General features: G+C 39.4%; 7 protein-coding genes and 1 long non-coding RNA gene across 14 annotated transcripts; 4 read left to right on the plus strand and 4 right to left on the minus strand.

The window, feature by feature from the left end:
* Window positions 1–7,216: 7,216 nt before the first annotated feature.
* On the plus strand, window positions 7,217–20,060 carry mxra5a (matrix-remodelling associated 5a). The gene is made up of 7 exons (XM_084402020.1): window positions 7,217–7,566; window positions 7,889–8,097; window positions 9,202–9,331; window positions 9,512–9,902; window positions 10,066–14,163; window positions 14,303–15,224; window positions 17,402–20,060. The coding sequence occupies exons 2-7, from the start codon at window positions 7,919–7,921 to the stop codon at window positions 19,308–19,310; spliced, it is 7,629 nt and encodes a 2,542-aa protein (XP_084258146.1). The 5' UTR covers window positions 7,217–7,566; window positions 7,889–7,918; the 3' UTR covers window positions 19,311–20,060.
* A 3,800-nt stretch (window positions 20,061–23,860) lies between these two features.
* Window positions 23,861–35,965, minus strand: gyg2 (glycogenin 2). 2 transcript variants are annotated; one of them, XM_084395606.1, is made up of 9 exons: window positions 35,754–35,965; window positions 34,879–35,017; window positions 34,415–34,589; window positions 34,019–34,181; window positions 28,388–28,514; window positions 27,996–28,230; window positions 27,292–27,492; window positions 26,443–26,577; window positions 23,861–25,622 (listed from the first exon to the last, which is right to left on the minus strand). In XM_084395606.1, exons 1-9 carry the CDS (start codon window positions 35,761–35,763, stop codon window positions 25,497–25,499), a joined length of 1,311 nt encoding a protein of 436 aa, XP_084251732.1. In that variant the 5' UTR covers window positions 35,764–35,965; the 3' UTR covers window positions 23,861–25,496. The 2 variants fall into 2 exon arrangements, with proteins under 2 accessions (XP_084251732.1, XP_084251731.1); XM_084395605.1 differs by lacking the exon at window positions 35,754–35,965 and having other exon boundaries at window positions 34,879–35,728.
* Window positions 35,966–36,304: 339 nt separating this feature from the next.
* Window positions 36,305–48,150, minus strand: LOC311282105 (uncharacterized protein). Its single transcript, XM_084395692.1, has 9 exons — window positions 47,877–48,150; window positions 46,575–46,657; window positions 45,334–45,460; window positions 43,472–43,532; window positions 43,041–43,108; window positions 42,704–42,747; window positions 38,436–38,543; window positions 37,473–37,523; window positions 36,305–37,168 (listed from the first exon to the last, which is right to left on the minus strand). Exons 1-9 carry the CDS (start codon window positions 47,948–47,950, stop codon window positions 37,140–37,142), a joined length of 645 nt encoding a protein of 214 aa, XP_084251818.1. The 5' UTR covers window positions 47,951–48,150; the 3' UTR covers window positions 36,305–37,139.
* A 735-nt stretch (window positions 48,151–48,885) lies between these two features.
* cd99 (CD99 molecule) lies at window positions 48,886–66,052 on the minus strand. 4 transcript variants are annotated; one of them, XM_084395644.1, is made up of 15 exons: window positions 65,864–66,047; window positions 65,686–65,750; window positions 63,503–63,538; window positions 59,633–59,695; window positions 58,914–58,943; window positions 58,415–58,456; window positions 57,577–57,600; window positions 57,402–57,434; window positions 56,957–57,004; window positions 55,266–55,346; window positions 54,353–54,388; window positions 54,181–54,204; window positions 50,794–50,901; window positions 49,831–49,881; window positions 48,886–49,526 (listed from the first exon to the last, which is right to left on the minus strand). In XM_084395644.1, the coding sequence occupies exons 2-15, from the start codon at window positions 65,744–65,746 to the stop codon at window positions 49,498–49,500; spliced, it is 666 nt and encodes a 221-aa protein (XP_084251770.1). In that variant the 5' UTR covers window positions 65,747–65,750; window positions 65,864–66,047; the 3' UTR covers window positions 48,886–49,497. The 4 variants fall into 4 exon arrangements, with proteins under 4 accessions (XP_084251770.1, XP_084251771.1, XP_084251773.1 ...); XM_084395645.1 differs by lacking the exon at window positions 57,577–57,600 and having other exon boundaries at window positions 58,394–58,456; window positions 65,864–66,052; XM_084395647.1 differs by lacking the exons at window positions 48,886–49,526; window positions 49,831–49,881; window positions 50,794–50,901; window positions 57,577–57,600 and adding an exon at window positions 50,909–53,584 and having other exon boundaries at window positions 58,394–58,456; window positions 65,864–66,052.
* Window positions 66,053–67,020: 968 nt separating this feature from the next.
* dhrsx (dehydrogenase/reductase (SDR family) X-linked) lies at window positions 67,021–143,231 on the plus strand. Of its 2 annotated transcripts, none has more exons than XM_084395623.1 (7): window positions 67,021–67,433; window positions 99,672–99,779; window positions 107,871–107,936; window positions 129,741–129,842; window positions 131,369–131,576; window positions 135,310–135,517; window positions 141,407–143,231. In XM_084395623.1, exons 2-7 carry the CDS (start codon window positions 99,725–99,727, stop codon window positions 141,587–141,589), a joined length of 822 nt encoding a protein of 273 aa, XP_084251749.1. In that variant the 5' UTR covers window positions 67,021–67,433; window positions 99,672–99,724; the 3' UTR covers window positions 141,590–143,231. The 2 variants fall into 2 exon arrangements, with proteins under 2 accessions (XP_084251749.1, XP_084251748.1); XM_084395622.1 differs by lacking the exon at window positions 67,021–67,433 and adding an exon at window positions 97,764–98,036.
* A 32,591-nt stretch (window positions 143,232–175,822) lies between these two features.
* Window positions 175,823–176,530, plus strand: LOC311286089. The gene is made up of 2 exons (XR_014626477.1): window positions 175,823–175,874; window positions 176,461–176,530. It is a non-coding gene; the product is annotated as an uncharacterized lncRNA (long non-coding RNA).
* A 15,741-nt stretch (window positions 176,531–192,271) lies between these two features.
* On the minus strand, window positions 192,272–200,730 carry creb1a (cAMP responsive element binding protein 1a). Of its 2 annotated transcripts, none has more exons than XM_084401936.1 (8): window positions 200,443–200,730; window positions 198,991–199,089; window positions 198,681–198,827; window positions 196,876–196,976; window positions 195,256–195,395; window positions 194,886–195,068; window positions 194,521–194,671; window positions 192,272–192,961 (listed from the first exon to the last, which is right to left on the minus strand). In XM_084401936.1, the coding sequence occupies exons 2-8, from the start codon at window positions 199,078–199,080 to the stop codon at window positions 192,817–192,819; spliced, it is 957 nt and encodes a 318-aa protein (XP_084258062.1). In that variant the 5' UTR covers window positions 199,081–199,089; window positions 200,443–200,730; the 3' UTR covers window positions 192,272–192,816. The 2 variants fall into 2 exon arrangements, with proteins under 2 accessions (XP_084258062.1, XP_084258063.1); XM_084401937.1 differs by having other exon boundaries at window positions 198,696–198,827; window positions 200,443–200,583.
* An 846-nt stretch (window positions 200,731–201,576) lies between these two features.
* Window positions 201,577–208,952, plus strand: chmp2bb (charged multivesicular body protein 2Bb). Its single transcript, XM_084403028.1, has 6 exons — window positions 201,577–201,754; window positions 202,231–202,322; window positions 203,235–203,429; window positions 204,072–204,174; window positions 204,305–204,411; window positions 207,655–208,952. The coding sequence occupies exons 1-6, from the start codon at window positions 201,721–201,723 to the stop codon at window positions 207,766–207,768; spliced, it is 645 nt and encodes a 214-aa protein (XP_084259154.1). The 5' UTR covers window positions 201,577–201,720; the 3' UTR covers window positions 207,769–208,952.
* Window positions 208,953–254,119: the final 45,167 nt, after the last annotated feature.

Here is a 254,119-nt window from a genome sequence, read left to right on the forward strand (position 1 = left end):
TTAGACTGTAGAATGCATTGTCTTAATACAACAAGCAGCAAACACATTTCCCAGAAATTCCTTAATTTGATCTTTAAATACTATATCTTATCCCTGATTATTCTGGATAAAAAAATAAAAAATTAAATAATATATTTAAATTCTTGGTTGATTTCCACAAAGAAATTGGCATAAATTCTACAATATTTGTCTGAGCACCCATGGTGCGTTTCCCAAAACCATTCCCAATAATAATGCAACACATTTTTAAAATATATTTATATATATATTTCTGTAACATATTATCAGTTATGTATGTCTTAGTTTCACTTTCATGGACTTTAAGTTTGTTTCTATTCAGTCTCCTTTGTTCTAGTCCCCGCCAGTGTTTAGTTGTCATGGTAATTGATATGATTTTGTTATTCTGCCCAGCTGTGTGTCATTAATATTCCTAATTTGCCTGTGTATTTATATGCCTGTGTTTTCAATTCTTTTTAGCGGTTGTCGTTAACACTTATGTTGAGTTTGGTGATGCTACAACATGACAGTTTCTACATTAATTTGGATATTAAATATGAAAATATATTATTACAAAATAAAAAATATATATTACAGCCTCGAAAGGGCGCAAAGAGTGCTCCCTATCACTACAAAGCAGTCACTCATCTCAGAAAAAAACAATAAAGTTATCTACACTGAAACTACGGAGCTCTGCACATGACGTGTGCATGATTTACTAATTCGTTCCTTCGACTTCCTAAATCGTGCGGACGATTTACTAATTTGTTCCCTAGATTTATAAACTGTGCGCACGATATAGCAAATCAAAGGAACGAAATAGTAAATCAGGGTTCTCAAGTTTTATCAAAAGCTTGGAGTGAGATCACATGCGGTTAGGGGAGGAGCCCTAATGGAGCCCCGCCCCCGCCCCTCCCCCCAATTTTACACATTGTTCATAATTACCCAGCACAAATTGAAAATTGGTAAATCTGATAAATGACAGAGCAATTCATCACATGAAATATACTCTTTAATGTTAGATTTCAAAATTACAAATATACAAAAATTACAAAAATATAACAAATTGCTCCAAACAGTTTGGAAAAAACAAATCTTTTTGCATTTTGAATGTGTCTAGTCGAAATGGTATAATGATTTATTGTGTGGTAGGACATTGTGAACAAATTACATATAAGAGTATTAAGGTGTGTGTGTGTGTGTGTGTGTGTGTGTGTGTGTGTGTGTGTGTGTGTGTGTGTGTGTGTGTGTGTGTGTGTGTGTGTGTGTGTATGCAATGGCAATGATTAATGTATGTTTTGACAGGATATAAAATATTACCCAGAGCACTCTGCTTTAATACATGTAAGTTAGCCTTAATGTAACTAGAACGACAATTAATTCAGTATAATATATAATTTAAAATAAAATGAAGAAATACATCTTCATTCCTTCCCTTAAGTTAACGTTACCCACTAACATTTCCCTTAGTTTCAGATAACGTAAGCTAGCCAAACTGAGCCAAAGCTTCTGGCCTGGTTGCAAAGTAGTTGTAGAGTTTTTGACTGCATCAATAATAATGTATACGATGGGCTATATATTAAATGTTCTAGCCTAAAAATGTTAGACGAGCTTTCTTCCAACTTACCTTCTCCATCATGACGTGTGTTCGCGCGATGTTGTTGGTTACCTAGTAACGAACGTACAGTGGCCGAGAATGCGTTTGCCAGATCTGTTTCACCAATAATATGATATTATTACAGTATCAACTGAGGGTGCTCTTGCTTTTGTATGAGGGTCCTTATATTTAAATTTTACTTTGTATTTTTACCCATGTTTTAATTTATCCAAAAAATATTTGTGATCAAACATGAATTGGAGGACCCCCTGCATTACTGCTGTGGACCCCTTAGGGGCCCTAGGACCCTTGTTTTAGCGTGTCAACAATAAACGCCGTTTTTGAAGAGTGCGCATATGTCAAATGCGTAAGAGGGAAACCGCAATGAATCAAACATCAAAAGCAATAATAATCTGAAAGCAGTTGCGAAATAGTAAAAGTCCACGACTTGCATGTGACGTCGTTAACAACAGAACTGTATTATTGAATCAATGTTGGTCAAGCGACAGAGGTGCGACCTTGCAACAGTTTTGCAACTAGTTCATTTCTCCAACAATTCATATTACGGCGGTTAAACAGCGAGTTGTGTCATTGTACAGGAAACGCACCCCTGACCAGCCAACACAGCAACTTTGGCTCAACCAATGGCGTGAGTGGGGGAAAGGTTTAGGAAACCTGTTAGAAAAACAGCAGTTCTTTTGGTGCATTATTGGTGCAGAAACTTGACACCTCTTCCCAACTGTTTCTTTATAGCCTCACAGTTTAAAGTTTTTCTCTGTAGGTTGAAGTGTCCATGGTTTTCCACTCTTTGTCTGGATTCTAGCAATAGTCCAGCTGCACTCAGTGGGTTGGGAGGCTGTTTATTATACAGTCCTGTCCATGTGGAGGCCCTGGGGATCTAGGCCAGAACGGCAAGACAAAAGACTATGTGAGAATTCAGGGCAATGGCCAATAAACCTGAATGCTAGGATTTAATACTGACAGACTGAAAACCACCTAGTCTGCTCTACAGTAAAGTGCCAAAAGCAAATACAGAAAGACTGTATTGTAAAACGGCACATCTTCATATCTGTCTTGTCAGTGCTTGCCTTCATACTGTACTCTTTTCTTTCTCAGATACAGTATGCCCTTTAAATGTCCATCACTCATTTTTTCATTAAAGCTGAGATAAGGTTGGAAATATTTCAAGAGTCATGGTAATAACAGAAGTGATAAGCTATTCATTTCAGGACTCATAGTTTGTTTAGCATGTTTTGACAAAAATCTGTAATAACATAATCCTTTATTAGAAGTATGACAATATAAAAAAAAAAATACTTTACCCATTATAGGATCATTTGTCTCGCAGTTATAATTTTAACATACGTGGTCAGACCACCAGTGAAAATAAACAGGACTTCATTGTCTAGGTAATGTTGTTCATTATTTTTATTCTACAGGTCGGTTTTCGGCCAGATGGTCAAACAGGGGAGTCTGGTAGATCATAGCTTGCAGCTGCCTTTTGCTGATCCAAGGCCAGCTTTGCTTCAATTAATAAAGAAAGGACACTGATCTGGGAGCAGAGCAAATGGTCAACTGTTACTTTTTGATTAATACAAGGGGAAATTAATAACACAATTCCGTGTCAGATGACAAAAAAATGGAAAGGATGAAGCTGGTAAAATATTGTAAATCAATGAGGTTAGAGAAACCGTGATATATTTCACATCTGCCACAGCTGCTGTTGGTAATGCTGGAGAAAATATATACAACAAAAAATATGTTACCTGTATCTGAACAATACCAGTTAAATAAGTATTTATTTTTTATTTTTAAATAAATCTGATAATTACTAATGAAGAATTATTTATTTATCCATTCATTCATTCATTCATTCATTCATTTGTCCATCCATTCATTCATTTTATTTTAAATTTACAGCTTGCCACAATATGCTTTTTAAAGTAAAATTAAATTGGACACTGAATGAACATCAGTCTTTTTCTAGTATGAAGATCTCAACCTGCCTGAAACAAAGCTTTTACTACACCTGAAAAGTATTTGCAAGGATATCATGTATGCACTAGGTCCTTAGGTCATTTCCATGTCAGATGAACTACCACTCAGGGACCACTGGTAACATGTGCTAACCAGGTGGATTGGGTCTACATTGCACACTGTAGATTCAATGTTGAATGGTAGCTACATTTGCTTTCAAAACAGTGTCTGGAAAAACAGGTGCAAGCTTTGATGCCTCCCACTACACCAGAATATTATTAATCCAATACAGGTTGTTGTTAAATTGTGTGCACACCCTTTCATTTTAACACCCTTAAAATCTTAACAAAGCACCTTTGACCTTACAACCTGTAAACATGTTCCGTCCTCATGCCTCCCTGCTATTAAGCTGAATCATGTCTCAGACATAACAAATTTGCAACAAGCTTAAAAGTAACATCTTTATTTTTTAGTACATGGGCACTCATAGAACTTGAAAAAATATATATTAAAGGAGTCATAATGTTGTGTTACCTTGGATACCCAATGCTCTATTATAGTCTTTCAGGCACTTCTAAAAAAGAAAAGTGGAAAAAAAAATAAACACAGAGCTCCTCAGACCCTTATTTCTAAAGGCATTATTGTCTCGCGAGATCTGATGCGATGTTTTGGCTGTCGTGGACGGTCATTATAATAATGCAAATGAGGGGCGCGTTGATTGGTCGTAGAAAAAATACACCATTTCCAGATACATTCTTACAGAAGCCCCACTAACTGAAAGCTATTTTCAAACTGCATGTTTTGCATGAGTTTGGCTAATAATGTTTAGTGGTATATTGTTTTCATACTTGCATTTAAACAGTTTTAGCCACTGAGCATGGACTCCTGTACCGTCACTACTGTAGCTGCTAGTGTAAAACAAAGTGGAAAGATGTGGCTAGCATTCGTAGAGTCGCATTCCCCGTGTTTACCTCGAAGGTAACGTTACATACAATAGCCGCATTAGCAGTTAGCTGCTATTTGTTAACCACAGTAGAGCAATAAAAACACAGTTTTACCTTTTCAATTTCTGGCAAGTCCCTGATGGTTGGGATGGCACCTTTTCCCAAACGGAGCTTCGAGGCCAAGTTCGCCTGATATTGCCCCAAATTTGTAAATGATTCCGGTGTAAAATGTTTAGCGCACACACCTAACGATACGCCACTTGAAAGAGTTGTTGGGACAGCGTCATTAAAAATGAATTTCCTCCACTGTTCCCTGATAGTTTCGTCCGTTTTTGGTAGATAAAACACATTTGCATGTTGTTTGTGGCAGTCAACCACAGAGCATCTCAGGTGTGCACTCGGTTTCTCCATCTTTCGCGAGTCGACTAAACTGAATCTGAGGGGGAGAGGGGGAGAGGGGGAGAGGGGGAGAGGGGGAGAGGGGCGGGCTTCCCGCGGCATAGGTTTGCGGTGTCCATATTTGGTATATCCTCCCCCGTCTTGACGTCAAGAGGGGGAAGAAATCAAAATCTTGTTTTTTCGTGCGCGTGCACGTGGCCTATTTTACAAACCCTGAGGTAAACAAACGCTTCACTTTTAAATATCGGCTTCCCGGCCAGTGTACAATCATTATGCAATCATAACATACATTGATTCTCGTGGAAAAGTGAAATTTCTACATTATGACTCCTTTAAGCCTTTAAATATAATTGTACACTTGCTACAGATATTTTGCTCATCCTTAAACATGTATTTTTATAGTGCACACTCATTTTCCAATAAAAATATGCACATTATGCTACACGCAGCCAGAATTTGTTTTGGAAAGTTGAAGTTGAGTCATGGTGGCTGATTCAGCATAATGTGAGCCTGCTCATGTGCAGTGTGTGAATCGAAGGCGATGGAGGATGAACTCACAAAGTCTGCTCCAGGTGCACTAGTTCATCTGACCGCTGTAGAAGTATATTCAAAGAGCATTCAGCGTGACTGTGGTGTATGACTGGTCTGTGGCAAAGCGTGAGTCCATTTCTCTCTTCTTTAAGTGAGGTCTGTTTTTTTTTGTTTTTTAACCACTCAGTCAGTATAGTTGTTAAAAGATTCTGACATCAGGTTCTTTTACTGTGTTTAGAAGTTATTCTGCCATTAAACGAATGACATGTGGAGGTCACAGAACATTAAATGGAAATAAGTTGAGCATGTTGTTTGAAGAATGTGCTCACTAAGAAACCAGTCACCTTGGAAGACTGTTTTGATTACCTTTTAACAATGCCCTGATTGTGAATTGAATGGAATTTCTCCATTTTCATGTTTTGATAACCTTTATGACTATAAAAACTTAATTTTTTCCTTGTAATGCTTTTACACCAAGACCTATACATACAAGTTTCTTCAAAATGTTGTCTTGAAATCCTTAATGCACAGTAGTCTACTGTGTGACATACTGAAGTAAAAAAATTAAATAAATAAAAAATGAATCGAGTAATCAAGATCAAGTAATTTATTTTATGATTTTTTACATTTTTGAAATAAGTTTTGTGTGCTCACCAAGACTGCATTATTGATACAATTTAAGATAACAGTTTTTAAAAATATATATATATAAAATGCAATTTGTTCCCCAGTTTTCAGCATCATTACTTCAGTCTTAAGTGTCGCATGATCTTTCAGAAATCAGTCGATTTGGTGCTCAAGAAACATGTCTTATTATTATGTTGAAAACAGTTGTTACTATCTGTGGAACCCATGATAAAAAAAAAAAATTGCATCTTTATTGAATACAAAGTTAAAAAGCAATATTTGAACAATAAATATTTGCAACATTGTAAATGTATTTACTGTCAATGTATTTACTGTTAATCTATTTAATATGTCTTGATATGTGAGGATTTGTTCCACATCCCCCAAACAAAGAAAGTTCCTTTCTTGAAGATGATTACATTTTGTTTTCATTCTTCTTTGTTTTCATTCTTCTCTTATCGTGATCACAATCTGTTTATGCTCACCTCTATTTCCATCACTGAAGATGCTATCTGCTTGAAATGACATGATGTGATGCATGGAATCTCCCAAGTGGTCAATAACAGGGGCAGGATCTTGTGACCTCTGCCCTTGCTAGCCCCCCTGCATTTTCTTCTCTAAATGCGGGTGCCTTGTGAACTCAGGGGACTTCATGCATCAGTTTAGAGCATGCGAGCATAGAGTGTGCATCAGTTTAGAGCATAGAGTGTGTGTGTGTGTGTGTGTGTGTGTGTGTGTGTGTGGCATGTAGGGACTAGGATCAGTCTCTAGGAGGGAAATAACAAGGCTTTGAACCTTGTGTAACCTTTACTTATATACAGTAGTCTCAGTCTGAACCTTTAAGGGTCAAAACAGCATGTCATGGAAAAAGAACAGTGGGGGATGCAATAACTTCAAAGCTATCATAAACAACACATAGGACATGTTGTTCGCGTTTGTAGATACTGCCAAGTTTTAGCATATATTTACTGACATTAATACACTACCTTTTGTCTGGACTGTGTGCTTGCGGCAGTTATTCGTCTCATCCAAAACAATACTTTCAGGAACGCGTGTAAAAAGCTCACAGTCGGTCACTCCCACCGAGCCCTGCGTTCTGCGCGCAGACGCATCGACGCGCGCACCAGCGCCATATCTGAGTTTCATTCTCACGTTTCCAACATAACGCGCAGCTTCACAGCTGGAGTCTCCAATGCGCTTCTCAAATACAGCCTTTCTCTAAAATTGTGGGGATTTGTTTATACTGTTTTGACGTTTCTCCGCATCGGACTACAAGTAATTAGTGTCATATTGGATTGAGAAGAAAACCGACAACAAATAAAAACTTTATGAATGAAAATATTTGCAGCTTTTTCATCATCGGTAGAGAATTTGCATCCTGAAGTGAATGGACTATCACATGATTTCTGGAGATGGCATTTTAATGGGTGCTGTGGACCAAAATCATGCCGGGTTGTAGTTGGAATAATCTCCTGTTAACAAAGTTAACATAAGGTTTGCTTTTTTCCTTTCCAGTAGCTCTTGAAAGAAATCGGAGTTTGGTAGCATAGGCTACTACAACAGTCCTCCCTAACTTATTTTAAAACAATAATGCAGTTTTATTATCGTAAGATTGTAGTGACATTTAACAACCAATTGCTTTATTAATTAATTTCTCAGCAAACAAAGTAAAAGATAAATATAGGTCGCCAAGTCTTTATATTTTGCTTCTGGGCGAGCTCCTTGAGCTTGCAGACTTTATATAGGCTATCTTAGAAATCACCCACACACACAATATTCTACAGTATTTTGCTTCAACAATTGCGTTTTTCTGCAGTTTAATGTGGCTGCTGCTGTGAAGCTGAAGATGGGTCGCTTTTATGATCAGGTTTTGATGATGCTGGTGTTAGTAGTACTGCCTGCAGCGGTACGGTGTTGCCCGAGGCCATGTGCGTGCCACCAGCCCGCAGAGGTGCACTGCACGTTCCGCTCCTTATTCACGGTGCCTGCTGGCGTGCCCAGACAGGTGGAGCGGATGAATTTGGGGTAAGATTAACTTTTCTGTGACACGATATTATTATTCTTAGACATTGCTTTCTTTCTCAGCTTTCTGAAATCAGCTTTCGTAATAGAACACTTTAACACATCCATTCCAAAACGGATTTATCTGTAGATTAAGCCTATCATACTCGTAGCATGCTGAAAATTTTATTACTCCTTGCTTTAAAACATGTAAAGGGTTCATCTGTAGGTTAGTGGGAATTTCCCTTGATGATGTCAAATGCCGGGGATATTTCGACCACTTTTCAGGTGACCTACAACTATGCATGATATTTAAGACTCCCAGGAAGGATTTGAGATCATACTTAATTGGGTAAACAGGGGCTAGTTGTTGCAATTTGTGTAGGTTTATATTTAATTGTAGGTTTACATAAATACATACCTTATAGGCTACAAAAGTTACATTTCAACTGATATTACACAAGTGTAAGATCCAGTTCTTTGAATTGTCACAATGCAATATGTGATAATTTTGTTTGTTTTGTAATAAAATAAATAAAAGAAAACAGTAAAAAGATTATTATAAACAAAATTATTTTATTAAGCAACACAAATGTAAACAGGAATGAACAAAACAAACCATTGTTTTAATCAACAAATATTGTATTTAATAAAATTGTATACATTTTAACATAAAATACATTTGATAACTTGCCCTGACCTCAAATGTATGAGAAATGCATACATTTGTCCTGGGAACAAAGTTGAACCATTTGGATATAATTAGCCTATATAGTAGTTGACCATGCCTGAGTATATGTCAGTGTGGTTTTATTGTGTGCTCTCTCTCTCTCTCTCTCTCTCTCTCTCTCTCTCTCTCTCTCTATATATATATATATATATATATATATATATATATATATATATATATATATGATTTGGGAATTTTATTTGGAGAACTTAATTCCCTAAATTATGTGATTTTTAGAAAACTTTGGACTAGGCATTTGGAAACCTTGCAGTTATTGAGATAAAACCTTTTGAAAACTAGCCCTACTCTCCCACATTGAAATTTAGGTTATATTTAGTAAATCTGCAGCATCACAGCATAATTAACCATCTTATTGTCACCTCCTTCTGTACACTCAGGTTTAATACTATAAATAGAATAACTTACAGCTCTTTTGCTGGGTTACGAAAACTGGAGCTTCTTTTAATGCATGGCAATGATGTGCATCAAATTCCTGATGGAACATTCCGTGACCTCATATCCCTTCAGGTACAATTTTTTCCCTTTGAGAAAAAAATATTTCTGTACTTCTTTTGTTGTACTAATGTTTGCATTGATACCTCATATGTATGGAACAACTTTTGCAATAAAATAGCATCAATGAATTCAAATTGAAAATGTAATATAAACAAGTAAATTATATCTAGTTCAATGCCTCTTTCTCCTCAGATGCTGAAACTAAGCTATAATAAACTGAAGGTAATTAGCAGGCAAACCCTTATGGGTCTCTGGAGTCTCACTAGGTTGCACCTGGATCACAACAGACTTGAGTTCATCCACCCTGATGCATTCCAAGGCCTCACATCTCTTCGCCTTCTCCAATTGGAGGGCAACCAACTTCAGCAGCTCCATCCAGCAACCTTCTCCACTTTCTCTATTCATGGACACTTCCCAGTGTCCACCCTGAAGCACTTGTACCTGTCAGATAATATACTGACCACGTTATCACAGAGGATGCTAGCAGGCATGCCCTACCTGGAGAACCTCTCCCTGAATGGTAACCCCTGGACCTGTGACTGTCGTATGAGATGGTTCAAAGAATGGAATAAAAATTCACCAGGTTATTATTATCATGATTGACAATAGTAGTAATATAAATGATCACTTGTGATTATCTTCTCATAATGATAGTTCTGCATAGGATTATATAAAATTGTTTAGAATTATAAGACTACTTTATCTTGATAAATGTCCACTTCTAACACCTCCTTTTTTCTTTCCAGGTGTGCTGAAATGTAAGAAGGACAAAGCCTATCTGGATGGACAGCTATGTCCTATGTGTTTCTCTCCAAAACACCTAAAGAAGAAACAACTACAGGAGTTGGAGAAACCCACTTGCAATAGTCCCATTATCCACACCTCTCACAGAGCAATTTCCCCAGAGGACACTGAAAGTGACATCCTGACGATGGATGAATTTCGTCAACCCCTTGGCAACATTTCCCTGGGCCTATCAGATGAACATGGACATCAAGTAGACCTGGAATGTATTGTCACTGAGCCAGGAGTGCATACAAGTATAGGCTGGGACTATGTTCACCAGTCTCAAATATCAGCAAATGTGACTCTGACGTTAGATTTAAAGTGTGCTATTGACAGGTCCAGTTATGAGAAGTTGTGGAGATTGATTGCATATTATAGTGATGTTCCAGCCCACCTTCGAAGGGAAATTATGCTAAGTAAGGACCCTTACACAAGCTTTAGATATCGGCAAGATGTTGAAAAGGATGCTCTTTACTATACAGGAGTAAAAGCTAACATAGCAGCTGACCCACCCTGGTTAATGCAGTCATCAATGGACCTCCAGCTAAACAGACTTCAGTCGACAAGTAAAAGTGTTCGAATTATTCTGAGCACCCATCTGACTGAAGTTATGGAAAAGGAATATATAAGACAGCAGAGTAGGGGCTGGGTTATAATTGAGTCCAGGAACAACACTAGAACAATGCAGACTGCTGTTGTGGGAAGTCCTGCTAAAATAAACTGTACCATACATGGCTCAGGGAACGAGTCAGTTAAATGGATGCTACCTGATGGCTCTACTTTAAAAACACCTTATAGCAATGTTGATAGAATGCTTTCAGCTTCAAGTGGCGGTGTTCTTGAAATCAAATCTCTGGATCATTCTGATTCAGGAGTGTACTACTGTATTGCACAGGTTTCAGATGATCTTACGATACTCCCTTTTCGCCTGACAGTGGAGGAATCCTCCAGCCCACCTCCTGGAGGTGAAGGAGTAACAGAGCCAGTAACGGGATTCGCAGGTCGACCGTTTTTCCTTCCATGTGTCGCCACTGGATCCCCTGATGCTGATATACACTGGATTCTCCCTGATGGCAGCATTGTTAACAAGTGGATAAACATTTCCAGGATATTTGTGGCTTCAAATGGAACTCTGATTATTCGACACAGTCAGCTTTCAGACAATGGATACTATAAGTGTGTTGCAGGAAACCAGCATGGGATGGACACTTTGGCCACAAAAGTAATAATAACTAGGCCACCAGGTATGCTCCCCTTACGGAAGTACTCCAGTAGCCCTCAACCTGTTGAGGGAGTTTCAACCAAAATAAAAGTCCTTGTGAAAAACGATGTGGAGTCATCTGGGGATAATGAACCTGAAGAGTTTTTAGAGAAAGCACTTCCTACGCAAGTGGATTTTCCCAATCGGCGGAGGGTCCCAAGTATGGGAATAAGGGGAGGTCATCCATCTAGGAATTCCTGGAGACGCCCTGCTACACCAAGGAGGAGAATAGGTACTCCAGTAGTGGACAGGGTTAACACTGTAGAGTCAAAAAGAAGAATTAACATGTCAAACAACCAAATAGACCCAAAGCACTGGGCTAACATTTTGGCAAAAGTTCGCAGTGGTGGAACCAGTTCAAAAACAACTACTCCAAACTATATTCAGACCAGTACACACAAAATACAGGAGTCAGAGGCTGCCTACACAAAGCAATCATTACGATTATCTGCAGAAGGTACAACAACAAGGACACCACTAAAGGAAGTATTGTACTCAGTTACAATGTCACAGATGCCTATTGAGGCTACTGAGTACAACTTGGATATAAGAGCTCTAGATTCTGAGGATGCAAGACATGTTATTTACCAGATAGCAGCTCCTAAAACAGACCCAAATTCAGATACGTTTACAGTTAGCACATATATCACACAACCCACAGTTGGACCACAGATGACCCGTTTTACTGTGAGAGATTCAGAGGTTGCAGATGCAGTTGCAGGGAGCACTTTGTGGAGCACAACATCATATGGAACCTATTTACAGGAAAACCAAAGCCACACAATGGATGTAACTGAAGCAAATCAAAAGTCTGATGGTGAAGATGACGAAGAAAACAGGGTTTTGCAAAACGCTGAGCACGTGGGAGAGGTTTATCAGGAAAGGATGCATCACAGCTTAGTATCAACCACAGCAAAAACCCTCACAGAACCAAGTACAGAAACTGCTGTGTACTCATTTACTGAAATTCTAACTATAATTAAGCTAGGACCACAGACCTTACAAAAGCACATACCTCAAGAGAAACATAATGTCTCAAAAATTCCATTGCTTCTTACTGTGATACCAACCACCAAACCCACTTCAGGACACAAAGCAACATTCACTAATTTACTCAATGCTTCCTCCTCACGTGCTAGGAACTCATCCAGTTTGAGGAGGAGGAACGGTGGAAGACGTAGAAAGCCTAATCGAATTAGAACTAAGACAAACAATTCTAAATCATCCGTATATGTCACAAATGTAACCCCACAGCCCATTTCAGCTTCAATTGCAGAGGTCACAAATGAGTTTTCAGTCGTTACTAAGACAACTGCCTCCTCTCAAACTAAAATAGAAACATCTCCATGGGCCAAAAGTGTAGGAGCCAAGATGAATACTACTGTTCCATTAACTGACAGCCAGCCAGAGTCACTAGGCAAAATGACTCATGAAGAGAACACAGACTCTTTATACAGTGGTAGGAATCACAAAACCCACAAATCCCTATCCCAAGAAAAAGTATCTATGACAAAGGAGAGACACTCATCTCATGCTAAGCCAGCTCAAGAGAAAAACACCACAACAGTACTAGTGTCTCCATCAACATTCAGTAGTTTTGGAAGTGAACAAGAAAAAGCAACTACAGAGAAAGAAAAAAAATCCACCTTGTCTCCCCATATTCCAAATCCTCCTATGAAGGCAGCCATTCATGAGTGGTTTACAAGCACCCATACCCCTACAGCTAAAATGTTTGAAGAGACTCAACAGGAAAACATTACAGCAGACCCCAGCTCAAGCCCAACGTCAGACGACTCTCATGCTCAATTAGAAGAACTTCCAGATGCAAGTCCAGACAAAACAAAGAGCCAATATAACCCCACAGAGACTGAAAAAGTTCTGTCATACAATGAGCTTGAAAGAAGGTTTCCTGTGAGGTCATTTTCTTCATCTTCCCCAAGTACACAGTATGAAATCATCAAAAATAATTCAGAAATCCCATATGGTTCAGCAACAGCAACTGCTACAATTTTTGAGGGGACACAAAAGAGTTCACAGGTTCCAACAGGAAGGCCCAAAAGCTTTCCAGCATTAGTGCTTGCAACAACAAAACCAATTAGGCTTCCAACTGGTAGCATTCACAACAGACACAATTCTGTTTTATCCATGAACCCTTGGTCTTCGTCAGAAAATGCTAATGTCTCTTCAGTTACAAAAGAAAACATAATTGCCACAACAACAACTGCAACAGCCCTGAGGCCTCCTACAGAACATACACATATGCTTTACCCAAATACGCCCACTTCTGTGAACATGCTAGGTGAACCAGACAATACAAATCACATTCCTGATAGTGACAAAGACAGATTTGTAACCCCAGGCCAGGAAAACATTGGTAATATAGAACTTAGCAGAACATACAGTAGGGCAAGACTTCCAGTCACACAATTTCCTTATCAATTAGCCAGTGCCTCTGAGGAGACAGGATCGCAAGAATTAGAGGAAAACATCCACAAAAAGACCACTAAAAAAACACCCACAACTCCACCACTTCACTCAACTTTAACAGTATCTTTACAACAGCAAAAACTTCCTGGCAGGCCAGGTGTTCAGGGTAGAGGAAGCTCTTCTGTGCATTACACCACATCAGGAGGACCTCAACAAAGACCAACGGTAGTGCCTGAGGGTAGAGGCAGACCTCGGATCACCAGCACAGACATTAGATCAGTAACAGCACATGCTGAGACTGATGCCTATTTGCCTTGTGTGGCTGTGGGAAAACCCAGTCCCTTCCTTTCCTGGATTAAAGTATCCACAGGTAGGACAGGTATAATTTTAATTATTTAAATATTACCATAAGATTTTCAAATCTGTACATTGTTGACACATGCATGTAGAAATATATTCTTTTGATGCTATAGCTCTAAAATTATTTTGTCACTTTTTTTTTCCTACAGGAGCTAGTATCACACAGAACAGCAGAGTTCAGAGATTCGAGGTCTCTTCTAATGGTACGCTTATAATTCACAATGTACTTCCTCTGGACAGAGGCCAGTACCTCTGCAGTGTTCAAAACCAGTATGGAGAGGACAAGATTGTAGTTAATTTAGTTGTTCTAGCTGAACACCCTAGAGTTCTGCAGCCTCGCTATAGAGAATACACAGCATACCTTGGAGAAACTGTCGAGTTTGAATGTCAGTCCCAAGGGCATCCCCAGCCTCGGATCACCTGGGTCCTACCTGATAGGAAGATGTTACATTCTAGTGGACCTACTCATGGCACACCTGAGCACATGGTCTCAGTCTTACCTAATGGCTCGCTTTACATGAAATCGGTCAGTCACATGGATCGAGGAATTTATAAATGCATTGCTAGCAATGCTGCAGGTGCTGATACCATATCCGTTCGACTGACTATTGCTTCCTTGCCACCCATCATTCAGCAGCCAAGACATGAGAATGTCAGTCTTCCAGAGGGAAGCACTGCCTACTTGAATTGCACTGCCAGGGGTGCCCCTCCCCCTGCTATTAGCTGGATCACTCCTGATGCCATGCAACTCCGTCCCTCCCAGTTTATTAATGGACGTAACTTGTTTGTATTCCCCAATGGGACACTCTATATTCGTAGTCTTGCTCCGACAGATGCAGGGAGGTATGAATGCTCAGTAACCAATGTGGTTGGCACTGCATGGAGAGCCATTATTTTGACTGTAAAGAAGTCTATAATATACTCAAGAGCCAAGATTACATTCTCATCACCTAAAAAAACAGATGTGGTCTATGGAGGCAAGTTGCACCTGGACTGTATTGCGTCAGGGAATCCAGAACCCAGGATAATTTGGAGGACTCCGTCCAAAAAGCTTGTGGATGCTCACTACAGGTAATGTAAACACTTCACTGAAGTACATCTACTTTGCAGGAAAGTACATACTGAGTTTATACACTTGAGAAAAATGTGCACATGGCTACTGTCTTCCTTTCTTTTTCTTCTCCCTCTGCATTTCTCTTGCTCCTTAAAGCATGCACTTAAACACTATGTTTTCATAAGTTTGCATCCTGTTTTGACTAATGAGACATGTTACCCTTGCCATGCAAATCAAACACTCTTAATGTCACGCTGTGGTGAAAATCAAGTTTTTAATGTTGTTAATAGGTCTATGTGGTGTTTATAATATGCTTTGAGACAAACCATGTGCAAATTCATAAGTCAACACCATTACTGAGTACTGTCTCCTTAAAACTGCAGTGATCTAAAGACAGTTTCAAAAACGCGGTAATCACTAGTGTTTCTTATGTCACAAACTACCTTGTAACCTATCACGTCAATGTGCTGGCAGGCTTTAGCATATCATTAACTATTCTCAGATGCAGTGGAGTCTCAAGAGAAGCCAGGTTATCCCAGTATATTTTTTCTGTTGAAATGGAAAATCGGGTAGAAAAATATTACGATGTCATGATAAACTATATGCCTTTCTCCACTGATGTTCTGAGTTGTTTAAAGCGTTTCTAAGGATACTAATTGTTAAAAGGTAGCTGTCTGACTCTGAGGTGGCGAACGAGAACATGTTTTGTGTAAAATTAGTAACACATTATTAGCTGTTTGATAGAGTTATCAAGCAAAAGGCTAATCATACCGTTATGTGTCCGACGCTGTAAAGACTGATACCATTGTGCAACGTTTACCTCAGTAAGTTGACCGCATATACTAAATGAACCCAGGGTTTTTGAACCAAAAAAGTTTCACAGGAAAAAAACTTATAAAGTATGTAAATATGTCATTTTGGTGATCAAAGATGAGTTTTAAAGGGACTATGTGTAGATTTTTAGGTATTTTATTATCTAAAATCAATATTTTTATTAATAAATATGCCCTCAATGATGTACAAATACCTATGCCAATGATCAGACTAATCCTCGTAAACGAAGAATTTATTATCTTTATATACATGGGACGGGTAGGTCCACGGAGGCTTCCATGTAGTTCCGCCATCTTGAAAAACTATAATAGCAGAGAGGGACAAAAAGTACTAGGCCAACGCGTTTCCACAACGCGTTTTCGTTCAGAACCAGCGTCACGTGACTGAAGCCAGCAGAAGCGGAGGAGCAGAGCAGTGAGAGGCGCTTGTCACTGCCCCAGCAAGTTTAAAAGGATGCACTGCACGGTTATTTATACACCGTTCATTCATACATATGCTGAGTCACAGGATGAGTCCTCGTCATCGAAAAGGTCCAAAATAGACCGTAAAAGGAAACGTGACCGGAGATTACAAAAACAAGGGTTAATGTCGGGATAGCTAATGCAGGAGAAAGCTTTCAAAAGAGACCCTGAAGTTGCCTGCTTTCTTCTCGACAGGCAAGTCAATGTTACGGTCTTAATTGCAAGCTTTTTTTTCATTGCTTGGTTGTGTACTTTATTATATAGGCAGCAGAACATTTATAGTTAAAAGTTAAACAGGCTCTTTGATGAATAGCAGCTATTGAGTAAAGTAACGTTAGAGAAGGCTCTGATGATGATGATATCTAACAATGCACGTACTTCAAAAAATATAACGAGTAAAGAAGGCATTACTACTAATTACCATAGTTAATGTTTTTCACAGTCAGTAATTCATACTGTAACATTCTTTTTTTTCGTTGTTTCAAGTTTCAGTTTGTTTTAAATAACAAACCTGTTCACCCGAAGGAAAACTCAAAGTGCTATTATAAGACATCCTGTCATAGCTTTTTGGTACATAACGGCTACCGTAGATGCAACGCGCATTTGAAAAAGTGAGGCGCTGGAGAGCATTATTCGTTTGAATGCAAAATACAATTTCATCACTAGATGGGAGAAATTCCTACACACAGTCCCTTTAAGGGATACAATTATTTACTACAGGGGCACTTTAACTGCTCCTCTAAAAAGAGGGGCTCATCTGGTTTTGAAATCTCAAACATCAAGAGTGCAACATTCTAAATAGAAAGCAAAAATCTTCTGTTAGTAACATTTTACATTAAACTGGTTGAATCACACATCTTCAGTAATAATGCTTTTTTCATTTTTTTTGTATATTTCAGTTACGATCAAATGATCAAGGTCTCTGCCAACGGTACTCTATCCATCATCTCTGTGACAGAAAAAGATAACGGTGAATACCTCTGTGTTGCTCGCAACAAAATCGGGGATGATTTTGTGCCCTTTAAGGTCAACGTCCTGGCAAAACCTGCTAAAATTGAGCAGAAGACAAAGTCTGATAGGAAGGTGATGTATGGAGGTAACCTAAAAGTTGACTGTGTGGCCTCTGGACTACCTGATCCTAAAATCCAGTGGGCATTGCCTGATGGCACCATGATCAACAGTGTCATGAAATCTGAACGTAATGTTGGCAGTCGAAGTCGCAGGTATGTTGTCTTTGACAATGGAACCCTCTTCTTCAATGAAGTAGGGATGCATGAAGAGGGCGACTATACATGTTATGCTGAGAACCAGGTTGGAAAAGATGAGATGAAAGTGCATGTCGAAGTAGTTGCAGATGTTCCTATGATTGCAAATAAGACACATGATGTCATCAGGGTCCTCTATGGAGAATCCGTCTCTCTGCAGTGCAGTGCCAAGGGTGAGCCAACACCTCTTATATTGTGGTTCTCACCCACTAATAGAGCCATCACTTCAGCTTCAGACAAATATTTTATACACAACAATGGGACTCTAATCATTCAGAAAGTTCAGAGATTCGATGGTGGGAACTATATATGTCTTGCCAGGAACAGTGCAGGACAGGATCGCAAAGTGACCAGAGTGGAAATTCTTGTCTCTCCACCTGCTATTAATGGCCTCATAGGCACCACAAACTCAATGAAAGTGTCTAGTGTGAGAGATCAACGGAAACTCATTGACTGTGAAACTACTGGTACACCTGTTCCCCGTGTCATGTGGGTTCTTCCAGAGAATGTTGTACTCCCTGCACCATATTATGGCAGTCGAATGACAGTACATCGCAATGGCACTTTGGATATCCGTTCAGTGAGAATGACCGATTCAGGCCAGTTAGCCTGTGTTGCTCGTAATGAGGGAGGTGAAACAAAACTCATTGTTCAGCTTGACGTAACAGATATTTCGGAGAAGCCGAAACTTAAGAGTCCTAAAATGGAGTCCCTCTTATTGACCGTGGGAAGGACCATTAACCTAAGCTGTTCAGTTGAGGGGTCACCAACCCCACAGCTGACGTGGATCCTTCTAAATGGCTCCCCACTATTGAGTGGTGCACAATTCAGTAAATTCCTTCACAAGTCTGATGGGACTTTGGTCATCAGTAACCCTGCTCTCTCAGAGGCAGGCACATATCGTTGTTTGGGACGCAATGCAGCTGGGCTGGTAGAAAGAACTGTTACATTAATTCCAGGGCACAAGCCAGAAATCAATAACAGGTATAACTCACCTGTTAGTATCATAAATGGGCAAAGTTTACTGCTGCACTGCTTGTCAAACACTGACTCTGTCCGCCTCACCTGGACTCTGCCAAGCGGGATAGTCTTAAACCGACCTCAAAGAGCAGGTCGTTATGCTATTCTTGCCAATGGAACCCTCTCCATCCAGCAGGCCTCTGTCCATGACAGGGGCTCATATACCTGCAGGGCCTCAAATGAATATGGAAGCTCCCTGATAACTGTTCCAGTCATCATCATTACATATCCACCCCGTATCACTAATGGCCCAGCTCCTGCTACCTATGCTAAAAGAGGAGTGGCGGTACAACTTAACTGTGTGGCCACTGGAATCCCCAAATCAGAAATCGCATGGGAGACACCAGACCGAACACGGCTTGTTGTCAGCCCCCAACCACGGCTAATTGGGAACAAGTACCTCCATCCTCAGGGTTCCTTAATCATCCAGAATCCTACAACAAGAGATGCTGGACTGTACAGATGCACAGCCAGAAATGTGGTAGGGGTTGACTCAAAAGGTACATACCTTTATGTATACTAAGAAACACAGGACATCTACTCTTCATATGCCCAAGGAACTGCGACATTGAGCTTTAACACAGCTTGATAGCAATAGAATTTGTCAATGTGAAATATGTAGAATGGAATCAGCCCAATGCAAGAAAAAAAAAAAAAAAAACATTATATTTTGTCAATGATGTGAGCTTTACTTTAAAGTTTGCAAGTAAATCTTTGCAGAATGTAAAAAAAAGGTACTATTCTTCAAAAGCTTGGGATTCATGTAATATAACCAACCTACTGATATTACAAGGCATCTTTCTACTTTTAATGTTTGACAATGACAGTTTATGTCTAAATGTATAGATAAAAAAGATATATATTTGTAGCCATGAAGAAAAATATAAATTATATATTCTGACTTTATGGAAGCCAATAATGCAGAATATTTCACAAATCAGGGATAACATTATTTTAATAATGCTTAAAAAAAAAAAAAATCTAATTATTCAAAACTTTCAAATGTAAACAAGATGCTCACAACACATTTTTGAACGACTTGACATTTTAGAAAATTTAATTTTCACAGTATTACAATCACAGATTGTTGAGACACAAGAATTACTAGCAAATGAAATACAAAGTTGCCTACAATAGCTTTTTCATATGATAATTTGCATTTACATTGCTCTATTTGAAAAATGTCATACTTGTCCACTTGTAACACTTATAAATTATTTGTCCTTTAAAAACTAATGTATTTCTATTTTGCATATTTTTTAATAAAGATGACTTTTAATAAATAACCAAAGTTTCATGTCAGCACTTGAGCAACATGATGGTATTGACAAGACAGAAATAAGACAGATGGGAGCACTCTCTCCTCTGCAAATGCCCTTTTCACAAGATGTAAAATAAGTCTCTGATGTCCCCAGAGTGTGTATGTGAAGTTTTAGCTCAAAATACCCCACAGATATTTTTATATAGCCTGTTGTCACTTTTTGAGGCTGAGCAAAAACGCACCGTTTTTGTGTCTGTCCCTTTAAATGCAAATGAGCTGCTGGCACAGAGGGTGGAGCTTCAAGAGCTTGTGTTCTTTTACCTCACGCAGACATGCACTGGAAATTTCAAAAACCTTTAGGCTTTTATGTTCAAACCAAAGTCAGAAAGATGGAGAGACTCAAGAAGAAGTGACAACGAGTAGACAACATTTCTGAGTGGTTAGTTGGTGAATTTATGTAGCTTATGTGTAGTTATCTTCTAGTCATTGATTAGCATATTCTGTCTTGATAATCTATAAATCGCGTTCCCGGGGGTGGGTTTATGTAAATTTTAGGGTTAGTGATGTCACTAACCCGGGAGGAATGTCGTGTAGTCCCTACCAGCCTTTTGTTGTAGTCAGGGCCGGCCCGAGGCATAAGCGAACTAAGTGGCTGCTTGGGGCCCCCTCGCCACCAGGGGGCCCCCAAGCGGTCTTTTTTTTTTTTTTTTTACATATTAATTAACTTAAACAAGTGACAAAAATTAATGAATGGATTAATAATTCAAGACAAGAAAATTCCGATTTCATGGTCAATATACCTGCCTACAACTGCTGCTGTGTCTGCCAGTGTTTGAGTCATATGAATAACCTCGCGTGCATAGACAATTTGTGCGCAAAGTCACGGTAATGTTAAGCCATGTCACAAAAATTTGATTTGATCAATGATTTATCCTTTAAGATTAATGATATTCAGAACAGAACAAGAATAAAAAAATAACTATAAATAAGCCAAAACGAAATAATTTAAAGCGAAAGTGAAAGCGGCGTTGGGCTCACGTATCTCTCTCATTAGAATCAAAATGTTTCAACATTCGCGATGGATTTGGATGGCAAACTATTCTTTATTATAGGCTTCTTTGTACTTCACCCACGTTCTAATATCGAGGGAAAAAATCAATCTCTTCACATGCGCAAAAATGTGCTTGAAATCCAATATCGAGGGAAAAAATCATTCTCTTCACATGCGCAAAAATGTGCTTGAAAACATCACAGTGGAGCGGTGCTTAGGCTACGCAGCGCTGAATGGTAAGAATTGTAGGCTACTACTGACCATTTAAACAGAGCAGTGTAATTTTTATATTTTAGGTTGACTATTTAATTATTATATTTTATTACGGCTATAACGAACAGGCTGCGATGTCATTGCAATGCTGGAATATGTTGGAATGTGTGTGTGTGTGTGTGTGTGTGTGTGTGTGTGTGTGTGTGTGTGTGTGTGTGAGAGAGTGAGGCGTGGGCACGATCGAACAGTGGAAACATAAAAACATACTCCGTCATGTTCATACAAGACAACATTCAAACTGCAAAGTGTTGCAAAACGTTGGAAGATATTTTGCAAATATTTTTTTTTATATGTTTTGTGACAGTTTGTTTTCAGAAGTTTCAAAGAGATAGTAAAAGAGTAAAGAAAAAGTTAAAACATTTTTATTTAAGTATCTATTTTTTATTATTTATTTTTTATTAATACATAACCTCATTGTATTAATTTATAATGTAACATTATAGAGTGACATTGTGTCAATAATCGTCAAGCACAGGAGGGAGGGGGCCCCCAAATCAAATTCTGCTTAGGGCCCCCAAAAGGCTCGGGCCGGCACTGGTTGTAGTCCTTAAAAAGCAATTTCTTTAAAAGAAAATATCTCCCTTTGCTTTGAACTTTGAGCGTTGTAACTTTGCAAATGTTGTTTATGCTCAGACAGCAACATTACACACTAAGTTAGAAAAGTGAAATCATTTTCAACCACCCCTTTAATAAACATTCTCTAACCAGTAAATGAGAGCAATTCATGAAAATAGGGATTTTGGAAACTATCATGTAATTGAGGTTTTCTCAGACATGATGAAAGCACAGACTAAACTGAACCTTCTTCTGCTTTATGGTTTTTAGATTTCAACAACATACATATTCTGAGCAGCTAGTCACTAAATGTTCTGTAAATATTTTCTCTAAGAGTGGGAGAACATTACTATAAGACCGAAAACATCTTTACATCTGCAACACTATGTGGTACATCTTTGTTTGTTCCCCTGCACAGCTTTAAATCGATAAATTCATGCTTATGTCCTACTACAGCAGAACTATTGAAGTATTTTAGAAAAATATTTGTGAAATATGTTTAAGAAGCAGAAAAACAAACTATGTATTGATCCCTACAACACAAACCATGCAAAGTGAAAGAGCTCAGATAATCCATATTGAACTCCATTATGACTACACTAACCCCTGGTTCCACAGGCTTAAGTCTAGTCCCAGACTAAAATGCATGTTTGAGCTGTTTTTACTGAAAGCGAAAATTTGTCACTGTCATTGTTTTGTTGTATTATAATGTTTTATTTTATTTTCTAAGGCACATTTATAAAAGCTATGTCCTAAATGAATTAAGGCCTAATCTTTATTAATTAAGGCCCTGTCTGTGAAACCAGGCCATAGGATATTTAACATTTATTCTTTTCTGAATGTGCTTATTTTGGATCAAATTCAATGATGCAATATATATATATATATATATATATATATATATATATATATATATATATATATAACCTGTTCTTCATCTGTCTGATAAAATTCAAAACTTCTGGTTTTGGCAGCACCGTGAAACGAAGTACATGGTGCTTTGTACCAGACCATGACACACATGACAGTAATACGGCAGAGCGTGAGCGGCTTGACAAATCTCTCAGATTGCTAAGATGTCAAAATGAGTAATTGTGAAAGACTGAGAGTTTATATCCAGTGCCATATGTTGATTGATGTAAAAGTACATGGTTTGGCAGATTTATTTGCTTGAGCTTCTGAATTTATGTTAACTTAATTTATGCTTGACTTAAAGTTCACCCAAAAATGAAAATTGTGTCATAATTTACTCGCTCTCAAGTTGTTCCAAACCTGTATGAATTTCTTTCTTCTGCTGAACACAAAAGAAGATATTTTGAAGAATGTCGGTAACCAAACAGTTGATGGACCCCATTGACTTCCAAAGTATGGGGAAAAAATACTATGAAAGTCAATGGAGTCCAATCAACTATTTGGTCACTGACATTCTTCAAATTATCTTCTTCTAAATATTCTTCTAAATTCATACAGGTTTGGAACAACTTGAGCATGAGTAAATGATGACAGAATTTTTTTTTTTGGGTGAATTATCCGTTTAAATGGCAATATCTGCACCTGTTGTGACAGTGAAATTATGTTATGTTAAAATATATTGTTTAATGTTGGAACTGGCTAATCTTTTATAAACATATTGCTTATGTAAAAACTGGATGATCTCAAATTGATCTATGTAGATTCTGTTTATTAATGGACCATTTTCACAGAAAGTCTCCTTTTTTGCAAAGTCATGGAAATTCAACAGTGGAATTTTTCTTCCAGTTTTTTTAGCATATTTCTTAATTGCATCCATGTTCCAAACCTGTTGTATTGACAGTATAAACATAATTTAAATAATATTAATGTATTAAAATAATGGTCAAAATTAAGATACATTTATAGTAAATCAGAGCTGTCATGTCAACAAGACAGGGTCAAAGGGTAAAAAAAAAATGGCTCCAATACTAAACCATGGAGAAAACAATTAATGGTTTAAAAATATGCATCATAGACCATGCTGCCTTTGACTTTGTCTGACCATAAAAGTTTGTAGTGTCTGGCAGATAAGATTTGGAGACAGTTCAGCATTTATGGAGAGAGATAAATGTTGTAAAACTCAGAGGAACAATAATTTGATGACTATCACCTTTTTGCCTCAGACTGTTATGCTCTAATAGTAGAGTTTATGGAGGTGTTGAAGCTAGAGAGTGTTTATAGCCTGACCTCTAGTGGCGCGATTCTTTTTGGCCATTGACATTTAATACTAGATCTTTCTCTTGATTCCTTTCTCATGATTTAGTACTTGATTAATACATTATTTATAATGTCCTCCTTAACAACACTAGAGAATGGGATTTATTTACAGGTAATATTTTAATAAAACTGCAAACAAAAGATCACAGCAGATGCTAAATCATACAGATAGACCCTATATCACATAATGTAGGCTCATAGTACAGAAATTTAATTTCTAGGTATTTTACACTTAAAGCCCTGTTTTCAGATCGTTTCTGATGAAATAGAACGGTTAAGATTGAAATTTGGACACATGCTGCTGTCCCGAGAATTATGCTCACAGAAAAATCGCTGCAAAAGATGCTTTCCAACAGGTTTTATCGTAGTTTTTGTCCAACTCCATTGACTTGTATTGGATGTGCTGTGAGGTATGGTATTACTCCGCTATCCGCTATAGTTCTAAGTCGCTAAGCTCTCAACGGAACAATGTACGGGTGTGAGGTGTTTGGAAAAATAGGTCCACAGTTTTACAACGAAAATCAGTGAACACCCCTGACCGCTCGGTGAGTTTCACGTCTTTGTAAACGAAAGTTCGAAAGGGTGCTACTACAGAAACCGAAAATTCTCGGGCCAGCAGCATGTGTCCAAATTTCAATCTTAACCGTTCTATTTCATCAGAAACGATCTGAAAAAAGGGCTTTAAGTAAAATACCGAACTTGTCCTTTAACACAAGTTACATTTATATGCAAGACATTTTCACAATATTTTTGTATGATCCACCGTGATTGTGGCAAATATACTACAGAGGTAGAAAAGCAGCTATAGGATCTGAGGAGGTGAAAATATAACAGTTGAGATGATGATGGACATACAGTACAAGTGAAAATATATTGAGATACTGTGTTTTATACATTTTCAAAAACACACATCCAGCACACACACGCACGCGCACACACACACACACACACACACACACGGTTTTGTTATCTTTGTGGGGATTCTCCTTAGGCGTAATGATTTTTATACTGCACAAACTGTATATTCTATCCCCTTACATTAGCCCTACCCCTAAACCTACACATCACAGAAAACATTCTGCTATTTTACATTTCCTATAAAACATCATTTAGTATGTTCATTAATCAATTTCCCTCGTGGGGTCCACTGGCTAGTCTTCACAATGTAGGTGATTTCACGTTTTACTATCCTTGTGGGGACATTTGGTCCTCACAATGTAATATAAACCTGCACACACACACACACACAAAGAGAGAGAGAGAGAGAGAGAGAGAGAGAGAGAGAGAGAGAGAGAGAGAGAGAGAGAGAGAGAGAGAGAGAGAGAGAGAGAGAGAGAGAATTAGTCAAGGAATAGGTCAAGTTTCCTCTTGATGTTGTCGAAGGCATCTTTGCCCATATAATCAACGTGACCTTCCTCCCACATGCGCCGGCGCTCCGAGTCTTCCTCCTCTGTCTCAGCAGCGATCTACAATGGGACCATATTCAGATAGAATCCATCTTCAGTTACAATATTACTATCAAAATCATAATGATAAGTTTGTAGTTCTTCATGAAAAAAAAAAAAAAAAAACTTATTTATTCTGCAAATTCAAATCTAATAACTGCTCTAATAAGCCACCATTAGATGGCAGTATATACACTGATATTTGCAAGAAAAGAAAACCCATCTCAAACCTTATTATGTGAAGCAGTGTTATTTTAGCATTATTGAGATACTATTACAGTTTTTATTAATATTTTGAATTAGTTTTTATTTTTATATTTTCCGTTTCCAATGTAAAAAAAACTATTTTGTGCGCAATTTTTATTAGTTTAAAAAAAAATGTCTATAGTTTTTATTCCAGTTTTATTTTTGGTTATTCTAGTATAGACATCAAGTTAAATAAAATAAAAAATATATATATATTTTTTAAGTTGACGTTTAATTCAAATAAAGAAAAAAAGTTTTAGTTAACTGTAATGCAAATATGTAATGCACATATGTAGATACATATTTAGGGAAATAGTGACATCTATAGATAAAATGTACAAAATTATTATTATTATTATTTTATTTATTTTTTTTTTTTTTTTTGAGCAGAGCTCATATTCGAGTATCTTGGAAATAAGTAATAATTATAATTATTATTATTTTTTTTATTTTTTATTTTTTTTGAGCAGAGCTCATATTCGAGTATCTTGGAAATAAGTAATACTTATAAAGTATAAATGATAAAAAATTATAACATCAAAATCAAAGTATTTTTTCCCATAAGTTAGGCACATTAGCTTATTTTCATACATACAGCTTTTCCAGTGCCTACGGCAGAATCATCAGCAGTCTCTGGATCTTTGTGTTCAGTCTCTTGCTCAGATGGAGGGCTGACTATTATAGGGGTCTCTTCAGTCTCCCCACCAGACAGGACATCAAAGAGAATATTCTGAGAAGACAGGATAGAGAAATAAGTAAGTAAATAAATAAATAGGCCTTCTCCTAAAACACTAGATAAAATACTTCACAATCACAATGTATGCAATAAATGATTTTGGAGGTGGGGGGTGGCACTTAGATGTGGTGGACAAGATATGAAAAACCAAACAATAGTTTCTTAACTTTGCCTTGACTGAAGACTTGATATTGTATTTTTTTATTCATAATTATTTTTATTTTTTTTAAACAAATAAGGGGCAGCTGAAGGGAAACATAAATGTAGCATAAATGCTAAATGTAATGAATTTAATTTGATTTATTTGAGCATTAGATTCTTGTGAAGTAATGGAATGTGTGTACTGGATCAAACAAAAACTGTTCTGGAACATAAACAAGAAATGGAATGGATTGACACCAAACTGCCAAAAATGTTATCCTTTTCTTTTAAATCAAAAGTTCTGGTCCATTTTAATCCCTGGGTCTTTGTATTACATTTAAACTAATATCTTCACATTCATTGTGTTTTTGCAACTATCTGAACTGGTTTGTGTTCTCTTTGTGTTGGGGTGAGTCACTGTTGGGTGTGTCACTGGATTTGTCTAAAAGCCCAGAGGGCACAATACTTTTAAAGGAAGTAGAGTTGATTCAGAGACAGACTCAGAGTGAGAGATGATTCAAGACTGAATAATGTTGAATAATGACTGAATAATTCAGTTATTCAAACCTCCATTTCTCTGGAAGGACAGCTCAACCTATCACTTATCATTTCCTCAGATGTTTTAGATGAAATGATTGTCAGTGAGTCCAAAGTCAGATCTTGGAGAGGTGAAGAAAGTCTCATCTCTCTGTGGAGGGCTTCAGTGCTGCTCTTTTGGCTTTGTGTTGGAGTTGGATGTGTCTGTGAAGAATCCAACTGCTGCACTGACTGCAAACCAAGAAAAAGATCACAGATGACTCACAAATGGAATATATTTTATCATTAGGTCTATTAAATAAAATAATTATGCTAATGGGTTTTAAAGGGAAAATCTAACCAAAAATGAAAAGTCTGTCCATCATTTACTCACCCTCATGTCGTTCCAAACCCATATGACTTTGATTCGTCAGTGGAACATAAAAGAAGATATTTTGAAGAATGTTGGTAACCCAACAGTTTACCACTGACCTCCACTGTATGGACCAAAAAATACAATGAAAGTCAATGGCAACCGAACGCGCTGGGTTACCAACATTCTTCAAAATATCTTATTTTATGTTTCTCTGAAGTAAGAAAGTTATACAGTACGGGTTTGCAATGACATAAGGGTGAGTAAATGATGACAGCATTTTATTTGTTTGGGGTGGACTATCCCTTTAAAGGTTCAATGGAAGTAACACTGCTATGTACAACATGAAAAACAAAATATCTGTTTTTGAGTGTAGTCTTACATAGTCTTCAGTCTTGTCATCCTTCTTGTCATCCTTCTTGTCATCCTTCTTATCATCCTTCTTAACTTGTAGCTGGTTTTGACTGTAGTACTCCGCCCACCATAAATGCATAAATTGTGCAAAGTTCTTGTTGGAATCCCTAAAAGATGACTCACTGGCAGCCTGTGGATTATATGAATGATGCCAGGGCTTGATCCCACCCAAGAAGTGGAAAATTTTTGCATGGTGGCCATACCTGTACAAAACCAGAATGCTTATTTGTCCTACTTGTGTATGTATTTAATGTGGTATATGATTACTTAATAAACATTACACGTTACACAAATAAATAACACCATCAATTATTGGCATACATACCTGTATAATAAGATATAGTGTGAAAACTAACTTACTGCTGAAATGCTGGCAGATAAGTGTAGACAGCACTGGCTGTGAGGTTGTACACAAATGGTAAATGCTTCCTGATATCTTTCACTGCCCAGTCACTGAAGAAAGTGTTTAAAACACCCTGGTCTCCTCCTATACATGACGGGTTATATCATATTAATGTCATTAATAGATTTATATTTGACAGTACTATAGTACAGTGAGTGAGTTGAGTTGAGTTGAGTTGATTGGAGTGAGTGAGTGAGTGAGTGAGTGAGTGAGTGAGTGAGTGAGTGAGTGAGTGAGTGAGTGAGTGAGTGCGTGAGTGCGTGAGTGCGTGAGTGAGTGAGGTGAGTGATTGGAGTGAGTGAGCTGAGTGAGTGAGTGAGTGAGTGAGGTGAGTGATTGGAGTGAGTGAGTGAGTGAGTGAGTGAGTGAGTGAGTGAGTGAGTGAGTGAGTGAGTGAGTGAGCTGAGTGAGTGAGTGAGGTGAGTGATTGGAGTGAGTGAGCTGAGTGAGTGAGCTGAGTGAGTGAGTGAGTGAGTGAGTGAGTGAGTGAGTGAGTGAGTGAGTGAGGTGAGTGATTGGAGTGAGTGAGCTGAGTGAGTGAGCTGAGTGAGTGAGTGAGTGAGTGAGTGAGTGAGTGAGGTGAGTGATTGGAGTGAGTGAGCTGAGTGAGTGAGTGAGTGAGTGAGCTGAGTGAGTGAGTGAGTGAGTGAGTGAGTGAGTGAGTAAGTGAGTGAGTGAGTGAGTGAACGAGTGAGTGATTATGTGAGTGTGTGAGTGAGTGCTTGAGTGAGGTGAGAGAGTTGAGTGAGTGAGTGAGTGAGTGAGTGAGTGAGTGAGTGAATGAGTTGAGTGAGAGAGGTGAGTGAGTGAGGTAAGTTGAGTGAGTGAGTTAGTTGAGTGAGTGAGTGAGTGAGTGAATGAATGAATGAGTTGGGTGAGAGAGGTGAGTGAAACACAGAGATGCCGACAATGAGAATATCCGTCATCTCTATCACTGAAAACTTAACAATATAGGAATACTTTAAGAAAGAAAAAAGAACAAAACACAATAAGTCAACTCAAGAAAATTGAAGAATCCTTAGAATCCAACCACTTCTGGAAACGTTGGAATCCACTAAACAAATCTTACCATCAAGAACTAGCCATCCAGAATGGAGATGTTTGGATAAACCACTTCTCCAACCTATTTAGTAATATAAACAAAAATCAGGAACAAAATGCCCTGTACGACAAACTGAGGGTTTTAGAATCAACCATCAAAGACTACCAGAACCCCTTAGACTCTCCAATTACACTAGCCAGACTAGTATTAGACAAAATACTAACCCTGAAATCGCAAAAAGCCTGTGGTGTCGATGGCATCCTAAATGAAATTATTAAATACACAGACCACATATTCAAATTAGCCATCCTCAAGCTCTTCAATATCATCCTGAGTTCAGGATACCCTATAACTACCATGGTATATGTGTAAACAGCAACCTAAGCAAAATTTTCTGCAACATCCTAAACAGCAGACTAGCCCATTTTCTCAGAGACAGAAATGACCTGAGCAAGTGTCAAAATGGCTTCCAACAAAAATATGGCACATCAGACCATATATACACTCTCCATGCCTTAATCGATAAGCAAACCAATCAAAACAAAAGTAAAATTTTCTCATGCTTTGTTGACTTCAAAAAAGCTTTTGACTCCATTTTGCATGAAGTTCTTTTTCTTCAATTAATCCAGTGCGGCATCGGAGGAAAAACATATGACATCATTAAATCAATGTAAACAAACAACAAATTTGCAGTTAAAATTGGTAACAAACACACAAAATTCCTCCCTCAGAGTCGTGGAATGAGACAGGGCTGCAGCTTAAGTCCGTGTTCAATACATAAATGAGCTAGCGAGGGCTCTGGATCAGTCTGCAGCACCTGGTCTTACTCTACTGGACACTGAAGTCAAATGCCTTCTGTTTGCTGATGATCTGGTGCTGCTGTCTCCCACTAAAGAGGGTCTACAGCAGCATCTAGACCTCCTGCACAACTTCTGTCAGTTATGGGCCCTGTCAGTTAACCCCAAAAAGACAATAATGATTTTTCGAAAAAGACCCAGGCGCCAAGACCAACATCATAGTTTTAAATTAGACAACATGCTCCTCGAACACACACATAACTCCACTTTATAAATATTAGCAACACAGGAAATTTTAACAAAGCTGTTAACGACTTGAGAGACAAGGCACGGAGAGCTTTTTATGCTATTAAGAGAAATATCCAAATTGACATCCCAATCAGAATCTGGCTAAAAATAATCAAAACAGTAATAGAGCCCATCGTGCTGTACGGGTGTGAAATCTGGGGCCCACTCACAAACCAAGAATTCACTAAATGGGACAAACACCCAATAGAGGACTCTGCAGACCGAAATTTGCAAAATCTTGCTACGAGTACAACGCAAAACCCCAAATAATGCCTGCAGAGCAGAATTAAGATTATACCGACTTATAATAACTATTCAAAAAAGAGCCATTAAATTCCATGCCCATCTTAAAAATAGTGATGAACAGACCCTCCACCACAAAGCCCTGACCTGCCAAGAGTTGAAGCCAGAGAAAAACGCCCTCGGCCGATTGGTCTTAGCGCTGACGTCACAAACTGACAATAAAAACATAGCCAGACCAAACCAAATAATTCAAACATAAAAAGAAAAATACCTACAACATTGGACAGACGCAACATCCCAACAAAGTGAATTGGAATGCTATTTGGCCCTAAACAGAAAACATGAATTGGCAGGAAACCTAAACTGAGTGACCCTAAACTGAGAAAAGTCCTGAGCATGTACAGACTCAGTGAACACAGTCTGAGCATAGAGACAGGCAGACACAGACAGACCTGCCTGCCAAAGGAAGAGTGGCTGTGCCCTCACTGCACAGAGAATCAAGTGGAAACAGAGCACCACTTTTTGACATCCTGCACTTATTATACAAACATTAGGGACACTTTCTATCCCCATTTCACAACCAACCAGAAAGACTTCCATCAGAAAACAAATATGGACAAACTCCCATACCTGCTAGGAGAAAGCCCAGCAAGCTCAAACCTGACTGCAAGGTATGTGAGGTCATGTCCCGATAAAAGAGCCTCCAGCGGGACAGAGCTACCAACACTCACTATATGCCTAGAGACACTGTTATAAATATTTATATTGCTATGTTTATTTTCATGTAAAATTTGTATTTGAATTTATTTATTTTTTCTATTATTATTAATTGTTTATTTTTATTGTATATTGTACAGTGAGTGAGTGAATTGAGTGATTGGAGTGGGTGAGTGAATGAGTTAAAATTAAAATTATACAATTCAATAATAAAACCAATTATTGTATATGGATGTGAAAAATGGGGATCAGTACCTAATGTTAAAAACTGGGATAAAACTTAAGTAGAAAAACTACAATTGGAAATAGTCAAAAACATTCTAAGGGTTCACAGAAGCATGTCCAATGACGCCTGCAGGGCTGAATTAGGCTTGTACCCACTGAACATCAAGATCCAGAAGAGATGTGTTCAGTTCTGGCATCAACTCCATCAGTCCAATCCGGATTCAGTCCAATATAAAGCCCTCCTCGCCAGTGAAACCTCAGCGGAATCTTATCCTCTAAACACACTCGCTCAACTCCCGATTGACTTCAGCTACAACCCCAAAACTATTATTAAAGAAATCGACAAAAATCTAAAAGACACTCATGATGAATCACTAAAAGCACATTTTGACCTCCAAAATAAACTCCAATGTTACTCGACCCTAAATAGAATCACTAAATTGGCCATTTATCTAGTAATTAAACAATTTAAAGAAAGACAAATCCTCTCCAAATACAGATTAAGTGACCATGATCTAGAAATAGACATAGAGAGGAAGACATAGGCAATGGACAGAGAGAGAGAGAGAGAGCAGAGGATCTGTAGACACTGTGATCTACAGCAAACAGAGGATAAGAAACTTTCTACTCATCTGTACTAAATATATCAATGTAAGATAAACTTTTCTGCCCAGATTTGAAACATTGATTCCATCCTTCATTGAACTGAGTGATACTGAGAAAATGCCCTTCATACTTGGAGAAGATGATAGCACAGTTGCACTAGCTGCAAAATGTCAGAGACGGTTAACTCCCTAGATAGACCCGCTTTATTTATTAATTTATTAAGATAGATTGTATTTATTTATTTACTATGCTACATATGACATGATATATATATGTTTTGTTTGTTTGTTTGTTTTATTATTTATATATAATATGTTAATGCTTTGGCAACATTGTGATACACAGTTATGCTAATAAAGCTCTTTTGAAATTGAGTTGAGTGAGTGAGTGAGTGAGTGAGTGAGTGAGTGAGTGAGTGAGTGAGTGAGTGAGTTGAGTTGAGTGAGTGAGTGAGTGAGTGAGTGAGTGAGTGAGTGTGTTGAGTCGATTGGAGTGAGTGAGTGAGTGAGTTGAGTGAGTGAGTGAGTGAGTGAGTGAGTGAGTGAGTGAGTGAGTGAGTGAGTGAGTGAGTGTGTTGAGTCGATTGGAGTGAGTGAGTGAGTGTGTTGAGTCGAAGTGAGTGAGTGAATGAGTGAGTGAGTGAGTGAGTGAGTGAGTGAGTGAGTGAGTGTGTTGAGTCGAAGTGAGTGAGTGAGTGAGTGAGTGAGTGAGTGTGTTGAGTCGATTGGAGTGAGTGAGTGAGTGAGTGAGTGAGTGAGTGAGTGAGTGAATGGGTTGAGTGAGTGAGTGAGTGAGTGTGTTGAGTCGATTGGAGTGAGTGAGTGAGTGAGTTATGTTAGTTACAGTAATATTGTGAAATATTATTACAATTAAAACAACTGTTTTCTATTTGAACATATTCTAATATGTAATTTATTCCAAACTGAATTTTTAGCAGCCATTACTTCAGTCTTTGGTATCACATGATCCTTCTTAAGAAACATTTATTAGTATCAATGTTGTAAACAGCTGTGCTGTTATATAATATATATAATATAATATTTGATGATATAAAGTTAATTTTTAACTACATTTATTTAATATATACATTTTGGTAACACTTTACTTGAAGCATTATAATGCATTATATATTTTCATAAATAATTGTAAAACCAAAGTTTTAACCAATGTATTATTTGCAGATTCCTTATTTTCCCAGATCCCAGATATAATTCCCAGATTCCTTGAGAACACATGTTGTCATATGTTTTAATGCATTATACTTTGTAAAGATGTAACAATGACTAGATTAGTATTATGGATTATAAGTGTGTGTAAAATTATTAATGAGATCATATAATGCATTATAAGGTGCATTACAAGGTATAATTACTGCATTAATAATACTTTTATAATGCATTATATAAATGCAAATATATATATTTGGTAACACTTTACTTAAAGCCCTTATATATATATATATATATATATAAGGGCTTTAAGTAAAGTGTTACCAAATGGTAGTGTATATGTGATGCTCCTGTTGTTGCTTTTAAAGATAAAAAAATACAAATGTGACAAAACAGCATTTGAGGCTAATTAAAGTTCCAACGCGCATTGGTCACATCCGATTTAGACTGAACTTTAAAGATCTTAATGTAATATACACTAAATATAACCGAGTGACTCACCATCAAAGCTGCCGTGTTGTGCAGCGTGTTCCAGTATTTGTGTATGGGTATTCAGGGAGGGCCTGAACACAAATACCCCAGAGTTGAAGCAATCCGGCCAGCCTGTATCAGGTGCAGCAGACAATTCTTCATATTCAAACAGCTTATCAACATTACACAGTACCTGCGGCACAGAATAATATAACAGCCTAGTTGTGGGGCCATCAACTTATAAATTATCCTCAAAGTATGTACCTGCACTGTAACATATGCAGCCCGTGGCACTTTATTTATTATTGCATATTGTGCACATAATATTTAGTTATGTATTCTGTGTGTTCCTAAAGCTTTGAACACCTTGGTGTACTTTAATGGCCATCTTTACTTTCATTTATCAGAACAGAATCAATTACTCACAAGTGTGTCTGCATCCAAGAACACACACTTGCTGAACTGTGTAAGGGTCCAGCAGTGGAGTTTGGTGAAGGTGACCCCTAGTTCAGGACGTCCCAGCCAGGTGAGATGTGCCTTGTCTCTACTGTCCAACACATCTACCACGACAACTTCATCAAACACGTCCTCCAGGGTCAATCTAGAAGAATGCATAAAAATCAATGAGGCAAAAAAAAAGTCAAAGACAATCCAAGATAGATGAGAAGCAACCCAAAGAAAGATTAATGTTGCACTGGGACTGAATTTGAAAACTATTACAGACTTAATAGTACCATGCATGGGAAAGAATTACCCTTTTGAAAGTCATATTATAAAGCTAAATGTACAGAAGGAGCTTAATCACTCTTCATGGCCCTCACTTCTGAAGTTTGTCAGGAAAGGATTGATGTTATTTCAGAATTAATAGTGGAGCACAGTTGCTCACTCACCTTCCTACCCTAGAAACATTGGGGGAAACCATCACCACTAACTTCCTTGATGTTCCATGTCTGCGCAAACTTTTGCCTACCACTATACATCCCATGCAATAGGCATCTGTAGTGGCCAGGGTCACAAAGGCCTGATCCTCTGAGAGAAAGAGACACATAAAATACCAGACAGAAATAGTAAACAGAGGACAATAGTGCAACAAATGTGCTTTGGACCAATACACAACACACTGTAAAAACTTTTTTTGAAGTTGTAAAGTGTTTTATTTGAAATGATCATGATCTTAATTAATTTTTTTTAACTAAACTTCGGACTTGAATGATATTAACTTTGTAGCCTTAATGGACCAGATATTAGTTAAGGAAAAACAGCCAACAAGTGCTAAGCACACATCTGAATAGTAGCCTAGTCATTAAAAAAGAAGAAGAAATATGTGTTGACTGGCATATGGTGGGTTTCAAAAAGCACACAAGGTTTCGAGTTCTCTCAATGACCCATTACATTCGCCCGCCATTGTGAGCTAGTTACTGATATAGCCTGCACAAGATTTCACCTCAGTTGTTTTCCTTTGTCCTCCTGACTCCCTGGCAGGCAAAAGGAGCAGATGGCAAAATGACACAACTGGATGACATGGTCAGTGACTGAACTTGAAATGAACAGGCTTGATATGCAAATAGAGTGCTCAAGTTACTATACTGTTGACAGCACTTTGAATACACAATTTCTCTCAAAACAACATTAGCCTATTATATCTAAGTTTGTTGGTTTATGTAAAATCACACCGTCCTTCCCCAGTTAATAATTAAGTCAGCTCGAATACATTGTTACTCGGTCTAGACATTTGGACGTAAACATATTAGAAGGGTCAGCTTACCCGACGTCATTTCTCAGTCTGATTTTTATGTCGCTCTTAGGAGTAACGAGGGGAAATCTTTATGGAACAAGTGCTTTAAAGTAAATGGCAGTGTTTAAAACAAATGATTAAAAGTCGATGAAACGATAGTCGAGCAACCACAGGTCTTTCTTCAAACAGCATGCAGCGCTGCCTTTAGTCAACGTTCAATGACAAGTAAAAAAAAAAAAGGTTTGATATAACGGTATTGCGACAGCGGTCATTCAACCCCCGCTACCACTGGACATAGAATGAGAATGAGTATCATAATGATGCTACCATTATCAATAATTGGGTCATTAAACTTATTACAAGATTTAAACACTGAAAATTAAATGAAGGAAAACAATCTCGGCGCCGTATTAAAGATCAAAATATGCCGTTACTGTATAAGCAACATCAAAATACAGAACAATGTTCTACATCTAGGAACCAATGGCTTTATTTTGGGAAGAACAACCAAATGCATATTCAAAGAAAAATAGCCAAAAAAAAAAAAAAAAAAAAAGAGCAGACAGACAATAAATCATCAAGGCTCGTTATAGTTCATATTTCAATTAAACACATTATGCAAGTTGACTTGTGCGTATAAAATGGCCAGTCTAAAAGTGCAGTACATCTTGCTTTAGCAGTAGCCTATTTACAATGGCTTGCAGGTTAATCATGAGAAGAAGAAAAAAAAAACGTTTTACCTTTTAATCTCAAATCATTATTTTCTATTTTAAATTAATTTAAATATAGAAAATGTAAATGATAAGCAAGTTGGCATCCCATAATTTTAAACTCACTCCATGTCAGTTTTATTTTAGTTGACATTTTGTCACCAGTCAGTTTGATATTCATCAGCATACATCATCATCATCTTGATCCATCCATCCATTGTCATATTGTAAAAGAAGGCAGTCTATAATTCAGATTACGCATGTAATGTTAGAACAAACAAACAAAAAAAAAAAAACGGATGCATTCACCTGTAAACAGACAGCTTGTGCTTTACAATAGCAAGTCCCTTGTGCAACTTGCAGTACTTCTACAAAAAGAGTAACAACTTTGTCCATTTAAAGTGCAGTATCTTACATTGGCACTTGAAATCCTAAAAGGATTTTTATGTTTTTTACAAGTGACATATTACTTCTACCTCTTTCAAAGATAAACAAATAGTCAAGAAAAATGTTGAATACAGAAAAAAAAAATGCATTACAACTTAGAGAATCTAATAAAAAATAAAATCAACACACATTTTTTTTTTTTTTTAATTAGCCTTAAACCAGCCTTTCATATAACAGATGTTTCCCACAGGGTTAGGCTCTCCATAACTGGACATGCTAGATGTACATATATTCTTTCAGTGCACAGATCCAATTGCAGTTAGGATGAACGGAGCAGGTTGCTGAGAACTATGGGGGAGAAAAGAGTAAATTGTTATCTACTTGGTAGCTGCATCAGAAAGCATGAAATCCATATAAAAACAAATTATTATCTTAAGAAAATAGTTTTAAGTAAAAAAAAACTACTTTTCTGAATACTTAAAGACACTTGATACTTGAAGATCATGTGATCATTTTAACTAAAAAAAACTACCATGACAAACATTTTGGTTGGTATCCATGTTAATTGAAACAATCACAAATAACTTTGCATATGACGTGGGGGCAGAATTAAATTTTCTTAAATCTGCTATGTTGGCACTGTCATGCTTACCTTGTGGATCAGACTGAGTACCACGGTTTTTGCCACTCTCTGGATCTTCTCCTATAAGAAAATGTACATTTTAGCTTATCCCATGAAACAATTTTGGGTGTCAGTTTATATTAGGTATCTTTAACTACTATGTACTAACATTTAAATTAATAATTTGATACAATGCACTTATTGTGTACATACATGTGTTTACAATGTACTTTTAAAAATAAAACCTGCATCAAATTACAGTTGAAATGAATCTCTGTAATTACATCTACAGTTACTCTGTTGACCTAAACTCAATAGCAGCAAAAGTGTTTTGCAAAACAACATCAACACAACTACTTTGTACTTATTTTTGTACTTATTTATGTAAGCGCATAGTAGCTAAAGACACATAATATAAAGTGTGAGTCAATTTTGTTTATGGTATTTAGAAAATTCAGTTACTAAAGTTCTATGGTAACACCATTCACACTTGGACAAAACACTGCTACTTGTGTTGTTAGCCTTTTTTCATCATTCTCTCAAAAAACTCGACTCTGGTGGGACTCGAACCCACAACCTTTGAATCACTTCTCAGAGTGTAGCTTAGAAGTCCAATGCGCTATCCATTGCGCCACAGAGCCACCTGTTGAGCACTCGAGGGCTTTTGTAATACAAGCAGAGCAGTTAAACTGCCTGCCACGTCATGCGCCCAACCCCCACTTCCTCTACAAGAGCTGCTGTGTTAGTTGAGCTAAGGTTAACCATGTACTGTGGCTCCCGAAAGCATTTATATATAATTGTGGAACAAGTTATTAAAAGAGGTCAAATAGTTTGAGTAAAAAAAAAGTATGTTTGTGAAGGTAAACAGCTTTTTTGTGAAGTATTTTTTCCTCTTCTCTTTTTGAACTGCTCAGATAAGCAAGCAACATAAATCAAAACCAAGCTAGTGCTTGAATAATGATTCAGAATCCTGGATAAAAGTGTTGAACTCACCTCCTTGTACTTTGAAACACAGTTTCTTTTTCTGATAGGCAAAGTAACTTGAGGCGGCACCGAGCAGAGCAACACCCACAGAACTGATGATGGCAGCCATGGTTCCGCCTGTGGGATCAATTTAAAGGGACAGAACACACAAGAAAAGAGAAGGACAAGGGCTAGTTTCAAATTGCTTCTGAAGTGTACAATACGTATATTTTTGTAATGGCTACATCAGTTATTAGTAGGAGCTTGATGACAAAACTAAAGAGACATGGGCATTTAACAAGAGGACAAGCAAACTGTGATGTTTTTGCCACTAGGGGGTGCAACAGGAGTTTCCTATTCTCCAAAGAACATTTGGCAAATGTTCCTGAACATATTTTTCTTCAACTTGACATGTGTAAATACGCTTTATTTATTAATTAATTAAGATAGATTGTATTTATTTATTTACTATGCTACATATGACATGATATATATATGTTTTGTTTGTTTGTTTGTTTTATTATTTATATATATAATATGTTAATGCTTTGGCAACATTGTGATACACAGTTATGCTAATAAAGCTCTTTTGAAATTGAGTGAGTGAGTGAGTGAGTGAGTGAGTGAGTGAGTGAGTGAGTGAGTTGATTGGAGTGAGTGAGTGAGTGAGTGAGTGAGTGAGTGTGTTGAGTCGATTGGAGTGAGTGAGTGAGTGAGTTATGTTAGTTACAGTAATATTGTGAAATATTATTACAATTAAAACAACTGTTTTCTATTTGAACATATTATAATATGTAATTTATTCCAAACTGATTTTTTAGCAGCCATTACTTCAGTCTTTGGTATCACATGATCCTTCTTAAGAAACATTTATTAGTATCAATGTTGTAAACAGCTGTGCTGCTTAAATGGTTTTGTGGAAACCATAATGATGAATATAATATTTGATGATATAAAGTTAATTTTTAACTACATTTATTTAATACATTTTGGTAACACTTTACTTGAAGCATTATAATGCATTATATATTTTCATAAATAATTGTAAAACCAAAGTTTTAACCAATGTATTATTTGCAGATTCCTTATTTTCCCAGATCCCAGATATAATTCCCAGATTCCTTGAGAACACATGTTGTCATATGTTTTAATGCATTATACTTTGTAAAGATGTAACAATGACTAGATTAGTATTATGGATTATAAGTGTGTGTAAAATTATTAATGAGATCATATAATGCATTATAAGGTGCATTACAAGGTATAATTACTGCATTAATAATACTTTTATAATGCATTATATATATATACAGTGAGGAAAATAAGTATTTGAACACCCTGCTATTTTGCAAGTTCTCCCACTTAGAAATCATGGAGGGGTCTGAAATTGTCATCTTAGGTGCATGTCCACTGTGAGAGACATAATCTAAAATAAAAAATCCAGAAATCACAATGTATGATTTTTTAACTATTTATTTGTATGATACAGCTGCAAATAAGTATTTGAACACCTGTCTATCAGCTAGAATTCTGACCCCCAAAGACCTGTTAGGCTACGTTCACACTGCAGGCTGAAACGACTCAATTCCGATTTTTTTGCCCCTATGTGACCTGTATCTGATCTTTTCATGACAGTCTGAACGACACAGATCGGATCTTTTCAAATGCGACCCAGGCCACTTGGGTATGTGGTCCCAAATCCGATACGTATCCGATCTTTTGAAATGCGACTTCAGTCTGAACGACAAACGTCATAAATCTGCGTTGAAGTAGTTGTCGGTTTGAAAACGGACTGCATATTCGTCGGGCTGAGGTAAATCTTCCGAACGCGTCGACCTCGACGAGCCCGTTAATAAAAAAAATTTTTTAAAAGCCCACGGCCACCATCATTATATATCCAATGTGAATAAGAGTAGACTAACGTTATGTTAACCTATTTGTGCTGATATTAGATAGGTCAGCGGCTGCTGTCTGGCTATTGTGTAACGGTCGCTGCGCACGCTCGTGTGTATGTGTTTGTGTGAATCACAGTTAGTTGAAGTTTAGCTACTTCCGCAAACAACAAGTGACGTCGTTGTCGACCGTTGAGTACTCTTTTGCGCATGCGGGTCACTTCTGGGTCATTTCACGTTCACACAGGAGATCACATAAGGTCGCATTTAATTGGAAATGTGAACGGCCTTGCAAAAAAATCTGATTTTTTCAAAAAATCGGAATTGAGCATTAAGTCCTGCAGTGTGAACGCAGCCTTAGTCTGCCTTTAAAATGTCCACCTCCACTCCATTTATTATCCTAAATTAGATGCACCTGTTTGAGGTCGTTAGCTGCATAAAGACACCTGTCCACCCCATACAATCAGTAAGAATCCAACTACTAACATGGCCAAGACCAAAGAGCTGTCCAAAGACACTAGAGACAAAATTGTACACCTCCACAAGGCTGGAAAGGGCTACGGGGAAATTGCCAAGCAGCTTGGTGAAAAAAGGTCCACTGTTGGAGCAATCATTAGAAAATGGAAGAAGCTAAACATGACTGTCAATCTCCCTCGGACTGGGGCTCCATGCAAGATCTCACCTCGTGGGGTCTCAATGATCCTAAGAAAGATGAGAAATCAGCCCAGAACTACACGGGAGGAGCTGGTCAATGACCTGAAAAGAGCTGGGACTACCGTTTCCAAGGTTACTGTTGGTAATACACTAAGACGTCATGGTTTGAAATCATGCATGGCACGGAAGGTTCCCCTGCTTAAACCAGCACATGTCAAGGCCCGTCTTAAGTTTGCCAATGACCATTTGGATGATCCAGAGGAGTCATGGGAGAAAGTCATGTGGTCAGATGAGAGATTAACTTTTTGTTCATAATTCCACTAAACGTGTTTGGAGGAAGAAGAATGATGAGTACCATCCCAAGAACACCATCCCTACTGTGAAGCATGGGGGTGGTAGCATCATGCTTTGGGGGTGTTTTTCTGCACATGGGACAGGGCGACTGCACTGTATTAAGGAGAGGATGTGACCGGGGCCATGTATTGCGAGATTTTGGGGAACAACCTCCTTCCCTCAGTTAGAGCATTGAAGATGGGTCGAGGCTGGGTCTTCCAACATGACAATGACCCGAAGCACACAGCCAGGATAACCAAGGAGTGGCTCTGTAAGAAGCATATCAAGGTTCTGGCGTGGCCTAGCCAGTCTCCAGACCTAAACCCAATAGAGAATCTTTGGAGGGAGCTCAAACTCCGTGTTTCTCAGCGACAGCCCAGAAACCTGACTGATCTAGAGAAGATCTGTGTGGAGGAGTGGGCCAAAATCCCTCCTGCAGTGTGTGCAAACCTGGTGAAAAACTACAGGAAACGTTTGACCTCTGTAATTGCAAACAAAGGCTACTGTACCAAATATTAACATTGATTTTCTCAGGTGTTCAAATACTTATTTGCAGCTGTATCATACAAATAAATAGTTGAAAAAATCATACATTGTGATTTCTGGATTCACAGTGGACATGCACCTACGATGACAATTTCAGACCCCTCCATGATTTCTAAGTAGGAGAACTTGCAAAATAGCAGGGTGTTCAAATACTTATTTTCCTCACTGTCTATATATATATATATATATATATATATATATATATATATATATATATACATATATATACATATATATATATAAAGGGCTTTAAGTAAAGTGTTACCAAATGGTAGTGTATATGTGATGCTCCTGTTGTTGCTTTTAAAGATAAAAAATACAAATGTGACAAAACAGCATTTGAGGCTAATTAAAGTTCCAACGCGCATTGGTCACATCTGATTTAGACTGAACTTTAAAGATCTTAATGTTGTAAGGCCCGCTATATTGGTCCAATCTGCCGAAATTATGTATTTAATTTCTGAAATAGGTTAAATATAAGGATAGCCTCTGACATGGTTTATAAACCCTGTTAGGCTTCTACATATTTCCCTGACAGAATGGGGTGGAGAAAGCAGAAGAGAATGTATATTTATATCCAAATTATATTATTGTCACTTTGTAATGACATTTTAAACTGTACATGTATGTTGTAGTTGTGTAGCTTAATCTCTCTGTAGGCAAAAACAGATGCCACATGTGGAGAGGCCTTAGTTCATCCGAATTAAGCAGCCCACCTGACTTCCCAAAAAGAAATGTAACACTGGTCCAGGTGCTTATTACATAAACTTAAATAACTCCCAATTCATGGTAAATCAGACAGGCTTCTTAATTAGGTTAAGTGTCCCTTTAAGGACAACTCATAAGACAGTTAAACAAGAAAGCTGATGTTACCATGACGGACACGGGAGCCAATGGACCAAGACTTCTTTACAGCCCTTGGGAAGAGGGTAAAAGACAAACCAAAGTCATACTTTTATTTTATAATTAAATATTTCATTTAATTTTTCGTCCCAGCCTCTAAAAATCAATTGCCATATAATTACCAAAACATCAAAGTTTTGGTTTAATATTTAGAATGCTCTAACAGCTAATGATTTAACATGTTAACTACTTTTTATTTAGACTTTTCTGACAAAAGGCAACAATTTCAGCACTATTCTCCTGGTGTAGTATAGTATCAATTTATGCACCTACAGTCGTACAGAATGTTCTCCGTATAGCTGCTCACCTTTTTTTCACGTGTCTTGGACACATATTGCACTGGGAAAATGTCCAATGTGCTGTGATACTGGCAAGCTATAAAGAAAAATTAACAAATTAAGTACAAACCATTGCAATGTAGCCATATAAACCCACAGAAAGGGTATTGTATGCATTTCTCTTTGAAATATAAGACCAGAAGTAAATGCACATCATAATTTAAAAAACTCCAATGTAAAATGAGTCAATTAAGCAAGTAAAAAACATTTTCAACTAATATTACGTTAATAGTTTTATTTATTTGTATTAATTTGTTATCAGGCCTGTAATGTACTAAACTAGCAATAAGAAGATATTATATTGTGGGCCAAAAAGCTATTAGATTAGGATTAGTTAAGAGTTTAGGACTTATTATTTAATTAATTTTGAATTAAAAATACTTCATAGCATTTGTCCTACCATCATCATTGTTTTGGCTTCTTTTACTTTTCCTTTTAGCTGAAATTTGACAGCTGACTTCCTGTATAGAGAAACAAAAAACATGTGTAAATTGCCATAGAGGTGTGTGGTGTCTGCCTTGCAAACCAGGTGAATGCTTGCGAGTACACCGCAATGCAGGACAATCTGTTGACACTTTCTCTGATGACTTCACCATTGGGCATTGCCACACTGCATTATGGCACACCGGATGCCAAACTACTGCCATACAAATAACTCCACGTTATAAGAAAAAGTACTAGAAAAAGAGCAACTTGTGAAATACCATCTGACTTCCGAGTCTAGTGTGGTGTGCTACTTCTTTTTGTACATGGACACATTCTTTACCATTCTGTATCTCATATTTGTGGTCTGTACTTTCCCCATAGCAGGAGGGGAAAGTACCCAAGGGCCTTCAGTTTCTCCACCTTAACATAGAAAAACAATAAGCAAACACACAGAGATTTCTAAGACAGGGTTAAAAAGGCAAGAGAGACGTTATTATTATTATACACATACAAGCTGTCTAAAAAAGTTAGTATGGGTTTTATTAGGGGTGTAACGATACCCTCATGTTACAATTCAATACATATCACGATACTGAACTCACGATACGATACTATTGCGATACTTCAAGACATGTACAAGGTTAACAAAAAATGTGCTGTTGATTAAAATGCTAAATTTAATATTATATTGTGGGTGTAATTAATAGGCTTGGACTTGGTGCTGATGCACAGGACAAAAAATATTTATTGAAAATACAGAATCATTTTAGATGAATATGTTTGCACTCTGTTACTGACTAGATATATTTAAAAATGTTGGCCACTTTTTACTGGTAACATCAGACATTTGACATTATCAGGACCCACACATATTCCCCCATTGCATCACTATACATTATATTCAACATTATATAGTAGTTTCATGATGTTCTGACTAACACTAACTATACACAATACATATTGTCACTATCCACGATACATATTGTTGCATTTTTGTATTGCGATATATTGTGACACGATATATTGTTACACCCCTAGTTTTTTTATAAGGGTGAATGTCCTTTCTGGAGTAACTGAGGCATATGCAAATGCATCTTTTCCTGTAAGAAATCAAACTTTCTCTCTAAAAGATTCTGTACTGCCCCTGCATCAGCAAGTGTCTTAACCTACTCTACCGCATGACCACACTGTAAAAAAAAAATCCAAATTTTACAGGAAATAACTGATTTGTCCTGTAGTTGCTGATGGAATGATAGTTCATTCATATGTGCTGTTGCTAGCTAATTGTTAACTGCAAGAGATTTACATTTTATAGAGAACGTTTCACAATAATCACCTTGGAACTACCTGTAAAATAACTGTTTTTTGTAAAACACTTATGAATTAGGATATTTTACCTTAATTTTACAGTTTTTGTTTGGCAAACGCTTCTGGCAGTCATTGACCATTTCTTTTTTAACGATCTTTAACCAATATTTTCATTAATTAATGGTAAACGTTCGGCACCCTGTGCTGGCTTACATTTCACAGTTTTTTGTTTTTTTTACAGTGCAGTGAACCAAAAGAAAAACCTGGCCTTGGATACTGGGGCTGAATGAATACAAGTTGTAGGCAGGGCTAAATTCTGTGTATTGTTTTAATATTTATATATGGACTAGCTCATTATTATCTGAAATTTTGCAAATGCAGTTGGGTTGATGACATCATGACACATAACTGCATGACATTACCATAGTTGCTGCTTCCTTGCACAATGTAAATACAATTCTATATTTCTGTAATGTTGACAGGAACCTGAAATGCCTGACCAAAAGAGAAAGACAAAAATTGTATTACCAGCAGGGCACTGTTGTCAAAAATCTTTGCCTGATTGCGGGACTTTTTGTGCCCATTCCTTGGCTCTGGTCCGGAATCCTTTCATACGGGCCGTCTGCCTGGGCTTCATGTCCAGCAGCTTCCCACACTGAGTAAGGGAGAGAGACAAGAGAGAGCGGCATGACTCACGGGAATTTAAAAAATAAATAATCTAAACTGGGGTCCAGTTGATCAAGCAATGCTGATTTTCTAGCCCTCTATTTACAAGGGCCTAAATAATAACTTGGATATCAAGTTTATGCAATTCATTGAACAGGCAGACTAAATATGCAGCTGAGTCAATGCACCGTCACATTTTAATAATATTAAAAGGCATAATGCTAAAACCTAGTTAGATATGCATCCATATTTTAATGGAAAATACGAATGTCCATTATCTGGCCACAGACATTATAACTTAAAGGGATAGTTCACCCAAAAATGACAATTTTGACCCTCAAAGTTGTTCCAAACCTGGATGAGTTTCTTTCTTCTGCTGAACACAAATGAAGATATTTTAAAGAATGTTGGTAATCAAACAGTTGAAGCACCCATTGACTTCCATTGTATTTTTTTTCCTACAATGGAAGTCAATGGGTGCTTCAACTGTTTGATTACCAACATTCTTTAAAATATCTTCATTTGTGTTCAGCAGAAGAAAGAAACTCATCCAGGTTTGGAACAACTTTGAGGGTGAGTAAACAATGACAATTTTTATTTTTGGGTGAACTATCCCTTTAAGTTGTCATTATGATATGCGCTAGTGGAGATGTTGCCATTTTCTTAAAATATGGATAATCTAAAAGAACTGAGTGACCACAGTTGAGATTCACCGCAATACTAAGTACTGTCTGTAATAGACAGATTCAATGTCAAATATGTAGCCTTGTAAGAGGATGTTATTTAAAGGAACCAATAGTCAAAATTTCAATAACAGCAGGTACCTTTCCATCAGGTGGGAAATGTAACATTTTGAAAAATACCTACTGTGATGCAAATTTATAGAGTAACAAAATAAAACTCTTTCTGTCTTTTGTATGATGAACTTAATGTCTCCACTGCAAACTCCTGTTTTATTGTCACTCTATTGCATGGGCAACAAATACGGAGATATTTAATGCCAATAAAGTTTATTTTAATTTGGACTTAATGACTCTGGCTTTAATGCATGAAAATGGGGGTTAGCAGTTAGACAGTTCAATAGCCTATTGTACATTATTTACCTTGATGCATCTTCAATTGGCACAATTTATCTTTTCCAGGCAATGGGTGCACTGTCGAAGAGTTGATCCACCTGGTATTTTCACTACAAACAAAACAAAAATAAATTATAATTATCGACATGCCAAGTAAAAAAATATTTAATTCTGTGGGAGGGACTGATGTGAGCATATCCTATGCCTTTCCAATGTCGCTATAAAGATACAAAACGACATAAATTAGTCTTTATTGTCCACCATGGATAAATTGTGTTGGGCCTAGGGATGGGTGACATAGAACACATCAGACAAACTGCATATTAACTTAAGTATTCCAATTGATGTTAATGATATTGAACTGCAAAGTAAAGTAGGCTAAGTGTGTGATACAAAGTGAGTATGGGTAGCACTTTTCACAACACACATTATAGGGTAATATCACAAAGTAACTTATTTTATGGTAATGACAAGTAACTTTTGTAATATTAATGTGTACATTTTTGGCAAAAATGTGTAATTATTAGCATTATAACAGTACTACATCAATGTAGAAATTGAAGCAATGCACTCAGTAATACTTTGGAAGCATTGGCTTACTACTACCTTAATTAATGGAACTTCCATATTCTTGAGGACAGATAAGGTTGTGTGACAGTAATGTTACCCAATAACTATTGTGAAATAGTGGGAATGACACAACGGCAGACATCCCAAGTCTCCCGGAAGTTCCCAGCACCTCACTGCAGTACACGAGATCCAGGGGGTGGAGATTGGTAGGTTTAGGTATATGTAAGGTGGGAGGAGTTGGATCTGGATCCAACCACGCCTCCTGGATCTTGTGTTAGAGAAACACCTCCCTCCCTCCCTCCCTCCCTCCCTCCTTGTTGCCCACAATTTGGGAATAAATCCGGTTTATAAGTCCATGCGCACTGATTAGTCCACATTATTGACCCCTGGGGGGTCCCGTAGGCTTAGGCTAACCACTTTAGCTAAAACCGTTAGCAAACACTAATTCAGTCTGTTAATTTGTAGTGCTGTCATCAGCCATGTCAAAACATGATTAAAAACGTTTTTTTTTTTTTATGTATTTCAAACTGCAACAGGCATACAGTAGAAAGTTAGCTTAGGCTAATGTCAATGGTAGGATACCATCTGTGCTAACGGAGCAGCCCACGGTTCCACTAACAACTCATTTTAACGCATTACGCTGCCATTTTGACACATGGCCCCATGTAACAGAAACACTGAAATAATAAAAATAATACAGGTAACACCGTGATCTCATTACAAAAAAAAAAAAAAAAATGGTTTAGTGCCCTTACTTACCTGTTTGAAGGTGTAACGATACGCGCATCAGGTGCAGGCGGACTGGTCGAACTGAGACTGGCTGGTGACGTCATTGCCGTTGAAGGTGATGCGTGGTATTTAGACGCATCTGCTCTCCATCGAAGTTAATGGGAAGGATTGGCGTATCATATGCACGCAAAATTGGACTTTGGCGTATGCATTACACGCAATTTGAAAGTGTAAAGTCGTGTTATTTATACGCAGATTGATGAGAACGGGTTGCGTCAGCTTACCCGACGTCATTTCTCAGTCTGATTTTTATGTCGCTCTTAGGAGTAACGAGGGGAGATCTTGGAACAAGTGCTATAAAGTAAATGGCAGTGTTTAAAACAAATGATTAAAAGTCGATGAAACGATAGTCGAGCAACCACAGGTCTTTCTTAAAACAGCATGCAGCGCTGCCTTTAGTCAACGTGCACTGACAACGTTCACTAAAAAAAAAAAGGTTTACTGGACATAGAATAAGAATGAGTATCATAATGATACTACCATTATCAGTAATTGGGTCATTAAACTTGTTACAAGATTTAAACACTGAAAATTAAATGAAGAAAAACAATCTCGGCGCCGTATTAAAGATCAAAATATGCCGTTACTGTATAAGCAACATCAAAATACAGAACAATGTTCTAAATCTAGGAACCAATGGCTTTATTTTGGGAAGAACAACCAAATGCATATTCAAAGAAAAATAGCAAAAAAAAAAAAAAAAAAAAAGAGCAGACAGACAATAAATCATCAAGGCTCGTTCTGTAGTTCATATTTCAATTAAACACATTATGCAAGTTGACTTGTGCGTATAAAATGGCCAGTCTAAAAGTGCAGTACATCTTGCTTTAGCAGTAGCCTATTTACAATGGCTTAAACAGGTTAATAATGAGAAGAAGAAAAAAAAAAAACGTTTTACCTTTTAATCTCAAATCATTATTTTCTATTTTAAATTAATTTAAATATAGAAAATGTAAATGATAAGCAAGTTGGCATCCCATAATTTTAAACTCATTCCATGTCTGTTTTATTTTAGTTGACATTTTGTCACCAGTCAGTTTGATATTCATCAGCATACATCATCATCATCTTGATCCATCCATCCATTGTCATATTGTAAAAGAAGGCAGTCTATAATTCAGATTACGCATGTAATGTTAGAACAAACAAAAAAACAAAAAAACAAAAAAAAAACGGATGCATTCACCTGTAAACAGACAGCTTGTGCTTTACAATAGCAAGTCCCTTGTGCAACTTGCAGTACTTCTACAAAAAGAGTAACAACTTTGTCCATTTAAAGTGCAGTATCTTACATTGGCACTTGAAATCCTAAAAGACCAATAAAAACATATTTTTATGTTTTTTACAAGTGACATATTATTTCTACCTCTTTCAAAGATAAACAAATAGTCAAGAAAAATGTTGAATACAGAAAAAAAAATGCATTACAACTTAGAGAATCTAATAAAAAATAAAATCAACACACTTTTTTTTTTTTAATTAGCCTTAAACCAGCCTTTCATATAACAGATGTTTCCCACAGGGTTAGGCTCTCCATAACTGGACATGCTAGATGTACATATATTCTTTCAGTGCACAGATCCGATTGCAGTTACGATGAACGGAGCAGGTTGCTGAGAACTATGGGGGAGAAAAGAGTAAATTGTTATCTACTTGGTAGCTGCATCAGAAAGCATGAAATCCATATAAAAACAAATTATTATCTTAAGAAAATAGTTTTAAGTAAAAAAAAACTACTTTTCTGAATACTTAAAGACACTTGATACTTGAAGATCATGTGATCATTTTAACTAAAAAAAACTACCATGACAAACATTTTGGTTGGTATCCATGTTAATTGAAACAATCACAAATAACTTTGCATATGACGTGGGGGCAGAATTAAATTTTCTTAAATCTGCTATGTTGGCACTGTCATGCTTACCTTGTGGATCAGACTGAGTACCACGGTTTTTGCCACTCTCTGGATCTTCTCCTATAAGAAAATGTACATTTTAGCTTATCCCATGAAACAATTTTGGGTGTCAGTTTATATTAGGTATCTTTAACTACTATGTACTAACATTTAAATTAATAATTTGATACAATGCACTTATTGTGTACATACATGTGTTTACAATGTACTTTTAAAAATAAAACCTGCATCAAATTACAGTTGAAATGAATCTCTGTAATTACATCTACAGTTACTCTGTTGACCTAAACTCAATAGCAGCAAAAGTGTTTTGCAAAACAACATCAACACAACTACTTTGTACTTATTTTTGTACTTATTTATGTAAGCGCATAGTAGCTAAAGACACATAATATAAAGTGTGAGTCAATTTTGTTTATGGTATTTAGAAAATTCAGTTACTAAAGTTCTATGGTAACACCATTCACACTTGGACAAAACACTGCTACTTGTGTTGTTAGCCTTTTTTCATCATTCTCTCAAAAAACTCGACTCTGGTGGGACTCGAACCCACAACCTTTGAATCACTTCTCAGAGTGTAGCTTAGAAGTCCAATGCGCTATCCATTGCGCCACAGAGCCACCTGTTGAGCACTCGAGGGCTTTTGTAATACAAGCAGAGCAGTTAAACTGCCTGCCACGTCATGCGCCCAACCCCCACTTCCTCTACAAGAGCTGCTGTGTTAGTTGAGCTAAGGTTAACCATGTACTGTGGCTCCCGAAAGCATTTATATATAATTGTGGAACAAGTTATTAAAAGAGGTCAAATAGTTTGAGTAAAAAAAAAGTATGTTTGTGAAGGTAAACAGCTTTTTTGTGAAGTATTTTTTCCTCTTCTCTTTTTGAACTGCTCAGATAAGCAAGCAACATAAATCAAAACCAAGCTAGTGCTTGAATAATGATTCAGAATCCTGGATAAAAGTGTTGAACTCACCTCCTTGTACTTTGAAACACAGTTTCTTTTTCTGATAGGCAAAGTAACTTGAGGCGGCACCGAGCAGAGCAACACCCACAGAACTGATGATGGCAGCCATGGTTCCGCCTGTGGGATCAATTTAAAGGGACAGAACACACAAGAAAAGAGAAGGACAAGGGCTAGTTTCAAATTGCTTCTGAAGTGTACAATACGTATATTTTTGTAATGGCTACATCAGTTATTAGTAGGAGTTTGATGACAAAACTAAAGAGACATGGGCATTTAACAAGAGGACAAGCAAACTGTGATGTTTTTGCCACTAGGGGGTGCAACAGGAGTTTCCTATTCTCCACAGAACATTTGGCAAATGTTCCTGAACATATTGTTCTTCAACTTGACATGTGTAAATATAAGCAAAAACAGCTAATACAGTTTACAGCACGCATTCAAAATAATCCAATTGCTAAATAATGAAGTTTATTTAACTCTATTTGGTCATAAATAGGAGGTTCATAACATTGGAAGTAGTTAACTAACTACGTATCTGACATTGTGCAATTTTGATTAACTAAATTAAAAATGTAGTTGTGGAGTTGCTCTAATATTGCTGTGTCATGATACGGTGTAAACATGCTGGGCGTTGCCTGCATACACCCATTTTTGTGTGTGCAACCAGGCATGCAGGAGTTTACCTGACTAAATAAATAGAGGTTTCCAAACTAATGTTTGAAGTTAACCTCCTACAAAATACTGTAGTTTCAGATCTAAAGCTATGCAGATTTACCTCCCTAAACTTTAGGCAGCTAGATAATATAAGAGGCAACTGCTAGCTGGCAGGCCAGTGTTCTTCACACATTCTTAACATGCCATTGTTGGTGGGGTTTACCCAAGTGAGATATGCTGACAATTAAAAGAACTGGTCACAGCAGTTGAGCGTGACTATATGATATGAATCAAACAGAGGGAATTCTCACATTTCACTTTATTAAAAGGAAAGTAGCTAAAATGCTTAAAACAAACAACAACAAAAAAATCAAAGATGACAGAGAAAATAGCCACTTCTGTGGAAAAGAAACCAGACAAACTTAAGAAAAGAAAAAATGTGAGCCTGAAATACTACAATTGAGAACCAATACATCAAAACGGACACCAAACAATACCAATGTTAAAGGCATCTATCATGAGAAACAAAACCAGACAACATTGAAATATTCAATAGATTAACAGCAGGTAAATGCAAACTACCATGCTCTTACAATAGGACGAATCCCTGCTATGTGGTAAATAAACATTACAATAATGTGTGTGGAGGGGGGAGGGGGGTCAGCAAAAAAATTTCTTGTGTGTGTGTCTAAACAACTCTTTGAACCTTTTGTGCGATGGGAAGTTTCTAAAGGTTCTTCATGGAACCATTGATGCCAATAAAACTAAATTTTTAAGAGTCTCTTTTTAGACGAAACATCAGTATCTGGGGTAAAAAAAAAAAAAAACATCCCTATAGCACCTCTGCTCTCTTTGAGATTTAGGATGGCACAATCCCTGCATGCGCTAAAGCTTTCAGTTGTGACGCACACAACAGGGCAAACATTTCCCAGTTTCAATCCTCTGGTACGTCTGATACGTCAAGTAAGCCTAAAACCAAGTTTTAGCCAAAAGAGAATTGTGCCTCAAATGTTCTTTTTTCAAAAAGGGTAATAAGATGGCTTCCATGAGCAGAGGAAAAGAAAGCAAAGTAATGGAATGCTCAACATAGCCTTGGGGTTAATTCCATAAAACTGAGCGGAGATAATAAAAGCCTTCTCAAACCCAGGCAAAACCAGTCCCACTGCTAGATCTATTCATTGGCAAAAAATCGGAGGATACCCCATGTATCTACAATGTGCCAACACAACAAAAGGGATGATAAAAAAGACCAGAAGTCATTGAGGATGTCCTGAGGAAAAAGATGGACATATATTGGTGGTTCACACCCCTCTTTTTGATCTAAAATAACTGAATGACTAGTGCATTATCTATTTCACAATCAGAATTATCATTTATTTGTACACTCTAACAGATTCATAACAATCAACTATTAGTGGCTTCAACCAACTGATTTATTATATACACTGCTGTTCAAAAGTTTAGGGTCAGACTAAGTAACCTTTTTTATGTTTTTGAGAACAAGTCTCTTATGCTCACCAAGGCTGCATTTATTTGATCAAAAATACAGTGAATATATTATTTGCAATTTAAACTTTTATATTGTAACATTTTAAAATGTAATTTATTCCTGTGATGCAAAGCTGAATGTCCAACAGCCATTACTGCAGCATATCAGAATGATTTCTGAAGGATCGTGATGGCACTGGAGAGAAACATTTCTTAACACACACTTATTGACCCCAAACTTCTGAATGGGAGTGTATAGGCTTTTAATAATCCTTACCAACATAAAAAGAAAATAGTCAAACCAGTCAGCAATACAATGAAATTAATTCCGTATTGCCAAATTTTCAAAACCAATATGATTAATCTTGATCATGACCAAATATGCATCTCATCCATAAACCATGAGCACCAGCAGCCCCAGCCTTAAAACCAAACCATGTAAACAATGTTTAAAACCATTTCACCCCAACACAAGCAAATAAGGTTTCTATACAGGACATTTAGAGCTCTGCCTTTTCCTCCGTTACATTCAGAAGTCCCCGAAACTGCTCTAGCAGGGGCTCTACTACTTGTAAAAACCCGGCAATCCAGACACTGAGGCCTTCTGGTATATTATCGCCTAGCATCTTGATAAGCTGGAGCCACTGCTGGTTTAGATCTGCAACAACAGGCAATCGAAGCAGAGATTTAGGACACAGCCAGTGGCAGAATGAACAGTCAAATCTATCATTCTTCAGATACTAAAAGGCACTGCACATGATATTCACCACCCATGTACTATTCCAACACAGAAGAAAACAATCACCTAGTGGAAAAACCTCAACATGTCCTGCCCACAATAATTGTTTGTGTCTGTTGTTGGACCGCCCTGTCCTTATGCAAGAACTGTGTGGCAGTTAGTCATCAGACTGCCACTGTTTCCATGGTCTCACTCAATATTTAGAGTGAAACATTTTAGCTTTTTAGCTAAGAAACTAAATAAGAGGACATGCTAACTCCACTGAGAAAGAGACCATTGGCAAGTAAACAAAGCTTCTGTCAGGACAAACAGCTAGAAAATAGAGCATGAAAGAGCTGAAACAAAAACACCAGCCAGAGGCACTCACTCATGTCAGCTTTATATTTCAGTGGACAATTTATCCTTAGGTAAACTCCATAACAGCCTTCATTTTGTGACCGACAGTTACTACAGACAATTACTGCTAAATGTAACTTTAGTACTATTTAAATAAAATTAGTGAAAATAATATTTACCTTGAGGTTGTTCAGAGGCACCGCCTAATGAGAAAATTACATTCAAATTATCACCCAGCAAATGAAGACATATTTTACTATTAAATATGTAAATGTTTTGTTACAGTAGATACAAATAAACAATTATGAACCAGAGGGTAAACATTTGGCATAAGTATAAGGAAATAAATACCGCTTTGATCATCATAACCAGGGTCTGCTCCTCCCCCTTTAACCAAAACCAAAAACCAGAGTCAGATTCACTCTGTGAAGCACTGATGTACTTCACAGACAGTACTGTACATTTAGGTAATCGTGATTGCATTTAGCATTTATTCCAAATGGGTTAGACATAAAGCTTATATTTAAGTCACAGAAACCCATATGGGAAATTATGGAAGCTTGTTTCGGCAACAGAATAAAAAATACAAAAGGTAATTGCGACTTCTGACCTTGCGTGATATCAGAATTGTGTGATATAAACTCGCAATTGAAAGTAATAATAGTTACAGTTGAAAGTTTATATCTTGTAATTATGATTTTATAACAAGTTATATAACAAGTTGTTTGTGAGTTATAAAGTCAGAATTGTGAGATATAAACTCACAATTCTGAATAAAAAACTCAATCTTTTCCCCTCAGAATTAGACTTTATAACTCGCAATTGTGAGTTTATATCATGCAATTCTGAGAAAAGTCATGGAATTGTAAGATAAAAATTCCTTTTTTATTTTTTATTCAGTGGCGGAAACAAGCTTCCATAGTAAACCCAAGCGAAGCATGCTGAATATAAAATATTGAATGTGGAATAAGTTCCATGGCCAACTCTCTTAAAATTCTCTAAAGTAACATAATTATGGACAATGAAGAACATCTTTTAAATTAAGGTTTTTTATTTAGAAAATGACTGCAAGTAGTTATGGTTATATGATGTTTGTTGGGAGATTTTTCATACAATTGAATTGGGTGACATCTGTTTACAATTTAACTCTGGATTTGATCTTCTGCTATGAACAGAGATGCAAACTTCAAATCGAAGACAACTTACAGTACTAAATCAAGCTGAAAAACCGATTTAAAAAAAAGATGTAAAACTTGACACAAACCTCCACTTCGGCCTTTATCGGGCACGTATTCACCATCCTTATTCACACCAGCAAGGTCACTGTCATCAAAAGATCCACCACCTAAATGAAAAAATTCATGCAAGATTTCACAAGAATAGCAGTTTAATGCACATAAGAATCTAATTGGGTTCAGTAATCTTTCAGTTCCTCACACTTTTTAAAGTGTTGATTTACCTAAATGAAATGAGGTTTTTGAATAAAGACTGCTACCTAGCGTATAGTGAATGTAAACAAATATTCCATTAATGTATTTTCCTTAAAAAACAAACAAAAAAACATTATCATCAACTTACATAAGCAATTTTGCCCCTGATGGACTTCACCAAATTTAAAAATGTCAGTTTGTGGCTTTTTGTAATAATGTTAGTTTAAAGTTTATTTATAATCTAGCGTGTTTCTAAATGATGACAAAATTCTCATTTAGAAGATATGCATTTAAAATGTGCATTTTATTTTCTCGATAATTTTTTTTTGGAAATAACTTCTGCCCTTTTTTTCCATCCAATCCAATTGGTCACTTGTGAACACATTCACTAATTCCTATATAGTAATAAAACACAACACACTATATATGGAATAGGAAGCGATTCACACAGTGTAAATATGCTTTCCATTGGGGAAATTCCTCAACACCTCAAGGAATACTGTGCTCATCAAGCCTTGTCACCAGAACTTTATTAAACAAGATTTATGCATGTTCCCTGGCTGAGTAAGATGTATTATGTTTTACTAATTTTATGTACAGCACTCCAGTTTTATCTCTCTTAAACAGTAAAATAGACCCCAAGAATTACACTATTACCAGCTTTTTTTGAGACATAAGGGTGGTGCAAGACCCTAACAGATGCAAACAAACATGGGTAGAACTTTATTTTTAGTCCTGTTTTGCATGTACATACAGTAACTAGGAACCTAACCCTGAACCTAACCCTAAACCTAACCTTAAAGGGATAGTTCGGCCAAAAATGATGCGTTCGAGATGCATATGTCAATCTTTTTTCAGACGAACACATTTTCAGTTATTTTAGAAAATGTCTTAGATCTTTCAGTGGTTATAGTGTGAAGCTATGGGGTCCACCTCCTTCAAGTCCCAAAATGTGCATGCATCCTTCACAAAAGTAATCCATCCGGCTCCAGGGGGATAAACAAGGCCTTCTGAGGGTAATCCGTGCGGTTTTGTTGTAAAAATATACATATTTAAAACTTTATAAACTAAAATATCTGGCTTCCGGCAACGGTCGACACGCGTTCATGGGAGATGGATGCCGACGTAGGATGTAGCGTTTGATTTAGCTATACTTCGTTCTACGTCACGATGCTTCCTACGCTACGTCCACGTCGTACGCCGACATCCATCTCCCGTGAACGCGCGTCGAACGTTGCCGGAAGCCAGTTATTTTCGTTTATAAAGTTTTAAATAAGCTTCTAACTGAAAGTTATAAGACATTTTCTGAAATAACTGAAAATGCGTTCGTCTGAAAAAAGATTGACATATGCATCTCGAACGGCTTGAGGGTGAGTAAATCATGGCTTAAATATCATTTTTGGCCGAACTATCCCTTTAACCAATGTAGTTACCTTATATTACCAGTACTTTCTAATGTAACTACACTGTAAGCACACATACTGTTAAAATAAAGTGTAACCCAAACATGTTAGCAGAAACATACCAGTTCCTCTCTCTTTGGGTGGGACAACAGGTTTTTTGGGATCAAGATCTGTAGAAATAGAAAGTGTATCTATGTTCATTAATAATTAATACAAAAGAAGATATTCTGAAGAATGTTTTAAGGTGTTTTTTTTTGGTTTGTTTTTTTAAGAAAACCTATGGCATGATGTTACTCATTGAATAGCACCTTTAAAACAATCAGAACAGAAAAAAACCTATTAGCAATTGTAATAGCCATGAACAGCAGAAAATGAGCTAGTAAGTTTTAGCTTTACATTTACCAGCTGAGTATCTATGAATATAGTGTGCCTCAAATGTAAACTGCATGAAAGATTGAAAATCTCTTAATTAAATCAATAAATTATACTAAAAAAAATAAAAAAATAAATGTAAACAAGATAAAAACAGAATCGACAATGTCCAAAGAAAGCAACATCAATTTTTACCTGGATTCATTGCATCGGACAGATCAAATCCATCTGAAAATGAAATCATGATGTTAATTTGTTTGCATTGCATTAGTAGGTTGATTACTGTACAAAAAATAACAGATTTAAAAACATAATTAACCTACAATGACGTGTGTGTGTGTGTGTGTGTGCATATGTATATTTTACCTACCAAAATCAGATGGTTTCTTTTTATCTGCAAATACAATAAAAAGGAAATACACATTAAATTGTATTAACGCACTCATTTACAAACAAGTAATAAATCAGGGTTAGGAATAGGGCTTGGTTTAGGGTTAGTTGCATATAATTATGCATGATTTATTGTTATTACTACAGTAACAACATGTAACTTGTAACAAGGACACTGTAAAATAAAGTGTTACCCATAATTGCATGCAACCCTAAACCAAACTCTAATCCTAACCCTATAGTAAGTACATGTTATTCATTAATATTAAATGTATAATTATACTGTAACAACGAGACCTCAGAGGAACTCAACTTTTTTAATTTCAAGGTTCCACAACAATATTTGAAGACCCCACCCCCACCACCACTCACAATTTCTACCCAACAAAATAATACAGATCTTGGTAAAGCTAGAAAGATGTATATGTCTATTCAAAATATCTAGATTTTTAGTTGTTTTAGCATCTTTTCAAATAATATCAAGTCGGGTTCATCACTTATTTGGTTCCCCTAGAAACATATCCGTTGTGGTCTATGCTATTTGCAACGCGTTTCTGTATTTGGTTGTGTTATATGGAGCACACGTGTGTTGTGAAACTCATGAAGATGTTTTCTTAATTTGCGGGTGTTTTTCTCTATTTGCGGGTGTTTTTCTCTATTTGCATGTGTTTTTTTTTCTATTTGCACGTGTTTTCTTCAGTTGCAGCGCGTTGAGCTCTCTCGGCCACCGTAGCCCTCACTGTCTTACAATAAAGTGTAACCCATGAACTTTATGTACATAAAAATGACATAAACACCCCAGCATAATGATTTCTTACCATCTCCTGATTTTGGGGGGTCAACAGCAGGTTTCTTCGGGTCTGTGTACAATAAACATGATTGGAATGACAAAAGAATCCACTGAATTCCAATTCAAAGAAATTCAACCATCACACAGCAACGGAATTTGATAAGTCAAGTTTTTGCCCACCACAAAATATGATTTTATTCTTTGAGTAATTATGCACTTAAAGTAAAGACTTGATCTCCAAAGGTTGTATCATCATCAGGCAGAGCACCCCCACAATAATAATAATTATATTTTTGGACCAGAAGTTAACTAGGTTTTATAATTATTACTATTAAGAACCATGTCAATTATTATTATTATTATTAATAAAGAAAATTACAAGATACTTAACAAATTCAGAGGGATACTAACATGCATTACACACACACACACACACACACACACACACACACACACACACACACACACAAATATTCAAAAAGAGTTTAAAAAACGAATTGTGCCCATCATAGCCCACTCAGTCTTACCTGAATCGAAGGCATCTGACAGATCAAATTCTAGAAGAGCAAGACAAAACTATAAATTAGGTAGCACTCATGTTAGTCATTCTACGTATGTGGTGGCCAATTCAAGATCTTTGGTTCAGGTCTTCAATATCAGGTTCAGGTCTCAGAAGAAATCTTTCAGAGTCAAAGTTTCAGGTCTCAGAAGAATTAACTTTATTGAGCAGTCCAACAAAGTGAGATGTCAGCTTCACATCTGATCTTACAATGGTCTGCACTCAAGTCTTATACCTTTTTCTTATCGTTTGGTGTCCAATTAGCGTTCATATAGTTATCTTTTTCTTTTTGCTCCTCCTCGCCACTTCGCCACGATTAGAAACACCTGCATCGATGTCTAATTTTTATTGGCGGCAGGTCCTTGCGCATGCGCTTTTTTAAAAATGACTTCATACATGGTTTTTGGGTACTTTTCTTGTCTTGTCTTCTCACAACCTTTGACCTAGTTTTTGTCTTCACATACTCTTTGACCTGTTATCTCTGTCTTCCCATAGTTTGTCTTCCCAGGCTCTCAGGCCTAGTTTTCTCTAGCATTATAGCATGTATTTGGGCCCATGTATGAGACAGATGAAATTCTCCAATACGTATACCGCAATGTACCTTAAACAGACTGTAAAATTATGTGCTCAAACATAATTCCATTGCTATATGCAAAACAAACACGCACAAAAAAAAATTACCATTACCTGGATCTGAGTTTTTGGGTGGGGCTGGTTTCACTGCTGGTTTCACCGTTGGTTTTGCAGGAGCTTAAGATCATAATATTGTTAATTGTTTGAAAATACAATATGAGTGACACAATGGAATAGTTAAAGGGACACTTCACCCATGGGAACATTGATCTTTATTGAAAGTGGGTCATATATGTAGTCGAAATGTAAAATTAATTTTGAATTTGGTGCCTTCTTGGCCGAGGAAAGAAAGAAAATAACTTCAGGACGCATTTGTATGAAAGACACCAACTCCCACAATGCACCACATTGCACAGCTGCGCAAGCCACTCCCACTAATCCAGAAAGCGCATATCTGCCTAAGAGAAATAACTCTTCCGTCTACAAGGCTAGCTACCACCAGAGCTTGAAATTAATTTCACACAAAATGTCTAGTTAGTTGGCGAACTCATTAGTGAATTACTCTTCATTTGTATTTCTTTCGAAGTGGTGAATTATTGCATTGTAACGTTACCTGGATGTTCAGTCAGATGCGGTGCGAAACTAGGATAGTTCACAACACAAACGTCCGTGTCCTCGTCTGATTCACAACACAAACGTCCGTGTCCTCGTCTGATTCAGAGATTTCATCCAGGAGAAGTTGTCATTGTTGAAATTCTTTGCCACAGTCGGACTCTATCTCTGTGTTCGTAGCGGTTCGTAGTTGCATAGTGAGATCACCGGCGCCACCAGTCCGCCCTAACCCGAGCCAGTCCGGGCTCCTCGTCCGCGGCAGGCAGGTCTTCTGCTTCGGCTGCTCTTCGCTATAATGCGGCTTGTAAAGGTAGCCACAAACACCTGATTCAAGCATCAGACTTCTGAAATCCTCTTCCTCTATGTCATATTGAGCACTCTCCTCCGCTATTGTCATAACTTTACATCTGTCTCCACAGCGCCTGTTAGCTTAGCTTCCAAACAAGATGGAGGATATTGCTTTTAGTTTTCAGAAAGTCAAGTCCCACCCACTGATCTGTAATAGGTCTGTAGCGTGAGCGGGTCCCGCCCCCTGGGAAAGATGAGGAACGAGTGTCTGTAGTCTCTACACTTTTCAATGAAATGTGACTTCCTGCTTATTATGACGCAAAATGATGATTTTTACGTCATAATAAGCAGGAAGTAAAACACTTAAATCCTTATTTCTCCCATCTCAGGGAAAAATGGATGAAAAATCCACATTTATTATAATATATGACTGGGTTTCTAACAATACAAAGCTTAATGCAAATGGGTGAAGTGTCCCTTTAACACATAAACAAGGATCGAAGTATGGTATTCCACATTTGATTAAAAAAATTACTTTATCCACCTTATTTTTTTACGTAAGAGTGTGTGTGGCCATTTGTAAATTGAATGTGCCTGGCTTCTGGTGTCATCTGCTTCCAGTTATTTTTAGCTGTTCAAAAAAGCTTGTTATGCTGCTTGATATTGCAAACTGGTATTTCTTACCCTATTATTTTAATGTATTGTCATAGTTATAAACACACTGGTTCGTAGCACAAACAGTTTGACCATTTGCCGCACTTTATTCTTCTCGTTATTTCCATAGAGCGGCTAATGAATCAGAAGTCTCGCACATTCACAGAAAATAGCTTGCTTCCATGTTGAAAAATAAGGTGGACACGGGGCTTGATAATAAGGACTGCAGGATGGCCCAGGCCAGTGTGAAATACGCTCGGTACAGCTGATGGAATTGTCACTTGGCCGATCGAGCCAGTGCTGCGTAGTCACCAAAGGTTATCATTTGCACGTGTTTTTAAGTTCTGTCAATTTAAACATTCACGTGATTTTTAACCATTCAGATTCAAGCCCAAGAAGATGCAAAAGAGAACTCCATTCAGTACTCGCGCTCTGTTTTCTGTGCGCCCAGTAGCGGTAACATTAAGTGGCATGGCATCTTACTCACAGAAGCCATCTGCACATGCCGCTCTGCTTAGTGGCACATCCGGTGACACATGTATTAGTTGTAAAGAACAATTACAGTGCTTTACAACTATAGAACAAAGAGAGTTAAATAAACTTATCACTTCATCTAAAACTACAACATGTTTATTAGATCCTATACCAACTAAGCTACTGAAAGAAGTGTTACCTGTAGTGGAAGAGCCTTTCCTCAATATTATTAACTCGTCTTTATCTTTAGGTCATGTTCCAAGAACATTTAAACTGGCAGTTATAAAACCTCTCATTAAGAAACCACAATTAGATCATAATAACCTAGCAAATTATAGACCCATTTCAAATCTTCCATTTATGTCTAAAATATTAGAAAGTGGTGTCTGCTCAATTGTGTTCTTTCTTGCAAGAAAATGATATCTATGAAAAGTTTCAGTCTGGTTTCAGGCCGCACCATAGCACTGAAACTGCGCTCGTTAAAATCACAAATTATTTACTTTTAGCTTCTGACCAAGGCTGTATCTCAATACTAGTTTTACTTGATCTTAGTGCTGCGTTCGATACTATAGATCACACAATACTCTTAGATCAGCTACAAAATTATACTGGTGTTCAAGGACAAGCATTAAGCTGGTTTAGATCATACTTATCTGACCGCTACCATTTTGTCTATTTAAATGGAGAAAAATCGATCATAAATCCAGTAAACTATGGAGTGCCGCAGGGATCTGTGTTAGGCCCTCTATTATTCTCAGTATATATGATGCCACTTGGAAATATTATAAGGAAACATGGAATTAGTTTCCATTGTTATGCTGATGACACTCAAATATATATTTCGTCACGGCCAAATGAAAACGCTAAATTAGTATGGACTTCCAAAGTCATACAGCCATTCACTGCCATTATGAAGCTTGGAAGAGCCAGGACATTTTTTTATATAACTCCGATTGTATTCATCTGAAAGAAGAATTTCATAAACACCTAGGATGGCTTCAGGGTGAGTAAATCATGGGCTAATTTACATTTTTGGATGAACTATCCCTTTAACATTCGCATCTGTTACTTTATACCTTTATTTTTGCATGATGCTGCGTGCACGCTGGTAGGTGTCAGTATAAGTAAGTGTAGCATAGGCCAACGCAACATAAACCAAAACTTACAAGAGTTGAGGAAGATCCACAGGTGGTCTATTTGTTATTTGTTTGTGAGTTAGACAGGAGCAACCAAAACAAGAATTTAGAGTCTGATATTTGGTCACACTTTAGATTATGGTCCAATTCTCACTATTAACTATGACTTTTGCCTCAAACTCCTAATTACTGCTTTTTAATAGTTTGTAAGGTAGTTGTTAAGTTTAGGTATTGGGTAGGATTAGTGATGTAGAATATTGTCATTCAGAATAAGGCATTAATATGTGTTTTATAAGTACTAATAAACAGTCAGTATCCTAACTAAAGTGTTACCTGAAATTCATTGAAATAAATATAGATAGGCCTATGTGGTTAGTGGTTCTCATCTATGGCTTTAATATTTCACAATCAATTTTATGAAATTATGCAATACATTTATTATATAGAATTTTCATTTTTTGGTTAACTATCCCTTTATTGTTAATACCGCCTCTCCGCGTGCATAGAAAACAGATCGTGAGTACTGAATTGATTTCTATTTTTGATTTTCTCTTTTTTTAGAATACAATGATACATAGGTCAAAAAAACAACAAAACTTTTTTATTTATTCATTTATAAATTTTTGGTGGGGCCAGTGACAATTTTGGCAGGGTAAGTAAAAAAAAAAAAAAAAAAAAAAAATCAACCACAATTGAAAACCAATAATAAAAATAACAAAACTAGGGTTGAGCCTTGTTTATATTATAAATATTTAACATACAAAAATAGACATGCATAAAATGGGCCATATACAGTGAAGATAGAGTACTTTTTACTTACGTTCATTATCTTCAAAAGCATCAGACAGGTCAAAATCTGCAAGAAAACAGTTGTTATTTTAATATTTTGTTTAAACCAGAAACCATCTCTACTGGCTCTATGGCCAGTTTAATCCCATTCAAAACTCAAGTTTAAAATCTAATATTCTAACTGAAATTAAGAAAAACTGGCCTAATGCTGCAAATAAACCTGGCAATAGAGGATGCATCCAGCCAATTCAACAGAACTCATTTGATTCACTAAGTCAACGTATATTATAATTCAGCATTAGACAGTCACTCCAAACACAGCAAAATGTTCATTAAAATAACAGCCCATAAATGCCTAATGAAATTTCAGAAAGAGTTCATTACATTTCAAATTGTTACACTTGATCAAATGGAAACCAATTAGCCAGATTTGAGTTGACTTGTGCAATTTACATGTGGCTCCACATCTCAGTACAAAACCCCAATAAATGATGCACATCGAACTAAAGTCAAGCAACTCAAATGAGGTAAAGTAATTGTTTTCACAAAACCATTTCCAAAAATAAAGGCTATTAGCACTGCAGGAAGTCATTTTAAAGTGTTCCAAGTTTTTGTATTGTAGAAAGCATCTAATGCCTTTCCTCCTGCAAAATTACTCTTTTCTGACCCCCAAATTCAAAACTAAAACTATGTGTGTGAGAAAGAAAGAAACAACCGTCTCGTTCCTAGAGGGTAAAAGAGGTGACTGAGCAAAATGATTGGAATTTGACTGTTCTATTCTACATAATAACTCCACCCAAATATACTGTATTGTATACTATATTTGTGTGTTGTACTGGATTCACATTGTGACCAAACCCTCCCATCTCTTGGGATGACATACACAGCAAAACTAAACACAATTTTTTTATATAAATATATGAAAAAATATGTACACTGCACGACACGCGATGGCATGATTGTGATTTTGTGTTTGCCACACGCAACGCCCCATCAGAGACTGCATCCTGTGGCTAATGTTGCTATGGGGATGTACTGTATTGTTTTCATAATGGTCTACGCACAACCCATGATGACTGATGGTTGAGTCGGAACTGAAACCAGCGATTCATCTGGGTAGATGTTTTTGCAGTCGACTTACATCGCATAAAAACTACATTTAAAGTTCAGGAAAACTTAAGATTCAGGCAAACTTGAGTAATGCAGGTATTATATACAAAACTGTCAATGCATCATTCATAACAAAGGAGAGTGCCTGTGGACTAATAGACTCAATGCTTAGTTCCACAGGAATAATGGGTCATCATCATGGGATCAAGTATTTTTAGAACACTGTGCTCAAGGCACTGCTGAAAAAGAAGTTTGCTGTGGTTGAAAAGGGGTTTTGCTGTGACCGTCAAAGTCTAAGATGTTATCTAATCGCGTGCAGCTATGGGAGAGGTACCAAAAAAAAATAGAAGAGTTGTTTTAAGTGGTTCTTAACAACGTTGAGAATAAATGTATCGCCATTCATAAGCTTGCACACACACACAAAAAAAAAACATTAATGGAATGGCATTACATGGCAGATGGCACCTATGCATCTGCCAGTAATTTACTGAATTTAAAGTTCGAACAAAAGACTTAAATGACAAGACAGTGTATGGTTTATAAAGTTTAAAAATCTTGCTCTGTGAGGCAAAGAGGAGCTATTACAGTCACACTATTTAAATGAGCATGTAAACTCTGCTTTTCAATGCGTTGCAGCTAAATTAGGCCACTGACATAAAACATGAAGTTCGGAATAAATCAAATTGAAATTGGGAAGATCAACAATCTCAGCTTCTGTAGCTCTGCTTTAATTGTTGGACATACTTAAAAAAAAAATAAGTTAAGTTATGTTCTCTATTCCCCATAGACTGGTGAGTCATGCATGTGGAAAGAAATGTACCCATGTTCTTTGGCACTTCAAAAACATTCAACCCACTTTTACTGTAATGCATCAGAGTAAATAACTGGTCTAGTACACTACCAGAAAACTCGCTTCAAATATAGTTTAAGAGCGATTTAGACGAGTGACGACGTAGTTTAAATACAGCAGGGCGTTTAAGAGGCAAAAAGCGACGACTCTTTTCCCGTTGTTATTTTATGGATTATATGCCTACGTCCCCAGTGCAAGAAATGTAACGAGCGCTGTTACCAAAACAAAATGTAAACAGTTTAGATAGACCATACCTTGTGCTCTCGTTGCCGCAAGACTTGCCAGAAGAAGTAAAATCCACGTGTATGAAGACATCTTGCTTTGAAAAGATGTATGATTTAAAAGAAACCTAGTACAATGGGTTTTTTTTTCTCGAACATATAACCTGTTTACAAGACTTGAAACGTTCCAAAAAGTAAAGTTGAGCAGTACCTTAAGTCCACCCCTCTGAGTGATGGAAGCGCGAACCAATTGCTATTCAACAGTTTAGCTCTCTATGTAGTCTAATTAGAGGAATGATTCAAAATACAGTGCTGGAAGAGGACGCGCCTCGACACGCCCTATCTGCCCTGTTTGAGAGCGCGAGAGAGCTTCATTTTGTCCGAAGTCACGAAGTGGATCGTATTACGGCCAGAAGGACAGTTTTTATTATAGAAGCCTATGGGATATCATTTTTATTTAGCATATGCCCTGTACGTAGCATTTATTATCATATGCTAAATAAAAATTATATATTAAAATAAGCAAGCCACATTGCAAATTAACAAACTGTTTATATTTTGTTATAGGCCTACGGAGGGGGAAAAAATACAGTGGGAGTATATGTTAGGCCTACATGCAGCATCTTTAGTGTAAAATGATCTGCGGAAAGTGAGAATCGTTGTGACACATTTATGATTTCTGCCACAGGATTTTTAGAAATAATTAATCTCCTCATTTTTTATTTAGCCTATCCGTTCATTCATTCATTCATTGTATTTATTGTTTTGCTCAAAAATCATTGGACATGCACGTGCCTAAGTTTGAGTGTGCTTCTAATTTTTGTATTCATTTTTAGGATGGCAGTTGCGGTCTCTAGCATCCAGAAAATAGATTTGTTACGCCATCTAGTGTTAAACAAAAGGTGTTGCAACAAGAGAAGCGCTTGCAGCATACATCATGAATTTAAGTACAATGACAAATATTTCACCCTCTGAAAAATCACCTTTATCGGATATATAACCTCCGATATATAACCTGTGATATCGTCTTCTTTGTCGACGGCTTGGTGACAATACAATTCAAGGACACGTGCCTCATTTGTAGGACAAAACCCCTAATATCAAGAGCATCCGATTTTTTTCATAACCTATTGTCTTTTTAAAACACTTTTTGGAACGCAACTGACTACATATAAAATACGTATTTAATAAAGGACTGTTTTTTTTTATTTTATTTTTTATATATATATATAGGCTAGCCTTTGAATGATTATTTTATTTTAACATATGCTTTAACACAGCCTATCATTTGAGCGAGCAGTATTGGATGAGGGGTATCCTGAAGGGACCTCGGAGTAGCCTATTGTGCCCCCTTGCGCAAATGGTGTGGGAGATCACCAATGGATGAGGCAGCGCTCTTTCGCGTGTCATGTTTTTGAAGTGCCACGCGTTTCACTCTCGTTTCACTCTAGGTTCCCCACTCGGCACGCACCAATGCAGATACGGACCGGATCGGACGCTGTTGGCGCCTGAACGCGTATCCATCTTCATTGCGCTCACGGTGCTTTTCTCCAGCTCGCCGGTATCATGCAGTCTTTAATATCCCCAGTCACCAAAGCAATACTAGTTGCACTGTTTATTTTTGCGATCCTGCTCATTTTGTACGTGATATTATGGTATATATGTCGAGATGTGGATTGTGATCACGGAATTTGATTGACATTATTGGATGCGTCTTTAAGGACATGCTCCGGGTGTCCCAGCATTGGCACTGTTCAACAAGGGAGCAAAGGGTGACTCTGGTAAGTGCCTTGTGACTAACCAGTTTAACTCCAGGAATGAGATTTAGAGGTGGACAGCAGTTATAATTTGAATAAAGGATAGACTGTCCTTTTCCACTAACGTGTTGCGCTTCACTGGCTGTCGGTAACCATCGCAAAGACCTGCTTTCCTTCCACCTGGTAATGTGGACGCACCAGTTGAAATTATTTTACATGTCCAATTTTAAGCTTTTAAACTAACCTGAAATCGGGGAGTCAAGGAACCCTATATTATCCCATCCATCGTTTAAATTGAAATTTTCTGCCATTTATGATAAAATAACTTTTCTCAAAATAGCCTATGCAAAGGACTAAATCACCTTTCATGAATTCAGTTCTTTCTTTCCCACATAGACAGAGAGCAGATACCGCTGCACTGTGAGCAAAAATTACCCAGAAAAGTTGGCACAGATATGATACCAAGGGCTCTCAATTGTTTTTAAAGCATGATATCTGTTGAGTGCCATCAGCTTATAATGCGAAGAGTGTATGCCTCTCCTTTCGTCTGTTGTATTATGATACACTAAAGCAAATATCTTACACCAGTTAATCGCACTGGAAGTTTATGGAATCCTATGGCAAGCCTATGTAACATGCATTCATTTCATCTATTTTTGTTAATCTATAGTGTTTGTCTAATGAGTAATCCAGTATTAACAACAAGTATATTTTATTTCACTCGTATTCCAATACTCACTAGTAGGGCTATATATATATATTCAAATTGTCATTCCTTTGCTACCAGTCATATCTTACAGCAACGATTCCACTGTCAGTGGCAACAAATTGCTTGCAGTTTTTTTTTTTTTTTTTTTTTTTTTTTCATTGAAGCATTATATTTAATTATCTATCAGCTATTCACATAATAGTGTGTATTTCAATTGTTGCTGCTACCTATTGCAGTTTTACTAGTAACTATACAAATGTTTAGGTAGTAGCCTACCTATAGCCTAACTATCTATAGTCACTAGCCTATCTATTTCAGCTATAGAGATTTATTTAGGCTACTAGAACCCATTTTTGAGACACTAGTAACAATATATACATATGTAGCCTACCATCTAATGGATAGTTAGAAACATTAAAATAGACGATTTGGGTTTACGAAATAAACGTTAAAACGGCTTGCCATAGAAACCTGTGGTACGCCTTTTGTGCGCTTGTGATGCGAGAGCGTTTGGAATTTGGTTCGTGCCTTCAACCGTTCGTTATGCAGAGATTCAATAAAAACTCAATGCTACAGCTTCAGATGCCTTTATATTTCATCGTTTTTTAGTCACTAATGTATAGACTAAAAGCAACGTGCATATTTATATAATGCTTTAATATTGCATTATCTTTTCCACTGCTCATATAGATTTAAATATATTTCTTCTTTTGCAAACCGGCTACAATTTCACCCCAAGAGCATATAGTGACTCACCGATTAAATACTCCACTCTGAACGTGAGAAGAATCTCAAGTGTCAGCACAGTCACCATAGCGCATCATGAGTGCGTCCAACTGCCAATTTGCCCTCGAACTGAGGCCATTGCAAGTGAGCTTGAGAAATAACCGCTAGACCCAGATCAGTGGCATTGATGTGATCTGCTATACCGACGGAACTCAAAGAGTCCTTTACATTTCCTATCTGAAGGACAAATAGAGGGCAGATTAGTTGCTAGTTAACCCAGATTTCACTGTGTTTGTTGATGATGTCTCAAGATGTTTATGTTCAGAATATAAAATCATTAGACTTGAATAAAAACTCATAAGAATACTAAAAATGTATTGAATGTAGGATGCATTTGATATATATGTGTGCAAGAGAAAGACAATAGAATGGTGAGGAAGTCACTGACATTCACAATTCATTACAAAATGACCACACTTATTTGTTAAGCCTGCTGTCCATAGTGTCCATTGCTGCTAAGTCAAACTATATGCCATATCACAAAAATACAAACAAATAAATGTGGCAAGGACATATAGCCTAACGATAAATATAACACCTTACATCCTTAAAATAAAAACTATTAAAACAGTTTGAAGCCGGTGACATGAAATAGATAGTTAAGTCATAATTAATGAAATGCATTAGTAATGTAAGCAAAAATAAAGCATGGTCCTATTTTGTTTGTGTCCCTTGAATATAATTCAAATCTGAACGGATTAAAGGGATAGTTCACCCAAAAATTAAAACTCATTCTAATGTTGTAACAAACCCATCATGAGACTGTGGTTAATCTTCGAAACACAGATAAATAAGTGAATAAATAAATAAATAAATAATGAAACCTGAGACAATTCTGCCCCTCCATTAAAAGTTTAATAAAAACTTACAAGACCAAAAAAGGTCATAAAGGTGTCGGAAACCACATGAATGAGTACTTGCAAGTATTGCGTTATTTTATGTAGGAGATATGATTGCTTTACATGATGAACAAATTTAATTTATGCTTTTATCACTGTACATATAAGCATTCATACATAAAGCAAATCATATATAGTAAACATAAAATGTGCTAATTTCAGTTTTCATGTTTACCATTTGCAATGTGCTCTATGTATGTGTGTCGATCATTGTTTAAATAAAAGTAAATCTGTTCATCATATAAAGCGATCGTATCTCTTGACAATTAAACCTCTCGATTAATACAGATTACTTCTATGGTGCTTTTATGATCTTTTTGGAGCTTCTAAGTTTTGGTTACTTGCACTTTGAATGGAGCGAAAAGAACCTCTCAGGTTCCTTAACAAATATCTGAATTTGAATTTCGAAGATGAACAAAGGTCTAGCGAAGGTAAATGATGGAAGAATTTTCATTTTTGGCTGAACTATCCCTCACTCATGCTCTGAATGCCAACTATATACTCCATGTGTGCAAATTACACAACTGTAGTTACAAATTACACGACTGTTCTTGGAACAGGGGAACTGGAGAGAGAGAGAGAGAGAGAGAGAGAGAGAGAGAGAGAGAGAGAGAGAGAGAGAGAGAGAGAGAGAGAGATGGGGGAGGGTTGGAGCTCCTGTTGTTCTGAATGCATTCTGACATGGAGTCAGTAGATACAAACAAACTCTGAAGGGGAAAATACAACAGCTGTTTTGCTATCCAGCATCCAGAGTAAGTGGAAAAGAAGGAGAGAGAGAGGGAGAGACTGAGTTTATGCGTGAGTGGATGTTTTTCTGGAGGCTTAGCACTTCTGGAAAGGAACGACTGTGAGTAGGGATTCAGGTCAGTGTTAGAACATGCTCAGGGGGAAGCAAACTCCCTGGGATAAAGCAACATGTCTGCTGAAAGTGATGAAGACAAGCAGAGAGAGAAACAAGATAGGAGATCCTCAGGTCACACTGACATGTAATTATTAGAAGTTTTCTCTTTTGATCAGTGGTATTGATTTAACCAGTGAGGACAAATCTTGAGTGCTGGTGTGGGAAAGCAAGCTGTGTTATCACCTGACCCATTTACAGCATTTTCCAATTTTTTCCCTGATTTCTCATACGTTATAAAAATTCAGCAACAGGTCAAAGCGTAGGCTAAATTATAAAAAGAAAAAAATCCCTGGTACTCAGTTTCCACAGTTTGAGACATCCAGCCTCTTCTTCTCAGACAAAATCCATTCTTGTATGGCCTGAGAGCACTTCCAGAAAATGTCTGTTTACATAGTACTAGTCAAACATCAAGGATTCTCCACAACCTGCTGTCACTGCACCAAAGCTGAGCCCCAGGTTTGTGTTCCTGTCTCTTGAGGCGTTTTCATGGCACACATCGCCCTTGAATGACAGTAGGCTACATAAATGGCTGTTTGCTCCCAACAGAAAAAAAAATCAGCATGTGCCGAGGATGTAGAACAGTGGTACTGACTTTGAACAGTCAGAGATTCTTCATTTCGTCATACTGTAAATGCAAAAAAAAAAAAAAAAAATCATGTTTTTATGTCTGTTAGTACATAGTTTGCAGTCAAAATGACTTATGGCTTTTGATTACTAACTGGTCGGTCAGTCTACAAAATATACACAGATATGGTCTGAGACCACTAATAAAAATATATTTTTTTTTCCTAATACAATACTATTTTCATGACAAATTACACTATCCACATAATATTTTTTTAGTGAAAACATTTCACACGAATTTCAGAACGTTTTAGGATTATTTTGTCCTCCTTCTGCTGTAATGACAGCAGAACTTAAGCTGGTGAGCTGGCAACTTCACAAGTAAAGCCCATGTTATCCAGCAAGATTTGAAAATGTTCCAAAAGTACATCTTGTGTAATTCCATGGAAGCGATAACATCTGACCTTTTAATTTGAATTAAATGTAATTAATATCTATCTATCTATCTATCTAACTTTAAAATATGGAACCTCTTGCTCACCAAGGCTGCATTTCTTATCAAATTAAATTGATCAAAATTTGATCAAAAGTGGCAGCAAAGACATTCATAATGTTACAAAACATTTACAAATCTAAATCATGCTGAACTTAAAAATGTAATAGCCAAATTGTCTGGTGTGCAGTAATTATAGCTGCCTAACTAGAAGTGGTTCTTGTGTGTGCAATTCCACAAAACTGGAAGACTTTCCTAACATATAGCAATAGGCTTTTTTAGAAAGAAAATTGTAAAAGTTAAAATTAGGAAGAATTAAAAAATAAAAATAAATAAAAAAATGGGAAGAATTAGGGAGAATTAGTTAATAATTTACTGCCAATTGTACTGATTTACTGAGGTATATTGCTAAATTACACTTTTAAATGAAAGTATTGGGTTTCAACTTACTCTAAGTCTAATGACACAAATGTAAAAATGAATGAAAAAAAAAAAAACTTTAAAATCGGTTCAAATGTTGACATATCTTACTGAGATGCAATTATATATCGTTTATACAGTATACAGAAATGGTGAACATATTTAGACAGTTTGTTACTCGCCAATAATTTACCAGTTTACCAAGTTACCAAATAGTATGCACCTCCTGATGGAAATAACATCACAACATTTATTTGTATCAAGAGGTGCATCAATTTTGGTCAAGATCTTATATTGACAATGCAAGAGTCAAGCACTCTGTAAAGTCTCCTCCAGCACATCCCAAAGACTTTCAATGAATTTAAGGTCAGGACTCCTGATGTCATTCTGGAATATGGCCATGATGTGTCTTCCTGCATGGTTGTTTAAGAAATGAAAAGCTACACAATTAGGGTTAGAAGAACTGCTGCCAAACATACAACATAATACTAGAAACATAATGATCACTACAACAATGATCCAATCATAGACTTTTTTGGCGTGTGTTTCTCTCTCTCTCTCTCTCTCTCTCTCTCTCTCTCTGTGTGTGTGTGTGTAACGATACCCTCATGTCACAATTCGATACATATCACGATACCATATTATTGCAATACTCCAAGACATATGATAAAAGGTTAACAAAAAATGTACTGTTGATTAAAATGCTACATTTTATATTGCATTGTAGGTGTAAAATGAATAGGCTTGGACTTGGTGCTGGCAACCCAATGCACAAGACAATGGGGACACCAGAATAAAAATATGAATGATTCTGAAGTTAAAAATACAGAATTATTTAAGATGAATATACATGCACTCTGTCACTGACTAGATATATTTAAAATAATGTAGGACTTTTTACTGGTAACATAAGACATTTGGCATTACCAGGACTATGACTAATTGAGTCTTGTTACTTCTTGTAATCTGGAAAGGTGGTGCTGTTTTTGGTCCTCTGTCAGTTTGAGAGGCTCAAACATGATTACTTTGAATACTTGCTATTTCCTGTGGTTTAACCTGAATTGAATATGATTTTTTGATATTTTTAACTGTTACAATTTTTGACTTTTTTTCCCTCTCTAATGATCCTTGAGATCACTTTTTTCTTGCTTAAGCAAGATTCAACAAAGACTGTCACAACTGAAGACCACTTTGCTCCCTGTTTGTCGCGATGGACATATTTTTTTGTTGTGATTTGCTAAGGCTCAACGCAAATAGTAGTTCAATGTAGAGTAAAAAAAATATATATATATCACACAGTAATTTTTATTTTGGGTGAACTATACACAATACATATTGTCACTAATCACTGATTCTTGAGATAAGGGACAAAACACACAAAAGCCCGCTTTATGTTAAAAAGAAAGAAATTCATCAAAATAAAAATACTTAAAAAGAAGTTACATCCAAAGGAAATATGGATGCTCAGGACGTTCATTGCTTTTGTTTTAAAATTATTTTGTTAGTATTATTTTAAATACTGTAAAGGTGTAACAGAGTCAAGAGCTGTGCAAGTAAAAGCCTCACTCCCCTGATCTCAAGAGGCGCTCTAGCGACGGATGCTAGAAGCTGCAGTTTTTAGCCTCCTTGTTAAGAGTGCCTGGCTCCCTCGCTGGAGACCCAGGTTCCTCACAGAGCGGGGTGAGTAGGACCTGGTTGAGGGGTTACACATGCTCTACTTGGAAAATACATGTAATTTAACCTGACCTCAGCATGAGGTCACAATGTAAAACTGCCAAACAAAGTGTTTAAAAATGCAACAATATCAAAAATGTACATTTAAATTGAAAGGCAGAGATCTGTAATATATCAAACAATACAAACAAGTAAATCTTGAATTATATTTTTAATAAAAAATGCCTATCAAAGTTGTCCTCACTTTGTGTAGAATGTTTGTATAAATCAGACAATGTCATGGCCATCTTTAACTCGGAACCCTTTCCTATTTCCTGCTCATTGTGGATCTTACGGTAGGACACATGGTCCTGGAAGTTTTCTATTTTTTTATATTTTATACAAACAATGTTGAAGTCTCTGCGGTCGCAGCCTTGACATGTCAGCTCAGTCTTCCCAGTGTAATAGTTTCTATAAATAGTTGTGGGAGGGGGGAACCTCCACTTCACTGTACAACATCTGGTTAAGGTGGAAAAATATTACATTGTCAGATGTCAACTCCATCAGGTTTTATGTCTGGAGTTGGACAAGTGCTCTCTCTCTCTCTCTCACACACACACACACACATAAAAATAAGTGTGTGTGTGTATTAGACAGTGGTGGACAGAGTAGCCTACTAAAAAAATTGACTTAAGTAAAAGTAGGCTATTGCTACTTAAGAAATAATTTACTTGAATACTAGTAGAATTGAAAAACAATATGACTCAAGTAAGAGTAAGTAGTTTGCTTAAAAACGTACTCGGTTACTAACGTAACCTCGGTTCTCTCTAGTAGAGGGAACGAGTACTGCGTCTTAGCTAAGACGCTGCGGGAAAAGTGTCTTTTCACGAATATTGAAGCAAAAAATTATCCTTAATTTTAATATTTGTAAAACGCATTTGCAACAGTATGCAGCCATAGGCAAGACGGCTCGTTTGCTCATTGGCTGTTCTACTAGCAAATGCATAAGCCTATCGAGCGCAGGCTGATGCAACATCAGGCCAATGAGGCCACTTCCCGCCGACGCGGGCGTGGCCTCGCCCTATAAAGGTAGCTCGAAAAGGCTGACTCACTTGATTTATTTCAACGAAGAAGCGAACCAAAGTGAATCGTACGCACGGCAAGGAACGCAGTACTCGTTCCCTCTACTAGAGAGAACCGAGGTTACGTTAGTAACCGAGTACGTTCTCTTACGAGAGTTCTCTCGTACTGCGTCTTAGCTAAGACGCTGCGGGAACCCAATGTAAGACGCCGTGCGTGCAGGGATTAACAACCATAAACCTGGAGGCGGATCCAGGATTTACAGTGCACAATCACCAGAGGGACTCACATAGAGTCCTAGAACAGGAGGAGGAACTCTCCGTTCTGATATGTGGCTGCGTCCGCAGACGCAATATAAGACATCACTTAGACAAGACACCCTTGACTAAAGTGGGAATATGGGTCTTACGTAAACTGCCCGTAAGATAGTAGTAACGCACTGTGCTTGCATTCTCAGTGTTCAATTACACCGATAACAGCTTAGCCTGCAAAGCGGGAACCTCGAGGTTATAAAACCTGATAAATGTAGACGGCGAGGCCCAGCCTGCCGCCATACAAATATCATGTAGAGATATCCCACTAGACCAGGCCCACGAAGAGGCAACGCCTCTCGTGGAGTGCGCTCTGACACCCAGCGGGCACTGAAGACCTCTGGAGGTGTATGCTAACGCTATGGCGTCAACTATCCATCTGGATAGGCTTTGTTTCGAAACAGCCATTCCCTTGGAACGTCCACTGAACGAGACAAATAGTTGCTCAGTCTGTCTAAAGGCAGCAGAGCGAGACACATAGGCTCTTAAAACCCTGACAGGGCAGAGAGAGCTCAAGTCTCCTTCCTCTTCTAACACCGGCAGGGCGGACAGGGATATAACCTGAGCCCGAAACGGCGTGTTGAGGGATTTCGGCACATAGCCGTGCCTAGGTTTGAGTATGACTCTCGAGTCACTAGGCCCAAACTCCAGACACGACGAGCTCACCGAGAGCGCGTGCAGGTCCCCTATGCGCTTCACTGAAGCAAGGGCCAGCAAAAACACTGTCTTAAATGACAGATGTTTGAGACTAATCGTCTGGATGGGCTCGAAAGGGGGACCTTTCATGGCCTCCAGGACCGTAGAGAGGTCCCAAACAGGGACCGACGGGGGTCTGGGAGGGTTCAGTCTCCTAGCTCCCCTGAGGAAGCGGATGACCAAATCGTTCCTTCCTATCGACTGACCGAGCGTTGTCTCAGCGAACGCTGCGATAGCCGCCACATATACTTTGAGCGTGGATGGGGCTCTGCCCTTATCCAACAGCTCTTGAAGGAAGGAGAGAACCTCCGTTATCTCACAGTCGAGGGGTGAGCATCCCCGAGCCACACACCAACTGGAGAATACCGACCACTTTGAGGCATAGAGCCGTCGAGTCGACGGTGCTCTAGCCTGAGTGATAGTATTTAGCACTCCTACTGAGAAATCAGCGGGTAACCGTTGAGAGCCCACACGTGTAGGGCCCACAACTTCGGTTGAGGGTGCCAAATCGAGCCCCTGGCCTGCGAGAGAAGGTCCCTTCTCAATGGCACCGGCCATGGGGCAGTGTCTGCCAACTGATCAGCTCTGGAAACCAGGGTTGGTTCCTCCAGAGTGGTGCTACAAGCAGCACTGAGCATTTCGTTTCCCTCACTCGTTCTATCACCTCTGGAAGGAGGGAGACGGGGGGAAAAGCATAGAGCGGGCAGCGCGGCCACCTCTGGGACAGCGCGCTTTCGCTCTTGGAAAAGAACGCGGGGCAGTGAGCGTTTTCGCTGGACGCGAAGAGGTCCACTTCCGCTCTGCCAAATCTCTCCCACAGCAGCTGGACTGTTTGTGGGTGTAGAGACCATTCGCCCGCGGGAATGTTGTTCCTGGACAGCCTGTCTGGACCCACATTCTGTATCCCAGGCACATGAGCTGCTTTCAGCGAGCGCAAGTTGTGCTGAGCCCATACCAGGAGGCGTTCCGCCAACCTGTACAGATCTCGGGATCTGAGACCGCCCTGGCGATTTATGTAGGACACCACAGACATGTTGTCCGAACGGACTAAGACATGATGGCCCTTGATATGGGGACGAAAACGCATCAGCGCGTTTTCTACTGCCAGCATTTCCAGACAGTTCATGTGTCGGAGCTTTTCCCGTTCTGACCACAGGCCATATAACGGTCTGCCCTCGAGCAGCGCTCCCCATCCCGAGGTGGAGGCGTCCGTAGACACCACTCTCACTCTCGAGGAAGTCCCCAGGCTTGCACCTGTTTGGTACCAGTCGTTCACCGTCCAAGGTTCTAGAGCTGTAACGCAGCTCTGGTTGACCTTGAGGCGCAGTCGACCAGAAGTCCACGCTCTGCGTGGTACCCGCGCTTTCAGCCAGAACTGTAGGGGGCGCATGCGGAGCAGGCCCAGCTGAAGAACTGGCGATGCTGAGGCCATGAGACCTAGCATCTTCTGAAACGTTTTGAGCGGGAAGGACGCGTCGCAGCGGAGAGATCTCGCTGCACGCTGAAAGCCGAGCGCGCGCTGTGGCGACAGCCGCGCCGTCATAGACTGTGAGTCCAGAACTATGCCCAAAAACGAAATCGTTTGACTGGGGTTCAGTGAACTCTTCGTCCAATTGACTCTGAGACCGAGTTTCTCGAGGTGATCGAGTAACATGGTCCTGTGCTCCACGAGCTCTGATCGTGAATGAGCCAGAATCAGCCAGTCGTCCAAATAGTTCAGCACTCGCATGCCTCTGAGTCTGAGAGGGGCGAGCGCTGCGTCCATGCACTTCGTAAATGTGCGAGGTGCTAGGGACAGACCGAATGGCAGGACTGTATACTGGTATGTCTGACCGTCGAAGGCGAATCTCAAGTATTGCCTGTGACGTGACGCTATCTGTATTTGAAAATACGCGTCCTTCAGATCTATTGACATGAACCAGTCTCCTTCGCGAATATGCGCGAGGATTTTCCTGGTCGTAAGCATTCTGAAACTGCGTTTCACTAATGCTTTGTTCAGCTGTCTCAGATCCAGTATGGGTCTGCAGCCCCCGTCTTTTTTGGGAACCAGAAAGTATCTGCTGTACAGCCCCCGTTCGCTTTGAGCATGAGATACAGGCTCTATAGCCCCTTTGCTCATCAGTTTTGAAATTTCGGCTCGGAGTAGGTGTGCTACTTCCGAATTCACCGTAGTTTCGACACGCGCCGTAAAGCGGGGAGGGCGTCGATAAAACTGTAGCGAGTAGCCTCTCTTTATAATGCTTAGCACCCATTCCGAAACCCCTGGAAGCGCTGCCCATGCATCTGCATGGATGGCTAAGGGTTGGATGCGAAGCGCACTCTGTTGGCTGAGCAACGGAAGCGCTTCGGTGTGCTGTAACACAGGCGTTATGTCTGTGGCATTCAAGGCGTGGGGCGCGCTGATGACAGCGGGCAGAGCGCTCGTCCTCGACCCCGCTATGGCGCTTAGCTGAGTGAGGGAGGGCTGAGCGGGTCCCGTGGGACTCATATCGTCTGTGAGTAAATGTGGGCTGGAAGCGCGCACCTTTACTACTTTTGGCGCGTTGTCTGTCTGAGCAGAGCGAACGTGCACAGGTTTCGTTTTTACAGAAACCGTCAGACGTGCGTGGCATAGTGTTCGTGTGCACTGAGGAGTGGGCACGTCTACTATGCAGTGCGCGCGATCGACTTGAGCCGATTTTATGGGCGCGAGCCCTGTGTGAAGGGCTGTGCTTGTGTGTACGGATGGGCACTGAATAGTGGGCATCAGCGTTACATTTATAGCACCATCGGCCGTGGCCGGGACACCAGAAAATACACTCTTTATGGGATATATCTGGGTAGCCGTGAAAACGGCTTTTGTGTGCAGGCAAGCGGGCAACTGTACGGGCTTGCGCGTTGCATAAGACGCTGAGACAGTCGCAGTACCTGGAACTGAAACAGCGGCGCGCTTGGGTGTGAGCCCGGCCGCAGCGGGACTCGTACACCGGCGCTTTCCTAGGCGTGCTAGGATGTGTTCGGGGCTTCCGGTTTCACCACAATCCTCTGCCGTGGACCACGCGGCGCGGGGCGACGGCTGGTAGAGCGAGAGCGAGGTCTCGCGCTGCGTTGCTGTCGTGATGACGCAGCAGGAGGAGGGGGCTGTGGCTGAGAGCTCCGCTGGGTCGGCTTAGCACGACTCGCTGCAGAACTGGAGCGCTTCGGCAGGAAGTGCTTAAAGGCTTGCGACGCTTTCTGGTCCTCTGCGAATCTCTCTATGAACTCATTGACAGAGGATCCGAAGAGGCCAGTGGGATTCAGCGGGGCGTCGAGGAACGCGGTGCGCTCAGACTCGGCCATGTCTGAAAACGTCAGCCACAGATGTCTTTCAGCCACAGTGGCGGAAGCCATAACACGTCCCATAGCTTGAGCGGCAGACTTAGTAGCGCGAAGGGTGAGATCCGAAGCGCTTCTCAAATCCGCGAGGCAGATTGCATCAGGTCCCATCTCGTCCAATTTACGGAGGAGATCTCCCTGGAAAATCTGCAGCGTGGCCATGGTGTGTAGTGCAGACGCAGCCTGCCCAGCAGCGGAAAAGATTCGCGCGAGCAGCGATGACGTCGTGCGGCAGGCTTTGGATGGCAACACTGGTTTCGTCCGCCGTCCAGCAGAGGGCGGACAAAGGTGCGTCGCTATCGCCTGTTCCACCGGCGGAAGTGACTGGTAGCCTCTGTTTTTAGCATCGTCCAGAGCGGAGAATGCTGGAGAAACAGACGAACGAGTTCGTGCTGAGAAGGGAGCGTTCAGGCCTTTGCCACTTCTTCATGAAGCTCAGGAAGAAAGGGGGCGGGCTTAGACTCAGGAGAAGCATGCTCACCGGGAAGGAAGCTACCATCCAGCCGGGTACGAGAGGGAGGTGCTGGTGCAAACCACTCGAGGCCGAGACTCGTCGCGGCCAGCGAGAGCACTCGCATCAACTCCTTCTCGATGTTAGCTCGTCTGCTAGGCTTACGAGCAGCGAGCGCGAGATCCTCAGAGCTCGACCAATCGCCGCTGCCCGAAGCTAACAGAGAGCACGTGTCCTCATCCCCCGACGCGGCTTTGAAATCGACTTCCTCTGATGAAGCGGCGGCAGACTGCGGGCGCTGAGCATCAGGAAGTGATACAGGCGAGGCCGGCGAAGCGAGCGGGCGCTCCGGCGAGCTCGGTCGGGCTGTAGAGGACTCCGGAATCCGCTGGGAGCGGCGCTTTTTACGGCGCGGCAACGCGGCGGGGAGTGCAGGCTCGGAGAATACTGCCAGGCGAGTCCGCAGAGTCACCATAGGCATAAGCTCGCAGTGAGGGCAGCCGCCGTCAGCGAGCGCGAGCGCTGCATGATCTTCACCCAGGCAGGAGACACAGATGACATGACGGTCTCCCTCGCTGAGTGGGGCTCGGCACGAGCCGCAGGAAGGCATCTTTAAAAAGATGCGAGCTCTTTTACGAGTGTGTGTCGCAGGGCGAACACACACACACACAGAGGAACAGAAAAAGGATATGAGCGCCGGAAAGCGCAGCAGGTACGGCAGTGGAAGGCGGCGAAGGCCAGCGACTTCAGATGGCTCGTCCCGCTGATGTGCTTGCACTCAGACGACGCTTGCTTCTATCCGAGATCCAGCGATGTGAGAGGTTCGCTGAAGAGGTGAAAAATCAAGTGAGTCAGCCTTTTCGAGCTACCTTTATAGGGCGAGGCCACGCCCGCGTCGGCGGGAAGTGGCCTCATTGGCCTGATGTTGCATCAGCCTGCGCTCGATAGGCTTATGCATTTGCTAGTAGAACAGCCAATGAGCAAACGAGCCGTCTTGCCTATGGCTGCATACTGTTGCAAATGCGTTTTACAAATATTAAAATTAAGGATAATTTTTTGCTTCAATATTCGTGAAAAGAGACTTTTCCCGCAGCGTCTTAGCTAAGACGCAGTACGAGAGAACTCTCGTAAGAGAACTCCTCAAGTTACTACATTACAAAGTAATTTAGTAGCCTAGATAGTTTTCTATTTTTATCCAAAATGAGGCGATGTTAGCAATATGGAGCGCTAAACACTCTCATGTAATTTATGTTTAGTTCATGGAGGCCAGAGGACGCCCAGGAAATCCCTTATATGGACATCAGATATCTACAGCTGAATAACATGCAGATAGAGACGTTTTGACTAACGAAATAGGAAGACAATAAACACGATTGCAATGATCTGTGTTTATCTGTGTTCTTCAAGCCATCTCAAGTATTTTTATAAGAATGATGTATATAATGCAACGCTAATCGACATAACCTGTATCAGAGTATATAATTTTTATAAAATTATATATTTTCTATCTCACTCTGCGTTAAGAAGCAACATGGAACCACAGAAGCAAGTTATTTCAAACAGGACTGACGTGTATAAATAGTGATTTTGGAGAAAAACATGATATTAATCTTGTCACTATTAACATATTAGCTATCCCTGTTGCCAAGAGTGATTGTTTTATTGCTAAATTTGAAAAGTAGCCTAAGTCCACATTTGAATGTTTTTTTTTTTTGAGAAGGGCAAAAGCAAAGAACATTAAGTGAGAGGTCTGACCAAAGAAATGTAGGATTAACATAGGCCTATCTATGGATACAAAAGTGACAGTAAAACAATACGGGTTAACATGTTAAATTAAATGCCCTTTTGTTTTTCGTTCTGCCGAAAATGTGCTGGGAGCCCACTGTTGCTATAGCACCGAGCTACACTTTTACACGCATCTGACTGATAAATCATGTGATATTATTTCACTGTTGTTGCTAATGTTGAGGTTATTTCAGCTTCTTACACAGTTTGCTTCGTACATTTAGTTAACTGCATAGTTAAAGAGGGCAAGCTAAAGAATTAAACTGAACAGTGCGCATGCATTTTAGACACATTGTTCTTGCTCCATCTATGCAATAACTGCGTCCTTGTACGAGCCGAGTTTTCTATTTACTTCAACTGCTCAGTGCTCTAGTAATATCAATGGTATTGACCCATTTCAATTTAAAATCAGAATATGAGCATAGTTCACTTTCATTCACTAAAATATTGAAACTTTAGCGATACTGATTCAAAACGTGAACGCCACTGATTGACTGTTAATTCGCCCCCCAGCTGAACTGGAAGTTTTGATTGGTTTTGCACCCGAGGCAGACCTGTCAGTTATTTGCTGAAGCGCTTCAGATCGGTCGTCATTGGCTGAAGCGTAGAGCTCTACTGCAGTAGTTTGAAAAGTGTCTGTCAAATGCCAGCTCGCCCTATCGCTCTGTCGGCACCTTTGTCATAGATCACTTTGTACTTTTGGTGGAAAATAAATGTAGCGAAGTTGAATAGTCTACTTTATTTTTATTCAACTCAATTAAAAGTAAAAGTACCACAATTTAATTATACCCAAGAAAGTAGAATAAAAAATAAAATAAAATAAAACGAATCAAGTAGGCCTACTGTAACGACAGTATTTTAAATGAGTTCTAATGTTGTTTCATGATTTTATTTACATATATATTTGGCCTGATTTACATGCCTTATATAGATTGCATCTTTACATCTACTGTCACCATGAAATCAAAACAAGAACTATTGCAGTTCTTATTTTAACTACAGTAAGTGTACACATCTTCTTTTTTTTTCTTTTTTTTTTTACCTGTCGCTCACAGGAGATCACAAACCCTGATTTAATGGACTTTATAGAGAGCAAACATGCCAATTCCCACTGCTTAAGTCATGCAGGTCAGCACAAATAAAATTTAAGTAACTGATGCGGTTTAAAGACAGCCTTTGGATTCACATTGGGAACATTTCTGGTGCTATATAGGGCAGAACCCTATAATAATACCATTACACTCAACATAACATGCACTTCTTGTATTCTGTGAGCTACTGGAGACCCAGAATGAGACTGTATCACTAAAAGGAGAAAAGCAGGCCACTTGAAGGATTGTTGTATTAAATAAAAATTATTTAGTTGTCTTAATTTGTTGTCTTGTCAATAAGTTGTTGTAAGCTCAGTTATACCTTTGTCAACTCCGTCAGTTTTTGTCAACTCCGTTAGTTACACCGTCATATGAAGGTTTCTGTTCATTTTGAAATAAATATTTTATTCTTTTTTTCCATTTATTGTGTTGAAATATTAAAACATCAACTGACCTATCATGTCTGATTTACCTAATAACATTGGTTATATGTTTAATATTAAAAAGAGGGGTGGAGAATTAAGGAATTTGGGAACTGGATTTTCATAATAGCCCAGGACAAATTTAGAGAATGTATTTTTTCACTTAGCTCCTTTACTGAACACTATTATAATTGAAGACTTTACACTGTTGTTGGATGAATCAAATTAAAATAGCATGCTTTTTAATGTTTCTGTTTTGAAGTGAATAAATGATACATTTTTAAGTAAAGAAAACCCTTTTCCCTACATGGTTCATGAGACGTTTGTCTACAAATACATCAGTTTATAATAATGTATTATTAAATAATAAAAAATAACTTCTAAAACAAGTTTTGTCCCTTATCTCAAGAATCACTGATATACGACATGATAGCAACTGCGTGATGCTACCATGTCACTATGGACCAAAATATCTGAGGAATGTTTCCAGCACCATGTTGAATTCCTCGAAGAATTAAGGCTGTTCTAAAGGCAGAAGTGGGGGGGTCCAACCAAGATGTGCAAAGTGGCCAGGCAGTGAGTGTATATATTATCTGTCTTCCATATAGCTTATCTTCCGTTTATTTTAGGAAAAGAAAATATAGTGTAATTAAAATTAATCATACAAATAAAAGAAAAAGATTATAAAAGAAAAAGAAAATAATATAAAAAGAAAAGAAGTAAGACACTTGGCTTTTTATGAGATCTCTCGGCTCGATTTTCTCACAAATGTGTCCTGGTAGCCTGGTTAAAACCAGACCATTCTCAGTAGTAACTGAGTTATGGTCTGGCAAAGCTTCATTAATAACTAATTTCCAAAGGCGCAATTGGATAGACCTAAAACCAATCATCGTGTAAAGCCATATGCTGCGTCCCAATTCGCCTAAAGCCCCGTTCACACCGCCAGCGCCACGCAGCGACAAAGCGACACAATCCCATTCATTCCAATGGAGCGCTGGCGACTTCCGGCGACACGAGCGACAGTGCACTTTTAGACACGCACTTGCAAACTTCCCTAAGCACTTCCCCTTGGGGAAATCCCTGCCGCCATTTTGAAGTGTGTTCCACTTCCTGAAGTGGATGAGGGAAGTTTATATGGACAGACCCTCGTTCCCTCGATTTTGACCGAGGGAGCGAGTCTACTTCATAAGTACACTTCAGGTACCTATATGTCCCACAATGCAGTACGACTGTGACGTCACCACATATCTTGTCTAATCACCACCACAACAAACAACTCTATGATATATTAATTATGTATTTTTAAATTTAAAACAACCCAAACACCTATATACATTTGGATGCTGCATTAAACAAATTCTTAAAGGGGAAAAAAATGTAAATAATAAATAAACTCTATAGCTGATTCCAAGTGATCAGGGCTTAGGACGTTCCAGTTCAGCCCGCCGCAGTTTCCGCCAGTAGTGGGCACTCGTGCAATGTAAGCAATGACGTACATCTGAGTGAACGAGACGGAGGGAAGTTAGCGAGTGAAGGGCATGACAATTTTGGACTGGAACGCAGCAAGTGACCGTTGGCGACAGAATGTGGGCGTGTCAAGCGACAAGAGACAAGCGACAAAAGTTGAAAATATCAACTTTATGCAAATGAGAAACGATTTTCACGAGCGACAACCAATAAGAAAGAAGACTTTTCAGTAGAGCTCACGTCACAAAGAAAATTGATTATTTGTCAAATTCGAATTAAGTTTTAGTAACTGTTGACAGTATGAGTGAGTTTTATTTGTTGATTGATCGATCATTAATGTAGTTAAATGCACTGCTGTGGTTAATATAACAACACTCTCCCAACAGTGTAATATTACTTTTAAATCTTTTAAGACCAATTCCTAGTCAAATTAGAATCATATCTTAGTTTTATATAACACTTGTGATGGTATTTTCTATAGATATGCTCAGACGTGCAGTCTACATTAGAGCGACAGCGCTAGGAACGCCCACAAGAGACTAGCGACATGCAGCGACAAAATCGCTGGCGGTGTGAACAAGGCGGTTAAGTTATAATAATAATAATAATAATAATAATAATAATAATAATAATAATAATAATAATAATAATAATTAATAATAATAATAATAATAATAATAATAATAATAATAATAATTAATAATAATAATAATAATAATAATAATAATAATAATGATAATAATAATAATAATAAGGTATTTACTTTTGAATGTGTAGCAAAAAAAAGTAGGCAAGCTTTGGGACATACTACTTCGGCATCTTTATCGGACGGATCTGTCGCGTGCATCCTGTCACGTAAACTGCCCTGTCAATCATCTTGTCACAGTTCAAATCCTCTATTAAATTAAATTAAATTTCCTACCGTTTCGGAGAGAAATGTAGTAGCACGTTCATCTGCCAGTGGGTCTTTCATGGAGACTGTCCTCATGTGTTTGCAATTTGAATATAATAATGCATTTAAAAGTTGATCCGCTTCACCAACGGACGTCGCTCAAATGCTTCTGGGCGCAATTGGATAGACCTAAAACCAATCAGAGCGATCGTCATCGTGTAAAGCCCGCCTCAATGTTTCTGATTGGTGCCGCGATTTCGACGGATTAGAAATGGGCTTGAATGAGCTCTTTGCCAGACTACTTGCAGAGCAAATCAATAGGTTACTTGCGTAACCCCGGTTCTCTGATAGCATTAAGTGAGGTGTCTCACTATGGGATACACCCCTTCTGTGGATTCCACAGAAGTCCTATTACATTACGCCAGCCCCAATTGGCTGGCAGACATGACGTCGTGTCTGGGAGTGGCTACCCCACCCCTCAGTATAAGAGGAGCAGCACTACGTCATTACGACATTCAAAACAAGCACACCTCTTCCTCGCTTCACACAGCAAGGAGGGTGATCTGGTGAGACACCTCACTTAATGCTATCAGAGAACCGGGGTTACGCAAGTAACCTATTGTTCTCTTTCAAGCATACGTTTCGGTGTCTCACTATGGGATATACTAACTCCCGTATTGTCAGATAGCCTGCCTCGAAGTCTCCTGCCAACCACAGCACCACCTCTAGGGATGGATGAGTCCCAATTCATGACTCAACTCCAACGCTCAATACTGCATGTGCTAAAGTTTGAGCTGTAACATTCAGTTTATAGAACCTTGCAAACGTATGCAGTGAGGACCAGCTCGCCGCTTTACAAATATCCTGTATCGTGACTCCTTTAAAGAAAGCCCACGAAGTTGACATTCCCCGTGTTGAATGTGCACGTAAACCAGTCGGGGGTGCATGACCCTTACTGGAATACGCCAATGAAATCGCCTCCACTATCCAGTGCGACAAACGCTGCTTAGTAATCGGCTTCCCCATTCTTGGTTTCATCCAAGATACGAACAGCTGATCACTCTCCCTGAACCCTCTGGTTCTCATGCTGAATACACCAAAAGCGCATGCATCTCACTTACGCGTTTCGCTGAAGCCAAAGCTAACAGCAGCGCCGTCTTAAACGACATTGTTTTAAAATCAGTCTTGTCCAGTGGCTCAAACGGGGACATTGAGAACGCATCAAGTACCAGTGCTAGATCCCATGAAGGGGAAAGCGGTTTTGAAACTGGCAAAACGCGACGCGCGCCCTTCATGAACCTGCACACTAAAGGATGCTGCCCAACGGTTTTACTATCAAAACCTATGTGACAAGCAAAAATAGCGGCGAGATACACCTTAACGGTTGAAAACGCTTTCCCTTGGTCTATCAAATCCTGTAGAAATGATAAAACTATTGCCACTGAGCACTGAAAAGGAATCTCACTCTTAGCCGCGCACCAGCGCTCAAACACGCCCCATTTGCAGTCATAAGCCCCTTTCACACAGAGATTCCGGAAAATACACGGATAAAGTGACCCGGGATTTGACCTGGGTTCATTTGATTTTGGTTCATTCACACTGCCAGTGATTTTCCGGAATCAGAGAGTGCGTTCACACACAACCCATAAAAATCCTGTAAAGACACGTGACATGTAATGTCTCAGCAGCGTCTTCAGTTTGCTTATGAGCTGCGATTTCTCTCTCGAGAAACCACGCTTGTGCATTTTTTTCTCTGATTCGATCATAAACTTGCGCATTACGTACCGTTTCACAGCTGGCGAACGATCCCGGCTTCAGCGTCATCACTACGACACGGCATTATTACGGCTTTTGTTCACACAGCGCGCGTTCCGGGACTGAACACGGCAATGTTACTAGGTCCCCAATCCGGCATCGATCCCGGCATCAATCCCGGGTCATGTTTGCGTTCACACAGAAGGCGTTCTGGCAATTTGCCGGCAATTTCCCGGGTTCAAAGCGTTGTGTGAAAGGGGCTATAGAGAGACCTAGTCGACGAAGCTCTAGCATTCTGTATAGTTCTGATGACATTGTCAGACAGACCTGTTGTATTCAAATTTAACCACTCACAGGCCAGGCCCATAGTGCCAAGCGTTCTGGATGGGGATGAAAGATATTAACGCTATCGGTGGGAACGCATACAGAAGAGTGCGGGGCCAATCGTGTGCCAGCGCATCTATCCCCAGAGGCGCGCTCTGATCTTTCAGGGAGAAAAACAGAGGGCACTGAGCATTGTCTTGGGACGCGAACAGGTCCACTGTCGCTCTGCCGTATATTTCCCAGATCTGTTCAACTCAGAGACGTTACCCAGCGCTGAAATTCCCTCATAAATAGTCTGCCTAAGGGAATAACCATTAGGGCTGAGGCCATCAGTCCCAATAATCTGAGGCATGTGCGGAAGGAAACAGTTTTCCCCCTCTGAAACTCGGCCAGGCATCGGTTGAATTTTCCCACCCTGTCCTCTGACAGTCGCGCTCTGAATGTCACCGAGTCCAGTGACAGCCCCAGATATGTTATAGACTGTGCGGGAGTCAAACACTCTTTTCGGTGTTTAACTTTAAGCCCAGTTTCTGAATGTGTTCCAGAAGCATAATTGTGTGATTTCTCACTTCTTGCTCTGACTGAGCTGTCACCAACCAATCGTCTATGTAGGTAGCGAGACGAATGCCCTTTTCCCTGAGCGGGGTCAGGGCCGCTTCTGTACATTTTATAAATACTCTCGGGCTGAGAGACATGCCAAATGGTAAAACCAGGTACTCGTATGTCACTCCCAGGAAAGCAAGCCTCAGGAATTTCCTGTGGGGTGGGTATATGTTTATGTGAAAGTATGCGTCTTTCAGGTCGATCAATGTGAACCAATCGCCCGGGCGCACCAGATTTAGGAGTGTGGCATGAGTGAGCATTCTGAACTTGTACTTCCTTAGGTATTTGTTCAGCGCACGCAGATCTAATATGGGACGAAGGGCACGAGTTCTTTTCTTTGGGACTAGAAAGTATCTCGAGTCGGGGGTGGTGTGGCGCAATGGATAAGACACATGCCTTTGGTGTGAGAGACCCGGGTTCGAATCCACTGTGAGACACCAATGTGTCCCTGAGCAAGACACTTAACCCCTAGTTGCTCCAGAGGCGTGCGACCTCTGACATATATAGCAATTGTAAGTCGCTTTGGATAAAAGCGTCAGCTAAATGAATAAATGTAAATGTAAAACCCACTGTGGCTTTGCTCGGGTGGGACCACTCGTATCGCCCTTTTCTTCAACAGGGAGTAGATTTCGTCCTGAAGAACGTGCTTTAATTCTCCCCGCACCTGAGAATGAATTATCCCTTTGAAATGCGGGGGGGATTTGGCAAACTGCAGCCTGTAGCCGCATTGTATTGTCTTTAATACCCAGCGGGACTGTGTGCACTCTCGCCACTTGTCTATTTGCAGCGTTCTGGCACCATCGTGTGGCTGAGTCATGAACGAGTTTGTGGTCTGTACTGCGCATGCGTGTACACTTAGTGTTTGGACAGAGTCTGAGTGGCTCATCACCTCTAAGGGCTCGATCGCTCCCCGAGGTGATGTTATAATGTGTTCTGTGAACATGTTTTGCAACATTTTTGGGGGAAATGTGTTTTGCAACATTCTTTGGGGTACAATGAAAACTTTATTGAGTTTTGAACATGAAAAGTGCTTGTGACTATTGGATGGGTGTGCACCCCTGCACCATGTCTTTTCCTTTTCACCGCTCTGTTTCCCCCGGCCCAACCAGGCGCTGTTTTCCCCACAGAACATCTGTGAACAGAGGAACTCGTCATTTGTTGAACGCTGAATGACTGAGGGTCGGGAGCTAGCAAACTGGGGGGCTGTTGACTCCCTCCCCTGGGGAAGACCGTGTCAAACTGCCTTCTTCTTCCTCCTCGCTCCCTGAAGATGGGGCTGGGGATGAGATTGAGGGGCTGGCTGGACCATCTTTGCTGCTGCAGGCGGATAGTTCTTCCTATGCCAGCCAGATCTCTGCTCTTGCACTCCACTCGGACCCGCTGCACTCACGATAGGTCTCTGCCGTTTCGGAATGCGAAAACTGGGAGGTGGGCGGGCCGTAACCTGTGCGAAGGTCTGCCGGGGTGGCGGAGGGGGTGCAGTCTGTGTCTTTCTCGGCATACAGAGTTGCAAAGCCTCGTCATCCCTCTTTTTCTCTTCGCATCTCTTTTGCATCAGTGTCAGAGCGGAGCCGAAAATGCCCTCTGCAACAACCGGTGCGTCCAGGATGGCTTATTTTTCCCTGTCAGAGAGATTAGCCAGATTAAGCCATCGTCCTCTCTCTTGGATAACCATTGTGGCCATGGCTTTCCCAGCGGCTTGAACCGCGCATCTCTGAAAACGCAGAGAGAGAGATCCGTGACAACACAGATCTCTTCCCAGTGTGTCTGACCTGGTGTGGTAGACACTTCGTCCTGCAGCTCCGCTTGGTATGCGGTCAGCAGAGAAATCGCGTTCATAGCCCTGACAGAGAGCGTGACTGCTTTGTAAGCGCGTTCCGTCATGCTCGACTGGAAACGGTCAGCTTTAGATGGCAAGGTCGGATTTGCAGCTGCCGTGCGCTTCGGTTGCAAGTGTGCGGCAACTAGTGGCTCCATGGGTGGCATTCGGAGAAGGCCTTCCTTTTCCATCCCCTCCACATCGAGAACGGAGCCACCCTGCACTGGCATCTTGCTGGTAAACGGCTTGTCCTTCCACGTAACCGCGACCTCCTCCAGGAGCTCTGGGAAAACAGGAAGGAGCTGTCGTGCTGCTCGTTTTGCACTCGGCAGCCTCTTCCCCTCATAGCGAGATTTTGCAGTCTCCTGGGTTGGCCACGGAATATTTAGTTTCCCTGCAGCGCGTTTGCACACATCTTGCAGATCAACACTAACAAGCGGGGAGGGTGGTGGCCCGCCCGCTTCTTCCATGGATCCCGCCGCAGCGAGGAGCTGTGCCGGTTGTGCAGAGGGGAGGAATGGAGAGTCCTCGAAGTCTTCCTCTTCAGAAAGAAGGAAGTCCGATTGCTCCTCTCCCTCATAATTAAACACGTCCTCTCCCTCGTCCGAGCTCAGACTGGGCTCGGTAGGCAGAGGCATGCACACATCGAGCTGCTCACTCCAGGATAGAGCTGCCGTGGTGGGCGGCTCTACAGGGATGGATACCTGCGGGGTGGCAGCTGGCGCGGGGCTAGGTGTCATGATGCCAGACAGGCTAGCTTGGCGTGCTAGCCTGCGACGAAGGCTCTTCACGGTGAAGCGTGCGCAGTGTTCACATGAACCGGGATTCTCAATAGCCAATTGAGCATGTTTCAGCCTGAGACATGCAGAGCAGACCTGGTGTGTATCCTTGCATGAAATTTTGTTCCCGCATGAACATAGTCGCACAGAATCTCCCTCACCAGCCGGCACAGTCTGCATTGCTGCAGCCATCGTCGAACAATCCTTGCAATCGGCTGGAATGCTAATCGAAGGAGTCAGGCGAAAAACGGCGTGGTGGCCAGTAATTCGTCCGGAGGTTCGTAGAAAGGTTTGTAGGCTTCTGGTGTGAAGCGAGAAGAGGTTTTTGAATGTCGTAATGACGTAGTGCTGCTCCTCTTATACTGAGGGGTGGGGTAGCCACTCCCAGACACGATGTCATGTCTGCCAGCCAATTGGGGCTGGCGTAATGTAATAGGACTTCTGTGGAATCCGCGGAAGGGGCATATCCCATAGTGAGACACCGAAATGACTAAATTAGTGATTATGTCTACACTGAACGAATCTATTTCTTTCGTTCTCCATAAATTAATGAGAACATTTCATTTAATTGAAAGGAGGGTTTGATTTGTCTGTCTGTCCAAAATAATAATTTGGTCACAGGCAAGTAAAGAAACAATTGTATATTGTTTTTTGAATATTGTTGAAAATAGTTCATTAATTATTTTATAACAGTTAAGCTGACCAAATTCCAACTAAATAACTAAATAAGTGGGACCCTCATTTCAATTAAATGAAATGTTCTCATTAATTTATGGAGAATAAAAATGTAAAAAAGCAACATATAGCCTAATGGCAGAGCTTTAAGCTTATAGATTCCCCTATCCTGTGAATTGCTACTAAGTGCTAATCTGTCCAGTGCTGCGTTCCAGTCCACTTTTAGACACGCACTTGCGAACTTCCCTAAGCACTTCCCCTCGGGGGAATCCCTGTCGCCATTGTCGTGTGTTCCACTTCGTGAAGTGGATGAGGGAAGTTTATATGGACAGACCCTCGTTCCCTCGATTTTGTCAGAGGGAGCAAGTCTACTTCAAATGTACACTTCAGGCACCTATATGTCCCACAATGCAGTACGATTGTGACATCACCACAGATCTCGTCTAATCACCACCACAAAAGACTCTATGGTATGATATATTAATTATATATATTTTTTTTATTTAAAACAACCCAAACACACATATAAACATTTGAATGCTGCATTAAACAAATTCTTAAAGGAATTTTTTTTTAATAATAAATCAATACCATCCCCCATGTTAAAATACCCACCTTTACAGCAGAACAAAAAAAAAAAGTTTACATCCTGGTGCAAAAAGTGGCTTTGGTCTATACAGCTAATTTTGCCCTTCATGACAACTGTGAGGTGGGTGAATTTTTTTATAACTCATCCGTTTAAATTATATTAAGCCTTAAATTTCTGCCTAATTAAGGGTGTCCACTTTTGAGTGACAGGTGGATTCCCGATGCTGTGGTCGTTAGTCATCATTAGCCGTTTGACTGCTGTTTGTTAGTCATCACGTTACCTCAGCTCATTGTCTGACTGTAAAAATAAATACAGGGTGGGCCATTTATATGGATACACCGTAATAACATGGGAATGGTTGGTGATATTAAAGTCCTGTTTGTGGCACATTAGTATATGTGAGGGGGCAAACTCCTCAAGATGGGTGGTGACCATGGTGGCCATTTAGAAGTCGGCCATCTTGGATACAACTTTTGTTTTTTCAATAGGAAGAGGGCCATGTGACACATCAAACTTATTGGTAATGTCACAAGAAAAACAATGGTGTGCTTGGTTTCAACGTAACTTTATTCGTTCATGAGTTATTTACAAGTTTCTGACCACTTATAAAATGTGTTCAATGTGCTGCCCATTGTGTTGGATTGTCAATGCAACCCTGTTCTCCCACTCTCACACACTGATAGCAACACCGCAGGAGAAATGCCAGCACAGGCATCCAGTATCCGTAGTTTCAGGTGCTGCACATCTCGTATCTTCACACCATAGACAATTGCCTTCAGATGACCCCAAAGATTTTGTTCAGTGATGAGGCAAACTTTTATGTGAATGGTGAAGTTAACAAACAAAACCACCGCTATTGGTCTGACACTAACCCACATTGGATGGATCCCTCCAAGACTGTTGGAACAACAAAAGTGATGGTTTGGTGTGGTATATGGGGTACAACGATAGTGGGTCCATTCTTCATCAATGGAAACCTCAAGGCCACTGGATATTTGAAATTGCTACATGATGATGTGTTTCCCTCTTTATGCACTGAAGCTGGCACGTTCCCTGAGTTTTTCCAGCAAGATGGTGCACCACCACATTATGGGTGCCAGGTCCGAGCATTCCTAGATGAACAGTTTCCTGGAATAGTCAGGTCCGAATCTTCAAGATTGTGTAACCCTGTAGGCATTTTTGAGGAAAAGTTGTTATACCACATTTTTAGAAAGTTCAATGTCTCCTGAATAAGGATCCACCGTATAACATTGAAATAAGGGTCCCATTTTCTTGTAATTGTTATTGAAACAATAGGTGCATTATTCACAGCCGAAACACTACAGGTGGATAGGGTAAAATTTTTAAGTTATAGATATCACCATAAAACCTTTCCAGTTTTTCACTTACATAGAGACAGACATTTTTTGTATTACAAGTTTTCTGAAATGTCATGTTTACATATGCAAATGAGGCATACCAGTATATATATATATATATATAATTCGAGGGGCAGGCATACCAGTACGCGGTTCTCCCTTTCAGGCTAGCCCTGTCTCCTCGCGTCTTCACGAAGGTTGTCGAGGCAGCCCTTGTTCCTCTCGACGACTGGCTGATCCTAGCTCACTCTCGAGACAAGGTTTGCGAACACAGGGACCTAGTGCTCCGGCACCTAGCTTGTCTGGGCCTTCGGGTCAACTGGGAGAAGAGCAAACTCTGCTCCGTGCAGAGGATCTCTTTTCTTGGTATGGAAATCGACTCGGTCGCCATGTGCGCGCAGCTTACGAGCGAGCGCGCGCAGTCACTGCTAACTTGCCTTCGTCAGTTCGAGGGCAAGAGTGCGGTTCCACTGAAACTATTTCAGAGGCTCCTGGGGCATATGGCATCCGCAGCCCCAGTAACGTCGCTCGGTTTGCTTCATATGAGACCGCTTCGCGATCAAGTCCCGAGGTGGGCATGGCAACACGGCACGCTCTGAGTCCCAGTGACTTCGACCTGCCGTCAGACCTTCACCCCGTGGACGAACCTCAGTTTTCTATGGGCTGGAGTGCCCATAGAACGAGTTTCCTGGCATGTTGTTATATCAACAGATGCCTCCACAATGGGCTGGGGCACCATGTGCAATGGACATGCTGCCGCGGGCTCCTGGACAAGACCCCAGCGCCTTTGGCATGTCAATTGCCTCGAGTTGCAGGCTGTACGTCTCGCCCTGCACCGCTTCTGTGCGTTGCTCAGGGGTCAGCACGTATTAGTCCGATCAGACAATACCACCACAGTAGCGTACATCAACCGACAAGGCGGTCTGCGCTCCCGTCATATGTCGCAACTCGCCCGCCACCTCCTCATATGGAGTCAGAAGCATCTGAGGTCGCTTCGAGCCATTTATATCCCGGGAGACCTGAACCGTGCAGCCGATCTGTCTCGGTTTCGGCCTCTCGCTGGAGAATGGAGACTCCATCCCCAGTCGGTTCAGCTGATTTGGGATCAGTTCGGGGACGCACAGGTAGATCTGTTTGCCTCCCACGACTCGTCCCACTGCGACCTATTTTATTCTTTGACCGAGGGCACGCTCGGCATGGATGCACTGGCGCACAGCTGGCCGCGGGGCCTCTGCAAGTATGCGTTTCCCCCAGTGAGCCTTCTTGCGCAGACTTTGCGCAAGATCAGGGAGGACGAGGAGCAGGTAATTTTGGTTGCCCCGTATTGGCACAACCACACCTGGTTCCAAGAACTAGTACTCCTCACGACAGCACCTCCCTGGCCAATTCCTCTGAGAAAGAACCTGCTTTCTCAGGGACGGGGCACCCTATGGCACCCTCGTCCCGATCTTTGAAATCTCCATGTGTGGTTCCTGGACGGGACGAGGCAGGTTTGAGTACCCTACCACCAGCGGTGGTGGCTACCATCACTTCCGCTAGAGCATCGTCCACGAGACATGCCTATGCGTTGAAGTGGAACCTCTTCGTTAACTGGTGTTCTTCTAAACTTCAAGAACCCACGAAAGGCCCGATCAGTGTCGTGCTTTCCTTCCTGCAAGAAGGGTTGGAGCGAAGGCTGTCTCCCTCCACCCTGAAAAGTGTATGGTGCCGCCATTGCCACACATCATGATGCAGTTGATGGTAAGTCCATTGGAAAGCACGACCTGATCATCAGTTTCCTGAGAGGAGCGAGGAGACTGAATCCTCCTCGCCCTCCTCTCGTTCCCTCTTGGGACCTCTCAGTGGTTTTAACTGCTCTGCAGAGTGCTCCCTTTGAGCCTCTGCAATCAGTGGAGCTTAAGTTCCTGTCAATGAAGACAGTGCTCCTGGTTGCATTGTCCTCCATCAAGAGGGTAGGGGACCTGCAGGCATTTTCGGTTGACGAAGCGTGCCTGGAATTTGGACCGGCTAACTCTTACGTGATCCTGAGACCCCGGCCTGGATATGTGCCCAAGGTTCCCACCACGACCCCCACGTGTGTAGTCCACTGTAAGCCTCTCTGAGCATGTGTCTTTCCCTCGGCAAGCCACCTTTCCACCCCTGGGTTTGAAATATTCCACCTGCGGCTGGACACCCCAGTGATTCTCAATATGCAGCCCCCTGGGGTCATGTGTATTCCAAGTTCCGCCCTTCGGGCTGGACATAATTGCATATTTCCACTGATATATGCTTCCCAGTGTACCTTGGTACCTTGGCATTATTCCAGCAGCCATTAAAAACTGTCCCTTTCATGTTAAAGGGTTAGTTCACCCAAAAATTAAAATTCTGTCAGTAATTACTCACCCTCATGTTGTTCCAACCGCGTAAGACCTTCGTTCATCTTCGGAACACAAATTAAGCTATTTTTGATGAAATCTGAGCCATGTTTCACTCCTCCATAGGCTTCCAGTGTGACTGAAACTTGCTGGCCCAGAAAAGTTATTAAAGAGATCGTTAATATAGTCCAAGTGACTCCAGTGGCTCAATCTTAAGTATATCAAGCGACGAGAATACTTTTTGTGCGCAAAAACAAACAAAAATAACGACTTTATTCCACTATTAATTTCCTTCTCTCTGGACCTCTAGTTGGTTCGCGTAGTGTTTTTGCGCAGCGCGTCTGTGTTACACGTCACCACGTAGGCTCACTATTGGCCGACGCCGGTCATGTGTGTGTTGCGTGATGACGTGCAACACAGACGCGCTGCGCAAAAACACTACGAGGCCCAGAGAGAAGGAAATGAAAAGTGGAATAAAGTCGTTATTTTTGTTTGTTTTTGCGCACAAAAAGTATTCTCGTCGCATGATAAACTTAATGTAGTGCCACTGTAGTTACGTGGACTATTTTAACGATGTTTTAATAACTATTCTGGGCCGGTGAGTTTCGGTCACACTGGAAGCCTATGGAGGAGTCAAAATTCTGTCAGATTTCATCAAAAATATCTTAATTTGTGTTCCGAAGATGAACGAAAGACTTACATGGTTGGAACAACATGAGGGTGAGTAATTACTGACAGAATTTTCATTTTTGGGTGAACTAACCCTTTAATGTTGTTTTTTCATTGTTTACATGTTTAAATATTCTGAGAATGCATAGTTTAGTTACAATGTTTAATGTTTAAACTGCAATAAATGCATTAAAACGTTTTTTTTTTTTTTTAAACTACGGATACTGGATGCCTGTGCTGGCATTTCTCCTGCGGTGTTGCTATCAGTGTGTGAAGAGTGGGAGAACAGGGTTGCATTGACAATCCAACACAATGGGCAGCACATTGAACACATTTTATAAGTGGTCAGAAACTTGTAAATAACTCATGAACGAATAAAGTTACGTTGAAACCAAGCACACCATTGTTTCTCTTGTGACATTACCAATAAGTTTGATGTGTCACATGGCCCTCTTCCTATTGAAAAAACAAAAGTTGTATCCAAGATGGCCGACTTCTAAATGGCCACCATGGTCACCACCCATCTTGAGGAGTTTGCCCCCTCACATATACTAATGTGCCACAAACAGGACTTTAATATCACCAACCATTCCCATGTTATTACGGTGTATCCATGGCCCACCCTGTACATTCGGGAGTGACGCGCTACCAAGATGGCGACGGTCGGCCACGCCCACTTTAGGCTTCAAAAACGGTCTTCAGAAACCTACGGATGACGTCACGGACACTACGTCCATATTTTTTTTTTTACAGTCTATATGGTCTAGAGACTCTAGGTATGTAATAAACATTTTGCAAAAGAAAACCTTAAAAAGGTTAATTATAAAGTAAGACAGAAACACGCCTGTTCACCGGTCATTTTCCTCAGCTGCAAAGGCAAGCAGGAGATAGCGCTAAAAAATAGGCTAAAGTTTAGTGCCATCTACTGTTTTAGAAGAGGAAGTTACTCAACTGCATTTGTGAGAAAATCTGCCTGGACACATTTGTGAAATATTATCTCTAGGCTCATTTATTTATATTTGTAAAACACTCACAACGGATCAAGTCCAGACCATAGACTGTAAAAAATAGGTCCAGACCGAACTTCCCGACCTCAAATGTTGTGGGCGGGGCTAAATTCGGCTGGCATCCAGGCTATCAGTCTGCCACTATTTGAATCTGATTCGGCAGATAACTGTACCAAATTGGCTGAATAAAAATACCTGGCCAATTATATTCATCAATTATTTTATCTTATTTGCTCTTACTGTATATTTGCTATACAACTATTCTGCATTATATTGGCCAGCTCTCTAGTTATTACTGCATGCATGGCCACAAAAAAAACTCTCCATCTCTATCTCTAGCCTAGCCTATCTAGCCTATCTCTTGATTGGACTTAATGTTTGTTCGCCAGTTTTTCAAATTATTATCCTGATGTCTTTTGGTAATCTTCACCAGCTGCAATTTATTTATTTTTTTATTTTTTTCTGGCAGTGGTTAATCCCTGTAGTAAATCGGAGTCCAGATTGGGTGTCTACAGTGCTTGTCGTAGACAGCGGAACTATCGTAAGAACAGCTGATCCGTTCCTGCTGTACTTCAGCACGGAGCGTAAATACTGAGACACTCCCTGTCATCTTCAAACATGTGGTGGTTTTTGCCTTGTATCTTCGGCTTCATCAGACTCTACTTAGACGGCGTCAAAGTTCTCCTATACCAGCTTTTCAACAAATCGTTCAACCTGCCAGGTTAGAGGTTTTTATCGTTACAGATTTGCAGTGGTCTAACGGGTAGTTATTGTATGTGTCTAGCAGCTGTCAAACATCTAACGTTAACGTTATTCAATACAAGCTGTCTTGTGGGAGCTGCGCTTAAAGGGACAGTTCACCCCAAAACAAATGTTAGGCATCAGATTCATGTTCAAAACCGGTAAACATAAAATGAGTTGTGCGGCAGAATGACAGGATAAGTCACTATTCACTTTAGTTGTATGGAACAACAGTTGTAATGAATGTGGATGGTGACTGAGACTGTTATTCTGTCTGTTATTCTGTTTTAACACTGAAGAAAGTAACGCGGGTGAGTAAGTAAATACTGAGTAAATAGTACTGGGTGAGTAAATAGTGAGTAAAAAAAAAGTGAGTTTTTTTTTTGTAGAGCAAAGTACTTCAACTTTTTCTTATACTTGATACTACTGATACAGTTTGTATATGACAGTTGCATATTATATGGCTGCTAAATCGCGTTGGCTGAGATTATGCTTAACCTGTTTCTTATTTGTTATAACAAACTACTGTAACCTTTCACCTATTTATTTTAATAAAACACACACACACACAAAAAATAAATAGGTGAAAGGTTACAGTAGTTTATTTTATATATGTGTGTGTGTAGATATATATATATATATAAATATAAATATGTGTGTGTGTGTGTGTGTGTGTAGATAGATAGATAGATAGATAGATAGATAGATAAATTCAATTAATAACTAAGGATTTTTACAACCAAAATAAATCAACACTGAATTACTTAAGCTGGACAATGGCACTATTTTCTTCTAGATATATATATATATATATATATATATATATATATATATATATATATATATATATATATATATATATTACTGACACTATACTTATTATTATTGTTATTATTATTATTTATAATCATATTATTATAATTATTACTTTTTTAGTAAAGTTTCTACTTGATTGCTCGGTTGCAATTGTAGACAGCTCTATACTTCAATTTAAATCACCGTTAAAGGGCAACCATGTCCCAGTGCAAAGCACAAGGATTAGACCCAAATCCTTCCTCACAATGGTCTTTTGATTCAGAAATATTTAAAGCTTTTGAAGCCCACGGGATTAGCTACAAGAAAAAGAAAGATGATTAAGGAACACTGATTTTTAAGACTTTAAGACTTTTTTGACTATTTTGTGTGATGGCTATAAAATATAAGCCTTACAGTTAATGCATAATAAACTTAATATTTGATTTTAACCGGAAACATTTTAACATGGAAATGGTAACAAAAAGTGACTGCTGATCAGTGATGATTGTCATAATCTCACTGCTTCACTGACTCATTGGCCAGTAAAACATCAATATTGGACAAGTGAACTTGTTTATCAATAGTATTAATTAATAATACCCATTAAGTAAAAGAGTGAAGGAATGGTATCACTAGTAGGCTTATCACAAAGCAGGTCATGCAGTTTCTACATTTAATGACCCCTGAGGCCACTGCACATCCAAAAACACTCACAGAGGGATGAAAGAATATGTCCCAAACAAAGACTGTCAAACAACTAGTTTTTGTAATATTATGCATTCAATTTTTCCATAATTTTCTTGCTTTCTGTCTTGCTCAGATTTGCCCAAACAGAATGGAAAGGTTGCCATAGTTACAGGGGGAACCAGAGGAATGGGATATGAGATTTCCAGACATCTGGTCAGCCTGGACATGCATGTGATCATTGGTATAGTATCATCTCATACCTGATTTCAGATCAGTAAACTAACACTATTCCACTAGTGTCTTGACTCTGGTTTACAGATCCATTCCTGTGGTTATGTAATCTGTTCATTGGTTTCCTGCTACTTGTGATACTTTTTAATATTTCCCATACCATGTACAGTGTTATTAGCATTTTCATGTTTCAAGCATTTCCTCTTCTTTTTCCTCCTTGTCAGTCTGCATTATCAACAAGAGCTTTTTCTTGGAGTTTAGTGACACATAAAAGGCAATAAGAAGGGCTTAAGCAAGAGTAACTCTCCTCACATGTTCATTCAAATGCAGGACAGGGTTCTTTGGGTACTGCATATGCAGGAACAGGACTTGGCTATATGCACCGGCTGTTTTGGTCATATTGGTAAAAGCTCATGGTAAAACTGTTGCGTAATTGCACTGAAGCCCCATAGTAGTAGCATGATCCTGAGGTGAATCTGCTCCTCTTTGTATGTGAGCTGTCAGAAAAACATGTGTAATGATGGTTAAAATTGAGTGTCACTGGGGCAATAACCTGAAAAGATATATTTTTGGACATCATCTACTACTAAAAGGTGCATATTAGTCCCTTAACATACTATTATGGACCCTTTAAGTGCTAATATGCTACCTTGATGGGTAGTTAAGTTACATTTTTGCACATCATTTTTCTGATGGTTGATGGCTGAATGTTATATATGCATTTCTATGCATTTTGATTCTTTTTTTCTTGAAATAACTTTTTTTAACAATTGATTAAAGGTGCATTCAGTAGTTCTTCAGGTAGCGTTAACATCACTTTTCTTTATGTACTTTAGTCCCACAATGCTGTTAGACACTACACTGCCATCTATTGACGTGGATCAGCATGATCATCTGGGCTGCGTTCAGCCCCTACAAAACGTTGCACAACGTTTTTTAAACAGAAACGGTGATGCGTTGAACACACTGTTCTGATGACGCAAGAGTTGCAACTATGGCAGCTGAGAAGGGCATTCTTTGTGTTCTTTCGGAAGAATTTTCGGAGCCTGATGAAGTCGGTATAAATATGTGTTTAATACTACAAAATATGCCGGATGTTACAGTTACTGCACTTGCCGCCCAGAACAAAAGAGAACATCCCAATCGAGTGAAGGGATTTGTGGAAACTGAAATGGAAGCACATCTTACCTAATTCAGACTAAAACACATCTATTTAGCCTCACATACTGACTTTATTTGTAGTTCATACTGTTTTAATACCCTGTATTCTCTTTCTCATTTTTAGGAAAAGCACTTAATTACCATTGTTTATTTCTATACCAAATGTCATACACTTGCAATGAAGCTAAAAATATAAACAACTACATCATTATGTTGATATCCTATATTTTTACAATAAAACTTACGGCAAACCTGTCTTCTAATATCCTCAGTCTTTGCGTATACCGAGCTGCATCGAACACATTTGTAAATTACTTTTCTTGAACCCATTGTGCGAGTTCACTTTAATACCGCGTGCTTTATATACATGTTGCTGCTGATTGGACTGCAGTTCTGACACACCCACCAAACAAGAGAAAACGTATCTCAAACCCCGTTGCACACTATGGTTGCACACCGGTGCACGCCGTTTCCAGGAAATATGACGTTCAACCCGGAAACCGTAGCAAAACGTTGCGCACCGTTTTGAACTTGAACGTGCCCCTGACTTTTATGGAAATAAGGCCCCATTTACACTGCATGGTTCAAGTGACCCAATTCTGATTTTTTCCTCTCATGTGGCACAGATCGGATATGACCGGTGAACGTGTAACGTTAAGCAGGAAAAAACCGCATGGATTCCGATTTTCTCGGATCGGATTCTTAGATACTGATACTAGTGAGTTTTAGAGAGCGTTCTACCAGGGATGGGCGATATATTATCGTTTATGACATACCGGTAAAAATGGGGGGTGCATTGATACATTTAGATAAATATATTTCATACATTATAGCATATTATAATACAACTTATTAGGCCTATATATTTATAGAATAGCAAAGTAGGCCTAATCAATATACAAGACTGAACCACAGATGTGAAATATAAAGGCTATCATGATCATTTGTTTAGTTTATAATACGTTTTATTTTTAACTTAAACAAATACAACATATAACATTAAAAACTCATCGGCTTAGACTGCATTTGAAGAAAAATAAACACAACACAACTCATTTTTACATTTCCCGCTGTTGTCACTTGTCATCATCGTTGCTACGATACGTGACTCACAATGACTGAAACGACAAATTAAAAGGGCATTTTCTGATGATGTTCCAAGATGTTAAAAACGATACGCTGCTCATAGACAAACAGGGGGAGAAATTAGTATCTACCGCACCGTCGGGTTTTTTTTCTTATCATAGCCTACAAATGTCTTCGTTCATAGTCTAGCTATGTGTCTGTCATGGATTTTCACTGAATTGATTCTCAAAAATACGGAACAAAGTGTGTTCCGTATCAGTTCAATACGGAACAAGACTTTTATGTGTCAAATACGGGACGATTCCGTATTATACGGAACGGTTGGCAACCCTAACGCCGCCTTCACACTGGCAGTTGAAATCAGCTCCGTAATACGCAATACGCCCCCAGCGGACGTCGTACTACACTTTCTGTTGACCGCACTTTTAGCACTCATACAGAGCACTTTTATCACCTGGTAACTGCAGTACCATGTACTTTTACGTGTTGAAGTGCAATAAATGATTAAACTTGGATCAACGAGTGGAAATGAGTTTCTGCGCGTCGCAGTGTATTCAGACTCTCAGTGTTTAGTCCTTCGCGGTTGCGGGTCTACGTTTGGCCTCGTCCACAACCGCTAACATATTATTTTTCCAACACCGTAATTATTTGATTTTGATCACTGCTGCTTGTCACCTGTGTTGCCGATTGATGACCTCTATGCTGAAACAGTGGACGTGATTGTACTGTATCTTGATGTCCCGTGACTTCTGGACGTCTAGATGATGTAGGTTGAGGTTGTGGTGGTTGAACAACATTTTCCACTTGAGGTTTTATACCCAAGAAATGTGGATTGAGCTGTCTAAGTATTGGAATATTCATATCAGGCACAAATGATTGAAGTGTTTTGGTTTTCCTTTGTCCTCTTTCTAGATAAGAATTCATGCCATTGGATTTCACAGATGGATGACTTGAAACCCGAGACCCTCTTGAGCCTCTCAGCACATTCACTTTGGCCACTGATGCGGCTATTTCCACTTCAAGATCAAACTCTTCCCGTGGCTCCAATGTGGCAATTAGCACGCTAATTGGAGTTATGACCAGATTTAGAAAGGAGCCTGTTGTGCTCATGGCTGACATCGAGGCTATGTTTCACCAAGTCAGAGTACCAGCTGAGGATTCGGACCTGTTGAGGTTTCTCTGGTGGCCGGATGGAGACCGTAAACAGAGCCTAGTGGAGCACAGAATGGTTGCGCATCTGTTTGGAGCCACGTCCTCGCCAAGTTGTGAAAACTTTGCTCTCAGAAAGTGTGCGGAAGATAATCGGGAGCAATTCAGCTCCAAAGCAATCGAAACGGTACTACACAATTTCTATGTGGATGATTGCTTAACATCAGTGGTTTCTGAGGAGGAGGCGATAGCACTCCAGGACCTTCGTGCCCTTTGTTTGAAAGGGGGCTTTCAGCTCATGAAGTGGATCAGCAACAGACGTGTCGTGCTGGCAGCCATACCTGCAACAGAGAGAGCAAAAGAGGTTAAGGATTTGGATTTGGACAATGACACACTTCCTGTAGAAAGAGCATTGGGTGTTCAGTGGTGTGTTCAGTCCGACACTTTTAAGTTCAAAATCCTCATCAAGGATCGACCCTTAACCAGAAGAGGGATCCTCTCCACGGTCAGTTCAATCTATGACCCCTTAGGAATCTTGGCACCTGTGGTCTTATCTGCCAAAAAGATCCTTCAAGACTTGTGCAGAAAGGATCTAGGTTGGGATGACCTTATACCAGATTTGTCTGCACAGGAGTGGAGAAGTTGGTTGAAGGAGCTCTGGCAGCTTGAAAGGTTTGAAATTGACAGATGCCTAAAACCAATGGATTTTGGGGAAGTGATTTCTGCTCAGTTACATCACTTTGCGGATGCATGTGAGAGCGGCTATGGAACAGTGACTTATCTTTTATTAAACAACATAGACAGACAAGTTCACTGTGCTTTCATAATGGGTAAAGCCAGAGTGGCTCCATTAAAGCCAATCACCATCCCTCGTATGGAGTTGACAGCTGCCATGGTTGCAGGTCGAATGGATGAGCTGTGGAGGAAGGAGCTGCAGATGCAACTTCAGGACTACATTTTTTGGACTGATAGTACTTCCGTACTGAAGTACATCAGCAATGAGACCTCAAGGTTTCGTACGTTTGTAGCCAATCGGGTTTCAAAGATACTGAGTGTATCAAACCCATCTCAGTGGAGATATGTTAACACCACAAGCAATCCTGCTGATTTGGCCTCCAGAGGAGTAAAGGTGACATCACTCCTGAGAAATAACATATGGGTGTCTGGACCTCAGTTCCTTGTTGGGCCTGAGGAGGGGTGGCCTGAAAACCCAGATGGCTCCGTGAGAATCCCGACAGATGACCCTGAGGTTAAGATGGGCTTGATTGTGAATGCCGTGCAGGCTGAAGAAAGGATTGATGCAGTCACTCGCTTGATTAACTACTTCTCCTCTTGGAACCGTCTGAAGAAGACGGTTGGTTGGTTCCTTAAGCTCAAGAGTCTACTACTGTACTTCAGTCAGAAGAGAAAGCAACTGAGCGTGACTCTTGCTCATTCTGGCTTGGATAAGGACCAACAGGAAAGAAAAATAGAAAGAGAGATGAAGAGTATCAAGGCTCAGACTGGCAGTGGTCTTCTTTCAGTTGAGGAACTCAGAAGAGCTGAGATGGAGATTATTAAGTTTTGTCAGAGAAGGAGGTTTCCAGGAGAATTCAACAGCTTGCAAAAGGGAGAAAGTGTGAAAAGGACTAGTCACATTTACAAGCTCAACCCAATACTTGAAGATGGTGTTCTGAGAGTTGGAGGACGACTTAGCAGAGCAGCTATGCCGGAAGAAGCTAAGCATCCTGCCATATTGGCAAAAGATTTACATATTTCTGACATAATTCTTCAGTACATACATCAAGAGGTGGGACACAGTGGTCGTAACCACATGCTAGCTAGCCTGCGCCAAAGATATTGGATCCCTGGGGTTAGTGTGGCTATAAGGAGAACCCTGTCGAAATGTATTGTCTGTCGACGACTCCATGCAGCTCCAGGGCAGCAGCAGATGGCAGATTTACTTCAGGACAGAGTTTCTCCAGATGACCCGCCATTCACTCAGGTTGGAGTTGATTACTTCGGACCTTTTGAAGTTAAGCGAGGAAGGAGTACATTGAAGAGGTATGGGGTTCTCTTCACATGCCTTTCCATAAGAGCGATCCACATTGAAGTTGCATCATCCTTGGACACAGATTCCTTTATTAATGCTCTTCGGCGCTTTACAGCAAGACGTGGACAAGTATCGGAACTGCGCTCAGACAATGGAACCAACTTTGTTCGGTGCAGAGAGAGAATTGAGGGAGCCAATGGAAGGTTGGAATCATGCTCTAATTAACAACACCCTCCTTCAGAAAGGAATTAAGTGGATTTTCAATCCCCCCACCGGATCGCATCATGGAGGGGTTTGGGAAAGGTTGATAAGGTCTGTGAGGAAGGTCCTAAATTCCACCCTGAGGTTGCAGACCCTTGATGAGGAGAGTCTACACACAGTTCTCTGTGAAGCAGAAGCCATTATCAACAGCCGTCCTATTACCAAGGCATCCACTGATCCCAATGACTTGGAACCTTTAACCCCTAACCATCTGTTGCTGCTCAAGATTATGCCATCTTTGCCACCGGGGCAGTTCAAAAAGGAGGACATCTACGCTCGTCGCAGATGGAAACAAGTTCAGTATATATCTGACTTGTTTTGGAAACGTTGGATTAAAGAATACTTGCCTCTTCTTCAGGAGCGTCAGAAGTGGTCTGGTGTCAAGCGCAACTTTCTTACTGGAGATATTGTACTCATAGTTGACGACTCAGCACCTCGCAACTCATGGCTTACAGGAAGGATTGTGCAAACTATCCCTGACAGAAGAGGACTTGTTCGTCAAGTGCGAATTAGGACAAAGACCAGTTATTTGGACAGGCCTATTACCAAGATTTGCCTTATACAGGAAGCAGAGGAGCCATGAGGATATCCATCTGACCTTTGAACTTCTTAGACTTTGACTTTAATTTTGACACTGTTATATGGACCTTTTTTCTTTACATGACTGACTAAGTGATTGTGAAGATGCAAAGGACTTTGTCTCTTTCTTTGGTTTGGTCTAAAGAAGAAAGGACATTTTTAAACGGACTGCCTTATTTTGAAAAAATAATAATATATATTATTGTTGATCTCTTCCATAATGTGCAGTTGTATAATTATTGTGTGAAAATAATTAGGGGCCGGAATGTAAGAGCCACCAGTAAGTCTCCTATGTGTTCTGTATGGTTTCATTCATAAATATTCACTGCACTCGGATTGTAGGTGGTGGGTGTGTCCACCGGGGTTTGGGCGGAAGTGATAGTGGTTTATTTGTTTTGCTTCACGGGCTCACCTGAATTCAATGGGGCTTTGACGGAGAGAAGGAGTGAGCCTGGGAGCGAACACTTTCTGTTGACCGCACTTTTAGCACTCATACAGCACTTTTATCACCTGGTAACTGCAGTACCATGTACTTTTACGTGTTGAAGTGCAATAAATGATTAAACTTGGATCAACGAGTGGAAATGAGTTTCTGCGCGTCGCAGTGTATTCAGACTCTCAGTGTTTAGTCCTTCGCGGTTGCGGGTCTACGTTTGGCCTCGTCCACAACCGCTAACATAGAGTTTAATAAATGAAACCTTATTGTAAAGTGTTACCGATTTGTTATACACTGATTCAGAGTTCATCAGTAGTTGATCAGTTGTTTTAACCATTCATTAAATGGAATCGGTTCAAAGGAGTCATTAGTTTGCGAATCGGACGTGTCATTAGCGGACTTGTACGCGTTGTGTGATTATCCCAGCCGGCACAAGATTTGTCAACACAGAAAACATTCATCATTGGATAGGTTTTGTTTTGTTTATTGAAAGTGTTTTTTATGTCAGTTGAATCTTTTCAGAGAAGATAAGGCAAGGTTTTTTTTTTTTTTTTTTTTTTTTTAAGCACAATTCACACCCAGCAGTAATTCAGAGAAAAAATATCCAAATGCTCCACGTGAAACTTCGGTCTTCCGATCTTTTACCATCGTGATTTTGATTAATATGCGCGAGGGAGCGAGAGATCAAGGCAGTTTGAAGACGCGACCGGGCCTCTCTCTCTGCTCGTTCTTTCAGCAATATGCCCTATCGCAAGCGCAACAGTTATCATCACTCACCGATCAAATATGACTTTGGCGAGACAAAAATTCGCTTGTGAGTGACAGAGAGACGGAGGGAGAGCAGGGAAAGGAAATGCAGCTGAATGAATACGCTGCGTGTTTTAAATAGCGTACATTTTTTTTTTTTATAACGAAACACAATATGTGGCGGCCGGTGTTGATTCTGTGGCGCACCGCCACAAATTAGTCTATGTGTGGGAAACACTTAATCGCTTTATATGATGAACAGACTGAATTTAGGCTTTTATTCACATATGAACATTCATCAATTCACACATCAGTTATGATAATCTGAAGATCAAGCATGTTCGCTTGACATGCTGAGCCAATGAGGTTCATTCTCATGTTACGCAGCACGTTTGAGCTTCAGCAAGAATCAATGAGGTTTGTTTTCGCGCGCCAAGCAGGTTCGGTTGAGCTTCTGTTTGCGTTCACTGATCAATGTCTATATGTGAATTAAAGCCTAAATTCAATCTGTTCATTATATAAAGTGATCTTGATATTCGTTTTTTTTAACTAATTTGCTGATTTAAATTCTTCATGTGGCATTGATGCAATGATAACTTAATAATAAGTATATTTAACACCTTTTCCTGTCTGTTCTTTCTTTTCTTCAGCTGGGAACAATGAAGAGGAGGGTCTGGCAGCAGTGAAGAAGATTCAGGAGTTGAATCAGGGAAAAGGTAAAATTCTTGCTAAATTAAATGTTTTTGGAGGGCCTGGGGCTTTTAGCTGGTCTGCCTTGTAAGAAAGGCTGCCCAGTGTATTCCCGAGCATCATCATGTCTACACCCTCTTCCATCGGTGATCCTGACCTTTACGTTCTCCTTGAGGTGATGATTTACTCCACCACGACCTGATACCACTTAACTTGCAGCTAAACGGTATAATTTTTCTTGCCATGTTTGGACTGGTGTGTTTACTGGAAGAATGTGTGAAAGCAAGCAGAAGAATACCAAGAGAGAGATGTTTGATGATTGTGTTCGCTGAAGAACCATAACCTCATTGTAATGCAGATGGGATATCGAGAGCTGCGGTTCGGATGAAGGCACGCTCGCTTCCCTGCGGTATCAACCCCTCCCCCACGTGGATTTTCAACTGCTAGACGAGAACAGGCCCGTCGGTTTTCACTCCCGAGTTTTCATCATTGGGCTATTGAAGTTGAGAAATAATGCACTGAAGGAAAGCTGTCCTTCTGCCCTCATCTAGGGTCAGGGTCAGTTTGTCTGAAACCGTAACTTTAAATACCAGTTTTGAAATTGGTCTTCTTTGGTTCAGAGACCAAAAAAAGCAATACTGCGAAGAAGTCAGATGTGCTAACAAGAAATGAGTCTTTCAAAACAAGCTAAGGCTTGGCTGGAGGTCTGTTTATGTGTGTGGCTTTATGCTCAGCATGATCTGTCACTGTGCTTCTCTAAGCTGGTCTAATAATGACACATGATCGCTCTTTATACGACTACAATCACCTAATGAGGGTTAGAGACATCACATCCAGTTAAACCGGAGTTGATTTAGGAAAAAAGATAGACTGAGATGACAAAGATAAGACATGTAATTATAATGGGCTCAGAAGGCTGTATGGGATCTTTGTTTACGGCTGCTCAATTGGACAGGCTAAATGTTGCTGTTGGTGGGTTATTAAAAATGAATGCTGTGCCAGAATGTTGCTGGTTTAAAAGAAGTTGGTGTGGTCAAAGAGGTCACACTTGAATATGTTTACTTCAATGTTTGTCTCTATTTCATGTAATCATTTCTTTTGCTCCTGATTGAATCACAGTAAATATTGCACTAAAATTTAACACAAGCATCATTATGACACATACTGATAACTGTAATTAAATGTGAATTAAATGTACCTTGAGGTGCACAATTAATTGAAAACTTAATCAAGATTACGATTATTGTTACCGCAATTAGCCTAACGAATCATGAAAAGTGTTGAATCTTTGTCACTATTAACGGTCCTGTGTGTTTCACTTCTGTAACTGGAGATGTGTAAACCTGCAGCATTAGCTTCAAGTATTGTTGTATTGCTTGCTTATGCATTATTTATTCAAATTTAGAATAATAGTTTTGTATTTCATGCTGCTAAGTGGGCCAGTGTGAAGTTAGGCACTGTGTAGAATGGCAATAAACTGATTTAGGAACACAGTTCTTGTCTTGTTTTGCTTGCGTAGCATGCATTATGAATATGACATGCAGTTGCCTTAGACAAAAGTGTTTTAATATAAATTATATTCATCACCATTACAATATCAAAGAACATATTAAGGAGCCATTTTTGGACCATTGTTGCATTGACACTATACGTATCTTACATTATTTGATTTTACATGACTTGTGTTTTTATACATTGGTCTGTGATACATTTTGTACATTTGTTGTTGCAAATTTTGCTCACCATGGTACAGTTTTCTAACTGGCTAACATGAGGTTTTGTTCAAATTGTGAGGATGACTTGTGATCGTTGTGGAAGAATTAGTTAGAGTGGGTTAAATATTATAAATATGCCTAATGCCTAACTAAACATGACATACTGAGGTTCAAAAGTAGTAAAAAAAAAAAAAAAGAAATTAATACTTTTAATCAGCAAGGATGTATTAAATTGGTCAAAAGTTACAGTTAAGACATTTACATTGTTACAAAACATTTCCGTGTCAAATAAATGCTGTTCTTTTAAACTGTTTAATCCTGAACATTTTTTATTACCATTTCCACAAAAATATTTAGCAGCACAACTGTTTTCAACATTGATAATAATAATAAGAAATGTTTCTTGAGCAGCAAATCAACATTAGAATGATTTCTAAAGAATCATGTGACCCTTATGACTGGAATAATGATGCTGAAAATTCACCTTTGCCATCACAGGAATAAATTTCATTTTTTATATATATTAAAATAGAAAAATATTAAAATGAAAAAAAAAGTGTTATTTTAAATTGTAATATTTCACAATATTATTGTTTTTACTGTGTTTTTGATTGAATAAATGTAGCCTTGGTGAGCATAAGATACTTATTTTCTTATCAACCCCAAACTTTTGAACTAGTATATCAGTCAAAGTGTTGGCAGGGCAAGCTAAAATTTCAAGTATTTGCCCAACCGGGGCACCAGAAAAAAAAAAAAAAATTACTGTGTAGTCCTTAAAGTATTGAATTTAGATAGCTTTAGTTGAATGTACCCAAGCTCAATTGAACTGAACCACCCAAAATGGCACAGGCCAAGCTCATCACGGGGTCACACTGACCCCTTTACTCTGCAGCTCCAAGATAATGTCTATCTTAGACAGATAGTGCTGAGTGACTGATTCAGGGCAAAGCGCTGCTGGCAGGCACGCTCGTCCCACGCTGATCCGCTCTCCTCTCTCTTGCCCTGACAACACAAGGCAGACGTACAGAGCTGAGCCGTGGCAGGCGGCAATACACCCTGTCAACACGTTATGGATTCAGTCACTCTGGATGGGCGGACAGTTATGTTCTCAAGGCTGTTTTCCACCCCTCCGCTTGTCTCTTTCTCCAAGCAGCTGCTGCAGCGCTGGATCTTTGGTGTGATTTCTGATTGACAAGGCCTTTGTAGCTCATCTCAACGGTTTTCAGAAAGTGTCTGTGTCAGATGTTAGATGTGGTCATGGAGCCTGCCATAGTGACATGCACTTTCAGAGTTTACTGTAGTTGTTTGACCAAGATGTGCTGATATGTGACATACATATTGTATGGCCATCGAATGTCTGTTTAAATGTCTCTTCCTCTGCTTTGCACAGACAGACTTCATCTCAATCTACATACTGTCTGTCTTAAAAAGTATGCAAGATCATGATTACACTGAACAAAAAAAAAAAAAAAAAATTATATGGTTACGTCCTTGTTCTCTTTTGGCTTTTCCGATTGTAGAGATGTGGAATTAAGGAATAGGTTTCTAATATGAAATGCAGTGTTCTTCGCCAGACATAACAAGCCCAAAGTTCTACTTTTGATTAATCTCTTTATAAAAACTTGATCCAGAATTCTTGAGGATCATCCAAGTTCTTCTTAGCAAACATGAGGCAAGCTTTTGTGTTCTTCTTGGTGTTTCCACCTTGCTACTCTGCCATGGATACTAGTTTTGCCCAGTTTCTTTCTGATGTTAGTTATGCTGAGCAATTTTTGGATGTTGCTCTGGTGTTTTTTGTGACTCCAAACTGCCAACTCCAAACATTCTCCATTTGGATGACATTTCTCTGATTTCTCACTAGTGGGAGGAATTTTGATGAATTCCAGTGATTCAAGTCTTTTGTTCACCAAAGGTTTCTTTTAGACTCAATGATTTGATTCTCGTCGCCTGATACCAATGTACTTTTTAACATTTGAGAATTAGGGCAGTTAACTGATGACTTAGTATTGATAACATTAATTAATCAGCACTAATAAAACATATTTTACAACTGAACAAAGTACAGGTTGATTGTAATATACACAATTGAAAAGTTTGGGGTCAGTAAGCACTTGCTTATTACTTCACTTCTATATTTTTGCTAGAAAATTAGTACCATTAGTACCAGCAATTCAGTATCTAGTACTTCGATAAATAGAATGTTTAAAAGAACAGCATTTATTTAAAAAAATTAATCTTTGTAACATTATACTTGTATTTACTTTTAAGTTTTGATCAATTCAGTGCATCCTTGCTTAATAAAAGCATTCATTTCTTTAAGAAAAAAATCTTACTGACCTCAGACTTTTTGAATGGTAGTTTATGTAAACTTATGATAAAAACTGTTCGATCCCAAAAGTAATTATTTGCTACACAAAAAGGGGTCTGTGGTATCAAGATTTGATCAAGGTTTATGACTCTCAGTGCTGGTATGCTACAATCTTAAATGGAACTGTTTACAATAAACTTCCTATAAACCTGTATGTAATTGTCAGTAGGACATGGTGAGAGTTTATTGTGGTACCTGTTGAAAGCCAGCTTACAGCTGATGTGAAGAGCAGATGTCTGCACAGCCAGAACCTGCACAGAACCTTCTGGATCCTCACCAGTGGAGTCAATGTTTAGTAAAATGTCTACTTGAGGGCTCATTGTAGGTGTGACGGCACCCTACCGCCTGATGTAATTAGACAGACGCCCCAGCATATGGCCAGAACACACACTGTGTCAAAGGTTCACATACGTTTAAAACAAAAACAAAAAATGTATTATTGAGACACCGGCGCATATGCACCAAACAGGAGGTTCCTACGTCTGTGAGGTGTCAAATACAGAGCGTCTTCATTATAATGGAAGTGTGACACTGCAATTATGGCGTCAATGAAAAAAAACAGCCCATTCCCTTCTTTATCTCCATCCTTTATTGATCTGCTCTGTCTCTTCCTGTCTTGATATAGAGAGATAAATCTTATCATCCCTTCTAAGATGTACTGCCCAATCTGCATCTTCCATCTACATTTTCAGAGACCTGTTGGAGTCCGACTCGACTGACAAAACCCCGCATCTCAGCCAGAGCTGTCACTTACCCAGGAGTTATTCTCTATCAGTCTTCCTCTCTCAGGAGCCCGTGTCTGATTTACTGGCAGCATTTGAAAATGGAGAAGGGGGGAAATGTCTTTGTTGGTACTTGAAAATGGAGGTATGCCAATCACAATGGCCTCCAGCTGGCACTGTACCTCTGGTGCCAAGATTACCTCATTACCACACTCTTTGGCACATCCAAACTGAAAATGGTAACAGAAAGAGCAAATAAGGATGAGACGGGTATATTCCGTGGTGGGTCGTATCCCGAGACTAACTCGCCTCTTAGCAGACCTGTTGGTCAGGTGCCATCAGGAAACAGCACTCAGGAGTTCTGCATGGGCTCTTGTGCTCATTAGTGCTGCTTGGATTCTTAATCAGAACAGAACATCTGCAGGCATTCCTGTCCAGCAGCTCTTCTAAAGGCACACCAGCGATCAATCATGCCAGGACAGACAGCTCACGAAGGGCTTTGAGAAAGTCTGGAATGAAAAGCATAGAGTGTAAATACACAGACAGAACTTGCCATCGTAGAGTTTCTAAAGGTTTTGATTTTTGGAGAACACCAGGATTATTGGTTCTTGTCTCGCTTCAGGTTCAGGCACAATCGAAAATAGGGTGATTTATTTACTCCTCTTTTCAAGAACCAAACTAAGACTAGGACATGGACCAAAAAGTGTTACTTTAATATTAAATTGAATATTTGAGTATAGGCCTGTTAAATGATTGATGGCATTGATAATATTAATTAAAAATGTATAAAAGTGTAGTAAAACTAAACAAAGTACATTTGTGATGTTAAAATACACTACAGTTCAGGAATTTGGGATCAGTATTCTTTTTTTAAAAGAAATTATTATTTTTATTCAATACATTTATGATGTTCTATTTGAAATAAATGCTGTTCCTCTGAAATTTCTGTTTATGAAAGAATCCTGAAAAAAAATTTATCACAGTTTTAACAAAAATATTAAGCAGCAAAACTGTTTTCAACATTGATAATAATAAGAAATGTTTTCAGAGAACCAAATAAGCGTATTTGAATGATTTCTGAAGGATCGTGTGTCACTGAAGACTGAAGTGTTGTTGTCTACTGAAAATTTAGCTTTGCCATCACAGGAGCTGTTTGGGTAGCTTGCTTTTTTCGGCTTTTAATACATTTTAACTTAGTATAGCATAAATGCACATTCAAACTACATTTTTGACTGACAACATGTTTAATTTGGGAGCAAGGATATGATGGCATCAACTTTAGGAGATTTTGGATGGATTCTAGGAACTGCAGCCTACTTCTTTATAGTAGATCTAGATGGTTTCCTTTGTAACCTTTAAAGCAATTTTAAGAATCTTTTTTCTAGGGCTGGACAATAATTCAATATATATCGCAATATAATTTTTTTCAATAACGGTGATATGATTTTTAAACATTTCCGATGTTTCAATATACAGTGCAATGCATAAGTGAATACACCCATGCTAAAGTTGACTAAAAAGAGGAATAAAAAATCATATTTTGGAAATTGAACTTAATGCCTTAATTTAAAAAATTAGGAAAAATCCAACCTTTAAGGACACCAATTTTCTTTGTGAATGAATAATGTATCGTAAATAAATAAATAAATAAATGTATCGTAAATAAATAAATGTTCTTCCTTAAAATACATGGTGCATAAGTGAGTACACTGTATGTTAAATTCCCATAGAGGCAGGCAGATTTTTATTTTTAAGTATTTTTGTTTTAAAAAAATGTAGGATACTATGCATCCTGATAAAGTTCCCTTGGCCTTTGGAATTAAAATAGCCCCACATCATCACATAGCCTTCACCATACCTAGAGATTGGCATGGGGTACTTTCCATAAGATCATCTCTCAATGCAAATCAAACTAGCTATTAGGCTAACTGAAATAAAACCATGCCAATCTCTAGGTATGGTGAATGCTATGTGATGATGTGGGGCTATTTTAATTCCAAAGGCCAAGGGAACTTTATCAGGATGCATAGTATCCTAAAAATAAAAAATAAAAAAATACTTAAAAATAAAAATCTGCCTGCCTCTATGGGAATTTAACATAGGGGTGTACTCACTTATGCACCATGTATTTAAGGAAGAACATTTATTTATTTACGATACATTACTCATTCACAAAGAAAATTGGTGTCCTTAAAGGTTGGATTTTTCCTAATTTTTTAAATTAAGGCATTAAGTTCAATTTCCAAAATATGATTTTTTATTCCTCTTTTTAGTCAACTTTAGCATGGGTGTATTCACTTATGCATAGCACTGTACATTACAGCATTGGCTACGTTTACGTGCAACCAAGTAATCAATTAGTAATCGGATTGACGGCTCAATCAGACTAAAAAGAAGCCCTCATGTAAACATCTTAATCGATCCGATCGAGCTCGATCCGAATGAAATTTCGATCGGATTGAAAGGGGTGGTTTATTCCATTTCTAATCCAATCGAGAGAACATGTAAACACTTGATCGGATTGAAAACCGAAACTGAAAGGACTGCGCATGTGCAAAGACGTAGAAATAGCGTAATGACGTATGACGCGTGAACGAGCTGTTCTTCCTGTTGAATAAAGTGTCAAATAAATGAGTGTCCTGTCATTCTAAAATTCTCCTCCTTTCACCTCAGTGTCTGTGAAGTGGAGCAGGACAACGTCCCACCAATCCTTGTTCTTTCGGATTCTCATCCACAGATGACATCCACAGCCGGTTTTGGGCACGGGCACTTTTTTTTATTGTCTATGGCGGGGAGGGGCATTTTTACTGCGTAATAAATATAAGCAGCACTGCACAACGGTTCATATGTCCATTGTCTCCAAATTATGACCAGAAATGGATATATATTAAGTCTGCTGTGCTGTTTAAAACAGATAAAGAATCAATTTAGGAGAAAAGTTATTATGTGCAAACAGCGGGAAACTCTATATTCGTGCAGTGTGCGTGCGTCAAAAAATAAATTCTGATTTGAAGCTTGGACATAAAAAATCCCAGGATGTCTTTCAAAAGAGTAGGGGTGTAACACCGGCATCCCGGCCAAATTTGCCCAGTGTCCATCATGGCCTCCTAATCATCCCTATATACTCAATGGCTTCATAACTCTGTCTCCTCTCCACCAATAAGCTGGTGTTTGGTGGGCGTTCTATGGGCGCAATATGGCTGCCGTCGCATAATCCAGGTGGATGCTGCACATTTGTGGTGGTTGAGGAGATCCCCCTCTTCTATGTAAAGCGCTTTGAGTGCCAAGAAAAGCGCTATATAAATGTAATGAATTATTATTATTATTATTATTATTATAAGTCAGCTGTTATTGTCGTGTCAGAGACCTGGATGAATATTGCTATTCCAGATTCAACTTTAATTTTTCTAGAATATACACTGCATCGGCAGGATCTTAAGGGCAGCGGGGGAGGAGGAGTTGCACTGTATGTCTACAACAACACATAAAAGCAACTGACTCATTTAGAAGATGACGAGCAGGAATCTCTATGGGTCTGATTACGATCCAATCATCTTCATCTAGGGTTAAGTTGTATTGTTCCTGTGCTGTGCATTCCACCACGTTCTTCAGCAACGGCCTAACCTGATGCTAACTACACAATTCTTGGATCCCTGTCTTGACAACATTGAATGCAACTACCAGCAAGCCACAATTGTCATACTTGGAGACACAAATAGATATAAGTCTGAAACCATCTGTAGCAGACATGGATTGAAACAAGTAGTGTCTGGATCAACAAGAAAGGCCAGTCATCTTGATTCAATCTTTACCAACTTTGGTCCCATGTATGTGTCACCTGAGCATTTTCCCCCTGTTGGCTCCTCTGACCATCAGACTATCATGTTGAATGCTGGGAAATGGCCCTCCTATCCTATTCAACACATCTTCTGCAGAAAACACACCCCTGAGGTTCATTAGGCTACTGACCCTGAGGCAAAGGCTAGTGCCTATACTTCCACTGGGTCTATCTTGGACAAAACTGTTCCATTAAAGAAAGTTTACATTAAAGATCTGATAAAAGAGAGGCAGCATGCATTTTACTCTGGTGATAAAACTTGCCATATGAATCTAAAATCAGTTATTGCCAAATAAATTAAGAATGCAAAAATAAATACATAAATAACAATACTACAAGAACGAAGTGGAAGAACTGTGCTGTACTAAGCCAAAACAGTTATTTAAGTCTGTGAAGGCATTAATGGGGATGGAAGGAGATTGGAGAGATGTTGTGTCTCAGGATTATAACATCTTGCAACATGAGTGTGATACCTTTGCTAAGCATTTTGCTTCCGTGTGATCAAGTGATCCACACTTCTCCCTCTGAAGATGATGTTATTCACAAGCTGTCAAAGTGGTAGAATACCTCCCCTGAGTATTGGGCAAGTTAAAGCTAGACTTCGCAAAATGAATGCAGCGAAGGCTGCTGGTCCTGACTGTACTCCTCCTTGGGTCTTAAAGACCTGGCACCTGTGTCATGTGATATCTTTAACACATGCATTCAACATAATATTTTTCCAAAACATTGGAAGGAGGCTATGGTCAAAGCTGTTCCTAAAAAAAAAAAAAATCCCAGTTTTCCAGAAGATTACTGCCAGATTTCATTAATCAGGAATCCTCAGAGATGCCATTCTGGACAATACAATCACTAAGATTGCGCCTTCGCAAAATGGCTTCATAGCGAACGGAACAACTGACACTACCCTAAATCAGATTCTTCAATACTGGCAAGAAGAATTTAATAACAACCACAAAATGGACATTCATGTGTTTTTTGTTCATTTTATTCTAGCCTTTCACACAATTGAGCAGTGTCAATTGCTTCATGCTCTGGCTGACATGCATGTCAAACGCCCCGTTGGCTCATTGTGAGGAGTTATCTGAGTAACAGAGAGCAAAGGGTGAAACAGGGTTCCTGTGTGTCTAACTCATATCCAATTCCAGCTGGTGTTCCCCAGGGGGAACTTTTATTCCCTCTGTTCTTTCTCATCTGTATAAACAATCTGGATCCATTTCTGGCTCCCTCAGTATTCATAGTTTTGGAAATATGTTGATGATCTAACAAACACTGAGCTTCTAACGGGATCCCTACCTGGCCTAATTCAGAAGGCATTGGATTCAGTGGCAGAATGGGGACAGGAATTTTCACTGGCTATGAATGGGGCTAAGATCATGGATATGGTAATTAGTGCCAGGAAAGATGACAACATCCCCTCTCTTCCTTCTCCTGTAATTTCTGGACATGCAATCAATACATTTTCTTCATTTAAACTGCTTGGAGTTCAAATATCATCTGATCTGTCATGGGATGCCCACATTAAGTATATGATCTCCAAGACATTGCAAAGAGGGTCTCCCATGAAATGTTTTAATACAAATATACTTAACTGCCTAAAGGCCTCTCTTATGAGTTAGAGAGTAGAGTCATTCTTGCCTTATTTCTTTTCACGGCTTGACTATTGTAACTCTCTTTATATAGGAGTTAGCCAGACAGCACTACTGCGGTTGCAGGCAGTCCAGAATGCGGCCGCTAGACTGTTGACAAGTTCTCGCAAATATGAGCATATTACACCAATTTTATCTTCACTTAAGTGGTTGTCGGTGCGTTTCAGAATCGAATATAAACTTGTATTATTTGTTTTTAAATCATTAAATGGCTTGGCGCCACCGTACCTTACTGGCCTACTAAAACGGCACACATCTGCTAGATCTCTTGGGTCCTTTGATCAGTTGCTCTCGACTATTCCCAGATCCAGACTGAAACTAAGGGGTGATCGGGATTTTTCTGTCGCTGCACCTAAATTGTGGAACATATTACCATTGCATATCAGAATGGCTCCAACAATATCCATTTTTAAAGTCCGCGTGAACCGGAAGTTGCAAACGACTTTTCTCCAGTGCTGTGACGTATTTCCCAGTGAAAAGGAATATTGAACAGAGGGCAGGGTTTTACTCTAGCGCTCCTCCTCTCCATCTCTCGCTCATTACAGACTAACGATTTGAGGGGAGTGGTTAAGCGTTTCCCAAACCAAGCCGTCAAACCTACGTCATCAGGGAAGGTCCTCCAATGCAGAGGGGAGGGGCATTTTCAGATTTTGATTAAAGATTACGAAGCCAAAAAATTGTTTTCTGTGTTTTAACTTGCACGGATGAATTGTTCACCACAAGACTAGTAATATGCGCTAACAAAGTAAATAGGGTCCATTTCGATTTCAGTTGGACTTTAAAACTTGGTTAAAATCTCATTTGCTATCCCGGGATTTTAATCTCGATTAGGTGCTGAGGCATGTTTTACTTTTAATTTGTGTCTACTTAGGCTATTTGTACGTATGTTATTGTTGTACTATTTTTCTTTGTATGATTAGTATTTTATTTAAGTTCTTTTTACAGCACTTTGGGCAACTGTTGTTGTATTAAATTGTGCTTTATAAAGAAAGAAAGAAAGAAAGAGAAGAGAGGGTTCAAAATCATTGCTGTCAGAGAATAGGTATTCCGACATCTTCTCTCCCCTTATTGAGTGAGTGGCACGATGAGGCCACCATACATACCCATACGAACATACTCAAGGACAGTTCACTGCCATTGCACAGTTTCTTGCCTGTGGCTCCAATATCTACTTATTCAATTAGTTGAAACAGGAAATATGTTGCGCCAAGGAGTAAAACAAATGAAAACAGTAAAACAGTTCTAATTAACTGTTTGCATACATATAAATCATACTCGGGCCACCTCTTGAAATGGCCTCAATTTGGGTTTGCTTTGGTGCATTCATATGTCAATTCATGCCAACTGTTATAAGACCTTGGAACTAACCAAGTGTGAAAACACCCTGTAGATCAGGGGTACCCGATCCTGTTCCTGGAGATCTGCAAAGTTTAGCTCTAACCCTGATAAAACACACATGAATCAGCTAATTTAGGTCTCCAGGAGCACTTTATAATTATAGACAGGTGTGTTAAGCAGAGCTGAACTTTGCAGGAAGGTAGATCTCCAGGAATAGGAATTGGGCACCCCTGCTTTAGATGTCTGTATTGACAATGTTGTTGTGGAAAAGGCCTGAAGCCTGAAACACTGCAAATTTTGTGAGGGAGACAATGTAGAGCTATCGTACACGGGACTGCTATGCAAGTCATCCTTCTCGCCTCACACCATAAACTGCCTTTTAAATATGCACAACACACAGAGAGAAACCTAAGGGAGTACACAATACATCATTAGGGTTCTGCCCCATGAACATGTCCTGATATACCCCCCACCTCCCCCCAAAGACTCATTCGTACACACTCAGCTGTATCGCACCCCGCTGCCCTTTTATTCCATGAGTCATTTTACACAATGTCACCACAGAGAGACATCACTCTTACTGTTTATATCCCCTCTGTTTAATACTCTTTCGGCCCAGTGTCATAAATTCAAATCATTTAATGTGTGTGAAGGGTGCAGCTAGGAAAGTCAATATGTTTCCATCCAAAGTTGCGATTTTAAGTTGCAAAGCATAAAACATTTGAGAATAAAGCATTGTTTCCATCCAGTGAGTCAAAGAGAACAAAAAACGTTAATTCCTGATAAACTGGTGAGAAAATTAGGAGAAGCTACTGTATATAATAATTTTCGTATATAATAAATTACTTGCGTCTCAGAGCATGCAGACGAAACGCAATAATGTGTTATCTTGCTTTCGGAGGCAGATGCTGCTGTTTGGAGTCGTGCAAGACAGTTCTGGAAGGTAATTTATACTGAACCACTTTGGCTACGTTCAGACTGTCTGTCCAAATCCGATTATTTGTGTATCCATTTGGAATCTGATCTAAAATTATTGACGTCCACACTGTGTATCGCAACTGTTCAGATCCGATTTGTGTGTCCACTTGCAACAATGTCTTTACTAACGTTTCTGGGATGGCAGATATCAATTACCTAGCAGCCTATGAAGGAGTAAGCCAGCTCTCAGATTTCATCAAAATTATCTTAATTTGTGTTCCAAACATGAACGAAAGTCTTACGGGGTTGGAACAATTACTGGGGTGAGTAATTACGACAGAATTTTCATTTTTGGGTGAACTAACCCTTTAAAGTCAAAGTCACGATGTAACAGAAGTAGCAACAGATCTTTTCTTCCATATTTTAACATACATCCAAGTGAAACATGTAGACAGGGTCTTGTTTCAATCCTCTAGTTGTTGATTGGATGGAGGCAGTTTCTCAATGCGAGCTAGCAGTCAATTGTAAAAAGAAGCGGGTTTATGCGCTGGACAAAAATTACAAGGACAAAAAATGTAACTGAATAAAATGTATGCATGAATAAAGTGTTCACAATAAGATCAATAACATGCATTTAGAAAATGGATAGGTTCAATTTTCGTTTCAATGCAACTATAAATTCACCCAAAAACGAGCATTTTAACCAAGATTAGTCTAATATAGGTTGTCCTTTTTGCTATTTTAAGTTGTCGGAGAACACTCTTTTATTTGGCGATGAATGAGTGTTTTTTGTAATCAAGGGTTGCTAGTCAGAATGGCATTTCACACTCTAAACTGGGGTAGTGTCGGACGATTAATGTAATGTAGTGGGTAATTGCTGTAATTGTGTAACTATAATTAGTTTAATTATGCGGTTGAGTACTCAGCACTGGAAAGCTGCACTCTGTACCAAAGGAACAGATACTCACATTTTATCACTGGTATAAGAGCTTCACTTCTAAGTCACCAATGAAATAGTATATAATTGTAAATATTAATGGGAAGGCCAGAGAGACAATATTTTTCTGTTTGTATGATAAATAGGTCTGATGCAGCAAGGGCCTATTCTCTCCCGTTTCCATCTGCGGTTTTCATACTGCCATCAGAATCTCTGTTCATTGCACCTGGTTTTCTCATCCCTCCTGCCATCCCGTTTACGCCCTTCCCTTCATTATTTTTCTGGGCTGATCTCATGGATTGATAGTGTTTGGTTCAAGTGCACTGTAAGGGGACCAAAGGCCATTCCACCCTAACAACCAATTTCGATCAGCCAGAGATGGGCTATAAACCTTAAAGGTGTGATGCTGTTTATCACAGTAATTCTCAGAAATGAAGAGGCCTTGAGGATTAGAGAGGTGTTCATGAGGCAGGGTTAGATTAACTGCTTGACTTTTTGTTAAGAGTAATACCACCTAGCTAAGTTCTGAGTTATATTATATCACATGAATCATTTTTGTTTGCCATAACTGGATGTGCAGAGATGCGGACTGACATAATTAGAAACTGATTTTTTTTATTCATTTTTGTTTTTAACATCATTGTTTTATGTTGTTTATTTAGGGCCCTGTGAAATCCATTTTATCTTTTTCTCCCCCAATTTTTTTTTTCACTTTAGTTTTTCTGGAATCCATGTTTTTTTTTTTTATGTTTTAGGTCTAACAGTAATTCAGGCACAGAAATTGAATAATCAAATGTAAAATAACATCGCATTAATCTTCACTATATGAATTAAATGTAGATCAATCCTTGTTAAAGCTACAAAAGTTATTCCGTCAAGATCATTTAGTGATTTTTTTTTGATTAACTTTAATGACACAGATGGCAGCAGGTTGGCTATATTAGGCATCTGTCACTTTAAAGGAACATGCCGACTTTTTGGGACTTTAGCTTATTCACCGTATCCCCCAGAGTTAGATAAGTCCATAAATACCTTTTTCATCTCCGTGCGTGTCGTAACTCTGTCTGACGCACCCACCGCTAGCCTAGCTTAGCACAAAGACTGGAGGTAAACGGCTCCAGCTAGCATACTGCTCCCAATAAGAGACAAAATAACGCCAACATTTTCCTATTTACATGTTGTGATTTGTATAGTCACAGCGTGTACGAATAACAAGGTCACATGAGACACAACCATCACCTAGAAGGCTTCGCCTTCTGAGAATATAGTTCCCAGTATGTATACGGTTAGAAGATGGTTGTGTCTCATGTGACCTTGTTATTCGTACACGCTGTGACTATACAAATCACAACATGTAAATAGGAAAATGTTGGCGTTATTTTGTCACTTATTGGGAGCAGTCAGGCCTTTTTTTTCTTTTTTTTTACAGATCGGGCTTTGTTTGGACTCGGGCTCATTTAGCTTCTCTCCTTTCATCGTGCCCATAATATACGTGCAGAGCGCAGGCTACTGTATGAAATATTGTTATATTGATAATATTATATGCAATGCAATATGCGATTACGCGAGTAACGCGACGCACGTGCAATGCATTAGGTGACAGTTGACCATGGAGAGCATCAGGAGTTGAGAAGTTGGAGCGTGGGGAGTTACTAAAAGTTCCCAATACTTCAGGAAAAGTTGCATTTTGAAAGAGTTTTGATTTGATTAACACAACAAACAGTGAGTCTGAAGCCTTCAACAGTGGATGCTATTCTTTTTCTTCACAACACAGTTCAACGGATTTTTTAATGTATTATATTTGTATTATTATTTAACGTTAGCCAGTTGGCGAAGAGTTCTTTGAAACGTTGTTCTTCAGTAACATTACTTAACATAAAAAAAAGGTAGGCCGTAAATCTTTATTTACTGCTGGATCACATTTATTCTCTACTGCATGCTTATGCTTCTCTGTAATGGACAGTCTGTATTAATATTTGTGGGCATAATTGTCGGTGGTGGTAGTTTAATTGTCGGATGACTTTCTTTCTTCTGCTGAACACAAAAGAAGATATTTTGAAGAAAGTCGGTAACCAAACGACTGATGGACCCCATTGACTTCCATAGTAGGAAAAAAAAAATACTATGGAAGTCAATGGGGACCAGCAACTGTTTAATTACCAACCTTCTTTAAAATATCTTCTTTTGTGTTCAGCAGAAGAAAGGAAATCATACAGGTTTGGAACAACATGAGGGTGAGTAAATGATGACAGCATTTTCATTTTTGGGTGAACTATCCCTTTAAAGTGATATTGATGTTGGTCTCAGGTCGGGCTCGGGCTGAAAAATTGCAGACGTTTTCGGGCTGGGGCCGGATTAGGGCTTGAACACCACGGGCCAGGTCTCGGTTATGCAGGGCTCTAAGCAGTATGCTAGCTGGAGCCGTTTACCTCCAGTCTTTGTGCTAAGCTAGGCTAGCGGTGGGTGCGTCAGACAGAGTTACAGCACGCACGGAGATGAAAAGGGTATGTATGGACTAGGGCTGAACGATATGGACAAAATTTCATATCTCGATTTTCATGCCAGATATCTCGATATCGATACAATACGATATGACTACGTAAGTACTAAAAAAAACAATACATTTAGAGTTTGTAAAATACACACTGATGTCTATGGAAGAGGTAATAATAATCCTTTCCATTATAATTCGACACGTTTTATTCATATCAGATACACATTGTGTAAGTAACTTCAATGTTTACTCTATTCTATTCCCAGTTCACCAGCCACTTACTTTTAAGTATTTCGGGAGAAGTGGATGAATTCACGTGTTGTAAACATAGAGGTTGTAAATCCAACAGATCCGATTCTCTGAACTGCGTCACAAACTAACACGGCGGCGCCCATCGCGCATACAGCTCAACTAACGCGATCGTTATAAAGGTGTTTAAACAACAATATACTTCCACTTGCATGTATTTGACAATCGGAATATCAGATATTTCATGCCATAGCTAACACATTTGTGAATATTCTGAATAAAAAAGGAAAAATTACATAAAAGCAGATCATCATTCATTCAGCGCTGTTGCGGTGTGTCACGTGACAAGCAATGACGCGTCACCATGGAAACGCCGCCCCCCCCCCTCTCACAATATAGTTCCCACGTCCCTGGTAGTGTGTGCGCGCTGGCTTTAGCGGTGCATTCAAGGACACTCGTAAAACTGATGTTTGTTGTGACTGTCAGAGTTGTATGCAGGGCGAGCGCGGAGAGGGGAAATCTATATCGTCTATATCGTTGCTTTTTTCGATAGTAATATCTTGAAAGTTCATATCGAGATATAGATACGATAACGATATATCGTTCAGCCCTAGTATGGACTTATCTAACTCTGGGGGATACGGTGAATAAGTCCCAAAAAGTCGGCGTGTTCCTTTAAGACGGGATGCAAGATATTCAACTTTATATCTGCTCTCTCACAAATGCTTTCATCATAACTAACTGCTCGAACACGATGTAAATGAGATTCATTGTACAGTATAGACAGCGTCATTGATTATAACGGGAGTTTTGGTGACTCGCGCTGTGTGATTGACAGCTCCAGCAATTATAAAGAGAGCATTCTTTGATCGCTTTCTGTATATAATTTAATCCCAATTTAGATAACAGCATTTTGTGGCATTACTGTCGAGTCCATATCTTACAGTAAAAGTATGTTTGTAAAGCCTGTGCCCAAATTGCGACTGATTTACCAAAGAATCCACAGTGAAATGTACCGAACAAACAAATAAAGCTCTACTTGTTGGACATTCACATAGTTGAAAATAAATAACCACTTTCATAGCATTAGGATCCTTTGGAAAGTAATGTTATTTTTAGTCCAGTGATCCTGTATCTCTCTTCTCTCCTTCTCATCTCACTTACACGCCAGTGGAGCCAAAGAGGCAATGATGCCTCAATCTGATTCTGCAGAGGTGGTCTTTTGGCGCACTATGACATAATAATGTGACAATCAGAAACGAGATGTTTTCTGAGTTTGGTTTCATTAAAAGCTGTTTGGACTAACAAGGACATTTTGAGTTCTGAAACTTACAGGGTTTCAATTAATGTATTAATAATCTCAGTGTTAGAGTGACTTCATCAGAAAAGCAAAGGCTGATATATTGCAGCAGTGTGTGAGTGATGGCAACATTTGAAACATTTGATTTTAGGTTCATACAACAAGACCAAAACAGATTCATTCAAATTAATTATTTTTTGTTTGAAAATATTTAATTGTTGATTTAATTTAGACCATTTAGCTAGTCCAAAATTTGATTCAATTTAGTGGAATTTCAGCTGGAATTTAATTTAATGTTTTACAAACTAATGGAATGATAAAAACTCAAATGTAATAATGATCTAATTGGAGTTGCAGTCATTGTAAGATTATCACCATTCTGTTGGCTTTTTTTTAAACTATTTTTTCATACCTTCTATTTTTGACGACTATGGGCCACCTCTAACTCTGGTTGACTCTGTTTTGATAGGAAAGTAAAGGTGAACGCTTTGTCATAGTTAACCTTGCCTCACCTCACTATAATTCAGGGAGGGGGAAAAAAATGAACAAAATACCAGGATTTGCATAACATGACAACGAAAGCTGATTGAAGCAGTGATGTGCATATGACTAGAGTATTTTAATGTAGCTTCTCATTTTAATAAGCCGAAAGCCCAAAGGGCTCTTTGAGGTAAACACAACAGCATTCTGAATCACATTAGAGCAACAAAAAGCTTGGGTTTCAAGGCTTATAGGGTTACTTTGCCTATCAACAAAATGCCACAATAAAAACCTTAAGGGTTTTCTACCTTTTCAAATTTATACCCTAAACTTGGACATGTTCTGGCACATTTATCAACATCAGGCTAAACATGTTATTTAAAAAAAGAACTGCATTGGCTTTATCACTGCTCTTTTAGAAGGCCTTCTGTGTACATTTCTTGGTCTCCACCCCGGCAGGCATGTAATGGTCTAATTCTCACTTGGGAGCCATTATTAGCTCAAAGGTTAGTTCCGTCAGACTGAATGAATGATATGCCTAATTAAAGTTGATGGAGAACAAGAACAGGAATGATGAGTGGGCAAAACTCTAGCTTCTGTTTCCACGATTGGGATTGTGACCCCGTTAAACAGAGATAAAGACACATCAAATTATTTAGAATAGATTAGGTCTTCCATATGAGCCTGTTCATTCAAAAAGGAGATGTCAAATTTAAAGCACGTTAATTAGTGTTACATCAAAGAAACATGACAGATTGATAAGTTAATTGACACGTTTCAAGATTACATTTACATTTATGCATTTGGCAGACGCTTTTATCCAAAGCGACTTACATTGCATTCAAGGTACACATTTTACATTTTGTCAGTTCTTGCTTTCCCTGGGAATCGAACCCATGACCTTGGCGTTGCTAGCACCAACGCTCTACTGTTTGAGCTACAGGAAAACAACATTAGTAACATAAAATATATTTAATATGGGCAGAACTTGATTTTAAGTTAAAGGAGTCATAATGTAGAAATTTCACTTTTCCACGAGAATCAATGTATGTTATGATTGCATAATGATTATACACTGGCCGGGAAGCCGATATTTAAAAGTGAAGCGTTTGTTTACCTCAGGGTTTGTAAAATAGGCCACGTGCACGCGCACGAAAAAACGAGATTTTGATTTCTTCCCCCTCTTGACGTCAAGACGGGGGAGGATATACCAAATATGGACACCGCAAACCTATGCCGCGGGAAGCCCGCCCCTCTCCCCCTCTCCCCCTCAGATTCAGTTTAGTCGACTCGAGAAAGATGGAGAAACCGAGTGCACACCTGAGATGCTCTGTGGTTGACTGCCACAAACAACATGCAAATGTGTTTTATCTACCAAAAACGGACGAAACTATCAGGGAACAGTGGAGGAAATTCATTTTTAATGACGCTGTCCCAACAACTCTTTCAAGTGGCGTATCGTTAGGTGTGTGCGCTAAACATTTTACACCGGAATCATTTACAAATTTGGGGCAATATCAGGCGAACTTGGCCTCGAAGCTCCGTTTGGGAAAAGGTGCCATCCCCACCATCACGGACTTGCCAGAAATTGAAAAGGTAAAACTGTGTTTTTATTGCTCTACTGTGGTTAACAAATAGCAGCTAACTGCTAATGCGGCTATTGTATGTAACGTTACCTTCGAGGTAAACACGGGGAATGGACTCTACGAATGCTAGCCACATCTTTCCACTTTGTTTTACACTAGCAGCTACAGTAGTGACGGTACAGGAGTCCATGCTCAGTGGCTAAAACTGTTTAAATGCAAGTATGAAAACAATATACCACTAAACATTATTAGCCAAACTCATGCAAAACATGCAGTTTGAAAATAGCTTTCAGTTAGTGGGGCTTCTGTAAGAATGTATCTGGAAATGGTGTATTTTTTCTACGACCAATCAACGCGCCCCTCATTTGCATTATTATAATGACCGTCCACAACAGCCAAAACATCGCATCAGATCTCGCGAGACAATAATGCCTTTAGAAATAAGGGTCTGAGGGGCTCTGTGTTGATTTTTTTTCCACTTTTCTTTTTTAGAAGTGCCTGAAAGACTATAATAGAGCATTGGGTATCCAAGGTAACACAACATTATGACTCCTTTAAGATGCACTTTGTAGTGAGCTGTATTGTCAAGATTGTATCGATTAAGAGAGTTATAGTCTTTAATTCAATAGCATTTAAATTTAGTTGCACTGCCTGGTTCAGCTAGATATTATTATTATTTTTATTTATTTTTTTTGGAGCTGATTTTTGGGCAATTATAGTAATTTTGTTTCAAATGTTTATCTTAAAAGAAGCGATCATTGAAACACTGCCAGGTCATTTGGGATGATGGGAAAAATGTCCTTTTGACCTTGCCGTGAGTGTTAGTGAGTGGAATAATTTGCATGCTTTGAAATTCGACTAATTGAACGTGCTTTGATGTACAGACAAACATAAAAATGTTATTAAATGAACTACGGCATGCATGAGAACACTGGATGAATCAACAGAGAATTTAGCCTCCAACTATTTGAAACCAACCCCTCTAAAACAAGCTGACAAGCTGAGTTTACTTGTTTTATTTGAGGAGGACAAATGCGTTTGACTATTATGAACTACATATGTAAATATACTGCATTCAGTATGGCATTTAATGCTGTTGTTATATTGAATACGTTATTGCTGTGATGTGTAAGTGCTCGAACCGATTTGTATCCAGAAAATGACTTGTTCAGCTGATGAAATGAAGACCTTTCTCAGAGGCCTCATATTATTGGATGATTCAGTATTTTCATTTGCATGCTTGTGCCGTCCTTGAGCAATTCATTTTTTTGTGCTTACCAGGTTGTGTGCTTTTCAGAATTGGATTGAATTGAATATGCCTTTTAAATGCCAATTAATTTACTGGTTTTGTATTGTGCAAACAAGATGCATAAACTGCAATTCAGATTTTAATGTAAGGCAGTAAAATTTAAGTGAAACAGGAAATGCCTATTTTTTTATAAGAAAAGCAAAAAAATTCAAAACAACTTCACTATTTTGGCTTGACAAAGCCTACATTTTGAAGAAAGTCTGTAAAGGGATTTTTCACCCAAAAAAAAAAAAAAAAAAAAAGATTCTGTCATTATTTACTCACTATCATGTCGTTCTAAACCTGTCTTTCTTCTGTGAAAAAAATTATAATATTTTGGGAAATGTCTCAGTACTTTTTGTTTGTTTGTTTTGTTTTTTACAATGGAGGCCAATAGTAACCAAATCTGTTTAGTTATCTTCTTTTGTTTTGTAGAAGAAAGAAAGGCATACAGGTTTGAAACAACATGAGGTGAGTAAATAATGGCAGAAGTTAAATTTTTTTGGGTGAACTATTAAGTTTGAAGGGTTATATTGTTGAATATAAAGTTCAGTATATTCACCTTCCAGCTTTTCAGAATTCCTACATTAAAGGGATAGTTCATCCAAAAATGAAAATCACCCCATGATTTACTCACCCTCTAGCCTTTCTAGGTGTATATGACTTTCTTCTTTCAGACGAATACAATCAGAGTTATATTACAAAATGTCCTGGCTCTTCCAAGCTTTTTAATGGCAGTGAATGGAGGATGATTTTTTGAAGCCAAAAAAAAGTGCATCCATCCATGATAACAGTAATCCATTCGGGTCTATGGGGTTAATAAAGGCCTTCTGAAGCGAAGCTATGCGTTTGGACGGTAAAACATTTTTGGGTGAATTATCCCTTTAATTTTCTGCATTTGCTCTCATAGGTTCTGCTTTAGTACTGATTTTGTAATCTGTTTGCTTTCAGTGGAGTTCATGTACCTGGATTTGGCCTCTTTGACATCTGTGCGGCAGTTTGTCCAGAGATATAAAGCCACAGGTTTGCCACTGCACGTCCTTGTCAGTAATGGTATGTAAATTCCTGAATTCCTCTAGCATTAGGCAATTTCCCCCCTTAAAATGCATCATTTGACCACAGCAGTAGTGCTGTATTATTTGTTGTTATTGTCATATTTGCAGTGTCTAACATTTTTAAATGTTTGCTTATGTTTCATATTTCGTATTTTCATATTTATTGATGTATTTAATGATTTAAATAATTCTTATTAACAATAAACAGCATTTATTACATTAGGTTAATATACATTTTTATATTGTATAGATAGATTTCACATTATATGTATTAAAATTAAAATTAATGTATAATGAACAAATATGAAATTACAATACAAGTTGCAAAATTGCTGTTCATTGTTAGTTCATGATACCTAATGCATTAACTTGTAAAGTCTTAACTGTAAAGTGTTACCTATTTATAATTTATAGGTTGTCTCCTATAAACAGGCTTAAAATCTCTTGCGCCCTCCTAAGCTCGCTCTGTTGGACATGTCTGGTCTGTGTCCTGAGGGCCTTAGGGGTTGTTTGTTTTAACTGAATGATTTTTATTTAGAAGCCCGCCCGGGGGAATGTCTCAAAATGACAGGAACAGTCAAACACTGTCCTCTCCCTAACCGAGAGAATTAATAATTCACGCTCCCCTTTTCCTGTTTGTTCTCTATGGCGTACACCCCTCCCTTCTGACGCCAGCTGATGGGTCATCATATTTGTGCCACCCTGTTAAGGGTCTAATGATGCCGAAAGGTCAACGCTTGACCTCTCTAGTGCTCTGGCTGGACAGGACACTGCATGTGTCTGACGAAGAGTCGAGGGACATTGATTCTCTCTTCAGAGAACACGGATCGATAAGATTAGGATTCGTTAGGTTCAACTTTCCAGTGTGAGTGTAATTAAAAAACGTACTGTTTAATGTTCATTTAATATGCTGAGGACATTTTTATAATCCTGATTATTGTTTTCTCCAGCGAACTGAGCTGTAATTCTGTTAAGAGCAAAATAATGATGAAACATGTTTTCAAGAGCAGAGGCTTATTCCCGCATGAATGCTGGTGCTCAATCTCGGCCAGGGTTTTAAACCAGATTACATCCATTTAATATTGGGATTCACCAACTTTAATTATCTTGTGGTCGCTCTTTATAACGACATAGAAGTGCATTTTTGTTGAAGGGTATGTTTATGTGTGAATGTGACGCATGATGATCTTCACATCTTTTCATTTTCTTCTCAGCGAGAACATGAATTAAGCAGTTTCATATGAAGACATCTCTGATATCATTCTCTGTTTGTGTTAAAAGCCGTTCAAAAAGATGTGAATCAATAAACCAGCAGTACTTAATTCACGGTATTCAGAGAGCTGCATGCAGTACAGTGTTCTCCGAGCGCATTTTCATTGCTTTTCAAAACAGTGACTCAGAAATGACTCATGAGTCATTTTTAAGGTGTGAATACTTGATCAAGCATAGTAGGATTCTTCCCGGTGTCCTGCATATTCTGTTTGTTCATAATATATCAGCAATGATGTTCCTTTATGTATGCAGCTGGTGTTATGCTTGTTCCGGAGAGGAGAACAGAGGATGGATTTGAGCTACACTTTGGGCTAAACTACCTGGGCCATTTCCTGTTGGCCAACCTGTTGCTAGATGTCCTGAGGAAGTCAGGCAAACCTGGGAAATGTTCCCGAATAGTTATTATGTCTTCAGCTACCCATTATGGAGGAAGATTAACTCTGGATGACTTGCAGGGAAGGTTAGAGCTTTACTGTATTACACTTGAGATTCTTTTCTTACCTCAAGCCTTTTTGTGAATGGAAGGGATGAATTGATGCATAATTGAATAGACGAAGATTTAATTTGTTTAAAATCAAATTTTATTCCGTATTGTTTGGCCTCCACTGCTGAATCTAGTTCTACATGCAAAAGTCATCCAATTTTTATGTTCTATTTTTGCAGTCTGAATTCTGAATTTATTCTGAATTGTCTACTCTGACTGCACACACAAACAAAAACATACAACACAGTCATTGTAGTCATATTAAAAACAGTATGTTCTTTTTCAAACAATACACTCACTGAATCCACCGGTTACTGAATTAAGATCTCACTTTTCATTACTCATTCCCAACTGAGAACCGTTACCGTGTTGTTTGTGCTGTGGACTATATTATGAAATGTGGTTTGTGAGACTTAATCCGCATAATTACCTACTTGTTAAAAAATAATATTTTTTTTAAAAAACTTGACACGTTTAAAAAAACAGTATTGTTCAAACAAAAAAGAAAAAAAATTTTTTTTAGTCTATTTAGCTTATTTTAATGCTTGTTTTGTCTTGTTATAATTCATTTTAAGTTATCATGAGGCACACTGGTGGGCCCCGGCCCCCTGGTTGAGAACCTCTGGCATAAACAGAGTTGTGTAAGAAAAATGAATATATTAGTTATGTATATTGCATGATATATCAGTAAAATCGTAGGTGGAGTTTCACTTTGTGCATCGAGGGGTAAAAAAAAGAAGCCTAAAGGCTTATTGTGTGCAAATATGAAAACATTAGGCAATAAAAATTATTTTGAGACAAACACCTTATTTTCCACTATATAGTATCTATACAAATATACAACACTTTTACTCAAAGGATACAAAATAAAAGCTTACCTGATGCAGAAGTAGCTGTTTTCTCCCCCAACTTGCTGAGATTTCAACTATCTGATAGGTTTAATCAAACATTCATATTGTACAGTTGGCCTACAATTTAACTTGACTGCTTGCAAAGGGAGAACAAAAAAGAAGTAGTGTAAATAAAACACTTTTAAACTCTGGAAAAGAATGCATGCAGAAATGTTTAAATATATGACCATTTTAGGTTTCAATATGTAAAATAATTTAGCCATAATTTCATAACTCTGCACATTAAAGTAATAAGATTAGATAAAAGTGTGTTGGTTTTTTTCACCACTTAGACTAATGCTGCATTCACACCATGTTGTAATTACCGTAGTTTCAAGATAACAACACATGACGTTCTACTTGGAGCTGTTCACGTCCTCGGACTGGGAATTATGCGTTTCTGTGGCAACACTATCAACGCCTAAATTAATTTACAAGCTCTATAAGGATGTGAACACTTTTTACAAGTTGAAATCTCGTAATTACTTGAACGCACCTTAAACAATTATCCACCACAAAACTCCAGCTTATAGCTATAATGGTTATTTTATTTTTTTATTTTTTAAATAAATATTGGCTATTAAATGCTCATATACATTTAAATTATATTTGCCATCACCACTCTGTCACGATGGGTGGCTGAAATGAAGGCGCACGACGATGTAAACAAAACAAAATAGTATTTTAAACAAGGAAACATGCAGGAGATAAACTTGGAGACACGGAATAGAACAACCACTCCAACATAGATGTATAGCAATCCAGGACAAAGAATTGACAGAAACTGAGGGCAGAGTACTTAAGTACAGAGGGCAAACAAAGGAGCTAATGAGTTCATTAACAAGGGACCGGTGATTGAGATGAATCAATGAAACACTTGGAAAACTGGGTCAACGGAAAATGAGCGAAACAGAAAGTGAACACAATGAAAACAAAGACAAAACATAACCCTGACACACTCACTTAAACTGTTAAATGTTCTTCATTTTTAGCAGATCTCAAACTGAATGTCCATTCATACGGTACATATTTAAAAGGCGAAAATATGTGTCTCATATTAAACACTCCATTCCTATAGTGCAGATCAGTCCATACTGTCCTATTTATTCCTCAAAATATTACCTCTGTTCTAACCTATTTTTCTCAGGACTGCTTTTATTGCTTTTCAATCTTGAGTGTCCTCATCCGTTACTGCAGTAATGTACTGCAACTATTCAAGGACACAGTTGCTATAACATGCAGTGTGATTCAGAGCACTGTTTTATTGATTGACTGAATTCTGCAAAGCCTCCTGGGAGGCAGAAAGGGGGCGGTTATGAGTGTTACAATAAATACTGACAAACAACAAATCTAATACAGCAAACAAGGTGCCCGCTTGCAACTGATGGTGAGTTCTTGTCACGCTGTATGTTAAGTGTGTGTGGTTGGCTCATGCTGTGGGTTGGCACAGAAGATTCCTAATAAATATGTCCTTCAAGGTGAGAGAGGAAGGGGTGGGCGCAAAGACATGCTGGTATAAATAACGGATAAATGAAGGAGCTGAATGATTAGACATGGATTCTTCATTCTAGGGCATTCTAGGACTTCGAAACATGCATAGAAAGACAAGATATTTTAATCAATTTATGGTTTGTTAATGTGAATATAGCAATTAGGCACCAATGCTGGTAATTTCAATACCACAACTAAAAGTGATATGCTGTTGAACAAGTTAAATGTTAAAATACATATTGGTCTGGTTTCACAGACAGGACATAGATTCAGCCAGGAGTAGGCCTTAGTTAATTAGGACATTTAAGTAGCTTTTATAAACATGCCTTCGAAAAAAAGAAAGAAAAAAAGATTCTGCAGCGGTCACGTGGTACAAGTAGGAGCTCTAAGAAAATTCCCTGCTTAATATTTTAAATTACGAGCTCTACTAGGATGTGAACGCTTTTTACAAGTTGAAATCTCGTGATTATGACATTTCAAAGTGCAAGGTTTTGTGCACACATGCGTACTACGTGTTTGCAGGGTATTTCTTGTCAAAGTGACATCGCCAACTACTGGCCTGGCACGCAAAATCAAGCCTTTTTAGTCATTTTCGCTGATCATCTGTTTTTAGTACATCGTTGTCGTGTTTGTTTTGTTTATTATTTTTTGCTGTTTGTTTTCTTTAATCAGTATTGGCTATTTAATTGTAAAATTGCTCATTTACCAGTTTTTACATTTCAATTATATTTGCCATCATCTGCCACACACTTAAACTGTTAAATATTCTTAATTTTTACCCTATTTAAAACTGAATGTCCATTCAGTACATTACAATGTTGTGATGCCCAAATTCCAATTTCCAGTCGTTACTGTTAATTAAAACTAAAACTATATATATATATATATATATATATATATATATATATATATATATATATATATATAAACAATGATTTTTCATTGAAATGGAGCTGAAATAAAATAAAAATATTAGATGAAAAACAAAAAGCTATATAGGAATTTATAAAAAAAACGGACAAAAAGCACATAACACAAAAATTACTAAAACTTTAATATCAAAATTTAAATTAAAATAATTCAAAATACTAATATAAACACTTTAATAGTAAGTAATACCAAATAACGCTGGTTTAATGTTGACTCAGACTGCTGTTCTGAATGATCTGACTTGAAGCAACAACACATCAACAAGCACATTCTTGTCAAAATGGGTTTGCAAACACAAATTACAGTAAACAACACATTAATGGCTGTTGACACCAAAATAGCTGCATAACTATGCTCAAGGCCTCTTTCTTTTTTCTCCCGTTGTCTCTCTTCCTCAGGATGTGTTATAGTGCCCATGGTGCATACGCCCAGAGTAAACTGGCCCTGCTGCTGTTCTCCTACCACCTGCAGGACCGGTTGTGGGTCAAAGGAGACCCTGTAACGGTTAATGCAGTGGACCCAGGCATGGTGGACACAGCCCTGTATGACAATCTGTGTGGCCCGGCCCAGCTAGCCAAGAAGCCTTTCGCTAAACTGCTGTTTAGGGTAAGGGAAATAATTTTGCCCTCTATAAAATCTCATTAGTCAAGTTTACTGGAGGATAATAATTGCCTGTGCAAATTTGGACTGCCTAATTTTATTTAAATCGCTTGCCAAACTTTGGAAAGTCAGCCAAACTAGGTCTGAGTCACTAGTGTGATGGTTTATTCAGGCACCTGTCTGTGCTTGGGAGAGCTAATTCTTGAAGCTTCAGTTTTCACTTGTGTTTGGGTTCATTTTTTATTTTCTATTTTTATTTTTGTGCCACTGCTATTGACAAGACAGAGATAGGACATGAAATGTACAGCTTTCAAGTGGTTGAATGAAAAAAAATTTCATATTATGTGTCATAACTGTTAATTGAACAATATTATAAATCTGTGCTATTTTGTTTAAACAAATAAAACGCACTAGAAACTAAAAACAAAAGTTGGATCAAGATTAAATGGATGTTGTAATAGCCATTGACGCTGATAAGGCTAAATATATAAACAAATGCTTGCGTGATAATGCAAAGTATGAAAAATATAAATACTATTATTTTAAGCTGAATAGTTGATGAGAAAGTCTATAATAGAGTTAGGACAAGTTTTAGTTTAGTATTATTGAGATACAATTATAGTTTTTATTCATATTTTGAATACATTTTTGTTTTTATATGTTCCATTTTCATTTGAGTTAAAATGTAAAAATGTGTTATTTTTTTCTATCTTGATGTAGTTTTTATTCATTTTTATTTTAGCTCTAGTTTTAATTATTTTAGTACATCAAGTTAAACTACATGAAAATAAGAAATGCCGTAAGATGAAATAAAACAAGTGAAAGATTTTTTTTTATATTGTATTTTATTTCAGTTAACATTTGTTTCATTTCAAGTAACGAATTTATTTATTTATTTATTTTATTTTAGTAACTATAATAACCCTGGGTGGGAGCTCTATTATACGAAAGCCCTTTTAATTTTTGCCTAATCTTTCTCATTAAGTAAGTGCTATATGATTGCAAAAGTAATCTAAAATCTAAAATTAAGCAGAAGCAAGCAACCACAATTAAATATCAGCTGATAGATATCCTAACTAATATTATTTAAAATGATAACTGTTATTACTTATTGGTCCCAATATGAAATTGCCTGCTTTTGCATCTAAAACGCATTCAGTTTCATGAGTTCATGAATATTCTCCTTTAGATACAGCATGTCAGTGACAAAGGCTGTTGTGAAAGGTGCTCTGTTGAATGACAACACTTTATGACAAACCCACCTGCCCCAATATGTTGCAATAAGGTATTGTGACAGTGTGGTGTATCCTGGGAGACACTGTTTTCACTCTCTCTTTTCTTTCTTTTTCCATCTGTCTGTCTCACCCAATCTCTTGGAATTCGTCTTGAAATCGAAAGGTTTGGAGCCGCTATGTCAGGGTGAACAATAATTGGATTTATCTTGTCTCTTTGCTTCAAAGGTGTGTGTGTGGGTGTGTGTGTGTGTGTGTGTGTTAATCAGACGTGATTCTTTCATCTTCTTTTAGAATATGTTACACCTCTTGAATTTCAGATAAGTGGAAGAAAATGGTGGCAAGAGTGAAAAAATGAAAATAAAGTAAAATAGAGTATACAATTACAAATATACAAATATGTATATAGTATTTCTTGATTTTTTTAATGTGGTTTGATGTTATGCTATATATTATATGCCACCTATACAAATTTGCAACCATTTTTTTTTTCCCAGGCTGTTTTACTGTCATCCCATAAATTCAGCTGAGTTTGTGGTGCTAAAAGAGCATTAGAGATGAGCAAACATCTATAGCAAACAGCACCATATGATTGTGTTGAACACTCTGTCAGAACATTATGTAATAAATTACGTATGAACAACTATCTTTGGTTATGCGCAATAGATAGCAAATGAAAACCACAACAATGGCCAGTGACCTTCACCCTTTTCTCAAGGGGAATTATTTGTACTATACAAAAGATAATTCAATGTGTAATCAGTTGAATACAGATGTAATATCCGTGAATCTCGTGCCCTTGTTGAGGTGAGGTGTGTTGATATTGATTTATTGTGATAGTTATCAGCACAGCAATATCCTTTTGCAGGGGGCTTAGTTATTTATTTCAGGTTGAGTCACGGGTCACGGCGTCCATTATGTATGCGGCACAGAAATCGCTGTAGAAAACCCAGAAATGATGGGGCTCAGCGAAGATAGTGTGCTTTATGTGTTTAAAAGAAAAGATGACAAATTATGAATGTCTTGAGGGAAAATTTTGTTATGACTAGACAGCCAACGATTTTTAAAATAGAAAAGCACACCCGCTGTAGAGAATAAAATGTTTCGGTACTTGGCAAAAAGAAACTGATAGGGAAGGTTTGTCCAAGAGCATAACATTTTTTTGTGTGAATATAATGAATTGTTTAAATAGGTTTTCTTCCCTGAAAAGGAGTGCTTCCTGTGCACAGTCTGAACACTGGATGTGAATAACATTTCTAAAGTTTAATTTTGGAACTGTCTGTGTTCAATGAAAAAGGGAGATATGACATCTTTCCCGTAAATCAAATGCTCTCTTAAAACTGAAGTATATTTTAAACATATTTTACATTCACGCTGATTGTTTTCCACCAGTTCATTTTCACTGAAAATTCAAGACAATAATGCTTTACATATTAAATAGCCACGTGGTAATGTCTATTTTAAGATAATCACGTCAATTATTATGTACAAATACAAGGTACTTCATCTCTGTTGATTATTTTCCATTTTTATTTGGAACTTGATGGATGAAAAAAAAGTGTTACTTAAGTAACAATTAAGTTTCATTACATTAGGTAATGCATTTTTACTGCATTTATTAATCCAGGTTAATGGCATTTTACAATTATATTGTTAATTAATGTTGGTTTATAATACTAGTAATGTTCATTTAAACTTGAATATAGTTTATCCTTAAACTTGAAATGTATTAGTACATGTACAGATTGACATTAATCTAGATTAATAAAAGCTGTAAATGTATTGATCTTTATGTCTTGTTAGCTATATAACTAATGTTAATGTATATAACCGTAGAGTGTGCAGTGTTATCAGATTTACATAAAATATCATATGCATGATAAATGGCATACAAAAAACAACAAAAGATTCTAAATATTAAAATTAATCATATATAACGAATAGTTCTGGTCTTTGGTTATGATTGGCTGAGCTGCTTACGAAGCAACGGCCCCTAACTTTTAGAAAATCTCTTCAAACTGTGGCTTCTTGCTTTATTATGAAACGTTGCTTTCACTAAGTTCTAATTGGTTGAGCCATTTGAAACGGTTGTAAAATTAATTCTCTATGCGGCATCTATGATGTAGCTCGTCAACCATAATTATTTATAATTATATATATAATTATTTATTTTTTGCAGTTTACTATCACTCACATGTGTAAATAATGTAAAGTAGTCATTCATAATGATAGCCATATATAGCCATACTGTGTATATATATACAGTATATCACTGCAAAATCTACTGGTTGACACATTTCTACCATTGTGCGGAATACCGTCTGTAAATTTTGTGTCCATCCCTATTAAACAGTATATAAAAATGTTGAGTCTTTCTAAAGCACAGCTGTTGCTCCATTTCCCCTTAAGCACACTCTCCCCGTATGTTCCAATACTAACAGCTCTAAGAGAGAAGCTTTTCTCACACTCTTTGTGATGTATTGATTCAGCTCAGTATAGAGAAACCTTGTGGCTCCTGTAGTTTAATCCAAATTCCCTCAGACGAAAGAGATCTAGAAAATAGAAAAACAGTGCTCAGCCCCAATTGCCTGGCCTCAAAAGAGAGGCGTTTGAAGTGCAGAATCTGGCACCAGTGTTAGAGAAGATTGGCTGTCCAGTGTAATTGATCCGTCTGGAGGTCATAGTCCAACTGACCATCTGCATATCAATCTCACCAACTGTGCAGCCCAACTTTTAGATCTTCTGATGTGGAAGCCAGCCATAACATTTGCAATTAGAAGGCTAATTTGAATAATTAACCATGGCAGTTGGAAAGCATCACGTGTGTAAACATGAGGCAAGAGTCACATGTGTAAGTGTATTAGGACTGACAACAAAATAATTTTCAATTGAATTACATGATTAGCTAGCTTGCAATAAATACAATATGAATATTTTAAAGACAACAAAAAATAAAGATAATTTAACAGTGTTGTGGCAGGCAAGTAATGCATTCAATAGACATTACAAAAAGTTAGTTAGTTTTTTCAACATGTTCTTGCAACCCATCTACACTTGTTTTATAATTATTGTTGGTTTATTTAAACATGCACTAAATGGAAATATTTGGCCATTGTGTCATATCAGACTTTCTTTCCAGCAATTTGCATCAAGAGCACAAGATTTTGAGACGGTTTGGGATAGTTCACCTAAAAAATAACATTCTGTCATTATTTACTCACTGTCATGTCGTTTCAAACCGGTATCTTCTGTGGAACAAAAAAGATGATATTTGAAAAAATTCTCAAAATATCCTCTTATTTCTTTTATTAAGAAGGGGAGTCATGCAGGTTTGGAACGAAATGAAAATTCTGTCATCGATTACTCTATCCCTTTAAGCTTTAAAAAACATGTATTGCTCTGTTTTATTCGAGTCTGTTCCAACTTGCTGTTTTTGAATGTGTCTTGTGTGACCGGGACACATTCTTATTCCCTGGCTTGCAAAAACTGGTGGGGAATTTATACCCAAGAGGCATGATTTTTTTTTTTAATAGATTCTTTTTTTATTAATTAATTGTACTATTGAAGTTATTCTTCATACCAGAAAGCACTGTTTCTGAATTCCCTGAAATGCCTTGATTATAGTCTTGAGTTTTCTTCTAGGAACGTAGACGTCACAGTATTCCTCATTTAAATAATTCCTGCCCAAGGCATGCGCAAAAATAAGTGGGGCAAAGCCTGGTTGCGTTAGTTGAAACTGTTGAATGTTATGGTAAGGGACGTGACCATTCTGAAACATACACAGAGTGTTACTGACAGACTGGCAAGAGAGGTGCTGCCACAATGTAAAAAAAAAAACTAAATCAAGACTTTGTAAAAGGGCATAATATGGCCTCTTTTAAAAGTTAATGTATTATGTACAAATATATATTATACATATTAAATATTAAAAATAGAAAAAAAAATTAATATTAAAAACAATCAGCAATATAAATGAACATTAACCTACATTAGAGGTCTCCAATCACTAACCTGCAGTTTATCGCCAATCCTAATTAAACACGCCTGAACCAGCTAATCAAGAACTTCAGAATTGCAAGAAACTTCCAGGCAAGTTTAGGGAGGTTGGAGCTCATTGGCCCCCCATAATCGGGATTGGACACACCTGACCTAATAAATGCTGAGAAAAAAAAAAAGAGTCAATTGTTCATTCATGATACCTAATGCACTGACTAGTGATAACAAATTCATCCTTGTTCGAAAGTGTTAAAGTTACCAAATGACAAATTGACAGTTCTATACAGATACAATATACAGTATTTGTTTTCAGCCAGTATATTTACCAAAGCAACTGCAACTTACAAGAAAGTGCACATATAAGTGGCAATTACCAGAGCTTGCAGCTAAGGATATATGTCAAGTGCTAGGGTAAGATTTCAAGTGCCAAGAAGAACACTACAGAACAAATAAAAGAACACTATAACAACTGCAAACACGCACAAGGAATGTTGCGATGGCTTTCACGTACAAGGATGAGCGAAGTCAAGAGACTAGCAGGAATGCAAAATTAGGATTTGGGATAATCTTTTCTGTCCTTTGATATTTCATATCCATCGCTGTTTAAATATTCTTAACGTGCCCACAGCTGTGTGTGACTTCATCTCTGATTCCTGTCCATCCACAGACGCCTGCAGAAGGAGCATCCACAGCTATCTACGCTGCAGCTGCCTCTGAGCTCGAGGGGATCGGAGGACTGTATCTGTACAACGGTCGTAAGACGGAGTCTTCAGCGCTGTCTTATGATGAGCGGCTGCAAACCAAGTTGTGGAAAGAAAGCTGTGCTCTAGTGGGTCTCCAAAAGGCCTGAGATAACATCAACACTGAGCTCCTGATCACAGAGACCTTGGCTCTCAACTTCATAAAACGTCCACCTTAAAAAAATTCAGCCTCTTGCCATAAGTTAGTTTAGTATCCCGGTTTTCAAATTTTTCATTCTCTGAAACCGTCCCTTGGTCTTTAAACCATCTCGTTACCATTTAGTGTTCACACAAGCCATCCTTCAAGGTCTTGAAGACTTTACCTCAACAATACTTGACCAATACTAACAAGTGCACTGTTTTCCAACCTAAAACCTCTCTCTTCCTCCACTCCTTCTCACTTGGGAACTTTCTAAACACTTTGGTTTTCCTGAACTAAGCAAATAAAACAATGATTTTGACTAATAATCTACTATCTTGTGCTCGGCTAAGCCTTTTTGAGTGCTTAATGAATCAGGACCGTCACAATGGCTGTTCCACTGATTTTCCTTTGGAATCCGTCAACAGACTAAAGACAATCGAAGGATAACATGATTAAATGTGAAATGTCAAGCTCTCTAAACTGGGCAAATACCAGCCTATCTCTGTTTATTCTCTTCGTTACCACGCTGGGCTTTTACGTCTTTCTTTGTTAGTATAGTTGAATATCTGCAGTGGCTCCTACATTGGGTTATTCCATCCATCAGTCAGTGTCATTCCTCCCTCTGCCTACCACATCTAATTCTCTAAACACAAACTGTAGAAAGGCTAAGGGGGAAAAACATTTGTCTGGCTAAGCCCTTCATTTTTCATTCCTCCACTGTGCAATTTGCAATGCTGTGTTTCAAATCTTCCACAAAAGAGACGGCTGCCCTCATGTCAGGTGCCTCACCTTCATCCACCTTGTTTCTCCCCAAGGGAAATATTTCACCCAACTGTTCTGTTCGTGACTGTGACGTGCTTAGAATTTGTGATTCCAATGTGTAATTATGTGGTTGTGGTGGGGTTTTTTTTATCTTTTTTTTTTTTGTTATCTTGCTTCTGAGCAGACAATGAAACAAACATTTAAAATATGTGCACTTTTTTTTTCTTTTTTCTGATGTTGAGTCTTAACTTTTAAATATATTCCAGCTATTATTATTATTATTTAATAGATATTTATCCAAGGTCAGTGTGCAATTGCAAAACAACTGATTGAGTCTTGAAATAATGGACATTTTTCCGATATGAGATGTTGCTTCATAAATATCAATATATAAAAGAGTTACTTTCTACCTGCTGGTGTCTGTAACAACTCTGAGGTGTTGTCTCGACTTTGGCTGCTTTGGATAAAGTGCTACTTTGACCTGTTAAATTCTAATTTAAATGTACTGGTGTCAAAATGTGCCTGTCATTTGTGTGTTTTATGTGGTGTCAGTCATGAAGTTGACCAAATGCATTCCCATTCAGACATTTCAGCATCTCCCAAATAATTCTGTTCCTTTTCTTTATTGTACAATGAACAGGACATGAAGCTTTTGGGTCAATGAGAGACAATTGCTTTTGAGAATTTGCTTTTATCATCGCCTAGTTTTGCTCATGGTACTGTAATTATGCACTAATTGAAGTGCTGCTGTATTATAATGTATTTAGCATTATAGGAAGTGTAATTAACTTCCATGCACTGATAATAATGATCCAATAGATTAATTATATGGTTGTGACAGAAATAAATTAATAATATTTGGAGGCACCAAATGGTTGACGATAAACGAATCGAGAAACAGTCTCAGTACAAAATGTGTAAAGAGGATTTTGTGTACTTAGCTCCTCAGCCACATGCACTGTGAATGAGCCCAATGTTTCTGTCATTTGTGTGTGAAAGAGAGGGATAAAGATGGAGAAAAGAGTGGAGCATTATCTTGCCAGGAGACTCTGAAGTGTCTCATCTTCAGCTCTTGTAGAAAACAGAGTAAATGATGTTCTCTTCTAAGGCTCTTGTCTAAATAAAAACACTGATTTCCCTGTTGCAGTAGCTGTTTTTTTTCCCCCTGCCTAATGTTCTGCTAATGGTGAAGTGTAAACGAAAAAGTGAGATGTAAAATCCAATTTATGTCGTGTGGGTTTTAAAAATTGGGTAGAGCCGGTGAATTGCCATTTCAAGGACACAGAGCAGAAGACATATGATCTACGTGCTCTGTTAACTTGAATAGAATAAAAAGGGCTACATTTATCCTTTTGTCCAGGCATTTCATTAAAAAAAATTCAAGTTCTGTCATGAACCTCATAGTCACATGTAGGCCTAATAATATGTGAAAGTGTTGATTTTTTTTTTTTTTTTTTTTAAAGTAATAGTTGTACATTTTGCTTTTCAGTCATTGTCTATGTAAAGTACCCATAAATCATGGAAACCGTGTGAGAGAGAGAGAGAGACCTGAAATCCACTACAGGAGCAGATGACTCATTTTAGGTTTTTCTGTTATGGATGTCTTTGGCAGTTTGTGGGACATCCATCTCAAGCACATGCACTGATATGCAAGACTCACCTCACTCACATATTTAAATACTAACACATTTGATTGCTTTTTAAGTGGTACTTTTAAACTCGAGCCCTTGCTGATCAGTTGTATGCTTCTAATTTTAAACCTATTCCTCCCAAACAAATTCTTAAAGCATCAATGATTCTATTGACTTTTATTTCATATAATCAATGTAGTGTAGTGTCTGGACCCATCAGACACACAATTATTCATTATAGTTAATGAATAATAGACCAAACCCCCTCGCCCAAAAAGCAAACTATGTGTTAGAGTTCTGTGAACAACCCCCAAAGAGCAACTAACCCCCCCAAAAAAACGCAAAACAGGCCTCTGGTCACCATAGCAGGAAAGCCATTTACGACCAAAAGGAATGTGAAAAAAGTAACTTTCAGTCCATTTCCCTAATGAAACACACATAATGCATGAAAGGGACTCTTTCCATTAATTCATAAGCAAACCTATGAATGAACATGCATATCTCCAGGACATTGTGTGTATGAATATTACTGTCTTATGGTGTCTTTTGTATTGTATACTGTTTTATAAATTTTTTATGATAGAACCACTAGTTAATGTAACCTCATCTGTACCATGCATCCTATCAAAATAATCCTCATTTAATGCCTTAAACATTGGTGTTCATCCCCTCCTCACAGCATGCATTGGGTTCTTGTTATATTAATTCAGAGTATGAAGGGACACAAACTGCCAGCCCACTCTAAATATTATATATATATATATATATATATATATATATATATATATATAGATATATATATATATATATATATATATATATATATATATATATATATATATATATATATATATATATATATACAGTGGGGAGAACAAGTATTTGATACACTGCCGATTTTGCAGGTTTTCCTACTTACAAAGCAAAAATCCAGAAAATCACATTGTATGATTTTTAAATAATTAATTTGCATTTTATTGCATGACATAAGTATTTGATCACCTACCAACCAGTAAGAATTCCGGCTCTCACAGACCTCAGAAGCCCTCCTGTTCTCCACTCATTACCTGTATTAACTGCACCTGTTTGAACTTGTTACCTGTATAAAAGACACCTGTCCACACACTCAATCAAACAGACTTCAACCTCTCCACAATGGCCAAGACCAGAGAGCTGTGTGAGGACATCAGGGATAAAATTGTAGACCTGCACAAGGCTGGGATGGGCTACAGGACAATAGGCAAGCAGCTTGGTGAGAAGGCAACAACTGTTGGCACAATTATTAGAAAATGGAAGAAGATCAAGATGACGGTCAATCTCCCTCGGTCTGGGGCACCATGCAAGATCTCACCTCACGGGGCATCAATGATCATGAGGAAGGTGAGGGATCAGCCCAGAACTACATGGCAGGACCTGGTCAATGACCTGAAGAGAGCTGGGACCACAGTCTCAAAGAAAACCATTAGTAACACACTACGCCGTCATGGATTAAAATCCTGCAGTGAACGCAAGGTCCCCCTGCTCAAGCCAGCGCATGTCCAGGCCTGTCTGAAGTTTGCCAATGACCATCTGGATTATCCAGAGGAGGAATGGGAGAAGGTCATGATGAGACAAAAATAGAGCTTTTTGGTCTAAACTCCACTCGCTGTGTTTGGATGAAGAAGAAGGATGAGTACAACCCCAAGAACACCATCCCAACCGTGAAGCATGGAGGTGGAAACATCATTCTTTGGGGATGCTTTTCTGCAAAGGGGACAGGACGACTGCACCGTATTGAGGGGAGGATTACTTCCCTCAGTAAGAGCATTGAAGATGGGTCGTGGCTGGGTCTTCCAGCATGACAACGACCCAAAACATACAGCCAGGGCAACTAGGAGTGGCTCTGTAAGAAGCATATCAAGGTCCTGGAGTGGCCTAGCCAGTCTCCAGACCTGAACCCAATAGAAAATCTTTGGAGGGAGCTGAAAGTCCGTATTGCCCAGCGACAGCCCCGAAACCTGAAGGATCTGGAGAAGGTCTGTATGGAGGAGTGGGCCAAAATCCCTGCTGCAGTGTGTGCAAACCTGATCAAGAACAACAGGAAACCACTTGTGAAAGCAGGTTCACACTGAGCACATGTGACAGACGTGACAGAGTCTGGAGACGCCGTGGAGAACGTTCTGCTGCCTGCAACATCTGTGAAGAGCACAGGGCGCCAGTGGCGAATTTGCCAATCTTGGTGTTCCATGGCAAATGCCAAGCGTCCTGCACGGTGTTGGGCTGTAAGCACAACCCCCACCTGTGGACGTCGGGCCCTCATACCACCCTCATGGAGTCTGTTTCTGACCGTTTGAGCAGACACATGCACATTTGTGGCCTGCTGGAGGTCATTTTGCAGGGCTCTGGCAGTGTTCCTCCTGCTCCTCCTTGCACAAAGGCGGAAGTAGCGGTCCTGTTGCTGGATGGTTGCCCTCCTACGGCCTCCTCCACGTCTCCTGATGTACTGGCCTGTCTCCTGGTAGCGCCTCCATGCTCTGGACACTACGCTGACAGACACAGCAAACCTTCTTGCCACAGCTCGCATTGATGTGCCATTCTGGATGAGCTGCACTACCTGAGCCACTTGTGTGGGTTGTAGACTCCGTCTCATGCTACCACTAGAGTGAAAGCACCGCCAGCATTCAAAAGTGACCAAAACATCAGCCAGAAAGCATAGGAACTGAGAAGTGGTCTGTGGTCACCACCTGCAGAACCACTCCTTTATTGGGGGTGTCTTGCTAATTGCCTATAATTTCCACCTATTGTCTATTCCATTTGCACAACAGCATGTGAAATTGATTGTCAATCAGTGTTGCTTCCTAAGTGTGATTGACGTGGAGTTACATTGTGTTGTTTAAGTGTTCTCTTTATTTTTTTGAGCAGTGTATATATATATATATATACACATTACGTGACTTGACTGCCGAATTGCAAAGCTGATGCAAACATATCCACATCGCTATGATAAGATGCTTTCTTAACTGCTGTTTTCTCATTTTTGGTGTCTGAACCACACAAAAAAAAAAAAAGAAAAAAAAAAAGAACTTTGCCATGAGTATATCGGGGCCTTTACCTTCAGATGACTGTGCCATTAAACCACATGTTATTATTCAGGTAAGTTGTTATAAACACTTACATTTTTATTTTAAAATAAATAAAAAAAACACTTTTATCCAAAACAACATAAAATAGAAGAACATAAGCAAAATAACCATAATGGCTATGTCCAAAATCGCATACTCTCTGAGTAGGTACTTCTTTTGAGTAAGTACTCTGAAAGAAAAGTACTTTGTGACATTCTGTAGTATGAATGTAATTCGAACATACCACATCCATCATGTTGTCATTGTCATCTCACCTATGGTGTCACTTCACTGCTGTTCACGAATATATTATATATATATATATATACCCTATGCCTATTATATCCTATTGCCTAAGCAATTGTGCTCAAGAAGAAAATATATTTCTGTTTCTGAGTCCCCACTCCCCACGCAGGGTTGCGACCTCTGGGTAGCTTGAACTATGTTGTAATCAGCCCATCATTTTTCTCTGATTTTAGGTGTGGGTTAAGAACAATGCTTATTTGCTTGGAACATCATTCTAGAATTTATACAGGTAATGACATTATTCCACAAACTCACCTTAGCGGTGACCAGCAGGTTCATCAGTATTCCTTTAACTCTATCAGATTTATCCTTGATCAATCCTCCTGCTCTATTTCACTCTCAATGGGATGGAGATGTGATATGTGCAGAGAGCCGTTGTCTTATCCATAAATCTCTGATTAGTTTCCAAAGCCACATTAGCGTGTAAAGGAGTGTGTCTGTGTATGCGCTTGACTTGATCCCTGTTCCCCTGATCCATGTTTTCCTGGATGGCTATCTCTAATTTATCACTGTCACAGGCTTGCCAGGGCTTGTCACACTTTGCCCATCACTCTATGGCCTCTGTGGTGCTCCGGTTTGTGCCCCACAGTGTCTGGAATCCAGCATTTAGACTCCCTAATCTGATCTGAGCCTGTTTTTTTTATATATATTTTTTTTTATCTGACATAATACTGTGCATTTTGTCTGCTTGATAAAAGAGGTACACATGGGCAGGTAAGTAGCCCGGCTGAATCTAATCAATTGGTGGACCATCACCATCAACTGGCGGATAGCCCTCTGTCCACCAAATGAATGAATTCCTGACCTCTGTTGTTTTGAAGACAAACTATAATCTGAACATTTAGAGCAACAGTTTATCCTAATAACCCAATTATTTCAGTGCCAGTCCTCTCTCTGTAAAACAAAAAACTACATAAAAATACACAAGCTGCTTGGGGCCCCTGAACCAACATGCAGTCAAAGACCTTATAAGCAGCCTATATAGTAGTATAGCATGCTTCTTGTCATGCAAACATAATGGTAAAAAATGGTACGTAACATACAACTATACCTGTGGGATATTTATATTAAATATGTAATGTATTGTTTTTAAACATATTTCAATATTAAATAATTCTCTATATCTCCAGCTTTGATATTAGACCAATGTTTAATGAGAAAAATGTCAAATAAAAAAATGTTTTGTAAGGAAGCCAATTTAAAGCATGCATTTGACATGGCACAACATATACTTGTTCAGTTAATCAAGCTCTTCTGAATATACAATGTAAATGCTTCAATAAACAATATCCATTAAACTTTTAATCCAAAGTTTGCACACTTAAAGAACACGCCGACTTTTTGTCTATTGGTTCTATTCACCGTATACCCCAGAGTTATAGATAAGTCCATTCATACCCTTTTCATCTCCGTGCGTGGTCGCATGAGACACAGCCATCTTCTAACCATCTTCAACTATAGCTCTCTTTATCATTATTGCTATAGGCATCATGCTTGGTATGAACATGCTACTATATGTTGTTTGTTTATAGGAAACTGCTCTGAGATACATGCTGGCTTAAGGGGTGGTGGGAACGTTTTGGAGGTAACGAACACACTGACGGGGCGCCCCCACACACATTTTGCTGAGGGATCCTTTAAAAGGGTAGGAGTGGCACTGAATAATGTGTAGGTAAAAAAAAAAAGCAATTTGTCCTGTCAAGACAGATCGGGCTCTAATGGGCTCTCTAAATAGGTCTTTGTAATGATATGTCCTCCAGAAAGCTTTCTGCGTACCGGCCGCTGAACTTTGTGTCACTAATCATACAAATCCTCTGCCAGCTCTCCTCTACTTATCCCTCACAGCCTGAGAGACACACCAATCAATGGTTTTGCCAGAAATGGCCTTTTTTCTCCCCTGATCTAAGATCTATTTTTCCTAGTTTCTGGTTAGAATTGTGGTAAGCAATTTTAAGAGCTGTTAGTTCACCACTAAAAGCTCCTGTGCCCTCTTAACAGGCTCCGTGGAAAGGCCTTATCTTCACAAACCAGCAGGCCTACTTAAACCTTGGTAATGCTGTCTCGATAAGCCTCAACATTCAGACTCTCACTCTTTCCCTCACCCGTCCCAACCAAAGCACAGCCATCATCCATATTTAGCAACTCTTAAAGAGTCCTTCTGTGATCTCACAAGTGGAGGTACAATGGCATTATCAATTATTCTCTAATTTCACTGAAGAACAAATCTTATACAGACCTTTTGTTCTCTGTGATATTTTTATTTCAGAGCACTCAAACTAATAATTAATGTAATATGACACTTTATAATATGGTTTAACTTCCAGTTTCAGCAGTTAAACATTATCTAATTTAGTAAAGTAAGAGAACTCCACTGTACATGCAAATATCCACATCATTTTTACCATGAGTGAGTGCGGCCATTTGTAACTTGAATGTGCGAGGCCACTGGTTTCACCCGCTTCCAGTTATTTTAGTTGTATGAAAACAGTCTGTTATGCTGCTTGATACTGGTATTTGTTACCATATGAATTTATTATCATAATCCTAAGCACACTGGTTTGTATAACAGATTCAGGCTTGGTTTTTGTTTTGAATCCATTTGCAGACGTTTTAAAGCAATAAATCCAAATCAACAGGCAAAGAGATGGTCAAAGATACTGGCTAGGTTCAGTGAGCAAAATAAACAGTCCAAAGAGCTAACCAAGGCAAAAACAGTAATCCAATAAATGTGATATCCAAGAAACAGGCAATAGGTCATAATAAGAAGCAGTCACAATGGCAATGGAACATGGAACATGGCAATGGAGTGTACATTTTCAAAATGCATTTTTTTTTACAGTGTAATTTTTAATCAAAATGTCATTACTCGATCTTCCAATGAAACAACAGACTTCTCTCTGGTGATGTATACCGAACTTCTCCAATTATCTAGTCCGCATATACTCCAGCCCTTTCTTACAATCAACTGCAAGTTTCTATTCAGATCTGCCTCCATCCTATCAAAAACACAATGGTTAGAATCAAGTCCCCACCCAACATTTTTTACATTTTCAATAAAACGTTTCACTGTATATCATGTAGGCCTATATCACAACAAAGAAGAAAAGATGTCACAACTTCCGTTTCCACGTGAATTTGAATTCCTCAAAAAAGTGTAAACACTGTTGCTCATTTGACGCTAACAAAATATTGCCCTATTTGTTTGAGGTGTCAAGAATTGCCTCATTAGCATGGTTCAGTTAGCCTATTTGCTAACTGTCTATTTGCTAACACTTGCAACCACAGGGTTCACAAGCAATTCACAAGCTTTTTTTTAACAGGTACCCAACCACTAGTCTCAGGCAGAAGACATGTAATTTCACATCCAAGATTGGCTTCCACAATCTCTTTGCATCGACTTTATTAGAGTGTAGGCAACACTGGTTACAGATAAATGGCTAATGGCTGACAGAGTAGGTTAGTGTCCCTGTGATATAATCAGTAGCGGGATCTTTTGAGAAATCTATTTTTGCCTGCAAGGATGGGGGCCAATGAAAAAAAAAAAAATTCTTCAAAAGTACTCAAAAAATGAAAATGCTGTCAATATTTTGTTACCCTCATGTCATGCCCAAACCCTTTGCTTATATTAAACCACGGGGAACTACGTCATCACGTTGAAAGGTCACGCCGGCGCCGGCAATACTATTTGAACTACTATTCATATTCATCACAATGTTATTCATATACTATTCATATTCATATTCATATTCACTGAATACTATTACTATATATAATAGCAAACAATACTATTTGAACTATCCTCCTACGTACGGTCGCATTGTAAACAGTGGGGCGGTACTTCTGACGGCGCCGGCGTGACCTTTCAACGTGATGACGTAGTTCCCTGTCCGTTTGTTGATCAGCTCAATCCGACCTATTGAAGGTAAAAAGTCTATAAATTATAATAAATAAAAAAAAAAGACCTATCGTTTCGCTAGATAACAACCTCTTCTTCAGCTGTGATCGCGTACAGCCCGTTTAAACACTTCAAAGACTTTTGAAACTGCATTGATTTGGACTTAAAAACGATGGTAACCAATGAAGTCCATTGTTAGAAGAAAAATCCAGAAATGTTTTCCTCAAAAAACATAATTTCTCTCCCATGAGGAAAGAAAGACATGGATATCTTGGATGGCATTGGGGTGAGTAAATTATTAGGACATTTTCATTTTGGGGTGAACTAATCCTTTAGGCTAAATAGGCAAACACAAACAAGCTAATGGAGTTTCTGTTGCAATTTTTTTGCGGTTACCATTGTGCTGAAGAAGACTAAAAACATTACTGTTTAATGTTAATTTTTTGTATTATTTTTCTTTATTAATTTTCATAATAATTTCATAATGTATTTTGTGAAGTCAAAGTATGTTGTACATGTGTGCTGATGAGAAATCTGGGATGAGCTATATTTTGTTTAGAGGTATGAGTGCAATGCAAAGTTCACTGAGCAGAGATGTTCACTGATGATGATACTTCAAATTCGTACAGTTGGCATGCTCTTTGCAAGGAAAGGAATGTTTCAACTGATGCAAATGTACTACTAATGTATACACAGAGGGATAGTGGATTGTACCATGTGAAAGCATGACATATACGTTCCATTTTTAAACAAAAGCAACATGTTTTGTTACCTTACAAGGAAGTTGGAAGTCTCTCTGTGATGTATATAAGATCAATCTTACTGTACCACCGCAGAAAAACTGAGAGATGACGGGGTGAGAGGAAGGAGAAACATAGAGGAATGATGGGGTGAGGGAGGAGAAACACGGAAACGCATAGACCTGGCATGAATATAACATCTTCTAAAAGTTTCTTTCCTGACATATAAGAATAAAGATTTTTCTTGGCAAGATAACTGGTGTCCGGTCCCGTGAATCAAATAATAACGGGGAAATGGCTTAATTCCAAGTCTACAGCTGATGAGTAGCGCTTGTGCTTAGGCTGTGGGCACTCAATGTTCTATACTAATGTATTGATACCAGTCTTTTCTTAGTGGTTCATTGAATACATTGTGTACATTATGTACATTGACCCAATTGAACTGATTTATTTTGAATACACTAAATTAAGCTGTGTGTAAAAATGTCTTCAATTAAATGAATTTTTTTTTTTTTTTTTTTACATCAAGGTGTAACGTTAAAAACACTTAACAGCACAGATGTGTTTTTGTTTGTCCCGTCTCATGTTCCGTGTAAATAGCAATAGTTTGTAATTAGTCTGCCTTTCTATATATTTTTACTGTTTCCGAATTACTTCCTGCGGGTTGCAAAAATGAATGAAACGTGAAATGGATCTAAATTCTGTATTTATTTATTTATTTATTTATTTATTTATTTGTTTGTTTCATTACTTGACTGAACCGCAGTCAGCTGGACTGTGGGCTAGCTTGCAAACTAGCTACTGGCCATTGCTTGCCTCTGCTAGTGGTCCTCGCCACGGTTCTGCCTGCATCAGCCAGCTTTTACTTCGGACAATATCGGCCAGTCTGCACAGCGCGCTACCAAATCAGCCCATATCAGATTGTGTTTCCTTCCACCTCACCGGATTTATTGACATCATCGCAGCTTTACCTTGTCGGCCTCCCAGCTAACACAAATACGTTCCTGGACCTTCTGCTGTTGGCGTGGAGCCCTGCTGAGCCACCGCGGCTGGTCTGCCGGCGTGGTCGTTGAAGTTTCGCCCGTGAGGTTTCGTTAGCCTCGGCCTGCTAGCGCTCTGGGCGCCGTGCCTCGCGTTCGTCTAGTGCAGCGCCCATTGAACTGTTGCCTGGGTTACCTCTTTGCCGCTCATCGGATCCTGATTACTTGGCTTCACATCTGAAGCCCGCTGGACTGTCTGGTTATATGGTATTTCATTCTGTTTATCTGTTAGGCCCTAGGTCCTGTGTGTGCTATAGATAAATATGATGTGCTATATTTCTCTATCTGATCCTTTTTGTCCATATATATATTTTTTTATTAACTGTGTTGTTATGCCCCTTTCATATTTTAATATGCCTTGTCTGCTGTTGTTTAGGTTAGCTATTATTGTTTTATGTCACTGTAGAGCCCCCAGTCCTGCTCAACATGACTCTGATAGCTCCTTTGTCTCACCCCCCACACATGCGGAGACTTCACCTGGTTTAACTGGTGTCTCTAGAGATGCCTCTCTCTTCATTACTCAATGCCTAGGTTTACCTGCACTGAACTCACATTTTACTATACCCTTGTCTATCCATTATGCCCTCAATCTATTCCACCACGTCCAGAAATCTGCTCCTATTATTCTATGTACCCAATGTACTAGAAGAGCAGTTTTTAAAGCTCTTAGTCGCACACTTATTCTACAACTTCTCTGTTCCTCTGGTGATGTAGAGGTAAACCCAGGTCCTGTAGTTCCCAGCATTACACCTATTCCCCAGGCGCTCTCATTTGTTGACTTCTGTAACCGTAAAAACCTTGGTTTCTTGCATGTTATCATCAGAAGCCTCCTTCCTAAGTTTGATTTATTCACTGCTTTAGCACATTCAACTAACCCTGATGTCCTAGCCGTGTCTGAATCCTGGCTCAGGAAGGCCACCAAAATTTTTTAAATTTCCATCCCTAACTACAACATTTTCCATCAAGATAGAACTGCCAAGGGAGGTGGAGTTGCAATCTATTGCAGAGATTCTGTCATACTGTCCAGGTCTGTGCCCAAACAGTTTGAGCTTCTACTCTTAAAAATCCATCTCTCTAGAAATAAGTCGCTCACTGTTGCTGCCTGTTACAGACCCCCCTCAGCCCTTAGCTGTGCCCTGGACGCTATATGTGAATTGATTACCCCCATCTATCTTCAGAGTTTGTATTGTTAGGTGATTTAAACTGGGACATGCTTAACGCCCCGGCTGTTCTTCAATCTAAGATAGATGCCCTCAGTCTCACACAAATTATCAATGAACCCACCAGGTACAACCCTAAATCCGTAAACGCGGGTACTATCATAGATATCATTCTGACTAACTTGCCCTCCAAATACACCTCCTCTGTTTTCAACCAGGATCTTAGCGATCACTGCCTCATTGCCTGCGTTTGAAATGGGTTTGTGGTCAAACGCTCCTTAAAACACTTCTGCGAACAGGCCTTTCTAATCGATCTGGCTAGGGTATCCTGGAAGGATATTGACCTTATCCCATCAGTAGATGATACCTGGTTGTTCTTTAAAAAGTGCTTTTCTTACCATCTTAAATAAGCATGCTCCTTTTAAAAAACTGAGAAATAAGAATAGATATAGCCCTTGGTTCACCCCAGACTTGACTGCCCTTGATCAACACAAAAACATCCTGTGGTGCACTGCATTAGCATCGAATAGCCCCCGCGATATGCAACTTTTCAGAGAAACCAGAAACAAATATACACAGTCAGTTAGAAAAGCAAAGGCCAGCTTTTTCAAACAGAAATTTGCATCCTGTAGTATTAATTCCCAAAAGTTCTGGGACACTGTAAAGTCTATGGAGAATAAAACCATCTCCTCCCAGTTGGCCACTGCATTGAGGCTAGGAAATACTGTCACCATCGATAAATTCATTATAATTGAAAATTTCAACAAGCATTGGTCATGCTTTCCACTTGGCTACCTATACCCCGGCCAATAGCTTTGTACTTCCCGCAGCAACTTGTTCTTTTTTCCTTTACCCAAATCCAGACAGCTGATGTTCTGAAAGAGCTGCTAAATCTGGACCCCTACAAATCTGCTGGGCTAGACAATCTGGACCCTTTCTTCTTAAAATTATTGCAACCCCTATTACCAGCTTGTTCAACCTCTTTTGTATCGTATGAGATCCCTAGAGATTGGAAAGCTGCTGCGGTCATCCCCCTCTTCAAAGGGGGAGACACTCCAGATCCAAACTGTTATAGACCTATATCTATCCTGCCATGTCTTTCTAAAATCTTCGAAAGCCAAGTTAATAAACAGATCACTGAATACTTTGAATCCCACCGTATTTTCTCTGCTATGCAATCTGGTTTCTGAGTTGGTCATGGGTGCACCTCAGCTACGCTCAAGGTACTTAACAATATCATAACCGCCATCGATAGAAGACAGTACTGTGCAGCTGTCTTCATCGACCTGGCCAAAGCTTTCGACTCTGTCAGTCACTGCATTCTTATTGGCAGACTCAACAGCCTTGGTTTGCAAGTGACTGCCTCGCTTGGTTCTCCAACTACTTCTTAGACAGAGTTCAGTATGTAAAATCGGAGGGCTTGCTGTCCAGTCCCCTGGCAGTCTCTATGGGGGTGCCCTAGGGTTCAGTTCTTGGGCCAACCCTATTCTCTATATACATCAATGATGTTGCTGTCGCTGCTGGTGATTCGCTGATCCATCTGTATGCAGACGACACCATTCTGTATACATCTGGCCCCTCTTTGGACTCTGTGTTAACTAACCTTCAAACAAGTTTCCGTGCCATACAACACTCCTTCTGTGGTCTCTAACTGCTCTTAAAGGTACAATATGCAAGAATTTCTGGCCTCTAGAGGGCGCTACATTCCAAACAACAACAACGGCGTAGCTTGATGACGATGTGAAGGAGCGTGGAATGATGGGAACTGTCGTTTTAAACTCCACCGTGGATGTAAATCAGTCAGACGGGAATCGAAAAATCATGTTCATGGATGAGGTGAAGTTTTATTTTTATAATGACATGCTTTTTGTGGCGAGGGGGGCGTGGTTCAGCGCGGTCTGTAATGGGAGAGAGAAGAGACGAGCGTCCCGCAAGTAGGTCAAGTGCAAATGACGAACACCTGTGTCTTATTGCAGTGATCGGCGTGGAGAGACCGCTTATAAGCCGCGCGCTGGAACGAGAGAGAGAGACTGGAGAGAAAATTGGACGCAGAGAAAGAAAACCGGTGGATCCGAGCTCTCATTTTTGAACTGTTTTGTGCCGTCGCGGTTGCCACGGTGAATGCGCGTTGTGCGCGACTTTTGTTTGTTTTGTTTTATTTTAATAAAGTACGAGTCCCAGTCACGCCGACCCCTGTCTTCTTCCTTCCTGACTCTTGAACCTCATCACACTTTTATTTCATTAAAATGAATTAACCGCAAGAAAAGTAAGGTTTAATACTAAATTGGTTATCATAGATGTTACTGTATGTCGAATTCATTGTTGTGATAACGCTGCGCAGTTTTACGTGTTCTAAACAATTGTTGTAAAAGTACATTCGAACATACCCACATCATTTGCCAAAATACTGATTAATCTTTATGTATAACATATGCTATATTTATTTACATGGCCATAAACACCAGACGTGATAAACAATGTCAATAAACTAGACACAAACCTACAGCAATAATACTTCCCTTACATAAACATAACTATTACCGAATGCTACATTTGGAAAATATAAAATTAAGCATGCTTTGTCGACAGAACCAGCTGCAATCGGTAAATAATAATTGTGTTCCATAACGACTGCACGAAACAAGCTAACGTGTTGCTTGATAGACGTTACAACTACAACTTCCGCATTTGTCCAGGACTCCACGCAGTACGAGCGGAAACCGAGGGTAACGCGGATATGACGCAATTGACTGGCGACTCCCAGCTCCCCCCTGCTCTAACGCCCCGTTTCCTTAAATTGCGTTAAAATCGCAATTTTCTCACGATTTAAAAATAGTTGGAAACATTTGGGATATTGTAAGTAATCAACTTAACAAAATATATAACACTGGCCTTGAGATTATGCGATATTTTAATGCAAAATTCTTACATATTGTACCTTTAAATGCTAGTAAGACTAAATGCATGCTTTTCAATCGAACATTGCCCGCAACTGCCCATCGGACTACCATCACTACTCCTGACGTGGACTCCTACAAATACCTAGGTGTCTGGTTAGACTGTAAACTCAACTTCCAGACTCACATTAACTATCTCCAATCCAGAAATAAATCTAGAATCGGCTTCCTATTTCGTAACAAAGCCTCCTTCACCTATGCTGCCAAACACGCCCTTGTAAAACTTACCATCCGACTGATCCTTGACTTCGGCAAAGTTATTTACAAAATAGCCTCCAAAACTCTACGTAGTAAATTGGATGTAATTTATTACAGTGCCATCCATTTTGTTACCAAAGCCCCATACACTGCTCATCACTGCGACCTTTATTCTCTCATTGGCTGGCCCTCACTTCATATTCGTCGCCGAACCCATTGGCTCCAGTTCATCTATAAGTCTTTATTAGGTAAATCCCCGTCTTATCTCAGCTCACTGGTCACCATAGCAACATCCACCTGTAGCATGCGCACAGGTACAGGTACTAACAGGTATATTTCACTGGCCATCCCCAAAGCCAACACCTCCTTTGGCCGCCATTCCTTCCAGTTCTCTGCTGCCAATGACTGGAACGAATTGCAAAAATCCTTGAAGCTAGAGGTTCCTATCTCCCTCACTAACTTTAAGCATCAGCTATCAAAGCTGCTTATCAATCACTGCACCTGTTTATAGTCCTTTTACTTCCGTTCATTGTGCACTTGAGTATCTCTATTTGCACATCATTAATTACATTGTCCATCTTTCCAGTGTTAATGTAGTGCAAATCTGCAATTTATTTCACCACTATGGCCTATTTATTGTCCTATCTTCCTAATCAGTATTTTGCACTACACTTGCACTCTGTATATAGAGTTATTGTGTTATTGATTGTATGTTTATTTGTTTCCTATGTGTAACTCTGTGTTGTTGTTTATGTCGTACTGTTTTGCTTTGTCTTGGCCAGGTCGCAGTTATAAATGAGAACTTGTTCTCAACTGATTTACCTGGTTAAATAAAGGTGAAATAAATAAATAAAAAAGGTGGAAAAGGACTTTCATCATAACAAACTTATTATCAAACATTATATCAAACTTAAGTAATTTTACCTGGAAAAATCAGGTTCCCTTTCGTTCAGTCACTACGAGTTACGTCGGTGAATGACGAAATGAGGGTTTCACTTAGAAGCCTATCACCTTCGAGTTTTAGGAAACGAGCCAATGGCATGGGAAATGCCTTGGGTCTGCAGAATTTGCATGCTGCAACTCTGCCCCACCGCGTGGATATAAAAGGTGGAGCTGTGGTAATCTCACATTATGTTTTCGCTCCGGAGCCAAGAGCAATCTTCACTCCTGTTGTTGTTTCAGTTATTATGTTGTTTTGCAAACAACTGTTATTTTGAAAAGCTGGTTATTTATAAATTATAAATTGTTATTTAAATTTAATATTTAGTGTTTAATAAATAATTGTTACATTTATTACAGAGCCTGTAGTCTATCACACAAACAAACTCGTGTTTTCCCTCTCTCTCGAGGTTGAAACATTCCACCCTGAGGGCTGGACACCTCTGAGTTATCCATATGCATCTCGCTCTCGGGTCATTATTCTAAGTCCTCCCTACGAGTAGGTACTGTGTTACATGTTCCTCCTGGGATATGTTACCCAGTGTACCTTGGTATTCTTGCGTTAAGCCTAGCCCTTTGTCCGTGCTAGTCTCATGACAGGGAGCTCAGTCTTGCACAGGGCACTGGAAGACAGCCGATGTGGCATGATTAAATTGGGACCCCCATTTTGTCATTCACTGACGTAACTCGTAGTGACTGAACGAAAGGGAACGTCTCGGTTACGTATGTAACCCTCATTCCCTGAGGAGGGAACGGAGACGTTACGTCCCTCTGCCACAACCGCTGTACCGCTGGAATTGCCTGAGTTCAGTCTCGGCTCCTCAGCGAGGAAACATAATGCGAGTTTGCCACCGCTCCTCCTTTTATACCCACGCGGTGGGGCGGAGTTGCGGCATGCTAATTTTTGCTCGTTTTCTAAAACTCGAAAGTGATAGGTTTCTAAGCGAAACCCCCCATTTAGTAATTCACTGACGTAACGTCTCCGTTCCCTCCTCAGGGAACGAGGTTTACATACGTAACTGAGACGTTACATCAACTGACAGTCATGCTTCAGTAAAACCTTCATCTTGGTTGAATTCAGTTATAATCAGTCATCTTAAATCATTTATTTCATTTCAACAAAACCAGTTATTGTAGATGTTTCCACATGAACATTTTCTAATCTGAACTGACTAAACATTCTTTTCAGTGTAGGCGTAATTTGCGAGTGGGACGGGTCACGGGTGTGTCCCCACCACTTTTTTCCAGGGTCGATAATTGTCCCCACCATTTTTTGTCCTGGCACTGATGTACCTAATAGAAAGAAACTTTTCCAGTTGATTAGCAATTTGTTCGTTTGTGTTAAATAAGAGGCGATCTATCACTGAAATGTGTTGTTTTTAAAATAATGCCTGTTGCCGCTGTTATCAGTTCTCTTGGCCCTCGTGACCACTGCGCAGTCTTCACATCTATCGCTTAACGCCGTTGCGGAGACTCTCTATTCGTTCCAGTGAAATCACAAAACAAAATGTGCTCAAACATGTCCCTGCAGAATCACTGATGAACACCTGGTTTTAATGAAGAAACCAGAACCTCTCACGCTCAATGAAAGTTCTACCACCAGACCATAAATAATCCGTATAGGCTATCATTCGTTCAGTTTTCAGCAAGATTTCATCCAAATTTTTGAAAAAAATGAAAAATGAATTTTCTAATTTTTCTACTTTCAATTTTACATAAAAAAACGACTGAATGAATGATACACGGTTTATAAAGGCACAAAAGCATTCTTCGCGAATCTATGCATTTATTCACTGATGTGAAGAATCTCGGCACTAACAATATATCATAGTAGATGTAAGGATAAAAAATCACATTAAACAAATTAAACTCAATGTAGGCTACATGAAGAGCTATTGTACACATCATTATATTCATACCATTAGTGTATGGTGTATTTGATCAACCCGATCTCATGAAATGCATCTCTGTAGCACGCATATTTATCATGCAATGTATATGCGAAAATTATTTTTTATGTGCATATGACACACACTGTAAACCCCTTGGGTAGGATTAGTGGTGTGGGGTACGTGCCAATTATACGCCATAAAGTGCATATCATATGCACATGAAAACTGCATATCATATACACGTAAAAACTAATTTTCGCGTATAAATTGCACGATAAATACAATGCTATAGAGACGCTTTTCATGAGATCAGGCTGATTTGATGGCTTTGTAATGGCAATTAAACAACTGAGAGGCTGTTTACCATCTTCAACTAAAAACATAAAACTTTTTATGCGTTTTGGCCGTTTACACATCAACCAAGTTTTGGGTGGCTGAAAACGCAAACTTTTGAAAACAGGTTTCAAAGTGCAAGTTTCAAAGAGAAAACGGTCCCTGTGTAAACAACAAAAATGCAAACCTCTGAAAATGATGACATCATGCACATGCATATTACGTCTTCGATCTATAGTGTTTCGCCATCTAATGGCTTGGCAGCAGAGTACAGGGTTTTTATTCGTTTTTGCAGATCAGTGTGAATGGGGATGGTTTTGTCAGTGGTGTTGTCTGTACGCGGAGATTGATTGATTGATTGAGTCTTAGAAAATGATGAAAAACTAAAACTTTTGAGACACCTCTATGATGTTTTCAGGTCTAGCTGCTTGCCAGATGTATTATTACGATATAACAAGAAAATAACATGGTTACATATCTGTCAAATTAGTTGATGTATTATGTCAGCACTCATAAATCGAAATAAGCATTTAGAAACAAATGCCACGACAACATAGAAATGCTTTTTGTTGCCACTTATGGCGCTTTTCCATTACCAGTACCAGCTCGACTCGACTCGCCTCGCCTCGACTCAGCTCGGCTCGGCTCGCTTTTCGCTCCGTTTTCCATTGCAGATAGTACCTCCACAATAGTACCTGGTCGTCATAGCGACGCCGCAGGAAACTGCCGTGACTTAATATTTTACGCGAGACGCGCGAGACACACCCGCTACCCACACACACACAGGGCAAAGGAGGAAATCGAGTGTATGCTGTTTTTGGATGTTTTTGTTTTTGTTTTTGTTTTTGCTGTTTTTTATTCAGGATACTGCGTCTGGCGCGTGCAATGATGACGCAGTGAATAGTGACGATTCTCTCTGACCAATCAGCAGTCTGCCATGATTTCACGTCACATTTTAGTATCGCCTCAGCTCGCCTCAGCCCGCTTAGAACCTCGCCGGAGGTGGTACGAAAAAAAGTACCTGGAAGCAGGTACAGGTACAACTTTTACACAGTGGAAAACCAAACAGAGCCGAGTCGAGTCGAGCCGAGCCGAGCCGAGGCGAGCTGGTACTGTGTAGTGGAAAGCCATTAGTGTCACAGTAATGTACAGTTTGTTTAGTTATCATGGACTTTTAGTTTAGTTCTATCATCACAGCTGTTCGTCATTAGTTAATCACCATGTGTATTTTAGTTCCTCTTGTTCACTCAGTTTGTTCGGTCTGCATTACATTTAGTATTATTATTGCCTGTCTAAGTATTATTTGTATTACCCTCAATAAACTTCGTATTGGAACTTTATTCTTCATCTTTGTCTGCCTTCCTGCAACCCCCCTGTGACACTTAGCTAATATTTCTGCCATTTTATCATCATTCTGTGCATTTGTTAGCGGTAAGGCTTAATAATGTTTTTATAAATTTCTGTGCGCTAATATTTAATATGCATTTGTATGAATGAGAAACTTTGACAGGTTTATAATGGATTATGGAAGAAATATTGTGCCTTGGGAGAGAAATTAGTTGTCTCAAACACAGAAGAGTGGAGGGCACACATCTTAACATCTCCAGCTTCAGGGTATTTGTAGATAAAAACATCTAAACCATTCAAGCAGGAAGTACTCTCATTAGTTACACTGTGGACATCTCCTTCAGCAGTATATGTAATCTGCCTCCCTGCTGAATACTTGAGAACTTAAATATAATACTCCAAAAACCATCAGCTATACATTTATTCATTCATATGTTACTAAATAAGGCCATTTTGTCATAGCTTATCCCTTCCGTAAACTAATGCCATGTCCTGCTGGCAATTTTAGGCTGAAACAAACAAACCAACCAAACAGAGAAGTATGCAAATAACTCTGGATGTGTGTATGAGATTGACACTTCTTCATTTTGCCATGACATTTTTATGTGCTGAGGTTTTAATTTGATAGACACTAAATTTCATGGTTCCGTCATTCGTTTTCATCAAAGTTGTGCAACGATTGCGTTCATACATAACCAGTCCTTACCCCAGGAATATGCTTAATCCTTCTTTCATCTTTCTGAAAAATGTACCCATAATGTCATCAACAAATCCCTAAAGGCCACTGCTCAGATATGTTTGTTGCTGGAATGACAGGTGACAGAAGGAGCTCTGAATATAATCAATATGGCCCCTTTGTGGTAGGACTGTTTTCAGTTACGTCCCAGATGAGATCTGTCAGGGTTTTGACAGCATTTGTTTAGGCTGAGAGAGTGAACTGAGAATCTGAAGAGAAGGTCACAGTGCTCCAAAAGGAAGTCGCTTATTTTTTCCTCCTAGATCAGCTATTTAATGTTCATTATGCTGAGGACAATAAGTGTTAAATGAGCAATTATTTACTATAGCAGTCAGGCTTAAAATCACTCTTCAGACATTTCAGAAAAAAATGGCCAGTTAGTTTACATTACCATTCAGAAGTTTGGAGTTTTTTAAAGAAGTCCCTTATGTTCTCCAAGGCTGCATTCATAAAAAAATAAAAATAAAAAAAAACAGTAAAAACAGTAATATTGTGAAATATTATTTAAATATTTCATAATTTATTCCAGTGATGAAAAAGCAGAACTTTCAGCAGCCATTCTTCAGTGTCATGTGATTCTAAGGGTTCTACCCCAGTGATAAGCTGTCATGATACATTTCTGACAGTGTGTTCCCTGCTAACATTAAGCATTACAAAAGAAGCCGAGCATCAAGCTTTGCATGTCACCAAGCAATGCACAGACAGAAAGCTGGTTTGGATCAGCATATGTGAGTGGAGTTGAGTTACTGAGATTTGTTCTAATGTTCTAATCACTTGGCTCCAATTAAATTCCTGGTTCTCTGGGCTCAATTTCTTGAGAAACCTGTTCAGAGAGAACATGGAGCACTTCTTGCTGTGTAAATTTCTTAAAGGGATGGTTCGGAGTAAAATCAACCTAGGGTCCTTTGCACCATGACCCCGAGCCAAACACCCCCCCACACTACATTCTTCTGCCAGGACTTTTACGTGCTTTTCCCAAATCACGGAAGTGACCTCGACGTCCGGGTTAGCGGTAGCATGAGCCGTCAGGCAAGTGTTATTTAAATAAACTCCTGATGTACTTACAAACTTTCCAATGCCTCGTTTTATGAGTTCAGAACCTATTTGTACTACTGTAGAAGTTTGGTACCATTCTGGGCATTATTAGTGGGGTAATTTACGAGATACATTATAGGATCCGTTAGCGCCTGCACTAAGCCATTCAACTGATATCTCTAAATAAGCTCTAATTTTAATAACGTTCGACCAAGGGAAAAAAGGCTTCTGTGGGGGTGTTTGGCTCGGGGTCATGGTGCAAAGGACCCTAGGTTGATTTTACTCCGAACCATCCCTTTAAATATCAGGGATTTTTCCACCAAACCCAAACAGGGCACTTGGAAAATGATTAGTGAGCCGCATTGGACTTTTTTTGCTGACACTCATGGCTGCTTTATTAATCATAGAAGGACAGTCACGGTGTAATGCCGTTGTATTGAATTCACCCAAAAGGAAATTAATTAAACTATCTCCTTTTGTGCTGTGCAAAATAAAGTCATACTGGTTTGGAATGACATAAGTGTGAATAAATGATGACATAATTTTTGTTGAGAAATATTCCTTTTACCTTTTGACACTACACATCTTGTACAGCAGCACCATAAACCAGCTTTTTTCAATCCTTTTTTCAATCAACAAATGCTTTTGGATCCACACATCATGCTCAGTGATAAATTACCTTATTTTATGTGAAATGGTGATGTGCTGGTACTGAAGTATCTGGATTGATGTACAGCTGGCACTCTGGTGTTAATTTTGACGTGTTCCCATAAATCCTGCTCCGTCCTGAGCACACTGGAGAACAGCGGCGTATCACTAGATGAGTTGGGGTGTGTGAGCATACAAGTCTTTGTGCCTGAGCATACACAAATATAAGTATTCAGCAGACAGAACAGAAGGAGGCTGGGTTACTCTCGATAATCACCAGGCTTTGATTTGCATTTCAAATGGAGTTTGCAGTGCAGGAAAAGGAAGAGGAATGCAGGGCCAGCAAGTCTCAGAGTAAAAACACGGATAAGAGACTGTGCAGAAAAACGTGTGGCTTTGTTGTTGCTGCAACTGATCTAAAGGTTAAACATATCTTTGGGGGCAGTAAGGTATAAAATAAACAGCTAAGATGATTAGAGTAAACATTATCACCGGAATAAAAAAGATAACCAAACAAGACATAGGTTTTGGACATAACCTTAAAATATGCATTACACACATACAGTATTCATTCTTTTATGCTAAAGATTTTACAGACATTACCTTCTCAGAAGCACATCATACACATACTCATCTTTCCTGTACCATGGTAAATTATTCCCACAGAGAAAGAAACATACCAATGAAATACAATTTTCTCTCACAGTATGAATTGTATAAATATGTATCTTACTTTCAGTACAATTCTGCTAGTTGTCATCTTCAGAAATGATGACACTGCGGTTGTCGGATATATCACTGATAATAATGAGGATGAATATAGAGAGCTTATTAAGAATTTTGTAAATTGGTTCCCATTGAATTTCCTTAATGCAAGTAAAAAGAAAGAAATCGTAATAGATTTCAGAAAGAAAACATCAAATTGTCCCTGTAAATATCTAAGGGGTGGACATTGAAATTGTGAGATCTTATAAATACCTTAGAATCTACTAAGCTGGACCGGTGTGATCACATGAATTGTATAAGAAGGGTCAGAGTTGACTGAGATTGTTTGGTGTGTGTTGTATTCTGTTAAGGACTATTTATGCTGTTGTATGTTGGGATTTCAGAGAGGGTAAAAAAAAAACAGACTCAAACTGATTAAGAGGGCTAGTTCAGTATTGGGATGCCCTGTTCTCTCTGTTGATGAAATTGGGCAAGAATGGATGGTAAGGAAGCTGTCTTCCATTATGATCCATACATTTCACCCCCAAACAGTTGCAGGCTATATGTAGTTAATTTAGCAATAGATTTTTTGTTTTTCCTTCCATCTGCTGTAAGACCATATATTTTGAGACAAAGGTACTGTTAATGATTTTCAGTTTTGTTCAAGGTAATTAAAGCAACAGTTTTTCAATAACGGAAGAATATGTAAAAGTATGGTATTTGGGGTAAAAAAACGGCTTACTTTTCCATTTGTTGTTATGACGTGGTTAGCTTCAGACGGTAAATATATCAAGTTAGGTGTCCAGCTTAGAGATAATCACATTTTAAATATATTTAAAAAATATTATATTAATTATTTCAATAAAGTATCATATTTATTTGTTACTGTAATGGTCACCAGCACATTAGACTATTGTCATTCCCTCACAGACTCCATTTCCCATAATCCTTTACCCAGACTAATCAGCCATGATGACATTCACCTGTGTCTCATTTCCTTGTTTAACTCACACTATAATAGCCTGGTTTTCACATTCATTCCCTGCGAAGTCTTGTTTAGTGTTACACTGCAATTCTGAGCATTCTCCCTGGTTTCATGTCTCTTGGTTTTTGGATTTCTTGCCTGTTCCGTGGATTACTCTCTTCAAGATATCTCCTGAAACCAGGTGCACACCACTGTGTGTCTCTGTCAGGAATGCATTGCTTACTTTTAGAGTCATCTTTGAGTAATTGATGTCATGTATTTATTATTTCTGAATTGGCTTTTAATCACTTGTGTAATTGGCATGATACATTTTACCTGACAAATAAATGTTACATTTTGATTTAGTCTGCATTTTTCAGAAATCATTTTTCCTAGTAGATTAAAGTGTAGTCTGGTGTTTCTGCAAATCTCTGTCCAGAATAGATCAAACTGAAGGCACTATGAATGGAGCATGGGGCACATCATTAAGGAGACCTTCTGATTTCTGACTATCACTAACTTAGCATGTTGCAAGCTCGCAACTATTAAAAAAATTACACCTTTGTTATGAGTCAGCAGTGAGCGGCCGCTTAGGGTAAAATAGTTTGTACTGCACCCTCTGACTATTTCAGAACTGGCTAGTTTGTGATCGTGAGCGCACATTCGCAACGTGACGTCTCAAAGCGACACCGGGTCCTTAATGAACGAATATTTGAAATTGAGAGGCTCAGAATAATCAAAGATCTAAATTAATTCATAATTTATATTATGACTATATCAGAAACACGATTTAAATTTGATTATCATTTGAAATTGGAGTCAGATTAAGCGTAGAGCTAAAGTAATATTGAAACTAAATTCTAATAAATTAAGTGAACTTCACTGGAGCACTGAAAGGACACGCATTATCCCTTCGCCCAGGCCGTTGGACTCCATCATTGGGCCAATGGATGGTCCTTACACTAGTCTAGTCCTCCACCCCTTCTGCTTCTGCTTGCTCTGCCCTCCCTCAGGTTCCGCCTCCGTCCTTGGTCTCTCCAGCTCGCCTTCTGGCCTCTGGATCCCCACTTTGATCTTAAGAGGTTGCTTCTGTCGCTCCGTCATGGCCGCCTAGATCTTCACCATCTCTCCACCACCTCGGCTCTTCGGCTGCGTAGTGGGCTCCATCCACGCCGTCCTTGCCTTTTGTCAACCCCATGGCGGATTCCATTAGTACTCCTCCATGGCTCCTCCCTTCAGCAACGCTTCCGTGGGGCACTTCCCTGGCTGTAGCCTGGATAAACATCCAGCATCCCCATATCAAGGTTATCCCATGGCTCTTTCCATCTCCATCATACTTGGACTCTTTTGTTCGTTCTCCTCCCGGTCATCTGTCCACCTCCAGAGCCTCCTTTTGCCTGTTCGTGCCACCCCTCCTCCAACCCCCTTCACCATTCCTTTGCCATCTCCTTGCCTCCTCTCTATGGCGCAAAGACACGCCTTCCGGGAGGGGGCGTTCTGTCACAGTTCTGTTAGTTTGGACTTTTTGTGCTTCGCCGCCTTCTGCCTGAGTTTATCATTTGTTGTCATGCTCACACATTATGTTCAGCTGTTCACTCATTAATTTACTTATCACGTGTATATATGTTCGGTATAACAAGTTTAGTTGATCCTGTGGATTATCCTGTAGATTTATTAAATATTGCCTTTTTACCTTTATCTTCATCTTCGTGTGTTTATACAACCACCCACATGATAGTCTTCCAATAGTCTTTGTTTGATAGTCTTTGTCTTTACAACTTCGAAAAATCTTTTTTCTTTTTACAGTGTAGCTATGCTATTGTTCAAAAGATTAGGGTCAGTAAAAAAGTAGGGTCTTTTAAAGAAATCTCTTTTTTCCAAGGCTGCATTTATTTAATAAAAAATGCTGTAAAATGGTAATTGTCACAGTTATGTTCAGTTTGTCTTAGTTATCATTCACTTTTTGTTTGTTTTCATTCATTCTCATGTGTTCTTTTGTTTGACTTTCCCGACACTCCTTTGTTACCATGGTCACCGTCATTATGAGTTTGATTGGTTCAGTTGTGTTCTATTTATCATCTTGTTTGAGTTCCTATTTAAGGGTACGTTTACACTGCAACAATATGCATACAACGGAGAAGTTTTTCCTGTGTACAAACGACACCATTGTCAAAACGCTAGTTACGTATGTAACTGTGGTTCTGTGAATTCCGGATGACCGCCAGAGGCAGTGCAAAGCACTAGTGGATAATCGCTGCGCCAGCTAGATAGATCGAGAAGAATATAACAACAAAGTCACGTCATGACGCAGACCGAGACGCGAGGATATAACCCACAGCGACTCGGTGCCCAGCCTCAGAATGCTTTCTCGCGCATTCCGAGTGACGAGGGACTCTGGCGGTCATCCGGAATTCACAGAACCACAGTTACATACGTAACTAGCGTTCTGTTTCATTCCTACTGACCGCCAGAGGCAGTGCAAAGCACTAGTGGATGACGCATATCAACACAGTCATGAGGAATGCCACCCACCTGCCAATATCAGGATTGCTCCAGAAGGACTGCAGAGCTCACATCATGGGAAGCAGCCACGTTAACCTTGTAGAACCGCGCAAAGGTACATGGAGAAGACCAGGTAGCAGCTTCGCAGACATCCGCCAAGGAAACTCCCCGTAAAGTGGCCCAAGACGAAGACACGGCCCTAGTGGAGTGACAAGTAACACCCACTGGTAAGGGTTGATGAGATCTATTATACGCCAACTTTATCGTCTCGACAATCCAGCGTGATAGTCTCTGTTTGGACAAAGATGCACCCTTGCGTACCTCACCATAACAAACAAATAACTGATCTGTCTGTCTGAAAGAAGCGGTAGACTTAACATAGCACTTTAAAGCTCGTACAGGACACAGAAGATGAGACCTCCCCCCATCTGTATCTGAGTGATTGAAAGGCGGCTGAAAAGCAGCCAGATGAATAGACTGATTCACAAATTGTGGTAACAAAACCTTAGGGAGAAAGGCTGGATTAGGCCGAAGAATGACCCCAGAATCCTCTGGTAACCAGCGTAAACACAACTCACTCACTGACAAGGCATGAAGTTCACCAACACGTCTAGTGGAAGCAACGGCCAACAAAAAAGACACTTTTAAGGACAACCACTTAATATCTGCAACATCTAATGGCTCAAATGGTGGTGTACAAAGGGACTCTAGAACAAGCGGTAAGTCCCACACAGGAAAAGGAGTAGAACGAACAGGCTTTAAACGCCTCGCTCCCTTCAGAAAACTACAAACAAGGTTATGAGACCCAAGGGAAGCACCAGCAACCGGGTCATGATAAGCAGATATGGCAGCAACATAAACTTTTAAAGTGGAGGCCGCCCTGTTGTCATCAAATAGATGCTGCAAGAAACTCAAAACTGTCGGCACAGTACAGTGAACTGGGTCAATTCCTTGATCTCCGCACCAAGAAGAAAATATCCTCCAACGAGCAGCATAAAGCTGTCGTGTCGAAGGAGCCCTAGCGTTGCCGATAGTGTTCACTACTGCCGGTTCACAATCCATTAACTGTGATCTGGACCCAAGGGCCAAACCCAGAGCTGAAGACGAGTTGGATCTGGGTGCCAAACACGGCCGTGCATCTGAGAAAGAAGGTCCCGTCTGGTGGGAAGCTGCCATGGTTCGCCTTGTAACAGACTCAGAAGGAGAGGAAACCATGGCCTGGATGGCCATCGAGGTGCCACTAAAAGCACCCTGTGCTTGTATAGGAATACACGATGTAATGTTTCCCACAGAAGTGGAAATGGAGGGAACGCATACAACAGGCAACTCGGCCACTCGTGGGCTAATGCATCCTGTCCCAATGGGCTGGACGTTTCGGCTCTCGCGAACCACCAGCGGCAATGAGTGGTCATTTCCGATGCAAACAGGTCGACCTCTGCCTTGCCAAACCGTTGCCAAATCATCTGTACTACATCCGGGTGAAGTCTCCATTCCCCCGGGAGCAGCAGATCCCTGGACAGAGCATCCGCCACTTGATTGTCCAATCCCGGGAGATGAACTGCCCTTATTGAGGCCAGCCGGCCCTGAGACCATGTGAGGATCTTGCGAGTTAGCAGTAAAGATGCAAGAGACCTGGTGCCGCCCTGATGATTCAAATGAAAGACCGTCGACGTGTTGTCGGACCGGACAAGCACATGACGACCCATCAGGTTTGGTAAGAAGTGTTGTAGAGCTAAGTACACTGCCTTCAACTCCAGGACGTTGATGTGTTCTAAGGCCTCCCTGGGTGACCAGTGACCACCAATTCCCCTCTGGTTCCACGTTGCCCCCCATCCTGTTAGTGAAGCATCGGTCGTGATCACTTCCCGACGGGAGGACACCACCCCTAGAGGCACACCGGCTTTCAGAAATGTTACCTTTTTCCAGGGTTTCAATGCACGGACACAGGCAGGCGAAACGACAATCATGCAATGGCGATGTCTCGCTGAATCTAGCCCTAAGCTGTTGCTCCACCTCTGAAGAGGCCTGAGGTGAAGCAAGCCCAAGGGGATCACGGATGTTGCGGCAGCTAACATCCCCATTAGTTGCAGAAGGACCCCATAAGGAAGTTTTGTCCCCTGACCGAAACGAGTCAGTAGCTGACAAATATTGTCTGTTCGTGCGTGAGACAATGTGGCAGACATTGTGATTGAATTGAGTGTTATTCCTATGAAGGTTATGGTCTGTTCTGGGACCAGATGACTCTTTGTGTCGTTTACAGTAAGGCCCAACTTCTGGATATGTTCCAACACAATCCTGGTGTTGTGTAACGCATGTCGTCTTGTTGGGGCACAGAGCAGCCAATCGTCTAAGTAGGGCAGAATCCTCATGCCCTTGGACCAAAGTGGAGTCAGGGCCGCACTCATGCATCTTGTGAAAACACGAGGAGCCAGAGATAGACCGAATGGTAGAACTCTGAACTGATAGGCTTGATTCTGAAAGCTGAATCTTAGAAACTTCCTGTGGTGGGGAGCAACGGGAACATGGAAGTAAGCGTCCTTCAAGTCCACACTCACGAACCAGTCTCCTTTCGTCACAGATCGAAGAACGTCGACTGTGCGTAACATTCGGAAAGGAAGAGACTTTAAGAACACGTTTAGGCGCCTCAGGTCCAGAACTGGACGAAAACTGCCATCTTTCTTTGGCACAAGGAAGTACGTGGAGTAAAACCCGTCCCTCTGATTGATGGGAAGAACTTTCTCTATGGCTCCTTTCAGTAACAGTGAATGAATTTCTAAGGAAAGGGCCATTGAACTGGTTACGTCTTTGACAACTGTCGGAAAGATTCCTGAAAACTTGGGAGGCCGGCGTCGGAATTGCAGAGTGTACCCCCTGCTCAAAGTCGCCAGAACCCAGGGGTCGGACACTGAATTTTCCCAGTAATGTAGATGCTGCACAGTGAAACGACCGACCGCCGGCCCCATAACTTCAGGGTTTTTGGCCTCTGCCTTTAGGACCTGTGGGGGGGGCGCTGACGTGGTCTCCCCTGCTGGTGACGGTAAAAAGGGCGGCGTCCCTGGGCCTCCTCAGCCCCTCTCTGCCGCTGTGGAGCCTGAAGCTGAGAAACGTTCTGCTGTCGCACTCGATGCTCCGAGCTCGGATAGCGTGGGTGAGCCGGAGTCAGAGGCATTCTAAAAGGTGGTGTTCGTGGAACCTGAGTCAGTTGTCGTGTGGCTTCTGACAACTTCATTCTCTTTTCCAATACCTCAGAAACATTGGGGCCAAAAAGATGTCCTGGTACAATTGGCAGTTCTCTCAGTGTCTTCTTACAATCTTCAGGTAACCTTGCCTGAGCAAGCCATACCTGACGCCGAGCTGTTAGAAGGGTCGCTGAAAGTGTCCCAAGTTCCCGAGTCACATGACCCATAGTCAACAGAGCAGTCTGTAAGAACTGAGATGCAGAAGCGTCAACGCTCGCTGACTCTAATGTGTTATTGCAGGCAAGAAGCAGCTGGCAGATAGTATTCTCAGCTCGAGTTATATAGGCTACCGACTCATATGCTTTCTTCAAGAAAGTGTCAGTACGTCCACATTGCGCACTCGGGCAGCGTACATTGCCTCTTAGAGCCTCATCTGGTGATACCACCAAAGCTGCAACCGGCTGTTCAATTTCAGGCGCCCGTCCTACCCCAATGGAGTCAGCCTCAGCCATTGCTGCAAGAGTGCGGGCTGTCTTTGACCTCCTCCTAGGCACATTGGGACTGGTAAGTGCACTGGAGAATTCTGTCACAAAATCCTTACACGGTGGCATTGCGAACACATTACTATCAGCAGCTTGTCTGAAGAACACATTGGTTTGAATGGGTTGGACAGGTGATTTGTCAAGACCCAAACGAGCCACCGCCATCTGCAGAACCGATAACACATCGTCTGGAGCAGATGGGCCTGCACCTGATGAATGTACAGACCCACCGCTTGAACCACCTGTAGCATATAGGTTAGAAAAAACATAGTTTGGGAGGGTGGGTTGTATGGCAGGTTCCACCGATTCTTCATCGAGAAAATGAGAATTAGACGCGCTCATGGAGAGAGCGTCAAAATCTATATCATGTGGGGGTTGGAAATCACTCTCATCCACTGGTGTGTTCTCAGTATGTGGGGCCGACACTGGGGGTTGTAGAGACTGAAGAAGACGTTTCATCTCAATCATTTCTGAAGAGAGAGAAGCTACAGTCTTCGATAACAAGTGTTCTGAACTGTCTTTGTGTGGTACAGATTTCTTCTTGCTAGGCGGAGCGCCAGCAGCTACTGATGCGCAACGCTTTTGAGCGCGTCGCGGCTGTTGTGCGAGGGTAACAGGCGAGTTAATGTCTAACTCAGCAAGGCGAAGCTGTCTCTCTGACATCGGTAGCATACTACAATGCAAACACGGATCAGTCAAGGCCTCCTTCAGATGTTGAGCGCCTAAACATGATGGGCATCGATCGTGTCCGTCGTCGGGAAGAAGCGTATTCGGACACAATTTGCAACTTGAAACGGAGATGAGAGAGCTATGATCCATGACTCCGTAAATAACACGTCCTCGGTTAGCACCGTAGGCACTTAAAACTGTAATAGCACCCACTGAGCAGTTCGAAAAAATCTTCGGATAGAACCGAAAATTCTATAACATGAAACGCTCTCACAAGAAACGTAAAAGTCAAATCTGCCTTCGGATAGAACCGCGAGGCATTCAATGACTAGCACTACGGCGAGTAACTTATGCGATGATAATATAAATATATATTATATAAAACACATATAATGTTAGGTTTGCGGTGAACGCAACCTAAGCGCGGTCGAAACCAGCCACCGGATAGTACCGTGAAGCACAGAGTTTCGCCGACGCAACCACAAATAATCGTATGCACTCACCTAATTAAGAAAAATAATCCAAGATAGTGTAGAACGCGCTGTCACAGCTTGGGAGGGCGAATCCTCGCAACTCAGGTAAGCTGCACGGGACAGCGTGAAAACAAACGACCTATCAAAGCGAGAAAGCGAAAGAGGCTGGGCACCGAGTCGCTGTGGGTTATATCCTCGCGTCTCGGTCTGCGTCATGACGTGACTTTGTTGTTATATTCTTCTCGATCTATCTAGCTGGCGCAGCGATTATCCACTAGTGCTTTGCACTGCCTCTGGCGGTCAGTAGGAATGAAACAGAACCATCCCCATTCACACGGAACAGCGAAAATGACTAAAAACGCTGTATTCTGCTGCCAGGCCATTAGATGGTGATGAAACACTGTGTGTGTATGACGTCAACGCATGTGTATGATGTCAGCGTCTTCAGAGATTTGCATTTTTTTTGTAGTTTGCACAGAGACCGTTTTCAGGCACCCAAAACACGTTGTCGTGTAAATAAACGGCCAAAACGCATTAAAAGTTTTACGTTTTTAGTTGAAAACGGTGTCGTGTAAACACCGTCACGTTCACATTTACTGTGTGTTACAACCTTCTGTTAACCTTATTTGATATTAAACTTTATCTTCGTCTGTTTACCTGCAACCACCCCTGACAGTAATATTGTAAAATATTATTAACATTTAAAATAACTGTTCACTTTAAAGGGAACTCGAGCTGCGTCGAGACGCTGTGGGAACACCCCTCTGTGATTGCGTCGTGAAGCACGTGTATAATCAGTCCAATGGTGTGACGAGACGTCATAGGCTGGTGACATCATAGACCAGGAAGCTATAAAGCACACCTGAAAACAAACCGCGCTAGCTTCTGTGCCTTCAGCAAGCGCTCTCTGTATACTATCTCTGTCTATTTGGTGTTGTCTGTCATTGCAAGCACAATATTCACAAGAGAAACAATATTAAGCAAGATTTTAAGCGGTGTGCTGTTCCCTGCCCTCGTTTTATCATGGGTGGGGACACACATGAGCTTTGTGTTGCTTGTTTGGGAGTGGAGCATGCACAGTCAGTTCTCGAGGGGGCTGACTGTGAGCATTGCGGGAAGCTGTCCGTGAGGACGCTCCGATCCCGCCGGGTGTTCTTCGAGGAGGACGGTTCGGTACGCATTCCCCAGGGTGCGGGTCGCAAATGGATCTGACAGCGGGGTTTGAGACGGGTCCAGCCCTATCTCAGCCTTCACCTGCCAGATCCAGTGCCTTATCTCAGGGAGAAGCACCAGTGCGGCGATTATTTCCTTAGAACTGGATGTCGTCAGCATTGATGCAGGGGATTTTGAGAATTCGCCATCTCATACCCCTGCTGATGAAAAGCTTATGGAGGTTGTGATTCGTGCTTTGGCTAAATTAAACATAGACTAGCCAGCCGAGAAACATGATGAATATAAAAAGAAAAAGTTTGCTAGATGAAAGATACTTACCTTCTAGATCACAGCCTCCACGTCAGGGATTGCCGTTTTTCCCGACCTCCACACTGAGGTGTCGAGGTCGTGGAAGAAACCGGTATCATATCGTGTTTTTAATCCACAAACATCTAACTATAGCAATGTTATGAGTATTAAAGATCAAGGTTACGTGATGATGCCTCGGGTTGAAGAGATGCTCGCGAGCTATCTCTCTCCTGAGTCATCATCATTATTAAAAGCCCAGACGTCACCTGTACCATTTCTAGGGGTCCTCACTACTGTAGTGGACCCCAAGCAGGCTCTGGTTATGAACAGGCATTTGCTATTATGGCGTTGCGGGTATAGTGTTCGCACAGCGTCTCGATGCAGCTCGAGTTCCCTTGAAAAGGAACATCTCAGGTAACGTATGTCACCCTGGTTCCCTGAAGAGGGAACAAGACGCTGCGTCACTCTGCCATTCCCCCTGCATGCCTGTGATCGACTTGCTTCGGCCTATCAGAAGCTAGCGCATACTATTTTCAGGTGTGCTTTATATTCTATGATGTCACCCGCCTATGACGTCTTGTCACATCATTGGACTGATTAGACACGTGCTTCACGACGCAATCACCCAGGGGCATTCCCACAGCGTCTTGACGCAGCGCCTCGTTCCCTCTTCAGGGGAACTAGGGTTACATACGTAACCTGAGACGTTTTCTATTTTAATTTAGAATAATTAATTCCTATAATTCCTCATTTTATTCCTCACTACACTCTAAAAACTCCTGGGTTATTTCTTCAACCCATTTTCTGGGTTATTTGTGTTGGGTTAAAATTATGGGTTATTTTTTCAGAGAGTAACCATTTTCTGGGTTATAGGGCTAATATTTTGACCCAATTCATGGGTTGTTTGGGTTTCTGGGTTATTTTTCAAAGAGTAACCCATGTTCTGGGTTATAGGGTTGGCTTTGAAATAACCGTCGCTTTTCGCGCTCGATCCGTTTTGGCCTGTGCTTCATCGGTGCAACTTCATCTATATTCAAGGTAAGAGAGTATTTTCAGTGTTGATGTAATGTAAACTTTTCTGTGTCCATGTCCCTGTTGCTAGTTTATCACCATTTGCTAAAAAAAATAAAAATACGTTGAGACTAGCGTTAGCCGTGGTAATTCTGTGGTTGGCATGTAGTCGCGGCTATCACGACAACATCTAGGACAACTAGAGGTAACGTTATCACACACCGGACGCGATTTTAAACACGGTCATGAGCCGTTGCTGGGTGTCGCGGACAGACGCCGGATGGCGCCGCCGGTGTGTGTACACTCATAGAGAATAATGTGTTCGAATTTTCGAACGCTTCGCGTCCGGTGTGTGAGCCCCTTGAGAGACTGCACGTCCGGTGAGCGATACCTCGAGTTGTCCTAGACGCGACGAGGCGCTTCTCGTCCGGTGTGCGAACCCCATAGCCGCTGCTACAGAGCGACGAGGCAACACAATAGTTGAGTTATGTTTTCCAGCTGCGCCGTGCTTATCATATTATACAGTGCTCTACTGGCTGAAGTAGTGAGAGTTAAAGAAGCGGGTCAAGTCTTCAAATTGTTGCTAACCTCTATATTGCTATGTTTTCTCCAGGTCATCTTGAATGGACAGTTTTGTCGCTGATAAGCTAACTGAGTGGCAGCTGTCTGAGCTGACAGAGAATTTTAGAGGTGAGCATTTTACTCTTATTGCCCTTATATCATCTCTCTATACCTAAGTTTTTTTAATAAGACTTAAATGTGTCAGTGCAAGATTTTGTGAAAGTCACTAATTCTTCGCCAGTGGGGTATACACAACCCTAAAAGATTATTGTGCCTTGTCTTTAAGCTGTTATGCATAAGAATGGGCAAGATATTCACCTTTGCATTAATGTCATTACACTTTTGAAAGAAAAGATGTCATTCACACAAAATGGGTAACGTTAATGCTGCAAAAGAACCACATTAGTTAACTAGCAATTTGGGCCACGTAAAAAATAATAAAAAAAAAGCCACTGCATTCCCTTAAAAGTGATTATTTGTTAGCTTGATAATGAAAGAGTGTCTGGTGAGTGGTTCACAATTGTCAACTTATTAACAATACTCATGTTGTCTTGTTTTCTGTCTTTCAGATGAAGACATAGATGAGGAGGCATTTCTTCTCTTTGATGAGGACACTATCACAAATCTTGTCCCCAAAGTTGGCCCCAGGCTTAAATTCCTGAGGCTCTTCTGAGAATTGTTGTTTATTTTTCTATTTTTTTATTTCTAATATTGTTATTACAGTGTGACCTAAAATAAATAGGAAAATAAACATGTCCAAGTGTGTGTTTTTTCATATAGATTTGAATTTAATGCAATAAAAATGTAAAAGTGCTTGAAGTGTGTAATATAATGTAAAACAAAGTTTTATTTTCTGAAATAAGGCATACTGGGATAGTGAGGTTAAGTTAGGTTATTTTTGACCCAACTCCTGGGTTAAAAAAGGATCAACTAATTTTTGGGTTATTTCTACCCAGATGTTGGGTTTTTTAAACCCAACATTTGGGTCAGGTATTTAACCCAGAATTTGGGTCAAAAAGCATAACCCAATTTTCTGAGTTGAAATAACCCATAAATTAGTTGGTCCCTTTTTTAACCCAGGAGTTGGGTCAAAAATAACCCATTATGGGTTATTTTTGACCCAGGAGTTTTTAGAGTGTATATTCCTGTGATGTTAAAGTTGACTTTTCAGCATCATCACTTTGGTCTTCAGTGTCACATGATCCTTCAGAAATCATTCCAATATGCTGATTTTCTTAATAAACATTTCTTATCATTATCAATGATATAGTGCTGCTTAATACTGTTTGTAGAAATTGTGAAAAGCCCTATTTTATTGTTCAAAATTCTTCTTTAGCCCATTTTATGATGCTGAACCTAAGTTTGTATGTAAATGTTCATATGTAAAGATTGAAAATTAATCATAAAAGATCTGAACAATGAATAGAAAAAGATATTATGAGATTACTGTTATGTTTACCATGATTAACTAATTGTAAAACACAATGATTATAGCATTCTATTTAAGTCTACCCCCTTGCCGTTTTTTTTCTTCAGCTAAGCAGTGTAACCAATCACTGATGTGTCCTTTTTGGGTTTGCATGAAAGAGCACAGTGAATAGCACATTACAATGACCAAATCTGTCCTCCTATGAATCAGTATCTATCAAATTCCCCTCTCCATATTCCAAACTTTGATTTAGGTGGGTGCATTGGCCCATGCGATATTCCCTGTCTGTGGATATTCAGGGGTAATATGTCCCATCTGTTCTCTCTCCCACCCTGTAAGCCACCACCTGTAATGGCGGAGCTCTCAAGGTCAACAGCACAGTACTGCAGCTATTAATCACAGGACATAGAGGAGGTGCCCACCACTACACACAAACACACATACATAGACACAAGTGAGTCCCACTGTAATCAGAAACACTGCTCTCTGACCTCTGAATCTCCACTTTACGCAAACAATTAAAAATAATGTGTTCCGTACAGTGTAATTACAGATGGGTAGACATGAAGCAGAGAGAGAGAGAGAGAGAGAGAGAGAGAGAGAGCTCATATTTTGACAAAGTTAAAGGCTTTGGATTATATTAATGCATATAATATAAACCCATAATTTATTACACCACCCTCTGGAATACTTTATTCTGACTGGTTAATCACGGCACTGAACTGCATTGGCTATTTCACCACTGTCAATGGCAATATACCATGCTATTTTAATATCACTCAGCAGTTTCTCTCATTTCACCCCAAAGCTATTATATCATTGATGCCATTATAAATCAAAGCAGTTACTTACCGACTGTAGTGAAAAGGGTCTCAGTGGACTTCAGTATTAATTTAATGGATAGCATAAACATTTTGCCTGACATTGATCCTTCAGAAATCATTCTAATATGCTGATTAGGTACTCGATATTATTATCTTATTATTTGTATTGAAAACAGTTGTGCTGCTGCTAATATTTTTGTGGAAACCATGATACATGTTTTTAGGGCTGTTTGATGAATGTCGAAAAGAACAGCATTTATTTAAAATATATATTTTTTTAAACAAAGTCTTTACTATCACTTTTGATCAATTGAATATGCCCATGCTGAATAAAAGTATTTATTTCTCTATTTTTTATGGGTTTCTATGTCTTATTGGGCTGTTTTCCTTGGCAGAACAATCAAGTAATAGTAATTATTTTTATTCTTAATTTTATTCTACTGATTAAAGAAAACATTGATCAATCCAATTTCTGAATGAATAGTTCAATCCAATTTGTGAACTGATTTGACCACCAGTTCAATAACTAGCTCAGAAGAACAGCTTGTTCACAGATTAAATTGATTTGGTTCTCCCGTTCAGTTTACTGATTTAATAATCTGGTCACTAGTCTGGCTAACGTCAGACCTCATCTCATTGAGACGTGGTCTGGGAACCACATGTTCATTTTCTCGTATTTGAGGCGTGATTTACGAATGCCCAGAGCCGTTTATTGGGCGCTACGAATGTCTATCAGATGCGCCTGTTCAATTATACCAGATGACGTATGTAGAGCGACAGAAATTCGACGAGGAAGAAGACGATGGGTCAGAGATTTATGTGTACACGATGGCGTTCAGCGACTAAACTACTTAGAACACTAAGAAGCCTGATTCCTGAGTTATTGATCTCTTCATCTTCGAGACGAGCGAACTCTCCGGTGTTGGTGTGACGGCGATCTCCAGCGAGTGCACATTACCCTGCTGATCTGGTCAGTGATCTGACAGATAGTGTGTTTCTCCCTGGTCACTTCAACATCCGCAGAGTTTTTCCTCTCACAAAAGAGCATTGCACGCAGCACGTCTTTTTAAAGATGCCTCGCCCGTGCACTTCTGGTTGCGGTCGCTATGTATCTAATTCTGATGGGCACAATCGCTGCTTTGTGTGTTTGGGCATTGATCACGCTAAAGCAGCGCTTGTGGATGATTCATGTTCTCACTGTGGGAACATGACCATCTCCGCGCTACGGTCGAGACTCAATGAGCTCATTCGAGTGAGAGTCCTCTCATCCACACCCCGATCTACGGTCTCCCCGAGAGGCTGTACTTCGGCTGGTGGCCAGGGTGACCTGAGGGTGACGGTGTGGAACAAACCGCCGACTCGTCCACGGTCCACACCCCCCTCTCCAGCGCTGGTACCCGCGAGTGTCCAGACTGAGACCGCTGGTCCCTCTACGGAGGCCCCGCGAATCTCGTTTGGCGCTCCAGAAGAGGATGCAATGTCGATCGCTGCATCACAAGGTCCAACCCCAATACCTTGGATGGGCGATCAGTTCTTCGCAGGAGGTGGTAGCAGGGCCACTCCTTCCCCCAGTGGAGGGCTGTGGGAGAATCTTTTGTTCTCCACTCCCCGCTGCTCGTCCAACGACGAGCAGTACCCTAATGTGGTTAAAGAAAGAACTGGTTCCCCCAATCCTGAGCACACAGAGTTCTCGGACCATAGTGCGCGCCGCCCACGGGTCCCGCCACTATCGTCCCCCTCTGTCACAGAGTTCTCGGATGACAGCACACGCCGCCCACGGGCCACGCTCCTCTCTTCCCCCTCTATCACCAGACCCCTGCCAGAGCACGCCCCCGTGCGACGCTGGTCCTCCCCTGGCCTCCTCTGGCAGGACGCGGTTATGCCACCGCTATGACCGCTATGCCACCCTCGCCTGGGCCGGTCATTCCGCCTCGCTGCACCACCGACGGTACATCTGTGGTTCGTATGACCCTGCTGGCGCAGTTTCTGGAGGCCTGGCTAGGGCTTCCCAGACTGTCCCGCTGGGTCGCGAGAACCATCAGGCTCGGCTACGCGATTCAGTTTGCGCGGTCTCCTCCCCGCTTCAGGGGAGTCCGCTTCACTATGGTCGGTGGCAATGTGTGGCGTCCTCTTGAGCTCTAGTGCATGGCGCCTCGCTAACAGACATTTGTAGAGCTGCAGGCTGGGCGACACCTAACACATTCGCGAGATTCTATAATCTCAGAGTGGAGCCAGTTTCTTCTCATGTACTCGCTTCAACTAGCCAGTACTAGATTCTGCTCAGGTGTCTTCGCTTGCTCGCCATTCCTCTCCACGGATGGGATACATGCGATATTTTCCTCAGGTGAGCCTCATAAGCCCTGAGTTTCTTCCAGCACTTTTGACGTCAACTCCAGAGTTATGCCACCGGCAGCTTTCGCGCTTGGCTAGGTGCCTCCATGTGCATGGTTCCCCCTCTGGGCGACCCCCAAATGTGTATTTCCACTGTAAGCCTCTCTGAGCATGTGTCTTTCCCTCGGCAAGCCACCTTGCCACCCCTGGGGTTGAAATATTCCTCCTGCATTTCATTGCCATTGGCTCGTTTTATATACTCGAAGGTGATAGGCTTTCTAAGGCGAAACCCCATTCGTCGTCATCCGACGTAACGTCTCCGTTCCCTACTCAGGGAACGAGGGTTACATACGTAACCGAGACATTTACTAGGGTTTAAAGGAAAAGTCTCTGCTAAAGGCATCAATAACCAATTTGAAGTTCCTGAAATGACGCTGTTGATAGAAATTGCCTTACATTTTCTGCTTTTATAAGGTCAACCCAATAAAAAAAGCAATAACATTTGAGCAAATTAGCAAAATAATCAGTGCTCAAGCTATTATTCGTTTGTCCAATAACCGAGTCCACAGTGGGAGACAGCAGAGAGAAAATGAAAGAGGTGATCAGCATCTGCGTTATTTCAGTGGAATGGAGAAGAAGATCACTATTACCTTCCCGAAATGGGAATCGCAAAGATAGCACCACTTCAAACACGGGTGGATTGAGGGGCGGCTGAGCAGGTGTTGAAAACGCTGTGGTCACATTCTGTGACCTTGCCTTAAAAGGCACACACATACTCACAAACATTTTGACAGAAGTAGAGAGGCTGAGGTCTCTGAGGTCTTCATTGATTAATTAATTAATTCATTCATTTGAAAGAAATAAATTACTTTTATTCAGCTAGGATGCACATTGATCACAAGGGTCACTAAAGACTTTTGAATTGCTACTTTTATATATACATTTGAAATAAATGTTGTTCTTTTGACCTTTCTGTTCATCAAAGATTACTTATTGTTTTCTTTATTATTATTTTTTTAATCACAGTTTCCACAAAAATATATTAACTGTATTCAACATTGACAACAAGAGGTATGTTTCTTGAGCTGCAAATCAGCATCTTAGAATGATTTCTGAAGGATCATGTGAGACTGAAGACTGGATTGCTGCTGAAAATTAATCTTAGCCATCAAATAAATAATTACATTTTTGAAATATAATATAATACTACATATTATAATTATAATACAACAAGCCATCTAGCTTTAAAATGAATCATGAAGACTTGCCACACTGGGTCATGTGATCATAAACAGTAAATGACTTCCTTTTAAAGGGACCATTTCATGTACAGTAGTGTAGGCCTTGTGGGAGGGCAGTTCCTAAGGGGTTAAACTATACTCTCCTTGTAGTGAATGACATCCCGGGTCACTAAAGACCCGAGGTATGCATTTAAGGGTTAATACAGTAACTACATGTAATGTGTAACAAGGGCACTGTAAAATAAAGTGTTACCATATTAATTTATTGTTCATTTAACTGGTAAAAGCAATGTTAATCAAGCACATTCAATGGTTTGGTCATGCTGATATTTATAACAACAGCACTCTTGCTAGCAATATTGTTTAAATAAACCTGCGTTTAAATGTTCTGTTTCTTTGGATATTAACAACCAAAATCTCGTTCAGAATCAGCAGCCATTGACTCACGGCTTATCTCTATGAGACAGTAATGATATATAGGGATGTGGGAGCACTAAATTAGGCGCACAATGTGCAGCAATGGCTTGGCCCTCATTTTCTTGCACCGCTGCATGGTGATCGCAAAAAGATGATCCACAAAAATCACCCATTACAGAGGATTGTGTAGCTCCTTATTGTGAGAAAATGGAATGTGCCTGGACACATATGTGAAGGCTGGACTCCTTACGGTGAAAATGGGATTTGTCAGTGTTGAGGGAATAGATATATTCATCATCGCTGGCTGACTGTCACAGTCTCGTTGGGGTGTTGGAACACATATTAGTGTGTAACAAGCCGAGCCAGCTTCACGTGTGAGCCGCGGAAACATTGAGAATTATGAGTATAGGCCGATAATAAGTTCTTAGTTCTCCCTGCTGCCAAAATGGTAATCCAGAATTGGGATAATTTTGTTTTGTTTTGTGAACTAACAAGCTTTGCACTATTTTTGGACGTCTTGCTTTTCACTCTGTATGTGAGTGATTTGTCTTTTGTGTAGCCACTGCCACCATCTACAAAATTTTCCCAAACTCTGATAAGCGTTGGCATTGTTTCCCAGTAAAAAAAAAAAAAAAAACCCTATTATTTTTCAAAGCTGTATTTCATGTTAATAATAGAGACAAGGCCTTTCAAATCAAATTTTTGAAGGCAGAGTAGTGTCATCTGGTGGGAGTAAATAAAAGAAAACCATATGTAATGCCATGGTATGTAACAACTAGATTCCTTTATTTAAAAAGAGGCTTGTAAATTCCAGTTGTTTTTAGACATAAAAACTTACTTTTAGGTTGTGGATATATGTGTCTATTTTGCACTTTTGATATTTATGAGTGTCACCCCTTCACTGAGCCTTTTTTCTGCATCGTGGCTGATTTGCAGATTGTAGTAAAAATTGCTCTATTGTTTAATATTTCTTCTATTATTTCCTATGGCTGTCATTTCTGACCGCAAACAACACATTTATTGAACAAAATGTTTTTTTTACAACCATTTAGCTTTTTCAAAATCAAGTCCATTCATTTTTCTTTTCTTTTTTGTGGTCGCATAGCGACTGTGGTCACATAGCAACTCACCAAGTTCCGTACCATTCCGATGAAGTGCACACCACGACTATAACTTTATATTCATAAATTTGTTTTTATTTGTTTTTATTTATTCATAATTTGTGACCCTGGCTCACAAAACCAGTCTTATGTTGCACGTGTATATTTGTGGCAATAGCCAACAAAACATTGTATGGGTCAAAATTATAGATTTTACTTTTATGCCAGAAATCATTAGGATATTAAGTAAAGATCATGTTCCATAAAGATATTTTGTAAATTTCCCACCTTAAATATATAAAACATTTATTTTTGTGAATAAATGCAGCACTAACGCCAATACAAAAGGACAACTTTAAAGGCGATTTTCTCAATATTTCGATTTTTCTGTACCCTCAGATTCCAGATTTTCAAATAGTTGTATTTCGGCCAAATGTTGTCCTATCCTAACAAACCATACATCAATGGAAAGATTATGTATTCAGCTTTCAGATGATGTATGAATCTCAATTTTTTAAAAATTACACATAAGACTGGTTTTGTGGTCCAGGGTCACATTTGTATACTTTTCTTTTTCTTTTTCTTTTTTATAATATTTTTTTCCTTTTTAAAATCGTTATGAATTAAAGGAATGTGTTATTTTCCTGTGTTGTGTTTGGACTTTTAGGTTACTTCCTATCCCGAGTGCCATGTTTGCCACAAATCCGTTTGCCATTCTTCTCTACCTTCTCTATCCTTGGAAAAAATGAACTAAATCTCCTCAGCGTATAGCAAAAAGAGCGGCGCCTGACAACAGAAAATAAACAAGCAAGTTTTCAGTGATTTGCTCCAGGAACGAATGGTAGATGAGTAATACCACTGGAGCGACCCATTTCCTCTGCCCTGCCTCTGTGTAATTAGATTGTGATTGTACCACAAGTGCGATGCCCAAAGGAACCAAGTCGTCAAATCAATTGTGCTGTCCTCGTTCATAGCCATTTTTGTTAGCTTTCTTTGGATGAATAATTGAAACATCTTGAAAGCGACAAAAGGCTTTGGGCAGAGGTACCTGCTAAGCTTGTTCCGCTCTTATTGAGTGATGAATTGATTTTTGTGAATGGGTGAAAATGTAGCCTTCCTGGGAGGTCTCATTTCAATTTGGCAATGCATGCTCCTTAGTCAATGCAACAGTATAGGGACACAATAACCATGTCATTACATGCTCTTTGATCAGAAAATAGTGCGGCAAATTTTTCCAATTCTTTACAAGGAGTTGAAATAGAAAAAGATAAGGAGAGGACTGGTGTCAGCTTATGAATTTTAATTTTATTAAATGAGATTGATTAAAGCGTCACAAGTGTGTTGTACTAAAAGCTCCTTTCTAAACAAATAGGACATATTATAGTGTTGTCTTTCATTGATGAGATACGTTACATTTGATTTTCATTGTGAAAAAAATTGAGACCACGAGATCATGATTGAAAAGGTTTCTATAAACTATTTAATTATTATTTTATGTATGCATGTTTTATTTTTTATTTTATTTTTTTATTAGTATATAGCTTAACTTTTGAGTGAAAGGGTGAATGGAAATATGAAAATGAATTTTAGTATTGTTGTTGTTGCTGTTGTTGTTGCTGTTGTTTTGTTTGTTTTTTGTATGTTTCATTTTATTTCGTTTTTTTTTTTTTTTTTTTTGGAACAACACACTTTGGCTTTGCAACATGCATAAACTCCCCAACTTCACAAATTTGCTTATTTGATTAATTACATATAAATAGTGCAGAATCTTGCATATTTAATTTAATACATTTTTTGTCATTGTTTTAAATCCCAAACCTTTATTTCCAAGTCGAAATTATTGGATTTTGAATGAATACATTTTTGCTGTGGAATTTTAGGCCACTCTATATAGAGAATATGGGTGGATAGAATAGAATAGAATAGAATAGAATAGAATAGAATAGAATAGAATAGAATAGAATAGAATAGAATAGAATAGAATAGAATAGAATAGAATAGAAACACAGATAACATCATAAGGACAAAATGGACTTGGAGCATAAAACTGTATTTATTTCAATTTGTCACACATTAAAATCAGTCTAAATTACCTCACTACCTAAGAACAACCAACAGGGCCATGAAGTTAAACAGCATAGAGTGTGTGAGAGAGGAGTTCATACATTACTACCGTAAAAATCCTTCATCATGACACAGCTGTATGAGCGAAAAAGCAATCACACCGTGCATTTCAATAATGCTTAATCAAATCTGATTAACAAATGACCAGGTGGTGAAACAAATGAAGGGCAGAATGTTATTTTAGTGTGTTTAGTATATGAATGCAAATACCTTCTGTGGCTTTTCACAGATTGCCCATTCTGTGCTTTGGATTTCAGAATTTCCTTTAATCATTTGTGGGGAGTCAGTATTTTGCTTTTGAATTCACAAATGTTTCCAGCATAGTTTTCTTAATCTGATATTCACCTTACAATACTTTCAGAACATGCATTAAAATAATTTAAAATGACCAGACTTATATACACTGCTCAAAAAAATTAAAGGAACACTTTGAAAACACATCAGATCTCAATGGGGAAAAATATCATGCTGGATATCTATACTAATATGGACTGGGTAATGTGTTATGAACGAAAGGATGCCACATCGTTTGATGGAAATGAAAATGATCAACCTACAGAGGATTGAATTCAAAGACACCCCGGAAATCTGAGTGAAAAAATGATGCAGCAGGCTTGTCAATTTTGCTGAAATTTCATTGCAGCAACTCAAAATTGTACTCAGTAGTTTGTATGGCCCCCACGTGCTTGTATGCATGCCTGACAACGTCGGGGCATGCTCCTAATGAGACGACGGATGGTGTCCTGGGGTATTTCCTCCCAGATCTGGACCAGCGCATCACTGAGCTCCTGGACAGTCTGAGGTGCAACCAGGTGATGTCAGATGGACCGAAACACAATGTCCCAGAGGTGTTCTATTGGATGTAGGTCAGGTGAGCGTGGTGACCCTTCAATGGTATCATTCCTTCATCCTCCAGGAACTGCCTGCATGCTCTCGCCACATGAGGCCGGGCATTGTTGTGCACCAGGAGGAACTGCACCAGCATAGGGTCTGACAATGGATCCAAGGATTTCATCCCGATACCTAATGGCAGTCAGGGTGCCATTGTCTAGCCTGCAGAGGTCTATGCGTCCCTCCATGGATATGCCTCCCCAGACCATCACTGACCCACCACCAAACCTGTCATGCTGAACGATGTTACAGGCAGCATAACATTTTCCACAGCTTCTCCAGACCCTTTCCTGTCTGTCACGTGCTCAGGGTGAACCTGCTCTCATTTGTAAAAACCACAGGGCACCAGTGGCGGACCTGCCAATTCTGGTGTTCAATGGGAAATGCCAATCGAGCTCCCTGGTGCTGGGCAGTGAGCACAGGGCCCACTAGAGGACGTCGGGCCCTCAGGACACCCTCATGAAGTCTGTTTCTGATTGTTTGGTCAGAGACATTCACACCAGTGGCCTGCTGGAGGTCATTTTGTAGGGCTCTGGCAGTGCCCATCATGTTCCTCCTCGCACAAAGGAACAGATACCGGTCCTGCTGATGGGTTAAGGACCTTCTACGGCCCTGTCCAGCTCTCCTAGAGTAGCTGTCTGTCTTCCTGGAATCTCCTCCATGCTCTTGAGACTGTGCTGGGAGACACAGCAAACCTTCTGGCAATGGCACGTATTGATGAGCCATCCTGAAGGAGCTGGACTGCCTGCGCAACCTCTGTAGGGTCCAGGTATCGCCTTATGCTACCAGTAGTGACACTGACCCTAGCCAAATGCAAAACTGGTGGAAAAACAGTCCGAAAAGATGAGTAGGGAAAAAATGTCAGTGGCCTCCACCTGTAAAACCATTCCTGTTTTGGGGGTTGTCTCACTGTTGCCCATCTAGTGCACCTGCTGTTAATTTCATTAACACTAAAGCAGCTGAAACTGATTACCAACCCCCTCTGTTACTTAACTGACCAGATCAATATCCCAGGAGTTTAACTGACTTGATGCTATTCTCTGATTAAAAAGTGTTCCCTTTATTTTTTTGAGCAGTGTATTTCTCTTAAAAGGGGTAGTCATTTACTCATCTTCATGTCATCCCAAACCCATAAGACTTTCGATCGTCTTTAAACCTTGAGAGATTTCCGAGTTTTCTGAACCACCATTGAAAATCCACCAGAACTTTCACTCTGTCACACAAAGTTCATCCAGATATCACCAAAGTTATCCATATAAATCGAGTGTTTGAGCTCCTGTTGACCATATTTTATGTGCTCTTATGTTTGTGCGTTGATCAATGTTGTGAATAAAAAGCCTAAACTAAATCTGTTCATCATAAAGCGATTGCGTCTCTTTTTGAAGCAAGTCTTGGTGGAACGGACCTTCAGTGGAGGGACAGAAATATCTCAGGTTTCATTAAAAATATTTTCGTTTCTGTTTTTAAGATAAAGTAAATGGTTTTGAAACAATATGAGTAATTTTCATTTTTGAACTTTAAAAATAAAAAGAGGCAATCTGTAATGTTTGCTACAATTTGTTCATAATATGTACTAGACAGAACGGGCAGATGTGGCTTGCCGCTTACTACATTTACAGAGGAACTTTTTTTAAAGTTTGAATAAACCCACAGACATATTGAGAAAAACAAAACAACAAAAAACATGCATTTGATGAGAGGACATAATATACCCTCTTCAGAATTCCATAAAAAGAAATGTATTTTCTTCCAAAGCAAAGAATAAAAAAACTCTCAACAGATGATGAATGACTAGATAAGACTATTAAATGCTAGACTGCACGAAAAAGCTCTTTAATTAACCCTTGACACAAATTATCTTTTTTAATCATTTAAGATATTGCTACAAATCAGTGCTAATAACTGGAGTCTATAATCATCGAACAAAGACCATTCTAATCTAAGCCTCTCATTCTGCTTTATCAAACCCACAGATTCATAGACAAGGGGGTACTGTTTAGCACCATTTAATACCCTAATGAGTTTTATGAATAAGTTTGCCTGTGGCCATTATCAAAGACTGCTGGAGACCTTGATCACTGACCGTGAAGGTGAAACGCTCTGAGAAACAGAACGCAAGCAATCAGGGAGCTCTGTGCTGTTCTGCTGCAAAAAAAAAAAAAAAAAAAGCAATCTGGTGTTCTTTAAGCAGAAAATTGAGATTTCCATGTATCTTAAAACAAACTTTATAATTATCAGGCACTTTAAGCATCACTGACCATTTACAATGTCTCTGTTTTTTTCTTCATTTTTTTCAATCTGTAGGCGATTGAATGGCTGAAGCAGTGCCCACCCGATTCGTTCAAGTAACCTTCATCATTTCAAGGCATCTCACTCTTCCAATCCATTCATCTACTAACTGAATGATAAACAGCCTGAAAAAATGCATTTTGAGAGATTGTTCTAGCATGTACTGATATCTAATATCTGGCATAGCCTATATTTTACAAAATGTGAAATGGTGCTGCATGTGCTTTTCCGTTTATTTTAATGATCTCATCATAAATAAACATGGTTATTTAGCATTTTATTCAATTTTATTCAATATTACATAATTATGTAATAATTAATATTCAATTAATTAATTGAAGCCTGTTTGTCATGTATAATACACCGACCAATTGTCATCTGGCACAACAAGTTGAAATTTCATTGGACAATGTAAAGTGGAACTTGAATTTTCCGGTAATTTATAAATAAATCGTTACATGGACAGACTTAATTTACATTTATGGAGCGATCTGTGTCGTTGAACTAATTGATGTTAATTGACTACAAAGCACTGCACAAAACCAGCACCAAATGTAGCATTAATGATAAGTATAGTATTCAAGTCACTTGTATTTAGTCTATATTGATACACCGTTTACCATTTGATGAAACTATCATAGTTTGTTAAATGAAGCCCAGGTCTACAGGCCTATGATGTGAAGTGTAGGCTGACAACAACTCGTGAAATGGTAACTTTATTATTTTAACATTTTTGATCATTTTGTAGCAATAGTATAATAGTACAGTACTTCTGGTCAAAAATTTGCACACACATTACTTTTTTTTTTTTTTTTTTTAAGAAGTCCCTTATGCGCATCAAGCCTGCATTTATTTGATTTATCTAGCTCTGCCTTAATCCTCCTGGCCATGGAGTTCACCAGAGCTGCACAGGTTGTTGCTGGGATCCACTCCTCCATAATGACATCACGGAGCTGCTGGATGTTAGACACATGGCGCTTCTCCACCTTCTGCTTGAGGACGCCCCACAGGTGCTCAATAGGGTTCAGGTCTGGAGACATACTTGGCCACTCCATCACCTTCACCTTCAGCTTCCTCAGCAAGACAGTTGTCATCTTGGCGGTGTGTTTGGGGTCGTCATCATGCCGTTCGGGCCAGTTTCTGAAGGGAGGGCATCATGTTCTGCTTCAGAATGTCACAGTACATGTTGGAATCCGTTTCCCTCAATGAAGCTCAGCTTCCCAGTACCAGCAGCACTCGTGCAGCCCCAGACCATGATGTTGCCACCATGCTCGACTGTAGGCAAGACACAATTTTCTTGGTACTCTTCACCAGGGCATCGCCACACATGCTGGACACCATCTGAGCCAAACAAGTTTATCTTAGTCTCATCAGACCACAGGACATGGTTCCAGTAATTCATGCTCTTGGACAGGTTGCTTTCAGCAAACTGTTTGCGGGCTTTCTTGTGAGCCAGCTTCAGAAGAGGCTTCCTTCTGGGACGACGGCCATGCAAACCGACTTGTTGCAGTGCGTGGCGTATGGTCTGAGCACTGACAAGCTGAGCTTCTGCTTCTGCGACCTCTAAAGCAATGCTGGCAGCACTTAGGCATCTGTTTTTTGAAGCCAGCTTCTGCACCTGACGCACAGCACGAGGACTCAACTTCTTTGATTGACGCTTGCGAAGCCTTTTATGAGTGGAACCCGTCTTGGAAAACCTCTGTATGACCCTGGCCTGTACTGTAACTGTTTCAGGGTGTTACCAATCTTCTTATAGCCTATAGGCCGTCTTTGTGGAGAACAGCAGTTATAATTCTCAAATCCTTAGAGAGTTCTTTGCCATGAGGTGTTATGTTGAACATCCAGTGGTCAGTATAAGAGAATGGTATTCAAAGCACAAATTTTAACTGCTCTAATACAAGATACACAAATTTGTATGGTCCTGTTAAGCAGACAAAAACATGAACATGATGAATAGGACATGTGGCTTTGCATGGTTAAACGATGTTCAGCTATTATCACTTCGGGTGTACTCACTTTTGTTGCCAGCTATTTTGACAATAATGGCTGTGTGTTGAGTTATTTTCAGAGGACAGTAAATATATACTGCCATACAAGCAGCACATTGACTACTCTAAAATATAACAAAGTTTAATTTCTATAGTATTGTCCCTTGAGTAGATATACTAAAATGTTAGCTAAAATGTGAGGGGTGTAAAATTTTTTGCGAGATACTGTGTGTGTGTGTGTGTATATATATATATATATATATATATATATATATATATATAGGCTATATGCCCCTTTTTACATCTGAGCCCCTGCCCCTGAGGAACTCTCTACACGTCCCTGCTGATCTGAGCAACTGCACTGAAGTGAAAAGTGAAGATCAAATAATATTAAATCTTCACAAACATTACAGATAAACTCTGAAAATAAAAACTACCTCAAGACATTAGATTACGAACAGCTGCCAAATATATAATTGTTGATGAAAGACTGCACCAGAATGCTTTATAACTGATTTAGGTTACACATAAGCAACATATCTTAAAAATACAATACATAATACAAAAATAAACATAAAAATAAAATCAGAAATGTTTAACCAAAAAAAAAGAAAAAAAAAAAGACTTAAAATAACATGTATTTTCTGTTGTTGTGGATAGGTACATGTTATGGCCAAAGACAGAAGAGAATAACAGCATTTCATTGCAATGTGGAACATGAAAAAAAATTCCACTGATCGGAGATCAGTTATTATATATCAAAATCTTTGCCCAAAATATAAGGGAATCAACACAATTAGCCTCTGATCAGTGTAGATGGCACTAGAATAACCTGTAAAGTCTAGCATAGATGAAGAAATCCAATATATTACAATATAAGCACACTTACAAGTTTAAAAAACATTTTTCTAATTATAGGCCATCAAATACTCATTGAAAATCATGTAGTATATTTCATTTACTTTACACTTTTTCAAATGTTATCATTCCAGGTTTCAAAGGATCTGCTATTTTCTGTTAACAAATGTGACTGAGTTTCTCCTTAATCTTGTAACAAAAGAACACTGCTTAAAAAAAGTAGATGACACATTATATATCAATCCAAGTCATAACAGAGGGGCATATATATATATATATATATATATATATATATATATATATATATATATATATATATATATAAAAATATGAGTTTATGAATTAGTAACGGAAGCAGTTAAACAACAGGAGAGGGCACGGCTGATTTAATCTCAATCATTAAAGAGCCATGCTGCAATAGTGAAAAACTCCATCCCTCTTTAATCATGCTCGCAAGCAGCGCCATCAAGGACTGGTGCATTGTGGGAAAGTCTTTCAAATGGGAACCTCAGAGTGATAGGAGCAGGTCTCAGAAGCAGCACCCTGGGCTGTTTTCATGATAAACCCACACAAACATTCATTCCCTGTCACAGCTGCAGAAAGGTGCTCTTTATGGTTCACAACGCTCCTTAAGTAGGGCAACATGTTGATAACGAAACTGTACCCTGCATGTCGTTTTTTCTTGTCTCCAAAAAACCGACTCTCTTTCTTCTGAAGAGAAAAGGGAAATAAAAAGTTTACACGTACAAACTTACAATGTATTACTGATAACTGGATTTTTACAGAAGATAATATTTAAAAAAAGAAATAAAAAAAGAAAAAAGACAGATGCTGTGCAGGTGCCTGTGGTATGTTCAGAGTCTCTGTCTCTAGAGGCACCAGAAGAGATCCGTTCAGCACGTATGCGTGAGGACAATTATTCAGATTTGTGACAGTAAAGGTCCTTAAGCGCTTTGAGCTCCTCGATGAGCGTTTTGTTCTGATTCTCCAACACGGCCACTCTGTTTTCCAGACATTTAACATACTCTTTCTTTTTCCTGCGGCACTCCCGTGCTGCCTCCCTGTGGTGGAAACACATTATTACAGTCAGGCGATTATAGAGGACACCAAATTAGTCACGCAAACTAAAAATGCAATATTCAAAACCATTAAGTTAAGGTTCTAAGGAAGACCACAGTATACAGGTTGTATTCATAGTAAAAGTCAAGTTACAGGGAAAAAAATATCTATAAACAATCATGACACGAAAAATAATCTGCCATTTTAATCAGGCATGTGATCAGCTAAGAAAAAAGAAAGAAAGGAAAACCTGTTTTTTTCTCCTTTATTCAATATGACTACAGTAACATTATTATTAATAATAATAATATTTATTATTATTATTATTCAAAAAAAACATTTTTATTTTATTATTATTAAAATTACATAAAACGAAATCAAAGAAATATATGACTACTACAAAAAACTACTTTACTACTTAAAGCAGAAAGAAAAAAAATACTGAAAAATGTTCCTTGGCCAAACCCCATTCCATAGCCTGTCACTCACCCAGTTTAAGAGCAGTTTTTTTCTTCTTGTAATTAGGAGTACAGTGAGCACATGCATTACCTTCACAAATTAAATACTCAAAGAACATTTGCATTTAAAGAAAGGCCATTTTGAACTTTATTTCTATTATTTACGCACTTTTATGAAATTTCAATGTTTTAAATCTAATGCTTTTACAAGACTTGACTCTTTGTGATGTAGTCATACAAATAATTAAAGCGGCACTATGCAGTTTTGGCAAATTCGCTTTTTGCTCGCAGGTTTCTCTATAGAGCTCCCCCTACAGCTTCGGAATAGATATTTGACAACACTGTCGTAAAAACTCGTTGGCGACTCTCCTCCCTCCCATCTTCTCCCTCTGGTCATGTGCATTTGTTTTCAAAGAAGCCGGCGAACGCATGGAACCGTGTCCACTGAGGTATGTATGATACACAGAAGGCCAGCATATGTTGAGTGCAGTGCCGTAAAGCAAGCGAGTCCAGGGTGAACACACCTAGTCTTTCCTTAATTTAAGACCTATTCAAACTAAAATTAAGATATTTATTACACTATTTGAGAAATGTAAGCCTGCTTACAGCCTTAAAATGAAAAGTGAGACAGCTGGACAGGCGGGAACCCTGCAATTGACGGAAATCCGTTGTTCACTCGCTGCAATTAATGGAAATCCGTCGTAGCGATGGCGAACTTTAATCCCTGCTACTAATATTATTGTAAAGTAAAATAATAACAATAATACATAATTTAAGAGGAACAAAATACAATACTAACATTGCGCGTTATTACTAAAACACTAACTAACGTGTTAACGCATGCGATTAATTCTTTTCAGTTTAACGCGTTAAAAAACTTTATGCGTGGCTTGAGCGGGGAACAGGCATTTATTCCGCCCCCCCCAGTAGTATATATTTAAGTAATTAAATTAATATAAATGTGCGATTAGTCGCCTAATGGCTTACATGAACAACTACTAGTTGACTAGAAAAACACAGGCTACCTGTTTAATTTTATCAGTGGTATCAGACAATTATTTTCAGTCCAAAATGAGCATGGGCAGATGAGTTTTTAATCGTACCTGTTCTTCATAAGCCGAACCTCCCGCTTGCGCGTGACCTCCTCAGTTCCTCCCTGGCTGGGCATTGCAGGAGACGAGGCCATGACCACACCTGGAGCAATGGTGCTAGCTGCGGTGCGGATCTGATATGCCTGAACGTCTCCTGAGGCCGCTGAAAAACACAAGCGGCACATAGTTATGGTTTGACAAGGAGATGTTTAGATGCCAAGTGTGGCTGAACCTGGGCATAGATTGAGCCTATAGCCTGAGAAACTAGACCAGCACACTTACTCTCCTGTTGCTCATCTGTTGCTTTCTTTTATTCAAGGCTGTATGTAGCCTACTTGCTTAAAACTGAAATGTCTTCTATTTTTGCTAAATCTCACCTTGCACGACCACTTGATTGCTGGGCACCAGTATCTGCTGCCCGTCGCTGGTCTGTGCATACTGCAGGATGGTGGTGCCCTGCTGAGCGCCTGCTGCGTTCGTCATGGTCAGGGTTTGTAGCCCTTGAACTCCATCTGTTCCGTTGTTGGCTAACTGGATCGCTCCACCCTGAGTAATAGCAACTGGGAGAAAACAAATGGCATGAGGTTGATTTAAATGCAACCAGTATAATCGTGAAGTTATCTGAAATATTGGCAACCTTTGCATTTCGATTTGTATTTAGCAGACTCAAACGCTGTCAAGTTACTATTTTAAAAGTTGGAAAATAATAGTAGTAGTGTATTTGTACTAGAGAAGCAAACAACTTACTGTACTGCCCACTACTTGTCTGGTAGATGGGCGTTGGCATAGTAACGGTTGTTATGGCTGGAGTGGAATCCTCCTCTGATTTCTCTTCTTCTATCCGCGGGACCGCTGGAGCATCGGATGAAAGGTCGTTCAGGATCTTTCTGCATTTCAAAATATCAAATCATGCTTGTGAACAATGAATTGTGAATAAACTAGCCACTTTGGCGAGTTGAATTTTATATTCAATTAAATAAATATATGCGCTGCAGGTTTCAGAGTGAATCGCAACGCTTACGTGCTTTTACATGCTTACATACAACGAGGATAAAAGGAGGAGCGATGACAGTGAAGAACGAGAGAGGACCTGACCTGGACTGTTTATGTTGTGTTTTATGTTTATATGAGGCAGTCGTCCGTGAGGGGTTTGCCGCTTTACTTTCATTTTGTTGTCTGCTTATTTTATAATTAAAGTATTGTGTTGAATGTTAGCCAGTTCCAGACAGTTGATGGACCCCATTGACTACCTTTTTTTCCTACTATGGAAGTCAATGGGGTCCATCAACTGTCTGGTTACCGACATTCTTCAAAATATCTTCTTTTGTGTTCAGCAGAAGAAAGAGATTCATGCCGGTTTGAAACAACTTGAGGGGGAGTAAATGATGGAAAACTTTTCATTTTTAAGTGAACTATTAAACTTAAACCTCGTTACAAGTTGATTATGTTTATATTATATATTTTAACAGTGTTGATCAATAAAACCAAATGATTACTTGCTTTTGAAATGTTATTTGACAATTATTATTGCCTCATTGTTATTTATGCATTTTAAGTAATTAATAGGATATTATTCAATTAGGTCTATTTTTATTACCACAAAAACATATTATCCGATTACTTGATTAATTGTCAAAATAATCGACTGATTACTCGATTACCAAAATAATAATTAGTTACAGCCCTTGATTAGTTAAAACATTTCAAAATGCACCTGCATTGTTATGCATTTTGTGACTTTTAGTCGAATATTTTTCCAGACATACATTTCGTTTTTGAAGGTATATTAAAAATAGTTAAAATATCATCTCATCTCAGAATAGAGGACACACCTCCTCTCCATCCCTCGCTCATAGCAGACTGACGGTTAGAGGGGAGTGGTTGTGGATATTCTACTCAAGCCGTCAAACTGACGTCATCAGAGAAGGAACGCCATTCTAGAGCGGAAACAAATTTTGATTCAAGATTACCACGACGAACTCATTTTTTCTGCGTATTAACTTGCACGGATTAATTGTTCACCGCAAGACTAGTAATGTGAGCTAACAAAGTAAATAGGGTCAATTCTAATTTCATGGAGACTTTAAGGTCAGGATGGAATGGAAGTTGTGATAGTCTATTCTTCCCTATTGTGACGTATATCAGAGTGAAACGGCTTCTCAAATAAGAAAAAAGTTTAGGGAGGAACTTGATTTTGAATTGATTGGATCATCGGTTTGTTGTGGTTGTCTATTGCTGTGACAGCTTGTCCTGCCCTCGCACGAGTGAACACAAGTGCATAAAAGAAGAGAAGTCACTGCAAGAGGGAGGAGAAGTTACTTTGACATGAATCACCTTTGAGATGAAACTACAAATACATTCAAGTACCTGTATGATGGCCGTCTAGACAGGATCTCTCTCCTTTTCTGGCAATCTGTCACACTGTCCACTGACTCCTGAGAATCATCACTCTCAGCAATGGTAGAAATCTAAAACGAGACAAAAGAGGAACCCATAAATACTTAAGACCCTTCATCCCCTACAAAAATTATTACTTCTAAACTATCAAGTCTTCTAGATTAACAAACAACAGAGTATAAATATTGTATTAAGGTTATTTAATCCTATGTGCTACCTGCATACAATATTGAGTCTGCAAAGACAGCTCACACCAGAGGTCGCGTTAGACTTTCTCAATTGTCCATCATTTTTTATTTAATTTTCATATTTTATTGAAAATAAGACTTTTAATAGCTGTAGTTTTCATTCACATTTAAATTTTTAATCATGAACTTACAGGATAAGATTTATAAGGGCAAGATTATGCATTTATTCATTTAGTAAAAGAGAACAGATGAACAGAGACTGTGCAAAGCAGATTTTTTATTCCCTGCAGCGACATTGAGCTTTCAGGCACCAAAAATATAAACAACGCAATATATTAAAAATAAAAAAACCAACTGAACTAAACTCAATCAACGCTCTGTATCTGCCTTAACTCAAATCTTCCTCCATGTCCGCATCGACTTTTTTTCTTTTCCTTCTTTCTCTTTCAGCCAATTTTTTTCTTTCACACATAACAGGAAGGATTTGAACAAAACAGGAACTGGATGCTCGTCAGTGCACAATTAAACGCATCATGGGAGACTAATGCAGAATTGTCATTAGATTTCGCGTATTTTCCTCGGACAGACTACTTCTCCTGGCAGTTTTAATTTTGTCCTTGAGGCTGAACCCATGCTCTGTGTTGCCAGATTGGGACCACAATTTCCAGTCCAAAACATTTACTGCCAAAAGAATACAATATAATTCTACTGTCATGACAAAAAAAAGGTTTATATGGACCATTTACCTCCTTAAAAAATAAATGACAAAATAAAATGATAAAAATTCATAAATTTCGCTACCAGGAGAACAACAATACAACAGGAAACCGGATAAAACATGGTAAATATAGTAAATGAAAATGAGCATATATGACAAAAATGTTTCTACCCAAACAGGTAGAAACTATTAAAAGTATGTCAAAAGCCTATTTGCAAACGGCAGTTAGGAGGAAACTAACAGATTTTAACCCTCACACACACCATAAAAAGCAGAAAATGAACGACAATAATAATAATGCCCTTACATTTGTGTTGCACTTTAACTTCAAACAGAAACTGTTGAAAAGACTTCAGCGTCTTTCTTCAAGTACACATAGTAGCACATAACACAGACCTTTGCACAGTCAAAACCGATTAATCGTTGATTCAATCCTCCTCAAACAGCTGCCTCTGCTGTGTGGGTGTGAGTTTAGTAACGTCATGAGGACTGATTAGATAGACATGCACATTTGGGTTTTGTTTGTTAACCAACTAGCCAATACAATTTAAATGTTTGAAAACCGCCAAACTGACCCCAAACCCGGCCAAATTTTGTCCTCCTGCCAAACCAATTATAACCAGCACAATCAAATTCAAATCCGGCCAATCTGGCAACACTGCCGTCACACTGGAGCATTTGGACATTTACAGATAGATCACCGTCAGTGTAATCTGTCAAAATGACGGACGACCTTCTGATTTTTCCGTCACTGCTAAAAAAAAAAAATTCAAATGACAGAAAATGTGTGCGACCTCTGGCTCACACAGAATTATGTAATGAGATTTTTGTACGGTTCTCTCTTAAATGAACCATCTTGTTAGGCTTACTTGTACAGTTTGCACCTGTGGGGATTGTATGACGGAGGGCTGGGCTGCCTGGATGACCCCGTGAACTTGCACTGTTTGCCCGTTGGGCAGCTGAACTAAAGTCACTGTGGGTCCAGTAGCTGATGCCTGTGCTGCAGCCATGGAAACCTGCATCAGGGAGGTACAACAGGGTGAGACACAGACACTAAACTAAGCTAGAACTGAATTGAATTAAAATATCAACCCACATCTACAAGCATAATTACTCTAATTTTTCAATTATAATCAACCTTGCCATGCTAGCAAATGTGTTTCCATACTAGAAACTCACCTGCGCCAAAGTGGCCAGCTGCTGACTGTCTGTCTCTGAGATTGCAGTGTCGCCGCCCTGCTGGACATCTGCTCCTGCCTCCATGGTCATTTAGATAGCCTGGAGATGCAATTCAAAATATTTTATTTTGATAAATATTCAGGATACTACGAATATACAATGTATTATGAATATACAGGGCAGGTCATCAAAATCCAATGAAAAGGGGATGTTTAACGATGTAAACGTGAAATCTGAAAGGGTGCGACCGCAAAATCAGCCCACAGACTGGGTTTGTCGGTTTCATTTTGAGTATTCATTTGTGTAGTAGCCTGAAGGGTTGTCTTATAAAAGAGACATATTTATAGGTATTAAATGCAAATGCAATAAATTAAAAGACATTGAATAAATTAATAATGTATAATATAACACTATGCAATATATTTAAACATATATATTTTTTGACATTCTAAAAGGGTTAAATGTCTACATTTAATTTCAGATGACAAAATTTCTAGATGACACTACATAAGGTGAAAATAAGATTATAATCTACATAGAAACAAATGTAGCTACCAAGCTACACATGAATGAGATCATGCATAACAAATATAACCGAAATACACTTTGAAGAATTTCATGACTGTATTGTGATGAGTAATAATGTTGAAACTGAGTCTTTAATCATCGTGCTCAACAAACCAAGTTGACTCCATTTGCCGCCTTTTTTTACTTCCGTGTACAGCTGTCAGTCATATTTGCGCTTTAGTTTTTAAGGATTTATGATTATAGCAAAATAAAGAAAAAAAGGAGCAAGCGAAATAATTTCATTTTTTCGTGAGCGTATTTTTGGATATTTAAAATAAAATAAAACAATACAATACATGTAAGTGCTTGCATTTTTAGGCGTGTTTCGACTTGTAAAATAGTGTTCCAGGTTGAATGATGCAAGTATGCAACACAAAATCAGTCTGTTTCATGGTGTAATTTGAAGGAAATAATACTCAAGATGAATACATTTTCTCTCATTTTATTTACCAATTAAATCCACAATTTATTACATAAGATAATTGTTTTAGTGGTAAAGAAAGACCTTTGCATGGGCGAGAATGCAGTAAAGATCTTTCCTTTAACACGGAACGCTTCGACTACTCTAAAAACCAATGCTGGAGTCAAGAAAAAAAACATTTCATGTGCTGTATTTCCATCAAAATGTGCCATGGACGAGCGATCGCATTCATAACACTATCCATCCCTTTTCCTTCCCATAAACACACGTACTTCGTAGAACCACCGCGATTTTCCTCCTTCGACTGCCTGACTGACTCATTGTCTGCAAGCAAGTCTGAGCTATTGAGAAACATGCCCACCGCCGCCATGATCTCTTTGTTACACACGGATCGAGCATTGCGACATGTCCACTAAAACAGCAAGTGCATTATCTCTTTCCCCCACGAATGCGTCTCTTCTTACCCGACACAGACTCGCCTCGTCACTCCCAGGCCTCCGGAGCTCCACTTTTATTTAGTCCGACACGTAAGAGACCGCGTCAGGCTACACCTCCGTCGCGTCACCGAGGACAACAACACAGAGATCGAGGGGGACGAAATACAGCCCTAATTCACTATCGACAAGATCCGAGGTGTAGGCGGAACATAACGAACGGCGTACGAAGATATACGAACAGCTAACGAACAGAGTCGGATTCACACGAGCATGCGTCAATCCTTGCGCTCCGCTATGAGTGGCTGCGCATGCGTCAAATCCTTGCGCTATGATTGGCTGCGCATGCGTCAAATCCTTGCGCTATGATTGGCTGCCCTTACTCGTAATATTATGAAAAAATCTGTTCAAATGTACTAGCTAGAACCTTTCTTACAGGGTTTTTCACGAACCATCCTCATCACCCTCATGCGAGGAACTCAATTTAAACGGCAGCTATATCTATTTTAACGTAGAATAGTATACTATTATTCAAATGAATATTTGACAAATATTATTTGGAAAATATTCCGTTTCTATCAAGCTACATTATTAAGTTGTTTTCCTACTCACTATAATATTGTACTGTTATTTAATATTTTTTTATTATTTCTTTATTGAAATCTAATTTCTTATTTACGTGTGTTAATCAATTTTTATTTATTTTATATTTATATATTTATTGTTTTATTTTTATGATTAATTAAAGCATACATAACTGTATTATTTTAATTAATATTAAAATAATTGTAATAAGTCAATGTATTGATTTATTTGAATTAAACTTTTCGTTATTTATTAATATGTTTGTTTATTTGTCTATGTATTATTCTAATCGTATATTCATTATTTATTTCATTGTATTTCGTTTTCCTCTACACATTTCCACGGACCACCAGTTCTCCCTTGTGGACCGTAGTCTGAAAACCCCTGGCCTGCCCTGTACTAAATTTCAAAAGGAAAAGGAACAAATTCCAGCCCGTATTTTATTTTGAGACCGACAAAGGAGACCTCTGTGTTTGCAGCACAAGATCTGTGGGCGGTGCTTTCCAAGATGATGTTACGATTGGATGACTTGGATGCAACGTCACGGCAATGTCCACCAATCAAAATTAAATAATCTCTGCAGAGGAGCACAAGTTTTCCGCCTACTTGCCAAGAACCAGGAAATAGTCATGATATTTTGATAGGTGACTCTCAGTTGATATTAGTCATTGTGAAATACTTACTTTTCTATTAGTTTCGTGGCCGACGGAGTTTGTCGCAGTTATGGCATCGTTATTCAAGAAAAAGACCGTAGATGGTAAGTTTTTTGCTGCTGCTCTAAGGGCTTGTTTGTTTGTGAAAGCCGCCCAGCAACACTCACACGTCAATCATCGGCTGGTTTCCTTACTGAGTGTAAATTTGTTGAATACATTTAACCTGATTTGGGGTCTTTTGGGGGCATCCACAGTGCTATATAACACAGAAGTGTCTTTTATTCTAAAATGTGTTTGTGGGAGCTGCCACTGGAAACATTCTACATATCAAATATCAAACATCTATTGATCTGACTTGAGTCTGCTCATACTTAACAGTATCGGGTTAAAGATGGTCGAAACGAATAGTTAATGAAATCACCGGGCCACTACTGTATCGTTAAGGGTTCTAAAATGACTTGTTATGAAAGTAGTAGGCTAACAGTTACCTTTAAATATGTATTTGTTATAACTGACTCAGAAATTTCAGCATTAATAATTTAAATGGGAATCGATAACTATATCTCCTATCATACTACAGATGTTATCAAAGAACAGAACAAAGAGCTGCGGGGAACGCAGAGACAGATTACAAGAGACCGGACAGCACTGGAAAGACAGGAAAAACAACTGGTGAGAATCCCCACCCATCAATGTGACGTGAATATGATGCCAAAAGTTCCCTTTTCTCAGCACTGAGGTGTATGAGATCACGAGGTTATGTCATTATGTCATTAATGTCACAGAGGGCCTTAGTTAGTGTGTCAATAGATTATGACTAACATCTCATGATTCTGTTGAGATACCATGTGCCATTGCTGGTGTAACTTTTAAGAAGTTGCTGGTGGAATCCTTTATACTTTTATTACAGCTGCCCGTCATACATCAATGGCTATATTTTAAAACCAGTGTAAACGTTAAAAAACATTAGCTGTGGTTGCCAGAAATTCACTGTAAAAAGTTCTGTCACAGTGTTTCAGGTATTACAGAATGGTATATTGGTGCCTGTATATTTTGGAACTTATAACCATATAATTCATTAAGTGATATAATATACCAATTTACTTGAACTACCAGAATCTGATTTGCTTTTCACCTTTAAAAGTACTACTGATAGCCATAATAATAATAATACATGTGGTAAAATATAAATCCACATGTTGAATTGAGTTCATTGAAAGTGGTTGTGGCCTTAAAACATGGCCAATAGCCATATATAGACATGTTCAAACACACACACACACCATCAGGGTAACACGTATGACACTAAAATAATTTAATAAAGTTGTTTGTACATTTTTACAGGTTTTGTTTGTTTGTTTTTTTGGAAGAATTAGTCTTTTTTTTTCTGTGGCTTCTTACACAAATGTACAACATATCGGCATTTTATGGATTAAAGGTGTTATACAAATAAACATTCTTCTTCTTCTTTATCTAATTATTATGCCGTCACCTCTAAGCCTTATTCTAGCTTAACTGAGAACTGTAATGCAATTATAATGCATCTCTAACCGTTTCCTACTATATATTTTTTTTTCATCACAGGAGATGGAAATCAAGAAAATGGCTAAAACAGGGAACAGAGAGGCCTGTACAGTTTTAGCCAAGCAGCTTGTGCAAGTGAGGAAACAGAAAACGCGTACATATGCTGTCAGCTCTAAGGTCACCTCCATGTCCACACAAACCAAGCTTATGAACTCCCAGATGAAGATGGCTGGTGCCATGGCCACAACCACCAAAGTAAGATCCTCATGATAACTTTTATAAAAGTCTGTTCTAAACCCCAGGAATTTAGACAATTCAGATCCACTCTGACTTCACATTTAAGTAAATAGGGCTGCTCATTTTGTATTCCTAAAACCCAAAGAGAATTGGCATTTTAGAGCCGTTGCTTCCCTCTGGAATTTCAAATGGGTTTTTTGAATCATGGCTTTGGATTTATGAGTAAACATTACTGTAAGAAACGTTGCTATTTTATTCAATAAAGTCTCTTTAATGTGAAAGGATATTAAAGTAATATTAACCTTGTTTTACACAAATGGAAAACCACTATTCAAAACCCCCATTATAAATTCCCAAGGGAACTCATGGCTTGAAAATGCAAATTTGCTTCCAGCTAGGGCAGCAAATTGACGTTGTGCACGACTTAACAACTCTATTAACCATGTAGGTAAATTGTTTTGGTTTTATTAGTATTTGTACTAATTTGGGCCTACATGTTGGTCTATTCTGTAAATGCAGAACTGGCACAGTGTTGATACATAGCCATCATCCTTTGCATAATTGCATAAGTAGCCTAAAGTGCACATTTTAAAATGGACATGAATCAAAGAGTGACTCAAGAGTTGTTTGTGTCTCTGCCTCTCTCAAAACAACTTACAGACAATGCAAGCTGTCAACAAAAAGATGGATCCACAGAAGACCATGCAGACCCTGCAGAACTTCCAGAAAGAAACAGCAAAGATGGACATGACAGAAGAGATGAGTAAGATGTGTTTTCAGTTGTTTATTTATTGTTATTGTGGTTGTTTTTGTGAGTGGGTTTTGAAAAATAATGTTATAGAAATGGTTCAGGAAGGATTGACTGTAATGCGCATGTTTGTGTCTGTTTACAGTGAACGACACTCTGGATGAGATCTTTGATGATTCTGATGATGAGGAAGAATCTCACGACATTGTGAGTCAGGTGTTGGACGAGATTGGAATTGAGATCTCAGGAAAGGTAAGAACTGAAATATTATACGGGCATCAGTCAAATCATGTTGAGGCACTAGATTCAATAAACTGTCTTATGACGGTGTTACTGTACTGTGTAATGTTGTGCATTAGTGTTGAAATCCATTTTTGTCCATTAGGGCTGCGTAATATATTGGATTTAAAAAAATCTTTAATGATTATTCTTATATGTGTTATATGCAACAACCAAGCAGCAATGATGCTAGTGTGATACAGAGAATCTATGACTGAATTTAAAAATGTTTTTTTCATTCAAACAAGGTAAAAACGAGATAGCACCTTGGTTGTGTGGTAGTATTTTGGCTTTACATTTGATGACCACGCTCAGTCAGCCCTATTCAGTCTGTCTAAGCACGGCAAACTATAGAAAAGACTGCAAGCATGGTTAGCTCTTCCCTCTTCCTAAACAGCACTAAAGCAGCACTCCATTTGTTCAGGTTTGATCTATTTAAAGGTGCTCATAGCAACCAAAACATTTTTTGTCACATACAGCAAACAGCATCTCACTATCTGCTAGCTGTCTGTCCCCTGAACACACTGTAAAAAACGCAGTCTCTGTAGACAGTCCAGGCTCCACAAACGGCAAGAAAAACAAACTGGGCTAACCCGCACCACGAAACATAACAAACTGTTCCGGCCAATAACCGACATGAAGGGTTTGGGGGGTTAGTGTGCGGATGAGGAGGAGGGAGGGTCTAGCTAGCCTCTGTTTTGTTTGACAATACTTCGAACATCAACAAGAAGTGACGTCACCCAACATCACTTAGAGCACCTTTAATCTTTAGGCCTGTTTTTTTCTTTTTTTTTACACATTGATATGTAACTATATATAAAGAGAAGCAATATGAGAAAAGATCACATGCGGAAAATGGAGTCAAAGTGCTGAGCCTCCCATAATTTGTTGGTCTTGATGTTCTACATTACATATATCATATAAATAATTGAACCCTATACATTAAGCCTTTTTTAGGTTTTGCATTTGACTTACAGTAATCCTGAATCAGACTTTATGCAGAACGTCACGTAGTACAAGATTTGCTGTTTAATCTGATATATGTTTTCTTTAACAGGAGCTATAAAATAATCCAACAAGTTTATCACACATCATGTTTTTCATTTATCAGGCAGCCCTAATGCTCATGTAACTGTAAAATCCCTATTTACAAATGCCAGTAGAGAATTTTTACCACATCACAGTGGGTTTCATTTGATAATAATTGCGTGCAAGTGTTCTTCGTGTAAAAGTTCTTCAAGATAAGTTTGTGATGTAAAATTACCCTGTTGTGTACGTGCATAGATTTGCTATATTTACTCTTAAATTTGCAAGAAAAAAGAAGAAAAATGAAATGACACACACCCACATGTCCAGGGCATTCCGCACACATCACCTGTACATCCATTTGTCACTCTTTCAAAAAGTATCTTACGTTCTGCACTCTCGCCTGAGAGCACATGCAGCAGGATCTTTGAGTAAACATATTTGCTGTAATATACCATTTATCACTATTGAAGTATATGACATATATGACAAGTTCTGCTTCTGTGAACTCCAGAAATGTGAAAAGTGCCCATAAACACCTTTCATATAAGCCTAGACTACATGTGAGCAGCTACATTTTTACTCTGAAATATTTTAGTGGTGTTGTCATACCAAAATTTAAGTAGATGATACCAATGCCAGTTACATTTCAGATTCCCAGTACCATAGCAAAAATGATTTAATTAAACTAATTAAATGTAAAAAGTTAATTATTATACATAAATGTATAGTACGCAAATTGGGACGTACCTGCCTTTATGAATGAGTCGTTCAGTCATTTATTAGACTGATTCATACAAAGGCCCAGATACATTCAGTAACAAAACATAATTTGCTGCGTCCCAATTCGCCTACTTATACTACGCCCTAAAAGTATTTACTCTTTTTGTGAAGAAAAAGTACATACTTTTGAGTGTGTAGCAAAAGAGTAGACAAGCTTTGGGACATACTACTTCGTCATCTTTAACGGACAGCTCTGTCGCTTATTTACGTGCATCCTGTCACCGTGAACTGCCCTGTCAATCATCTTCTGATCTTCAATCATCTCGGAGAGAAATGTTGTAGCACGATGATCTGCCAGTCGTGGGTCTTTCACGCGGAGACTCTCCTAATGTGTTTGCAATTTGAATATAATGATGCATTTTAAAGTTAATGGCTGAACATATCTTTACAAAAGTTCACAATGTTGCTGCAGATGAAATATCACGTGGACAACATTGAATATATAAAAAAAATTTAAGGTTAGATACTGATAATTAATCACTCAACCCCCTTTATTTAAACCTCTCTACATAACCGCTGGACTCGCACATCCTCCATGTCTGTAGTTTTTTAACACTTTTTACGCGTGTTTGTAGTTCTAATCTAATCCTCGTCCAACGCGAGATGGGTTGTTGTGGGCAGTATTAGCCGTTAGAGTGCGCATCGATCTGCACTTCAGATTCTGACCGGAAATAGTAGACCATCCGGGTATCTTTGGAATACTACGATTTGGGACGTACTAATTCTATTTTCGAATACTATTTATTACGCACCGATTTTGTTGCTCAGAGATGTACAATTTCGCAAGTTTGAAATGTGCTATTTTCGTTAGCAAAATAGAGCAAAAAGAATATTCTAAAATTTAAGTCTCCTAATTTTAACTTCTTGTTTATTGACCTAAAATCAATATCACATTTGCAAATGTGCTGATATTCAGGAAAACTGCACTCTTGCTCACGTGGTATTGCTTATAAATATTAAAAACAAGAGTCATTTTTTGCACCATATCATGGATTTTGGGGATATTTTTTTTTAATTAATTTTGGATGGCATATTTGCCCCAAGCCCCCGTTAATTTCCGGCCTTTTTTTTCCCTTTTTCGAGCCTAAGCGGTTGCTCCTTCTGTTTGCGAGGAACAGAACGCGTGAAACATAGCAAAGGCCGCTACTGATCACTAAATGAGAGGTAATATCCGAAAAAGCATAATGGGGCACTTTAAGTGTGAACTTATTAATGAATCATAATTTCTGTGTGAAAGAATTAACACATTTTATTTTAGAAACTGAGAGCCACAGAGAATTATTAAATAGTTTTTCTGTACCCTACGGCCTACGCAGTGAAGTGTCATGATTATTGAGTCTTTGATTGCAGCAGCACTATCCATCACATTGTTTTTGATCCATAATGGATTTTTTGTCTCCCCTGCAGATGGCTCATGCCCCTTCAGCTGGCCGAAAGCAACCAAGCGCCACCACATCCAAAGCAGATGGGATATCAGATGCGGAGATCGAGAGACAGCTCAAAGCCCTTGGAGTGGACTAATGCTCATGCACACACACACACACACACACACACACACCTGATTATTGCCTGGCAACAGGAGGCAACAACACACTCTGCTCAGATTCACAGACACACATTTGAATACATCCATGCCGAATACAAATGCATACATACGCACGGATGCTAATAAATGGACAGACTAAAAGCTTACGTTCACTGTCACAGACCTGCCTACTCTGGGATAACCGTGCCACAAATGGCAAATGCAATTTTTTTTAATATTATTATTTATTTATGACAGTTACAATGACACTATCAAGGTTGTTTGGCACTCTTTCAGGGGCTCCGCTGTTTCATCCGGCTTTAGAAGGACAAAAAAAAAAAAAAAAAGTTTCAATACACTTGTTGTAAATGAATACTTATACAATACAACGCCTTTGAGAATAAGGCAATTGCATTTCCCTGAAATCTACAGCTTCAGTCTCTTTGATCGATAACTCTGGAATATAACTCTCGCATTGGTGTAAACAAGTTTGACAGGAGAACTCTACCTCTGTAAACAGAAGAAGTGACAGGGCTGGCTCTTTAGTCTCGCTGTGCTTTGTCTTGTCCTCACTTTACCTTGGTGTTCTCCCGCATGGCAGAACATGAAGTGTGAGTCACATCTTTAGTTCCCTGTTCTCACCTTCACTCAGTTTATAAATTGGAAATGACTGAGTTTGTCTTCTAGGTTCAAATATTGTTTTTGAGTGCTCATATTTTATTCAGGGGCGATGCCAAATCATAAGAAGTGTGTTCGAGTTGAGCACATTATTTATCCTCCTGTGGTCTGAAGATGGTTGTTCTCCTTGATTTCTCATGTACCTGAGGTCTCAGGTTGACAGTGTGTGTGGGTTTCTCTTGCGGTCGTATTGGTGTATTGATCGAATCGAATTAAGTCAGGGTGTGTCGCACGTGAAAGCGGCATACTGAGCTTGATCTTTGATTGTGCACAGATCTGGTTTTTAGGTAGACGAAGGTTATGCACTGCAATATATAGTAAGAATGTAAATAATGTAGCATGACAGGTTAATTAGTTTAGTTAATTAGAGTTTATTGTTTAATCCACAGTGAGATTTTTGAAATATGGGTGATGACTTTCCTTTCTTAAAATTTGTTCACAGACAGATATTGTTCAAATTTAAGGGGATTATATACCCTATTTAACCATAAATAAAATTTGTAATAATATGTGACTTGTTTGTGTTTTGATTCTATGGATAAGTGGGAAGTTGTTTGTTTAAATAGCCATTTACCACTAGAGGGCAGAGCCAAAACATGCTTAAATGTTTACAATCGTTACCTATTTATAAGAAAGCTGCACTGCTGTTCAAAAGTTTGGGTGCAGTAAAATATACATATTATTATAAAAAAATTTATATATATATTATTATTTTTTTTTTTTTTTTTTGGTCAAAAGTGACCGTAAATAAATTTCTAGTGTTACAAAAAGATTATATTTCAATTAAATGCTGTTCTTTTTTTTACTTTTTATTCATCAAAGAATCCTAAAAACAAAACAAAAAAATCACAGTTTTTACACAAAACAAATTAAGCAGTTCAACTGTTTTCAACATTGAGCACCAAATCATATTAGAATGATTTCTGAAGGATCATGTGACACTGAAGACTGGAGTAATGAGTAAAAAATAAAATGTTGAAAATAGAAAATCGTAATAATATGTCACTGTATTTTAGATCAAATGTAGCCTTGGTGAGCATAAGAGACTTTTAGTTCCATCTAGATTTATTAACATGAATACATTACAGACTGATAAATAAAGTCTCCAGAATATTGGAATTGGCTGAAAACTGTTCACTTTGAAGAAAGAAAGAGTCTTATGTTCCTTGGAATGTTTTAAAAAAGACTGTTTCTCTGACCTTAATCCTGTATTTTAAAAAAGTACAATAGTTAGGAGACTGCCATGATATAAACTTTTTTTTTGGTTATGGTCGTTTGTAAGCATTTATCTCAATTTAACAGCTTACCGACTTCAAACCCAAAAACTGCCACTAGTGTAGGAGTCCTTTGAGGATTACTGAAAAATGTGTCACCCTCACATTTTCACTTCATTTCACAGAGAGACTCAAGATGCACATAGTACAATCCTTCTGGCCTCCTTGAATGTCTGGAGACGCAAGTGTGCATGACTCAGAGGCAAATGCTGGCTCTCCCACTCGCAAATACTTGAATATTCAATCTCAGTCAGGTCATGCTAGACTAGCCATGAAGAAGAACCTGACTCAAAGTCCAAAGGTAAATCGAACCTTGCAATATGATTAAACAGAATAACAGATGTCGACAAAAGGCGGTGTGAAGATTAACCACACAGCTTCTGGTCAGCTGTGGTCAGACAGGCCTAAAGCTCGAAATGATGTTGCAGGCATGCATTTGGCAGAAGCAATTGATATTGGCTTTTCTTCAGAAGTTGACATTTTTATTTCTATCTATATCATTCAGTCAGACACCAAAGGCGGTTGGCTCTTCATCCCAAATAACTATCAATTGCTAGGAGGATATGATGGGGAGGTCAATATGAAGAGACTCCATCTTAAGTCATCATGAATATGGCAATACAGAATCTGAGGCTGAAGAGAAATTCAAAACCCTTTGCATGTTTGTTTATTAAATATTTTGTCAAGACTTGATTCATGCTTTCAGCTGCAGTCACATATCAACTTACTTTTTCTCGATTGCTTAAACACATTTCTTGAAACTGCCTTGTATTCTCAAAACAGTAAACACAAATCCATAACGTCTCACCCAATTCCCCAAACATCCTATTTTCAGGTCAAAATGAAGCTCTACACAAAAAAAAAAAAAAAAAAACTTTGCCTTCAGACATCACACACAAGCCCTCACAAACACACGCACTGCAACATAGTCTTACACACTGGTGCAATAAATTCAAAACAACATTTCCAAAACTGGCGAGTTATGTTGCCTGTGGTTATGTTCTTCCATTTCATCGTCTCTCTGTCCTAGAAAAATAGAAGTACTGATTGCTGTACCTGTAACACGTCCTTTTTACAAAATGGAAGCATTCAGAAAACTCTTTCTGTATGTGAGGCATTTTGATGCATTTCTTTTTATTACAGTAGTATAGGGCAACAGCACATTACAGTACATGTATGTGTTGTAACAGCACCGTGTACTGCACTCAAAAGTTACAGTAGAGAGCAGTCTGAAGTACATCAACTGTACCTGTTTTTTTCTTTCCTGAAGGTTCTTATGATCGAGGCGACGGTGAAGCGACTCAAGTTTGGCTGTACTCGTAGCCCAGCCTCCCTCATAGTCATACCATGGACAAAGACATGGGCAACTAGAGTGGAAATGCTTGTCTCTTTGGCCTTGTCCTTCCCCTTCCTCTTTCTCATCCTCCTCCTCCATCTCCTACTTTTCCTCTTCCTTTACCTCTTCCTCCATTCCCATCTGCTCTTCCTCCTCCTCCTCCTCTCCAGTGTCCTCAATCTCTTCATTCATGTCTTTCTGGGCCCATTGTTCCAAAACCCACTGAACTGACTCTGGCCCTTTTATCTCTCTATTGATGTGTGATAAATTTTGACTCTTAGTGTTTCCACTTGGGTAATTGTGTGCTAACTGAGTTGAAGCTGTGCTGACCTGAGTGAACAATATTGAATGCTAGTGCTTTCTAAATGACAACATGGTGTAGGCAATGAGAAATGAAGGGATTTGTGTGTAGAGTTTTGCAGTGACAGTTCAACAAATCTGACTCATGTGTCAAAACAGGGGAATAGTGTTTAGGGAAATGGGTGTGCTTTTTGATAAATGGTGTTATGGTTTTGAAATTTTAGTTCAAAAGCCTGGATATAGTGTATAATAATAAAATAAAATAAATTAATAAATACATTTTTTATTAATAAAATAATAAAAATAATAAGGCAAATGTGTTTTTATCTATGGTCCCAAAGTGTGATTTTTTTTAACATTGAATGTTAATTAAAATGATTTGACCCTTTTTCCGTTTCATTTGAATAACTTTTTATAATGGGTGCTTCTCAAACGGAAGGTTGTATTGAGGTTGTGTCATTCCTAGTTCAGTCCTTCTGAGGCTTGAAGGCTAGAGTCCTCCTCAGCATTAAAAGCCAATATGAGACGGTCTAGTAAGTGAGACGGTCTACGTCACATGTTTCCGCCCCTGCGGTCACTTCACGAAAATACTATTAAATCTTAATTTTGGAAAAATACTAATCTTTATATTAACTGCTTTTCTATTAATGCAACACAGTGAACGACAGCTGTCTGCAGTCTCCCACTGGCTTACATTATTGGCAGTTTAGTGTTAGTGATTAATTTACTGCAAAACAAAAGATAACATCTTTCATGTCTGAAAATATTATTGTTGTATTACATTTCATAATAAACTCAGACGAGCTCAGTACCGACTCGTTTTCCATCAGTTTATTTTCGTGAATTTAAATGTGTGCAAAGGATTGTGGGTGATTTAAGTCCGTGAAGGACACATCCGATGCGTCCTTCAAAACAGGCCGAAAGAAGGACTCGAAAGGAAGGCTGCCTTACAAGGATCCTTCAACTTGAGATGGCCTTCAGCGACGCTTGATGACGTGGCGGCCGAGATATGCAGGCTTTGTAGGATCAACACTATCTCACGACCAATTCGTACGAATTCGTACGAATGATAAAAAGTTGGCTAATTCATACGAATTCGTACGACCTCACTCGTACGAATTTGTACTATTTGTCTAAACCCACGTGATGGGTAGGTTTAGGGGCGGGGTCAGGGGTAGGTCATTCGTATGAATTCATACGAATTGGGCAATTCGTAAAATATGTGCGATTTTGCAAAAATCTTACTAATTCGTACGAGTGAGGTCGTATGAATTCGTACGAATTAGCCACCTTGTAGAATTCGTACGTTTTCCCGTGAGATCAGGTTGGATGCAGCCTTCTGTTTGAGAAGCACCCCAAGAAAAACAAAACTGAAAACGACTGTGACAAATACAGTGCATGCCATTGAAAAGAATGTAAGTCTATCTCTCACAGCCTAATTTTCATGTGTGTGAAATTCAATATGGCACCTATACCCTGACAAAAGTCCGATTTCCCCAAAAAATCGAAGCAGAAAATTCTGAAGTAGTAGTATAGAGTCATGAATTTATGAAATTGATTGCCTGCTATAATAACAAAACTCTATGCTAATTTAGTTTTTTTCCCCAAATGGCTGACCCTGTCTACAGCAAGACATTACATTTATTTGTATCTTAAGAGTCATAAAATTGTTCTTACAGAATACAAGATCAATAATAACATAAAATATTCTAAAAATTAAAAAACATATGCAAACATTTTACTCTAAGTGTCTTATATAGTTTACTGCAGCTGAGACTTCCGCCAAATGGCAGACAGTAAATGATGTGTCATGGGTCACATGAATCAGACATCTTCAGTGTTAAACAGTTTGTTAAAAAAGGTCATGTCATCACCAGCATTTCAATGAGGGCTGCAAGGGGTCGCGCACATGTGATGCAACTAAGTAACGGAGAAAAAAAGCCTAGTGGGAAAAAAAGTTATTAATGTTGAACAAAACACTCCTAATAATTTACTTACTGCAGTCATCTCTACTTAGTCAATGGAAGGGGTTAAATTACATTGCTTTTTGTTCCTCTGAAGTAATTTATGCTGCTTTGCATGCAACTTCAAGGAATTTCTAATCAACTTCTTCTTCCCCGAGACAGATTGTTGTAATTTAAATAATTTGTGCAGGCTAATAGCCATTTCCCTTTTGAAACAAGAAAACAACAATAACTGGCACGTTACTCCTGTTGACTAAGTAGGAACATTTCATACCCTAAAACAATGAACCGTTATTAGACGTTGAAATATGAGCAACATACCTTTTTGGCAACAACTTGAGCTTGAAATCCTTGTTTGATCTCATAAATAACTCACAGCACAGTCAATGTTTTGAGTATGGGCTATTTTATAACATTGTCAAACCTGACAGTATCAATTTTTCTCAAATTCACCCTGTTACTTGAGCCAGTTTTGCTGTATGATTCTGGCCTGGATACCCCAATAAATTATCTTTAACAATTAGCTGGAGAACATATTAAAGGCATCCACTTTGGATTATGGATTATGGCTTCCTTATGATGGTGTCCAATCATAAACTCAACTAGCACTTATGTGTGAGGGTTGTAGGTAGATCTAATGTCAAGTATGGGTATTTCCGTGTGTTATTACGAGACACATAATGGTCATGATTGTAATATACAGCTGTGATCAGAGCACAAGGGCATCTATGTTCTTCTGCCTGTAAAGAGAGTAGCAGATGCTGGCTATTTATTGCATTTCAATTAATTTAACACATTCATGGTTCAATGGTTCAATGTTCCCTCTAATTTGTGTTTTTGCTGAGCAAAACCTATTTTTATTATAAGACAGAAATTGTATCCATTTTATTAATGTATTTTACAAATTTTCAGTTAGCTCAAGATGTCTCTTTTTTCCCCCACACATATTTGAGTCTGTTTTCCTTGCAGTTTTTTTTTCCGTCTGTGCAGGAGTAACATCAAAGCACAGCAACATACTTGAAGCTCAGAGGGAACGTTTCCCAAGGAAGTAATTTGAATGTGTTGGTGTGCATATGAGAGACAGAGAAAGCAAGTTCAGAGAAGAGATGGAGATGTGGTGTCTGGATCTCTGTTTGCATGATATGAACTTGGACAAAAATAGCAATAGCAACTTTATTAATATAGCACAATTAAAACAACACAAGTTGACTAATGTGCTTTTACGATGTCACACAGAAAAAAGAAGAAAAAAAGCACCACATAGGCACATATAATAAAACTGATTAAAAGCTATTGAAAACAGATGTTGTTTCAGTTGTCCTTTAAAATCCTGTACAGTAGCAGCTCTCCTCTAATATGTTTAGGCAAACTGTTCCAAAGTTTAGGCGCTGCTACAGCAAAAGCGCAATCTCCTTTTTGACTCAGTCCATTTTTAGTAGCTTCTGAGTCGCTGATCTCAAAGTTCGTAAGTTCGTCTAGTCTGATATTCAGTTAAGAAATCTGAGAGACAGGTCGGTGCGAGTCCATGCAAGGGTTTGTATACACAATCAATCCTATATTAGACCGGAAACCAATGCAGGGGGACCGGGGTAGGAGTAATCTGTTCACCTTTTTTTTATCCCCATTAAAAGTCTAGCAGCTGAGTTTTGAACTTTTTGCAAACAAGAAATAGAAATATGACTAATCCCCATATAACGCATGCCAATAGTCAAGTCATGATGTTATCAAAGCGTGGATCACAGTTTCAAGGCCTTTAAACTTCAAACATGATTTCAGATTGCATAAGTGAAAGAAACTTGACTTTACAACATAATTTATCTGTTTTGTCCAGTTTTAGAGAGCTGTCAACACAATATTCAAAGTTGTAACTGTTCACATTTAGTTTACTTGAGAGTGAGAGAAAGACAATAAAATTAAAAGAGACTGATGTCACTAGCAGAGTAAGTTTGGAGCAAAGAGCGAATCTGAAGAATCAATTTTGTTCATTACAACAATATGTGAATGAAGTGGTAATCTATTATATGTTATCGTTTTACAACGATATTTTTTTTGTTCTTTTACATAAGTTTTGGTTAAATTTAGGTCACAAAGCCAAAATAATAATTGGTATGTTGCCCCTAAGTTCTCTTCAGGAGATTTTTGAGAGGTCTGTAAAGAAGCAGAGCCTTAAAATTATTGGTGATCCCAACCATATTCTTCATATAAGTAGATGCCATCAGGCAGGAGATAGGGTATAAATCGGTTTGTTGAATAGGTATAAATTCTCTCTAATTCCACTGTCAATTAAATTATTGAATAAAAAGGAATGATCTGTGTGTGTAGGTGCGGGTAAATGGGTAATGTATTGGGTATTGTGTCATGTCTTAAGTGTAGGTATAGTGTAATATTAGTATTGTGTAATGATTGATGTATGTCATAGTTATGTTTTTGTGTTGTATGGATGAAGTGTAATCGTATAGTGAACTGTTGTATGTTGACCTGCTCTCTCAATGCAAGACGAATTTCTCCTATAGGGAGATTATATGGATAAACTAAACTAAACTAAACTAAACTAACCTAAAAAAAAAAAAGTTAAAATGCAAAGATGGGTGTCAGATCCAACTTTTATTACACATCAAATGGTGTCACTTAAAATGAAGGCATCTTGACAAATCCACACAAACAAATATCCATTGGGACTTTACTTCTTTATTTTCAGTTCCATATGGTGTAACAAAAGTGTGACGCATTGGTGTGCCATCCGACCATGCTGCCTTTATGGTTAAGATACAGTATGTCTAGGTTTTTTGTCATTTCGTCTCAATACTGACAAGATGATAAATGTTGTATGAAGTGCCCTCCTGGGCCTGTGACGCAGATATCACAGGTTTGTCACAAGTGACCTGTGAAATAAGCCTCTTGGAAAAGGCACTTATATATAATATATATATATAGGGACGTGCAGAGAGTTCCTCAGGGGCAGGGGCTCAAATGTAAAAAGGGGCATATATATATATAAACAGTCTCTCACAAAAGTGAGTAAACCCCTAACATTTTAGCAAACATTTTAGTATATCTACTCAAGGGACAATACTATAGAAATTAAACTTTGTTATATTTTAGAGTAGTCAATGTGCTGCTTGTATGGCAGTATATATTTACTGTCCTCTGAAAATAACTCAACACACAGCCATTATTGTCCAAATAGCTGGCAACAAAAGTGAGTACACCCGAAGTGATAATAGCTGATCATCGTTTAACCATGCAAAGCCACATGTCCTATTCATCTTGTTCATGTTTTTGTCTGCTTAACAGGACCATACAAATTTGTGTATCTTGTATTAGATCAAGCTTGTCAGTGCTCAGACCATACGCCACACACTGCAACAAGTCGGTTTGCATGGCCGTCGTCCCAGAAGGAAGCCTCTTCTGAAGCTGGCTCACAAGAAAGCCCGCAAACAGTTTGCTGAAAGCAACCTGTCCAAGAGCATGAATTACTGGAACCATGTCCTGTGGTCTGATGAGACTAAGATAAACTTGTTTGGCTCAGATGGTGTCCAGCATGTGTGGCGATGCCCTGGTGAAGAGTACCAAGAAAATTGTGTCTTGCCTACAGTCGAGCATGGTGGCAGCATCATGGTCTGGGGCTGCACGAGTGCTGCTGGTACTGGGAAGCTGAGCTTCATTGAGGGAAACATGGATTCCAACATGTACTGTGACATTCTGAAGCAGAACATGATGCCCTCCCTTCAGAAACTGGCCCGAACGGCATGATAACGACCCCAAACACACCGCCAAGATGACAACTGTCTTGCTGAGGAAGGTGAAGGTGAGGGTGATGGAGTGGCCAAGTATTTATCCAGACCTGAACCCTATTGAGCACCTGTGGGGCGTCCTCAAGCGGAAGGTGGAGAAGCGCCATGTGTCTAACATCCAGCAGCTCCGTGATGTCATTATGGAGGAGTGGATCCCAGCAACAACCTGTGCAGCTCTGGTGAACTCCATGGCCAGGAGGATTAAGGCAGAGCTAGATAAATCAAATAAATGCAGGCTTGATGCGCATACGAGTTGTTGTCAGCCTACACTTCACATGATAGGCCTGTAGGCCTGGGCTTCATTTAACAAACTATGATAGTTTCATCAAATGGTAAACGGTGTATCAATATAGACTAAATACAAGTGACTTGAATACTATACTTATCATTAATGCTACATTTGGTGCTGGTTTTGTGCAGTGCTTTGTAGTCAATTAACATCAATTAGTTCAACGACACAGATTCAGATCGCTCCATAAATGTAAATTCGTCTGTCCATGTAATTTTCAAACGATTTATTTATAAATGACCAGATAATTACCGTTCCACTTCAATGAAATTTGAACTTGTTGTGCCACACTGTAAAAAAAATCTGTAGAAATTACAGTATTACTTGCAGCTGCTTGCCAGTAACTTACTGTAGATTTAAATTGATGTTATTTACTGGCAACAGTTTGTTCAAAGTTAAATGAACATTAAACATTAACAAGTCTTTATCTTTACAGAATAAAACTAAAATAACAGCCTCATGCAAAGCATTCTGGGAACCAAAATCTGAAGGAAAAAAAACAGAAAAAGGTTGATGAAGATTTCTGGTTCCCAGAATGCTTTGCATTAGGTTGTTATTTTATAGTTTTATTCTGTAAAGACAAAGACTTGTTAATGTTTAATGTTCATTTAACTTTGAACAAACTGATGCCAGTAAATAACATCAATTTAAATCTACAGTAAGTTACTGGCAAACAGCTGCATAACTACAGCAAATTTTTTACAGTGCAGATGACAATTGGTCGGTGTATTATACATGACAAACAGGCTTCAATGAATTATGTAATATTTTAAAATATGTGATATGTGGATTTAAATTGAATCGATACACAACCTTTTATTATTGAAAAAAATATATATATAGCAACGACACCTCAGACTGACAAAAACGTAAAAATAAACCAATGCCGCAAAATGAATGGCTACCTTTTCACACTTTGATGATCGTGAGCATTATCTTCTCAGTTCTTGCACATGCGTCGTGACGCTCTCGTGAACGTCAGAGGCCCAAACGGAAGAAAATGAATAGTTAAATAAAGTCGTTATTTTTGTTGTTTTTTTGCGCACAAAAAGTATTCTCGTCACTTGATAAACTTAAGGTTGAGCCACTGTAGTCACTTGGACGATTTTAACAATGTCTTTACTATCTTTTCTGGGCCGGGAGATACTATTACCTAGCAGCCTATGAAGGAGTGAACCAGCTCTCTTAATTTGTGTTCCGAAGATGAACGAAAGTCTTACGGGGTTGGAACAACATGAGGATGAGTAATTACTGACAGAATTTTCATTTTGGGGTGAACTATCCCTTTAAGTAATACGTTTTTTTACTGTTTGCAATGCATTATGGGCTGTGTTAAATTACAGTACAATGCAGTATTTTTTTATTTGGTGTTGGAGTACGATTACAAGTCTGGTCTATTTTGTCAGTTAGGTTAATGTTCATTTTTCGAGCATTCAAAATCACTTTTATTTGGGTACTTGTGATGACAATTTTTCACAAATGTCATTTTTAAAATGTTTATTCAACGCTGAAATGAGAAAATTTCAAAATGATATATCTACACGCATTTTAAAATCACCAGGTTTTATCAGCTTGGTTTAGATCATCTATAAACTTTGAAGACTGGTAGTGGTTGTCACTAACAGCAAGTTAATCTGTTGCCCGTTGTAAATAGCTTTTTAACACATTGAAAGTAAAAGTGTGCTAAAAAGAACAAAAGCAATACAACTTAAAACAAATTTTTTTTTCAGGAGTCTAAAATATTGAAAATCTAAAAAAACAAATTAGACCATCCACAGTTGATTCGCATTGTAGCTGAATATCTGTCCAGGTGTTAGTTAGTTATTCAGTTTCATTACCATCTATACTGTTACAGAGCAGGCTCCCGCACCGCCTCCTCTTCACCACCGGAGGGAACCTTCCCCGGAATATTAACTTTACCCATTGAACTCCATTTCCCATAATACCGCTTACCTGGGACTGATTGCGTTACACACCTGCACCTCATTTACACACACTCATATAAACCACTTCCACACACACATTCAATGTGAAGTCTTGATTCTACCCTGGCCATCATTTCTGAGCGTTTATTCCCGTGTTTGATTTCTGTTATTGACCTTGGACTGTTTATCGTTTCTGATTCTCTGCTGCCTGCCCTGACCTGGATTGTCTATTGATTCCTGATTCTTGCTGCCTGCCTCAACCCTTGCCTGTTCACCTGTGTTTGACCCTGCCTGTCTTGACTACTCTCTAATAAAGCTGCAAATGGATCCCACTGTCTCTGCCTCATCACAACAGAAGACTTCGCCACTTATGGATCCAGCAGCAGTCATGCAGATCACCACTGAACTATCTGCTCAAGCATCACAGTTATCTCTTCATCATCATCAGCTGAGTCGTCTTACCTCCCTCACTGAGGAACTCGTTCAAGCACTACAAGCTCTCCGAACTTCAACCAGTCACGCTCCTTCGGAACAAGCACAGAGTGCATCAGCACATCCCGTCAGTACTTCAATCAACACTCGTCTCGCCTTCCCGGAGAAGTATGACGGTGATCCCACTAAATGCAAGGGGTTTCTGTTACAGTGCAATCTCTATATCGATCAGCAACCTTCATTATACTCTAATGATGCCGGACGCATCGCGTTCGTCTGTTCACTATTGACTGGAAAGGCACTTGAATGGGTCACGGCAGTTTGGAGACCAGAGGGTTCGTCATTTTCCTCATTCAGAGCATTCCTTCAACAATTCCGTAATGTCTTTGAACACTCCACAGCAGAAGGAGGTCCGGGAGAACAATTGTTAAAACTCTCTCAAGGAAGGAACACCGCCGCTGATTACGCTCTCACTTTTCGCACTCTCGCTGCACAAACCAACTGGATAGAGGATACCCTCCAAACTCTGTTCAGAAAAGGTCTCACAGTCGAACTACAGTCTGAGTTGGCCTGCCGAGATGAAGGTAGGAGTCTGAACGAATACATCAATCTCACTATCCAGGTTAACAATCTCATGCGTCCTCGACGCCGAGTCAGAACACCCCTATACACCGCTCACGAATCCACTACAATGCACGAACCAATGCAGCTGGGATTTGCTCATCTTTCACCTGAAGAACGAGAGCATCGCCAGCAGAACCGTCTTTGCCTGTACTGCGGTCAACCAGGTCACATGAAAGCTTCCTGCCCTGTTCGTCCTGTCAGCAAACCTCAATCGGTGAGTTCTCACACCAAAGAGAATTTATTCACATCCAGTATCCTGTTACCCATTCGCCTGCACATCAAAAACCGAACTATTGTCACTACTGCCATGCTCGACTCAGGAGCCACAGGGAACTTCATTTCTCATGAATTCATGTCATTACATCAACTAAAATTAAATCCCTGTGAGTCTTCTCTGACAGTGGAGGCGCTAGATGGCCATCCCATCGGAGGAGGAAAAGTTCATCGTTTGACTGAAGAGATCAAGATGCACGTCGGTACCCTGCACTCAGAAACCATTCAGTTTTATGTCATCCAAGCCCCTCATCACTCTATTATCCTCAGTCTACCCTAGTTACACACCCATAATCCACACATTTCTTGGAGAGATGGCCAGATCACACAATGGGGTGAGCACTGTCAATTCACTGTCTCCTATCGACCAGGATCAAAGAACGTAAAAGCAGACGCTCTCTCCCGCCAAGCAGAAGAACCCACTCAACTTCTCCCCAACGACACCATCATTCCCGAGAGTCTCCTGGTAGCCCTGGTACAGTGGGACATAATCACAGAAATTGAACAGTTCAACCACCAAGCAGAACTTCCATCAGAATGCCCCGAAAACCTTCTGTACGTTCCAGAACCTTTGCGCTCGAGACTACTCGACCAAGTACATTCTGCACCCAGCTCAGGACATCCCGGAATCACGGCTACTATCCATCTACTTCAGAACCGCTTCTGGTGGTCAACTTTACAATCAGATACCATAACTCACATCAAGAACTGCATAACTTGTAATACCTCCAAGTCTTCCAGACGACTCCCAGCAGGTCTCTTAACTCCTCTGCCTACACCTCAACGCCCCTGGTCTCACATAGCCATCGACTTCATCACAGACTTACCACCTTCACAAGGCCATACCACCATACTCACCATAGTAGATCGATTCTCCAAAGCCTGCCGGTTAATCCCTCTTCCCAAACTCCCCACTGCACTAGAGACTGCTGAATTACTCTGCAACCAGGTTTTCCGCTTCTACGGCCTTCCTGACGACATAGTCTCTGACCGAGGACCCCAATTCACTTCCCGGGTATGGACATCCTTTTTCAAACACCTCAATGTCAATATCAGCCTTACCTCTGGTTATCATCCCCAGTCCAATGGACAAACAGAACGTCTTAATCAAGATGTAATTCGCTTCCTGCGCTCCTATTGCCAACAACACCAAACCGAGTGGAGCAGGTATCTGTTCTGGGCTGAATACGCTCAGAACTCTTTGGTCAAACCCGCTACAGGCATCACTCCTTTCAAGTGCATCCTGGGCTTCCAACCTCCACTTTTCCCCTGGTCCGGTGAACCCACTGACTTACCATCTATCACAGAATGGTTACAAAAGAGTGAAGAGGTCTGGGATCAAGCACACACTCATCTCCTCCACGCCGTCAGACATCAAGAAGTCCAGGCTAATCGTCACCGTCGCCCCGCTCCAGTTTATCAACCCGGCCAGTGGGTTTGGCTCTCTACCAGAGATCTCAGACTTCGACTTCCATGTCGCAAACTCAGTCCCAGGTATGTTGGTCCGTTCCAAATTCTCAGACAAATTTCCCCTGTATCTTTTCGACTTGATTTGCCCGCTAATTACCGTATTTCTCCTACATTCCATGTATCACTCCTGAAACCTGCCGGTGGTCCGAGAGGAGAGTCGGAGGAGGGAGTCGCGGCTCCAGACCCCCCATCCATCCTGGTTGACGGCGAGGAGGCGTACCGTGTGCACGAGTTGCTTGACTCCAGGCGCCGGGGTAACGTCCTCCAGTATCTGGTTGACCAGATTACCATCTATACTGTTACAGAGCAGGCTCCCGCACCGCCTCCTCTTCACCACCGGAGGGAACCTTCCCCGGAATATTAACTTTACCCATTGAACTCCATTTCCCATAATACCGCTTACCTGGGACTGATTGCGTTACACACCTGCACCTCATTTACACACTCATATAAACCACTTCCACACACATTCAATGCGAAGTCTTGATTCTGCCCCGGCCATCATTTCTGAGCGTTTATTCCCGTGTTTGATTTCTGTTATTGACCTTGGACTGGTTATCGGTTCTGATTCTCTGCTGCCTGCCCTGACCTGGATTGTCTATTGATTCCTGATTCTTGCTGCCTGCCTCAACCCTTGCCTGTTCACCTGGTTTGTCTCTGCCTAGCCTGCTTTGCCCTGTCTGCTGTTTGACCCTGCCTGTCTTGACTACTCTCTAATAAAGCTGCAAATGGATCCCACTGTCTCTGCCTCATCACAACATATACAAAAGGAAACATTTTAGGAATAATGTTGAGCTGTAATGTAAAAATTCTGCAGTGAATCTGAACAGTAGAAACGTGTTAAAAAAAAACGTTGCTAGTGTTATGGAGAAATGAGTTGACTTGAGACATGCAGGAAGTGTTTTGTTAGTCAACACAATTATTAATCTCCTTGTTATCTGGGTTGTACTATACATTGACATTTTATTTTGATAAAATATTCTGTTTGCTGCTGTTTTACAGTGGTACCCTGGAATACATCAGGAGATAACATGCAGCCATGTTAATGTTCATCATGGTTGGTTGGGTGTAAAATGATTCAATTTTCATTCACCTAGGACTCTTTTAGAAGGTACACATTTTTCACTAAAATGTTACATTTGTTGCATGTTACCTTTTAATATGTTTGGTCTCAGGTTCTCATGTTGTAAGGGGGTATACTTTGTTATTTATATATATATATATTTTTTTTTAATAAGTTTATTTGTTAGCCAAAATCTGTCTTCTCTGTTTTTTTTTACCTGGGTCATCTATTTTTGGTTTAGAATCCTTGTTGAATGTTGACTGCTCTTTTAAATGAAACTTTATTTTGATTTAGAGCCTCTCAAAACTGGTGCCAGTATTTTACCGTTATCTGGGGTTTAGTCAAATCTTACGGGAATTCGTACGAATTAGCCACAAACTCATCCAAATTTTTGTGAGATAGTGTTGTTCAAATTAGTGACAACTGATATTTATATGCATTTTATGTAAGTAGTCTGCTATACCGTTATAAAGATCTCATTGATTTACATTTAGGCCACATTTCCTTAAATATAATGTCAAAAAGTGAACTATACGTTTAGTCACTCAGGTGGCACAATCCCGTCTAAATGAGAAGTTAAACAGATTTAAAGCCAAAGTGTCTGTGGGACTAAACTCAAAGGAAGAGTTTTGTTTAAACACGTCATTCTAAACTTTTGGTATAGTGCGTTTATGTGCGCATTGATAAATATTTTGATTTCATTTGAGATATTTTGATCTGTTTGTCTTGTAATTTCAGAATATACGAGTAGTATCGATTCATTTCACACTAACTTTATGTCCTTTGTGAAGCTTTAACATTTTGAATCCCATTGATTTCAATCATTAAACTTCTTTTTTTTCTTTTTTTTTATATCTTCTTGTGTTCCACAGAAGAAAGAAGCCATAAGAGATTGGCTCTTTTTTGGGGTAAATATATTTATATACACAATTACAAAGTGGCTGCAATACTAAAACCACAATGGCATACAGTATTTAAATAAAATAAACCAAAGTGATATATAAAATTATCAAAAGTGTACCAAAGTCTCAGAGGTGGACAAAGTACACAACGTCCTTATTTGGGTGAAAATACCGATACTACTGGTCAAATATTACCTTGTTACAAGTATACAAGTTGTAAAGACCGATTTTTACTTAAGTAAAGTACAGAAGTACTCGTTTTTAAAAGTAAACTTAAGTATCAAAAGAAAATGCATTGTTTTATTATTGTTGCATTGTTGTATGTGATACTTACAGTACCTATGCCTCTGAAGCAACCCATTGAATACACCTACCAGTTAGTAGTATCTGTGGAATTAAGAGTTTTTAGCATGTTATAAAACCTATAGAAATTAAACAAATGTATTAAAAAACAAAAGCAAAAAGACAGCCATAATCATCTTCATTTTTTTAACACTCCTTCCAGCCCAACAAAAGAAGTACACATCTATGTGTATCCATTCATGCACATTTGAATCAAGTGGTCTATAAAAATCCAACCTGGTTTAAAACCCAGCTCTACAACCATAGATGTATAACTGCCCAACTGCAAAACTGCTTTAACTAACCTTTGCCATGAATGTGTGCACTGCGCCGAGGATCTGTCTTCGTCCATTTTGCCACCAGTTGATTAGTGTTCAAAGAAAATGATGGGGAATCGCTGAACTTCACGACACGTGACCCTACAAGAGTGATTGCTGATGGTAAAATTCAATCACGTTTTAGAAAAAAATACCCAATAAAAAATCATCCCCTGACTGACGTTACTACTTTCTACTCAAGGACATTGACAGAAATGTAGTGGAGTAAAAAGTTGGCCTACGATATTTGTCTTTCAAATGTAGTGAAGTTAAAGTAAAATGTTTCCAGAAACCATAATAATCAAGTAAAGTACAGATACTCAAAAAGTGTACGTAACAGTACTCAAGTAAATGTACTTTGTTACTGTCCACCTCTGCAAAGTCTTTATGGATTGCATTTTTGGCGATGCTTGATTTTAGCACTTCATGACTAATACTTGTCTTTGTGTGAAGATCAATCCTTAAGTGAAATCTTCCAACTCCACAAACTTGTGAAGCATAAAAAGGCCTCTAATGATACCGACCACCATTACAAGGTAATTAAACTGTCGACCCTTTTGACCTTCAGGGAATTTATCCATTTCACTTGATGCTAATACCAAACGATGTGCAAATAATGAGGTTACAGGCTCATGTGCAGCACAAAGAAAAATAAGGATCAGGGTTTATAGACACATTTAGGCAGATATAGCATTTTGTATGTTAAAAGGCCATACACATATTGTGTTACAGTTGTTATCAGTCCATTCATCACTTAAAAGCTTAGGTAATGTTTTTGGTTTATAGCCGGTAGGAAAGTATTTATTTCGATCTTAACACAAAGACGTAATTTTCCCATGCCTTTCCACTGAAATTTATAGCTTCCTTTAAATTTTTGCCCATCATATTTCTGCAGCAAGAAGTTTGAAACAACTCTGTGTGGAAAAGTGCTCCATAAAAGTTATTTTGGTTACTTTGTGGTTTGAAAAACAAAAAAAAAGTTGTGTTCAAATGACACAAGGGTGAGTAAATAATGAGACAATTTTCTTTTTCGCGTCAGTAATTACTTTAAGAACATGTAGTTTCAACTTTCAATAGGTGTCCTTTCCTAGCAAACAAAAATAATTTATCCATGTGGGAATGTTTGCATTCAACCTGGAGGCAAAGCTGAACCTACAAAATAGCCTGACGTAAACAGTTAATTCTCCACGGTTAAATGAAATGACTTGACATCTGCTGTAAACAAAGCCTAGAGAAACTGGTGTTCCGCAGGAGGAATTTTAGCTTTGGCTTTTATATAGGGATCAGATGAATGGGTTTTTAAGATAAGCTATAATGACGAATCTCTGCTCCGGGGAAAGACTGACAGAATGAGAGGAAAGTGACAAGCCGTGTGAGAGCATCATCACAAAGGCTTCCCGTCCCTCCTCCCTGCGTAGCCCACCTGTTCGTGCTGATTTATATCCTTCACTCTCTCTTTTTTGTGTCTCGCTCTCATTTTTTCCTCTTTCAAGCAAGCCCTGGCCTTGTTACAGACACTCTTCCTGTTCAGATCCCAATCTCTGTACCTGGCTTATTATAAATCCAATTCCCTGCCTTTCTGACCTCCCATTCTCAATACATTTCCTCTTTCAACATGCTGCAAAACTATTGATGTGAGCAAAACATCCTGACCAATCACAGTTTCGTTTGCCTCTATTAAGATGCAATCTTCTCTCCATCTCACTCTTTGGTATCTTAGAATACATTACCTCCATGTGCTCTAGACCTTCCAGGGTTTATTTTTATAATATGCACCGCTGGCTGTCATGAAGCATGAACCCTGTCATTTATTGAGTGTGCTGATATTTGGTGGGATCTGTTCTGCTTGTTGAGGTCTGAGCTTCTTCACCGGTTACATAACAGCCAGATTGCAGAAGGTTTCCTGGTTGAAAATGACTCATTGAACCACCCTGGAGGACCTTGGAGAGCATCCTCCACAGGACCCAATAATCACTACAACACACCTTATACCACGCTGTGTTGAAATGCACTGTTAAATGTACTTGGGAAACTGGAAAGTAATTTCCCCTGATTTACTATCTTATTATTTATTTATTTATTTGGTCGAAAAGAAAGTAGTAGGAAAATATTGACGTGAGTCGTGCTCACGTTAAACTGGACTCAATGGATGTAATTGCTGAGTAATTCTTCTCTTAAACAGTGCCTCCCATCCTCTCATTAAGAACCTGTCTAGCGCACCACGGCGCGCGGCTCCCACGCACTAGATGAGTCGCTCGCGCTCTCATCTCATCAGAAGCATTAAACTACAGCAGTCACACGCAGCTCCGAACACCGACATTCCGGCACTCTCACAGTTCCGTCAGGGAATTCCGTGTAGGGAATTTTTATCCAGGGAAATCGTGCTGAATCGAAGACTTCCTCTTTGGAATCACTAAAGGTAAGTCAAATACCAAATGAGGTTGACCACCTGTTTTTCGAAGTGTGTTTTATGATGTGTAGGCTAATGTATATATATATATAGGCTATGTATTCTTATGTAGGCTTTACATGATTTTCAGTCTTTATTCTGAGCACAACCATATTGACAAATATTTTAAAAGTCATCTGGAATTACTGTTCAATTAACCTTTCTATCTATCTATCTATCTATCTATCTATCTATCTATCTATCTATCTATCTATCTATCTATCTATCTATCTATTTATTTATTTATTTATTTATTTATTTATTTATACGTAGCCTACATAGAAAATATCAAGCCTAAATGAATTCATGAGAATTTCTTGCTCCAACCAAAGCAGACAATGAAAGCACAGTATGAGCTCAGGGTTCCATAATGGTTTTGGTCCAAGAAAATGATGACAAGGAATTATTAGCCTCTGTCTTCTTCTTTGGCTTCTTTATAGCATTAATTAATATACATTCACATATCTAGAAACGTGATAATTTGTTTGTTAATGTTTACAAATGAACTTATTAAACATTGATTAACAGATTATTATTTAATATAAATTGATATGCTTACAAATGTCATTGCATTCTAAATTTGTATATGCATTTCTTAAAAATCTACAAATGATTTAAACAGATGTTATACAATGATTAAAATCGTATTTGTTAATGTATCCAAATGCTAACATATTTCTTTAAACTTGTCTGTAAAGGATAGTTGGATGGTTAGTTAAGTTTAGCTAAATGCTTGCTAAACAACAAAAATAATTGTAAATTGGGTGCAAAACATAATTTTATCACCACAACACTTTGTATATATCCTTAAATGGAGGATATTCCTTGAATCATGCATCAACAGGAGGAAACAAATAATATGTTTCACAATAATGTTCACTTCACTGTTAAATTATTAAAACAATAATATAACCGTGCCCCCTTAATTGAACCCTGTACACTGTTGACCCCTTAACCAACCCTTAAACCTACACATACCATACTCTGGGTTCGGGCCGAACTCCGAGCTCGGAGCCCTCCCCCCTGGACAGCACGCCAAATACGTATTAAACTTTACCCCCTCTAATTGTATGTAAGTGTGAACTCGTGAAATAGCTATTAGCTAATGATCCATTAACCATTATATAATGTTTGTTAATGATTTAATTAAAGTTATTATAAAGTGTTACCAAAATGGGTAAAAATAGGCTATATATATTCAGAACACCAGGGTAATGTTTGCAGATCAGGCAGGGGAAAATACCCCCCCCCCCCCCCCCCCCCCCCCCAACAACAGGGTTGACACTGTTTTGGCCGTACCCGTGAAGTTATTCCAGAGCTGCGCTGTGACTCTGTGATGCAAAAAAAAAAAAAAAAAAAAAACCTGCTCTGGGGCAGAATACATGATAAATTACAAGAGCTTCTTAAAAAACCTGCAAAGACCTATATCTTCTCCTTAATAATACAAATGATGCTTACTAGTCTCAGATATTTGTTTTTAGGATTTGAAGATTAAAATTTAAATAAAAACAAAGTGCTGCGCATATTGATAGACTGAATCTCTGCCAGCCCTGCACCTTTGTCTTTGGCCTATAGCCAGATGCCCTATGTTGTCTCATATTTTATTCAGGGCCAGTCAGGTACATTTTGTACCTTATAACAATTATTATGAGCATACAGGGCCAACGGTAAAATATACTGATTGCAATTTGACTGACTGTTGTTTTTAAAAACATTTAAAATATAATAAATCATGGCCGGTTTCACAGACAAGGCTTAAGTCTAGTCCCAGACTAAACTGCATGTTTGAGCTGTTTTAACTGAAAGCAACTTGCACTGACATGTCTTAAAATATATAGATATTCACAGGGTTGATATGGGGCATGACGGTAGGCATCATTCTGACCAGGAATCACCGATTTATTGATTTCTTATTTCAGACTGGTAGAACACCAACTCCTCTCGCTTGCTTCCTCCAGATATCCATCACCGCCAGACACTGTATTGGCACGACATGATTGACATTTAGTTCTCATTAGTTCTCTGAATGCACACCTTATGGAGATTCAATTACTGGATGAAGAATAGGGTTTTGATAGTGTGACTGTGTGCATGTAGTGGAGTATGAAATATCCCATGAGCCAAGTAAACAGTGAAATTAAAACAAAATGAAATTCCTTCTAAGAAGCAAAATAATTACCCAGATCTCCGATGGGGTGCTTTTGGTGTGCAAATAAATGAGTTTGTATAATGGGGATTTGTTTCTTTTTATTTATTTAATTTGTTATGAGAGGATATCTTCTAATTTTGCATTCAATATTTTGAGACTTATAATGGAATTGTTAATTGGTTTGGTGTATCTATTTTATTCATAATAAATTGAATAATAAAATTACATTTATTTTCATCTGTTAAAAATCGTTGGCTTGGGCTGTTTTGAGTGTGCTTTGAACCCATAATATGTAAATAAGCTTGGACATTTAGGCTAAAAAACTGCTATGTATCATAAACAACTGAATACCTAATGAATAGTTAGCTCTGAATTTTTATCCGGGAAATATCAATTGACTAGAGTTAATGTAACCAAAACTTCAACAGATCTTTTTAGCACCTCACATATTCCAGCTAATTGGACGTAGCTGAGAACTGTCAGCTACGCAAATTAAACCAATTACATCTGCTTAGTTTCTGAAGGTGAAGAACAAGAGTGTGTTTGATGCACTTCCAACTCATTTTAGAAGAGTGCGGCTTTATTGATTGAGGCCATGCAGTCAGACAGCCCGTAATGATCTTGTGATTGTGCCCAGAAAGACTTTAGTGCCCAGAAACATTCCATCTGTTGACTTCCATCTGAATCAAGACAACACTCATGTGTCAAGACACGGCCCTATGTGTACAAACATCCACACCATGACTTCATTTAGAGTAAGGTGCCACTGGACTGGGCTGAGACTAGTCCTGTATTATCTGTTCTTTGTGTCCAAGACATGACTTTGGATAGGAGTAGTAGAGCCTTGAACAGTATTAAAGGGAATGTCACAACCAGGCTGCCTCCAGCCTGAAGTGCCGTCACCAGTCCAACACCCAGAAGGCTTTTTGGCACAGTCACTGCTGAAAGTTTGAGTAGGACGGATCTTCAGTCATTCTGCATCTGGCAATGTGTTCTGATATCTCTCTGTGACAGTCTGTTGTTGTTTGCTCTCTGAAGCAGAAATTGCGAAAAATTGCATAGGCCTAGCCTCTTAAGACGTGTTGCATAAGATTTATGTAGCATACTCCAAGGCACAGTTCTTAAGTTTGTGAAATTCCAATATCCAGATGGTTACATCATGCCTTGAGAAGAAGGAAACTGAATGCGTAAAACTTTTTCCTTGGAGAAATGGAATTCTGTAAAGATACTTAAAATTGATGCTATTTCATTTTTTAATCCACAGTCCTGTCTTTATGTAAATAATTCATTGCATGATATTCAAAAAAAATAAATAATAATTATCTGTAATCTTTAATCAAATGTAATAACTTGCTCTTCCTGTGAAATGACCCTCCTTTTCTATTGAGGTCAATATGAATAGACAAAATAATTTCAACCACTACCCTTTAACTACCGGTTTACTGCTAGCTGCGACAATCACAAATATCAACTAGTGTATCATCACATGTCAGTGAGAAGTTGCATATTAGTTCCCTAATCCCAAACTATGTAAATATTGCTGTTTATTGCTAAATAAATTGCTTTATTGCCAGATTGTGGAGGAGGTTCAGCGGAGATGAAGGAAGAGCTCGATTTCAGACTTGACAACAAATGTGCAGGGCCAAATGCAGTGAAACTGTTGCAGGACAGAGGTGGAGGACAGCTATATATACCGGCTTCCTCTTGCACTGATTGGTTGGATTACCTGAACGTGCTCCTACCGAACTTTTTTAAATGATTTTCATTAAGACATGACAACACGTGGCGCTATACTTGGAGCTGTTAACATCCTCAGATTCAGACGTATACATTTCTCTTGCACTATTAAAGATGCTTTCATGTAATAATGGTAACGATTCTGAACAGTAAAAAGCATTCATGTACTTGTAGAACTTGTAATTACAACGTGTAATCTCTTAGTTTTCTGAGTGCTACAACTTGTACCACATGGCCACCTGACCACTGCAGATTTAAGGGGTGTGTCCGAAAGCTTTAAAATGTTGCCTGGAGGACGCATTCCAATGTAGGAAGGCATCAACACTCTAAAAAATATTGGGTTATTTCTTTCTACCCAAATCCTGGGTTGAGCCTTTTGGGTAATTTTTTGGGGTTATTTGTTCAGTATTTGGCTAGTTTTTGTGTAACCCAGATCCTGGGTCAGACGTAACAACCCAATGTTTGGGTAGTTTTTGTGTTACCCGGATCCTGGGTCAAATATAACAAACTAGGGGTTGAGTTATTTATCCCAGGCTTTTTGCGACCTCTTCAGGAGAGAGCAATGCAGCTCCGTCAAAATGGTGCATGTCTTCGGTAAAATACAGGTTTGTGTACATTTTATTTTATCAATAAATTTGTTATTGTGCTGTATATCTTTTAATTTTATGTAAAGCAACATACATGGGCGCGATGTAAACTCACCTAAATGAGTGCCGCGTCGATATTTTTGCGTGATGTAAAGCCTGATGCCAAGCCTGATGCCTTACATACAATTTTATGATTTTATTTAAAAAGACACAGAATATAGGCTACACGTTATGTTCTCAGAACTGTACACTGATTGTTTATGGACAGGTTATGGCATATTTCGGCTACGAGTGAAACTTCTGAAGAAGTTCCCCTGCTGAAATTATTCAAGCTCCGGCAAGAGATCCAGCACCGTTACGGTGGAAATGGGACAATAGAGTCTGGTCGATTACACTTTAATTACTTGTAAATGTTTAATTTTTACTTTTAATATTTGTTAAACGAGCTTAAATGTTGGCAATATGTATTAAAAAATTATATAAAATATACTTTACTGTAAAATAAGATTGAAAATAAAGGAATTATCATGCAAGACAGTGGTTGTATAGCCAATTTAATCCATAGACATTAATGCATGTAAAGTAAATAAAAAGCTATAGTATTATTGTAAAAATAAATAACTTGGCTGGGTTAAATCAACCCATTATGCTGGGTTACATAAACAAATTTGCTGGGCAAAATTAACCAAACATATGTTCTGTCCTATATTTACCCAGCCCTTGGGTTGAAAACAACCCAAATTGGGTTGTTTTTAACCCAGTGTTTGATTTAAAGCTGCAGTCGGCAAGTCTGGCAGATTGGGTCGACTTGACTTAGCCAAAAATTTTAATGTTTACAACTCTCGTGCCCCTCCCCCACTACCAGCGAGCACCCTCCAAGCGGCAACCTCCAGGGGGGCAGGGTTTCATATTATTTTGAAGTTTCCCCGGGCGCCGCCATTGGCTAGCGGACCCCCACCTGCTGTTAGCATCCCATTGACTCCCATTCATTTTGGCGTCACTTTGACAGTGAATAACTTCACATCTGAGGCATTTAAAGACTCCATTTGTCCATTATTTATTTCTAAAGAAACACGAAAATGTATAAAAGGCTCCATTACCTTGTAGCTTCCGTTATGGCCCCTTAGAAGCAATTTTTGTAAAAATAGGCTAACGATTGCGTCATAACCACGCGACTCTGTCGCACAGTAGATAATTACCGTATGGACAGGAGGAGAAGCTCGCTGGCAATCGCGGGGACGTGGAGGCAAAGTGACAAAATAATTAATCAGAATACATAGCAAAAGTTTCTCCTGCTCCTAGCTCATGGACACCTGCTACTCACACTCTCCGTCTCTGCAAGTTTCGGAAGGGAATGATTTAGATTTCTCTTGGCACAGCTACTAGAAGACAGACGGGTTGCTCACGTCACATCTACGTCGTCAAGCTCAGTTTGAGTCTGCGCAGTACGCTCGACCCCCAGGAAGTAAGAGCTTCTAATTGACTTCACTTGTCTCCGTTGAATTCAATGGGGTCGCTGTGTCCAGTTTATATACTGTCTATGGCAACCTCCCTGTCTCTCTCTTGAAACCAACACGGAAGTGAATTCAACAGCAATTCATCGACTGGCCGCTTGAGGCTGGGTGCAGAAGTGAGTCAAATCTGTATCTCCCCCATGTAAAAATACAGAAACAAGAAAAAAACACATTTACAGCCTGGTGCAAAAAGTGGCTTTGGTCTATGTAGCTTATTTTTCCCTTCATGACAACTGTGAGGGGGAATTTTTTTATAACTCATCCGTTTAAATTATATTAAGCATTAAAATTTCTGCATAATTAAGGGTGTCCACTTTTGAGTGACAGGTGGATTCCCGCTGCTGTGGTTATTAGTCATCATTAGCCGTTTGTCTGCTGTCTGTTAGCCGTCACGTTACCTCAGTTCATTGTCTGACTGTAAAAATAAATTAATTTGGGAGTGACACGCTGCCAAGATGGCGACGGTCGGCCACGCCCACTTTAGGCTTCAAAAACGGTCTTCAGAAACCTATGGGTGACGTCACGGACACTACATACATATTTTTTTACAGTCTATGGCACCCTCCCATGATTTAGTTCGTGCTCGTCAGTGCGTGTGCACCAGATTTTCTGTGAACGCGTCCGTCTCTTCAGCATCGATCAACACCATGGACTCGGAGGTCGGCTGCCCTGGCTAATCTACCCATAGATAGCAATAACCGAGGAATTGGAAGCTTGTTAGTAGATTTTTTCTCCGCCATCACGCTTCGTACAATCCACACCTGCGAACTTCAGGCGTGTGCATGTGATATTGTAACGTGCGCGGGGTAGGGGGGATCTGTGGCGCGTGCACGAACTGTGATTGACAGTCAGATCTCACACAGCCCTGTGCTGATTGGACCAGTAGAACCGGGAGCGATGGATTTTTGCTAAACAAATAACAGGTTCCAGGTGGAGGTAGAAGCGCAGTTTTTTTTCTAAAACCGGCTGATTTATGTTGTTCTGTCGGAGCATAGTGTCGGTTTCAATGAATATGATCAAAAAAATCTTGCCGACTGCAGCTTTAACCCATGCATGTTAGCTTTACTTTATGGCAAGCCGTTTTAACTTTTATTCATTTCCAGGATATGAATTGTTGATATCAAGAATTACATTTTTGATATCAACAATTTAATTCTTGATATCTGTAATTATATTTTCACTAGTGAAATGTCACCATAGGCTGCCATTCAAAATCAATTGTTGATATCAAGAATTGATTTCTTAATAGTAAAAATGCGAATTACTGATATCAAGAATTCAATTGTCACTAGTTGAAATGTCTATTCTTGAAATCAACAATTGAATTGCTACTAGTAACATTTTTTATTTTTGATATCTGAAAATGTATTTCTGATATCAATATAATTGCAGATATCTAAAATGGCTTTCTTACTAGTAACAATTACATTCATGATATCAGAAATTAACATTGTCACTAGTGAAAATGGAATTACTGATATCAAAAATGAACATTCTTAATAGTAGCAATTAAATTGTTGATATCAAGAATAGACATTTCAACTAGTGACAATTGAATTCTTGATATCAAAAATAAATGTTTTTATTAGTAAGAATTGCATTTCTGATATGTGAAACTGGAATTTCAGCCTATGGTGACATTTCACTAGTGAAAATACAATTACAGATATCAAGAATTATAGTTTTTACTAGTTAAAATTCAATTGTTGATATCAAGAATTATCATTTTAACTAGTGAAAATGTAATTGTGGATATCAAGAATTAGCATTGTTACTAGTGGAAATGTAATTTCTGATATCAAAAATAGCCATTGTTACTAGTAGAAATCTAATTCCTGATATCAATAACTATCATTTTAACTAGTGAAAACTGAATTGTTGATATCAAGGATTCATATCCTGGAAATGAATAAAAGTTAAAACGGCTTGCCATATTACTTCCTGTCTCCTGAGATACCTTCACCTGATTGATGTTTGAAGGCAGCATATATGTGTTCTTCGCTGCCTTTGATATCCCACAATCCTGTGCTTTATCTGTGCCAGATAAAAAAATAAAGATGGCATCTGAAAGTTGCAGTTGGTGGTCAGTTTGTGTGTAAATGTACGTTTTTGACCAATGTTTCTCGCCTTTGATGTCATTTCTTGTGAGAAATTAGTATTGCAATAATAAAATATTTGCTTAGTTATCATCAACGCTCGCTCTATTTTACCGTATATCTATATACAGTATTTCTATATCTAATCTATATACCGAAATCAGTTTCATTTTATCAAAGTCATTGCCTGCAAGGTCATTGCTTGATAACGCAGTGAGGCAACAAGCCAGCTGGCTAAAGTTTTGGGATGCAGCCAAGCTGTGTTCGACTTGAAGCGGCACTGTGCAGACTGATCAGTGTATGACATCAAAGTACCGCGAGAGCAATTCAAAAGCATACAGAGCTTTTTACGGTAATTACGAGATGGTGTGAACGCATCTCCCAAAAAAAAACTGCAGTGCTTGTGTGATAGCGGTCATGTGGTACAAGTTGTAGCTCTCAGAAAAATAGGAGTCTAAAGTAATAATTACGAGTAATATGATCACACGAATGCTTTTTACAAGTTAGAATAGTTACAGTAATTACGACATGGCATGCAGTGAATGCAGTACCACGGGAAATAGGGGTGCTGAGGGTGCTGCAGCATCCCCTGGCGTAGAGCCCACGAAAAAAAATCCCCTTACTTTAGTTTAAAACGAATGCTTAGTTTCTGGTTCATTATTATTTTGTAATGAAAACAAAACACAACTTGCGCTTTTGCCTCCGCCATCGTCCTGTCAGTCATCACCCCTCACTCTTGTCATGTGACTCCTGCGGCTCTGTGCTGCTTCTCTTTATAACTGTAACATCCGTTGTCCAACTGAACCAAATTTATTTTATTTCTATAAAAATGCAAAACAACAGTGGGCAAGTAATGTAACCCTATAATAATAAACAAAAAATAATATTAAGCAAATAATAATATTAGTAGGCCTATGTCCAGAAATCATTGAGTTTAATTTATTGCCATTGAACTTGTTTAATGTAATCGTTCATCCTTACATATACTACAATATATTGTTAGGCTCGAGAGTATTTAAATTAGATAATAAATCCGTTTAAATAATTGCTTGTCCTGGTCTGGTGGTAAAATGTTTGACAGAGGTTCTGGGCTCTAGTCCGCCCTTTGTTAGATTTAGCTGTATTTGGCCAAGCAGTCATTAGGGTGGCTCGCCAATATATTCGATTTCTCTAATACATAAAATAAGTAAGCTTGACCAGAATTCTTGTGGGGAGAAGAATTTATTAAAGGTAGCACAGTTCTTCAGCAGTGATGTTAGCGTGTCGGCCTTCAAAGAATCTTAACCCAAAGTTCTGTCTGTGTTACAGAACTTGAAGACAAAAGGGCTACATACAATAAGAAACTGCTAGGAGCTCCCACAGGAGATTGATCTACACTGCAATCTACTCTGAGCAATGTTGTTTCTTTTTCATTCACACCCATCAGTTTTTATGGGCCATACGTCTGAATGGGCCATTTGGTTCACACCTTTACAGACACAGACAGAGTTGATTGCATCTGAGGCACAGTCACAATGTAAATGCATCTGACTAAAAATGATTGAAAATACACATAATCTTTCACCTTGTATAGCTTTTTTTCTCTCATTTAAACTGATCATCAGTGATTGTATATCAAGAGCAGGGACACATTTGTGTGCATTTTGTTTTGTGACTTTACTTGAAGCGCTCGTCTGTGTGAAGACATTGCGCATGCACTAGCGCCAAGAGAACACCGTTGCCTTCCGCCACTGATAACAGAGGCAACGAGCATCCCCCCATCCCACACTCAGCCACCCCTGCTCAAAATACATCCCGCGGCTATGCGTGAACGCACCTTAAGAGTCCAGTATTCGATTTCTGAGAATCATTGTTGAACACTGAAGATATTTGAAATCACCCCAAACAAACACACCACTCCCTTCATTTCTCCGGCCCCAAAACGCACGAACATGCAATGCAAGAGTGGATGCCTCTTTATCATAGCAGAAGCGAAGCAAAATAAAGCGAAGATGACGAACGAACGACAAGGAAAAACAAAGAATTAACATAGAGTATACAAGCAAGAGTATGTTAGTCACCAGCAGCACACACCAATGTTAGTCACGTATGGAGCAGAAACAACGCAACCTTGGCTTTCAGGCCTTCCGGCTTAGATCTCTCCAGTGCTGGAAAGCTTTTCTAATATTAATGCGGGTTTTAAAGCTCTTGCCTGATTATAACCCTTCTTTTTCCAGTGATATTCCTGACCCTTTCTCTTACGAGTCTCTCAGCTATCTCTTTTTCAACAGTATTTCTTCAAATCTCCCTCTTGCTCACTCTCTTTCCTCCCCATCATGAGTGTATATGCCCCCTTTTGATTGGCTACACGTTTTTTGTGGTGCTCGGTCTGAACCACTTTCATCAGCGTTTTTTCAGAAATCCCTTACTGCACTTTTAAGGATAGTTGATCGTTCTTGACACAACGGACCCGACTTTGAATTTGCATGATTCCATTCTTCTCCACTTTTCCATCATATATCAGCTAAGTGGCATTTATCTTAAATAACAATGAAGACAATTTTCAAAAAGTGGAAATAAAGTGCTCAAAGCCAAGTTTAACTGTATTATGGGTGAACTGAAATTGAATGTGGTGTCCTTGCGTTGGTTGGGTGGGCTGATATATCAACCGTGACATGTGCAGCTCCCTTCCTGGACCTTTGAGGATACATATACTGATCAGCAGGTTAAGGGTAGGGGTAGGGGTAGGGGTAGGGGTAGGTGTAGGTGTAGGGGTGGGCATCTAACACTACTTACACTAGTTCAAATGGCATCTTACTATGTACATAGAAGAAAAAAAATATATATATTTGCACTAAATAATCGTAGGCCTAATAGTATCTGCCAAAATTTTTGGAACAGGATATCTCCCATCCCCAATGCACAGGCAGTCAGGTGTCATCCATGTGCATTATTCTGACTTCAAAAAGGGATAAGAAGTGGGGTGCCAGCATAATTATAATTTACCCTATTTACTTTTTTTAATACACATTGCTGGTGTTATTTTGCATGACACATAAATCTTTGACTTTCATAAAAAAAAAAAGATTTTCCTTTTTGGCCGTCTTTATTAATCCCTCTTACTTTTCAACCCCTCCCCTCCGACCACCTGGCTTCATTCTGGTTTGTAACAACCATTTCTCATGATCCAATCCAATCAAAAACTGATAGAAATAAGTCTTTCCCTACATTTCACTAAGAAATGAGTCACATGGTTTCATGTTAAATGTTTCATTTAGAGCATCCACATTTGGAATACATAAAAAGCCCCCACCAAATTCCACACATGTTCTCTATCCAACCATCACTAACAGTCAAAACTAATAATTTTCCAAAATTTCACACATCGTTTAGTGTTTTCTGAATCACCATATTTGTTTACTTGATTCGCTAATTTAGCCTGGGAACATGTGTCAGAGCTGAAGATGCCACAGCACTAACAAAAACTGACGAATCTGCCGTACCATATTAGTGCTCCGTGAATGAATAGAGTAGGTCGTTTGGGAGAGAAATGTGAGACCTTATATATTCACTGAAACTTCTCGCAATTACCTTTGGTCTTCCCTGAGGAGGGGAATTGCCATCAGCAGGCAACCCAGGCAGGGATTTAAAAGTCTTCAAGACATATCGCATATGCAAATACTTTTAATAGAGTGTAAATCAAGAAATAATTGGTGTGTGAGATACTAAGTCCCTATTGCCTGCACACAATGGATCCTGTTATTTGTTTTCTTTGGTAGAATATGGCTTTTATCTAGCACAAATAATTTTAGAGAAAGAATAATTTTCTGAAATAAGATCTGATGACTTGTTTATACTCCAGGAATCCATGTTTAATATTACTTTAAGTGAAAGGTCTTTAAATGCATGAAAGTGATGAAAGTTTGGTAAAGATTAAAAAATTAAAGTGAATTTGTATATGATTAAATCCTTTAAAATACTGCTGTACATATTACTGCTAATCTGATATTCAGCTTAACCTACGCTTTGTTTAAAAACCTATTGAGCTGTCTCCGTTGGCAGCACTTCAAGCATTATAAGTGCATGAAGATTACTGAATGTTGGCAGCATAATTATACCTCTTCCTAAGATACCTTATTTTGGCAAGATTCTAAGGCAGCTTCTCATGCAATCCCAGAATGCTTATGGTGTGTTTCCCAAAACAGCATCGCAGATCAAACCAAAGAAAATGTGAGGTATGATTTGCAAAAATAATAATTCATAATCATGAAGTAAGTTTTATAATTATGAATTTTACTTTTTCAATCATTTAACCGCATCATCACACTCCATATCAGGTATTGTTTATTCAAATCAAATTTATTTCTATTGCGCTTTTCACAATTTTGAATAGTTGCAAAGCAGCTTTACATACATATGGAATTATGACAAATAAGGAAAACAACATGTAGTCAGTTTGAAATGGTGAAAGAAATTCACATACTTGATCAGAAGTTTTATTAATTTAGTATTTCTATTATTATTTTATAATGTTTCATGGGGTGCCCTTATAATGTTAGTATGATTTTTACCTAAAGAATTATCATAATTTAGAAATAAAAGGCATTTTTCCCTAGCCTGATTTTAGCCTCTGATTTGCAGTGATGAGCACTGAGCAGATGACAGACAGTATGTTGATTGCGTAAATACAGTGATCTCATCACTGCAACGCAATTTCTGCACTCTCACGAATGTTTTCACCAAATAACAATGCAAACACGATGTAAATACAGTAAGAGCTTCGTTGTGCAATGTAACAGCATCATTGATTTCATAACGAGTTTTGGCAACTGTCCAGATAAACTCGCGCTGTGTGATTGGCAGCTTGGGCGATTGGAAAGGGAGTGTTCTTTGATCCCTTTCTGTATATAATTTAATCACAGTTTAAATACGATTATTTTCATCCTACTAAGAGAAACGACGTGAAGTTGATTGTTTAGTCACTGGCTTGATTTGCTGATGCATAAACAGTATTGAATGATTTTGAGAGAAAGATAATCTATCTGAACTTGAATAATTACACATCAGAAATCACTGATCACAGACCAGGGATTAGAATAAACATGGTTACATTTGTGGCGTTGCTGGCAGATCCAAATCGTAAAAGTGTGTTTGCAAAGCCTGGGCCGAAATTGCGACTGATTTACCAAATAATCCACAGTGAAATGCACCGAATACAAACAAATATTGCACTGCTTATTTGCACTGAGCACTGAGTTATTTGCATTAATGCACTGAGACATTCACATTGTTGGAACCTCCCCTCGGAAGGTTATGGTATTGATCCTGTGTCGATCTTTACTCGTTCTTATGTCACTATTCACTAACACTCCAGTGGGCGGTGCCAAAGACGCGGATATGCAGACATAGGCGTTGATATTCTTCTGCAAAGGCGGTCTTTTGAAAGTCCCCACTTTCAGATCCTGTCGTTTTCTAGCCTTGGTTTCAATAAAAGCTGTTTTTGGAATAACAAGGAATTTTGAGTTTTGAGTATTAGTATAACGACCTCTTAACTGTCAAAAGATCAAGGAAAATTTTTATTCTCAGTTCATGACATTACAGAAACGTCTGTCTGTCTGTATGTCTGTCTGTCTGTCTGTGTGTGTGTCTGTTATTCGCATATCTCTCGAACCGTTAGTCCGATGGATTTCAAACTCGACAGGTGTCTTGCTACGGGCACGAGTAAGTGCAGTGCCAAGTTTGACATTGTTTGGATGAGAAATGCAAAAGATATCATTAAAAATACCAGTAAAAGAGGCACTTAGAAGGTTGTGGTTTAAAAATAAACATTCTGACACTCTGTCAGCTACACTGTTTACTTCTGAATATTATATTTTATTCACGGCCATCATTTGTAGTAACCTAGCCTGCTCCCTGAATTCACAGTCTCTTTCACAGGCACCAAACCAACAATTACTAAAAACACACACAAAAACTGATTTTGCACGGGCATTTTGCACTAGTCTATCTATAAATTACAGAAACGTCTGTCTGTCTGTCTGTGTGTCTGTTATTCTCATATTAGTCCGATGGATTTCAAACTTGACAGGTGTCTTGCTACGGGCACAAATAAGTGCAGTGCCAAGTTTGGCGTTGTTTGGATTAGAAATGCAAAAGATATTGTTAAATATATCGGTAAAAGAAGCACACATTGGCTTTTGTCGCCCTAGCCGCTGGCCACTCCCCCTCTCACACTGCACACTGAGTGAGCACAGCACAGGCCACTCCCCCTCTCACATTGCACACTGAGTGAGCACAGCGCAGGACCAGAGGCCACTCCCCCTGTCACACTGCACACTGAGTGAGCACAGCGCTGGACCAGAGACAGAGAGCGTCGAAGAAAGCAGCGGAGCTTAAGTAGCGTTTTCTCAGAGTTCACTGTGTAGCCTGCTCCCTTAATCGTGTAGTTCAATTTTCCATATGTATTGTATGTCATTATGTCAGTATCAGTATTTGCTTTCTACCATGCACAAATAAAATGTCACTGAACTTTTGCTGTGTAATTGCAACAATGGGCACTCAAACACACCGAACCAACAATTACTAAAAGCACACACAAAAATGTATTTTGCACGGGCACTTTGCACTATAAACTAATTATTAAAATTATCATGACCAGTTCTCAAAAATGACACTAAAAGTTCAGAAAATTTTACTGCATGAAAAGTAACAACGTAAAATTAAAATAATTTGAATTCACGTGTAACATCTGCAGCGTAATGAGAGACCATCTAATCGTCAAATCATTTAATTGCGTTTTACATCAGAAGGAGACAGTTCTGCAGTACTTTGAGAGTTGAAGCGCGCAGAGACAATCTACAGAGAAATGTTACGGATGAAAGGCTGAAAGGCGCCATCTTGGAAAACAGTCTCGACTAGTCGAGTCACGAACGCCGTGCTAAGTGAGATGAACTGTGACTTGGAATCTCATATGGTCCGTTGTTTCCGGAAGAATAAACAGATATAATTCATGCATTTCCATGTAATTAGATTTCACAAACGTAATTCCTATCGACCAGCTCACTTAGCACGCCGTTCGTGACTAAACTAGTCGAGACTGTTTTCCAAGATGGGTCCTGCCTGTATACGCGCAATGTACTGTCTTTATAAAGTATCTTCTTATTAAACTGTCTGTACACTTACAAAGTTCTCAATGCTTCGGTTTGCATGTAGGGACCCTCATTATGCTACCGTGTTAGTGTGAGGCTATTTTGAGCCTTGTTAGTGGTATTACAGTTTTTCTCCATTGGTTTGGCTCATTTCTTGAAACAGAAATGACATTCTCAAAACTCTAAGATCATTTGGCAAAACAGTCTTACAGTTCAGCACAACACTATACATGTAGCTCACTTGCAAAAGCTCATATCTCTCCCAAAACTGTTCTCTCATGCTTCAAAACTAAATTCCTTTCCCATATAAATAGTCAGTGCCACGAAAATGGCAAAGATCCTTCTCAATTGCTTTGGCTCATTTCTTGAAACAGATCGGACGTTCTCAACACTCTTGGTGCTTTTGCCAAAATAACGTGGATGGTTCGGCACAACACCATGGTTCAACTGCAAAAGCTCATACCTCTCCCAAAACAGTTCACTCATGTGTCAAAACTAAATTTCCTTCTCATTTAAACAGTCAGTGCCCCCAAAATGCTTCGTCCCTTTGGCATTGTGTAAGCACTGCAAGTCAAAATGTTTAGATGTTTTGTCACTATGGCAGAGGACCATTGAAATATCCCTCATGTCCACCTTTCAGTCTTAGCCCAGTCCTTCATTGACAATGGTTGCTGTACTGTTTTTTGTCTAGCTAACAGAATACAATTGTGTATAAAACTGAAAAAAAGAAATAGGATTTTAGGGTAAGAGTAGCCTCCAAGGTTTGACATTACACATTGCACTCATACTGCCAAGGAAATTGTAATTTATTGTAATTGAAATTATCATTCACACACATAAAATAACTTCCATACATTAGAGTAAAAAGAAAATGTATACAGCATAATATACTGTAAAATAAACACACAAACAAAAAACAATGAAAATTATATGCAGCCTACAGTGCTGTAAATAAAGCTGGTCGAAGGATAAATAAATAAAGCTGAAGAATAAAGTTCTTCACTGGTCACCGTCCTCACCCTCCCTCTCCTGGCCACCGTCCTCACCCTCCCTCTCCTGGCCACCATCCTCAACCTCCCTCTCCTGGCCACCGTCCTCAACCTCCCTCTCCTGGCCACCGTCCTCAACCTCCCTCTCCTGGCCACCGTCCCTCACCCTCCCTCTCCTGGCCACCGTCCTCAACCTCCCTCTCCTGGCCACCGTCCTCACCCTCCCTCTCCTGGCCACCGTCCTCAACCTCCCTCTCCTGGCCACCGTCCTCACCCTCCCTCTCCTGGCCACCGTCCTCAACCTCCCTCTCCTGGCCACCGTCCTCACCCTCCCTCTCCTGGCCACCGTCCTCACCCTCCCTCTCCTGGCCACCGTCCTCACCCTCCCTCTCCTGGCCACCGTCCTCAACCTCCCTCTCCTGGCCACCGTCCTCACCCTCCCTCTCCTGGCCACCGTCCTCAACCTCCCTCTCCTGGCCACCGTCCTCACCCTCCCTCTCCTGGCCACCGTCCTCACCCTCCCTCTCCTGGCCACCGTCCTCACCCTCCCTCTCCTGGCCACCATCCTCAACCTCCCTCTCCTGGCCACCGTCCTCACCCTCCCTCTCCTGATCACCGTCCTCATCTACATCACAGCGTATATTCTCCCTTGCGATACAACGAGGGAAGAAACGGCGCGCATGTCGCAACCATCCCCTACATTGATCTCCTGTGATATCCTCACACGCAGCGTCCATAGCATGGAGCAGGGACCTTTGATCTTGAGCCCGATGCTCATACACTCTCCACCTCCAAGCGGAGAAAAACTCCTCAATAGGATTGAGGAAAGGAGAGTAAGGTGGTAGGAACACCATGACCATCCTTGGATGATTAGTGAACCAGGCCCTGATGAGCGGGCCACGGTGGAAATTCACATTGTCCCATATAATGACAAATTATGGCAGGTGAGGGCCTACGAGACCTCTCTCATTTTCAGGGATCAAATCAAAATGAAGGCGGTCCAAGAAGATGAGGAGCTTCTGCGTATTGTATGGGCCAAGACTGGGGATGTGAGTGGCCACACCATTCTCAGATATGGCAGCACACATAGTTATATTGCCCCCTCGCTGGCCTGGGACATCCACCGGGGCCCGGTGGCCAATAATATTACGGCCACGTCTTCGGTCCTTGGCCAGGTTGAAGCCAGCTTCATCCACAAACACGAGGATGTGATGGGTCTCGTTTCCTTCCAATGCCATTATTCTCTACAATAGTGTAAAAAAAGAAAACATCAAATCAGTCATACAGAAGAGTCATACACTACAGTTACAGACAATTACATAGGAATGTTCTATGTTCTCCACAAGTTCAATATACTACTGGCCACTACTCAAGTGGTTCCAAACCTGGGGTAGATGTACCTCTATGCAGAGGTACTACAGGGGGTATTTGACAAAAGGGGAGGGGGGAAATCATCAATGACTAGACTTACTGAAATGTTACAGTTAAACCCACAGTATTAGATAGATTTACATGGGAGGCACTAATTGCAGCTCTTTGACCACTTTTCTTATTGTATGTTATATTCTTAAAAATAAGGATTATAATGATAATTGCATCATACAGTAAACTGCAGTTTTTAGGGGAAATGTTGAAGTCAGATTAATCATATACTTTCATACCTGGATTACCTGGATACACAAATCAGGTAAAGTGGGTACTGAAGCCAAAAAAGTTTGGGAACCACTGCTTAATTGTAAAAAGGTTATAATGATGGACAACCAGTAACTGACTTACATGTACATACTGGTACCGCAGCTCTTTCACTCTATCAGAGTTCCTCTCAAATGGTACCCTGTAAATTTGCTTCATTGTCATCTCATGCTTCTTCAATATCCGGTCTATTGTGGAGATGCTTATAGAGTTGACATTTTGGAATATGGCATTGTCTTGTTGTAGGATTGCAGTGCGGATCTCTCTCAATGTGATGGCATTATTTGCCATCACCATGTTACAGATCTCTTGTTCTTGTTGTTCATTGAGAAGTTTTCTTCTGCCAACCGTGCAAGGTTGTCGTCCAATCCTAGACATAGAATTCAAAGGTCAACACTCCATTCGTAATGTACACCTTATGTACCTTACAGAATGAGGTACCCATGTAATTGTATTGTTGTTTTACTTACAATAACTTTACCACAATTCTAATGCATCACTGCACAGTGACTGGAATACTACTGTATACTGTATCATCAATACTGTAGAAAATAAACTATTCCATAGTTTATTTTCTCCAATGTTTTTCATGTCATTTTTAGTATCATACAGTAACATCCCATTGAGGTAAGATATTGCTGTAGGCCTATCACACACACACTAAATGAATAGTTAAATGTGTAAATAAATATATTTCTTGCTCTATGCAGTGTCCTCTCCTATACAACATATAATTCCATCATTGACTGACTACATACCTGTTTTCCCTGCGAAAGGTTTGGATGATGGAGGAGACCGTAGAGCGAGGCACATTAGGCTGCACTCGGCGACCTGCCTCCGCCTTTGTGAGGCCATGGTTGATGACATGGTCTATAATTGTGGCCCGAATTTCATCTGGGACAGCATGGTGTCTTCGTGCTCCCCGGCCTCTTCCCCCTATTCCACCACCATGCACCCTTACTCCTCCTCTTCTTCCTCCTCCTCCTCTTCTTCTTCCTCCTCCTCCTCCTCTTCCTCATCCTCCTCCTCCTCCTCCTCCTCTTCTTCTTCCTCCTCTTCCTCTTCCTCTTCCTTGAGCATGCAGTTGCTCTTGTTCATTTACTTGGCCAGGTGCCTCCATGTTCAGAAATGTTACTGTTCCTGCATGGTCAAGCTCTTTACATACATGCTTGGTAGCATTCACAGTCATGGACAGCACCTGTCAGATAACTAAACATACTGTTTGATTGGTCATCTGAGATGTGTGAAACTCCTCCTTGATTAGTCAAGTTGTAGTTTCACCTGACTGTCAATTGTTGTAATAAATTTATCAAATGTTCCAAGGGATTCATATATGGTATTCATGGTATTATGTTCTTGACTAATTTTGACAATTGAACAGACTATTGTGCATGTGATGACCTATACAATGAAATTACGCTGACACGTTTTGGAGTGAACAACCATTAGACTGAGAATCAACAATCAGTTTATATCAACAAGATCTATTCACTTGGAAATTGTGCTAAATGTAGGCTACCTGTACTTAATCATTTGCAAAGATGTACTGAGACATTGAGACATGTACTTAGACATTAGCAATTTGATTAAATGAATGAGAAATTCAATTCTGTTTTGAACAATTGCCAAGTGGTTTGGATGTTTGTCCATGTTGTTTTGAGAATGTCATTTCTGTTTCAAAAAATGAGCCAAACCAATGGAGAAAAACTGTAACTAGCGATTTACTTTTACTTATTCTATGGCCCATATACTAGCGTTATAAGCTAATCTGTTTTTAGAGATAAAACTCTTTACATTCGATTATCATGAAAACGCATCCCAGAGAACGATCGACTCGGTAACCATGTGTTAATTACCCCTAGGTTCATTTTTCACCGGAATTGTCTTTTAATACAACTTTAGTTGAACTTCAGGACTGCTTTTCGACAGCTAAAATGCATTTTGTACAAAATTAGGTGTTCCAATTTAACAGACTTTAAGAATAGCAAATTATAGTGTGCTACAAATACATTTAGTTATACTAAAGTACTAACAAATAAATTGTGCTTAAGTATACTAGGGTAGCTACTGACTATGCAATGTACTATGGTAGTAAAGCTGCGAGTTATGCTATTGTTTGAGAAATGCACCCCAGTTTAGTACTAGGTTTTGCTGATCATAATGTACCCATTAGCCCCTGTTGGTAGATGATCTAACTGCATTTATTGTCAAAGAGCATCTTTCTCCATTGATGGCCATTTAAAAGTAACTGAGTATTTTGACCTTTTATTTTTTATTTTTTTTAAGCGACCTAGATATTGCCAGTTTTTAATTACACAAAGTAGATGTTTTACCAGTGACTGGTTCTTTATGGAGGGCTTGATATCTCCCTGTCTGCAGCCTTCGACACGACAGCTTATATTAGCTGCTAGTCTGACTGTGTGTGTTGTTGAGGTGCCATCAGTCAATCAGCGATTAGTCACATGACATTTAGGTTCAGGTGGCAGAAAACCTGGCAGCAGAACTGAGCACCGTAAATCACCATAAGCAAAGATGGCAGATTTTAAATCTTGTACCTCTAAGATTAGCTTTGCAACATGCTAACACAAAATTTTATTAAAATAAAATGTGAGTTGAGTATTCTGCGCACTTCACATTGTGTGGCTCAACTTTGTTGCTGTCTATGTAGAAAATTTCACTAGAAAAAAGTCACTTATGATGTTCCATTTCCGTTAGGATGCATATGTATGTAGAAATACCATTCTGAACAGAATGCTCATTATGCAAAGGTTGTTTCCAAAAAGTAGATTTTGTAATTTTGACAGAATTTCAAGGCAACATTGCTTGTGCCTTTTGCCGAGGAGACAATCCCAGAAGACACAGCAGCAAGCTTAGCGAAAAAAATCCAATTGATGGATGAAAGCCAATTATGAATATAAATGAATACATACAAAACATATTGGCTAAAAAAATAATTAAAAGTTCACTATTTTACTCAATATTTGTGTGGTTTAGGTTTTTGTTTTTACTTATTTTTATACTGACTGATTTTTATACTTTTTATACTCTTAAACTGCTGTCATACTAGCACTTTTGGTGTGCACCCGGGTTCGATTTTTTCGGTTCATGATGGTTGGATGATTTGAACGCTGTTTTCCTGTCCGCTTTAAAAAGGTGGTCTGGGGTATGGTTCATGTGAACTCTGGTATGGCTTGCTGCTGACATGAACACAATCCACATCGCTGAAGTGAACCACTATCAATGATGTATGATTCAGTAAAACTGTGTATTAGTGTGCATTTCCTGAGATCCGGTATTGACGCAATGCCATTAGAGAGAATGCAGCTATTTCCCAAGGTACAAAAACCTAGTATAAAAGTGAGACAAGCTAAGTTGCCACTTATGACGCAAACATACAGTCCCAAAAAAAATACAGTGTGAACACTGTTGAACTCGGGTTCGACCCAAACAAACAACCAAATGTGAAAGTAACGCATTTGACATGCTAGCTATAGTGTCAGAGTAGGCCCTATATTGGAGCTTACTTTAATAGTTTACAGCTCACTTTTTGGTAGTGCCAGTGTTTATTGCTAATGCGAGTAAATATGTGTTTCTAGTGCCAATAAAGGTTTAATTCTAAAAAATATCATTAGAGAGAAGAGTGCTATTAGTGTTTAAACAGCCTGATAGAATAGTCTGATCCTGCTCTATAACCAACAGCTGGAAGTGAGAAGTGTGGTTGGCAGGAGAAAATAGCTGGGATGATCACACTGACTAGGATGGCTTGGCATTGATAAAGACAGGGTTGGCCATCTATTCCCTGCTTTTTAAGCTGGCGACACGCTTACTTGTGTGTTCCCTTTTCTTGATGTTTCTGAAGAGTACTGTTGTTTACAACGAGCGAGTGTGTCGGTGTTCCTCTAGGAAGACTCTCCCAGTGCTGGTGGTTCTACAGCGCAAGTACAGCGGTGGATCGCGAGCTTTGAGCTCTCAACTGCTGTTTTAACAGCATCAAATTTCTGTGTTGTTGATGGCTGGTTAGAGGGCGGAAAAGTGAGTGCTTCACTTTTTCAGTTCATTGTTCAGTGTTGCTGCGGTCATTCCCCTGTGTGCTCTGGCACTGGTGATAGGTCCCATTTCCTGAAAGAGCAACACGGGTGCACTGCATCTTTTTCAAGATGTCATTCCACCCGTGCGTTTCTGGATGCGATCGTTCCCTGTCCCCCCAAATGGACATCGCGCTGTTGAGAATACGACTTGCCTTCATGCGTGAAGGTGGATGCACAAGGGTAGCCCAGACCCTGCGCTCATAGGTGAGCTTCTCACCGCATCCGACCTCCCCCTCCGGGGCAGGAGTGTCGTGGCGTACGCGATCAACCTGGCGATGTCCACCTTAGTGGTCCAGGAGCACCATTGTTGGCTCAGCCTGGGTGATATGGCGGATGCGGACAAGGTTCGGTTCCTGGTCGCCCCAATTTCCCAGATTGGGTTGATCAGCGAGCTGTGCCCAACAGTTCTCTGCTGCCCAAGCACAGATGGAGGGCCGCCTGCCCCCGGCGGTTCGCTGCTGCCTCCACCCCGCTGGTGGCAGTTCCTCCGCCTGCTCATCACCCGCTGGGCCTCCGCAGCAGCCTTTAGCCAGGCCTCAGCGTGGAGCCAGCCACAGTAGGGTCACCCAGCCCACTCTAGGCACTGCCAAGCCAGGTGGCAAGCGACAGCGAAAGCGTTCCTGAGCGGGCCACTCAGGATGCTCTTGGAGTTGGTCCGATTCACTCCCTCCCCCCGGTGGAGCGCCGGGTGGAGGCTTTGTTGTGTGTGTGTGATTGTTCCGCCGCTGGTGCCCAAAAATAGCGGAGCCGGCGGTACCCACACTTCAAAGAAAGAGCAGTTTCCTCTGTTCCTGGGTTCAAAGAAGGCCAGACTGGCGGTGTGCAACCCTGTAAAGCCTTGCACCCCTCAGCTACCTCTAGTATCGCCAGCCGGCAGTTGGGTGCGGTTCGAGGACCCGGTCACACCTTCTCACGCACTCTCTGCTGCCATGAACAGACAGGTAAGAGTCACACTGCACACTCAGACTCGCACCTGCTTCGGGCCTCCTTCAGGCCTTACGATCTGGGTCTCTGTTTTTTGCCTAGAAGTCTGTGGTATCCGTGGTTCCCCTACATCGCTCAGTTGTAGCACTACACGGTGCTCCTGGCTGATCCAGCGGTTCCCCCGTACCAACAGACTCGGCTTCATTAGCTGGCATTAGCCCGGTTCAAGGACCCGGTCACTCACTCTCTGGCGCTACAAAAACTAGAGACAGGTGTTAATCACTCAGACCCTGCTTCAGGCCGCCTTCGGGCCTTCCGAGCTGGGTCCCTGTTCTCTAGCCCGCTGCCTCACTCTGAGTACGTTTCTGATACCTTGGGCCCCCTGTGTTGGTCCGTTTTAGCACTGAAAGGTGCTCCCGACCGACTCCCGGTTCTTGTATCATCAGACTCAGCTAAGACGATTCAGTTCATCTGGCACCCGCCCATGTGCAGCACTATTTGTTTCACATCTGTGTTCCGAATTGTGTCTGCCGTGTGTGTGGTCGTCGCTTCCTACTGGCGAAGGTTGCGTTCGAGCCATTCCTCCAGCCGATATGAAGATAGGCTTCCAAGTGAGGACTGTTCTTCATTGTACTCAAACTAAAGTGAGTTAGACCATCAGGGATCTGTGTGCTTGATTCGGGCCCTTTTTCAAGCCTCCGTTCAAGTTTGTAACGAATACGACTCTGGGTAAATATGAATTAGCTCAAGAATATGGGGAATCTTGGTAATATTAATATTTATCATTTATCATATTATTTGTCATAATTCATAAGTCGCATGTACATTTATTTTATCAATTATCGAGATTACCTTGTTCTATAACTATCTGACCAACATTTAATTCGTCCAGCGAAACAAATGTAAAATCATTACAGTCAAGAAGAGGTATTCACAAACTTCAAGAGAGTTTCATGTCCTGGCCACGGACACCCAACTTTCTGAGTTTATAAATTAAAACTACTGAATGTAGTCTAATATCGAGCTTGTAGCTTAAATAAGATCTTTGATTTCATTGACTTCATAAAAAGTGGGTTTTCAAACACAGAGACAGTTAAAAGTATAAATGGGTTTATTAATAAAATGGCACACGCTAGAGATTATAAGCTACAAATATAAACGTACGTAAAAATGCAAACAATAAACAAACAACATATAACCAAACAATAACATAAGTGATCAGAATGAAATGAAAGAAAGAAAGAAAGAAAAGAGAATAAAGAGAAGAGAAAAGCTAGTAATTATTACATACAGAAACCAAAGTTCGCGAGACAACCTGGAAAGCAGTTTTATCAGATAAGGTTACCGTCACTTGCACGTTTGTTCTCTGTTCGGCGCGATGCTGAAACTGGCAGGACAGCGCGGATGGTGTCCTGTTTCTGTTGCGTCTTCAGGTGCCGCGAAGTTTAAAGGCTCACTGGATGTAACATTACCGAGAAAGTTCGTCTTCCGTGCGGAAGAGGTTGCAAAGCTTGGTTGCAAAGACGGCAGGCTTTTACATGACGCGGGCCATGTGTCCCAGAGGCCGAGGCGAGGGCCTGTCCAACCGGAGCAGCGCTGCACGTGGAGAAAGAGGAGGAGGAGGTCAAGCGGGATCGATGAGAGAAGAGACGGATCAGAGAGTGAGATGAGGGGGTTTCGTCCTTTTAACAGACATCTGTTTACGCCCTGTTTTGTGACAGAGCGAATCAGCTCTCCTGATATGAAGCGGGAAACAGTTCTTTGTGTGAAGAAGAACACGCCCCCCTTTTACCATATGTCTTATGAGGGAAAGGATTCATACTTAGAAATGTGATAGTTCCTGGAACAATTTAAGTATTATTGTACCTTGCAGTCAAGATTCGTCTCCGTGAGATGGAGAGGATTACATAGATATCCATTATGACAGGTAACGATTGGGGAAACATAACGTTACATTTATATGCATAATTACACACAAATAAAGTTTGATTAAACACACAATAAAATTGTCAGTGTTTCCGTTATGGTAAGTGAAGACACCTGGGAAACAAAGGAATACGTATCAAACATTTGAAGGGTTTTCTCTGAAAAGTTCCCTGAAAAGTTCCATGTGTTGGAATGTTGGCTTGCATAGGAACTGGATAAGATGCAGCTTTGGGTCATAAAGTTTATGACCAAATTACCAGACCGAACCAGGTCGAGTTACAAGACACTATTGAGGAACCTTCTTTCAGTGAACATTTAGAATTCAAGATTTTACTCTTAGCAACCCACACCTCTATTACACGTGCATATAGGAATGTACACACATTATGAAAATAAAAGAAAAGATATTTCTCGTATTCTCAGTTATACACAAAAGGGTGTTTGTGTGTGTGTGCGGAATGTCATGAGGCTGTAACGTTGCGGGAGACGAGTCACATGGGTGCTGGTAAATTGGTCCTCGTGGGGCAATTATTAACCAGCGCTGTCTTCCTGAGGACAAAGACGATGTGTTCGCCATCACATGATTCACTTAATCTGAAAAGCAGATGCCATTGTCGCTACAAGTTACAACACAGTATGCATTACTAATGCTCATCCCTGTGAATGGTCTGCAGCGTGGGACCTGAAGGACGTGTACTCCGCAAACATGGGCCATCCTATGTCTTGTGTTGAGAGGTCGAAGTCTCAGAACAAGTCCCTCTCTTTGAGTGCTACATAGCCAGTTGGGTGTTCAGGTCAACTGGAGAAGAGTAACTCGTCCATGGACTGAGGAGCTTTTTTCCAGTTTGGAGGTGGACTTGGTTTACACGTTTCTCAACTGGAACGTGTCCGGTCGGTGCTTAAAAGTGAGAAAGGGTCCCACTGAATAACCTTCAGAGGCTCCTGGGGCATATGGTAGACGCATCCACATTAGAGATGCGCGGTTGGCGGTTACAGCCGCGGACTCCGCGGATAAACCGCGGATCGGGCGGATGACGTGACGAAAAATAATATTTGAATTAAATTCGGGCGGGTGGCGGGCGGTTGAACCAAACAAATGAAAAATATTATGTATACACCAATCAGCGGATGGCGGGCGCGGTTTTGAAAATTGGTCAAAAACGTTGGTGCGGATGGATGGCGGACGGATGTTGAGTTTTGTGATGCGGTTGCGGATGAAATAATAGCCCATCCGCGCATCTCTAATCCACATATAACCGGATTCCTCCACATGATGACCGCTTCAGCACTGACTTCATGACCAAGTCCCTAGGTGGCCATGGCAGAGCAGCACGCTCTGTTAACAACACCTGGTATGCTGCCAAACTCTCAGCAGTGTTCAGACCTTTTGTTTCTCCGGGCTAATCGCTCCTTGAACAAGTGTCTACTACTAGCTCAGGGGCCACGTATAATGGGCATGCAGTAAGGAGGGCTTGGGCATACCTCACACTGTATTGGCATTCAGTTGCATTGATTTGTTAGCAGTTTCCTTGCTTGATGCCGCTGCTCAGCAAGATGCACTGCCCAGTACAGCGACTGTTGCTCATACGCTTCCCTCGCATGTCACAACTCGCCCGCCACCTCCTCCTATGGAGTCAGAAGCTTCTGAGGTCGCTTCTTCCACTTTAAATTCCGGCCTGCTCAATCGTGCCGCCCAGGTGGCCTCATGACAGCCTGTTGTCGAAAAGAGTGGAGACTCCATGTCCAGGTGCTCCAGCTGTCCGGGATATCTTCGGGGCCGCACAGTTACATCTGTTGCCACTCTGATCTTGTCCCCTTGCCAGTTGTTTACTCCCTTAAACACGGAGACACCGGCTTACAGCTGACGCCGCGGCCTACCGCAGAATGCGTTAATTCCCCAGTAAGCCCTCTTGCACATTACTGTGTTAAGTCAGGTAAGAAAGAGCAGGTTCTTTTAGTTGCCCCATAATGGCCCAATTCCTCTGAGAATTGAATTGTCATAATTGACCCTCTGAGACTTCTCAGGAATGGGGCACCGTTGGCACCCACACTGAACCGGATAAATCCAGGTTCCGTTGCGGTGGTT

This window comes from Rutilus rutilus (assembly GCF_951802725.1).
Source record: "Rutilus rutilus genome assembly, chromosome: 2".
NCBI lineage: Eukaryota > Metazoa > Chordata > Actinopteri > Cypriniformes > Leuciscidae > Rutilus > Rutilus rutilus.

What these genes read in the sequence shown, in the direction of transcription:
- mxra5a (XM_084402020.1), top strand. Translation starts at nt 7,919, where the DNA reads ATGGGTCGCTTTTATGATCAGGTTTTGATGATGCTGGTGTTAGTAGTA. An exon ending in GTGACCTCATATCCCTTCAG is followed by an intron (nt 9,332 to 9,511) that starts GTACAATTTTTT and finishes CTTTCTCCTCAG; the next exon opens with ATGCTGAAACTAAGCTATAA. An exon ending in CTTGTGGATGCTCACTACAG is followed by an intron (nt 15,225 to 17,401) that starts GTAATGTAAACA and finishes TGTATATTTCAG; the next exon opens with TTACGATCAAATGATCAAGG.
- gyg2 (XM_084395605.1), bottom strand. Translation starts at nt 35,036, where the DNA reads ATGTGTCTCTTTCTCTCAGAGGATCAGGCCTTTGTGACCCTGGCCACT. An exon ending in AATGTTTCTAGGGTAGGAAG is followed by an intron (nt 34,590 to 34,878) that starts GTGAGTGAGCAA and finishes GCATTCTTCTAG; the next exon opens with ATTGACCCTGGAGGACGTGT. An exon ending in ATGACAAGACTGAAGACTAT is followed by an intron (nt 27,493 to 27,995) that starts GTAAGACTACAC and finishes CTTGGTTTGCAG; the next exon opens with TCAGTGCAGCAGTTGGATTC.
- LOC311282105 (XM_084395692.1), bottom strand. Translation starts at nt 47,950, where the DNA reads ATGACGTCACCAGCCAGTCTCAGTTCGACCAGTCCGCCTGCACCTGAT. An exon ending in CCAATTGAAGATGCATCAAG is followed by an intron (nt 45,461 to 46,574) that starts GTAAATAATGTA and finishes TCCCTTACTCAG; the next exon opens with TGTGGGAAGCTGCTGGACAT. An exon ending in TACTCAGTCTGATCCACAAG is followed by an intron (nt 37,169 to 37,472) that starts GTAAGCATGACA and finishes TCTCCCCCATAG; the next exon opens with TTCTCAGCAACCTGCTCCGT.
- cd99 (XM_084395644.1), bottom strand. Translation starts at nt 65,746, where the DNA reads ATGTCTTCATACACGTGGATTTTACTTCTTCTGGCAAGTCTTGCGGCA. An exon ending in TGCGGCAACGAGAGCACAAG is followed by an intron (nt 63,539 to 65,685) that starts GTATGGTCTATC and finishes GTTTTCTTGCAG; the next exon opens with ATTTTGACCTGTCTGATGCT. An exon ending in TGGTTATGATGATCAAAGCG is followed by an intron (nt 54,205 to 54,352) that starts GTATTTATTTCC and finishes TTTTCTCATTAG; the next exon opens with GCGGTGCCTCTGAACAACCT.
- dhrsx (XM_084395622.1), top strand. Translation starts at nt 97,934, where the DNA reads ATGTGGTGGTTTTTGCCTTGTATCTTCGGCTTCATCAGACTCTACTTA. An exon ending in GGACATGCATGTGATCATTG is followed by an intron (nt 99,780 to 107,870) that starts GTATAGTATCAT and finishes TCTTTTCTTCAG; the next exon opens with CTGGGAACAATGAAGAGGAG. An exon ending in GGAGTTGAATCAGGGAAAAG is followed by an intron (nt 107,937 to 129,740) that starts GTAAAATTCTTG and finishes GTTTGCTTTCAG; the next exon opens with TGGAGTTCATGTACCTGGAT.
- creb1a (XM_084401936.1), bottom strand. Translation starts at nt 199,080, where the DNA reads ATGACCATGGAGGCAGGAGCAGATGTCCAGCAGGGCGGCGACACTGCA. An exon ending in TCTAGACGGCCATCATACAG is followed by an intron (nt 195,396 to 196,875) that starts GTACTTGAATGT and finishes TTTGAAATGCAG; the next exon opens with AAAGATCCTGAACGACCTTT. An exon ending in GTTCGGCTTATGAAGAACAG is followed by an intron (nt 192,962 to 194,520) that starts GTACGATTAAAA and finishes TTTCCACCACAG; the next exon opens with GGAGGCAGCACGGGAGTGCC.
- chmp2bb (XM_084403028.1), top strand. Translation starts at nt 201,721, where the DNA reads ATGGCATCGTTATTCAAGAAAAAGACCGTAGATG. An exon ending in CCATGGCCACAACCACCAAA is followed by an intron (nt 203,430 to 204,071) that starts GTAAGATCCTCA and finishes AACAACTTACAG; the next exon opens with ACAATGCAAGCTGTCAACAA. An exon ending in GAATTGAGATCTCAGGAAAG is followed by an intron (nt 204,412 to 207,654) that starts GTAAGAACTGAA and finishes TCTCCCCTGCAG; the next exon opens with ATGGCTCATGCCCCTTCAGC.